The 288,358-nt window shown below is 42.6% G+C and overlaps 1 protein-coding gene across 1 annotated transcript; it reads right to left on the reverse strand.

The window, feature by feature from the left end:
• Positions 1–19,801: 19,801 nt before the first annotated feature.
• Positions 19,802–217,778, reverse strand: LOC126199465 (uncharacterized). Its single transcript, XM_049936386.1, has 5 exons — positions 217,520–217,778; positions 172,693–172,767; positions 150,340–150,494; positions 100,543–100,699; positions 19,802–23,967 (listed from the first exon to the last, which is right to left on the reverse strand). The coding sequence occupies exons 1-5, from the start codon at positions 217,776–217,778 to the stop codon at positions 23,831–23,833; spliced, it is 783 nt and encodes a 260-aa protein (XP_049792343.1). The 3' UTR covers positions 19,802–23,830.
• Between the last annotated feature and the right edge of the window lie 70,580 nt (positions 217,779–288,358).

The raw sequence follows: 288,358 nt of genomic DNA on the forward strand, positions 1-288,358 counted from the left end.
AACTGTGGTATCGTGTTGAAGCGGCATGGGCAGCTGTACCTGTACACGCCATTCAAGCTTTGTTTGATTCAATGCCCCGGCGTATGAAGGCCGTTATTACGGCCAGAGGTGGTTGTTCCGGGTACTGATTTCTCAGGATCTATGCACCCAAATTGCGTGTTAATGTAATCACATGCCAGTTCTAATACAATATGTTTGTCCAATGAATACCCGTTTAACATCTGCATTTCTTCTTGGTGTAGCAATTTTAATGGCCAGTAGTGTATAATCGACTATCTTTTGACCTGGGAATTGTCTAGCACCTGTTTCTCTACAGTTTTTGGTCTTGATATTAATACTTAATATTTCATCAGTGTATACACATATATAAAACACTGGAACTTAGTATATTACTGGAAATAAGTATGGAGAATGATAACGTCGTAAGGTACCAATTGATTACACTTTTTCAAGCTTTAGTTTAATGCAAAAAGATTTATTTATAATACAACGGGGAGATGTAGTATTCATTTTATGTTTTGTGAGTCAACCTGAGTATCAAGTCAAACACAAACGTGTACAGTAAAGGAAAGATACACTGTTTATGTATACCATTCAAGACTACTCACAATGAAAGTCAAAACTGAGAATTATGCCATTTTGTAAGTCCTGAGTATAAAACCAATAAATGAACCACTTTTCCAAGTAAATAGAATCATTTTTAATACTAATAGTGTACTTCGCGCGGTTAGAGACGCCGTGCCAGGAATTGCGCGGTTCCTCCCGCCGGAGGTTCGATTCCTCCCTCGGACATGAGTGTGTGTTGTCATGTTAGTTTAAGCAGTGTGTAAGTCTAGAGACCGATGACCTCAGCAGTTTGGTCCCTTAGGAATTCACACACATTTGAATATTGTTGAAAAACCTAATACTTTTAGATAGTACATAGTGTGTACAGTTTACTTCTACATTTGTGTTTCATGTAGAATGTATAGATAACTGATAATACTTTAACTCTCTTTGAGTCAGTACTGAATGGTTGTTGTTTACTCTAACACCAGTCGATACTTCACATAGCGATACTGAGGTATTATCTGTGCGAGTTTACAGAACAAGTGGTATCGACAGTGATACCATGAGTATTGAAAAAAAAGTATCAGTACTTACTCAGATCAGTAGCAGCAAAATGTCCCTCTTTCCTCTCGCTACTCTTAGTAAGATTTCAGTTTTCCCTCGCTATTTTTTTTTCAGTTCAATGGGTCCACATAATTCATGCGAGCAATTAAGAATTTGTACAGACTTGCTAATACAGCTCTCTTTTCTACCTTTCCAATAGCCACAGGTTATCGAAATAAATACTTTCGTACGAGTGTAAGTCAACGACTGTCAGCAGTTCCCTCCAATCGTCTTTGGGTTGGAAGTGCCGCTTAGTACGCTCGCCAGCCGCTAGACAGCACCATTCTCTTCACGTGAGACAGTTTCCAGCATTGTCACAATAGTTCTCTTTTGCCCTTTTGCGATGTAAACATGGCAGCGTCACATTCCGTTATCATCAATGAAGAGCAGCATTCAGTAACCCCTTTTGTTCGTGTTCTGAAAGTAAGTAAAGGATTACATGTGTTCTGAAATCTATACAAGGATTTTAGCGCTATGCGGGGACTATACTTTACCACGGCAAAGTGTTTATCAGTGGACTGAAGCGTTCAAAAGCGGCAGAACAAGCGTAAAGTACGAGAAAAAAAGTGGAATCCACTACTAATGCCCACACTGAGAATTTACCTATTAGTCACGCTTCTGTACATGACAGACATATTAAGCTCAAATTTGATTTTGTGCTAGATGGAATATAAAACAACTGAATGAAGCACATAAGCGCAGTACTGTGCGAATGTCAGCAACGACTGGACCGGCATGCTATTTTCGGAGGTGAGATGAAACAGATCATCAGTGGAGATGAAATGTGAGCTCGTTGCTTTGAATTATAGAACAAATGCCAATCTATCGTTTCCAGTCAAACACAAATTCACAAGTGAATATCATGCAGGAAAAGCGTTGCTCACGGTTTTTTGGAATGCATATGGGCCAGTTCTGCAATATTATCTGGAAAGTAGTCAACAGTAGATACCAAACGTTACTCTAAGAAGTTTCGCTAAGAGCTGGAAACTGCAATAATAGTAATAATAATAATCTACATCTACATCTACATTTATACTCCACAAGCCACCCAACGGTGTATGGCGGAGGGCACTTTACGTGCCACTGTCTTTACCTACCTTTCCTGTTCAAGTCGCGTATGGTTCGCGGGAAGAACGACTGCTGGAAACCCTCCGGCGAACTCGAATCTCTCTAATTTTACATTCGTGATCTCTTCGGGAGGTATAAGTAGAGGGAAGCAATATATTCGAGACCTCATCCAGAAACGCACCCTCTCGAAACCTGGACAACAAGCTACACCGCGATGCAGAGCGCCTCTCTTGAGTTTGCTAAACATCTCCGTTACGCTATCACGCTTACCAAATAACCTTGTGATGAAAGACGCCGCTCTTCTTTTGATCTTCTCGATCTCCTCCGTCAACCCGACCTGGTTGAGCAGTACTCAAGCATAGGTCGAACGAGTGTTTTGTAAGCCACCTCCCTTTTTGATGGACTACATTTTCTAAGGACTCTCCCAATGAATCTCAACCTGGCACCCTCCTTACCAACAATTAATTTTATATGATCATTCCACTTCAAATCGTTCCGTACGCATACTCTCAGAGATGTATTCGCAATACATTACATTTTTCTATGTAAATGGTCAGTTGCCACTCCCTGCACCAAGTGCCTACACGCTGCAGATATTCCTGCATTTCGCTACAATTTTCTAATACTGCAACTTCTCTGTATACTACAGCATCATCCGCGAAAAGCCGCATGGAACTTCCGAATAATAATAAAAGCCACCGGGGCTTAATGTAAACCAGCGCTCTGTCCTTGCGTTAGAAAACTATCCACGTATCACCGCCCTCATAGTTCACGCTCTTCAAAAGATTCATTTCAAGGTGTTGGATCTTCTCGCACCAAGACCTGATCTCGCCCCGTCAGATTTAATTTGTGTAAAGAAGGTTTTATTCACAGTCAGTTCACCTCCAGTGTAGAGGTGGAGGGATGAATACGTGGCTTTCTGCTCAACTGATACACTCTTGAGAGTTCTGGATAGCTTCTGCTAAGATTCAGCTAGTGCATTGAAATGTAGTGAAACTATGTTGATAACTGATGTCATTGCAAATTTTGTATTGTAGCTGTAATAAATTAGAGATGTACTGTGCAGATATTTTTAACTTACCCTCGTAGATTATACAAACGCTTCATGAGATACGAGCTGTAGACACATGTAGAAGGCGTTCATCTTCGAAGTCGTCGACGTTTTGTATTCCATATCTCCCTCCCGCCGTACCAATGGCATCTCGGAGTTTCGTAGAGTTTCAGCTGACAAATCGACTTGATTACTCGACGAATGTCGAAGCCGCTTCGCAGTTACGGGACTGCATCCACAACCAGCGCCACCTGCAGGGTGACCCACGGCCCCACGTTTCCGCCACCACTCCCAGGAGCGGGCGTGCTGCGCCACAAACAGAGCCAACCCCTATCCGAACTCGCTCGCCGCCGAGTCATAAAAATAATGTATGGCGAGGGTCCCACCATTTGTCAGGCACGTTCGACAAGAGTTTCAGCGGCCATAGATATAATTCTTCTTTAGAGTGTGCCGACTGTAGTGGGCCCGTGTTTGGTCGGCAAGCAACTGGCCCGTGAGGGATGAGTTGCCGGGGCGAGATGGAGGGGGTTAAGCCACCGCTGCGGGGAACTGAGACATCTAAGGAGGACTACCAGAGGCGTGAAGACATTTTTATGGACTGCGTTTTCAAATTCATTTTGCGCACTTTAATGCGGAGGTAACCGACAAATGATTGTGTGGGGATATAATAATTATCGAAAAAGAAGGAAGGCCATTATGTTCTTTTGCACGTAGTAGACTTCGTCTGTAATGCCTGCTACTGGAGCTTACTGTAAATCTTTCCATTTATCTCTGTGTCTTTCTATATTCCTCCGTCCTGTTCGTTGGTATTTGTGTAGAATTTATGGTAGTTTATCCTCTAACATAATAAGGCGCTCCTTACATTTCCTTCTGTAATCTTCTACTTTTCCGTTTATAGACATAAATCCTTACTTTGCGGTTATTTCTGTATTGCTATATGTCCACGTATACATCTACACCCATACTCTGCAAACCACCGTGGAGTGCATTGACCCTTTTCCCATTATATTCTGGTATGGAGTGTGGCAAGAATTAATAAATGCCTATGTGCGTTCTGTAATTGATCACATCTTGTCCTCACATTATCTACGTGGGTAGTATATAGTGCGTTGTAGTATATCTCTACATTCGTCACACTTTGTAAGCAGACTTTCTCGAGATTGCTTACGTCTATTTTTATGGGTTTGCCATTTCAATTCTTTCAACATCTCTGCGACACTCAAACACACCTGTGACTGTTCGAGCTGTCATGCTCCATATACGTAAATTGTCCCTTATTTGGTACGGGTCCAATACACTTGAACAATACTCTATCATATATTGCACGACTGATTTGTAAGCAGTGTCCTTGGCAGAATGATTTCATTTCCGTAGTATTCAACCAATAAATCTACTTTACCTACGTCTGATACCCTGTCATCGTTCTATTCCATGTCACTATAATGTGTCGGATCCAGACATTTTTATGAGTTGACAGATTCCAAAAGCGACTCATAGACATCAAAGCCATATGATACTACCTTTTATTCGGTTTTTGAAGTGCACAGTTTCACATTTCCGAACGTTTAAAGCATATTACTAACATCTGCAACACTATAAATTTTATCAAGGTCTGACTGAATATTTGTGCAGTTTCTTTCAAAGTGAACTTCATTACAGAGAACTACGTCATATGTGAAAGGTCTGAGGTTACTATTAACATTGTCCACAAAGTCAATAATGTACAACATGAACAGCAAGAGATACAACACGCTTCCCTGGGACACATCCTAAGTTACTTCTGTACGTCGATGACTCTGCATCGAAGATAACTTGCTGCATCCTCCCGACCACATAGTCCTCAGTCCAGCTACAAATCACGCTTGATACCCATACGAGAGTACTTTGAAAAAAGCGTGAGTGTGTATTAGTGAAATGCTTGCCAGAATTCGAGAAATACTTCGACTACCTGACTACCTAGTTCCATGACCTTCAGTCACTCATGTAAAAAAATTGCGAGTTGGATTTCGCATCATCATTGTTTTATGAATATCTGAAGTATCTCATTTTTGCACTCTGGATTACTAGTGTTGCATGTGGGCTTAATTAAAAGAATATTAATGAATAAATGCAATAATTTTAGTAGCTGTGTGACTGGTTACGAAGTCTCGTAACCGGTTGGCCCTGACTAGTATTAGCACGCAATCTGACTGCATAAAATAAAAACAAAGAATGACAAGGAATTTCCATTAACGCAATTGATTAATTAAGTCCCTTGCAACTATAAAAGCTACGAAACAACAAAGCACCAGTGTAACTGTACTGTATGTGGTAGTGTGACTCAACGTACATGTATCTGGCTTGGTTCTTTCTCAATACGACAAAATATTTTAAACACCATTTACAAAGAACTAATTGAAAAACCAGAAATACTATAATTGCACATAGAAACCAGAATTACAAGTCTAATAAATGAACACGAGCCAGATGCTTTGTTGACTGTACCTGTGAGCAAGAGCGATTGACATTAAAGAAAACTGTAATACCTTTTTACCTCGTTATATATTGACGAAAATTTTCCATTACACCAGCATCATAAATCAAAAGCCCATCTCCTTTCTCAAATACACTCTCACAATTGCAGCATCTTCCATCTATACATTACACCAACCGAACAGCATCTACTCTCTCGCCCAACAGAACAAGAACTGCCCTCGACATCCTCTGAACTACTGCTGCACCAGTGGAGGCGGCAGAATAATAAACTTTGACGCAATCTCTGGCGTTGTGACTCAGTGTAGCCATCTTTCAGTGTATCCTTTGTTGTTCGTACTGAGGTTCCCATCTCGTACATAGATAGAGGGAGCAAAAGTGTTCTGAAAAAAATCAGAGGTGTTTGCAACGTCATTCGAGTAGTGTCATACATTAAGCCGTATTTCTCTCTCTTATACTATAAATCAGTCTTCACTAAACGGTATCCTAATATTTAAAAATTGTTACTTCTCTACTACTGACTCATTTATTACAATTTTGGTTCTAATTTTGTTTTTCCAAAAAAAATACCATCACCATGGTTTTGTTACCAAATAAGAGTAAATACTACGAAGCACATACTGTTTGTACTTGTTGCTCTTTGTTAATTATTGTCAGTTAGCAATAATTACCCAGTCATCTCCAAATAATATCCTCAGAATCAATGGCGCCTCATAACTGAAATTACTTGAGAGTTTGCTCCATAAATTTTTTAGCTTTCGTTTTAAACTTGTGTAAAAGGAAATAAAGGTGTATGAAAAGAAACTTTAATCAGAAACTTGAAAAAATTCTAAAAGAAGTTGCTCTAATATTTTGCAAGCACTTTAATCTAAATTGTTCCATTCTAAGTTTGATCTATTCGTCTAAAAATGAAATCTACTTTTCTCATTTTTTTTTTGTGCTAAAAGACCAGTAATTTTCTCCTTAATTTATAAATGACAACTGAGCAAATTTTTCTCCGTTGGAAGCACTGCAAGTGCATTTGAAATGTGCGTATGAATTCCTAAGGTACCAAACTGCTGAGGTCATCGGTCCCTAGACTTGCACACTACTTAAACTATCTTATTCTAAGGATAACACACACACACACACGCGCGCGCACGCACACACACATATGCCCGAGGGAAGACTCGAACCTCCGGCAGAAGGGGCCGTGCAATCGGTGACATGGCGCCTCAAACCGCGTGGTCATTTCGCGGGGGGCAAGTGCGTTTAATTTTCCGAATTCGTAGTGTGTCATACAAATATTTTTTTTTCTTTCCATTGTTGAAAAGCAGTATTCTACTTCCGATGCAGTCGTGGGAGATGGTATGAGGATTTTTAGCAGCTTCATTTCACCAAGGCTATTATACAGTTTATTTTCCAACATAAATTTCAGCAGATAAATTAATTATGAATAACCTTGAGTATCAGACCTACAGCCAACTACTTTAAGTTCGGTTTGGAATTATTCTTTGTCAATCATGAGGTAAGCTTCAGTGATCAGTACTAATCCCTCGCACAATGTTCATTTTTAAAACTAGCGAAGCATTTCGTGTTGAACAATGTAGACGGTACTGTTTAGTGGCAGAATATCTGCCCATTACATATTTCACATTTCCTTGGCTTCTGCCACGAGTGTCTTTGAAGGATTCTCTCAATACTTTCAGTTTCTGATTTCTAAAATAACTGTTTTAAAAGTTGTTACCTATTAACTAACGTTAGACACATTAATTTCTCGAAAATTCGTTTGGTTGCCAATTATTTCAAGATGAGCCATAATCTGACGAAACAACTCAAACTAAAATTATCACCATTCAGTTATTTTGAAATTTCTCTTGCTTCTGGAATGACTTGATCTGCTTTTGAGTGTTGTATCTTTTTCAGATACTGCTGGATAGCTACTGATTTTAAGCTTCACAGTTACATTTTGTTCAAATGTAAAGAAAGAATTAAAGGTAAGATGTAATCGATAGTACGAAGTGTAAACAGGTGCGCTGCACATGAAACGCCGTTGGTCTGTAAATTGCCTCGATTTTTGCTGTTAAAGTTATAATCGTAGTTCATCCATCAGTTTCAAAATGGCTTCGTTTATATAGATATTAAGAGGTACAGGTGATAAACTGAACACTTGTGTTACACCTACACTGAAGCCTTCTCCAAATACTCTTCATAACTTTCTTTGTGGCTTCTTTTGCACATTTCTCGAAATCCCTGCCGTCTGTATTTATCTCGAACAGCTTGCTTCTCACTTAATGATATCTATAAGGATTAGATGTGTCCGTTTACTGTAGACTATGGGTTTTCAACGATATGTTATGTCTTAATTTTCACCTGGACTTCAAGGTCTTTCTTATGTTTCTTTTTCTTAAAATTTGTAAATTCATATGCCTTATGTTTTGCAAGAAACTCAATTCTGTGTTGTATAATAAATACATACGAAATTTATGACTAAATATCAAAAACATAACTAATTAAAGATATTTTTAAGATGCAAAATATTGAAAACACTGAAATCTGTAGATTACAAAAAATAAGTACTGAAATAAAAGTTCTATTCTGTCCTGTATTGGTACCAACATTGTCGCGTATATGGCCACACAGTCGTTCATAGTTAGCATCACCTTCTAAGAACAGAATGGCTGGTATGGTCCAACCAGTATACATGAAATCAAAAATACAAATTGAAACTAAGGAAAAATTAAATTGATGATGTTTTGATTAAAATCAACTCACAGAATCTATAGGTATTTGGCACGAAAAATCTGAATTGTGGAAGTGAAACTACAGTACAATAAAATTATAAACAATAATGTTCGCATCCAGCTAAATAGCAAACAAATAAAAATTTATTGACGCCTATTCCAAATCAGTCTGTAGTGCAATAACATTTGTTACCTTTCGAACATAATGAAGAAAAGAATTTTAGTTTCCGTATTTTAAACATAGCTGCGCTACAACAACGGTTCCACGTCAAAAGATTAAAAAACAGCCGACCAGTTGCAAAGGATAAAGTAATCTTTACCTAGGTTTCAATAGATATAAATCTATCTTCTTCAGAAGACGGCAGTATTACATTAACATGGAGTGAAGTATCCTAGTCGTTTTTGTAAACATTTACATAACTCAGTTAATCCAAATAAAACATAGCCCTGAGAACAGGGTTTGTCAGACATATAAAAATTAAGAACATAGTAGTTGAAGAGCGCATGCGCATGCGCTCTTCAACTACTATGTTCTTAATTTTTATATGTCTGACAAACCCTGTTCTCAGGGCTATGTTTTATTTGGATTAACTGAGTTATGTAAATGTTTACAAAAACGACTAGGATACTTCACTCCATGTTAATGTAATACTGCCGTCTTCTGAAGAAGATAGATTTATATCTATTGAAACCTAGGTAAAGATTACTTTATCCTTTGCAACTGGTCGGCTGTTTTTTAATCTTTTGAATTTTAGTTTCTTTACATTGCAAGAACAAGGCGCTTTCAACAGTTTCTTGTATAAATCTGAAGAAGTCCATTGCGTTTTTGCTCACATGATAAACCGAACGATGATCATGACAAACCGCACCAAAATACTCTGCAACCGTATTAAGCGGCTATCTGTCACTAGCTAATTCGCATCGTTTCAGTAATAATTTCATATTTAGTCCCTCGAAACAAGGGAGTCTGCTGGCAAATTACAATTCGTGTGATGCGATCAATACTGCCAAGTAGGAACTCTTTCCCAGTTCTCTGTAACCTAACACTGGCGTTAGCACGCAAAAAAGTTATGTGAAAATATTTTAAAAAATATATAACAGTATTGCTTCTGGAAGCTGAAACATATTGACAGCGCAAGCTGCTAACCCTTAGATGTTTCAGGAGTATCAGACTATTTCCTGTGTCTTCCCATACCAACATAAAGCAGTGGATGAGAGCAGCATTTTTCATTGAATGGCTCTGAAAGCTACATAAAGACACAAGATAGCAGAGCAAAAAATTCTGATGTTTCCTGGATAGTTGCACACCTGCCACAGCTAAACACTATGGAACACAACTTGTCTCGTGCAACATCACTTCAAGCACTAATTCACAATTCTGAAATTTGATGCCCCAAGGAATTTGTAACGATGTTATTGGATAGAGGAATAACGTGACAGTGTTTGCATCGATAAACATGGCTGATAAAGCATTAACCAATATCACCTAGCGACATTTATGAACAGATTCAAGACATATGGGTTCGTGATAGGAACAGTGTCATCTGCAGCTACAGTTGAGCAGAATACAGGACTTGGTCTTCCATGATACATGGTGACTTCTTCTTGATTTAAGATAAAATCTGACATTTTGATGATGATGTACACGTCTTTTGCGCCTTGACTGACAGAAGCAAAGCCGACTCCCTGTGGCAGGTAAAATCGTCTTTATAAACCTTTATTTGTGCATTCAGTGAACGGAAGCAGATTATGATGTATTTTTAGCTACACATTACAACATATGTCACTAAAGCAGATATGGGGTACTGATATTGTACTTTATTTTTATTGTAAAATGGTGCATTAGGTACTGAAAAGTTTAATATTTGTTTCATAACAAATACCAACAGAAATATTTAAGATCATACAGATTTAAGCCACCAACAAGTGATACATCTTCAAACAACCGTGTTCTTTACACCAAAAATATTCAGCCTCAAATAGGGAAAGACACCATGTATGTAATACGAAGCATTTTTTAATTTTTTTTTTAATTTTCTGGCTACAATAGGTTATACGATCTCTCATCACTCCCTATTTCCACTTAATTCCTCATGGAAAATGAAGTAAAAGCGGTAAGTAAAGAGAATGTGATTAATGGTGGGCAAAGAAGTTGTTAGCACTATACCCAGAAAACTTTGATTGGAAATTCCTATTGCACTTCTACGATAGAGTTATGCACTCGCCATATGGTAGAAAACTATACATAACAGATAGCAAACTTACGGTTTTGGAACAAGGAATGACTTGCAGAAGGTGTAGCCTAAATTTCGAAAATGGCTGTAACTGCAACTGCGACGTGAGATACAATCCGTACCACAGACCGTGTGGTTGTCCAGCAAACCGAAACAAAGTAAGGTCATCTGTCATAGTTCTGGAACAACAGAACAGGAAATCTTTGAATTATATTATAAACCTAAAGATAACATGATTACACGTCCACTCATGACAAGAGAAATGGGAAAATATCCTCTCTCTCGTCTAGAGTACCATATGGTAGCCTTATCATTGACAACAAAGAGAATACCTGTACATAATGGAAAATCAGAGCCAGTGAAACGTAATACTTGCACCAAATGATACAAACGAAGCTATGAAGCAAATATTGGGAAGTCTGAATCCCAAAGAATGTTCAAACCCATGACTTGGAACTCCATGTCATAAAGTAACGTCTTTCAGATATGGGCCAAATACACCAACTAGCCCACATAAATGACAATAAAGAATCTAAGCAAATAAAACTCAATAACCACGTGAAACAGTTAACTGACGAGACTACTGTATATAAGGATATATTCATCCCAATACTGGCCACTTAGGTACACCACAACTGCTCAACCAACTGCATTCGCAGACTACTTACTGCAGATAGACAGTACAAAGTTACGCACACACACACACACACACACACAAACGACCCATCGGAAAGCTCAAATTTAACCTTGACACAAAGTGGTTTCTGGTCAGTCAAAGATTTTTCGTAACCGGGATTGATATGATTCTAAGGGAGAGAGGTAAATCTTAGTTTGTTACATGAAAGCGACTAAATTAATGAAACAGACTTATTTCTAATTGGTACAATCTTAAACTGAATTCTCAGTAATTCGAACCGTTTCTCAGGTGCCATAACTTGGGTTTAACGAGAGCCTACTGTATTATATAATTCGTACCTTTCTGTAGTTACGTGGTAGTTATCAGCTGTCTTTCCAGATATCATGGAGCCGTTTATAGGCTCGTGAGCCTCCTATCAACAGAAGCCGTCACTCTATTGTATCTTTGCACGTCTTAACCTAGGAAGCAGTGCTATAGTGTAGCGGTAGAGCGCGCGGCACGTCCCACCTGCCAGATTCAAGAGCAAATCTGCGTCCTGTCAACCTGATGCACACGGATGATATTTCGACCTTCACACCCGTTGGTATAATGCATCTGAAGAGACCTCAGTCTGAACATGTTATAGTCTGAAGGATCGGCTGGTGGCAGACTGATGGCGCGTGCGCGTGAAAAATCTTCTACTCCGATCGCGGCACCCCGAGTGGAGCAGGGAAGAAAATTTGATGTGTTGGGAAACACTTTAAAACACAACGGTCGCTGCTAGGTTGACCGCAGTTAACATTCTTTGTTTAACTTTGCTATCTTCACTTGCTGCTTCAGTGTCATTGTAGTGTTGTTTGACTCTGGTTGTGTTTTGCATTATAAAGGAACGTTAAAAATATTTGTATGACATATTCTGTGGGGATTACATGGACACGTTATTCAAAACCGGTGTTCTCTCAATGTTTCTTCTCGCTGGGTTTTCAAAGTGTAGCTAGAGTCAGTGCAAAGATATTCTGCTCATCACTTCTTTCATAAGACACCTAGTAAAAACTTAAATCGGAACTTGACGTCCCCATTCGATAGAGCAGTCCGAAATTACTTTAGTGCGCCATTCTTTTCACCAGTATGTATAAACAGGACCAGTAAAATACGAAGAATAATCAGCGATTGAGTGGAACTTCTGCTTTGCGACAAGAGTCAACGGGACCCATGGTCGTACTGTCACTGCTGTAGTATTGGTTATTCTTGGTATTCTTGGTATTTTACTACCCCTATTATTACACATCGATAAAACAAATATCGCGGAAGACAAGTTTAGAACATGTCTGTCGAATGGACGCGTAAAATTCGACTTTAAAAATCATTCGTGCTGGGCACCGCATGTCTTTGTGTGTGTGTGTGTGTGTGTGTGTGTGTGTGTGTGTGTGTGTGTGTGGTGCGCGCGACTGTGCGTGCCCACGTACCCATATACACACATCAAAAAAGGTTTTGCATCACCTCGATTCCTAGAGTTTTGGAACCTCTACAGAAAACTGGAATAGAGATCAAGATAAACATCATTTCCGCCCTTTTTATTGCTCATGAAAACCACACATTGCATGCTGTACCACCACACAGCCAGATCTTCAGAGGAGGTGGTCCAGATTAATGTGCACACGGGTACCTCTAATACCCAGTAGCACGTCCTCTTGCATTCATGCATGCCTGTATATTCGTCGTGGCATACTATCCACAAGTTCATTGCCGGGCAGGGCAGGCACGCGGTCTAGGGGCGTCCTGTCACGACGGTTCGCTCGGCTCCCCTCCACCCCCCCCCCACCCCCTCTCCCGTCGGAGGCTCGAGTCCTCTCTCGGGCATGGGTGGGTGTTGTCCTTAGCGTAAGTTAGTTTAAGTTAGATTAAATAGTGTCTAAGCTTAGGGACTGATGACCCCAGCAGTTTGGTCCGATAAGATCTTACCACACACACAAAAAAGACAAGTTCATCAAGGAACTGTTGTTCCAAATTGTGCCACTCCTCAACGGCGATTCAGAGTAGATCCCGCAGAGTGGTTGGTGGGTCACGCCGTCCATAAACAGCCCTTTTCAATCTATTCCAGGCATGTTCGATAGGGTTCATGTCTGAAGAACATGCTGGCCACTATTGTCGAGCGATTTCGTTATGCTCAGGGAAGATGTGTACGATGAGGGCGCTAATTGTCGTCCATGAAGACGAATGCCTCGCCAGTATGCTAGCAATACGGTTGCACTATCGGTCGGAGGATGGCATTCACGTATCGTAAGGCCGTTCGGCGCCTTCCGTGACCACCAACCGGCGTACGTCGGCCCCACATAATGCCATCGCAAAACAGCGCGGAATCTCCACCTTGCTACACTCGCTGGGCAGTGTGTCTAAGCCGTTCTGCCTGACCGGATTGCCTCCAAACACGTCTCCGACGATTGTCTGGGCGAGGGCAAATGCGTGATACCAATCCTGATTGGTCCATTCGGCACGTTATTGGGCCCATCTGTACCGCGCTGCACTGTGTCGTGGTTGCAAAGATTGACTTCGCATGGACATCGGGAGTGAAGTTGCGCATCATGTAGCCTATTGCGCACAGATTGAGTCATAACACGACGTCCTGTGGCGGCACGAAAATCATTACTCAACGTGGTGGCGTTGCTGCTAGGGTTCCTCCGAGCCATACGTCCTGTGGCTGCACGAAAATCATTATTCGACGTGGTGGCGATTCTGTTAGGGTTCCTCCGAGCCATAATCCGTTGGTAGCGGTCATCCACTACAGTAGTAGCCCTTGGGCGGTCTGAGTGAGGCATATCATCTACAGTTCCTGTCTCTCTGTATCTCCTCCATGTCCGAACATCATCTCTTTGGTTCACTCCGAGACGCCTCCACACTTTCTTTGTTGAGAGCCCTTGCTGATACAAGGTAACAATGCGGACGCGATCGAACCGCGGTATTGACGGTCTCGGCATGGTTGAACTAGACAGCACGAGCCGTGTACCTCCTTCCTGGTAGAATGACGGAACTGATCGGCTGTCGGACCCCTCCGTCTCATAGGCGCTGCTCATGCATGGTTGTTTACATCTTTGAGCGGGTTTAGTAACATCTCTGAACAGTCAAAGGGACATTGTCTGTGATACAATATCCACAGTCAACTTCGATCTTCACGAGCTCTAGGAATCGGGCTGATGCAACACTTTTTTTGATGTGTGCGCTATTTTGATTGCGTTTTTTGTGTCAGCATTGATAACTATAGGTGCCTATTCCACAGTGCATCATGTACACTTAAACTCTTTGGTAGCTTCAGTTTTTCAACCTGTACGTCTGTAATGTTAATACACTGACGCCAAAATATATAAATACAACGAATGAACTTTGCAATATATACCATAGTTGATAGGTATGTTTCCACATCTGGAAGATGACGTCTAATCAGTTTTCGTGCCAGTCACATAGAAGTTCCGGCAGTAGCGCCACTACATAGTTACAAATCTGGTTAGTTACCTTTGTGACTGGACGTGATGACTTGATGTTAGTCAAGAATGCCTTTAAGGCAACAAAGACGCCATTATCAGCAGCTCACTTACTTTGAACAAAGTCGTGTAATGGGGCTGCAGGAAGCTCGATGTTCCTTCGTTGATATTACAGAAACACTTGGCAGGATTAAAGGCACTGTACACAGTTGCAGGCAGCGGTGGTCACCAAAATATACGGTCGCAAGAAGACCGGACTCCGGACGGCCACTTGAGGGAAGACCATCGTGTTCGGCGTATAGCTCTGTCGCATCTTATTGCATCTGCAGCAGCTATTTTAAGCCGCTGTCGGCACCGAAGCAACACAGCGAATTGTAACAAATCGGTTACTTCAGGACAACTCCGAGCCATACTCTCTATAGCGTGCGTTCCACTGATTCAAAATCATCGCGAATTACTACTTCAGTGGTGTCAACCGAGAGCTCATTGGAGGGTGGCGTGAAGGTCTGTGGTGTTTCCTGATGTTATCTGGTTCTGCCTATGTGTCAGTGATGGCCGTGATTAGTTAGAAGCAGGCCGTTGAAGGCCTGCAAACAACCTGTCTGCGTCCTACACACACTCTACCTCTACGCTACGCAAATTCACGGAGATTCGTACTCCAGTGTGTTGTAGGGTGAGCGGATAACGCCTTTCCTACTTCATCCTGGGTGTGTTGGAAGTTGTCCTCTCGTCTGAATCTTCCTCGCGGTTGCGTTTCTTCTTTTACTTCATCTGGCTCATGTTGCGGCGTGCCTTCACTCCCGAAACAGGTCTGGCCACCTTGTGGTCGAGCGCCAGTGCACTTGGTTTCCCAATTTGCGTATAAGGTCGTTCTCCGGCATCCGGGCGGGCGCGTAAAAACGATGTGCCGCCTGCCAGAATCGGTGTTTGAGCAGCGGGACTCCCGCTACTCTGTGGAGTTCTCCATTGCTGAAGTCTCGCGGCAAGTGAAGTGCTAACCTAAGTGCCTTGTTCTGGACCCTCTGTGGCTTTGCGATGGACGAGTCGGCCGCGTTGCCCCACACCACAGCAGCGTACTCTAACACTGGCCTGATTAGTGTCAGGTACAGAGTTATGCCAAAGCGTGGGGGCAGGGTCGTCGCTGGGTTGAGTAAGAGGTACAGCAAGCGCAATCTGCCAAGCGCTTTACCCCTTACTTCCCCGATGTGCGCCTTCCACGTCAAGCGCTGGTCCAGAGTGACGCCCAGGTAGCGTCCGGTGTTCGCCCACGGGATGGGGCCTCCCATGATGCTGAGTGGCTGGAGGTCGGCAGGAATCTTCTTTCTGGGGAAGATCACCGCCTGACTTTTGGCTGCCTTATACTTGAGCCCCCATTTGGTGGCCCAAGCTCCGAGGACGCCGCAAGCCGATTGCAGACGGTGACGCATCAGCCTGGCGTTGATGCTTCTGCCGTAGAGCGCCGTATCGTCCGCGTAGAGCGCAACGTGCACGCCCTGCCTCCTCGGAACGTCGGCGGTGTACAGTGAGTAGAGCAAGGGGCCCATGATGGACCATTGCGCTACTCCAGCTGCTATGGGGCGTGCTGTCAACGTCCCGTCGTCGGCGCGCACGTGGAAGGTGCGCCCAGTCAAGTAGGATTTGAGCAGGCGGGCGTGCGACACCGGTAGGCATTGTGTAAGTAGTTTATACACAAGGCCGTCGTGCAACACGCTGTTGAAGGCTCTGGAAACGTCCAGGAGTACCGCCCCTAGATACTCGCGACGCTCCAGCGCCCCCGTCGCCTGCTCTACCAGTCGAAGCAGTTTCTGCTGCGTGGAGTGGCCCCTCCTGAAGCCGAACTGTTCGTCAGGGAGCGGGCCTTCCTCCCCGACGTGTCGCCACAGCCTCCTGACATACAGCCTCTCGAAGACCTTCGAAACTGCGGGCAACAGGCTGATGGGCCTGTGGTTTTGCGGCAGCCGCAGGTCTTTTCCGGCCTTGGGGACAGCTAAAACTTCCGCATGTTTCCTCCTACACACACTGAACCTAAAAATGTAGTTACAGTCTAAGGTGCGATTTGATATGACAGTAGGAGCACTCTCGTGGTTCTCCCACGTACCCTGACTGTAGATCTGTTAGTCAGTCTGGTGATTCGAACTGTTGTGCTGTCATTCATGCGCTCGCATTCGGGAGGGCGACAGTTCAATCCCGTGTCCGGCCACCCTGATTTAGGTTTTCAGTGATTTCCCTAAATTGCTCCAGGCAAATGCCGGGATGGTTCCTTCCAAAGGACACGGCCGACTTCCTTCCCCATCCTTCCTAATCAGATGAGAGCGATGACCTTGCTGTGTGGTCTCTTCTCCCAAGTCAACCCAACCCATTCATGGGCAGCATTCCAGGCACTGTTTTCCAACTGGAGAACGCTCGCGCACATACGACTGTAGTTACCCAACATGCTCTTCAGATTGTCGTCTTGTTGCCTCCTCCTGCTCGATCACCAGATCTGTCACCAGTCGACCACTTATGGGACATCATTGGACGACAACTCCAGCGTCATCCACAACCAGCACTAACCGCCCCTTTATTGACCGACAAAATGCAACAGGGGTATAAATCAATCCCACAAAGTGACACCTTTATAACATAATGCATACATTTTGTATGCTTGCATTCAACATTCTGGCAGTTACATAGTTTATAATAGTACCATAATTTCAAATTTCCAATGGCTTATCTCGCGCTTACATTAACTTGTCATCTTTGAATGTTAATCACTTAAGTATGTTACCTAGTCAGATGTATTCCCCAAATTTAATTACTCTATATTAATTATTTATTGTAGTTGCGATTTTTTTCAGTCTAGTTATTCTAGTTAATATTATCAGCTCTTTAGAATTAACTCAATTTTGTTCGGCACTGTGAAAGATTTTTTGTAAATAATCTGGAATAGTCTGCTGTTTTATCTTTCATTGTGTGTGTTTTATCTGCTTCCATGTTTCACGAAATTATTTCAGATATTTTAGTTGCCATTTATGCACATTTAATGCCACAGAAAAATTGTAAAATGTGGTATCTGATCAGACGGGATGCACATCAAAACTCTCTGACAAAGGCTAGTGCTTATTGTAAAAAACATTCGGTGCATAAATTCTTGTTTGAAACATTCTTTTAGTGTCCGTAGAGCATGTGAATGTGCGTTTTATGTACTTGTGTTAAGCCTGACGGCAATGAATCTGTGTAAATTCTATTCTTTTCTGTATATAGCACCAATGACGTTGAATCAAACAAACTACTCTTTTTCCTAAGCTATCGGGTATACAATCATCTCTGCATCACATTTGTGTCCTTCGGCTAGTGTACGTACATAGAATTTGTCCACTAATGCAACTGAATATGAGTAGGCCAGGCAACTAAGATAATTCATAATGACTTTACACTAGTACTTGTAATATGAATTAAATATTAGTATGTGTCAACAAATATATATGTATTTCTCTGTAGCATACTGCAAATGCCATTGTCTGCCCTCTCATTAGGAATTTGACTGTCAGTTACCTTACCCTCGCAGTCTGGAAAACAGCATAAGCATGGCCACTGGAATGGGTGTCAGTGTATATGTGGAAGAGTGAGTAATTAATCAACAACTGAGATCTCAGGATCTTCCAGTAGAGGCGTAGAAATTAAATTTTGTTTTAATAAGTTGAAATGAGTTGTCTATTTTCTCATCCCTTTCATCATCTCAAACTTCTTTACTATAATATGCATTGTTTGAGTCATACGTTTCCTCCTCGCAAACGCTGTGTGGCAAATGTACCGTTTGTCGCATTGACATACAAACATCTTAGACAAAAGAAAATTCTCATTGATTTTGCATTCTGGCCACGTCAGAATCGGTAAACCGCGGGCTTCGTCGTTCGTCTTTCGGGAGTCTGTCAAGTTTCGCATCTCCTGACAGGCATGGCTGTTGAGTGGAGTGAAGCCGCAAGTGCAGGGCGTAAAGCTGAATTCCTTTGCTCGGATTGTTGCTTTCTATTGTTCATAAGAGCCACTAATACTGAAATCCTGCCAGTTCTTTTGAAACTGAACCTCTGTGTTTAAATAATAACTTTTGAACCAGATTTGTGCCTTCCAGTACACCCCCAGACACTGAATATGACCCATTAATACCGCAGTCTGACTACTTATGTGACGTTATGGAGATGACAAACACTTCCGCAAAGCGCAACAAAAACAGGGGCATTACTCAGAAGTGACATATCTGAGATTGGAATTAGTACATTGAATGCAAGCACCGTACTACAGTGTCTGAAAATGAAATAAATTGTGCCTTATAGGTTAATTTGTGCAACACAAATGTGTTGCCTACTAACCTGATATACTATGATGTTGTGTGGTGAGAGAAACAAGTATAAATCACGCCATCTCTGCCGCCGTTTGTCTAGAAAGTACTGTACTTAAGTCACCTTTCGTGGACTGCTGTGAAGTTCTTATTAAAGACAACTGTAAGTGCTACTTCTTTGCAGATACTGATATCAGTGAATTTTGAAACATATCTTTCGAAGAAAATTATATTTATTTCCAGGTGGAGGTATGGGGCATATGGTGGACTTTGTGAATAAAGGAAGAGGTGACAGTCAGTTTGATACCGTGTTTCGCCAGTGTTACTTAGATATATGGTTCAGGCTGGCGCATAGTATTCCCGTACACCAGACGACTTTCTTTGTCGCCCTTTCTACATACCTTGTGGAAAGAGAGCAGATATGTGTATATATATTGTACTGTATATGTGTCAGCGATATTCATATTAATATCTTTATACGCCATAAGAAAAGAGGGCTGTAATGGAAGTAAATTATGTTAGTCTATAATTTAGAGTAGAAGGATGTGTCGGTACTTGTGGCACATTACCCATCATATACACAAAAACATATACAAAATTTATTATTGCCACAACGCCGACAACCTCCCGGAAACACATTTATTCAAAACTGACAAATCAGTCACTTAAAAAACTCATTAACGTTGTTTATTGTACTGATCCTTTCTGTTACAGATATGAAAATACAGTCATACAAAATACAACTTTCTAGAAATTTGCTCGTATAAAGGTACACACACATCTCAACAAAACTGTAACTTAGAGAAGGTAGACAATGTCTTTTAAAGGGAAACAGAAGAGAGAGAGAAAAGTTCACCTCGAAGAAGCGTAGATAATACGAAATATCCCTGTCAGAGTAGCGCCTAAGGCGGAATATTTGGATGCCAACAGATTAAGTTGAAATGTTTATTTTATATCATAGAAAGTCTTCTTTCATTCTTTTTAATATCATCTCCTTTCTCCACTTAGCATTATCTTTTATTATGCTGACAAACTACTTCACAACAATCTCCAGTTATACCTTAGTGGCATATGCGAACTTACAATGCGAGGAAGTCTGTAAAAGCACTAAACGTTACACAATGACTCAACAGTTGTTTTCGTTCTATTGAACAAAATTCTCAAAACAGTTTCTTATTTTTGATAGAGAAATACTTTTCAATTCGTAAGGAATCTACTTCAGTTCTCACTACTGTTGTGTTTAAACGCAAGTGTGCCACACTGCAGCTCAAAAACTACGAGGCCCGTTCAATAAGTAATGCAACGTTTTATTTCTCAGCCAATTTCGGTTGAAAAAATGCGGAATTTGCTGTGGTATCGGGAAATATTCCTGCTTGAGCCCTGTAGTTTCATGAAGATCCGACAGGTGACAGCGCTATACCTAGCTATCAAAATGGCGTCTGTAACGTATGTACGTTCCAAGCAGAGACCTGTCTATGAGTTTCTTTTGTCGGAAAAACTAGAGCATCGCAGATATTCATAGGCGCTTGCAGAATATCTAGGGACACCTGGGAACAAGGTCACGCAAAGCTCTCCAGCCTGCCGCCTGACCTCCGACCGCACACAGCTGTGACGCCTGCAATGTTGGAGCGTGCGGACACTCTCATTCGAGGTGATCGACGAATCACAAACACCTCGTTGCTGAACTGGCCGTGTATGTTGGTAGTGTTTACACTCCCATCCTCCATTTGTGGTACTCATACGTGTATGTCCGAAGGGTTCTCGCCGCCTAACACAAGACCATAAAGAACAACGAAGAATCATCTGTGTGGAAATGCCTGCACGTTACGAGGCTGATGGTGACCATTTTCGATGCAGTTATTGATGCAGCGCAAGGCTGGCTCTGACGCCGACAAGTGGGAACACGCGGGCATACAGGTCCTCCAATGATGTAGAGTAAGACCGTCGCACTTAACGGAGATTATGTTGAAAAATAGGATTTTGTAGCCGAAAGAGCGGTGAATAGTATGGTTTATGGAATCCTGAATAAAACCTACCTGCTTTCAGGGGAAAAAATGTGTAGTCTTACTTATTGAACGAACAGGGTATGTTAGATAAATTGCTTATCTGTATGCAGAACTTAATATTTTCAGAATATGACTTTGGCAAGCAATTGCATGTTTCCAAAATAATTAAAAGGCCTAGGATTGTGAACTAGAGCATCTGCTAATTGGAATTACTCTCATAGCAGAATGCAGTGCATTTATGTAGTCACATAATAATGCTACTCGTATTGTGGTAATGATTTTGAGAACATGTCATAGATATCAGGAAACTGGAACAAGAATAAACTACGACGTAAATATTTTGGAAGCGAAACTCATTTAGAAAGGCAACATTCTAAGTAAAATTTTAAACACTCCAAATAGCAAAAAATTCTGCACAGTCTTAGTGCTTATTTGATGGACTCTTTTCAAATCACCAGACTACCATTAACACAAAGCATCGTTGAAGATACCACACATGATACGAATTATGTGAGTCGGTAAATTTATTGCAGATTCCGAATTCTGCCGTAGGTACTGTCTGTTACCGTCTCAGTAGCGGACAGCTCGTTTTGTTCCAAAAAATAGTGGTCTATGATCAGTGACTTGTACAAGATAGTTTTAGTGTACAGACATTAGTTTCGAAACGATCACCACAGTGTAGAGGAATTTTCAGTACAATCAGATACACTTTCTAACACACGTGTCCGTTTCGTAACGCCTTCTGCACTGCCACTACGCAGACTGTATCTAAAATAAATGCTAGGAACTATTTCTGTAGCAAGTCCATGGCTGGTCATTATATAGTTATGTTCTTTTATTTTTTATATTTTAATGACGAAATTGCATGATTACTTTGTTTCAATAGGTTTTGGCCAACCGGTAGTCATCAACAGACTGTCAATAGATAAAAAGAGGTAACAAAAAAAAAGATTACACAATCTGTAAAATCTGTGATGGACTATCTACTTAATGTTTCTTCTTTTGGGCCAGCAACGTACTATATGTGCGATAATGACATGTTTATTAGAAAAGATGCATCAAATAGGTGTTTGTAATCAGTAATTTTTATCTACGAGGGGCTGTTTTGGTTTAATTGGCATTTTCAAGTGCGTCTAGATTGATGTGGCGTCCACTTATGTTGTTAGTGGACTGTCTTATAACTCTCACTGTGTGAATAAGGTGGTAAATGATGTCAATATATTAAAACATACAACGTCGCCAGAATGGAACTGTCAGACTACTGTCACATAATTAACATTTTATTTTCAACATATGGACATCATTTACCGTCTTACTCAGACAATGACAGTTATGACAGTCCACTAACGATATAATATCGACGTCACATCAATGTAGACACACTTGAAAATGGCAAACAGCCGAAACGGTCTGTCGTAAATAAAGACTACTTATTATAAGCAGCTATTTGATGCACCTGCTTTAGTAGTCATTTCGCTATTTACGTAATGATAACAAAGAATAAAATCACAAATGAAGACACATGTTACAAGCGGTTTCCATTTCGTTATCAGAAACCCTGAAGGCAACGGTAGTTACAGCTCGAGGATTTTTAGGAGGTGTGAAATCGTCACGTTGTCTACTGGTATGTGCCTTCATTCGTAAAACGAATATTTCAGTCGGCATATTTTATATTTACATCTGATTCTGCAGTTAAATGATGTGATTGTGTCATAAAAAGCTATAGAAGATAAAAGAACGTAATTGGTCTCTTAATCTCAATTCAGTATGGCATATTTCCTCAAATTCTAGAATTATAATTCGGTTTTGCAGTAACACTTACAGACCACTGTTATTAACATACTGTGCCATGGTTAATAAAGACTGTAATGAACTGCGAGGATAAATTTGTAGGTATTATCAACTACGAATGCAAGTAACTAACGCGAAAGAAGTCTGCTAATAGATAGGGCAGTCAGTGTTGCCTAGCAGCCAAAATATTCCGCCACTGATACAATTTTCTAGGAATTTACTTGTACAAAGGTCCCAAAAAAGCTGTAATATACATGGCACATAATGTCTTTCAATAGGGCATGTGTATCATTAAGACGCTTCCATTCCGCGACATACCTCACTCGCCTTAGCACCTTAGCTGTGTTGTTTAGACGCACAAGGTTGTCTTGACAAGTTAATTTAACATGATCGAATTTCTTCCTTCACTTTTTTCTCGTTATCGTACTCTTAGACACCTACTCAACAATTATCATTTAAGCCTTAGTTTCATATGTTTACACAGAAATAAGTTGTGAAACAATCATCACAATGCAAAGTATTTCCGAAAAGGATCATATATACGTTGGTTTATATTTCGTAATGCATTTTTAACTGTCGATATGCAAACCTTGTCTGCACTTAAAGCTAGTAACAATTTCTGTAGCAGTCATTCTAGAATTGCAAGTCCTTTGCACTTCTACAAAGTACTGTTATCAACGTGCTGTGGGACAGTTAACAAATATACCAGCGAACTGAGATGCTAGTGTTTCAGTCATGTCGCACGCGAGAAGTCAAGTAAAGGACATGACAGAGATCTGTCATAGACGGTGCTCAGTGTTGGCTAGCTGGCAAAAATATTCCACCAGCAGTGTCTTTCACAGTAAGTCAGCGCCGAGCATCCACTCCAAGTCACTGTATGTATCAGGCCGACTCAACGGGACGTTGGTGCAGACTTAGACGTCTCAGGAGGCTGTGGCTGACACCCAGGAGCGCCACCAGCAGGAAACGGCGACGCCGAGAAGCGCAGACGCCGGCTGCCCCCACAGCCGGACAGCGAATGACGTCGACCCGGCGCCCTGCATTGCTTCTGTGTGCTCACCTGCAACATCAGCAGCAATGGTGAAATGTGACGTGATCACAGAGAGGGATACATCTATCCAGTATTTAAAATTCCTAGAATTTTATCTCAATGATCTTTCCCATTTGAGTCAGTTTCGATCTACAAGATCATCATCAGACATACACTATGTGATCAAAAGGATCCGGACACCTGACTGTAAACGATTTACAAGTTCGTGGCGCCCTTCATCGCTAATGGTGGAATTCAGTATGGTGTTGGCCCACCCTTAGCCTTGATGACAGGTTCCACTCAATCGGGTGCCGGAAGGTTTCTTGGGGAATGGCAGCCCATTCTTCACGGAGTGCCGCACCGAGGAGAAGTATCGATGTCGGTCGGTGAGACCTGGCACGAAGTCGGCATTCCAAAACATCCCAAAGGTGTTCTACAGGATTCGGGTCAGGACTCTTTGCAGGCCAGTCCATAACAGGGATGTTATTGTCGTGTAACCACTCCGCCACAGGCCGTGCATTATGAACAGGTGCTCGATCGTGTTGAAAGATGTAACCGCCATCACCGAATTGCTCTTCAACAGTGGGAAGCAAGAAGGGGCTAAAAAATCAGTGTAGGCCTGTGCTATGATAGTGACACTCGAAACAACAAGGGTGTAAGACCCTTCCATGATAAACACGACCACATAACACCGCCGCTTCCAAGTTTTACTGTTGACGTTCACCGGGAATTCGCCATACCCACACCCTGCCATCGGATCGCCACATTATGTACCGTGATTCGTCAATCCACACTTTTTCCCACTGTTCAATCATCTGATGCTTACGGTCCTTACACCAAGCGCGGCCTAGTTTGGCATTTACCGCCGTGATGGGTGGTTTATGAGCAGCCGCTCGACCTTGAAATCCAAGTTTTCTCACCTCCTGCCTAACTGTCAGACTACTTGCAGTGGATTCTGATCCAGTCTGGAATTCCTGTGTGATGGTCTGGATAGATGTCTGCCTATTACACATTGCGACCCTTTTCAATAGTCGGCAGTCTCTGTCAGACGAGGTCGACCAGTACGCTTTTCTGCTGTACGTGTCCCTTCACGTTTCCACTTCACTGTATCATCGGAAACAGTGGTCCTAGGGATGTTTAGGAGTGTGGAAATTCGCGTACAGACGTATGATACAAGTGACACCCAATCACCTGACCACGTTCGAAGTCCGTGAGTTCCATGGAGCGCCGCATTTTGCTGTCTCACGATGTCTAATGACTACTGAGGTTGCTGATATGGAGTACCTGGCAGTAGGTGGCAATACAACGCACCTAATATGAAAAACGTATATTTCTGGGGGTGTCCGGATACTTTTGAACACATAGTGTATCTGCTTTGCTAGACCAGTATATAAAATATAAAACAATATTGTAGCCAAGATGGTGCAACATGACAGCCTACTGTAAAGGGAAGAGACACTTTACTCAGAAAAAAACATGAGAACGCGGACACACAGGCGGCGGCTAAGATCGGGTCACATTGGTGTTGACAGCTAAAATCAACTTGACAGGAGCACGTGGGGGGCCAGTTTCACAGTATGTTGCACAGATGGGGTTGTCCCTGGACTTCCACAGGCCACTAAGATGACCGCGTAACCGGGTAAACCCTATTGTTGGGCAGCATGGCCGTTTTTCGCATCTAGTGCAAAATTAAATCTTACCCCAAAATTAATAAATATTGAAACATACGTGTCACTGAAGAGCCGGTAGGCTCAACTGAAGCGGAAAACATTGATGATTACGCGTGTCAACACGAGCCTTAGGTAAGTCAATATAAATTACATTACTGAACTGTAAAAGCGAATATCCACCAATGTATTAGACGACTGCAACAAACTACGGGTTTACGGATACATCTCGTAAAACTATATCGCACTGTGATGGTCGATTCATTGAAATTAATGACATATTGAAATGAGAGGGCGAAGAGTGGATATGCACAATTTAAAACAGCTTTCCTTACAAAGAAAATAGAGACACATTCAAAGTAGCAGCACTACTGTAAACTTCAGATATATAGAAATTATTGACTGTATAATTTGATTTGTTTGTTAATATTTACACTTATAAATCCAGAAACGGAGGAACACCATTAAATTATTGCTTATAAATAAACTATGATAGACAAAAGAAAAATGATAACAGCATAATACACTACTGGCCATTAAAACTGTTACACCACGAAGATGACGTGCTACAGACCCGACATTTAACCAACAGGAAGAAGATGCTGTGATATGCAAATGATTAGCTTTTCAGACCATTCACACAAGGTTGGCGCCGGTGGCGACACCTACAACGTGCTAACATGAGGAAAGTTTCCAGCCGATTTCTCATACACAAACAGCACTTGACGGACGATGCCTGGCGAAACGTTGTTGCGATGCCTCGTGTAAGGAGGAGAAATGCGTGCCATCACCTTTCCGACTTTGATAGACGTCGGATTGTAGCCTACCGCGATTGCGGTTTATCGTATCGCGACATTGCTGCTCACGTTGGTCGAGATCCAATGACTGTTAGCAGAATATGGAATCGGTGGGTTCAGGAGGGTAATACGGAACATCGTGCTGGATCCCAACGGCCTCGTACCACTAGCAGTCGAGATGAAAGGCATCTTACCCGAATGGCCGTAACGGATCGTGCGGCCACGTCTCGATCCCTGAGTCGGCAGATGGGGACGTTTGCAAGACAACAACCATCTGCACGAACAGTTCGACGGCGTTCGCAGCATGGACTATCAGCTCGGAGACCATGACCGCCGTTACCCTTGAAGCTGCATCACAGACAGGAGCGCCTGCGATGGTGTACTCAACGACGAACCTGGGTGCACGAATGGCAAAGCGTCATTTTTTCGGATGAATTCAGGTCCTGTCTACAGCATCATGATGGTGTTTGTCGACATCGCGGTGAACGCACATTGGAAACGTGTATTCGTCATCGCCATACTGACGTATCACCCGATCACCATCACACGATAGTATGGGGTGCCATTGGTTACACGTCTCGGTCACCTCTTTAGTTCGCATTGACTGCACTTTGAACAGTGGACGTTACATTTCAGATGTGTTACGACCCGTGGCTCTACCCTTCATTCGATCCCTGCGAAACCCTACTTTTCAGCAGGATAATGCACGACCGCATGTTGCAGGTCCCGTACGGGCCTTTCTGGATACAGAAAATGTTCGACTGCTGCCCTGGCCAGCGCATTCTCCAGATCTCTCACCAGTTGAAAATGTCTGGTCAATGGTGGCCGAGCAACTGGCTCGTCACAATACGCCTGTCACTACTCTTGATGAACTGTGGTATCGTGTTGAAGCTGCATGGGCAGATGTACCTGTACACGCCATCCAAGCACTGTTTGACTCAATGCCCAGGCGTATCAAGGCCGTTATTACGGCCAGAAGTGGTTGTTCTGGGTAATGATTTCTCAGGATCTATGCACCCAAATTGCGTGAAAATGTAATTCATGTCGCTTCTAGTATAATATATTTGTCCAATGAATACCCCTTTATCATATGCATTTCTTCTTGGTGTAGCAATTTTAATGGCCAGTAGAGTATTTCTCCGAAAATTTCCGTGTGACTGATGTTTCTTATGTGTATAAACATCGTCAAAAGATTAGTAGAACTGTATGATACACAAACACAAATGACCCGAAGTATAGAGTCATCATCTTCACTATATGTTGCTTGCTGATACACAGCCGCAAAAAAAAAAGAAGTAAATAAATAAATAAAAAAGTTAGTACAACTTGTAGAGGTTTCCAATTGATTCAAGAGCTAATACTGCAAGATATGGAGTACATCAAGCGATTGCACCTACAGATCAATAGCGCAAGCGGTTCTGAGGTACAAGGTATCGACCCATGCTGAATCATGCATTTTAGTATGTGGCGCTGACTTTGGCATCCTCTCGACAGTAAAAATGCCAAATACTGATCTGGGATACGCTATGCCACGCCTGCTAGACCTGTTCACGTAGTTCTATAAAAGATATTGGTTAACTAGTCACGCAAGTCACTTCTCGTCCATTATTTCTCTCCACTACATCGACTGGAGACAAGTTCGGAGGTCGTGCTGTCCAGGGAGGTTACTGCGCGTCTTGCAGAGCACGTTGGTTTTCATTGGATCAACACATCACCTTCCCTTTCCAAGAACTGCAAAAGAAAGGGTCTAACAACATTCTGCACGTACCGAACGCTGGATAGTGTCCCCTCCAGAAACAGCAAAGATGAACGAGAATTGTATTTTATCGCACGCCAGACCAGAAGGCCTAGGATGGGGTCAAATACGGCCAGTGTGTCCTGGGTGAATGAACTCTACGAGACAGCGCTCAGCAGGTCAACATCGTACGTGCAAAAGACCATCGCCTGCACGCAGACAAAATCTGCTTTCATCGCTGAAGAACGAGCCGTGCCACTCCAAGTGATCCTCTGATGGCACCAGTCGAGCCGTGCACGTCGGCGCTGTGGTGTGGGTGGAAGACGGGACCCTTTCCTAATAACCGGTTTGTTACAGTTCGTGTTGACAGCTCTGGGCTCTCAAGCCCTCTTATCTGTGCTGTGGTAGCTGTACGATCTTAAATCCTTAAAATACGGCAATACTACAGGCGTGAAAATGTAAACATGACCACTGATACCAACGTCGTCGCACGACTGACACAGCGAGTCCAACTTGTGTGACAATTCTTCGAAAGGACCGTCCTGCCACTCGGAAAGCCACGATTATACCCCTTTCAAACTCAATGGCTCGATTGTAGGAAGCAGGAGTCCGTCTCCATGGCATGGTTCCCTTCTTGCTTCACACGTTTGTACCACACCCAGCCTTCTGGCTGTGAGCATTCCCCATTAAGGGGAACACAAAGATGGCATTCGGGTAGGTCTGCCACTACACTACCTGTTGGAGAGCGACGGTGCCACTATTATCAGTATATCCACTATCCGCCAAGTGGTCGTCGTTCCGTGTGTACTAATGTTTTCCGGCAGTGTATATCTAAACCGATTATACACTTTAAAAAAAATTGCAATTAAAGACTGTTTTAAACTCAGCAAAGGAAATGGATTCAGTAAGGTTCTACATCTGCACCCATTCACATTTCTCCCCTTCCCTGTCTCCTTCTCTAATGGAGTGTGGTGACGTATCATGAATATAGTTAGGTCGAATGCTGGGGGCCATTAAAGTGTGTTTCCTATAAACAGATCAATACGCTTACATGTACATTTAAGTAGTCGTCATTTGTGTGCTGATTGAGTGCCTGATACCAGATACCTCGAAATGGCAGTAGTAAGACGATCCCTCCCTGTAACATTAGCTGACCCTTGTTTGTGTCGGCCACATGGCGTGTATGCAATACACGCCTATCATCCCTTAGTAACGACAAGACCTTAAGCACTACTATTGGAGCAGTTTCCTTTTTTTTCTTTTTTAATAACAGTCGTGGAAAAATATGGCTTCAGTTAACCTTGTGCAGCATACCAGCCGTTTTGGTGAGGTGGTGAAGTGTTTCCTAAAACAGTTGACACAAGTAATTCAATAACCTTAGTTTCACTAACCAAATTATTAATACTGGTTATGAGATATTTATGAGGTAAAGTGATAACACTTGATAAAGCCGATAGGCCAAAATAATATCGGAGGTAAGTAAAACATCTGTAAATAGTTATTAAGTCGTCTTAACAGTAACCCAAATAAACTTGTTCACCCTGTTGCACCTCATCATGCTGTTCGCTCTCCAAAACCCAGAAGTGAAACGTCTTTAAGCCGACACCAAACACCAACACTGCATAACATGAAGGAGAACCAAGAACAACATACCATAATTTACAAGCTAGTTACATTTTAATAACTGAATTAGCCTGCTAACTGATACAAGAATGGAAAGCAATCTGATCTGGATAAGGTCTGTATTGAAAAATTCATTTTGGGCTTCAAATGCAGAACTGTTTCTACTCCGATTAACTAGCTTAAAAGTAATTTACCTTATCGATAGCATTAATACTTGTTCAAAGGGCTGCTGTTTTTCAAAAGTAAGTACATATCAATTCAATAGGGGAAAATTTGTATGGAAAATTTTATATCCTGTTGAAATATGTTTACGACTTAATTTGTTGTTCTAGAAGATAAAGGGAAATTGTATGCAGGTCAGAACAAGTAAAGATCCATTGTCAGTTTACATTCTACAAACAATATTCATATTGTAAAGAAAGTAAGAATATGTCCAGAAATATAATATAAATTCAAACTGCAGATAATCAGATGGGTATTATTATATGGAATATTGTGAAACAAAAGAAAGAAAGGACAACCAGCACGTGCACAAGATACAATTAAACAAAAAAAACAATGTTTTGACTGATGACTCACAAGTTGTGGGTATTTTTTCATTAAATGGTTAAAATGAAGAAGCAACAGAATACATTATAAATGTCATTCCACAAAACTATGAGCGACTAGAAGTATCACTAACATCCTTAAGTGAAATTAATAGAATTAAAAAAGTTATCCACAATACAAGCTTTTGTGGTGTTGATAGTATTTCCAATAGAATTCTTAAGATCTATTCAAAGTAATGTCCTTAATTAAATACATAATGTATCACTGGCACAGGAATATTTCCAGACAGAGTAAAACATGCCATTGTTAAACTTCTTAATAAGAAGAGTGATTAACAAAATTTAAATAATTATCGCTCACTTCCCTTACTGACGTCTTTTTCTTTATTGACGTCTTTTTCCAAAGTATTTGAGAACGTAATGCGCGTAAGACCAGACTGACATGTAACTTGAAACAATTTACTTAATAATCATATTTTTTATTTCAGTAGCTTTACTGAGAACGCTGTTTATACATCCGCTAACCAAACGTTATAGACAATACATAATAAAGCATCGGCGGGTTGTATTTTTTGTGATATTTTCAAGGAGTTCAACTACAAAGATCATGTTACTCTCTTAAAAAGACTTAAGTTTTAGGAAATTGATGGTTTCGGAAACAGCTTGTCTAAATCATACTTGGCAAACAGAATGCAAAAATGATAATCGAAACAGTATTGGAAGGAGAGCAAATTTTAGTGGCTGGGAAGAAATCATGAATGGAGTTCCGCAAGGTGCAATTTTCGGCCCACTCCTATTTCTTATTTATATAAATTATCCAACAAACATTTGCCAAACAGAATTGACAATTTTTTCGACGTTACTGGTGTTGTAATGAATTTTCTAGTTTATCATTTAGAAAGAATATTCTGATTGCACAAAGCGAGTACGAAAATAATGTGACATTCGCCCACAATCGTCTTGTAGACAGCTCTTCAAGGATTTCTGTATTTAACTGCATCATCACAATATAAATATTTGATGATGAAAGTCGTCATCACAGTCTGAAAAGAAAGTGCTGTCTTGCCTAAAATAGTACAAGGAAAAAATACCTTCATTACCCATTATTAAAGATGTCAGTACCTCAGAAAAGATTTCGGTATTCATAAACAAATTTTGTTATCAATTCACCAACAACGATAAATTTCTGAGAAGTGGTAAAGCAGGCTTTAAATCTAACCTAAATTCATTTAATCTGGACAACTCCTTGAACTCAATAGATAAATTTTTATTTAAGACGTGGTGGCACCTACAGCTCAAACTATCAGTTTTCCATATCCTATGTTTTTATTTTCGTCCCTGTTTAACCTCTTAAAACCGCTCAAAATAAACGGTTTTAGAAATAACCGACTTTCGGTGTTTTATTTCTGTTATTTCCTATAGTAAACGTAGAAATCGAACAAAGATCGAAAAATTTTTATTCTCTCAGTTTGAAGATAGTTAGAATCAAAATATTAAATTAAATATGAGAATAAAAGAAAAGGCAGTCCGTCCACCATTTTCTCGAAAAATGATAAGTGGTTGAATTTAACCAAAAAATTTCTAGAATTCTCCTACTGATTCCAATTTCCTGAAATTCTGCTCAAACATAATATAGTAGTCCGGAATCATAACACTATTTGGGCATTACGAATAGTTAGTGCGAAAGGGTGAAAACTGAGGAAGAAGATCTATTTGTCGTGTTAACGTCGTTTAACTCGGTTACTGGCAAAAAATAAGAAAAACACCTGTTGTAACTGAGACCAAACAGATACCGAAAAGTACCGGTTATTCAGAACTGAAATACCAGCATTGGTTTCAACCAATCGGTTTTTCCATCCCTAATTTAAAATTTGTCAGCTTTTGGGAAAAAAACTAGTTTCCAAATGTTTTTACATGAGTAGGAATGGAAAAGAGATATGCTTGTTAATGTTAAAACTAATTATGAATACACTTCCTCTCATCTAACTCATTCCACGCCATTTCGGTAAAAAAACCTCATTCAGATTATTTACGGAGCGTATAACTAATTAAATTTCCAAAAGCCACGTTATCCTAGATTTCTCAGGAGAAGGAATTGTGTGATTTCCAGTGATTATACTTCGTAATAGTTCACCAATAGCTCGTCGAGATCCGTGTTGCAAATCTTCCTCCTCATTATGTTAGAGTTAAAAAAAAGGTATTAAAAATTTTACTGAATCACAGTCATTTTATAGTGAGACAACGTTACTGGCAATTACTGTAATAACAATGTATTTCCTTAAATTGTTGAAGTACAATACATTGATGCGTTCTTTAGAACGTGTAATTATCTTCTGTCCTATGTTTTCTAAGTAGCGAGGACGTATCAGGTTCTACAAATAGAAATTTGTTTTGCATTTTTCGGTGGATTTCTTTTATGAGTATTAGTTTTCTTAAATATTTATTGAAATGAAAATGATACTGCTAATGTGTGAAAGAAATAAATATGTCTGATTACAGTTGTGTTCAATGATTTATATATATATATATATATATATATATATATATATATTAGCACTTAACATAGGTATATAAAGTCGCAATCATAAATTACTCAAGAGTAAACATTAAGAGTCACCTTGCAATTGGCGGACGTAAATGCCTAAACTAAAAGTGTTCTCTAATATAGCGATCGGGGACACTTCTTGTAAGGATGACAAAACTTTTCCGTATACAGTGATTTCAAGATTTCTCTCGATTTTGTTTTAAGAGAAATGGTGGCAATGAAAGACAGGAGACGCTCAAAATAGCAACGAGGAGATGGAACTACGAGATGACCTTGTTGCAATGAACAGTAATAGAGTTGGCTTGAAGTAAGAAAGGAAAGCACGAAGATCTAAATTCAGATTTTTGGACTGGGCTTTGAACAATGCCCCTGTCGATAGTGACTGTTTTTTTTTTTTTTGTGTAAACGACTACACCAGTTTGTTTGGCGGTTGCTTCGTTTAGAGAGACTGAATCGACAGTACAGGACATACAGGACAGGAAGAAATACCTAAAGCTTTCATTATTCTTACTACATAACGGTTCAAAATAAAGAAAAGAGGTTTACGGTAAAATTATAATGCAGAGAGGTATGTATTTTTTAACGGCGTTCAGAATCTCTTAAAAACCTAGTGCATTAACACAACGTTTCGTGGTGTTCATAGACTGCGTCGGCAGTACAGGACAACAAGAACCATCTAAAGCTTGCACCTCGTTTATTTCGTGAGCGGTCCAAGATATCGAAAAGAGGTTTATAGTAAACGATAAGGCAGGGAAGTACGTAATTTCGTGGTGTGAGTAATACTCCTAACTTTTGCGTCGACCGACATACTGAAGTAAGTTTGACTTCTTTAAATGAAACGACCGCCTTTTTTAACAGCATTCAAAATCTCTTGAAGAAAAGAGTGGAATAATACAATGATTGACAGTGTTCGCGTTGAAACGTTTCGAAAAGAGAGAGGCACTAAAGCTAAATGTCAAGACAACCAAATTTCGGTATAGCCGTGTAAACGCAAAGAAGTGGGTTTTTCATGCATGGTTGCTTCGTGAGAAGCTGTGAAAAGATAGGCTTATGCTACAAAGAGAAAACGAATTTTTTCTAAGCTTGTTTTATACAACAGAGTATAGTGATATAGTAGAGTCAACTATGACTGTCGTAAATAGAACTACATGCTATCATCAAGAGATCCGAATTGGTTTAGAAATCTATTTAATCTATTTTGTTACGTACTCACGTTTATATGCACTGATTTTAAAGTCTTTTCCATGAACTACATCCCGTTTTCGTATCCCAAATATGATTCAGAATTATGGGAAATTTTGAGGACTTCGCGGAGTATGGGTTACCTCCTCCCTCAATCTGCTTTTCGTCTTTTCTTTACTACAGACATTTGTCTTTATAAGATAATCGTTAGTTTTCTTAGGACTATATGGAAAAATATGTAGGTATCTTTGTATATTTTTATTTTTTATATTGCTCATGACTAAATTTCAGTCGTAGTGTGAAATGATCAATCGAAAAATCTACTTTTCTTGCGATTCTGATTGTTCAAAGATTTGTTAAGTATCAGAGTCAGCAGGTTCGACTTTTATAGCTGTGTACATGCATTTATGTATTCTAAAAAATGGTTCAAATGGCTCTGAGCACTATGGGACTTAACATCTGTGGTCATCAGTCCCCTAGAACTTAGAACTACTTAAACCTAACTAACCTAGGGACACCACACACATCCATGCCCGAGGCGATTCGAACCTGCGACCGTAGCAGTCCCGCGGTTCCGGACTGAGCGCCTAGACCCACTAGACCACCGCGGCCGGCCATTTATGTATTCTATTTTTCTTCTAATTTACGCCAATAACACCTCCTGCTGAAATATATGACACTTTTTTTAAAAAAACCGTCCTGTATTGATGGAGTATCGTGGCCTGTTCACTCATTTGAGAATTGGGCCAAGCTGGCTTCATCCTCCTTGCTAACCCTTTGAAAGAAACCTCTACAGAGAATAGTAAGTGACTGAGATTATTGGATTAACGTTTACAGGGATTCCTTAAAACAAATAAGAAATGTATGTGGTAATTTCCAGTGCAACTGTTCTCTAGGCATCATTTGCAGTACGATATACAGTATTATAAATATTCTTCAGGTTCATGCTGCAATGGACATCTTATTAAGAAGTTATATTTTCATCACGACAGGACACGTTCCGGCAATTTTTGGGATTTTCAAGTGATCCTGCAATGACTGTACAACTTTTCTAATATTATACAACAAAAGTATATTGTTTTACGCCTATGTTGGTCGGTGTTTGTTCTAGAATTTACGCTACAATTTAATATTATTCTATAACTATATATGGCGTATTTATATATGAATGGATGTCCATGTTTCAGTCTATTATGAAACAAATGTATATGACGTACAAATATGTTCGATAGGGATGGCTTGTGCTAGGCGTTCTTCCCCGCGGATGAACATGCTGTCGTCCTTTATAAAATACCTTACAGCAGGGTACAATGATATCAAAGTAACATTTAATGCGCGTCACGTAGCAGTCCATCAAGATTTGATGAAGTGGATAAGAGCTGCACACAGAAGCCGTTTGCTGTCAGTCAGATCAGAGCCGTTGATCACATAGAGGGAAAAGTCGTGCGATGAAACTGACATGACAGCTGCGTGGCCCTAACGACAGAGGCAGAGGTTCCCTTTGTCATGTCAAACGAGTTGTTGAACGACATACAAGAGTGTTACCAGGCACGTGACACTGCATCGTCGGAAGCGATTACTGACAGAAAACCGTTTCAGAGAGACCTTATTGTCAGCAAACATGCGAAGTTGCAGTAACGTCACATATACTCGTACTAGGCCATAGGGTGCAGTACAGCCGAAGCCAGTTGCCGTAAAGAACAAAGAGAGGTAGCAGGGGACTGATGTGACGTCCAGACAGATCTGCGGCCCTACACTCCATTCACTTCTCTCTCCAGCAATGAAACACCTATTATTTACAGAGATGTGGCAGAACACAACATACATTTCTCTGTACAGCTTCGACTAGAACGCCTCGGAAGATGAAAATTGCATACACTTGTCTTGCATCTACATCAAAGTAGTACCATAGTCAGGGAACTAGAGCAGGGAAGAAGACGCAGGAATTCGTCACCGCAGCTCAAGGCAAGGTTGTTAGTGGACGTGGTTTGCCAGTGCCTTCCTCCGACCAGTTATGAAGCGTCAAGTGGGTATCTGTGTCGTCTGAATGAATACGATGAGTGCTTGGCTTTGTGCTATCGTGGAGCAAAAGAAGGGAGAGGGGGAAACCCGGTGCCTGTTCCTCTCGAATAGCACTAAAGGAGATGCCGAGTTTAAAATCCCCATCCGATGGACACCCATCACCAGTGACACATGATTTCACTTCATGAGACACTGTGGGGACGTTTGCAGATTAATCCAGGACGTTGACACATGAATTTTATGCCAACACCCCTATTCCGCTTGCCAGCGAAACGCGATGAAAATTATGCACGACCAGTAATCTAACTGGCTTATCTCCGAGTCGGGTGCCATCGAGCAAGCTTGCGTTAATGACCTAGGCTACGGAACCCGATCTAGACCTACCACATACTTTGCAAGCAATTGTGAACTGCACAGCAGAGGGCACGTAGCTCATGTTCTTCTCTTCTCGTTGAGTCGCCTATGGGGAACGGAGAAAATGACTCCTCGAATACCTCTCTGCGTGCTGTAAATACACTACTGGCCATTAAAATTGCTACACCAAGAAGAAATGCTGATGATAAACGGGTATTCATTGGACAAATATATTATACTAGAACTGACATGTGATTACATTAACACGCAATTTGGGTGCATAGATCCTGAGCAATCAATACCCAGAACAACAAACTCTGGCCGTAATAACGGCCTTGATACGCCTGGGCATTGAGTCAAACAGAGCTTGAATGGCGTGCACAGGTACAGTTGCCCATGCAGCTTCAACACGATATCACAGTTCATCAAGAGTAGTGACTGGCGTATTGTGACGAGTCAGTTGCTCGGCCACCATTGACCAGACGTTTTCAATTGGTGAGAGATCTGGAGACAGTGCTGGGCAGGGCAGCAGTCGAACATTTTCTGTATCCAGAAAGGCCCGTCAGGACATACAACATGCGGTCGTGCATTTTCCTGCTGAAATGTAGGGTTTCGCAGGGATCGAATGAAGGGTAGAGGAACTGGTCGTAACACATCTGAAATGTAACGTCCACTGTTCAAAGTGCCGTCAATGCGAACAAGAGGTGACCGAAACGTGTAACCAATGGCACCCCATATCATCACGCCGGGTGATACGCCGGTATGGCGATGACGAATACACGCTTCCAATGTGCGTTCACGGCGATGTGGCTAAACACGGATGCGACCATCATGATGCTGTAAACAGAACCTGGATTCGTCCGAAAAAATGACGTTTTGCTATTCGTGCACCCAGGTTAGTCGTTGGGTACACCATCGCAGACGCTCCTGTCTTAGATGCAGCGTCAAGGGTAACAGCAGCCATGGTCTCCGCGCTGATAGTCCACGCCGCTGCAAACGTCGTCGAACTGTTCGTGCAGATGGTTGTTGCCTTGCAAACGTCCCCATCTGTTCACTCATGGATCGAGACGTCGCTGCACGATCCTTTACAGCCATGCGGATAAGATGCCTGTCATCTCGACGGCTAGTGATACGAGGCCGTTGGCACTGCGTTCCGTATTACCCTCCTGAACCTACCGATTCCATATTCTGCTAACAGTCATTGGACCTCGAACAAAGCGAGCGACAATGTCGCGATACGCCGCATTCGCGATAGGCTACAATCCGTTTATCAAAGTCGGAAACGTGATGGTGAGCATTTCTCCGCCTCACACGGGACATCACAATAACGTTTCACCAGGCAACGCCGGTCAACTGCTGTTCGTGTATGAGAAATCGGATCTAAACTGTCCTCACGTTAGCGTTGTAGGTGTCGTGATTGGCGCCTACCTTGTGTGAATGCTCTGAAAAGCTAATCATTTGCAAATCACAGCATCTTCTTCCTGTCAGTTAAATTTCGCGTCTGTAGCTCGTCAGCTTCGTGGTGTAGCAATTTTAATGTCCAGTAAAGTTACGTCCACAGGATGCTTCTATCATTGTACACAAGAACAGAAACGTGGTAACAAAAGCGCTTACGCAAAAATCAGTGCAAAGATTTGTCAGCAGGCATTCGGGCTCTCGTGCCCAATCCATGCCTTATTGCTCAATGGAAACGATAATTTATGGGTTATAGCACTAATCAGTGAGATCATAAGCGTCCTTGCTTTGAATTAAATAGAGACGAGCGTGGTGAAAATCTAATAAAAAGTGACAATAAATTGGAAAACTCAAATTGCAGACACACACAAGAATTGAAAACACTGAGGTGATGAAATTCTTGAAGTCGAGTTATTTTCTCGGCATATTTTGCAGCGTTTGTTGTGATGATAGGAGGCACAAAAAGAAAACAAAATATGGTTGAGGGTTAAATAACATCTAAGTAACCGAGGTACTACGGGAACTGCGAGAAATAAAGTGACAGGAGACGTTTTGGCCGGCCGCGGTGGTCTCGCGGTTCTAGGCGCGCAGTCCGGAACCGTGCGACTGCTACGGTCGCAGGTTCGAATCCTGCCTCGGGCATGGATGTGTGTGATGTCCTTAGGTTAGTTAGGTTTAAGTAGTTCTAAGTTCTAGGGGACTAATGACCGCAGCAGTTGAGTCCCATAGTGCTCAGAGCCATTTGAACCATTTTTTTAAGACGTTTTGTTTGCAAATTTCAGTAGAGTGTCACAGGAAAATTATAATTTACTTCTTGGGAAACTTAGATCTCGGCTCGCTAGGCAAAATAATGTAATGCTTGATGCAACTTCTACAGCGATAAGGCTGGCAATTACGTTAGCTGACAATGGACGATCATATACCTAATGAGCTATTCATTTTGTATTTCAAAGTTATGTAAAGCTTAGTTAGATTTCATTACGTTATTTGTGTGTTTATTTATAAAAAAAATGTTCACACAACTTGTAAGCTGGGCATGTCATTTTGATTTTGTAAGTTATCGCTGTGCGCCTCAGAGCGAGAGCAAGTTATGTACTTTTAAAAAGTGTTTCATGGGACTCACGCAGGGACTGGGTGCAGGCTAGTCCATTTCAAGAATGTTATTGTCCACAGACCACTTCCTCATAGGTGCTGCTCTTTGACACTGTCCAATGTCATGCTGGTATAAACAATCTTAATCTCCAAACTGTTCCTCTACTGTGCGCGGTACACAACGCCTTAAGCGTTTTCTTAAGCGTAATAAGGGAACCACATCCCAACTACGAGAAACAACTCCATACCGTAACAGCACCATCTCCATACTTCACTGTTGACACTATACGCTGATGAGCCAAAACCTTATGACCATTTGTATAATAGCTTATTTTGTCCGTTTTTGTGACGAATCACTAACTTCGTATCAGGCTTCCGACAGTTTGTTGGTAGGTGTGTGGAGGTATGTGGCATTAGATGTCATGTAATTCGAGTAAATGACGGGACGCTGATGTGTTTACGCGGTGATGGCGCCCGATAGCAACCAAGATAGTTCGATAGGATTGCCATCAGGCGAATTTGTTTACTGGGGTATCAAAAGTGAGTTCCCTATAATGCTGCTCAGACCATTGTAGTACGTTTCAGGCTCAGAGACACGGACAATTATACTGCTGAAAGATGACGTAGTCGTCGTGTAAGATATCAAGCACGAAGGGATGCAGGTCGTTCGCAGCTGCCAGTACGTCTTCGATTACTACCACAGGTCCCATGCAAGCGCAGGAGAATTGCCTTAGCATAATACTGCTTCCATCAGCAGGCGTCCGTAGCGCACTTCACGTTTCGAGCCGCCGTTCACCTCGATGACGGCGTTTGTGAAGACGACCATCGACCTAGTGTAGCAAAACTGTGATTCACCTGGAGACCCGACACGTTTCCGTTGGCCGATGGTCGAATCCCTTGGATCCCGTGCCCATAACAATCGTAACTGACGATGTCCTTGAGTTAACATGTGGTCTGCGGCGGAGCTCCAGGTTCTACAACGTAGGATGCACCAGCATTGTACTCTTTCGGCCGAAATGACACACATCACCATGTATCCTATTTTACCGAGAAGACAACACCCCGAACCGCAAGTTCTGTGAAGAGTCGTGGACGTCAGACGATTTAGCACCTAGTGGTAGTTTCACTGTCCTACCCATTCCCGTAGATGCTCACCACAATGGCAGGTGAATATCCGACCAGCTTCTCTGTTTTAGAGATACACGTTCACAGGCTATGCGTAATAAAAATATGCCCTTTGTCGAACAAACTTGTTGCTGTTGTTGTTGTGGTCTTCAGTCGTCTCCATGCTACTCTATCCTGTGCAAGCTTCTTCATCTCCCAGTACCTACTGCAACTTAAATCCTTCTGAATCTGCTTAGTGTATTCATCTCTTGGCCCCCCTCTACAATTTTTACCCTCCACGCTGCCCTCCAATACTAAGTTGGTGATCCCTTGATGCCTCAGAATATGTCCTACCAACCGATCCCTTCTTCTAGTCAAGTTGTGCCACAGACTACTCTTCTCCCCAATTCTATTCAGTATCTCCTCATTAGTTGTGTGATATACCCATCTAATTTTCAGCATTCTTTTGTAGCACCACATTTCGAAAGCTGCCATTCTCTTCTTGTCCAAACTATTTATCGTCCACGTTTCACTTCCATATATGGCTATACTCCATACAAATACTTTCAGAAACGACTTCCTGGCACTTAAATCTATACTCGATGTCAACAAATTGCTTTCCTTGCCATTACCATTCTACATTTTATATCCTCCCTACTTCAACCATCATCATTAATTTTGCTCCCCAAACAGCAAAATTCCTTAACTACTTTAAGTGTCTTACTTCCTAATCTAATTCCCTCAGCATCACGCGACTTAATTCGACTACTTTCCATTATCCTCGTTTCGCTTTTGTTGATGTTCATCTTATATCCTCCTTTCAAGACACAGTCCATTCCATTCAAGTGCTCTTCCAGGTCCTTTGCTGTCTCTGACAGAATTACAATGTCATCGGCGAACCTTAATGTTTTCAATGTTTTTATTTCTTCTCCATGGATTTTAATACCTACTCCGAATTTTTCTTCTTTTTCCTTTACTGCTTGCTCAATATACAGATTGAATAACATCGGGGAGAGGCTAGAGCCCTGTCTCACTCCCTTCCATACCACTGCTTCCCTTTCATGCCCCTGGACTCTTATAACTGCCATCTGGTTTCTGTACAAATTGTAAATAGCCTTTCGCTCCCTGTATTTTACCCCTGACACCTTCAGTGTGAAAGAGAGTATTCCAGTCAACATTGTCAAAAGCTTTCTCTGGATCTACAGATGCTAGAAACTTAGGTTTGCCTTTCCTTAATCTATTTTCTAAGATACGTCGTAGGATCAGTATTGCCTCACGTGTTCCAACATTTCAACGAAACCCAAACTGGTCTTCCCCGAGGTTGGTTTCTACCAGTTCTTCCATTCGTCTGTAAAGAATTCGCGTTAGTATTTTGCAGCCGTGCCTTATTAAACTGATCTTATCTCAATGGATTTCCCCACTTGCAGCCCATATCTTCACTGGGGTGATGACAAATTCGTGTCTGCTCCGCTTACATACTTTCGTTACCGCGTCACGCACTGGAAGCGGTAGCAGGCGGCATCCAGCATCGCGATGGGCAGTAGTCTTAATGTTTTATCTGATCACTGTACGTGATGGTAGGTAACGTTCTCCAGGAACTGGCCAAAACCAAACCTTGTCACAGGATATAGCGGTACTCATCCTTCCACAACACTCGTGGTAGCCTTAGAACGGTTGAAGTCCACACTGGCCGTCGCTGAGCTCTCCTGATCTACACGCTATGCTGTTAATACTTCTCTACTGCCAGCACAATACTCCCCGCCTCCTTTTATAGCGGACATCTAGTGGACAATTCCGCATTAATAACGGGTATCTGGAAACTTTTGTTCATGTAGTGTATTTTCAGGTAATACTGGTTCTCATAAATTTCTTAGCAGTCTTTAGGGGGATAACTGGCGTCTAACTTCATCTACCAACTCAGCTTCTTCAACATTTTCGTGACAATCTCGCATGAGTCAAGCAAGTCTGTGACCGACACGTACCCTCATAGATTGGCTCTGAGCACTATGGGACTTAACATCTGTGGTCATCAGTCCCTTAGAACTTAGAACTACTTAAACCTAACTAACCTAAGGACATCACACACATCCATGCCCGAGGCAGGATTCGAACCTGCGACCGTAGCAGCCGCGCGGTTCCGGACTGAGCGCCTAGAACCACTAGACCACCGCGGCCGGCTCCCCTCATAGATTACATATACGAGGTGCGGCTAGAAAAAAACGGGACTGATGCTGGAAAAAACATTTATTTACAATTATTTACAATTTCATGTTATCTCCTTCAATGTACTCTCCTCCTCGGTCTCTACACCGCTCCATACGAATTTTCCACTGTTCATAGCAATGCTGCAGATCATTTTCGGTAAGTCCATACATTACTTCCGTCGCTTTTTCTTTTACTGCTTCAACAGTCTCAAATCTAGTTCCTTTCAAAGCTGACTTGACTTTATGGAAAAGAAAAAAGTCACAGGGGGCCAAATCAGGTGAGTAGGGTGGATGATCTAAGATGGGAATGTTGTGTTTTGCCAAAAACGTCTTCATTGACAACGCACTGTGAGCTGGGGCATTAGCCGGCCGAAGTGGCCGTGCGGTTACAGGCGCTGCAGTCTGGAACCGCAAGACCGCTACGGTCGCAGGTTCGAATCCTGCCTCGGGCATGGATGTTTGTGATGTCCTTAGGTTAGTTAGGTTTAACTAGTTCTAAGTTCTAGGGGACTAATGACCTCAGCAGTTGAGTCCCATAGTGCTCAGAGCCATTTGAACCTATTTTGAGCTGGGGCATTGTCTTAGTGAAGGATCCATGACTTTTTTCTCCACAAATCGTTCCGTTTTCTCCGTACTCGCTCACGTAGGGTAGCCAGGACGCTAATGTAGTAATGCTGATTCGCTGTTTGTCCCTCTGGTACCCAATAAATGTGCACAATCCCTTTGATGTCAAAAAAAAAAAAACAATCATCATTGCCTTGAATTTCGATTTTGACATTCGTGCTTTTTTTTGTCGTGGAGAACCAGGAGTTTTCCAATGCATCGACTGGCGTTTAGTTTCGGGATCGTAAGTAGAAAACCACGATTCATCGCAAGTAATAACATTTTGTAAGAAGGTGGGATCACTTTCAATGTTTTCCAGGTGTCAGAACAAATCATTCTTCGGCGTTCCTTCTGTTCAATTGTGAGACACTTTGGAACCATTTTTGAACACACTTTGTTCATGTTGAAACTTTCATGAAGAATCTGCCTAACACTTTCCTTGTCAACTCCTGTTACTCAGACACTGCTCTGATTGTTAAACGGCGATCTTGTCGAACAAGTTTACAGATTTTTTCAATGTTTGCATCAGTTTTTGCTGACAATGGTCTGCCAGTGCGAGTGTCATCACTGGTGTCTTCGCGGCCATCTTTAAATCGTTTAAATCACTCAAACACTTGTGTTCGCGATAAACAATCATCGCCGTACACTTGTTGTTTCATTACAAACGCTTCACTTGCAGATTTTCCTAGTTTGAAACAAAATTTGATGTTAACACGCTGTTCTTTCTGTACACTCAACATTTTCCGACGGACAGACAAAACGTCAACTACTTAAAATAGACGCCACGGGCAGACTGAGTGCAGGAGGCAGATGAAACTCGAGCAGTAGGCGGAGCGAGAGTCACGTGACAGGCCACGTGACTTTCAGCCTTATTGCATTCGTTTTATTGTTTCACCAGTACTAGTCCGGTTTTTTTCTAGCCACACCTCGTATTTATACAGTATGTATCATACTACATAATGGAATATTAGGTGCAAATATCGATGTGTCGAGTATCTCTGTATACTATATTGTATCATCTTTGTTTCGTCTTGTCAAGGGGAATCAACTTTTAGTCGTTAGTATGTGCAGTGCCTCCACAGGAAAAGATTAACAGTGTTGGTTTATTTTACTACTGACTATGAAGTGTGTTCTATTATTGATGTATGAATACATCCTGTTTAATCATTTCGTTATACTTTTACACTACCGGCCATTAAATTGCTACATCACGAAGATGACGTGCTACAGACGCGAAATTTAACCGACAGGAAGATGATGCTGTGATACGCAAATGATTAGCTTTTCAGAGCATTCACACAAGGTTGGCGCCGGTGCCGACACCTACAACGTGCTGACATGAGGAAATGTTCCAACCGATTTCTCATACACAAACAGCAGTTGACCGGCGTTACCTGGTGAAACGTTGTTGTGATGCCTCGTGCAAGAAGGAGAAATGCGTACCATCACGTTTCCGACATTGATAAAGGTCCGACTGTAGCCTATCGCAATTGCGGTTTATCGTATCGCGACATTGCTGCCCGCGTTGGTCGAGTTTCAATGGCTGTTAGCGGAATATGGAATCAGTGGGTTCAGGAGGGTAATACGGAACGCCGTGCTGCGACCTCGTATCACTAGCAGTCGAGATGACAAGTATCTTATCCGCATGGCTGAAACGGATCGTGCAGCCTCGTCACGATCTCTGAGTCAACAGATGGGGACGTTTGCAAGACAACAACCATCTGCACGAACAGTTCGACAACGTTTGCAGCAGCTCGGAGACCATGGCTGCGGTTACACTTGACGCTGCATCACAGACAGAAGCGTCTGCGATGGTGTACTCGACGACGAACATGGGTGCACGAATGGCAAAACGTCATTTTTTCGGATGAATCCGGGTTCTGTTTACAGCATCATGGTGGTCGCGTCCGTGTTTGGCGACACCGCGGTGAACGCACATTGGAAGCGTGTATTCGTCATCGCCATACTGGCGTATCACCCGGCGTGATAGTATGGCGTGCCATTGGTTATACGTCTCGGTCAACTCTTGTTCGCATTGACGGCACTTCGAACAGTGGTCGTTACATTTCAGATGTGTTACGACCCGTGGCTCTACCCTTCATTCTATCTCTGCGAAACCCTACATTTCAGCAGGATAATGCACGACCGCATGTTGCGGGTCCTGTACGGGCCTTTCTGGATACAGAGAATGTTCGATTGCTGCCCTGGCGAGCACATTCTCCAGATCTCTCACCAATTGAAAACGTCTGGTCCATGGTGGCCGAGCAACTGGTTCGTCACAATACGCCAGTCACCACTCTTGATGAACTGTGGTATCGTGTTCCAGCTGCATGGGCAGCTGTACCTGTACACGCCATCCAAACTAAGCTCTGTTTGACTCAATGCCCAGTCGTATGATGGCCGTTATTACGGCCAGAGTTGGTTGTTCTGGGTATTTATTTCTCAGGATCTATGCATCCAAACTGTGTGAAAATGTAATCACATATCAGTTATGGTTTGTCCAATGAATACCCTTTTATCATATGCATTTCTTCTTGGTGTACCAAATTTAATGGCCAGTAGTGTATTTTATAACATCTGAATTAGCTTAGAGAATACTTTTTTTACAGTTAATCCTCACACGTATCCTGTAGATATTAAAAAACAAAATTTCTAAATCTTTTTTGGTTGCCCGAATATGAACTTTTTTCTACGTGAATCACATTAAAAAAATTCTTCCTTTTATTGCCAATAAATGGACCTAACACAATTTCTGTACAGAGTTTTTAACACTTGCAGAGAGTGACACTTGTACGGAGAGGGTTTGTGTTGACATTTGCACGGAGTCAAGGACAGTGTAGATGGTGGACAGGGTGTTCCAGAAGTAGGACACACCGGTCTGTCCCCCGCTACCTGTGACCTATTCTGGTAAAGGCCAAAGCCTATTTCCCGCATACAGTTCCCTTTCCCGGTACCAGTCTTGAATTTTCAGAAAAAAAAAAATCTTCTCGCAGTCTTCTTGAGGACGTGCAGCGTTAGGGATGTGTGTAAGCTTCCTTGGAGCTTGTTGAGTGTACTCAACAGGACTTCATGGGTTTCCTAAATTTATGTTTACACAGTCGACAGGCAAAGTAATTGATTTTCAGCGACTGGCTGTCAATTGTTTCGCTTGTGTTTTCCTGGCAATCTTGCAACTTGTTTTCCCATTTAGAGCTTATGCCACGCTCGGAGTAAAGATGTTTTTGTTTGATGGTGACGGAAATCAAAAATTATCTTCGGCATCTTTCAGTGTGCCATAGGCCGTTTTACAGTCCAGATTTCAAACAGTTGTTAGATGTACTTGTGATTCGTATACAGCCAAACCGTTTTGCTACCTAAGAGTAAACACTACAAAGATCTGAAAGAGCCATTTATTTTTTTTAATGAATTTAAATTTTAGGTTGGAGTATTCCCTGAAAATGGAGAGTAGCTGTTTCTACATTGATGAAAATTAGCATGGTGGTGGTATTAGGAACTTCAAAGAGGTCAGACATTTCAACATCGAAGTATCAGTGCAGGATGCCTATGTTTATTGTTTGCGATGGTGTCTTGTACACTTAGAGTTTTACTAATGTACTTCAAAACGATGTACACAAGGAAAACATTCAGTTTAGAGCAACATTATAATAGATTTCATGCAAAAGAGTATGGACGTCTGGAAGGCGAACAGCGGGAAGCCGATGTAGAAAAATTAAAAACTTTTAAGCAATATGGCTGAAGAAAGTATTCATCGAATGGGAGCAAAGAAGTAAACGTACCAATAATTTCCATAACATTTTCGCTATGAAACTACATTTTTTGTTTTCAGGAGAAGCACTCAACGAATGAATCTGCAGTTACATCGAGTTATCATACCGTTTTTCAGCTTGAAAACGGTTGCGCAGTTTCACTGATTTTCGGGTTATGTTGACTGTGTGGAAACTCGGATACAGCTGGAACTTACACACTTGCAGTGTGACGTTTGTGTTATTAGTTTCATAGCAAAACTAATGGTGTTGACTTCTGTTGCCTCAGTGTCAATTTTCACGAATTTCCAAGACTGCAGCTACGATTACGTCGATGTTTAGTCTTACATGTTCAAGCTGTTCTTTTTCGCAATGAAGAGGACAAAATCCATCCACAGAAGCTCACTGGCAGGTTTCAACTATAGAGGTTGTCTTCTTATTAGCATTACTCCATACGTGGTGCCAGACATTGATCCTTCAGTGAAAAGCAAAATAAGCAATATTCATTGACATTCTGTGGTTTTATATTTAACATTTAAATAAAATGGTAGCGAAGTATAAATTTGTCAGTTTCAATTTCGTTCTAAACCAGTAGTCATAATAAGGCTGCAAGAGTCGTAAGAAATACCATGTTTCTCACTTAGCTGCCTGCCGTTCTATGCGTCATCAAAATATTAAAAGAGATGTTGAATGTCACCCTCAGTTCTCATTATGTTGGATATCATTGTCAGTTCTGATCAATACAACACTCTTAAAAATAAATTTGCCACGAAACGCGCTAATGCGTTACCCTGACGCGATACATGATTGCTCAATACTGTGGTGTTGGCGCGAGCCAGCTCGCAGGAGCAAGTGCACTGAACTGCTAAACTTCTTAGTGTACCTGTACCTGTGAAAAGCCGTTTAGCGTAACAAGAGCCTCTGGCCTCGTCTAAGTGTCACTTCGTGCAAATGTCACTCCGCGCAAGTGTTTCAACCCCTTCAGTACCTACATATTAACTGTTTAATCAGTTACAAAATGTCTGAGGGCTCTAATTTTAGTGAAACTTAGAAATGGTACATTAAAATGTGAAAACGAAACTTTCGGTAAACTGACTTCAAAGTTAAAACATCCCCGCTTCATAGCTAAGGTCTTAATTTTCAGGTGCTTCCTAGAACCTTCTCACAGAGCCTCTCTTCACCTGGAGTAATTCCTTTACTGAACATTCGATAAAGTAGCCTACATTTTGTAGGATAGCCTGATCTAAGTCCAACATGCCACTCACCCATTGGGAGGCAGCAGGAAATTGCTGTAGCTCAAGACGCTATCCGCTTGTAATTTTGTATTGTTTAAAAGATGCCACAGAATCATACAAATCAAAATGAACTATTTTAATATCCCCAAACACTGTTTTTGGGAGAGTTTATCTCATTACACTTCTAAGATTAGCGTCAGACAAATCGCTGAAAAGAGGTTTCATTTCTTCCATTACAACTGATAATATGCTGTTATGATAACTGGAATTATGTTGTCTTTCTCCTGTTATACTGATGCCAGCTGATCTCACCATCAAGACATAGTCCTTGACTCGGGTGCTCACTTTGTAGAGGCCATGTCGATAAAAGTGCCCATAGAGATTTCTTCATAGGTTTCATCACATTTGTGATTTGTTTGATTCTGAATTTATTCTATTACAGCGCCTCTCATATTCCTTTTACCCTCTCATTTTTTTGCATGACAGCTGTTTTCCTTCCATTCTCATATTCAGCTGTCTAAGTCTAGCTCCCATTCTTTTTTGACTCACCTCACACACTCAAGCTTCCGTATCCCAAAACTGTTTTCATCTGGTTTGCATTCTAAAACTAAAGGTTTTGAACCACTATCCCCCAAAAACTGTAAATAACGTACATAATTCCACTGAGAAGAGTAATCACATTTTTTCTCTACATAACAAACCCCCATACCACCACCCCTGACTTACGTGAGTAATTTGGTACACACATGTCACCATATTCATTATACAGTTTGATAGAACAGTGGCAGTATTTTAACATAACTACCTCTCCAGTAATAACACTTGTGGCTGTAATAACACCATTGATGGATGTGTGATCCCTTTTATACCACGTACCATCGAAAACTGATGTGAGGATGCAGAAATTGTCATTTTTTGACTGCCCTGCTGCATATTCATGTATAGTTTTTGGACTATACTCTCAGCTGCAGAGCTTAATGCATAGTACACGTCGATTTTGATGGTGTTGTAGGGAGATCCACTACGTGCACCATACAGGACAGCTGCTGCTATCCTTCCCTTACGGATAGCTGGCAGCCCCTAATACTAACCTTATACTCGTACTACATAAACTTCAGTGCCGCTGATTATCACTGAAGCAGAACTAGAAAACATGTAACTATCTTTACATTCATAGCAGACCGATATGTATTTCAAACCGTAGAGAAAGCATTGCATTATAAGACTTGTCTGAGCACAATATTCAAGAACTTCAGATAATTTACTTATGTTGATAATTTCGAAAACTTCCTTGCCCTGGTCAAGCATTTTATACATATTTTCAGCATCTCTGAGCTTTCTACTACAAGCACTAGTACAAGAGTGAGGTGTACAACTTTCACTGGGGTTCTGTGAACCTGCTACGTTGGCACATCTTGGTTCTTTCGCTGTTGAATACATTGAACATTGTTTCCCATTGACTTTAAGCTGTTCTTCACTTTCTCCCCCCAATTCACAAGTTTTTGAATAAATTTCCAATGGCTCTAGTCATCCAACACTAGCCCTAGTCATCCAACATGCAAACAATAAACGAGAAGGTCCTCGAAATACCACTCACATTCACCACATTTTAACAAACACTGATGTCAGAGACTTAACAGAAAACAAGAGATCATCTTTTATACGCTGGCAAATATTGAAACTTCGTATGTATCACATACCACACAAACATATTACTGGATAGTATGAGTCTTGAAATAACGATGAAAGAATGTTAGCCAGCCAAGCATGAGAGTCTCCAAGCCATGAAAGCGTGCTTCACCTCGGAAAACGTGTAAATTAATGTTATTATAATTCAAGTAAAACCATGTGCTTTTAAAGAGGAAATCCCTCAAATGTTCCCTGTCAACTAAAATCCGATTCCAGATACACTGTAGACTTTTACACACAAATCACAGCTGTATTTGACAGTATGTGGGGTGCATCCACAGGGAAAAGTGGCACGCGATTGGTATAATCAGACGAAGATTAAAAGTGTTGGTATATTTTACTGTAGACTATGTATTATATATTAGTATTCATGGCAGGTGATACTGATGTATACAAATGTTTCTCTTTTAAATATTTTGTTACACTTTTATGTTCTGTACTTTTCTGTAAATTGGATTTTTTGTCCTTTGACACCACAATTATTAGTGTCATGTAAGCTGTTACCTAAATAACTTTAAGTGAGTATATGAAATTGTATTATGAATTTTTTAGCAGTTTATGCGCGTTCAGCGCTGAGATTATCAGTGCACACTTGCATTTTACATGAATATATGCATTACATGGTATTTTAGTGACAGTCAATGTTAAACTTATTTCGCATGTTCTCTACCTTGGTATACTGGACACTCCAACGAAGTTGAGCTGAAGATTGAAAACTTTGCTTATATCGAATTATTTATGAGCAGTGCTCGACGGTTGAAATATGACGTTTTTAAATACTTATGGCCTATGGGGCCCCACCTTCGCATAGTTATCTCTATACGTTTAATAACCTGTTAGTCCCATATGGTATTTAGCATTGCCGGCCGCGGTGGCCTTGCGGTTCTAGGCGCTCCGGTCCGGAGCCGCGCTGCTGCTACGGTCGCAGGTTCGAATCCTGCCTCGGGCATGGGTGTGTGTGATGTCCTTAGGTTAGTTAGGTTTAAGTAATTCTAAGTTCTAGGGGACTGATGACCACAGCAGTTGAGTCCCATAGTGCTCAGAGCCATATTTAGCATTCTCCTTTCAAGACTCAGTGTATTTTCCCAGCATCCTGCCAATGGAACAAAAACTGCTACTGCCAGCGACTACGTGATCATTCTGTTTCATATCTATAGCAATTGTTCTACCCATTGTGATAGGAATTGTGACTCTCTGATGATGAATTCATAGGCATACTTCCTTTTTTCGTTTTGTGAAATGCATAATTTTACCCTGAACATTTAAAATAAGTTACCAATCTTTGTACTACTTATCAACTTCTAACTGGATATTTGTGCAGCTTTTTTCATTATACGAGTAGATAACTGAACCGTCTGCGGAAAGTATGGGGTTACTGTTAATATTGTCTGCCGCAGTATTAATACAGAGCATGGGCATGAAAAGTCCCAGCCCACTTCAGTGTGGCGTGACTGAATTTACTTCCACTTAGGTGATAAATTTTGCTTCGCTCTACCCGCAGAGATCTGTCGCAATAGTCAGCACAACATTCCACCGTGCATGTTTGGCGCTGGGATTTGAGGGACACACAATCATGCATCCAACAGACATTAAAAGGTGCTTGAAACCATCACTGACTCACTGCGCGTGTTAAGTCTCACGAGAATGTTTGATTAATCGTACGACATCGTGCTGGACGACGCATGATTTATACTTGTGGCTACAAGTATGTGCGTTCAGTATGGTTCAAGATACCAAGTATAGAATTAAACATCTACACTGCTGGCCACCGTAAATGCAACACCAAGAAAGACAAGAGGTAGCACAACAAAATTTATTTTGTAGATAACATGTTGACCAAGTATCCAATGATTACGTTTACAGACGTCTGTGACATGTGGTTCCTGCCAGAATCAGTAGCCAGAGTAGCCGCCATTGTTGGAGATCACCGCTGCCACACGTCTCGGCATCGAGTCAAAGAGACGTTGGATGTGTTCCTGGGGTACAGCAGCCCAAGCAGCTTCCACACGTTGCCAAAGATCATCTGGTGTGGCAGCTGGGGATGTAATGTGGGTCACTCGTTGAGCAACCATGGACCACATGTTTTCTATCGGCGAAAGATCCGGAGAGCGAGCCGGCCAGGGAAGCAATTCAATCTGGTTATTGACGAAGAACCTTTGGACAATGCGTGCCACGTGTGGTCGCGCATTATCCTGTTGAAATATGGCTGTGGCCGAGCCCTGAAGGTAAGGAAGGACAACTGGCTCCAGCACCTCGGATATGTAGCGCCGGCTATTTAAAGTACCGGCAATGCGTACTAGAGGCGTGCGAGAGTAATATCCAATACCGCCCCATACCATAATACCCGGTGCAAGACCAGTGTGGCGGTGCATAATGCAGCTGTCCAGCATCCTCTCTCCCCAGTGTCTCCACACTCGAATCCGACCATCGTGGTGCTGCAGACAGAAGCGTGCCTCGTCAGTAAAGACAACGTCATTCCATTCTGCCGTCCACATCCATCTGTCATCACACCATTGGCGACGGAGACGTCTGTGGTTCTGCGTCAATGGTAGACGAAGCAATGGACGTCTTGCGGACAGACCACTCTGCTGTAAACGGCGTCGAATGGTACGCGCAGACACTGGATGATGCGTTACAGACGCAATGTGCTGCGCTATGGTTCGGGATGTCACTGAGCGATCCGTCACTGCCATGCGCACAATTTGCCTATCAGCACGTGCAGTGGTGCACCGAGGTGAATGCGATCGACCACGTCGGTCCGTCGTACCCTCCTGCATCCAACGGTCACATATCCGCACTACAGTTGTTTCGTTTCGTCCAACACGATTAGCGATTTCTCTGTATGATAATCCACAATCTCGGTAAGCCATTATCCTTCCTCTGTCGAACTCGGATACTTGATCAAACGATGTTCGCTGTGGTCTACGAGGCATAACTGATCGTCTTGTGAAACAACCACAAGGTAAACACACGTGCCGAACGTACACTCTTCGAAATCGCCAAGCCTTAAATGGCGCTATGAGGTGGCGCCACAGGCGCGCGTGATGTGCGTCTGCGCTGAAATTCTAATCAGTTGCATATCTCATCGCTGCAAACCCATGGTGTAAATTTCACTTGATTCGGATGCTTCCTTCAGGGTGTTGCATTTACGGTGGCCAGCAGTGTAGTTGCGTCTATCTTGGATTGATGATGAGAGGTACATCTATAGACTGTTGAGGTGTTTTGTACCTTTTGCTGCTATCATGTTCCTTCCATCATGTTCGACCTAGCTCCACTTACCCCATTCGCGGTCTTAACCTGCTCAAAGATGGATGACTTCTTAGATGTCTAGCTATTTCCTCGTATGGCGATATTTTCTTTAAGTGATTTACGGTACCGCCACGAATTCATTCTACAAAGCGAGTTTATTGTCAGTTTGTTTTAAGTAATCAGTCTTTCGACTGTCTGATGCTACCTTTCATCTTTCCCTCCGTTGGGCCAATCTTTTAATTACTGCATAACTATTTCATCCAGTACCCTCTATAAACTGTTCTACGTACACTTTATGTGCCTCTACTGCCTCTCTATCACACCTTGTAACTCTAGGTTAACTATCCCTAAATACCGTAGCAGATATTGCACTCAGTTATACTTTTGAGTATTTCTTCATTTCGTACTTTATCTATTCACTCAACGTTTAACCTTCTTCGACAGCTCCCTATTTCTAATGATCCTAACATGTTTTTATTCTGTAGATTGAAACATGGCTTCTGCCTGTGTTGCCTTGTTTCATAATTGTGCGTTCAGGCGCTACATACCAGACATCGTATCTTTACAGAGTCAGGGCACCGTCATTTCAGAATGCCAACAGGTGTATCTTTGCCCTGCATGCGTGGTGTATCTCGGTCGCTCGCGAATCTTTGACTTCTGTCAGCCAGTCAGGACGCTGGCCGCCAAAATTCAATGACAGAGCGGCACGTTGAAGAACAAAGCCGCACTCCCACTTGCACTTCTTGTTCGACTAGGTGTAACATAGACGCTTGTTTTGTGTGGATAGAAATGGCTGCTTTCGATATGCTGTTTCAAAGAACTTGATGAGATAGCTGCAAGCGTTGTGCATTCACGTTGCACTTACGTTGCTGGAATTTTACATATGCTTTAAAGCTATGCTTACTCAGAGTAAATTCTCGTGTTGCGTGTTCATTTGCTTTACTGAGGGAATTTAATATTCTTTTGTCGTCAGTTCGATTTCACATGAGCACGTAGAAGCCAGTATCCAGTGAGAGCTCACCCATCCGTGTACACAAATGTAATCCATCTCTCTCTCTCTCTCTCTTTCTGTATCTTTCTTTCTCTGCTGTAAAAGCACAGTAAACATTTCTCTAATATTCTTTTGTCGGTTTGGTGAACTATTATGTAGACATTCGACTTTTCATATCAGTATGATGTGTCATATTCGCCATGATGTGTTAACGATTCCGTATAATTATTACGATCATAATAATGCTTATCACGCACTCTTGGCACATGTGAATTCACAGCTTTATTGATTTTCCTTTGTCTGAACTTATGACCATATGCCCCCACTTGTTGGCTTTTACATTACAGTTGCTTCTTGAAACCAGATTTCTTGATCACGTACTTTGTTGTTCTGATGGGCAACACAGTGTTATTACGCACCGCTTTCACTACTGTCTTCCTTAAAATTTTTGTAACATACACTCAAGGCTACCAGATGCATTGTTACGGGGTATATATGTAGTTGTACAAGTGGCAACAGAAAACTTCAGATCCAAAAGCATCCCAGATCATTGATTGCTGGATTTTTTCATGCCATAAATAATACAGGTGGGAAGCACATTTGTTCTGCATAAGCTGATCGTATGCGGAGGTTCCACCACACCATAAATGTTGTTGTGGAATCTGTTCTCGTTTCCAGGAGTCCGTGATCAGTAATTCTGGGAGTGTTTTGAGAGAACAAAACGTGTTCAGAACTTCTCTTGAACATTGAGTTTCAGATTTCCAAGGTTCGGTAGTCTTTCACGATTTCTGATGTTGAGCACCACACGTACACTTACTGCAACTTCCTCCTCATCTCAGTAAGTGTATCAGTATCTGATACACGGACAGCTATAGCATTTAAAAAGCTTTCTTTGCCTATTCCACAGTACTTCAGATATCTTCCTTACTATACTACGTAATCTTGCTCTCAATATAGGAGATTTTTTCACTTCTCCCGCAACTGGTCCGTATAAGTAATTGTTTATTTGCTTTTAACTTATCTTCAGTGCTTTGTCATCGATCTGTTTATCCTTATAACCATTTTCATGCTAAATAAACACTACAATTACAGCTGTTTGCCAGATCTACAGTAACATTTTCACCGTACATTTGAACGTGAGGTATTCTCGGAAGAACTTTCAAACATGCAATGCTAGGAGGCTACAGAAGTCTAAATATTCTGGCTCTTAAAGCAACCTCTAATAGCTTCGACGTCGGTGGGATGTTAAACCACAGCCGTGAAATTAAATATCCTGATGTTTTTAACACCTTCCTGAAATATGGTTTCATGACATGGTTTTCAATTTTTGACTCTTCAACTGCTGTCTCGCGTTTCACCAAGATGTTTGGGAGACATTTTACATCACTAAATAGGAGAGAGGTCACTCATGTCAACGATGATACATAGATTTCTTTCAGATACGTTTTACTGATACTGCGGAGCAGATATCATCCTATACGATGCATGAACCTTTCAACTAACTGTCTCTGGCTTATACTTTGACGTTCATAGTGGAGTACTAATTTCATCGGTACGTAAATTGTGTGATTGAGGGAAAGACAGCAAAATCTTGGACATTTGCTGCAGTATCATCATTAGAATATATTCATTATCACAAGAAAAGTGCGCATAAAAACTCAAAACGCAATACGATTACGTTATTTGGAAGGTGGGTAACGACGGCGTAAGGGTAACCGAAATATTGAAGTAATAAAAAAGGTCGTCTGTGTAACGCGGCAGTTGTCTATGAGCTTAGTACATATATACTAATAACAAAGCTGTGAAACTGTTGTGTGTTTGTTTGTTTACTTGAACACTCTTTTCCAAAATTATTAGACAGATTTTCATGGGATTTTCAGAGGTAACTTGAGCATAGTTTCGGGCACCATATAGATTTTATTACATAAAAATAGGTTCACGGAGAACATGATTTAGTGATTTAAAGTTTTATATTAAACTGTCTTATCTGTCTGTTTCTCTGTTTCAACACGATAATCTTCGAAATTACTAGACTAACTTTCATGTGCTTTCGCAGCTAACTTGAGCGTAGCTTCGGACATCACATACGTTACATTTCATCAAAATCGAATCACGTAAAAACATATCGTAATTGTTGGTTGGTTGATTGACTGATTTGTGGGAGGGGACGAAACAGTGAGGTCATCGGTCCCATCGGATTAGGGGAGAATGGAGAAGGAAGTCGACCGTGCCTTGTCAAAGAAACTATCCTGGCATTTGCCTGAAGCGATTTAGGGAAATCACGGAACACCTAAATCAGGATGGCTGGACACGGGTTTTGAACACCACGCCCAACTGGTCGGATGGCGGACGGAAGGTTAGGGTAGCTTATTACCTTCTTGTTTCTCGAATTATGACCAGTAATATCAACAACACAAAAGCAGCAATCATCAGAATGATTTCTTGGCTCCCTCCATATCATAAAAACAGCAAATCTAAAAGCTTTTTTCTGATTTTTTAAACATTTTCTCAAATTTTCAACATATAACATACCTTAGGCGCCGCCCAAGATTAACCTTTTCACCAAGTTTAGATCCAAATGGTTCAAGTGGCTCTGAGCACTATGGGACTCAACATCTTACGTCATCAATCCCCTAGAGCTTAGAACTACTTAAACCTAACCAACCTAAGGATATCACATACATCCATGCCCGAGGCAGGATTCGAACCTGCTACCGTAGCGGTCGCGAGGTTGCAGACTGAAGCACCTAGAACCGATCGGCCACGGAGGCCAGCAGTTTACATCCAAAGTCTGATAGATAAACCTGTTTCACAAAGTCTGAAATGTTTCTTTGGTGCTTTTTAATCACAAATTCACCACAAATATAACAAAAACCGTCAGCAGAGTTATTACAACCACTATTAGACATAGTACTGAGCACATGTACAGCAAATGGAAAAGTGTGGTTAGGCTGACAGTAAACAAAACACCATCTGTTAACATAAAAATAGAATCGACCTTTTTTGTAAGCAAATGTTTTTCAGCATTGCTACCAACGTAATCTACGTTCATTACACCTCCTTTTTAAATTATTTTAACTATATAAAAGCTAATCAAAATATCCACGGGTGTACTGCCGGTCTACAGTGTCCAACGGGCACAATATTTCGGCGATCATACATGTCGCCATCATCAGGTGAACTGACGGACTGAGCTCCTGTGAACATGCCGGCACGGAGATCCGTACACTATGGCTGCTCAGGGGGAACTGGGTTCGGTCGCGGCGGCGGCCGTTTTAAATACCCTCCGCCCGCGGCGCGCTCACTCCGCCGTCCGCGCCCCGCGCCACGGTCGCGCGGTGGAACAGATTGCGACGGCGTCTGAGATGACGTCGGTGTGATGGCTCTGTCCGCCGTGGTCGTCACAACTATACATTTGCTCGATTTACTCTTGACTAACCCAATCGCTGGTTCCCAAGCCTTGCTAAGATTATAGCCACAGTCACGGTTTATGAGGTCGTCATTGGTGCGAATTTCGATGGCCTCTCTAACAACGCTGTCCCAGTATCTCGACGTCTGTACCAGAATCCTCGTGCGTTCATACTCCATAGCGTGATTTTCCGACAAACAATGTTCAGCGACCGCCGACTTGCTCGGATACATCAGTCGAGTGTGCCTCTGGTGTTCACGGCATCGACCCTCGACGGTACGCATCGTCTGACCAATATACGACTTACCACATTGACACGGAATCTGGTACACGCCGGCCTTCCTCAAACCGAGGTCATCTTTGGCGCTCCCCACCAGTGCACGAGTTTTATTCGGAGGACAAAACACAGTTCCAAGCCGGTGTTTCTTCAAAATGCGGGCGATTTTCCCCGAGAGTGCGCCTGTATATGGGATAAACGCAGTGCCTACCTCCTCCCTCGTGATTTCATACATCTCCACAGGTTGTGATGTAGTGGTTGGGCGGAGAGCACGTTGAATCTGCCACTCTGAGTACCCATTTTTTCGAAATACAGTTCTCAGATGTTCCAATTCCTGGGGTAGACTCTCTGCGTCAGAGATAGTGCGCGCCCTATGTACTAGAGTTTTAAGTACCCCATTCCTCTGTGAAGGGTGGTGGCAGCTGTCTGCGTGCAAATACAGATCAGTGTGCGTTGTCTTCCGATACACCCCATGACCTAGGGTGCCGTCAGCCCTTCTCTTGACCAAGACGTCAAGGAAAGGTAGTTTACCCTCCGTTTCAGTCTCCATAGTGAATTTGATGTTGGGGTGTATGGAGTTTAGATGTGTAAGGAAGTCAAGGAGTTTATCCATACCATGTGGCCAGATGACGAACGTGTCGTCCACGTAACGGAAAAAGCAAGTAGGTTTCCATTCGGATGACGACAGGGCTTCCTCCTCGAAGTTCTCCATGTACAAATTCGCTACCACCGGTGAGAGTGGACTACCCATGGCGACTCCTTCCGTTTGTTCGTAGTATTCTCCATTGAAAAGAAAATACGTGGAAGTCAAGACGTGCCTTCAGTGATCTTCTCGTCAAACTTCTGACTAATCAATTCTAGTGACTCTCGCAGGGGTACTCTCGTGAACAAGGAAACGAGTCAGATATCATGGTGAGTTTTGACGTCGTTCCATCTGGCCACATGGTATGGATAAACTCCTTGACTTCCTTACACATCTAAACTCCATACACCCCAACATCAAATTCACTATGGAGACTGAAACGGAGGGTAAACTACCTTTCCTTGACGTCTTGGTCAAGAGAAGGGCTGACGGCACCCTAGGTCATGGGGTGTATCGGAAGACAACGCACACTGATCTGTATTTGCACGCAGACAGCTGCCACCACCCTTCACAGAGGAATGGGGTACTTAAAACTCTAGTACATAGGGCGCGCACTATCTCTGACGCAGAGAGTCTACCCCAGGAATTGGAACATCTGAGAACTGTATTTCGAAAAAATGGGTACTCAAGAGTGGCAGATTCAACGTGCTCTCCGCCCAACCACTACATCACAACCTGTGGAGATGTATGAAATCACGAGGGAGGAGGTAGGCACTGCGTTTATCCCATATACAGGCGCACTCTCGGGGAAAATCGCCCGCATTTTGAAGAAACACCGGCTTGGAACTGTGTTTTGTCCTCCGAATAAAACTCGTGCACTGGTGGGGAGCGCCAAAGATGACCTCGGTTTGAGGAAGGCCGGCGTGTACCAGATTCCGTGTCAATGTGGTAAGTCGTATATTGGTCAGACGATGCGTACCGTCGAGGATCGATGCCGTGAACACCAGAGGCACACTCGACTGATGTATCCGAGCAAGTCGGCGGTCGCTGAACATTGTTTGTCGGAAAATCACGCTATGGAGTATGAACGCACGAGGATTCTGGTACAAACGTCGAGATACTGGGACAGCGTTGTTAGAGAGGCCATCGAAATTCGCACCAATGACGACCTCATAAACCGTGACTGTGGCTATAATCTTAGCAAGGCTTGGGAACCAGCGATTGGGTTAGTCAAGAGTAAATCGAGCAAATGTATAGTTGTGACGACCACGGCGGACAGGGCCATCACACCGACGTCATCTCAGACGCCGTCGCAATCTGTTCCACCGCGCGACCGTGGCGCGGGGCGCGGACGGCGGAGTGAGCGCGCCGCGGGCGGAGGGTATTTAAAATGACCGCCGCCGCGACCGAAGCCAGTTCCCCCTTAGCAGCCATAGTGTACGGATCTCCATGCCGGCATGTTCACAGGAGCTCAGTCCGTCAGTTCACCTGATGATGGCGACATGTATGATCGCCGAAATATTGTGCCCGTTGGATACTGTAGACCGGCAGTACACCCGTGGATATTTTGATTATGAAATACGCCGGGAGAAACTCAAGAATCATATATAAAAGCTATTATTTTTTTAAAAAATCGCTTAATTTAATAAATTTAACTGTAAAATGTGAAGAAATGGTAGGTGATACAGATTTTTAAGTATCATATTTGGACTTCCCACCCTAAAAAACTAAGAATAAGCTATTTTCAACAAAAATGTTTTTCCATCGTTGGCCTGTGTTATCTACCTTAAGAGAGACAACAGATCAGGCCCATCTGTGCTTCTAGAAAATTGTCTTCCACGTGGTTATCGACAGTTTCATAGTGAGGTTTACCTACTTCGAATTCTGATTTCTTCTTGCCCATTCCATCTGCTGCTTATGAGAGGAAAGCCAGACACTTTATTCCGCCTACTGCTTATTCTGCTTGCTGGTCGTCTTAATAGCACATTTTACTTCTGTTTACGAGCATTCGTTCATGCTGAAGTTCCCCAGCAGTTTCTGTAACTTGCTAGGCAGTCCCTACGACAGCTCGAGTTCTGTGCACAAACCTGGTGAGCACAGCATAGTCCTGCTCTGCGTGGAGTCAACCCGGCTGTACGTGATTTAAATTAAAGCCTCCGGCACGTTTTTCCATCTCTATGACTCTTCTAGGTAGCTGCTATAGGGATTTTGATACCAACAGATGTGCTGATTTACGAAGAATATTTGTGTGATGGTTCAAATGGCTCTGAGCACTATGGTACTTAACATCTGTCTCCTAGAACTTAGAACTACTTAAACCTAACTAACCTAAGGACATCACACACATCCATGCCCTAGGCAGGATTCGAACCTGCGACCGCAGCGATCGCGCGGTTCCAGACTGAAGCGCCAAGAACCGCTCAGCCACACAGGCCGGCGATTTGTGTGCGTCACTACGTATTATAAACAAGTCAGCCGGCTATAGATACTTCATGGTACCCGTGTGAAGCTAGGGCAGGTTGTTGGTAGAGTCTAAAGAAAATTATTTGGCCTCTGCGCTCCGTATCTCAAAAATGGTTCAAATGGCTCTGAGCACTAGGGGACATAACTTCTGAGGTCACCAGTCCCCTAGAACTTAGAACGACTTAAACCTAACTAACCTAAGGGCATCACACACATCCCGGCCCGAGGCAGGATTCGAACCTGCGACCGTAGCGATTAGAACTGCTCGGTCATCACCACCGGCCGCTCCGCAGCGATGGAAAACTGCTTTAAAGCAGTTATCCCTAAGTAACCGATGAAAATCGGGGTTGCAAAAGACTAACACGAATTCCTTATAAAAGACTGGAGGAACTGGTAGTACCGATCTCGGGAAAGGTCAGTTTGGATATCGGTGAAATGTAGGGACACGCGAGACAATGCTGACCCTACGACTTGTCTTGTTATTCAAGGAAAGCCAAACGTACGTTTGTAACATTTGCAGACTTTAGGGAAGGGTTTTTAAAATGTCAACTAGACATTTTACTTCGAAATATTGAAGGTAGCAGCAGTAAAACATAGGGAGCGAAAAGCTGTTTACAACTTGTGCCGAAACGAGACGGCAGTTACAAGACTCGAGGGACATGAAAGGAAAGAATTGGTTGAGAAGGGAGCGAAACAGGTTTGTAACCTATCACCTTTGTTATTCATTCTCCACGTTGAGCAAGCAGCAAAGGAAACCAAAGAAACATTAGGGGCAGGAATTAAAATGCAGGGAAAAAAGTAAAAACTCTTTTAAGTTTTTCGATGATGCTGTGATTCTGTCAGAGAAAGCAAAGGCCTTGAAAGGAGGATACAAGATGAACATCAGCAAAAGCAAAACAAGGCTAATGGAATGTAGTCGAATTAAATTAGGTGATCCTGAGGGAATCAGATTAGCAAACGAGACACTTTAGCAGCAGATGCGCTTTGTTATTTGGGGGGCAAAGTAACTGATGAATGCCGAAGTAGAGAGGATAGATAATGTAGACTTTATATCTCAAGAAAAGGGTTCGTGCAAGAAAAGTGTTTGTGAAGAAGAGGAATTCGTTAGTGTCCAGAATAGATTTAATTGTTAGGAAGTCTTTTCTGAAAGAATTAGTATGGAGTGTAGCCATGTGTGGAAGTTAAAGATGGACGATAAACATTTTGGACGAGAAAGGAATGGAAGCTTTTGAAATGTGGCGCTACAGAAGAATGCTGTAGATTAGATGGGTATGTCACGTAAGTAATGAGTAGGTACTGAAAAGCACTCGGGAGAAAAGGACTTTGTGGCAAAACCTAACCAGTGGAAACGATCGTTTGATAGGATACATTCTGAGACAGCAATGCATCATCAATGCAGTACTGGAGGGAAGTGTGGGAGGTAAAAATCGTGAAGGGAGGCCAAGGAATGAATACAGTAAGCAGATTTGAAATGACGCAGGTTGCAGTAGATATTCGGTGATTATGAGGCTAGCATAGAATAGAGTGGCATGGAGAGCTGCATAAACCAGTCTTTTGACTGAAGATCAAACAGCAACAAATGGTGAAAAACGCCTCATATAAAAGTATAATACAGATGTCTCTACTGTCTCTAGGTACGTCAAAAATCTGTTCTTAATTTTAACTATGGTCAGAGTTAGGTTTCATTTTGAAATACGCAGATATTCGTTCCAGAAGTGGCAATTAATGTTTTTATGAGAGGAAATGGCAGCACGCTAGGGGACGAGGAAACAGTCCACTCTATGTGAAAAGCCAAATAATTTAAATAGCCTACATAGCGTATAGTGGGGGGGGGGTCACCGTCTGTCGCTGGGCTCCTTGCTGTTCTCCTCTCACCAACAAGATAGGATAATGATGACTTCTACACTAGTAATACAACTAGGGTCTTTCTAGAACTGATGAACACACTTGATCAGAGCAATTAATAGTTGCTGTCGTCTTTCATACGATCTAGTTTGGGTCTAAACCATAAATTACAACCAATGTTCTAGTTACATATCGATTAGCTAACCTAATCAGTATACGTCAGCATGTAGACCACTTCACATACTGACGTGTAGCTCAACAAGGAGACAAATGACTCGCTGCAGACGCTACGTCATAGCAATAATAAAATAGCCATTTGCTACGAGTGGACTTCTAAAAGACAGTTAAAATTATTATGACGGGCCAAGTAACTTTTATTGAATGCTGCAATATAATTTTAAGTGGCCGAGGTACATGGGATTGTATTTCAGCCGGCCGGTGTGGCCGTGCGGTTCTAGGCGCTACAGTCTGGAGCCGGGCGACCGCTACGGCCGCAGGTTCGAATCCTGCCTCGGGCATGGATGTGTGTGATGTCCTTAGGTTAGTTAGGTTTAATTAGTTCTAAGTTCTAGGCGACTGATGACCTCAGAAGTTAAGTCGCAAAGTGCTCAGAGCCATTTTTTATTGTATTTCAACATAACCAACGAGTCTGTGTAAACAACCGTCAGAGTATTTTACCAGTCTATGAATCCTCAAACATGGAATTCTGCTTCTTACACACGTAGTCATTTGAGAACCACTGCGCAGGTGTCCTCATCTTTGGAAAATCCCTTTCCCCTCATATGTTCCCGAAAAGATGGACATCGCGCATTCCACGGTGTGGTGGATGGTTCCAAACCTCCCATTGTCGTGAAGGAGAACAATGACTTTGCTTGATTTTCCAATTCTCTTGTTCTTATAAGCCGTAATGCATGCCGCCTTGTGTAACAGTGATCGCGGAATCCATCGTCAGCACAATTCCCGTTACTGTAGATGATCACGGACGATGGAGCGACTCCCGTCTATTGAGATTTACACCTGGTGATCAACGTCCATAATAGTTACTCTGCCACTGCCTGTCGCTTGTGGTCGGTGTCGATGGTCTTCCTTTCTGATAAGCGTCGTCCACGTTCGTGCGGCCTTGCTCACGTTGTTGCCATCATTTCACAACGGCTTAAAGCTACATTACATTTGGCCCATATACCACGAGAATTCCGCTATGAGTCTGTGTGAAGTTTAAACGTTTAGCCTACAAGGATCATACTCCCTCACGCACTTCAACTTTGGAGTATATTTGCAGCTACCACGCTGTTTCATTCACACACTCTGATGCACTGTGACTGCTTGAAACGCGGAACATGTATTCTCTTCTGACAACGTGCCAGTCTCGTTGTGTAGTGCTCTTAGAGTGGGACGACATGTGTAACCTATATTCTGAAGTCCCTACATACATTGTCATGTTGCTGCAGTTACTCATAAGCAATAATGGTACAATATTTTAACGTTTATTTCATTTTTAATGGGTTTGGCCTACTAAGAACCAAATGAAATAACTTATGTATTATTTCTTTTCTCCTTTCTTTCAGTCCGGTAATTTTTCATTTTTTCCCGATGTTTTTCTCTTATTCCTTCTCTCCATATTGCACCTGTCTTTTTCTTTATTTTCTTCTGGAAACCTTTGAAATCTTTTACTTTTGCCCTGAACGTTTGGCTCTGGCTCTGAGCACTATGGGACTCAACTGCTGAGGTCATTAGTCCCCTAGAACTTAGAACTAGTTAAACCTAACTAACCCAAGGACATCACAAACATCCATGCCCGAGGCAGGATTCGAACCTGCGACCGTAGCGGTCTTGCGGTTCCAGACTGCAGCGCCTTTAACCGCACGGCCACTTCGGCCGGCCCCTGAACGTTTCTCTTTCTCCTATTTCTTCCTCCATTACTGTCATTTCACTGAGGTTCCCTTTAACTTCTTTTATGCACGTCACTGATGTTCTGGAGCTTCTGTCAAAGAAGTTAAAAATTCTTTTTGTTATCCTGTTTTCCTCAAGCCCTTTTAGGCGTCCATTGATTGCATCTCATCTCTTCCTCATCGTGTCTGTTATTCGCTTTATTTTTTCATAAACTTCTCTATTGCTTCTTAATTTCCATTTCCCATTCTCACATTTAGGTCCCAAGATTTGGCTCATTATTTTCCTTTCCTTATTCCCTATTTCACCTCATTGTTTGGTTGTATTTAACGAGAGCCATTGTGATGCATAAAGGCATTCTAGTTTAATGACAGTATTGTAATACCGAAGTTTGGCGTTTACGGAAATAGATTTCTTGCAATAAGGGTGTTTTGTTAGTTGAAAAGCCACCCCTATTTGCCTTGCCCTTGGTAGGTTAGCTTCTTTGTCTGAACCATTTGGTTTTATTATTTCACCTAGATATTGAAATTTTGTAGCCATTTCTATTTTACCATAGTCAGTTTCCGTATATTTCGGTACTTCCTTCACGTCTGCATGTACGCTGGTTTCTTTTTTTCAGAACATATTTGTGGGCCTGCTTTTGAACCTGTCTCTTGTAATAGATTTATCTGCATTGTTGCATCTACTACAGATTCAACTAAGATGGCATGATTATCTGCAAATGCCAGATAAGCAAAACTCAGATATACCATTTTCTCCCAATTGTGATTCTTCTAATTCTTTCGTATTCTGTTATTTCCTTCATTCCCTGATTAGTTTTCTAGCACACAATTGAACAGCAGTATGGACATCCATCTCCCTGCCCTACGCCAGTTTTTACCTAAAAAGCCTTAGAGGTTGCACCTAAAAGTTTAATTTTGCATTTTGTATTTGTTAGTGTCTCTTTTATGATTGCCACTGATTTTTTGTCAGCTCCAAGCTCTTTTAAGGTGTTTTATTTTGAAATAATTAACTCACATGAAAATACTGTCCTTACAATTATCTACATACAAATGTAATGTATAGTGGTAGGACGGCATACAGTCTGAAGCCCAGCCCCACCGACAAAACTCCGGAGGTTATTAGGGATATCTTTTGAGTGTCCTAGTCCAAGGGCTCCGAAGCCTTTGGTAGCTCGTTTAAGTGAAACTGTATTTCGTTTGATTTCTTACTTCCACTTATCTGTGTATTTGTACCAAACCAAAAATACCTGCACAACAGAGCAACTGCCGACGGTAAAGGCTGTGTGTCTGCACTGTCTCTTCTTCCATTCACTCATGCTGTAAACAACAATAATGGCCACTTTACTATTGGTCCTCAAGTTTGCTTACAATACTGCTCTGTTGTGTATCGGGCTGATTTTCCCAGAAATATTAGCTATATTTTAACAATGATATATAAAATAGTATATATGGGTTTAGTGATGAAGAGAATATGCACCTTGTGTGTTGGTACATTGACCGCAATCGAAGACTGGCAGGATGTGCCAGCATTCGTATCACAGAACCTTTGCGTCTTAACATAGACGTCTTCCACAAACCGGATCTGTCCGTGTTAGAATGATTGCTTATTCCAGACCTATTCTACATCTACATCTACATCCATACTCCCCAAGCCACGTGACGGTGTGTGGCGAAGGGTACCCTGAGTACCTCTATCGGTTCTCCCTTCTATTCCAGTCTCGTATTGTTCGTGGAAAGAAGGATTGTCGGTATGCTAATCTGCCGCTGCTACCATGGTATTTTCAGATTAAGAAGGTAACTGGGGCAGCAAACCGAATAAATTAAAATTACGTCATTACACGCTAAAGAGCCACCGTAAACCACGAGCATCTTATACAAAAATGTTCAGCAAATATCCCTGGACATCCTCCGCAATTTTGTCGCTGGAGCCCTAAGAACCGTGTGTGCTACTTCCACATGGATGAATTCTTATTTATTAGGCTGTCCAGACACTAAAGGCGTCTATTTTGCTTCCACTTCCATGGAGACTGTGATGTTTCCGAGCCTGCTGTTGAGGTGTTGCAGGAATAAATTTAGATATTTTATTGTCTGCTTCGTCATTTGACCGCACGGAGAACAAAATTTGATGCATTTCCTGTGACACCTTTTCAGTATACATGGAAACCTTAAATTCACGATGAAAGTTGATGAAAATACATCCTTCACTTTCCTTAATACTCAGGAAATCGAAGGAAAAAACTTCCCACATTAAGCGCAATTCGAGGACGTAATTTTCGTGGAAAGTGCTTACCCACTCTCAAGGATCACTCTGCATCGCACAGCGGAATGCGGAACATTTAAGATGAGCTAGGACTAATTCACAGTGGCAGAACCGACGAACAAGATATGTTCAGTTTGTAACAGGTAAAAGTACTGTATCCTATCAATGGGTCAACGGATGCTAGGATCCGCCATTACCAGGTAAGTTCTATTTACGGATACCATAGTTAAGGCTCATAACGATGTAGGTAGACTGTTGTGTCGATTCCCTAAGGTCTCGACACAATGAGTGGCTAGGTGCACGCGAAACTAACGCAGACGGGCGTAAATTCTGAAACAGGAGACTGGATGAAAACTATAAAGAAAAGAAGAGAGATTTTAATATACTTAACTTTAATGTAGTCTTGTTCTTGTTGAAATACATCTCTTGCATAGTAGTAAGCAATTAGCAATGATACACATGGCGCCTTGCTAGGTAGTAGCGATGGACTAGCTGAAGGCTATTTAATCTGTCTCTCGGCAAATGAGAGAATGACTTGATACGTCAGGTCGCAAGCTATGTCGTCCGTACAACTGGGGCGAGGTCATGTCCGTGTCTTGTGACCTGCCCTGTGGTGGCGCTACGTTTGCGAATACACAGTGGCGACACGCGGGTCCGACATGTACTACAGGACCGCGGCCGATTTAAGTTACCACCTAGCAAGTGTGGTGTCTAGCGGTGACACCACATAGACAGCACCAGGAATCAGCGTCTGAGGTCGTTACTATCACAACCCCGCAACTGATGGGATACAACATTTAAAATACACGATTTAAGGAATTTCATAACAAATATGGGAGTGACTCGAGCAATATTTGACTACCTCTACTGGACGGTGGGCAACGTCCTTGCCGCAGTGGTAACACCTCTTCCCGTCAGTGCTGCATAATGTTAAAAATTTTCATTTTCCCTTCTCTGTTGTCTTTAGTTACGACGGTGGTAATTTTTCTGATTCAATTCAGAAATTATGGTGTGAATAGAATCCCTAATAACGATACGAGAGTCCGAAATATCAGTAAAACCAAAAGGACTCTGGCTATGCCTCCCTTTTTTTTGTGTCATGTCTTCCGATTGGTATGATTCGGCCGGCCACGAATTCCTCTCCTGTGCCAACCTCTTCATCTCAGAGTAGCACTTGCAACCTACGTCCTCAACTTCTTGCTGGATGTATTCCAATATCTTCCTCTACAGTATTTGCCCTCTACAGCTCCCTCTAGTACCATGGATGTGCGTCCCTGATGTCTTAACAGATGTCCTGTCATCCTGTGCCTTCTCCTTGTGTTTTCGACATATTCCTTTCCTCTCCGATTCTGTGCAGAACTTTCTCATTCCTTACCTCATCAGTCTAATTAATTTTCAACATGTTTGATGCTGGTAGACTTCTCTTGGCCAGGAATGCCCTTTTTGCCAGTGCTAGTCTGCTTCTGATGTCCTCCTTGATCGATCCGTCATGGGTTATTTTTCTGCCTAGGTAGCAGAATTCCTTGACCTCAACTACTTCGTGACCATCAATAATGATGTTCAGTATCTCGCTGTTGTCATTGCTGCTACATCTCTTTCTTCGATTTACTCTCAATCCATATTCTGTACTCTTTAGACGGCTCATGCAGCTCAGCAGATCATGTAATTCTTCTTCACTTTCACTCAGGATAGCAATGTCATCAGCGAATCGTATCATTGATACCCTTTCACCTTAAATTTTAATTCACCAACGTGAATAGCCGTTTCGTTGTCACTTTCCCTAATGATTTTAGAAATTCTGATGGAATGTTATCGATCTCTTCTGCCTTATTTCATCTTAAGTCCTCCAAAGCTCTTTTAAATTCTGATTCTCATACTGGATCACCTATCTCTTGTTCTATCACATCAGACAAATCTTCTCCCTCATAGGGGCCTTCAATGTACTCTTTCCACCTATCCGCATTCTCCTCTGCATTTAACAATGGAATTCCCGTCGCACTCTTAATGTTACCACCCTTGCTTTTAATTTCACCGAAGATTGTTTTGGCTTTCCTATAAGCTGAGTCAGTCTTTCCGACTATCATTTCTTTTTCGATTTCTTCACATTATCATACCGTCATTTCGTCTTAGCTTCCCTGCACTTCCTTTTTATTTCATTCCTCAGCGACTTGTATTTTCGTATTCCTGAATTTCCCTGGACATTTTTGGGCTTCCATCTTTCATCAATCAGCTGAAGTATTTCTTCTGTTACCGATGGTTTCTTTACAGTTGTCTTCTTTGTACTTACGTTTTTCTTTCCAGCTTCTGTGATTGCCCTTTTTAGAGATGTCCATTCTTCTTCAACTATACTGCCTACTGGACTATTCTTTATTGCTGTACCTACAGCCTTAAAGAACTTCAAGCGTATCTCATCTTTCCGTAGTACTTTCGTATCCCACTTTTTTAAGTATGTATTCTTCCTGACTTATCTCTTAAACTTCAGCCTACTCTTCATCACTACTACATTGTGAACTGAGTCTATATCTGCTCCTGGGTACTCCTTACAATCCAGGATCTGATTTCGGAATCTCTGTCTGACCATGACGTAATCTAGCAGAAATCTTCTCGTATCACCCTCTCCTCCTCCTCTTGTGATTCTTGGACAAAGTATTTGGTATTGCTAGTTGGAAATTATTACAGAACTCAATTAGTCTTTCTCCTCTCTCATTCCTTGTCCCAAGCCCGTATGTTCCTGTAACCTTTTCATCTACTCCTTCCCCTACAACTGCATTCCAGTCCCCCAAGAGTGTTAGATTTTCATCTGCCTTTGCATATTGTATCACCCTTTCAATATCGTCATATACTTTCTGTATCTCTTCATCTTCAGCTTCCGACGTCGGCATGTATACCTGTGTTATCGTTGTCGGTGTTGGTTGGCTCTCGATTCTGATAACAATAACCCTATCACTGAATTGCTCACAGTATCACACTCCCTGCCCTACCTAACTGTTCATAACGAATCCCACTCCTGTTATACCATTTTCTCCAGCTGCTGTTGATATCACTCTGTACTCATCTGATCAGAAATCATCGTCTTCTTTCCATTTCACTTCACTAACCCCAACTGTATATAGACTGAGCTTTTGCATTTCACTCTTCAGATTTTCTAGCTTTCCTACCTCATCCAAGCTTCTGATATTCCACTCCCCGACTCGTAGAACGTTATCCTTTCGTTGATTATTCATGCTTTTTCTCATGGTCACCCCTCCCTTGGCAGTCCCCTCACGGAAATTCAAATGGGAGACTGATCCGGAATCTTTTGCTCATGGAGAGATCATCATGTCACTTTTTCAATTACAGGCCACTTGTCCTGTGGATACACGTTATGTGTCTTTCATGCAGTGGTTTCCATTCCCTTCTGCATCCTCATGTCGTTGATCATTGCTGATTCTTCCGCCTTTACGGGCAGTTTCCCACCCCAAGCGCAAGACAATGCCTCTGTCCGCCCCTTCGCCCTGCCGTTGGCAGAATGATTATGACTTCTTATACCGGAAGTCTTCGAGTGCAAATGCTGATAATTAATCAAAATTTAAGTGGTGGCGGGTTTCCAACACGGAACCGAGGGCGTTTCGATTACGAATCAAAAATATCAACCCTAGACCATCTTACGTGATGCAATACACGTATCCATTCTGAGATGACGTAGTCAGATAGCATTTGCCACAGCATGTTACTGAGGTGCGAGGGTTGCCCTTGAAACTGTTTTCAGTATACTGTACGTCAACGATTTATCTGACAGGATACGCAGCAGTTTAAGAGAAAAATATGTTCGTTGCACGATCGTAAGAAACTTCAGGAAAACTGGACAAAATTTCCATTTGGTGTAATGAATAACAGCTCCTTATCAATATGGATAAATTTACGAGGTCGCACAGAAAAATAATGCTCCCGAATTTTTTATCCTATTCTCAGTACCGGTTGAAGTATTACGTGTCCTGCGTATTTCGCGACTTTCCCGCTTCGCTGACGCAAGTTACAAATCTCGTCCGCTAGAGGACTCCGAACTGTAACGTGTATCATGGAGATGTTTACCATAACTGTTGCACAGCGTGAGAATCAGCATGCTGTAATTGAATTTATGACTGCTGGGAACGTTCCTGCAATTGAAATCTATAGAAGAATAAAAGCTGTGTACGGTGACGATTATATCGACAACAGTAATGGTTGGTTGATTCGTTTGAAGGGAACAAATAGCGAGGTCATCGGTCTCACCGGGTTAGGGAAGGATGGGGAGGAAGTCGGCCGTGCCCTGTCAAACGAACCATCCCGGCATTTGCCTGAATCGATTTAGGGAAATTACGGAAAACCTAAATCAGAACGGTTGGACGCAGGTTTGAACCTTAGTTCTCCCTAATACGAGTTCAGTGTGCTGAGCTCTGCGCCACCTCGCTCGATGACAACAGCAGTGTATGACGTTGCTGATGCTAACCTCAACGTTTGTGACAGAACCTTGGAGTGGACGATAGCGTACGGCCATTGACGAGGCTCTTCGGAATCAGGTTGATGAAATCATCAGAGAAAATCGTCGGATAACACAGATGTAACTCACAGATGTGTGTACCATATCACGAGAGTGTGTACAGGTCACCACTGTGGAACTGTGGCACAGAAAAATGCGTGCACTTTGGTGCCTCGAGTGCTTATTTCTAAATGAAACATAGGACATCGGACATATGTCAACAGTTTCTTTTGCATGAGGGTGATGGGTTCTCTACAAGTATTGCGACGAAAGATGAAAGCTGGGATGACCATTTGACGGCGAAAACAAGAGAGCATCAATGGATTTCCACCACAAAGGATCACTAATTCCAAAAGAGTTAACGACCACACCATTAGCAAGAAAACACATGCTCAAAGTGTACTGGGGTGTTTATGGTGTGGTACATTTTGAATTCATGCCTAAAGGCGCCTCCATAAACAGTGTAAGGCACCGTGAGACCGTCAGGAAAATGAGAAGACGAATTTGAAGAGATCGTCCACGAATGGACCACCCTCCCCTTCAGCATGATAACGCCAGATCATACACGAATGCTACATCTGCAACAATCCGACGCATTGGTTTTAATGCCGTCGATCATCCTACATTCAAGCCCGTCTGGGTCTCGTCCGATTTTCATCTATTTCCAGAACGAGAACTTCAATTTGATAGTGATGAAGCGATGCAAGAAAAGTTGACGTCGTGGCTCCGTTGGCATAGTCAGACATTCTACAGTGACGATATCAACAAATTGGTTTCTCTTTGGGAAAAATGTGTTAGTCTCATGGGTGACTACGTTGAGAAATATTTATGTAAACATGAAGAATAAGGTTTCTGGATATTAAGAAAGTTTTTTTATTTAAAATGCGTTGAGAGTTTTCACATACAAAATTGGGAGGCATTTCTTTTCAGCACATCGTCTTAAAACAACGCCTATAACAAAGAAGAGAAACCAGCAGTATTTTGATTACAAGATTTGTAAAGAACATACCGAGCACATAACATCGTATAATTATTTAGAGATAATGCTAAGACGCGATACTAAATGGGACTGTCACACAAAATCAGTATTACGGATGGTGAATGGAGGTCTGCACAAGTATGGCGTGTCTTAAGGAAATCTCATGCAAGACGCTGGAACAGATCTAGGAAAGTGTATCAGGAAATCTCGGGGAAATTATACGGAAATCCTTACAAGATAAATGACATAGTTCTCCGGAAAACAATTGGGTAGATTTTGGTAACACATATGCCAAGAAGGTAGCGTGACCATTACGCTGTCATCAACGTATATCTAGCGCAGCTATCAAGAGAAAGAGATATGAGCGATTAGGACAAGCTCTGACGGATACGGGCAGTAAGTATTCCCTCATACAGTACGCGAGTAGAACAAGAAAGAAAATAGGTAATATGGTTGCTCTTCGCCACGCACTACGCAATGACTTGCGGCTTGTAGTTGCAGATGCAGAAAGACACACGACTGGTCTTTCCTATGTTCAGTCGTTAGAGGACTGTCGTTCCAGAAGAAGTAAAAGGCAGCTTCCTGCAAGAACACGGAACTTATCCTGAAAATAACAAACAGAGATAGTGTGAAAGATACCGACAAAATTACGCTTCTTCTCGGCTTGCAACACGAGATGATTTTATTAGTGTGTTGAGTCTGCACTAACCTTCCGTTTAGAAACAGAAACATCGCCTCTTCTTCAATACGCCTGAAAGATTAAACAGAACTGGAGCACTTGTGTGAAATGTAATCGACAGGTACAAAATTAGCTGCTGACGGATACTACACGATCTGTGTGGCATGAAGACAATCGTAAGTACCCGCAAATTGAATAAAAGAGTAGTTAACAGTGATCGATGTCGTGGCAGTTGATGAGAAATGTTTGAAAGTAGAAGCATAAACTCTCCAGATCTGATGAGCGTTCGTTTAGACGAATTGAAGACCTCTCGCATTTGAAACAAACACTGCGCACACAGCAGAAAGTTCATCGCCTGCAGAGAGAGAACAAGCGAGGTTATAACTACCACAGTATGTAGCCACTGTTTTCCCGACGTATCATGTTGCATGGCCACTATGTACTGGGAAAGACGGAGGTTTGTGTTTCAATGTGAGACTGCCACTAAATTACTAGACAGCCTTGAATTTTAGTATATGTTCTTACTGAAGCATTCGGCAGTTAATCGAATGTGGTCCTAGAATTAAAAACGAATAAGCCTTGTAAATGTTGTATGCAGTTGAGATGAATGTTATGCGAGAATTAAAGATGAATCAGCCATGCAAATTTTGCATATAACTGACATGAAAGCTAGTTTTAGGAATATTTTCATCGTATAACATAGGAGGGTAATTAACGTGGTTTTAATTAAGACAAATACAGACTTTTCACGTATTATTCAAAGAATTTTGACAGTAAGAGAAAAGGAAAACGGGATGCGGAACAATAACATTGCTTTCATCTTTCACTGAATTTTGGTACATTTTCCAGAATTTGGTACCATGACAACCAATTTTCCCCAGTAAGTGTAATTCTAGATCTAAGAATAATTTACGTGATAAATAAATTTTTGATAAGGCCGTTTTTATGTAAATTGTACTGTACCTGAATTTTGGTTGCAATAGACGTGATCTACGTAGAGAATTATGTTCCCAAGTGCAATACAAAGCTTAAGTACTTCTCTTCTACAGAAGCGTGTTATAGCTGATGATGGCATTAATTGCCAGGTGGTTCGCAATTCAGCTGACAAAGAGCAACCTAAAAAGAAATTGTAAACACAGTCCAACTCTTGGTGTCCCACCGGATGAACGTATTGTAATATTAACTAAAAGTGAATGGTCAAGAACTGCTATGTTGTTCAACAAAACAGTACAGATCTATCTGATGACTTTATGTCCATGTATCGATGGCTATTAAAGCACGGAAAATACAGAGGTTAATGTTTTATGACGCCCTGCAATTACTTGTCTGAGTGGAAATAAATCACCAAAAGCTGTGGTCGAGCGGTTCTAGGCGCTTCAGTCCGGAACCGCGTGGCTGCTACGGTCGCAGATTCGAATCCTGCCTCGGGCATGGAGGTATGTGATGTCCTTGGCTTAGTTAGGTCTATGCGTTCGGTTTACTCACGTCTTCTTGTTCCGGACCAAGGACTTCACTGTAGGTAAGGCTTATTACACAACGTAGAATAAAGCTAATATTTTAAATTTTGTGTGCTCACTTTTTAAATAACAGTTTTATAGGGGTACTAGTAACCTCGACATTGAGGTCCCTGAATCGCATCAACAACAGTAACAACTAAACAAGACGGAGAGAAATACAATCAGTTTCACAACATACAGAACTCCGAAAAGTTATTCCAAACTAATAAGTAAATCTTTAGTGATATATCTAATGAATCACTGACAAAGGGAATTTTCCAGACAGATTAAAATATGCAACTGTTCAAGTTTTATATAAGAAATCCGACAAGAGCAACTTAAATAATTATCGTCCTCTTTCCTTACTGACACTTTTTTCTTAAATTATTCGAAAAAGTAATGTATTCAATAACAGTCTCACATTCAGGAAGAAACAATTTAATAACGTATCATAGTTCAGAGGAGTTACTCGATCAAAAATTCTGTTTGTAGATCCACTCACCAAATATCGCAAGACTTAAATAACAAAATATCGCTAGTCGGTGTTTTTTGTGATCTTTCCAACTTGTTTGATTGTGTAAATCATGTTACGCTCTAAGAAAACGTGTCCTACTGAGCTGATGTCTTTACAAATGATCTGAATTGTACTTAACAAATAGAATGTAACAAGTTTGAGAATAATTTAAAGGAAGATCCACAGAGTTCCATTTTGGACCACTCCAATTTCTTACAAATGTGAATTAGCTACTATTTAGCATTCAAAAAGTAGCACTGGTATTTCTTGTAGACGATGCTACTGTTATAAATAACCCCATTAGACAGAAAGCAACAGAAGAGATCTTTTCTCATGTTTTTCAACGCATTATTAAATGGGTGTCGGGAAAAGGAATCTAAATTTAGGGGAAAGAACTCTATTCAGCGCTGTACAACAAAATAATATATCTGTATCACAAACTGATGTAGTACATGAACTGGAGTCACTAAATAAGATAAATGCTGCAAATTATTAGGTGAACACATTATTGAAAACAAGATGTATATTACTGAGCTTTCCAAACTATTAAGTTCAGCCAGTTTTGCTCTTCGTATAATTGTTCGTTTCGGAAAGAAACGAATTAACCTCTCGATGTACAGGGTGTTTCAGAATTCATGTTACGCACTTCTAGAGGTTGAAGAGCGGACTTAGTAGATCAAATTTAGGACCCCATACCCGGAAACGTTATCCAGCGACGCTACATCAAAGATACAGCTATCAATGTCTGTATATGTACGCATATACAGGGAGATTCCGTGCTGATGTTCTAAATTTCAAGGATGATGGAGACGGATAAATGTATCAATTTGAGGTCAAGGTACCTGGTTGGGTAACAAATGAGACGAAAGTTACAAGCGAAAATCTTTCTGGTATCTCTGTCAGTAGAATATATGTGAGGGTATTGTTATTGTTAAGAATGTGGAGTATGCCAATTTCAAAAGTGGTAGTATGGATGAAGACAAGAAAAAATGTTCAGTAAACATGGGCACGAAATGAATACCTGAGAAGCTATGAGTATTTGTTCATCTACGCTAGTGTGAACCCTTCTCCTGCACTGAACAGGTGATCATAGCACTTAAGGCATGCATTTTAGAACGCATGTTCATTGGACATTTTTTCTTGTTTTGGTCCGTACTACCACCTATGAATGTTGCTTATCCTACAATCATAGCGACAACGGTAGCGGTACATGTATTCCACCGTCAGAGGTATCGGAACGGTTTCCGCTTATAACTTTAGACTCGTTCGTTTCCGGTACATGGATCCTTACCCTTCTCCATCATCTTTGGAAGATAGTAACTTCATCGCGGAATCACCCTGCATATACATACATACATACATACCGGGTGATCAAAAAGTCAGTATACATTTGAAAACTTAATAAACCACGGAATAATGTAGATAGAGGTAAAAATTGACACACATGCTTGGAATGACATGGGGTTTATTAGAACCGAAAAAAACGAAGTTCACAAAATTCCCGACAGATGGCGCTGGACAGCAAAACGTCAGTGACTGCGCATGACAATCGTGTATAAAAGGAGCTGTAATGAGAGAGAGAATAAGATGCGCCAGCAGTCGCTGCATGTTGACGTTACCTGAAAAGGCGCTTTTAGTGAAGCTGTATTATCAGTGTGGGGAATGTGCTAGTCCAGCGTTACGATCCTATCGCCATAGGAAGGGGATTCGAACGGGTAAAGGTCCGTTGACAAATGGAGCTGTGGCGAGAATGATTTCGAAGTTCGAAGCCACGGGTTGTTTAGACGATAGACCCCGTAGTGGCCGACCGAGCACAAAGCGTAATGATGCCGATACGGTCCAGAAAGAAATGGAGACTGCAGCGGGTTCGTCTATGCACGGGGAAGTCAGCGCTCGTGCAGTCGTACGTCGCACCGCAATTCCATACACTACTGTTCAAATTCAAATGGCTCTGAGCATTATGGGACTTAACTTCTGAGGTCATCAGCCCTTAGAATTACTTAAACCCAACTAACCTAAGGACATCACACAATCCATGCCCGAGGCAGGATTCGAACCTGCGACCGTAGCGGTCGCGCGCTTCCCGATTGTAGCACCTAGAACCGCTACGGCCGGCCACTGCTGTTTGGTTGGCACTTAGACGTACCCTCCGATGCTATCCGTACAAAATCCATCGGCATCATGAACTGTTACCTGGCGATTTAGTGAAGCGGAGGGCATTTGCGGTGTGGGCGTTTCAAAACATGGCGGAAGGTGACGATTGGTTGAGTAACGTGTTGTGGACCGACGAAGCTCATTTCACGCTCCGAGGGTCTGTCAACGCCCACAACTGCAGAATTTAGGCTACCGAAAATCCGAGAACTGTGGTGGAAACTCCATTGCACGCAGGGAAAGTCACGATGTGGGTTGGATTTACGACATCTACCGTTATCGGGCCTTTTTTCTTCGAGGAAATGCGTGATTCTGGTTTTGTAACTGCTACCGTGACGGGTGAGAGGTACGCCGATATGTTACACAATAGCATCACCCCTTGCCTGGCTGATAAACACCTGCTGGAGCGTACGATGTTTATGCAGGATGGCGCTCCACCCCATATTGCTAGACGCGTGAAAGATCTCTTGCGCTCGTCGTTTGGTGATGATCGTGTGCTCAGCCGCCACTTTCGTCATGCTTGGCCTCCGAGGTCCACAGACCTCAGTCCGTGCGGTTATTGGCTTTGGGGTTATCTGAAGTCACCAGTGTATCGTGATAGACCGACATCTCTAGGGATGCTGAAAGACAACATCCGACGCCAATGCCTCACCATAACTCCGGACATGCTTTACAGTGCTCTTCACAACATTATTCCTCGACTACAGCTATTGTTGAGGAATGATGGTGGACATATTGAGCTTTTCCTGTAAAGAACATCATCTTTGCTTTGTCTTACTTTGTTATGCTAATTATTTCTATTCTAATCAGATGAAGCGCCATCTGTCGGACTTTTTGCAACTTTTCTATTTTTTTGGTTTTAATAAAATCCCATGTCTTTCCAAGCACGTGTGTCAATTTGTACCTCTCTATCTACATTATTCCGTGATTTAGTCAGTTTTCAGATTGATACTAACTTTTTGATCACCCGGTACATTTACAAGTGCCGGCGGCTATAACTTTGAGATTCTGTCGCGTCGTTGGATGAAGTTTCCGGACGTGGTTTCCTATGTAAAGCCTGATCTGCTCAGTCCTCTCTGCAACCTCTAGAGGCCGGCCGCGGTGGTCTCGCGGTTCTAGGCGCGCTGTCCGGAACCGTGGGACTGCTACGGTCGCAGGTTCGAATCCTGCCTCGGGCATGGATGTGTGTGATGTCCTTAGGTTAGTCAGGTTTAAGTAGTTCTAAGTTCTAAGGGACTGATGACCCCATATGTTAAGTCCCATAGTGCTCAGAGCCATTTGAACCATTTGATCCAGCAAAATTTGAGAACAGTGAAGCCTATACCCATAACACCAGAGGAAAACGTGACCTTTATTACCCGTTATTAAACCTGTCAGTCGCTTCGAAAGAAGTTCGATATGCAGGAACAAAAATATCTGATTATTTATCTAACAACATGAAATGTCTGACTGGAAGCAAAGCAGGTTTTAAATATAACCTAAAATCATTTCTCCTGGATAGTTCCTTGTGTTCGTAGACGAATTTCTATTTCAAAACCGGTAGCCCAAAGAAAAACATCAATCTTATTTTTTAAGTTCAGTTGTATACACTGAAGCGCCAAAGAAACCGGTCTAATGATTATTCAAATATAGAGATATTTAAACAAGTAGAATACGGCGTTGCGATCGGCAACGCCCATATAAGACAACACGTATCTGGCGCAGTTGTTAGGTCGGTTACTACAGCTCTAATGGCGTGTTAACAAGATTTAAATGTGTTTGAACGTGGTGTTATAGACGGCGTACGAGCGATGGGACACTGCATCTCCGAGGTAGCGATGAAGTGGGTATTATCCCGTCTACCACTTCACGAGTGTACCATGAGTATCAGGAATCGTAAAACTTCAAATCTCCGACATCGCTGCTGGCGGAGAAAGATCCTGCAAGAACAGGACCAACGACGATTGAAGAGAATCATTCAGAAGCAGTGTCAGCGTACGAACCATTCAACGAAACATCACCGATATGGGCTCTCGCAACCGAAGGCCACTCGTGTACCCTTGATGACTGCACGACACAAAGCTTTACGCCTCGCCTTGGCCCGTCAACACCGACATTGGACTGTTGATGACTGGAAACAGGTTGGCTGGTCGGACAAATGTTTCAAATTGTATTGAGCGGATGGAGGTGTACGGGTGTGGATACAACCTCGTGAATCCATGAACCTTTCATGTCAGCAGGGGACTGTTCAAGCTGGTGGAGGCTCGATAATAGTGTGGAGCGTGTGCAGTTGGAGTGATATGGGACCCCTGAGACATCTAGACATGACTCTGAAAGGTAACACGTAAGAAAGCATCCTGTCTGATCACCTGAATCTATTCATGTCCATTGTTCATTCCAACGAACTTCCAGTAGGACAATGATATACCCCACACATCCAGAATTCCTACAGAAGAGTAGCTCCGGGAACACTCTTCTGAGTTCGGACACATCCGCTGGTCACCAGATTCCCCAGACATGAACATTATTGAGCTTCTCTGGGATGCCTTGCAACGTGCAGTTCAGAATAGAACTCCACCCCCTCGTACTCTTACGGACTGTAGACAGCCCTGCAGGATTCATGGTATCACATCCCTCCAGCACTGTTTCAGACATTAGTCGAGTCCATGCCACGTCGTGTTGCGGCACTTCTGCGTGCTCGCGGGCTCCCTACTCGATGTGTGTGTGGTTTGAGGTTTTCCGGCTCTTCAATGTAGTTGTACGAGTAGGGCTGAGAAATTAAGTGTTCATTAATCTTAACGCTAACCATGTATTCATATATCTGTAAATTGACTTGTTCCATATTATCCCGAAAAAGAACCGTTCAAACGATCTGCGTCAGATGTAAATTTGGGACACACAGCGCACATTTACAGGACGTCAGTTGTCACTATGTAAGAAAAGGGTGTTTATAATTATGGAATTGTGTAATGATCGTCCCAACACGTTTTCAGTTTGAGCTCCGTAGTACGAATCATTCGATACTTCCAGATCTGATGACTGACCAGAGGAACAGCGTGTGGAACCGGCCACGTATAGTGAAGTTACCTCAGATGTTTCGCAAGCTCATTTTCCCGCACTGATTGACACGTTTTTAATGTCACACGGTCCGTTTGCTGTGGCGTGGACTGCGCGGACGATCGGCGACACAAAACTTACGGTCCCAGACCAGGAAGGACGCAGCGCATCCTTTTTATGAATGGCTCGCGCCGCGGGTTGCCAGCTCGATAAAGCAACTCCCGCACTGACTGATGAACTTAGAGACCGCAGCGCACACTGCAAAGCCCCATATTTCTCCGCGTGCGGCGGCCTAATTTATCGTAGTTTATTGCTCATTCGGTTCTCGTAGCGGCCGGAATGAGAGCGAAATACGATCGCCTGCGCAGTAAATGATTTATAACCTGCCGCGCTCGCGGGCTCTCCTTCATTTTTCTCCCCGTCTCCGCCTCGTCCTCTCCTCGCCTCCTTCACTCGCTTCTTGTTTTCCGCTAGAGACTAGTTATGAAGTATCCACATCTTTCGTGGTGAGGACACGGGGGGGGGGGGAGGGGGGGGGCGGTCGATGTGCGGTGAAAATTCAAGAAGGCGGAAAGATATATGTGCACACATTTTGTTACGAGGGCGCATTATTTAAATTTGAGGAGCGCTAGCGGTTACCACGTTGCTAAAGACAATAAAAAAAAGCCCTCTCGAGCGGAAGAGCAGATGAAAGCCAAAAAAAAAATTAAAAAATAAAGGGTTGCCGCATCCCGGGGCCATGGAATTCGCGTATTAAAATCTCCTCTCCGTCGTTCCATGATGCACGATAAAGACTGACTGCAAGATATTGGTATTCAGGTTCCGTAAGTTACGTCACGCTTCAGATTGCATGATGGTTCAGAAATCGTCTGGTAGGACTGGAATCACTAGCAATATGGTATTCTGCACAGTGTCTACCAGTTTCATTTGTGGCTATGAAAATAAAAGTCATGGATTATATTTACAGAATCTGTGTATTTATTCATAATAGTCTTCTTCTGAATAAAAGCTCAGCTGAAATACACTCCTGGAAATTGAAATAAGAACACCGTGAGTTCATTGTCCCAGGAAGGGGAAACTTTATTGACACATTCCTGGGGTCAGATACATCACATGATCACACTGACAGAACCACAGGCACATAGACACAGGCAACAGAGCATGCACAATGTCGGCACTAGTACAGTGTATATCCACCTTTCGCAGCAATGCAGGCTGCTATTCTCCCATGGAGACGATCGTAGAGATGCTGGATGTAGTCCTGTGGAACGGCTTGCCATGCCATTTCCACCTGGCGCCTCAGTTGGACCAGCGTTCGTGCTGGACGTGCAGACCGCGTGAGACGACGCTTCATCCAGTCCCAAACATGCTCAATGGGGGACATATCCGGAGATCTTGCTGGCCAGGGTAGTTGACTTACACCTTCTAGAGCACGTTGGGTGGCACGGGATACATGCGGACGTGCATTGTCCTGTTGGAACAGCAAGTTCCCTTGCCGGTCTAGGAATGGTAGAACGATGGGTTCGATGACGGTTTGGATGTACCGTGCACTATTCAGTGTCCCCTCGACGATCACCAGTGGTGTACGGCCAGTGTAGGAGATCGCTCCCCACACCATGATGCCGGGTGTTGGCCCTGTGTGCCTCGGTCGTATGCAGTCCTGATTGTGGCGCTCACCTGCACGGCGCCAAACACGCATACGACCATCATTGGCACCAAGGCAGAAGCGACTCTCATCGCTGAAGACGACACGTCTCCATTCGTCCCTCTATTCACGCCTGTCGCGACACCACTGGAGGCGGGCTGCACGATGTTGGGGCGTGAGCGGAAGACGGCCTAACGGTGTGCGGGACCGTAGCCCAGCTTCATGGAGACGGTTGCGAATGGTCCTCGCCGATACCCCAGGAGCAACAGTGTCCCTAATTTGCTGGGAAGTGGCGGTGCGGTCCCCTACGGCACTGCGTAAGATCCTACGGTCTTGGCGTGCATCCGTGCGTCGCTGCGGTCCGGTCCCAGATCGACGGGCACGTGCACCTTCCGCCGACCACTGGCGACAACATCGATGTACTGTGGAGACCTCACGCCCCACGTGTTGAGCAATTCGGCGGTACGTCCACCCGGCCTCCCGCATGCCCACTATACGCCCTCGCTCAAAGTCCGTCAACTGCACATACGGTTCACGTCCACGCTGTCGCGACATGCTACCAGTGTTAAAGACTGCGATGGAGCTCCGTATGCCACGGCAAACTGGCTGACACTGACGGCGGCGGTGCACAAATGCTGCGCAGCTAGCGCCATTCGACGGCCAACACCGCGGTTCCTGGTGTGTCCGCTGTGCCGTGCGTGTGATCATTGCTTGTACAGCCCTCTCGCAGTGTCCGGAGCAAGTATGGTGGGTCTGACACACCGGTGTCAATGTGTTCTTTTTTCCAATTCCAGGAGTGTAGTTTTAAAAGTGTTTTGAAACAGTGAGTTGCATTTAGTACTGCAGTGCGATTTTCTTGGATCTCCTTAATTACGTCAAAACGGTGTCCTGTCACTGCCAACTTCAATTTGGGAAACAACCAAAAGTCGTCTGGGGCCAAATCCGAGACTACGATGGTTGATTCAGGACTGTGATTCATCCGGTGTCCAAAAACTCGCGCACAGTGACCGCTTTGTGGGCTGGGATTTCGTCCTGAAGGAGAAACAGAACCCTGCGTTTCGGCATTAGGGTCTAATTCGAGGAATTCTCGCCCTCAAACGTTGGACGACCCAAAAAACTTGATGTTGTGTTAGTACTCCACTGTCATTTTCCGACGAGTGTCAGGCACATAGTGTTGCATTCGTCGTCAGGATGTCTGCTGCAGCTGCGCTTTGATTTTCTACACAGCTGTTTTCGAATCTTTTAAGGATCGTTAACTCCGCAGCTCGCCACTAGATAGCAGTGCAGTTTGGAGCTGGGACATATTGTGTAGTTGACTGCAATGGGAACGGCTGCTCGTTGGTCGATGCTGCTGTCCGTAGGTATGCATGATGACTTGAAAGGGCTCTCCGATTGGTTCAGGGAGTCACTGCTGACCTTGAGAGAAAAGAATCTTAACTCTTCCCACATGAAGTATGGTATCGGTAAGAAATCTCCATAAAGAGTAACAAACGTAAAATAATAGGAATACTCGTCGAGAGCAACTTCAAATGCAATCTGTACATAAAACTAATTGTAGAAAAAGTAAATACGTAGGGCCTCCAAAAAGTATATTACACATGTCGTCCGACGTTAAGACCAGTGCGCAAACAGGGTGGCACATTGTGAGAAGAGAGTACACGTTCCTGGTTTCCTGTAGACATAATTCTGCTGCGATTACAGATAGAATGTGCCTCACGGACTGAAAATCTAAATGGCGTGATAGCTGGAAACGTATTCCAAAGTTAAATGCGCTGGACAGTATGATAGCTGGATGCCACATGTCCAATTTGCATACATATTCACCGTGAAACTCTGGCGGTATATGAACTACACTACAGGCCATTAAAATTCCTACACCACGAAGATGACGTGGTACAGACGCGAAATTTAACCGACAGGAAGAAAATGCAGTGATATGCAAATGATTAGTTTTTCAGAGCATTCACACAAGGATGGCGCCGGTGGCGACACCTACAACATGCTGACATGAGGAAAGTTTCCAACCGATTTTCATGCAGAAACAGAAGTTGACCGGCACTGCCTGGTGAAACGTTGTTGTGATGCCTCATGTAAGGAGGAGAAGTGCGTATCATCACGTTTCCGACTTTGATAAAGGTCGGATTGTAGCCTATCGCGATTGCGGTTTATCGTATCGCGACATTGCTGCTCGCCTTGGACGAGATCCAATGGCTGTTAGCAGAATATGGAATCGGTGGATTCAGAAGGGTAATACGGAACGTTGTGCTGGATCCCAACGGCCTCGTATCACTAGCAGTCGAGATGACAGGCATTTCATCCGCATGGCTGTAACGGATCGTGCAGCCACGTCTCGATCCCTGAGTCAACAGATGGGGACGTTTGGAACACAGCAACCATCTGCACGAACAGTTCGACGACGTTTGCAGCAGCATGGACTATCAGCTCGGAGACCATGGCTGCGGTTACCCTTGACGCTGCATCACAGACAGGAGCGCCTGCGATGGTGTACTCAATGACGAACCTGGGTGCACGAATGGCAAAATGTCATTTTTTCGGATGAATCCAGGTTCTGTTTACAGCATCGTGATGGTCGCATCCGTGTTTGGCGACATCGCAGTGAACGCACATTCGAAGTGTGTATTCGTCATCGCCATACTGGCGTATCACCTGGCGTGATGGTATGGGGTGCCATTGGTTACACGTCTCTGTCACCTCTTGTTCGCACTGACGACACTTTGAACAGTGGACGTTACTTTTCAGATGTGTTACGACCCGTGGCTCTACCCTTCATTCGATCCCTGCGAAACTCTACATGTCAACAGGAAAATGCACGACCGCATGTTGCAGGTCCTTTACGGGCCTTTCTGGATACAGAAAATGTTCGACTACTGCCCTGGCCAGCACATTCTCCAGATCTCTCACCAATTGGAAGCGTCTGGTCAATGGTGGCCGAGCAACTGGCTCGTCACAATATGCCAGTCCCTACTCTTGATGAACTGTGGTATTGTGTTGAAACTGCATGGGCAGCTGTACCTGTACACGCCATCCAAGCTCTGTTTGACTCAATGCACAGGCGTATCAATGCCGTTATTACGGCCAGAGGTGGTTGTTCTGGGTACTGATTTCTCAGGATCTATGCACCCAAATTCCGTGAAAATGTAATTACGCGTCAGTTCTAGTATAATTTATTTGTCCAATGAATACCCGTTTATCATCTCCATTTCTTCTTGGTGTAGCAATTTTAGTGGCCAGTAGTGTAAATGCAATATCGCATCCAGCCATAGGGAAGTGGTGCCAACAACAGAACCAAGGCTGATCTTCATTGGTAAGACTAGATCTTGCACCATTTTCTGCTAGCTGAAAGAACGGCTGGCTGATGAACGGATGGGGGGGGGGGGGGAGGTGGGAGTTGGAGGAGTGGGGTGGAGAATGGCTGGCTGAAAGAAAGGTTGGTGGGGATGGGAGGTGGGTGGAGTGGGGGGGGGGGGTGAGGAGGGGGAAGAGGGTCAAGAGATTATCCAACGAAGAGGACTAACACACAGCTACCCGCACATGGTTCCATGTGCAAGGAGGGGATTTCTGTTGTCGAGGAATTGAAAAACTGATTGCTACAGAGACTTGATCAGTATATTAAAAATAGGGTGATGTACGTGTTTCATTTAGAATTGTAGTGCAGGATTCAAGACAAGTTACTTAACCTGGCTTCATAATGTGTAAATTACTTTCGAAATTCTCTCTTATTAGGCTGAACCCCACTCCCGCAACAACCCCCACCCCCCCCCCCACCCCACCCCCCGCTCCAACCGTTCTTTCAGCCAGACGTTCTTTCAGCTAGCAGAAAATGGTGCAAGATCTGGACTTTCAAATCAACATCATTTGGTGGTGCAGTTACGAACGTGCATAAAACATCATGTAGTAAATTGTGTGATGTGTTTGGGGAAACACTGTTTGATGCACACAAAAAAACATGCGGCACACTCATGGGCGTACATATTAAAGTATCAAATATAAAAATATCCATCCGCACTTACACTCGTTACACCTTGTCTAACGAGAAGTGAGCACAGCGAGAATATCGGAGAAACGACAGCTAGTACAGAGGGTTACCGAGAGTCTTACTTTCTCATGCAATGCTTACGAATGGAACAGACAAGGGATGAGGATGGTAGGATCTTAGGATGAATGACAGTGGTACCATAAGTTCCCTCCGCGACACACCCTAAGGTAGCTTGCGGTGTATGGATGTAGATGTGTGATGGTTAAGACAGGATTCATATTCGAAAGGACCGACTCCCTCCCACATTGATTTAGCTTCCCAATTGCTGTCGTAAATCGCTTTAGAAAGCTTCTTTTCGCTCTCTCGCTCTCTTGTTGCAGGTCCTGTACGGGCCTTTCTGGATACAGAATATGTTCGACTGCTGCCCTGGTCAGCACATTCTCCAGATCTCTCACCAATTGAAAACGTCAGGTTGAAGGTGGCCGAGCAACTGGCTCGTCTCAATAGGCCAGTCCCTACTCTTGATGAACTGTGGTATTGTGCTGAAGCTGCATGGGTAGCTGTACCTGTACACGCCATCCAAGCTCCGTTTGACTCAATGCCCAGGCGTATCAAGGCCGTTATTACGGCCAGAGGTGGTTGTTCTGGGTACTGGTTACTTGGGATCTACGCACCCAAATTGCGTGTTAATGTAATCACATGTCAGTTCTAGTATAATATATTTGTCCAATGAATACCCGTTTATCATCTGCATTTCTTCTTGGTGTAGCAATTTTAATGGCCAGTAGTGTATATCATTTGAGTTGCAAGGCGATCATCGGTGTACACTGTAAGCGGACGCACCGTGAAGGAGTTACGCAGATTGGCCAAAAATTGATATTCATGCAGCGATGGACGGAAAACGTAAAACCTTTGGCTGCCGATGGATGGATGTATAACGCGCTGGAGCACTATTTCACCGCGCAGCTTTCAAGGGTACTAAATAGGAGACACGCCGATACCAGGGAACAAAGTTTTTGCTAGTTTCATTCCGTGTACTCAGTTATTCAGTAACTATGCTCAGTAGACAGGCACGTGAACCATATATGCAGATGTCAGCATTTGAGGACCTGTAATTGGTCTCACAGAAGACGGTTAGAGTAATCGGCGAATAGCTCAACACGAGAATAGGAGCGATGTCACTATTCGACGATGTTAGATTAAAGGGTGAAACATGGATGAATACAGCGTCAAAAAGGAAGCGGTTAACATTGGGAGATGACAGAATGAGGACCGAGAAATCGTCACAGAGGCACTCAGAGGGCCGGATTCATCATTAGTATCGATAAGACGTGCGACTGATGCTTCACTGACCACAAGGACCTTTAATAGGTGGCTCACAGAAGGAGGGCTGAGGTTAGGCCCCCCTTGATCCGACTATCATTGGTGTCTGTGCAACAACAACCCCGTTTGTAATGTGTCGGGCACTTTCGGCATGGACTGAGGTAGATTTTCAGTGATGAGTCTGGCTTCCAGCTGAGCCCCAATGGGCAGTGAAGATGTGCCTGGAGGCGCCCTTGACAACAGTGAGATACCACCTTCACTGTCACCCGCCATACAGCGGGACTTGAGTGATGGTCTGCAAAAATGACTAAGCATGTCTTACATGAAAACTAAGTGCAATTCCCAAGGCAAACCCTGTATAATCGACATGTAGCTATGGATACTTTCGGCATGGACTGAGGTAGATTTTCAGTGATGAGTCTGGCTTGCAGCTGAGCCCCAATGGGCAGTGAAGACGTGCCTGGAGGCGCCCTTGACAGCAGCGAGATACCACCTTCACTGTCACCCGCCATACAGCGGGACTTGAGTGATGGTCTGCAAAAATGACTAAGCATGTCTTACATGAAAACCAAGTGCAATTCCCAAGGCAAACCCTGTATAATCGACATGTAGTTATGGATACTTTCGGCATGGACTGAGGTAGATTTTCAGTGATGAGTCTGGCTTGCAGCTGAGCCCCAATGGGCAGTGAAGACGTGCCTGGAGGCGCCCTTGACAGCAGTGTGATACCACCTTCACTGTCACCCGCCATACAGCGGGACTTGAGTGATGGTCTGCAAAAATGACTAAGCATGTCTTACATGAAAACTAAGTGCAATTCCCAAGGCAAACCCTGTATAATCGACATGTAGTTATGGATACTTTCGGCATGGACTGAGGTAGATTTTCAGTGATGAGTCTGGCTTGCAGCTGAGCCCCAATGGTCAGTGAAGACGTGCCTGGAGGCGCCCTTGATAGCAGTGAGATACCACCTTCACTGTCACCCGCCATACAGCGGGACTTGAGTGATGGTCTGCAAAAATGACTAAGCATGTCTTACATGAAAACTAAGTGCAATTCCCAAGGCAAACCCTGTATAATCGACATGTAGTTATGGATACTTTCGGCATGGACTGAGGTAGATTTTCAGTGATGAGTCTGGCTTGCAGCTGAGCCCCAATGGTCAGTGAAGACGTGCCTGGAGGCGCCCTTGACAGCAGTGAGATACCACCTTCACTGTCACCCGCCATACAGCGGGACTTGAGTGATGGTCTGCAAAAATGACTAAGCATGTCTTACATGAAAACTAAGTGCAATTCCCAAGGCAAACTTTGTATAATCGACATGAAATGTAATTATGAATAGTTCCGCAAAATAACTCTTACTGTCAATGTGGCCACGTAAATAGCACGTAGACTATATGAATACCATAAAATGGACTTCTTACAACGTTTGATCTCATATTATTTAATGATATAGCAATTCTCTTTGAACAACGAAATTTAAGTATGTTGTACATAATTGTGAAGTTTTTCAATGAATGTAACCTTGCTCTACAAAGTGCTTGAAATAATGACCTGCATTCATAAACACAGCAAAATTACGTTTAGAAAAAGTGCGTCAGGTATTATGTAAGGTCAGACACTTACGTGTGTCGATCACAATTGCAGGAAGAGGCTAGTAGCATACACGAAAAAATGAATGCATTGTGGAAACGTAACAAACTAACAAAAGCAGCTAATAAAACGCTCTACATAGAAAAGTAAATTAGAGAGCCGAAATCTCACAGGGAGAACGACAATTAGATATTTAGCAGTGACCATAGATGATCGACTTTCAACCACCACATAAAGTGGCTGCTGATAGAGGGAACTTTTTCTTCCCAAACTTTCTGAAATAAACTCACCAGAATTTAGGCTGCCTCTAGAGCGCATAAGAAGGTACAATGTTGCAAGCGTAAGAGGCGCTCAAGGACAGAAAAAGTGGAAAAAGTGGAATTATTGTGAGATTGACAGAGACTTTCAGCACCACGTCGGTAGAATCACGTTACATGTTGCTGGAAATCTATACTGTACATATCAGTGTTAAATACAGTACTGCAGTCTACTGGCTGAAACTGGGAAAACCCATAACAGGGAGGGATATACATCACAAAAACCAACAGGGAAGATGGCAGGTGGATGCTGGGCACAGGGAATTGGACAACAGTGATAAAGGCCGTAAAGTATAACATTCCCCATCATGCGAGAGTAGCTAGAGATGGGCAGCGTGACGTATAAACCTCAGTCAAAGACAAAAATTCACTTGCGGGAAAGTGCCATCCCCTGAACACAATACTAGACTGCAGATATTTTATACCCGTGAGACAGGCTGGAGAAACACACGACAACTTAACAACACTCTTATGGACACAGTACGGTGAACTTACGTAAATAATGCACTCTCAAAAATAGCTGATAATGAGTGCATGAAGGTTCTGCTTTACAGACGACGAAATAGAAGGGCGTGAGTGAATAAAGCAGACACTGACAATGTAAGCATAGTGCGGATAGACCAGTTGATCGTCGGATTTTAGGCATAATCTCACACATTAATTCTCTAACGAAAACAGCATACATGTACGTCTTAGATACTAGACTGAAGATTGCTGTATACCTTATTTGCACGGACAAATAACATTACATCACCATATTTAGATTTACACAAGAACAACTGGTGATAACGTTTTTTTTCTGTTAAACATTTTATGCACAATAGATGTGGAACAGTACGACTGTGATAAACTAACATTTTCAGAAATGAGTTCAGTCAACCTCTTTTGATGATGGTAGAACTTTCGTTTTCTCAATGCCGGTCTGAAGTCGCCTAGCAATACGTCATCGGATGGCACACATTTTAGTGATAGTTCCTAACATTGCGGTACTCATCGAGTACAGTTATTTTATACCATAAGACTATTCCTAGCGCACAAATTATTTTAGAAAGCGCTGTTTAAGCCTTTCATGGTTACATTTATTTTGCAAGTACTTGATAAATAAATGATCAGAAGTTACCTTTCTACGTTATAAATAATACACTTTCACTATTTTAAGCTCACCGATCTTGAAAACAGCTGAGGTGGGACACATGTGTCGCACATACCTAACTACATCCATGTTTTCATGTGAACCTAGGATTGTCAACGCTAAGTATTTAATATTTGAACGATTTTACGAAATCACACTTATTCTTCTGAAATGAAAAACATGAAATATTGCACACAGTGGTGCATCATCTCATTTGGTGATGGCTTTGACATACCACATACCAATGTTTTCTGCATTTATCTAGTTTTCAGGGGCATATAAATCCCACTGCATACAAATTACGTGCAAGCCAACAGAATTAGTGAGGTTTATCGTAATGCTTCAAAACCATGCCTATGATTAATAAGAAAACACGAGTAGCTGCTTCAAATATTCTTGGAATGGAAAAGATGGGGATTAGAACTCATTTTCGTAAAGCAGACGCAATGTGCCATCTATAAGCACACGCGGCCCAATTTGATCGCTCACAGCCTACTGTATATGCATATCATGGTCCGAAGCATTTTCTCTATGTTCCGAAAGCATCTCGCTTTATGTTAGCACTAGACAGTTATAACTCGTAGACGTCCAAACACTCCAAACTGCATATTACTTTATTGGGACATATCTACCCCATCAAAAACGAGAGAGTTAAGTCCGCTGGTTACGTTAATCGAACAAAAGTTCACGTTTTGGCACTTAATACGCAGAATATAAACAAATAGAACTGTTTTGGTTTCTTTATAGTGTGTAAGGTACGTGACAGTTGTGATACAGCTTGTGAGGTAGCGTTCAATTAACATAACTGCCGTACATAAACAATGTTTTCTAAAATAATTTATGTACTAGAAGTAGAAAACACCCTCATCCCGACGGCCGATACCTTTAAGAATAGAACTTACACGGCTTCAAACGTCTGATCACCTTACAAATAAATTAATGTGTTAAATATTTTACTAAAGTTTCTTGAAAGTCGCTAAGTGTTCTCGTTGTCAAACAATGGATGACTACAGTCTAATTTGGGTACCGCTTTAAGAAAAGTTTAGTTTATCACGATTAACAGTGTTTATGTCGCCATATTTCCTGATTTGTTATACAATGATAATTTTAGTGGTGTACGTGGAAGCGGTTTGCAAAACGTGCGTGAACATAACTAGTAATAAGGAAGTAATAAATTTAAACGTCGTGCCTGATGCAAAAGGTTTGGAAGTATGTGTAACGTTTGTTGTAAGTCGCCATGTGGTCTCATTCTCAAATATTGGATGAACGTAATATGGATAATTTGCGCACCTTGAGTAATGTTGCCTCAAGATATAGACACTCTTCAATACTTGACTAACAGATTTAATCCTTTCAGGCGAGAGTATATCTCTTAGTAGTAGATTACGACAAAGTTTTAAATTTTTAAATTCGGTCAATATTTGTAAGAAATATGGGAAAAAATGTTATTGCCTCTGAAAGCCGTCATATGGGCAACTTGCTACTGGTCTTATGCACCGTCTTAGGCGTTTAGTGACATACATGGTGAGCCAGAAACATCTGACTGTTTTTAAACTTTCATTCGTAGGACACTAACCATACGGCACTGTAGTACAACTCGCCATGTTGTCGGGAGTTGTGATGGGGCAGTGTTCCGTGTATCACCGAATTGAGGCGATAAAGGTATACAAGAAGACAGAGCCTATGATAACTTCACTACGCAACTTTCGCCGGAGGTCTGGTCGACGTGACGCTCCTAGTTGCAGTACTCTGTTGCTATGGGTATCGAAACGGCATCAAAACGTATTGTGGAGGACAGAAAACCTGTGCCATTTCTCTGATCACATTGCCGGTCCGTTTTTTTCTTTTTTTTTTCAGAACGATGGCCATTCTGCAACAGTAAATTCTGAGAGCTACACAGACATTGCAGACATTTTTGCATTATGAAGTCGGTCTCCATCGTTATCTGCGATTCCAGCAAGATGGGGCCACATCCATACAGCACGTCTTCTCATGAAATCTTCTAAAAAATATTTCCTCGTTTCTCGCTTTGGGAACATAGCTGTTCTGATCGTTCTCCTGACCTGACAGCACCCCATTATTTTTCATGCGACTATCTTAAACAGAAAGTTAATGAGCAACGCCCAATTAGTACCGACGAGCTGAAAGTTCAAATTCGTGAGTGCATTCGAGAGATTCCAGACGACATGTTGCTACGAGCTATGTTATCTCTTCCACACAGGCTACAATAGTGTGTTATTGGCACGGTGAACATTTACCAAATGTTATTTTCAAGAAACAGAGATACACACAGTTTCTCCATATAAAAGAAAATATATCTTTATCCAAAAATAAATATTTACAATTTCCCGTGAAATTTTGTTTCATTTTCAAACCGTTAGGTGTTTCTGGCACGCTCTGTACATACTATGGGATCAAAAAGCAGTATATCTCTTGAAAATAAATTTGGAATAGCGTAAGGTTAACTTTATATTAGAAAGCAACGATAATGTTGGAGAACATAAACACGATAAAGTTCACAGCACTGCATGCACTCGCATGCTATTAGCCAATAAATCCATAATCAGAAATAAGTCAGAACAGTTCTGACCCCTGGAAATCACATAATAAAAAATAACAACTAATAAAACAGTAAATAGCGATTAAGTTTGCGAAATTTGGTTCGTCAAAAAGAAGGAAACGCGTATGGCACAATAAAAGCAGCCTTTCATTTATTCGCATTAGACGAACCACATACCAAAACTACAGTGGATGATTCCGTGATGATGTTACAAACTTCCAGGAATGGTGGAGAGGAGTAAAAGTATCATTTTGAGGTAAGGGACCCTGGTTCGGAAACGGCTGAATTGAAAGATATAAGTTAAAATCGTCCTTATACCTCAAACAGTGGAATACATACACTGTTGCTGTTGTTTCTTATATCGTAGGGTAGTCAGTCCTGAAGAGCACTTCTACATCTACATCTACATCCATACTCTGCAAGCCACCTGACGGTGTGTGGCGGAGGGTACTTCGAGTACGTCTATCGGTTCTCCCTTCTATTCCAGTCTCGTATTGTTCGTGGAAAGAACGATTGTCAGTTTGCCTCTGTGTGGGCTCTAATCTCTCTGATTTTATCCTCATGGAGGGAGCAATATACTGCTTGACTCCTCGGTGAAGGTATGTTCTCGAAACTTCAACAAAAGCCCGTACCGAGCTACTGTGCGTCTCTCCTGCAAAGTCTTCTACTGGGGTTTATCTATATCTCAGCAACGCTTTCGCGCTGCTCTCCGTTGGATCTTCTCTATCTCTTCTATCAACCCTATCTGGTACGGATCCCACACTGGTGAGCAATATACAAGCAGTGGGTGAACAAGTGTACTGTAACCTACTTCCTTTGTTTTCGGATTGCATTTCCTTAGGATTCTTCCAATGAATCTCAGTCTGGTATCTGCTTTACCGACGATCAACTTTATATGATCATTCCATTTTAAATCACTCCTAATGCCTACTCTCAGATAATTTATGGAATTAACTGCTTCCAGTTGCTGACCTGCTATACTGTAGCTAAATGAAAAGGATATTTCTTTCTATGTATTCGCAGCACATTACACTTGACTACATTGAGATTCAATAGCCATTCCCTGCACCATGCATTCAATTCGTTGCAGATCTTCCTGCATTTCAGTATAGTTTTCCATTGTTACAACCTCTCGATATACCACAGCATCATCTGCAAAAAGCCTCAGTGAACTTTCGATGTTATCGACAAGGTCATTTATGTATATTGTGAATAGCAACGGTCCTACGACACTCCCCTGCGGCACACCTGAAATCACTCTTACTTCGGAAGACTTCTCTCCATTGAGAATGACATGCTGCGTTCTGTTATCTAGGAACTCTTAAATCCAATCACACAATTGGTCTGATAGTCCATATGCTCTTTGTTCATTACACGACTGTGGGGAACTGTATCGAAAGCCTTGCGGAAGTCAACAAAAAACACGGCATCTACCTGGAAAACCGTGTCTATGGCCACCTGAGTCTCGTGGACTTATAGCGCGAGCTAGGTTTCACTTGATCGTCTTTTTCGAAGCCCATGATGATTCCTACAGAGGAGATTTCTAGTCTCCAGAAAAGTCATTATACTCGAACATAATACGTGTTCCAAAATTCTACAACTTGGTTGTAGAGGCTGGGATGTACTGTAATTCAGCTAATGGCATTCTGTATACTGACATGAGCAGTACTGGTGTACAATGTCTGTACTGTAGTAGACTGCAGACTGTAAGACTGTGTTTATAAGTTGAAGCACTATCGTCACCAACCCTAACCAAATGTAGGTGTACCCAGTGACGGAACTTGCAGACATGATTTTCGTGCATGTGCACGCTGATGAAAGCAGCAGAGGAGCAGAAAGGTTGTAGAAGTCCAAATATCCGCGTAGGCGACATCCAGCTCACACCATGACTACAAGACACGTACGGAGGAGGACGACGAACTACATGGACTCCCGACTCAGAAAACGCAGCGCTTTCTCGAGTGGATGAGGCTCCTGCAATAACCACTCCATCACTTGAAAGTGAAATGAACGTTTCGCTGAGAACTGTGCGGCTACATCCCTATCATCTCTAGAAAGTGTGTGCTTTGACTCCTGCTGGCATTGGACTTAGTGTCGTGTTGAGCCAGTGGTTCTTACAGCGCCGTACAGTCAAATGGTTCAAATGGTTCTGAGCACTATGGGACTTAACATCTATGGTCATCAGTCTCCTAGAACTTAGAACTACTTAAACCTAACTAACCTAAGAACAGCACACAACACCCAGTCATCACGAGGGCCGTGCAGTCGATCCTCACTTTGTGCATATGTACTTTTCACGGATGAAGACTTTTTCACTACAGAGGCAATGCTAAATAGTCGCAAAAGTTATGTTTTGGGCGATTAGAATCCCCATGTTACAGCTGTGAAGAGTCATTATCACAGATTGTTAATCAATTTTTTGGGCAGGCATAATCAGTTCTTACGTACTAGGCCCGTTTCTTTCCCTCCCCACTCAAATGCGCCACTATACACAGTCATTATCGAACGTACTATCTCGGTTCCTGTAACATATTCCACTTTTTATTAATCAACGGTTGTGGTTCGAACGCGATGGAGCCTCACTCCCCTTTGTACTGAAGGGTCGTGAACATCTTCGGTTCAGACATTCCTTGAAAAGCGAATAACAATACGTTCATCTGTTCTCGCCCCACTTGATTTCTTCTCATGGGACCATTTGAAAGTCTTGTGTACGAGACGCCTGTCGAGACTGGAGACGGTTTCCTTTCAAGAATTATAGCTGCCTATCTCACTGTTCAAACGACATCGTGGGTGTTAGAATGGGTACCTCTGTGAGACGATGCCATGTCTGCATTTACACGGGGGGATGGCATTTTTAACAACTGTTGTACATGTAGCAGCTGTTGAAACGAGTACGTAAATAGAATTCATTATTATTGTGCCTTAGACGTAGGATTTTCGGTCCCTTTGACAACACATTAGGTGCACCGTTACTATTCCGTCAACAGGGGTATTGGCGAGTATTCAGCGGAAATTCTATACATTCTGATGAGGGTTCGAAGGTTGACACCCTTAGTTTGAGCGCTGCGCGAGTCTAAGGCGGAAAGTCAGTAGATTTTCGCTTATAGCTTGCGATTCGGTCGTTTCCGGGCTGGGGCCCCTTACGTCAAATTGACACATTTACTCTTCTCCAGCTTCTCTGAAAGATTGGAACTTCATCACGGTATCACCCTGTAGAAGCAGTAACAAGAGACGTCTCTCGGCTCGAATATGAATTTGTAGTTAAACATTCGCATACAGACCCATCCCACATTTAGAACTATGCCTGCAACAACGGGTGACTGTGTTGCTCTTCGCTTGTTCAAAACAGCGCTTGCAAATTTGGAGGAAGGGTTAGCATGCCAGTAAATTATGTAAGTCAGCAAGTGGTTGACGTGTTTAGTATGCGTGTGTCGGTATTGCGATAAATATACAGCAAAACTGAATGAAACCATTAATGTTTGGAATATTTAAATTATTGTAGCATCCAAGATAACAAGGTGTTATCCAACGGAGAAGGTGTGTATTTACGATTATCATACAGCTCCACGTAAAGTTGCGAACTACAGCCCGTTATTGAAGAGGCATTCATGTGTAAAAAGTTTATCAAACATGAAAATATAGTGAACATCCATATCGAGGGAACAAAGCAATAAGGAAAATGTGTGTGTTACTGGCACTTGAAATTTTGGCCAATACAGAAAGCAAGAGAAACTGGGCACAGAAGTTTAAATGTCCAGCATTTTTCATAGCAGGTCTCAAGAAAGAATACCGAATTCTCCGCATACAAAGCGGTCACAGAGATGTATAGGTAGACCAAGGTATACGCCGTTCTCAGGTCAATTTTGAAGAAGAATTAAACCAGAAAATTGCAAATTCGCAATACAACCACACTGCATTTGCAACGCGGATCAGTATGGGATTAATTAGGAACTAACTTCTGATGCCACACTATCTTAAAAAAGAAATAAATCAATAACTTCCTTGGTCCAGTCTGCACACAACACAGTTCACAGTTACACAGTAGATGCTGGACCTTCAATGAGTGGACATCTAACAGGAAACTGTATATTTATCTTCAGGAAAAAGCTTTCGGCTAGAAAGTTAAAAGGGCTATTGAAGATAATCTTCCAACAAACATACATTTAGAGGCTAGCACAAGTGAGAAAATGTCGAAAGACCATTGAAAATCCTTTTTCGTAAATGTTGGAATGTTGTTAGTGGCAATGTCGTAAACAACAATAAGTGTTCACTACTTTGCGACTCTTGGAATGCTCACAAGGACACAACAATACTAAATCATTCATGTACGGATAAAGGCACTACATGCTTGATCATTCCGCCAAAAACAACAAAATACGTACAACCTTTGGATGTATATTTCTTACGGTGATATAAAACATATGCAAGAAGGATAACAGATTCTATAACGACTTTCTTCACTGACTTCGACATTAAATTAAGAAATGGAATTCTCATAATGAAAATACATTCTAAACCTTACAACCAGGTGTCTGCTCCAATATGTCAGCCTATGCTTCAATATTCCTGGCCAACGGGTGGGTACAGTACTGCCATAGATCTTGGTGAGTTCAAGAATGAGATTTAAATGGAATTTGATTTTGCAGCTGAAGAATGTGATTTTGAGGACTGTCCAGATATTGCTTTCGTCAAATGTGCCTATCACGATTCTGCATTTTGTTGAGGAATCTTGCGTACATTTTATAGTTTTATTGAGGGGAAACTAACAGTAACACAGTCATACTTCAATCACCCGAATCTCAGTAGTACATGAAGGTTTTGAAGACAGCGTGCAAAACACCGCGGTGTCCCGATGTGAAATTGTACCGGATTAATAGAACTGCCCAGTCTCCGTCACACACCCATTACGATTGGATGTTAAATTTTAATTATCCTGCGCAATCGCTATCTTAGAAATGACCCTAAGGTGAGGCATTGCCATAAAACCCTACTTAATGGATATTTTCACTCGATAGAAAAATAATAATAATAATAATTATTATTATTAACTGAAGGAAACTACAAGTTACTTTAAATGGAACAGAATTAAAATTAAACTGATGTTTCATTACGTTCAGAACAATGACATAGCACAAGATTCAGTGACGTGCCAAACAGAAAAAGTGATTGCAATAAAGCTATGAGTCAATTGGAGGAGTACTACCGTATCATAGCTGCACAATCAATCAATAATACGAACGCAACCCACCAAATGTTTTAGTTACTCCAGTGGATGACTGAACAGTAAATGAAAGCGATACTAACACTAGTACGAGGATTAACGGTACTGTGGCAAAGGGATGTCCCCTTCTGCGAACATAAATCTGCTGTTCCTGTAAGTCGGCCGTGCATGGTCGCATGTGAAGAACCAGAATCACCCTCGTCGGGACACCGACACCGTGAAGTCCCATTCAACGTCTGAAGCTGCAGTTCTCGGTTTCTAAAACCAGCGACCTTTAATCTTCCATATCCGAACCCAGAGTGTCCGTTTTTACCGGTTCCTGCCCCCGACTCTGCTGGTTACTTTCCCCGCCAACAGCGTGGAAGCAGCCACTTCAATAAATTCTTAACACAGAATGTCTCAATTTGAACAGTTCTCGGGTATCCGATCGGGTAGCGTCGTAATTTCTCCGCAATATTTCGGCAGACATACACGCTGCCATCTTCAGGTGGTTCCTGACGAATGCTGTGCTGTTCCTCTCGGCGCTCTATACATACTAAGCGTTACCCTCTCCACCGCTCCTCTCCTGGTGTCTTCGGTGCGGCCGGCGTGGCGCCTACTGGGGGTGGTGGAGGAAGCGGCGCCTGGGTCTGAACTGGGGTCTGCAGTCTCCCTGCTGCCACCGTCGGGGGCGGTCCTCGATCTCTGGGACCGCATCTTTCTCTCCAGCCTGAGTGCACGGTTCCAAGCTTGACTAAGTTGAAGGCCGCTATCTTTATTAATTAGATCCTGTAGTCGGATTTCGATGGCCTCTTTAGTAACGCAGTCCCAGAAGTAGGAGGACTGACAGAGTATTTTTGTTTTTTCATAGTCCATAGTACGGCCAGTCTTCATACAATGGTCAGCCACGGCTGATTTAGTGGCCTGGCGTAATTCGGTACGGCGCTTGTGTTCGCGCACCTCTCTTCTACAGTGCGGTCTGTCGCCCCAATGTATGATTTTCCGCACTGACAGGGAATTTGATAAACGCCTGGTTTTCGAAAGCCTAGGTCATCTTTCACTGAACCTAGTAGAGTCAAGGTTTTTGCAGGGGGTCGAAATACACATTTCACATTGTGTTTCCCTAGGATTCTAGCGATTTTTCTTGAGGTGTTTCCGACTAGCGGAATTCACAGCAATTACTTGTGTTCCTTTGTTTCTTGTTGTTCTCTTGGCGCAGTCTGTCTCAGTGCGTGTCTTATTTGCTTCTGGTTGTACCCATTTTTCCGAAATGTTGTCTCGAGGTGCTGCAGTTCTGCTGGAAGGCTCTCCTGATCGCAGATCGATCGTGCCCTGTGAACAGGTGTGCGCAAAACCCCTTCATGCTGGGAGTTATGGTGGTAGCTGAAGGCATTTAGGTACAAATCGGTGCGTGTAGGTTTTCTGTATACACTGTGTCCCAGCTTGCCGTTAGGTTTCCGTATCACCAGGACGTTAAGGACGGTAGGCCACCATCCTGCTCCACCCCCATCGTGAGAACTGTTCAGATTGGAAATACGCCGGGAAAACTTCAGATCGCACAACAGAATGTCTCGATACACTCCAGCTTGTTCTAGAAATTTCTGTCTGTCGTCGGTAGGCGATGGGTGAAACAGAGTTGTCTATACACTTCTGAATATCCGGAAGCCTAACCAACGTGACGTGAACTCTGCGGTTTCTCTTTCCAATGTGTAAGCCCAGACATTCCACGACTTGCGATTTCGCACCATAAATTATCAAGTGGCAACCACTACTTGAGACTATCGCCGTCAATCTTCTACAGAGCCAAACGGTGCGGAATACCGTGAACCCCGTTGACGGGGGAGTTCCGTGAGCCCTGTCAGGTGACTCCCTGATGCGCACAAGCCGGAACAAAGCCTACGAATGCCGGCTGGTCTCCCGTGCCGCTCTCTTAGTTCTGTACTAACAGCGGTTCTAACGCATTCTTAGAATCGAACTATAAGACTCGACTGACAACCGCTGCTCTTTTATAAAACACATTCCCCAATATTAAATAACGTCATGAAATTTTCAGCACGATCAAACTAAAGTGTCCTGTCTCGCACCAGTCGTGACAAGGGGCGGATGAATTTAGTATACCGGGTGATCAAAAATTCAGTATAAATTTGAAAACTGAATAAATCACTGAATAATGTAGATAGAGAGGTACAAATTGACACACATGCTTGGAATGACATGGGGTTTTATTAGAGCCAAAAAAATACGAAGTTCAAAAAATGTCCGGCATACGGCGCTTCATCTGATCAGAATAGCAATAATTAGCATAACAAAGTAAGACAAAGCAAAGATGATGTTCTTTACAGTAAATGCTCAATATGTCCAGCATCATTCCTCAACAATAGCTGTAGTCAAGGAATAATGTTGTGAACAGCACTGTAAAGCATGTCCGAAGTTATGGTGAGGCATTGGCGTCGGATGTTGTCTTTCAGCATCCCTAGAGATGTCGGTCGGTCACGATACACTTGCGACTTCAGGTAACCCCAAAGCCAATAATCGCACGGACTGAGGTCTGGGGACCTGGGAGGCCAAGCATGACGCAAGTGGTGGCTGAGCACACGATCATCACCACACGACGCGCGCAAGAGATCTTTCACGCGTCTAGCAATACTTTGTTGTTTTTGGTTCTAATAAAACCCCATGTCATTCCAAGCATGTGTGTAAATTTTTACCCCTGTATCTACATTATTCGGTGGTTTATTAAGTTTTCAAATTTACACTGACTTTTTGATCACCCGGTATAAATGGAAGGAGGAAAGCCAGATGGCTCGTAACCTTTTTAATTGGAACACCAAACTCCAGTTCGAGCCGACAGACTTCCCTCGTAAGGACGACGTAAAACACGACAATAGTGAGTGAGTAGTTGAGGTGTTGAGGACGCACCCAGCATGACGGTGAGGGAGACGGTGGCGGGCCGCGCCCCGGGCGGGCGACACGTGTAGCGGCCGCTGTCCGCCTCGGTGACACCGGCCACCGTCAGCCGGCTCGTCACCAGCGTCGGGCCGCGCTCCGTCTCCAGGCTGAAGCCGCCGCGCTGCGCCTGCCAAAGAAACGAAACCGTGACTCGTCCGCAGCCTCCCCTCTCTCGAAGTCAGCGTACCTATAAACCTCAAGACAGCTGGCAAGAATCTCAATACCGTGCTCTGTGGACTGTCACGATGAGGACAGGGTATAAAGTTAGGGTCAATCCATCAAAAACCAAAGCGGTACTAGTGGGTCGTTCTAGACTATATCATCGAGAAATATCGGAAATCTCTAATTCTAAATGTGACAAGTACTCTCCTTCAGTAAAGAATCTAGCAACCATAATACACTACTGGCCATTAAAATTGCTGCACCAAGAAGAAATCCAGATGATGAACGAGTATTCATTGGACAAATAAATTATACTAGAACTGACATGTGATTACATTTTCATAGATCCTGAGAAATCAGTACACAGAACAACCACCTCTGGACATCATAACGGCCTTGATACGCCTGGGCATTGAGTCAAACAGAACTTGGATGGCGTGTGCAGGTACAGCTGCCCATGTAGCTTCAACACGATACCACAGTTCATCAAGAGTAGTGACTAGCGTATTGTGACGAGCCAGTTGCTGGGCCACCATTGACCAGACGGTTTCAATTGGTGAGATATCTGCAGAATGTGCTGGCCAGTGCAGCAGTCAAACATTTTCTGTATCCAGAAAAGCCCGTACAGGACCTGCAACACGCGGTCGTGCATTATCCTGCTGAAATGTAGGCTTTCGCAGGGATCGAATGAAGGGTAGAGCCGCGGGTCGTAACACATCTGAAATGTAACGTCCACTGTTCAAAGTGCCGTCAATGCGAACAAGAGGTGACGGAGACGTGTAACCAATGGCACCCCATACCATCGCGCCGGGTGACGCGCCAGAATGGCGATGACAAATACACGCTTCCAATGTGCGTTCACCGCGATGTCGCCAAACACGGATGCGACCATCGTGATGCTGTAAACCGAACCTGGATTCATCCGAAAAAATGAGGTTTTGCCATTCGTGCACCCAGGTTCGTCGTTGAGCACACTATATCAGGCGCTCCTGTCTGTGATGCAGCGTCAAGGGTAACCACAACCATAGTCTCCGAGTTGATAGTCCATGCTGCTGCAAAAGTCGTCGAACTGTTCGTGCAGATGGTTGTTGTCTTGCAAACATCCTCATGTGTTGACTCAGGGATCGATACGTGGCTGCACGATCCGTTACAATCATGCGGATAAGATGCCTGTCATCTCGACTCCTAGTGATACGAGGCCGTTGGGATCCAGCACGGCGTTCCGTATTACCCTCCTGAACCTATCGATTCCATATTCTGCTAACAGTCAATGGATCTCGAACAACGCTAGCAGCAATGTCGCGATACGATAAACCGCAGTCGCGATAGGCTACAATCCGACCTTTATCAAAGTCGGAAACATGATGTTACGCATTTCTCCTCCTTACACGAGCCATCACAACAACGTTTCACCACGCAACGCCGGTCAAATGCTGTTTGTGTATGAGAAATCGGTTGGAAACTTTGCTCATGTCAACACGTTGTAAGTGTAGCCACCCGCACGAACCTTGTGTGAATGATCTGAAATGCTAATAATTTGCATATCAGAGCATCTTCTTCCTGTCGGTTAAATTTCGCGTCTGTAGCACGTCACCTTCGTGGTGAAGCAATTTTAATGGCCAGTAGTGTAGATGAAAATCTAAATTGGACTGAGCATGTTACTGTATTGTGTAAGAAGCATCTCTCTGTACCCTACAAAAATATAACAAGCTCTTGTGCCCTGAAAAAGAAACTTATTAAAGATTTATATCACCAGTTGATGATTACAGCAATGTTATCCCGCAATGCTTTTCTCAGGAAAGCTCAAAGAGCCTGGAATTACTTATGAGTGCCTTTGTTTATGATACCTGTGATGTTCGACTTTTAGATCACACTTCACCATAACATACACAGCTATCCCGTCAGCGCCCAGGCAAGCGCAAAAATTTCCAAACTATCTGCCTTCTGTGTAATCAGTGCTCTCCTCGACCTTAAGAACACAACGGACACAACCGTTCCCATCAGAACCAAATCCTTTCTGTCAAAATCCATCGTTCTGCCACCTTCTAAACCTCCTTTACAGTAGCAGGATCACGACTCTGGAATAACATCCTACGTTATATTAGAGAACTAAGTATCTTCCCCAGCTTCAGAAGACTGGCAATGACCTACCTACTAAACCAACAATAAGACTACCAATTCCCTATACGCACACGTTACCCTTTGTACACCCCTCATTCCAATATGATCTTCGTCATTTCCCAGTATTTTTAGGAGATGAAGACTCGTTGAATTTCCTTTTCCTTGAACTCGCTATTTCAGAAAACATCTATTTCGTAGACATATAAATTCTTCATTTATCTGCCAATATCGTTGTTTTTATTAATGTCACAATTATTATCATTTTATTATTACTATCACTATTAGCTGCTGCAGTTGCAGTACACAAGTAATGGCAGTATTAACTTTGTCAGTACATACTCATTATAATTTATTCACACCACCAAGGCAGACACCGAATGGCTTTAACCCTAGATGTCATACAACAACAGTTATGTTCTTTAGATAACTATGATGTACTATACACAGTGCACCCACTGTGTAATCCTGGTCCGATGTAAGTGAGGTCCTAATGAACCTGATCAGATAAGGTTAAATTAATAAATAAGTATGCGGAGAGAGCACAAACACTGATTTGGCTGGTGTCTACTAGAAACAAGTACTTACATATCCGGCTGCTAGGGTCGCAGGTTCGACTCCTGCCTTGGAAATGGATGTGTGTGATGTCCTTAGGTTAGTTAGGTTTAAGTAGTTCTAAGTCTAGGGGACTGATGATCTCAGATGTTAAGTCCCACAGTGCTTAGAGCCATTTGAACCATTTGGACTTACATATCCTGGGATGGGACATGAATAAGAAGTGACATTTCAAGGAAACACTCAGCATCTGCAACTGCTATACTGCTTTGGGGATCACAAGCACCAAATATGGGCACAGTTTTCAAAATACGGAAAAGTACCATGAAAAGGATGACTATAAATTGCTGTTGCGGATTATAGCGACGCTAAGAAAATTTGAACAGGGCATTCCACTTAACATCCCGAAGTCATGCGGTTGATGCCACATCAGGCCAGCAAATGCCACACGTATTATGTCAACGTGTTGGGAAGACGATAGTATGAACTCGTCGACGCAACTTTACGCCAACTAGCGGTGCATGCCCTCACTGCTAAACAGCTGCCGCTGGACTCTTTAGCATACGCTTCGCAGACCGCTGTTCATACTCCGAGGTCTGGAGTTCGATTCGCTGTGCCTTCCCGTCTCCCCGCTGCAGACCTCTGCCACACACTGCCGGCTACGCCGACCACAGTCGTTACGTCCTTCAGGAATGCCACGCTTGGTTTAGCTGGCCAAAGACTCTATGCAGAGGCTAATCAGTATGCTGTATCCTATCAGCGTACTTAACCTTTGGTGGCGTCCACCGCCTCTACTATACCATTACGAAGAGATCATCGTTCGATGTGAGATAGAGGTCAGAAATGAGTTCCATATAAACGCTTTCAACTCACTAGTGAGTAATGCACCGTCACCAACAAACTCACCGTCTCCGTGTGCCGTAGACTCAACTCATGAGTCTCCGCTGCAACCCACTCGTAACCTGAGTGTTTTCGGGTTCAAGTGGTCTCGACTCACTCAGAAAGGACAAAGAGTACACGAGTTCGCAAGTACAACCATGAACTGACGGCATGCCAGCTACATACGTAACCGTTTTGAAAGAAAAAATTCCACCATTAAATTGTAAATTACTGTTCATTTATTTCACACATTCATGATTTCGGTTTTATGACCATTCTCAACTGCAAGTTGAAATGTCACAAAATGTCCGACGTTTCTAAACGACATAAGCAACTACAGGTCATGATGATCATTACATGCGAATTAATGATTGATAGGGTAGCAGTGAATGTTGTTCTCTTAGTATATGATGATCAGATCCCGTACTCCGAGGAGCGTAGGGAACGATGTGGGAGACCCGCACGGCCGACTAGGCAAGGTCCTAGCGGAGGTGGTTTGCCATTGCCTTCCTCCGACCGTAATGGGGATGAATGATGATGATGATGATGAATACGACACAACAACACCCAGTCATCTCGAGGCAGGGAGAATCACTGACGCCACCGGGAATCGAACCCGGGACCCCGTGCCCGGGAAGTGAGAACGCTACCGCAAGACCACGAGCTGCGGACTGTTTGTAGATATATTTATGTAAATTAAACCTATTTAGAAGACGGCTGTAAACTTGTTTTAATATGAAATATCTATTCAGAGAATCGTAACATTAATACGTGAACAAGAAAACTGAAGAGCCGATTTTTAATATTAATTACACAAGAAGGCCAATGAAACTTACATAATTCGAAAGGCTCTTTACCACAGATCTTCACAAAGAAAACATTATGTGTACGTAGCTGCTAACAGTGATGAAAGAAATAGAGGTTTCTATATTCCTATGTCTGAAGATATCTTCTCTATCATGCATTTATAACTGCTGAAGTGCTACCAAGTTCTACCCAGCATACCGATGAGGTAGTATGTAAAATAACACACAGAAGTAACAATGTTTCATGAAATCACATTATAGCGATGTTGATGTTTGTATGGTGCATTGGGCGTAACACACACATACCGGGTAGCTACAATGTGACAGTTTCTAGGTCGATGATGTTATCCGCAGTGGAAATCAAAATATCGTAGTAATGAAGCCCGTAAATAACGATGTATATTGACGAAGGTGTTACGCTTACTTTCGTGCAAGAGTAATGTTGTGGTTATTTGCCGCCATTACCAGAAAATTTGAAGTAAGTTCCTAATTTTTAGTTTCTTCATTCTGGATGACTTCAGACGTACCTTATTTCACAGACGCTACGTTTGTTTTATGCTATGACTAGAAGGAGAACGCTAACAAGTCGGAGTGAAAGACTCGGAGCCAGACAGATACAAATTTTGCGTAGAGAAAGGAAGAGTAATGAAGACATTTATGATGATAATACATCGTTTTATTGAACAATCATAATATTAATATATGAACTCCGAAAACTGAAGTACGATTTTTGAAATTAATTGTACAAGAAGCTCAATGAAATTTATACAATTCGTAAGTTACTTTGCCATAGATGTGCAAAAACAATCATGTGTGCACATAGCCGTTAAGAGAGGGATAACGAAGTAGACACACACATGAGAAAAGAGAAAAGTTTTCCTCTGTCTCTTATCTTGCTACCAACTTCTACCACACGAACCATGGGTACAATGCTAAAAACGATACACTAAAGTAACAACGTTTCGTGAAATCGCATTCTACAGACACTCATAACTTAAGGTTGTAGATGGTTCATTTGCAGTAACACACATATAATGGGCAGCTAAAATGCCGCAACTGCTATTTCGTTGAAGTTTTCACCAGTGGAAAACGAAGTTTGTTAACGAAGTTGTCGGCGGCAACAAACGTTGTTCATTAGCGACATTTTTTCCCCTTACTTTGGCCTAACAGTAAACAGAATTCCCAATTTTCAGTTTCTTCATTCTGAATAGCTACTACTTCCGTCATTACACGGAAAGTATATCTGTTTTAGGCTATACCTCGAAGTAGAACAGTAACCGGTCGGACAGAAAGACTTAGAGCCAGAGAGACACAACAAAATTTCACTGTTTTACATGGGATGTATCACTTTCACAAAGATGACATTTTATCAGACAGAAACATCACAGAATGAACAAACCATTAACAATTGTTCAATAAACAAAGAGGGATCAAGAAACATCATAAATAAATACTTTAACGTAAAGATAAACCAAAAGAATTAAAAAATCATTACCATGAGACCGAATTATTGAAACTAAAATAGGACACAAAGCACCCTCACAAACAGAAAAAAAGCTAGAAAAATAACAGGACAAAAGCAATCCTAATCAAATTAAATAAGAAAATAGTAATTAACATTACAAATGAATAATAAGCTGCACAACACGCTGTTAGTCCATAAACACAAGTTCCTATGACCAAATAAATAAATAGAGCGCTTTTTTTGTCACGTAGATATAACACTTACGTTGGTTTGTACCCGGCTTACGCCTGACGCAGCACGTATGTTTTCTCATGGTGGAGGTGGAATAAACAAGAAAGCCCTCACTGTGTTTGCAATGGACGAAATTTGTACTTTTTCGTGTAAAGCATGGACAATACCATGAAATTTATTCCAGATAAAATTTCTTCTCTAATACAACCAGTCTGCATTTGTATATTTTGCATCAGTAACTTTTAGTCTTATACCCTTCACACTCTTACAAAACGCAGATTCGTTAAGGACCATCTGATCCCTGCAATCGGTCATTTCGCGTTGTCACTGTTCCTTTATAGCAGATCGTGTACTCATCTTCCGTATTAACACTAAATCACAACTAGCCTTAGACTCGTGCATGCTTCATCAAATGGCTCTGAGCACTATGGGACTTAACATCTATGGTCATCGGTCCCCTAGAACTTAGAACTACTTAAACCTAACTAACCTAAGGACATCACACAACACCCAGTCATCACGAGGCAGAGAAAATCCCTGACCCCGCCGGGAATCGAACCCGGGAACCCGGGCGTGCACGCTTCAGCAAGAGACAACGAGACGACGTGTATGCAGTGACAGCAGCGCCACAATTTTCAAATTCGTCATGCACACGGAACTACAGCGGGAATGAAGAAACCCCGTTAGCACTGATGTAACAACGGTACCATGATTTTTCAAGTATGCAAGCTGCAACATGAGACTCGTACTCTCTAGGTTACTGATCTCTACCGCGAAGCTGCGCCACCGAACGAGGTCATGTACACGTATCCGCTCTCGCTTGCTGAATGATAAAGTTTCTACGAACGCTGCACCAACCTTCACCTCCGACGGATTCCTGTAATCTCTCGCCGACCCTTGAAACCCACAGCGCCAAGGTGCGACAACCGAATGCTGTCCTGACAAACCCTAAGAACGCCTCCTCCCGCACCCACCGTACTGGTCAATACATACCATTCATCTACACCACGTTCAAAGTATTGTAAATACGAGTAATTATTATTATGTCAGCTCATGGAACAAAAGCCACATGTTGCTTAGTTTGTCAAAATATACCTGAGGCGCCCTGCTAAACCCGAAAGACAGGACAGGTAGTTGGAATGTGGAAAGGGGCCAAAATGAGCCGCTGTCAGCTACACTTGAACACATGTACCTATTTATTTGGTCAAACATTACGATAAAAATTGTTGAACTTAATCATCGGCTGAATACGCCACACTGCCTTACGCCTTAAGGGCACAACCACTTTAGTTTAAAAATAAAAATGGCTAAAAGCCATTAATTCAAAATTCAGACGCCAAAGACAATATTTAGAAGGCAGAAGGCCTCACGTTAAGTAAGTTCTATAATTTGGCTGAAGGCCCCAAAATCTAACACTTGAAAAGTAACAACCTTAAAGACGACTGAAGGCCCATGATTTAAGACGCAAGGTAAAATAAAAAAAAAAAAAAATAAAATAAAATAAAAAAAACACAAGGCAGAGGGCCTTCTTCGATTAGGCTGAAGGCCCCAAACAATGCTCGAAAGACAAAGATCTTCAATTTTAAAACGGCTGAAGGCCCATGACTTATAACAAAACTAAAAACTTTTAGTAGGCAGAAGGCCCAAGGCTTTATCTTTAAGCAATATATTTTAATCAGGCTGAAGGTTCAAACAGTCTAACACTTGACAAGCAAGGTAATTTAGCCTTAAAGCGGCTGAAGGCCCAAAACTTAAAACACCACTAAAAACAATTCAACTTTAATTCAAAACCTTCGGCTATGAGACATAAAAACACACAAAATATAAAATAAGACAAGGCTGTGCAGCTAACGGCGCTCAGAAGTTTCAGGGGTCGGCCAGCTCTTGAAATACTAACGATCACTAAGGTGAGACAGGCAGTCGGCCCAACCATTCTCGATCCGACGACAACCCAACCAACAGACAGTCAACGAACCCACCGACAAGGTAACTTGCACTCCACTCGACCAGCACACAACTGGGAGTTCAGTGCAAAACGTAAAAGGCAGGGACGCCCACAACCAAGCATTAAGCTGTCAACCTACACACGATGCTGGACAGCGTCAACACGGTGAGGAAATGGCACTGCCTGAATTAACGTCAACGGGCAGAGCAGGTCACCGAACGTTAACGGCCACAAGGCAGAAAATTCCGCTGGTGCACTTCAATTGCAGATAACCAAATACAGATAGACTATACCAGACAGTGGCTATGTTGTGACTTGGCAAGACAGCCAAGCCACTATGAGGTGAAGCCGAAAGGCACGCGTTTAAGCTCACGCAGGCTGGCGTGAGGTCTGGAACAGTTAAAGGAGTTGAGACTAGTAAAATAAGTACGTAGCTTCTGGAATACTTAACTTTAATCCATAATTGGTGAACATCTGTCTGACGGTACATGCATCACAAGACAAACAGCAAATGATAATGGCGCCTTACTAGGTCGTAGCAAATGACGTAGCTGAAGGCTATGCTAACTATCGTCTCGGCAAATGAGAGCGTAATTTGTCAGTGAACCATCGCTAGCAAAGTCGGCTGTACAACTGGGACGAGTGCTAGGAAGTCTCTCTAGACCTGCCGTGTGGCGGCGCTCGGTCTGCAATCACTGACAGTGGCGACACGCGGGTCCGACGTATACTAACGGACCGCGGCCGATTTAAATGCTACCACCAAGCAAGTGTGGTGTCTGGCGGTGACACCACAGGCTAAACCTTCGCCAACTCGAACACACACGTTGTTGCTCGTGGGAATGTCCGAACAGCCAACAACGAGAACCAAACGGCACAATGTGGTCTTGACTTGCTGGTAAATTAAATCCAAACTCAACTTTCGTCTCCAGGGTCGGTGAGCCACGTACCTCGTAGCAATGGGAACAGCCCCACACACTCCGACACAGGGTAGAGACCGCCAGCGGGCTCGGCCAAACTACGCCCCGTGGAGATTTCCTCGCTGCTCCACGCCAATCAACCCACTGCCACACATCAGCACGGAGACAGCACTAAAATAACTGAGCAGTTGACATCACAAGCTACACACAGTTTCACGAACACTTGCACGAAGAACTAGACAATACTAACGGCAGCGACTGTGCAATAGCAAGGACGAATCACGAATCGGTACACGCAACCCATCAACGATCGCCGGCCAACATACACGTCGTCCGACAAGACGACCGACCGACGACCAACCAAGGTGATCTGCACTCAAGTATCGGTAACTGTCGGGCGAGTCATGGCTGTACGGACCTCAATGCAGCCGCGCCCCGACTGAACTTCTGCCGCGTCCTAAGTCAGACACTGCCAGGTCCGAACTGCACTGCTGGCACCTCCCAACTCACTGGCAGACCAGAACTAACTCCGAACACACAACAACCGGGAAGTAATAGCAGTCAGCAAAGATAATACGACAGGGCTTATATCGATAAGCGCCGCTGCTGCCGCTTACGGGCAGGCAAGGCGGCAACTCAGTGACACCAGTAACTGAAATTAACATAACGATGTGGTAGTACAGTAAAAACAGGATGTCAAATGAGACATGGCACGAACACGAGCCACGCACGGCTCAATACTGCTGTGCAAAACTTAAGGATGAAACTAACTTTCCCATGATGTGTGGCTGTCAAGTAACATAGAGCAACGAAACTTGTACAGTACACAGAAAGAAGTGCAGCAGTACAGTACAGAAAGTAACCGGGAGAAATACAAAATGAAACAAACGGAAATGACAATTTTATTCAAAGACAATAATTACAGTGATGTTACTGCGATTCATGATAGTCTCCTGGACATTACCGACGGTGGGACATGCTTCTTAACGGGTTTTTTGATCACCACAGATGGAAATCATGCACTGCATGCTCCCACGCTGGCCTCAGGAGTTGTTGCGGTAGGGGGATCCGCTCCTTGACCGGAGCTGTTGACACGTAGGGCATGGTTATTAGTACGTGTGGAAGTGCTAATTCGTCTTCTCAACGCGCCCCATACGTGCTCCATGGGATTTAAGGTGACGGAACGGGCAGGCTACTCTATTAACGGAATATCCTCGCGTTGTTCCTAGAATTGCTCCACTTTTGAAGTCTAATTCTGTTGCGCATTTTGTTTTTCAGTCATTAGTCTTCTGACTGGCTTGATCCGGCCCACCACGAATTCCCGCCCTGTGCCAACTTCTTCATCCCAGAGTAGAACTTGCAACCTATGTCCTCAATTATTTCTTGTATGTATTCTTGTCTCCGTCTTCCTCCGCAGTTTTTATCCTTTATAGCTCCCTCTAATACAATGGAAGTTATTCCTTGATGTCTTAACAGTTATTCTAGTATCCTATACCTTCTTGTCAGCGTTGTCCATATACTGCTTTCCTCGTCGATTCTCTGAAGGACCTCCTCATTCCTTGCTTTATCAGTCCACCTAATTTTCAACATTCTTCTGTAACACTACTGCTCCGGTTTTCCCGCAGTCCGTCTTTCACTACCACACAATACTGTGCTACAAACGTACGTTCACAGAAATTTCTGCCTCAAAATAAGGCCTATATTTGACACTAGTATACTTCTTTTGGCAATGAAATGCCCTTTGTGGCCGGCCGGTGTGGCCGAGCGGTTCTAGGCGCTTCAGTCTGGATCCGCGCGACAGCTACGGTCGCAGGTTCGAATCCTGCCTTGGGCATGGATGTGTGTGATGTCCTTAGGTTAGTTAGGATTAAGTAGTTCAAGGGGACTGATGACCTCAGATGTTAAGTCCCATAGTGCTCAGAGCCATTTTGTTGTCCTTTTTGACAATGCCCCGTCCGTCGTGGGCTGCTTTTCTGCCTAGGCAGCACAATTCATTAACATCATCTGCTTCGTGATCACCAATCCTGATGTTAAGTTTCTCGCTGTACTCATTTCTGATAGTTCTCATTACTTTCGTCTTTCTTAGATTTACGCCGGCCGCTGTGGCCGAACGGTTCTATGCGCTTCAGTCTGGAACCGCGCGACCGCTACGGTCGCAGGTTCGAATCCTGGCTTGGGCATTGATGTGTGTGATGTCATTAGGTTAGTTAGTTTTAAGTAGTTCTAAGATCTAGGGGACTGATGACCTCAGATGTTAAGTCCCACAGTGCTCAGAGCCATTTGAATCATTTTTTTTCCCTTAGATATACTCTCAGTTTCGTACTTCAATCTTTCCGGTGAGCCGGCCAGTCTGTGGATGGTTTTGAGGTGGTTGTCCATCTGTCTCGGCGAATGCGGGTTGGTTTCCCTTTTTCCCCTTCAGTTACACTACATCGGTAATTGCTGCGGAAACAAGTTCTCCACGTACGCGTACACCACCATTACTCTACCACGCAAACATAGGGGCTACACTCGTCTGGTGTGAGACGTTCGCCGGCCGCGGTGGTCTCGCGGTTCTAGGCGCGCAGTCCGGAACCGTGCGACTGCTACGGTCGCGGGTTCGAATCCTGCCTCGGGCATGGATGTTTGTGATGTCCTTAGGTTAGTTAGGTTTAAGTAGTTCTAAGTTCTTGGGGACTAATGACCACAGCAGTTGAGTCCCATAGTGCTCAGAGCCATTTGAACCATTTTTTGGGACGTTCCTTGGGGGAGTGAGGAGGGGGGGGGGGGCGGGGGGGGGGCGTCCACCGGGAGACGAACCGCACAATAACCCTGAAAGAGTAGTTCGGTGTGGGGCGGCGGAGGGGTGAAGTGGAGTGCGGCAGTCGTCGTGGGGACCACTGCGGCGGGGACGGAGCCTCTCCGTCGTTTCTAGGGCCCCGGTTAACATACAATACAATACATATAACACTCACAAGGCAACAAATGAGAAAACGTAACGCATCCAGGAACATTGTCGAACATTATGCTGTTGGTGATCCACGTGTTATGGTGAGGGCTGTATAGGCGTACCGACGTCCAAATCTTTGAACACAGTACACGCATCGGTCAGTGATATTGTGACACTGTACTTATTCGCCATGTGCGTCTTTTCAAGGACGCATCCAGCACTGTGTTCATTGTTATGGATGAAAATGCATGACCGGGTCAAACAACGCAGGTGGAGTATCACTTGAAACGAGAGGATATTCGGTGATTGTACTGGCCTGCCCGTTTTCCCTGTTTACAACCCGTCGAACACTAGAGGGACGCCTTAGGGAGACGTACCGCAACACATCGGCATTGACCAAAGATCATTCAGCGGTTGTCAACCGAGCTGGTAGAGGAATGGATCGTTCTACCGGAGTAACTTATCACCAACTTTGTAGCCAGCATGGAAGCACGTTGCAGAACATGTATTGCCGTCCTAGGTGTTTGCACACCCCATCAAGAACAGTGTTCCGCGTTTTGTAGTGTCCAGCGGACCGTCGTAAAACGCGGTGGCTTCATTGTAGTTACTGTTTTTTAAATGTATGTGTCATTTCTGTTCGTCTCAATGTGTATTTCTTCCAGTTACCTTACGTAATGCACTGTAGTGTAGTGCAGCAATTATCTCTATGTTTGGTCCAAGTTTCGTGGAGCTATGTTACTTCGGACTGACACATTATAAGAAATTTACTTTCGTCCTTATCTTTCGCACACAAGTGTAGCACTAAGAGAATACCCGCTGCATAATGACGCCCACGTCGAAACTGGTCACGATCGATATAGTTATGATGAAGTGACAGCCCTATGGGAAAAAGATGACTGACAAATAATAGCGATAAGAACAAGATTTACGAGTTAGCTTTATCCATTACAGGTATTTAATGACTCCATTCCTCTTTGAATTTAATCTTGTAACGATCGTCACCTACGCTCGTTCACGAAAGTGTCTACAAGTTGCAGCAAAAATGGCTCAGTAGTGATGAATTAGGTCTATAACGATCCATATTTCAAATTTGTGAGATACATTTTCATGGTAAACAACGTTTGTTTTGAGGAACAGTAATCAGGAGTATTATATGTATGGCTACAATAGTTAGGGAATATCAGAGATGTTTAAGAATGGATGAAATGCGGACAAACGCATTTCATTAGTTAATAGTAACATTTATGTTTACTTTGTGCCTTAAGAGTAGCTAACTGCAGTCGGTATATGCCTCGTAGAGAGGCGCCTGCTACTCGCCAGCTTCAGCAGACTCCAGTGGAGTAAGCGGTCTGATGATGACCAGAACAATAGTCGAAACCGGTCACCAGTAAACAAATAAACATCTTTATGCGGTTTGGACTGTTTTCTCGTATAAAAAACATTTAACGTAACAGCTGACTTTCGAGTATAAACAAAACGTTTCAAAAAATTTTGTATTCTAAATGACTCCAAGTCCTCTGTCCCTCTTTGGTCTACGCTTTATCTTCAATAGTATCGTTATCATGTCCTAAGTTATGAAATTTCTGTTCCCAACAGTTCCTATTGTCCACGAAGCAGCGATCATTTACGATCAACGCTTACTGCTGTCTCTGGTGTCAGTCTTTTCTTTTTTTACTGATTACATGATGACTGAATGAAATATTAGAGACTCTGTATTGATTCGTGGTAGAAGCTAGACGTGGATGTAAATTTGAGCACGGAGTTTCTCATCTTTACTCTTCGAATATTTCATCGTGATTTGTGGACTATAGTAGAAGATGCCAACCAGTGCCTACATGAGGTACTTCTGATAATTAAATCTGTATCACAGGTCCGTGTAATTACTCTTGGATTGGATGATTCCCTATGTTTTCCCTTTCAAAATTGAATTTTGTGCCATGTTTCACGTTGGCAGTTAACGGTGCGGCAATACAGAGAGGCTGCAGTTCGGTGACGAGAATAATTCAGTTATTATTACTAACAATTTTTGAATTTTATCCACGCCAACATCTACCTGCACAACCTAGCTAACTTTGTACTAAAGAACAAAGAAAGTTCATTTAATTTCAGATTAAAGTATTATGGTCTACTGCGATAAATTATTACTTATATTCTTTAACAGCCTCTCGGTTTCGCAGATCCTACAACGCTTAACATTGTTTATAATTAATCTAAATCCAAGACTGTATTAATTCATCAGTTGCTGCGAACTGGATAGGAATTGAACCTTGCAACACTCCTTCACTATTCCTTTCTTTAGGAGTATCACAGGTATGACATGTGAAAATGTATCAGGTTTCGCTTATCTTCTTTTGAATGCCCAGTGGCTGTACGACACACTATTATGCAAGAAATAAGCATAGTTAAGGATTCAGAGAATACTTTCTTATAAGGAAGACGAAAGTTTAGAAAACAAGTCAACTGTTGTTCAAACGGTATTTGTCACGTAGAAGGTATCCAAAACATGCAATAAATAAGATTCGAAACCTCCTCACAGTAAACACACATTTTTAAATATCAAAACCGAGAAATATTTTCCACAGGCACAGAGTGCTAGTAACGGATACGGTTGCATCTAAAGGAGAAACGCTCTCGCCAGACATATGTCTCTTGTGTAGGGTAGTTCACGGTCGTTCGTAATTCTGCTCTCTTTCCACATCATGCCTATGATTGTTCTGGCAACCACTTTGCCTCCGGACTAACGTGTGATTACAATCAGTCTCTGAGCTTTTGTCTCTATTTGTTGTTGTTGTGGTCTTCAGTCCTGAGACTGGTTTGATGCAGCTCTCCATGCTACTCTATCCCGTGCAAGTCTCTTCATCTCCCAGTATCTACTGCAACCTACATCCTTCTGAATCTGCTTAGTGTAATCGTCTCTTCGTCTCCCCCTACGATTTTTACCCTCCACACTGCCCTCCAATACTAAACTGGTGATCCCTTGATGCCTCAGAATATGTCCTACCAACCGATCCCCTCTTCTAGTCAAGCTGTGGCACAAACTTATCTTCTCCCCAATCCTATTCAACACTTCCTCATTAGGTATGTGATCTACCCATCTAATCTTCAGCATTCTTCTGTAACACCACATTTCGAAAGATTCTATTCTCTTCTTGTCCAAAATATTTATCGTCCATGTTTCACTTCCATACATGGCTACACTCCATACAAATACTTTCAGAAACGACTTCCTGACATTTAAATCTCGATGTTAACAAATTTCTCTTCTTCAGAAATGCCTTCCTTACCATTGCCAGTCTACATTTTATATCCTCTCCACTTCGACCATCATCAGTTATATTGCTCCCCAAATAGCAAAACTCCTTTACTACTTTAAGTGTCACATTTCCTAATCTAATTCCCTCAGCATCACGCGACTTAATTCGACTACATTCCATTATCCTCGTTTTGCTTTTGTTGATGTTCATCTTACATCCTCCTTTCAAGACACTATCCATTCCGTACAACTGCTCTTCCAAGTGCGTTGCTGTCTCTGACAGAATTACAATGTCATCGGCGAACCTCAAAGTTTTTATTTCTTCCCCATGGGTTTTAATACTTACTCCGAATTTTTCTTTTGTTTCCTTCACTGCTTGCTCAATATACAGATTGAATAACATCGGGGAGAGGCTAAAAACCCTGTCTCACTCCCTATTTAGAGAACAGCTAATTGTAATTTAAGGCGACATACAATTGTACACGCTCCCAGTAGTAAAGGACCTACCTACATTGTCCAACCGCATTAGTGTGACCCCCCCCCCCCCAAATACGAACAATTTTTTGGAGCGCGGACCGCTACGAGACGTGGAGGAAGATAATCAGTGAGCTTTTGGAAGGTACTGGCAGGGTGATGGAGCCATGCCGATTCCAATGTAGTGGCCACCTCCGCTAGATTTCTCGGTTGAGGATCCATGGCGCGAATAGCGCGATCGTTATGGTCCCAAAGATTCTCGACTGGATTTAAATCCAGGGGGTCTGGCAGTCAGGTGAGTCCGGTAAACTCATATTGGTTCTCTTCGAAAAACGCACGTACAATTCCAATTGTGTGACTGGTTGCATTGTCCTGGTGGTAGATACCATAGTGCCGAGAAAAATCAAACTGCATGTACACGACTGGCCATTAAAATTGCTAAAGAAGAAATGCAGATGATAAACGGGTATTCATTGGACAAATATATTATACTACAACTGACATGTGATTACACTTTCACGCAATTTGGGTGCATACATCCTGAGAAATCAGTACCCAGAACAACCACCTCTGGCCGTAATAACGGCCTTGATACGCCGGGGCCTTGAGTCAAACAGAGCTTGGATGGCGTGTACAGGTACAGCTGCCCATGCAGCTTCAACACGATACCACAGTTCATCAAGAGTAGTGACTGGTGTATTGTGACGAGCCAGTTTCTCGGCCACCATTGACCAGACGTTTTCAATTGGTGAGAGATCTGGAGAATGTGCTGGCCAGGGCAGAAGTCGAATATTTTCTGTATCCAGAAAGGCCCGTACAGGGCCTGCAACATGCGGTCGTGCATTATCCTGCTGAAATGTATGGTTTCGCAGGGATAGAATGAAGGATAGAGCCACGGGTCGTAACTGGTAAGAAATGTAACGTCCACTGTTCAAAGTTCCGTCAATGCGAACAAGAGGTGACCGAGACGTGTAACCAATGGCACCCCATACCATAACGCCAGGTGATACGCCAGTATCGCGATGACGATACACGCTTCCAATGTGCGTTGACCGCGATGTCGCCAAACACGGATGTGGCCATCATGATGGTGTAAACAGAACCTGCATTCATGCGAAAAAATGACGTTTTGACATTCGTGCACCCAGGTTCGTCGTTGAGTACACCATCGCAGGCTCTCCTGTCTGTGATGCAGCGTCAATGGTAACCGCAGCCATGGTCTCCGAGCTGATTGTCCATGCTGCTTCAAACGTCGTCGAACTGTTCGTGCAGATGGTTGTTGTTTTGCTAACGTCCCCATCTGTTGTCTCAGGGATCGAGACGTGGCTCCACGATCCGTTAAGCCATGCGGATAAGATGCCTGTCATCTCGACTGCTAGTGATACGAGGCCGTTGGGATCCAGCACGGCGTTCAGTATTACCCTCCTGAACCCACCCATTCCAAATTCTGCTAACAGTCATTGGATCTCGACCAACGCGAGCAACAATGTCGCGATACGATAAACCGCAATCGCGATAGGCTGCAGTCAAACTTTTATCGAAGTCGGAAACGTGATGGTATGCATTTCTCCTCCTTACACGAGGCATCACAACAACGTTTCACCAGGCAACGCTGGTCAACTGCTGTTTGTGTACGAGAAATCGGTTGGAAACTTTCCTCATGTTAGCACGTTGTAGGTGTCGCCACCGGCGCCAGCGTTATGTGAATGCTCTGAAAAGCTACTCATTTGCATATCACAACATCTTCTTCCTGTCGCTTAAATTTCGCGTCTGTAGCACGTCATCTTCGTGGTGTAGAAATTTTAATGGCCCGTAGTGTAGAAGTAGGCATGGTCCCCAAGGGTAGATGCATACTTGTGTTGATCCGTTGTGCCTTCCATAATGACGAGATCAGCCACTGAATGCCACGAAAATATTCCCCAGACAGTAACGCAGGCTGGACGTTTGCTTTCAGGGCAGCACACGCCAGCTGTCTTGTGTCCGATGGAGCACAGAAAGTGATTAAATTGAAAAGACCATTTGTTGCCATTCCGTGGTCGTCCAGTTGTGGTCCTGGCGTGCAAATTTGAGCCTTCGTCGCAGATGAACTGAAATCACCATGAGTGCATGAGCCAAGCGTATGTAGACCGAATAGTACATTCATCGTTGATTCCTTATTTCTCTTTATTTTGGATTAAACTAGCCACAAAGATGAAGTTTTAGTATCCTTAAAATGTAAAAATGAAGAAGCGATAGAAATTAATGGAACATATATCAACCACCTCTGAAATGCTAGAGGCAATTACTGAGGCAAGACTTGGTGTAGAGCATCTCCAGTCTTCCTCCAACACAGCTCATGGGTTCATGCTGTCTTCCAGCGTTTCGATATCTTATCTTTCAGCGGCGGTGCGGTAGTACCTGGGCCGTCCACTATACTGGATTTTTCGAAATTTTATTACTGTGGTACGATTATACTTCTGACACTAACGCCGGTTTAAGGAGCAGGCACGTTTACTTCGCCTGTTAGAGAATTATGTAAAATACATTCCGTATACATTCATTTATCGATTGTTTATGAGGATGGTTTTATAAATCTGATAAAAAAGCAAGAAGAAATGCTTGACTCGTAAACAATTCACCTTAATTCTCGACATAGCCTCCTTTGAGGGATATATACTTTGTCCAACGAACCTCCACCTCGTTCATCCCATCAAAAATAGGTTCTGTCAGATTCTGCAAAATACAGATTGATTCCAACTACCACTGTTTGATGAAAATTTCTTCCCAGCAAGCCTAAGGTTCAATTTAGGAATCAGGAAAATGTCATTTGGAACTGCGTCTAGTGAGTAGGTGGATGAAGGGCCAATTCAAAACCCACTTCATGCATGTTCATCATTGTTATCGCTGATGTTTGGTGCATTATACTGGTGCAAAAGCACATTTTTGCGTGCCAACCTTGGTGTTCCTTCAGCCGACGCAATTTTCAAACTGTCTATAACAGGGTCCAGTTATGGGTATGCCTTTTTCCAAGTAATCTATGACGATCATTCCTTGGGAATCCCGAAAGCAGTCGCCATCGCCTTACCATCTACAAACTCGTCTTTTCCTTCTTCGCTACAGTCTTTGTTTATTATTGTGACGGCCGTTTTGACACTAGTGTGTACTGATGGAGCAAGGTTTCATCACAGTTCCAAATCGGCGCAAAAAGTCTTGCGGATTGGGGATTAAACATCGCCAAACACTGTTTGAAATGTTGTGCCGGATGTGCTTTTGGTCGGCTGGAGGAATCATGGTGCCCATTCTGCACATAGCTTCCTCATAGCTAATTCTACATGCACGATTTTTATGCACTTGCTCATTTGAAATGCCTGCAGTCTCAAAAATCTCACGAATTTTTATTCGATGGTCTTTCATTACCATACCATGGGCTCTGTCAGTGGTTTGTCTTGTAGTTACCTAAGTGGACTGCCGGAGTCCGTAGTCTGGTGGCTAGCGTTGCTGCTCCTGGATCAGGTGGTCCCGGGTTCGATTCCCGGCCAGGTTAGAGATTTTCTCTGCCCGGGTCTGGGTGTTTATGTTGTCCTCACCATCTCATCTTCATCATCATCATTCACGTCAGGAAGGGTATCCGGCCACCCCTAACATTATCCATGCCAAATCCGACTCTAACTGTGGTGACTTAGCAAGACAGCCAAGTCACAACGAGAGGAAGTCGAAAGGCACGCGTTAAGCTCACGCAGATTGGCGTGAGGTCTGGAACAGTTAAAAGGAAATGAGAACTTAGAAAATGGACGCAGTTGCTGTAATACTTAACTTTAATCCTCAATTGTAGAACATCTCTCGTTACTGTACAAGCTTCACAATATTAATTATCAAATGCTATGGCGCCTTGCTAGGTCGTAGCAATTGACGTAGCTGAAGGCTATGCTAACTATCGTCTCGGCAAATGAGAGCGTAGTTGTCAGTGATCCATCTCTGGCAAATTCGGCTGTACAACTGGGGCGAGTGCCAGGACGTCTCTCTAGACCTGCCGTGTGGTGGCGCTCGGTCTGCAATCCTGACAGTGGCGACACGCGGGTCCGACATATACTAATGGACCGCGGCCGATTTAAAGGCTACCACCTAGCAAGTGTGGTGTCTGGCGGTGACACCACACTAACCACGCCGATCGTGCGCACATGTGGGACAAAGGCACTAGGAAAAGAAGAACAACCCGAAAGTAAACGGCCTTCAGTGATGATGCTGAGTCTGCGTGAATTTCATCCATTTCTTCACTCCAACCCTTCAACTGAAAATATCTGATAACAGCACGAAACTCGGTTTTCGCCATTTTCAATCGCAGTCGACATACTGACCAATACAGACGGTTGTCAACAATGAACTGTACGCTGTACATCGTTGAAATTCTGTACACCTTCAATAGAATAATCAATCTTACCAACCATGAAGGCATAAGAAAAATGTTCCATTATTCCTGGGAAATTTACCAGACTTATCAAACCATCATCGTATGTTTTGTATTTTTGATATAGAGTTGTAAAGTTTGCTCTTATTTACGTGGGTACAGACTACCTAAGATAAAAGATAAGATGAAAGATACAGTTCCTTAAGCCATTCTGGACGTTTCTAGCATGCGAGTTATCACGTTAAGCTCTTCTGCGTAGACTAGACTTTCCGGTGTCCGAATCTACTTCACGAATCGTAACATAGCACGATAAACGGAAATGTAGAAAGCAGAATTACAACTTATAAGTTTCCCCAAGACGACGAAGTGTAAAGGTGGGGTACTTTACTGCCTGATTAATTTACTACTATATGAAAATAAGATGAAGATGTTTCTTTTTCACAAATGTCTCTTCACCTGATCCGTTCTTAATAAGTAGGGAACATTAGTACCTAGTTCTTCATACCGACGCGGAAAATTACTCTCGTCAGATTAGATGTGGGAAAAATAATTTAAATATTCCAACGTATCCTGTAAACCTGGAAACTGTGCAGAAAAATACAGGATGGACGTCGCTATAGGCAAGCATCCCTCGTATGGAAGAGATGCTAGCAGTAAAAACATCGCGTGTATGAACTACATATTTGTACTGGAATGTCACGTATGCGTCTCCAAGAGGTTTATAAAACGAACGGAATGTAATAACGTACGTACTAGAAACATTCACATAGCTTTACAGGCGCTGTATCTTTAATCTGTCGAATTCTCTTTTGTTGATATGAAACGTAACTTGCAAGCCCCATATTGCTCTGCTTTTTTCTAATGGATGTGACACATAAATACCTCTCGGACAAAGATATTATTATTTGAGGTGCCATATGTTTTGCCTTACAGCAGCCAGATACGCTGACGTCATTTATGAACTCAGAATGTCAACACATAGAAATGGCCAGCAACATTTACATAGCAAACAGAAAGCTCGCAGAAGCTTGCTATACGATTCCACAAATAAACAGAATTTACAGAATAGGACGCACTGAGGCAAGTTCACAATCCTGCATAATATCACTTCTGTGTATACGTAATATACGTCGCAATATCTGTTAGCAAACAACATTGGTTAAGAGAACTTATTAAAACTTGCTGTCCTATCTTCACACAATAACAAAGGAGCTTAATTTGACCATAGTTGTGATAATTAACCTCAACTGAGCAGTGTTACATGCAACAGCAATCGGTGGTGAGACTCGGTTCCACACACTCAGTGTGGAAGGAAAGCAGTTCTCCATACAGTGGAAGCGAATCTTTGCACGGAAGGTGAAGTTCCTCTCGCAGTATGTTGTTGGATCTATCTAGAAAACCGGTATTCAATGAACATTGTGCAAGAAGGAATCGAACAATTATTGTTCAGCATCAGGGCAAAATTAATCAGCACAACAGCGTTTCTTTGGTTACATAATAGATTATGATCAGCAATACCTCTTTTTCAAACAGCACACTATGTTTTTTTATTCCGTAATCTATTTCCTGCCCTCAAGATCTATTCAAAAACTCAGCACAGTGAGCCGTTCACGAAAACATAACGTTATTAAAAACGTAACTCAAATCTGATGTTGACTCTCCCGTGCTAGCACACACTGCAGGTATTCGGGGTAACGTATTTCTTCCACTTCCTGGAGCTGAGCCGGCCGAAGTGGCCGTGCGGTTAAAGGCGCTGCAGTCTGGAACCGCAAGACCGCTACGGTCGCAGGTTCGAATCCTGCCTCGGGCATGGATGTTTGTGATGTCCTTAGGTTAGTTAGGTTTAACTAGTTCTAAGTTCTAGGGGACTAATGACCTCAGCAGTTGAGTCCCATAGTGCTCAGAGCCATTTGAACCATTTTTGAACCTGGAGCTGACAGTAAACAAATGGAAACGCAACGAAAATGTTCGTCGGTTATGCAGACAACCGTCTTCAGTTGAAGGTTTGTGTGAATACAATGTAGACCAACAAGGAGAAGGTCGAAATGCTACTCACTTTTGTAACATGCAGGCGTAAGTTAGACGAAAAGAAATGCAATACTGTTTTCTTATTTACAACACGGGTACAACTAGTTCAGTACGTACTGTGTTCAGTAACGGCAGTTCTTGATTAAAAGCTGCGTTCTCATTGGTTGAAACTTTTCCTTTCCTGAAGCTTCGTAACAATCGTCGGGAAGGCAGACATTCCGTAGAGTGGTTGTATTGATGGTATTTAATTCACATGATCGACTGTGAAATTATAGAATTTAATTTTCAGACGTGAAATACGAAAAACGTATAACAACATTGAATATAAACCCACTAGCGTCCGCAGATTCGACCGTGTAGACAGTATGGTCTGCATGGATATTTTTGTATTTTTTAACTTTTAATCGAATTTTTATATTATTCACAAAGTGCATCACCTTCTAAGCTTTTCACACTAAATAGGGTCACAGAAGCATGGTCTTTGCCGGGTGAACTTCTGACTAAAAAGCGATTCAGATAGCTAGAGTCCAAGAGTTTTCTTAATCATGCCTTTTGTGTTCTTTTGGTGGTATTTCCATAGAAACTTCAACTGCTAGTACATTTATCTTTATATCTAACCAAGAAGTGAAATACCAATTTTCATGTATCATAATTCAAATTTTTATTTTAAAATGTAATGAAAATTTTCTTAAAAATTTTCATCCCCTACTTTGCTACATTAGTGGTTGAATTATCAAAAATGCTGAACACGTAATTTTTTTATTTCTGACTGGGAAAACCAAATACCAGTTTTCGTACTTCTAGCTTCAAAATTACCTTAATAGCGACGTGTTTTCAAAAGTCATTCATCCCCCTATTTCACACTCTTAGGAGTGTTATTTCGAACAATCCCTTCTTAAATCATAAAATCAACACCCGCTCCAAATTTCAAGTTTCTCTCGTTAGCGGATTAGGCCGGCTAGTGATGAGTCAGTGAATCAGTCTGGCCCTATTCCATCGCCTAAGGGATTGAATTTTCAAAAACAGTGAAAAAAGGTATTATTTTATTTCAACCGAGAATTCAAACACCAGTTGTCATAGATGCAGCATTAAAAATATTTTCATGCCCCCATTTCACCCCCTGAGGGGTTCAGTATCCAAAAACAGTAAAATGTGTCTTTTTTCCTGACAGAAAAGCCAAACACAAGTTCTCATAAAATAACTTCAAAAATACTTGCATAATGAGATATTTCCATAAATATTTTAATCCCCTATTTCGCCCCCATAGGAATCTCATTTCCAAAATCAGTGAAACATGTATTTTTTATTCCCAACCAGGTAACCAAATTCAAGTTTTCATATATTTAGCTTTAAAAATGCTTTCACAGTGAAACGTTTCAAAAACGCCCGCTTAGGAGTTAAATTTCCAAAAGCACTGAAATACTTATTACATTTAGTTTCTAACCGAGAAATCAAATACCAATTTTCATAGATCTTTGTTTAAAACTACTTTATTATTTACTTAATAATGATTTGTTTTCAAAGGATCATTCACCCACTTCTTTACCCCCATATGGGCTAATTTTTTTTTTAAATGCTCAAGCAGGTATTTCTTTATTTCTGGCCGAGAAACCAACTATCGATTTTCTTACGTCTAGCTTAAAAATTGCCTTAATAGCGACATGTTTTCTAAAAACTTGTCACCCTCGGTCTCACCCCCTTAGGTGTGGAATTTAGAAAAATTCCTTCTCAAGCGACGCCTATAGTAATAAGATGAACACCCCCTGCAAATTTCAAGTTACTATCCTCAGTGGCTTCGGCTAGGCGATGATGAATTTGTCCGTGAGTCTGTCAGTCGGAGTCGGGACATTGTCTTTTATATATAGAGACTGAACTGTACACAAAGGTGTGAAACAAAAAAGATTTAATTAACTTGATTTTAAGAAAATGTATTTGTGGTTCGAACATGTACAGTGTGATCATACACAGACTGAACAGAATCTAAGGGTGTTGCACGTTGTACTGAGAAATATTAGTTAAGCAAAAAATTCGGTACATTGCACCGATTCCCAATTAACTAACACTGACGATGGCCAATCTGGTCGCTGCGCACGCAAATTCAACACTTGCACCCAGTAAAACGCTGTAGCGCGCAGGCATCTGTTGTTCCGTGAGTTAACACTAGTTGAAGTGCGCATTGCGAGTTAAAATGTACCTTTTTTCGCAAGTGGTAAATTTAAGCACGCTAAGTAAAAGCTACGTTGATCAGTTTGGGAAAACCAAACAAAGAACACGTTTAGCGACACTGTCTCTGGTAGACCTGACTTGTTAACTTCAATATTAATTAAATCGGAAACGAAGCAATGTATCGAATTTCTTCTTAACAACCTTTTCTCAGCCCCACCTTCCCTACAGCACCTTTACAAGCTTTCCAGGCTGTTTCTGGCCACTCTGTAAAGGAATTAACCACATGATGTTACATTCCCTCACCAAGCGAACAAGCAAGAAACCAATTAAACTAAAAGTCTGTTGTTCTTTCTACAGTAACACAATCAAAACATAGGTCTCTTATCATAAAAGGAGCAACATATGTCGTCATGTCGATATGTGTAAAGTGATAGCCATGGAGCAGTCATAGATTTAACAGAAGAACGTGTCGGTAAAGTAGTGGTTTAAAATGTATTATCAAACATCGAAAGTATCCCGATTTGTCTGCCATCTATGTCGTACCAGGCAATGTGCTGAAAAAAAGACTACATGTGTTACCAGATACAGCTACCGAAAGATACTAAATAACGACACGTGTGGCCTGTTCACTGCGTTCAGCACATGTTGTTGTTGTTGTTGTTGTTGTCTTTATTCGTAGTTTGATGTAATTCTCCAGGCTGGTCTATCCTGTGTAAGTCTCATGATCTCTGCTGAACTACTGCAACCTATATCCACTTGAAGCTGCTTCCTGTAGCCATTATTTCGATTCCCTCTACAATATTTATGCCCCTTAATTCCCTCCTTTACCGAATTAATTGTTCCCAGATGTCTCCAAACGTGCCCTGTCAACTGATGCCTTTTTCTAGTCAAGTTGTGCCACGAAGTTCTTTTCTCCCCAATTCGATTTATTACCCCTTCACTGCTTACTTAATCCAACCATCTAATCTTAAGCACTATACGGTATAACCTTCATTCACGTAATTACATTTAAAGGTGGCAGTTACAAACTCTACGCATATTCAGTGTTCACAAAGGTTTGTGTGTTTGTATGTGTGTGTGTGTGTGTGTGTGTGTGTGTGTGTGCGCGTGTAAGTTTGAGGGTTCTCGCATAAAATGTTTGTGCCAAAGACGTTCATCTCTTTGCCTTGTCTCGGAAGCTGCTGCAGCTCCTCGATGATACTGTAACAGTAGTACTAGATCTTCTAGGTCCTAACTAGTGAAAAAATACCTCGACGGTGCTCCATGTCTCACTTAGGACTGGAGGACTGAACTTCTTCAGCTCTCCTACAGGGTATTTATGGAAATTCGGAGCCCCTTCCACACAGGCTTCTATTTGACGAGAGGTAAATTAACTCTTAGAGCGCCCACCCACATGCTGGTGGGTGTTTTTGGGGCTTGTAATTGACTGTTTCTAAGCCTCTCGTGTATGCCGTGTGGAACGTACCAGACTTAAAAGCGTTGACGCACGGGAGGGCGAGTCTCGTCCACTGAACCTTGCTTTTGCCAGCTCCTTCTACTCCCTCGGCTTGTTCAGTTGTGATGTGGTCGCTGTTCATCCTCTCTGTTCGCAAATTGATGCAATGTACAATGCCTTAACTCTGTGTGACTTCTTCTTCTTCTTGGTGCTATACACTTGTGGTGCGTCGCTGCCCACAAGCAGCGTTTCCTTGCTCCTTGAATCAGCTTTTCTGAGTTTTTGATACCAGTCCATGTATTGATAATCTGGACCATAATTGCTTCGTTGTACCTGGTGGGCACTTTCTGCCTTCTAGAATTAATTGCAGAGGTTTCTTTCCTCTCATAATAGGCCCCAGGTACGAAGTCTTTGTCCCCATTAGTTCTCTATCCACCCCGCCTCTACGCAGCACTTCAGCACTGCTCACTTTCTCAATTCATTGTATTTTTAGTAATCGGCGCAAGAGCCACATTTCTGTTGCTCCAATCTCTTTACAGAAGCTGCTTTAACTGACCACAAACGAAAAAATGGCTGACATCGAAATAAGTGTCCAAGGAATAGAAAAGCCACTGGAATCACTCAACAGAGGAAAGTCCACTGGACCTGACGGGATACCAATTCGATTCTACACAGAGTACGCAAAAGAACTTGCCCCCTTCTAACAGCCGTGTACCGCAAGTCTCTAGAGGAACGGAAGGTTCCAAATGATTGTAAAAGAGCACACGTAGTTCCATCCTTCAAGAAGGGTCGTCGAGCAGATGCGCAAAACTATAGACCTATATCTCTGACGTCGATCCTTTGTAGAATTTTAGAACATGTTTTTTGCTCGAGTATCATGTCGTTTTTGGAAACCCAGAATCTACTCTGTAGGAATCAACATGGATTCCGGAAACAGCGATCGTGTGAGACCCAACTCGCTTTATTTGTTCATGAGACCCAGAAATTATTAGATACAGGCTCCCAGGTAGATGTTATTTTCCTTGACTTCCGGAAGGCGTTCGATACAGTTCCGCACTGTCGCCTGATAAACAAAGTAAGAGCCTACGGAATATCAGACCAGCTGTGTGGCTGGATTGAAGAGTTTTTAGCAACACAGCATGTTGTTATCAATGGAGAGACGTCTACAGACGTTAAAGTAACCTCGGCGTGCCACAGGGGAGTGTTATGGGACCATTGCTTTTCACAATATATATAAATGACCTAGTAGATAGTGTCGGAAGTTCCATGCGGCTTTTCGCGGATGATGCTGTAGTATATAGAGAAGTTGCAGCATTAGAAAATTGTAGCGAAATGCAGGAATATCTGCAGCGGATAGGCACTTGGTGCAGGGAGTGGCAACTAACCCTTAACATAGACAAATGTAATGTACTGCGAATACATAGAAAGAAGGATCCTTTATTGTATGATTATATGATAGCGGAACAAACACTGGTAGCAGTTACTTCTGTAAAATATCTGGCAGTATGCGTGCGGAACGATTTGAAGTGGAATGATCATATAAAATTAATTGTTGGTAAGGCGGGTACCAGGTTGAGATTGATTGGGAGAGTCCTTAGAAAATGTAGTCCACCAACAAAGGAGGTGGCTTACAAAACACTCGTTCGACCTATACTTGAGTATTGCTCATCAGTGTGGGATCCGTACCAGATCGGGTTGACGGAGGAGATAGAGAAGATCCAAAGATGAGCTGCGCGTTTCGTCACAGGGTTATTTGGTAACCGTGATAGCGTTACGGAGATGTTTAGCAAACGCAAGTGGCAGACTCTGCAAGAGAGGCGCTCTGCATCGCGGTGTAGCTTGCTCGCCAGGTTTCGAGAGGGTGCGTTTCTGGATGAGGTATCGAATATATTGCTTCCCCCTACTTAAAACTCCCGAGGAGATCACGAATGTAAAATTAGAGAGATTCGAGCGCGCACGGGGGCTTTCAGACAGTCGTTTTCCCCGCGAACCATACGCGACTGGAACAGAAAAGGGAAGTAATGACAGTGGCACATAAAGTGCCCTCCGCCACACACCGTTGGGTGGCTTGTGGAGTATAAATGTAGATGTAGATGTAGATGTAGATGTTTCCGCTCCATAGAGTAGGACGGGATAACATTGCATTGTACCACACTTATTCTCAGACGGAGCGGCATGTCTGTGTACATCAGCACATTTCGTAGCTTTCGGAACATTTCATTGGCAATCCCACAGCGAATCTTAATTTCCTCATGACAATCAAGTTTCGAGTTTATCACAGATCCTAGACATTTAAATTTGATTACTTTCTCGATTTTACTACCATTAATGACTAAGGACTCGTTTTGACCAGGGATTCCTTCAATTGACATCCATTTAGTTTTCTTGGCATTTATTCTGACACCAAAATGCTGACCAGGTTTATCTATTTCTGTAAGTATTTTCTGTAGCTCGGCTACGGATGGTGCAAACGTGTGACTACACGAGACAATAATCGAAGATAGACCCAAAGTAAATAAGGTATAACGAGTAACATAACATGTGCTTATTACATGTGGGCGCTGCCTTCATCCGTTACCATCGCGGCACTACTAGAATTCGCTTCGCTTCTCATCACCCTTTCCTTATACTAATTGCTTGTAAGTACCCCTAGAATTAGGGGAGCTGAATTTCGCTTGTTGTATACAGTGTTCAAATAACTTACTGGAATGTTGTCGACAGCCGCCCACTTTCGGACAGATGCACACACTATCACCTTCAAGGCAAAACAGTTGTGTTGAAACACCGGCGGTTGTCGACGACGTCACCCGGATGCGTTCCCGTTAGTTATTTGAACATGCCCTGAATTGCACCATTTTGAATATCTTTATACTTTGCTGAGGTTCTGAGCATATAAGGCCGAGGAGGAGAAGGTAAGGTTACACTTCTGGCACAGTCTTATTTTTGAAAGAACAAAATCAGAGGTGAGTCGGTAACAAGTGTACTTCTTAGAGTAAGAATGCACTGCAAAAAGAATTTCTTGAAGATAAGTCAGTTCAAATGGCGTCACTAACAAGGAAACTTCTCCAGTTCGACCTAATATTTTAAAGTCAACAACGTACACTTGCAAGATATCATCCCTAGTAATGGTCCCCCCCCCCTCCCCCAACCGCCGAAAATTTTGGTCATAATCTTTACAGTACGCACAGCTTTTAAATTCCATGCCCACCGGTTGTTTGTCACTCGCTACGCCCAACTGCAGCTGCCTAATGTCCGAGCGCGATGTGCACTACAGAGGAGCAAGAACTAGTACCTTACTACTCGTGGGATGCAGACGAGGCAACAGGCGAAGGGAGACGGACACATCAGCAGAAATTCACGAAATGCTGTAGAGTGTATGCAGCACTTACCTTTATATGACTTCTATATATTCACATTGCGCAAAGCACCACACACACACCGAAAAGTTTTTACCACATGAGAAATATATACGAATATTTATCACAATTTGACTATGATAAAGAAATTAACTCCGAGAGACATTACAATATATACATTAATTTGCAGTAGGAAATTTAAAAAGAATATATTTTACATTAAGTGCATTTAATATTCAGAGAGCATTAATTACAAATAAAGTCGACAGATGCAGCAACAAGTTTCTCAGGAAATGTTACTTAAATGATATTATGTAAAAAATTGTGGTATACACACACGTAACATGTAAGTGATGAGAAACAAATAAATATTACGACAGTAGAAATTATATTATCTTATGATGGCTATTTGAAAGTTTGCACGAATTTAGCAGATGTGTTTACGTGAGACTGATCAGGCTGTTGTATTTAGTGTCGTGTTTTTATGGGATTAATTTTATTGGATTACTGACGGCATGTTTTTGTGACAATGAGTAATGTTTATTTATGTTTTAAATTGCTATACAGGTAAGTAAAGTTTTGTAGAAAGACTAAGTGGGCTAACTCTGTCTGTTCATTGAGGAGATGAAGCGGTGATTTGCTTTTATGTACATATACTTCTATCTTTTCGAGTAGATTCATAAGGCTACCTTTCTCAGTGTGATTATTTTGATGCGGAATTTGAACGCTTTTCATTCCATGCCTATTGAGAGTCGTGTGCACTGCAAATGTAGATTTTGATAAGTCTTTGAAATGAATGGCATGTAAATGTTCTTTAAACAGAATCTCCAAGCTTCTCCCAGTTTTTACGACGAATATATAGAAGGAGGGGCAATTATGGCAATTGATTTTATGCATACTCGATCTTTGTATTGCGGATTGTTATTTCTTGTCAATGGCCAGCTGCTGACGTTTATCTTTTAGGTGGAAGACATCTTCTGCTCGAGTTTTTAAACATATTACTTATTGTGTAAGATATGCTTCTTAACAAAGAAAGTGATACATACTTTCTGTTGCTGTCAGCCGTCTTTTGTGTTAACTGCATAGATGTCTGATATGAAGATTTGTTGTCTGACCTTTTTTTATTTTTTGTGATAGTTTATCAATCATGTGAAGGCTAGATACATTGCTTGAAGCTATGGCTTTGATGATATTAATTTCTTTACGTTGTTCAGCTTGTTTAAGTGGAATTTTATGAAGCGGATTCAATGCGGACGTAAAATCTGCCATCTTATGCTGGTCTGGATGGAAATGTAATCATCTATGACTGTTTCTAAATTCTGTAAATTTCTAAACTATGTTTCTTGCTTTTGCTGGTGGTTTCTGATTCGAAGAAGTTGATGCTGTTATTGGATTCATGCTCAACACTGAATTGAAAGTTGAGTGCAACATGCATGTTGTTCAGCTTTGTTGCTAATGTCTCAATTTCCTCATTGGTACCAAGGAAAAGAATAATGGTATCATCCACATACCGTTTTAGTAGATGATTTTGTTGTTGATATGACTCTTATCATTCGAAAATTTTGCTCCGAGTGGTTTACATAAATCTCCGCTAACTTCCCGGTTACACTGCTACACACTCTCAACCCATCATTCTGTTCGTATATTTTGTTACTGAAACTAAAGGTATTGTCCGACATCACCAATGTAAATAACTCAGTGAGCTCATAGATCTCTGCCATGATCAGTTTCTTACGTTTAAGTAAGTTGTTCCTGATCATATTTATGGTATCCTCAGTAGTGATGTTTGTGTAAGGGTTTACAATGTAGCAATTCAAACCCGGCTCTCAGTGGAATGTGCACATCTTCAACTGTGTTACTAACTCCATACATGCTCCTAATGGAGTAGTTGTCTTCAAAGGAATTATGGGTGTTCAGAAAAGCTGGAAATGTGTTATTTAATCCTCTCATCCTAGAGTTAACAAGACGTCTGATTGGACAGTGTTGTTTATGGATTTAAGGGTGTGACCAATGGCGAGGTACAGTAGGGCTCACAGCGATGCATTTACACTTCCCACTTAGTTGGAAAGAAATTAAAGTTCTTAAATATTTTTTGTAATTTTGGCCTCAAATTCATAAGTATGATAAGAATCTAGTTCAGTTGCGTTATTCCTATGGAAAAATTCCTTGCTTTTGTCAACGAGTTCACTTTCATGCATTACAACTGCACTTTTACCTTTGTTTCCTTTGACTATTAGAGCTTTACTTGAATTTTTGTTTTAATGTATTTTGTGATTGTTTTATTGGTTTTGAAAGCTATTACATAGGTTTCCCCTAGAGATTAATTTTGCAGCATCACATGCAACACGGCCTTTAAGTTAATCGACGACAGTGATGGAAGCTGAAGAAATGAATTAAAATTTGTGCCATGGCTGGGACTTGGACCTGGTCTTCTTGCTTACTAAGGAGGAAAGCTGGTCATACATCACAGCAACACTATGGTAACATTGCTGTATCGACTGTCCAAGTCCAGTGCTCTCCTCAACAAAAACTTCAATTCGTATCTTCAGCTTATTTTTCGGTTCTCTGTAATGGATAAGAGAGGAACGATCGTACGCTATCTGCTGCAGTTTTACACATGTCAAAGATAAGTGAAGTGTACATAGAAATTCCTTTGGTAAGTCTCAGTCCCAGCGGTTCACTATTAAAAATGTGATGAGTTATGGGATTCTGCCTAATATTTTAACTTATTGCCATTAAGATTAGGCTCTTCGTTTTCTTTTGGCTCTCGCTTTTGATGGAATATTCACTATTTGTAAAAATGATGTCGGCTGAATTAGTAGCAGTTTCATGGAACTGTTGTGGGCTTTCATGGGAATCTTTGCAACAGCTTATTTTAATATGTAGGAGAACTGTAGTCTGGAAAGACAATTATATAGTTGCAAGAGTTCACTATATAATTGTTTGTTAATGATCTCTCTCTTTTTGTACTTTATTTTTATTTCTGTCTTGACCCAGATGATTTCACATTCTATAGTAATAGTTATTTGTTTCTCACCACTTACATGTTCTGTGTGTGCCAATTATTTATACAATATCATTTAAGTAACATTTCCTGTCAAACTAGTTGCTGCATTTGTTCACTTCGTTGGTTATTTATGATCACTGAATTTTAAATACATATAATGTGTTGTTTATTCTTTTTAAATTTACTGCTATCAAATCAATGTACGTATTATAATATCTGCGAAAGAGAATTTCTTTGGTACTATTGCGCCTGTTATATCACCATCTTTGTGTACATTTGCCGTGTAGCAAAAACTAATTGCTGAGTGTGTTTTGCTTTCCCAGTGCGGATATACACAAATCGTATAACTGCTGCATATAGTCTACAGTATTTCGTGAATACAAGGCATCAACATTCCAACAAGTTACTCGGGATTCTTAACGTAAGTACTACTGATTCCTAGTTTAAAATATTTGTTTTCATTGTGTTCGATGGTTATGAAGGGTAGTTACGTTCAAATAAGAGTTTCCTAACATCGTTTTTTTAACGTAGGTTGCCACCATCCTAAAAATCTTTCGCCACGAGAGGGAATAAAGTGCATAAAACTTACATAAACTTCATCCACATGTGCGTCTTGCGAAGAGCCGTCTGAAGATGAACTATTCGGTTCGAAGCCAGTTACGGCACTATTTACTTAAATAAACAGCATTATTAATAGTGGGAAGTTACTGTCTTTTAATTTGAAAGAATCAGCCCCACAGTCATAGCCTCAAAATGTCAGTTTGCAACAAAATAGTCTTATCTCTTCTCCATTTCTCTTCAACGAGCACCATTTTACCGTGACTGAGCATTTTAATTTCCGTTTTCCGATTTTCTAGCTTCTCTACGACGCTCAAACTTCTATTCCCGGCTAGGTCGGAGATTTTCTCCTCTCAGAGATTGGGTGTAGTGTTGTCCTCATCATCATCATTTCATCCCCATCGACGTGTAAGTCACCGAAGTGGCATCAAATCGAAAGTCTTGCACCCGGCGAACGGTCTACCCGACGGGAGGCCCTACTCACACGATATTCCATACCACTGGATGTAAATATAAGAAAAACGTATACAACAGATATAACACTGGTACATCATGATCTTTGGCCTTGGCCTAAGATGCATTACATTACAAATAAAAAATTACAAATACGGATAATATATTTAACTTAATCCTGCTAACTGCAGTTGTGTTTCTACACTGACAATATACAAGGAGTAATGCTTACAAAGATATACAAAAGATAAACAAATAGAGTGAAATTTTTACTATGTAATTAAAGAGTGAATCAGTTGCAGCATGTTGTAGTTGTTACCATAAAAGAGAGTCAAATATTTATTATGTAATTATAGAGTGAATGGGTTACACAATGAATGAGCCTACAGTACATAATAGTTGTTACAATACTGAGAGAACATGGTTATGCAGGAGGATCAAATGTCTTGTTATTGTATTTTTTAGTGTTTTGGTTCCAGGATGTGTTGGAAATCCTAGAAGAAAGAGTTCAGTTATTGATTCTGTTTGAATGTTAAGGACTTTTTGAGGTGATTGTGGATTGCAAATGGAAATCTCTAATTGTTCAAGGAGATCCATCCGTAGCCCTTTTCCACCACTGTGTAGAACAGAAAGCTTGTTATTCACCAACAGAGTATTCGTGACGAGCAACATGTGATGCAAAACTGGACTTATTTAAGTTTTCGAGTCGAAGAGAATCCATATTTTTTGTAGTGGGTTACAAAATTTCTGCCTGTTGGTCCTATACAGAAGCAAGAACCTGAAAACACCAGCAGAGATAAGCGTCAAAGAAATCCGAGTAAACAGTCTTAAATGATTTTTCGTTGTTGTTGTTGTTGTTGTGAGATATATTTTGATATAAAGGAATTAAGATTCAATTAATTTTTTACCACTGTCGAAATATCACGTGCTTGTACGAGTACCTAGCAACTTTTGTCGAAAATAAAAAGCAAACCTTTTATTTATATTGGTTCAGAACAGGCAGAGGTTATTGAAGATATGATGGACTGACCGGGTCTAAACCGAATAAGTGGTTACACCAAGAGACACAACTGACCACTGGAAACAGTAACCCAATCATTCCGTTATTCACCCCAGTTCACCACTCGGGTCTAGGTAAAGATGAGAGAAGGAGAGATAGAGGTCAACCGAGTCGGATGTTCAAAGTTGAAATTAACTTTGCAGGAGGCACTAGATTATCAAAAGGAGAACAGACAAAAGAAGAAGAGACAAGCAGGGCATAGGGAGTGGACGTTCGGGTATATTAATCGCATCTGTCGTTCACTTGATGTTCGTAAGACTAGCTAAAATTTCTAATGATCTAGTACAAACTGATTTTGTATTCTCTGCAAAAACACTAATTTCAGATATAAGTGAGGAGAATGTTAATTTAAAATTGTTACTAAGTGATTGGAGAATTACAACACATAAGGAAAAGTTATACAATTAAAATTTTTGAAAAACAAAATATTTCATGCTAAGAACTTCTGAACTGCCACCCAGCTTCGAGTTACGGGAATGTAGTACACAGATGAATGTTGTGGTTTAGATGCAGAACAGTCACCTAAGAGGCAGGGAAACTGCATCCTGCATTAGTCTGTGACGAGCAACATGAAACTGAATCATGTATAGTCAGTCTGCTGTGAATCCATTCCAGACTGATGTGTTTATGTTTTGAACAATCTAGGATATTACAGCTGACATATTTTGAAGAACTGTTGGAGAGATATCATTATATGCATAATATAATCAGATTTTTAGTTCAGTAACCAATAGTTTAATAGATATAGTGAATATGTATGATAGTGCAGATATTTATTTTCAGTAAATTGCAATGAGTCACCACTACCTGAGAAGGCCATGGCAGAGTCATGCAGTGTCATCCAGAGGGGCGGGGGTTGACGAGGCGCTGCACTGACAGAATCGAGGTACATGACTAGTAGTTTTTCTCAAACAAATTTACAGAATCTTTTGTCCAGTAAAAAAATTTCATTCCTACAATACTCGTGACTTTTAAATGGCTAATGGCTGTACTTATTGTGATATTCACATTTAAGTAAGACAAAGCATGAAATTCTACAACTTAGCAATAAAAAATAGGGGTCCCTAAGATTTTCCATTTGGTACACTTTACACCATATGTTACGTTCTACAAAATTAAGCTAACAATTTGAATTTTTCTTTCGTTTGAAGAGAGGTATCTGTCTCTCTCCAATCTTGAGAAATTGAATTGCATCTAGTGTGTTCTTCCAGTCACACAGTGTGAGAATGAAATATTTATAATATTTTTCATGTTTTGTAAACAATTACAGATACTGAACAGAGATTTTGGCAAATGATAGCACACAAAAAGGATAGTATTTTGATATATGGTTAACATACGGAACTTTCTTATCTATGGCGATATAGCAGAAGCTACAGTTCTTATTTTATTGTTTTTAAACCAGTACCATAATTTCTTTAGAGTCATCAATAGCTAGTGAAAAGAGAATTCGCAAAATGAAAAACATGAAATTCCACGTCTTATGTTACTTTAAACTATCACAGTGAGGTTCTATGTAAGTTACTGACCTCTCTGGTCATAACTGCTTGGTAAAGAAGACAACTTGTTTCAGGATTCTTTCGCAATTATTACTGCAAGCTGAGGTTGTGCAAACTGTAGTGTGTTTTGGCAAAAGTAGCAAAATTAATCCTGTCAACAAGAGAAATGTAACCGTTACTGACAAATGCTGATTGCTTCTGCAAATGAGTAACACTTCAAACAAAAATAAATGACCAATTCTCTGGTAGTTTTGGCGGAATCCTGTAAGCCATCATATTTTTAATAGTGAACAGCTGGGACTAGAGCACGCTGGTGACTTACAGAACCTTGCCAGCAATTCGTCAAACCCATTATCACTAATTATTTAATAGATATTTGTAGTAGATCCTCTCCTTCACCCTGCAAGGGATAACAAAGGAAAGATTGTACGCTATTTGCTGCAGTTTTTCATATGTCAAAGATAACTGAAGTGCAGATAGAAAATCTTTGGTAACTTTCAGTCTTAGTTGTTCACAATTAAAAATATGTTGAGTTACAAGATTCTGCCAAAACTGTAACAGAATTTCCGATTTATTCTTGTCTGGAATGTTAACTTTTCTTATTTGAAGAAGCATTATCATTTGTGAATAATGGCTACATTTCTCGCGTTGACAAGTCCAGTTTTACTTCTTTTGCCAATACACAGTACTTGTATAAATTGCACAAACGCATCTTACGGTAGCTATTGCGACAGAGGCCTGAAACAGGATGTCTTATTAAAATGGTAAATGGCGTTCAGAGAGGAAAATCTCATTGTGGCTGTTTACAGTAACACTAACGATGAAATTTCAATTTTTCATTCTGGAAATTCTCGATTCGTTAGCTCTCGAAGACTCAAAAAATTATCGTACTGATTTGAAAAAATAAAATAAAATAAAGGCTATAGCTTCTGCTATATCATCGTAGATTAGAAAGTTTGAATGTTAATCATTGGCAGAATTCTCTCCTCTTTGAATGCTACCATTCATACCAAATGCCGTTTCCATATCTCGAATGCTTTACAAGATATTATGAATATTTCATTCTAACACAAGTGCGATCGGAAATGAATGCAATACATAAAATCAATTTTCTAAAGAGACAGATAGAGACCTCCTATCAAGTGTAAAGCAGAAGTAACATATCGTCTAATACCCACGAAATAAAGAATCATAGGAAACGCTATTTACTAATGCAAACTTTCAGAATTTCGCACAGCGTCTTGTTTAAATGTGAATGTCACAGTAAGTACGACCATAAGCGAGATGATGGGAACTTCACCACGCAGTTGGTATATAAAGCTATAAGTGACATAGAAATATATATATATTTTTTTACTGAACAGATTCTGTAAAATAGTTTGAGAAATATTGCAGGGCGTGTCTCTTTATCAGCACAGCACTTCACCAAGCGTGGCCCTCTCTGGATGAAATCAAACGACCACACTACGGCCTTCTCTTTAGCTTATGTTGAGTGTGTGCAATTTTAGCAGCACATGGAACAGTGGAACGTTATTGGAAGTGTGTAAAAGCGAATTCTACGGCTCCAGCTATGACGTTTATACTGCCAACTCAGAATTTCCAGAGGATTTTTATTTTAGCCCCCCCCCCCCCCCCCCAGAGCAGCAGCTCCCCGAGACGAACTATAAGAACCTTAGAGTTCGCGAATCAAACCGTTTTTAATTTTCAATCCGAAATTAAATCTTTAGAATATGTAGCTGCCGCTGTGTTCAATGTGGCTTCATCTTAATCAGGCGTTTATAGAGATATGATATACTTTACACAGAAACCCGATACAGTTATTTCATGAACATCTCAATTTTTGGATTTTCGTATTAGATAATGGTCTTGACTAGTGCAATTTCATATATTAAAGGAATTAATATGCCACGAATCACATGAGTGATTTTTAATGCATGTGTTTAAATATTCAGATACTTGTATTGTAGATCCTGTTCCATAACTTGACTAAATGAGTTATTGCTACCATTAATCGACAGCGATTAAGTTTGTAGGCCATAAAGCAGATTCAAGAATGATCCTGTTCTTGATAAAATAGGTTGAAGTGCTAAGTAGCACAAGTAATGCTGATGTTAAAGGTAATGTAAGGATGGAGCTTAATATCAGCTTACTACAGTATACCAAAAGACAAAGAGTGAAAGTGTTCCAAATGAAAGTACGTTGCAATATACATTGAGCCTCTCAAACCCATCTTTTGCGTATATAAACACTTTCACCCCATGATCGCTTTATATTTCAGTGTCATTGTGCTGCACTTCATCAAGATCATCACCGAATAAGTCCTTGTCAGTATGAGCGTTGAAATAGTTTGTGGAAATGTATAGGAACGAGTGCAGATTCTTTACTATCAATAAAGATATGAATTATTTCTGTGTAGGGTTTGTCAATCGATAAAACCTGTAGTATATGATTATAATTGATGTCTGTTGTAAGAGCAACACAGCAGACATATACAAAGAATAGAAATTTATTGCCAACTAGGCTGTCAGAAATCAGAACACTGAACCGCTTGTTTGCTGCATAGCACGGGAAAATACATATGGATACTTATTAATTATCTGTTAGATTCCTTTAGCTCGATTCCTTCTCTTCATAGAGTACGTCGTGTTTTTAACATATTTTGTAGTTGTTACAGGTTGTAACTGATTACGTAGATACAACAACAGACCAACAATAACAATAACATTCACAACAATAATAATTAATCAATGGTAAATAAATAATAATAACGCTGTTTGTGGACAAATAAATGTATGTGTATAGACTCAAATTTTATAGAACGTTATCGTTCTGCCTGAATCGCAAAAATCAGTTTTTTTGTGTTTTAAAACTATTGGGAAAGCTTCACAACATTGTACAGTTCATTCATGCCTCTTGTAGTATACCGGTACACTTCCGCCCGGCCTTTCGCTAATTAAGCAGAGTACCATGACGTCACTGCAGGTTGTACGTGGCACAGTTCAGGAGAAACATACGCAACGCGCTACCACTCACCGATTGCCGTGTAACACCATTCAGCCCGCCCTCAATCCCCCGCCTCCCTCACTCTTCCCCCTGCTACTCCCGTGACCCACCATAACAGTCCCTCAAGTTGCCAGAGACAGTTGCCACCGAGCTTCCAACTCCACCGGTTTACAATCTAATTGCCGTATAAATTTCCAGAGCCCGGAGCGACAAATAACGCAATCTACGGGCGTGATAAAAAGTTTTACAGCCCCGCCGTGACGAAGGCGGTCGTAGCCTATTTATTGCGTTATCGGGCAGCGGCGCCATTAACGACCCGGCCACGGCCAGTGTCTCGCGAACTCACTCTCGCGGGGCCACAGCCCCGGGCGCCGGCCGATAACATTCGATAATGGGGGAGCGCGCATTATTTTTCATCCGTGGCCCTCCACCCTAGCGCCGCGGGCCGAGGAACACTTATTGCAGGAAATTAAATTACGTGATCCGATAAACTAGCGCCAGGTAAATTAAGTAAATCGCATTGCGTGTACGTGATCCCACCATGTTCTTTTTTATTCCGGCGAGATAAAATAATCATTGATTGTGTGACCTGGAGAGGTGCGAGGTCCTGGAGAAGTGAATTAAGGCAGAGAGTTCGTGTGGAATTTCCAGCCCGTCGCTGCACTTTCATTTACAGGTCCTGATTACGTCAGAATGAGCCCACTCAGGAATGGATATTTAAGCCGTCTGTATTTGAAAGCTGATATACCAGTGCTTGTGGCTGGCAGTCGAAGGAAAGATTTGGGTCTGACATCCCGTCGTGATTCCGAGGCACCCTGCTTGTTACGCCCCTTATCACGCCCACGACTTTCTAGCACAGAGCAGAGCTTCTTTTAAACTCTCTCACGGTAATTTTAATGATAAACACTAATTATAAAGTAATTTTACTATCATGAACATAAAAAATTTCAATAATTTAAAACACTTTTAAAAACTATTTTTAACATATTACGTAATGTTCCATATTTTGAAACTGTTTGGCTGAATAGTGAACAGCAGGAGCGTTGCCAGACTGCACTCTCAGTTCTGCAGAAGGAAATATCAGAAATGACAAACAATAACGCCAAGAGCCAGTGCACTCCGAGCAATAGTGTATAAGTATATCGTTCTTCAAAAATGGTTCAAATGGCTCTGAGCACTACGGGACTTAACATCTTAGGTCATCAGTCCCCTAGAACTTAGAACTACTTAAACCTAACTAACCTAAGGACATCACACACATCCATGCCCGAGGCAGGATTCGAACCTGCGACCGTAGCAGTCCCGCGGTTCCGGACTGCAGCGCCTAGAACCGCACGGCCACGGCGGCCGGCTATATCGTTCTTCAGCTAGCTGTTTGCTCGCTGTCACTACTGAATCAGACACCGTGTTCTGATGCGCTTGGTTCTACATCTACGTGATTGCTCTGCTATTCGCAATAAAGTGCCTGGCAGAGGGTTCAATGAACCACCTTCAAGCTGTCTCTCTACCGTTCCACTCTCGAACGGCACGCGGGAAAAACGAGCACCTAAATTTTACCCTGCGAGCCCTGATTTCTCTTATTTTATCGTAATGATCATTTCTCTATGTTTAGGTGGGTGCCAACAGAATGTTTTCGCGATCGGAGAAGAAAACTGGTGATTGAAACTTCATGATAAGTTACCGTCGCAACGAAAAACGCCTTTGTTTTAATGATTGCCACTCCAATTCACGTATCGTGTCTGTGGCACTAATACAAAACGAGCTACCCTTCTTTGTACTTTTTTGATGTCATCGGTCAGTCCCACTTGATGCGGATCCCACACCGCACAGCAATACTCCAGAATAGGGTGGACAAGCTTGGTGTAAGCAGTCTCTTTAGTAGACCTGTTGCACCTTCTAAGTGTTCTACCAATGAATCACAGTCTTTGGTTTGCTCTACCCACAATATTATCTATGTGATCGTCCCAATTTAGGTTGTTTGTAATTGTAATCCCTATTTATTTAATTGAATTTACAGCCTTGAGATTTGTGTGAATTATTGCGTAATCGAAATTTAGCTGATTTCTTTTAGTACTCATGTGAATAACTTCACACTTTTCCTTATTCAAGGTCAATTGCCACTTTTCGCGCCATACAGATATCTTATCTAAATCATTTTGCAAGTCGTTTTCATCATCTGATGACTTTTCAAGACGGTAAATGATAGTATCATCTGCAAAATATCCAAGACGGCTACCCAGATTGTCTCCTATATCGTTAATATAATCAGGAACAATAGAGGGCCTATAACACTTCCTTGGAGAACGCCGGATATTACTTCTGTTTTACTCGATGGCTTTCCGTCTATTACTACGAACTGCGACCTTTCTGACAGGAAATCACGAATCCTGTCCTACAACTGAGGCGATACTCCGTAGGCACGCAGTTTAGTTAGAAGACGCTTGTGAGGAACGGTGTCGAAAGTCTTCTGGAAATCTAAAAATATGGAAGACATTTGACAGCCCCGGTCAATACCACTCATTACTTCAAGAGTATAAAGAGCTAGTTGTGTTTCGCAACATCGATTTTTTTCTGAATCTGTGCTGACTATGTGTCAATAAATCGTTTTCTTCGAGGTATTTCATAATGTTCGAATACAGTATATGTTCCAAAACACTACTGCAAATCGACTTTAGTGATATAGGCCTGTAATTCAGCGGATTACTCCTACTTCCCGTTTTGGGTATTGGTGTGATTTGACCAGTTTTCCAGTCTTTAGGTACGGATCTTTCTGTGAGCGAGTGGTTGTATATAATTGCTAAATATGGAGCTATTTTATCAGCATACTCTGAGAGGAACCTGACTGGCATACAATCTGGACCGGAAGCCTTGCCTTTATTAAGTGATTTGAGTTGCTTCGTTACTCCGAGGATATCTACTTCTATGTTTCTCATCTTAGCAATTGTTCTTGATTGGAGTTCAGGAATATTTACTTCGTCTTCTTTGGTGAATGAGTTTCGGAAAACCGTGTTTAATAACGCTGCTTTAGTGGTGGTGGTGGTGGTGGTGGTTAGTGTTTAACGTCCCGTCGACAACGAGGTCATTAGAGACGGAGCGCAAGCTCGGGTTAGGGAAGGATTGGGAAGGAAATCGGCCGTGCCCTTTCAAAGGAACCATCCCGGCATTTGCCTGAAACGATTTAGGGAGATCACGGAAAACCTAAATCAGGATGGCCGGAGACGGGATTGAACCGTCTTCCTCCCGAATGCGAGTCCAGTGTGCTAACCACTGCGCCACCTCGCTCGGTGCTGCTTTAGTGGCACTATCATCAGTGACTTCACCGTTTTTATCGGGCAGTGAAGGTATTGATTGCGTCTTGCCACTGGTGTTCTTTATGTATGACCAGAATCTTTTTTGCGTTTCTGCCAGATTTCATTGTGGAAATTATTAAAAGCATCTCGCATTGAAGTACGCGCCATATCTACTGTCACTGAATGTGGCTTTCACTGAACTTGCAAGAAATTGACAAAAATGTGGAAACACCAAGAGGCACAACACATTATCATGCGTAATACGGTACAGGGAAACCAGTGACGTTCAAAACAGCCTAGAGTCACCTACACGTCCTGTACGGTTTTCAACGAACCTCCTGCAAAGGAATGGCAAGTTCATTTAACGATGATGGAGGTGGATCGCGATCAAGCGCCGTTCTCTCCGCAGTCGACCACACGCGCTCAGTAACTATGAGATCTGGTAACTGCGATGGGCAAAAGGAATCCTCACGAAACCAAGCCTGGACGATGTCGTCTAGGAACACAGCATCAGCATTGAGGAACAAAGCTTGTACCGTGGGATGTCCTAATCAGCCAAAATGGTCACATAATCCTTGACAGTAATGTGATCCTGCAGAGTAATCGTTTAGCACACGGAATAACACGATATGGCTGCCCAAACCAATATCAAAACCCCGCCATACAGGGTGATTCAAAATGAATACCACAACTTTAAAAATGTGTATTTCATGAAAGAAACATAATATAACCTTCTGTTATACATCATTACAAAGAGTATTTAAAAAGGTTTTTTTTTCACTCGAAAACAAGTTCAGAGATGTTCAATACGGCCCCCTCCAGACACACGAGCAATATCAACCCGATACTCCAACTCGTTCCACACTCTCTGTAGCATATCAGGCGTAACAGTTTGGATAGCTGCTGTTATTTCTCGTTTCAAATCATCAATGGTGGCTGGGAGAGGTGGCCGAAACACCCCCATAAGAAAAAATCGCAGGGGGTAAGATCAGGGCTTCTTGGAGGCCAGTGATGAAGTGCTCTGTCACGGGCTGCCTGGCGGCCGATCCATCGCCTCGGGTAGTTGACGTTCAGGTACTAACGGACAGATAAGTGCCAACTCTCCATACAGTTGATTGTGGAATTTGCAGCTCTCTGCTAGCTCTGCGAGTCGATTTTCCTGGGCTGCGAACAAATGCTTGCTGGATGCGTGCTACATTTTCATCACTCGTTCTCGGCCGTCCAGAACTTTTCCCTTTGCACAAACACCCGTTCTCTGTAAACTGTTTATACGAATGTTTAATACACCACCTATCAGGAGGTTTAACACCATACTTCGTTCGAAATGCAACTGTCGTCGATTCACTTCTGCCGTACTCAATAACACAAAAAGCTTTCTGTTGAGCGGTCGGCATCTTGGCATCAACTGACGCTGACGCCTTGTCAACAGCGCCTCAAGCGAACAAATGTACAACTAAATGAAACTTTATAGCTCCCTTAATTCGCCGACAGATAGTGCTTAGCTCTGCCTTTTGTCGTTGCAGAGTTTTAAATTCCTAAAGTTGTGGTATTCTTTTTGAATCACCCTGTATTTCACTCCCGGGGCCTAAACTTAGCCAGAAGTTGGAAACACCGTGAAAAAGACTCATTCGACCAAATTTCATACTTTCGTTGGTCCACAGGTCAGGTTTTACGTCTCCGGCACTATGTTTTTCTGTTACAGGCATTTGCATGACTGATACATGGTTTTGGAATTACTGTTCATCCTGATATTCGCAGGTAATGGAGCTACCTTCGCAAGTGCGACATTCACATCTTCAGTGACTGTTGCAGCTGTTGGCCTCTTAGATTTCGTTACAACCCTCTTAAATGACTATCACGTTCACTCAAAACATACTTTCGTCTATGTTGTGATTTAGCTCATGACGTTTCTCCACTTTCGCTGCATGCAGTACTAATTTCGACACGGTGCCTCTGAAACACCGAACACTTCGACTACCTTGCTTACGTACACATCAATCATACGAGCGCCAGCAATAGGCCAACCTTTGAATTCACTTAGCTCCAACATAATGCACTCTCAGTTACAAAGAACACTGTTCTGACGACAAATGAAACTTGAACGTGCTGTGGATATTACACAGGAGCAGTTAGTGGTCAGATACAACAGCACAAACCACAGGCTTAGCTAGCATCTGTATTCACATTCAGGCATGCGTTAGAGATTTACCACTTATTTCTCTTGAGGGTCATTGAATGATAACATATAATTCTTATGGCGAATATTTGCTGTAAATTTAATGAAAAAGTAGTATGTGGAAATCTAAACAAGACGTGTAACACCTGCCAGATACATGGAGATTTTAACGAAAATTTATTTATTTTTTAAACAATCATGCTAATTCGCAGTTACAAGAAAATGTAATTTACTCAGCATTAATAAAACTGACATTCACTGAGGTGAGGAAAGTCACGAGATAGCAATATGCACACATACATATGATAGGAATATCACGTACAAAAGGCATAAAACGTTACGGAATTCACTACTCCTAGATCCGCAGTGTCAAGAGTGTGCCGAGATTACCAAATTTCAGGCATTATCTCTCGCCTCGGACAACACAGTAGCCGATGCCGTTCACTTAACGACCGAGACAAGCGGCGTTTGCGTAGAGTTATCAGTGCTAACAGACAAGGAACACTGCGTGAAACAACAGCAGAAATCAACGTAGGACGTACGACGAACGTGTCCGTTAGGACAGTGCGTCGAAATGTGGTGTTAACGAGCTATGGTAGCAGACGGCCGATGATAAAGATTTTTCTAACAACAGATGACAGACGTTAAAGCCTTTGCTAGCAGCACGACATCGCCTGAAGCGCCTCTCCTGGACTCGTGACCATGTAGGTTGGACTCCTGACGACTAGAAAACCGTGGCGTGGTCAGACGAGTACCCATTTTAGTTTGTAACAGTTGATCGTAGGGTTCAAGTGTGACGTAGAACCCTCGAAGCCACGGACCAAAGTTGTCAAAAAGGCATTGTGCGGGCTGGTGGTGACTTATGGTGTGAAGTGGGTCCTCATATCCAACGGAACCGACGATTGACTGTAAAATGGTTATGTACGGATACCTGAAGACCATTTGCAGCCGTTCATGGACTTCATCTTTTCAAACAACGATAGGGTTTTTATGGAATAGAATGCACTATGTCATCGAGGGACAACAGTTCACGATTGGCTTGAGATGAACATTTTAGATAACTCGAGCAAATGATTTGCCTACCCCGATCACCCGATATGAATCCCGTCGAACATTTATGGGACATAATCGAGAGGTATTTCGTGCATGGTATCTTACACCGGCAACCCTTTCGCAATTATGGACGTCTGTAGAGGCAGCATGGGCCAATGTTTCTGCAGGGGACTTGCAAACACTCGTTGAGAACATGCCTTGTCCAGTTGCTGTTCTACGCTGGGCAAAAGGAGGTCCGGCACGGCATTAGGAAGTATCCCATGACTTTAGTCACCTCACTGTAACTGCTCACTCAATTTTTCGTTGATGCAGTTCGGCTTTCATACCTGTAATATTAAACCATTCACAACAGAGACAATATTGAGTAACGTACTCCCTGACACAGGAAAGTAGACGAGAAGAGGCTGCGAGAATCGTGCTGCTCCCTAGTTTTCCAACAAAATGAATATGTTTGCATCTGTGAGAATACCGTGACAAACGAAGTGTTTAGCTTCACCAGAATAATGAGAACTCAAAATTACTCGAGGCGTCCAACAAGGAGGTTCTGCAATTACTCCCAATAAAGAAATGTTTATTTTACAGTCATACTTTTGCACTGTCACATTATAAGTTATCTGCTTTGGCTGCGTGGGGGTACGAATAAAGTATAATCTGTCAGCATACTTGGCAAATAGCTGAATCGCTATATATAAAACAAAGGTTCGCAAGGTAGAACACACTGCCATGAAACAGATATGAGAGGGACGTACTGTGGTTGTACTTCCATTTCAATTTTATCTGAATCGTTTTCTATTAAATATGAAGAGAAGATCTACTTTACAAGCTATAGAGGATAATGATTTGATTTGTGGCCTGCAAAAGAAGCTATCTGGCTTTTAGTTCCTCAAGTGTCCGACGATAGCTCTCCGATAGTTTGCTTGAATCATAGTCAGGAAGCATATCTTACTTTTACTGTACCAGAATCAAATATACTCGAATGATTCTGAATGAATCCAACTAAAATTCCGATACAAGTTGCCCTACCGTTCGTACTGTACCCATAATTTAAATAACCGAAAGTCCATCTAACATAATTGTCTTCATTCAGTAAAATCTGTGCTGTGGTACAGTTTACCCAGCGATCGTACAGAGGTACGAAGACTCTGAATTTCTAATTCGGCAATATAAAAATAGACTATAAATTACAAACCCATGTGAAGCGCGTTAGCTTGCGTTGATTATTCCCATAAACTGTGAAACGTTTTATTGCAATTAGTGTTAGCTAAGCATGTCCAACGGTTCATTACGCAAGGGAATCGCTCAAATAAATTAAAAGTTCTCTTAAATGCCTGATATGCACACATCTGAGTATTGAATCATCGACTAATATCTAACCACTGAGAGAAAAATTATTGAACAACCTAAAAGCGCACTAAAGTAAGAATTCGAATACCTGCATCATACCAAATAAAGAATGGAGCGTATCTGAGCATCTACATTTTGTAACATACCCATCATGTAAATTACAAAATTGACATTGTAACAGTTGTAAGAAATTCTATTGTCGAACTGCAGCATAATGAGTTTGCTTTCATAAGCTGTATTAGCGATGCTAAAGCCTAAAATAGTTTAACGCTGTGGACTTTTCGCCGAAACGGTTTTACGTTAACTTATAAAGGGGTTATCACTCTTTCGGTTTACCAGTTTTGGTTATGATTTTTTTCATTACTTTATGGGTCAATAATCTGAAACTAATAAAATGTACATAATTAGGCTTTTGAGTTTTAATTAATCATGTCTGACTTTCTTAAAATCAAATATTTAACTATTTATTCATTTGTGAAGTAATCGGACGCTTTAGGCTGTTTTATACATGGAAGAACCATTATGCAAAGGGGAAAGGTGGGAGGGGTTATTGGTTGTCACAACAACTCAAATAAACTGGAAGTGGATGAGACATGCGGCAGCTGAATGAATCGAAGCTGGACCAGTGAATTTCTGTGCTGGACACCTCGAGATAAGGCGACTACACAGTGCGAAGTGGGTGGATGACATTATACACTGAAGTGGCAAAAATCATAGGATACCTCCTAACATCATGTCGCTCTGCGGTTTGTCCAGAGTAGGCCAGCACCTCGACGTGATATGGACTCAACAAGTCCCCTGCAGAAATATTGAGTATGCTGCCTCTTTAGCTGTCCATAATTGTGACGGCGCAGGATTTTGCGCACGAAATGAACTCTCTTGGCCTAATTACTTGCTGGAAATGTCCACAATGGTCCACAAACTAATCGCGAACAGTTGTGGCCCGGTGACATGGTGCATTGTCATCCATAGAAATTACATCGTCGTTTGGGTAGATGAGGTCCATGGATGGCTGAATATGGACTCCACGCCCCGGCAAACACAATCATTTCCAGTCAATGATCGGTTCAGTTGGGCAAGGTCTCAGCCCATATGGAGCGACAACCAGCTTGCACAGTGCATTATTGACAACATAGGTCCATGGTTTCGTGGGAGTCTGTGCCACACAAGAACCCTATCATCAGCTCTTACCAACTGAAGTCGGGACTCACCTGACCATTCCATGGTCGAACAGATATGGTCATTACCCCAGGAGAGGTGTCGCAGACGATGATATGCTGTCAGCAAAGTCACTCGCGCCGGTCGTCTGGTGTCATTGACCATTAAGGCAAAATTTTGCCGCACTGTCCAACGTCCCATATTGATTCCTCCGGTTATTTCATGCTGTGTGTTTTTGCGTTAGGATTAACAACTCTACGCAAACGATGCTGCTCTCGGTCGTTAACTTAACCGATCTGCCACTGCATTCTCCGTCGCGAGATGTAATGCCCGGAATTTGGTATTCTCGACACACCCTTGACACGGTGAATCTCGGAATATTGAATTCAACCAAGTAAGTCTAGAATGGAATGTCCCATTCGTTTCGCTCCAACTGCCATTCCGCTTTCAATGTCTGTTACTTGACGTAGAGCGGCCATAATCAACCATTTCACGTGAATCACTATAGTACAAATAACATCTCTGCCATGTACGCGATACCACCACCATTTGTATATGGGCATACCGCTATCCCATGCTTTCCGTCATTTCTGTGTAATACGTACAGCGGCTACACACACTACTGGCCATTAACATTGCTGCACCAAGAAGAAATGCAGATGAAAAATCGGTATTCATTGGACAAATATACTAGAACTGACATGCGGTTACATTTTCAAGGAGTTTCGGTGCATAGATCCTGAGAAATCAGTACCCAGAACAACAACCTCTGGCCGTAATAACGGCCTTGATACGCCTGGGCATTGAGTCAAACAGAACTTGGATGGCGTGTACAGGTACAGGTACAGCTGACCATGGAGCTTCAACACGATACCACAGTTGATCAAGAGTAGTGACTGGCGTATTGTGATGAGCCAGTTGCGCGGCCACCATTGACCAGACGTTTTCCATTGGTGAGAGATCTGGAGAATGTGCTGGCCAGGGCGGCAGTCGAACATTTTGTGTATCCAGAAAGGCCCGTACAAGACATGCAACATGCGGTCGTGCATTTTCCTGCTGAAATGCAGGGTTCGAATGAAGGGTAGAGCCACTGGTCGTAACACATCTGAAATGTAACGTCCACTGTTCAAAGTGCCGTCAACGCGAACAAGAGGTGACCGAGACGTGTAACCAATGGCACCCCATACAATCACGCCAGGTGATACGCCACTATGGCGATGACGAATACACGCTTCCAATGTGCCAAACACGGATGCGACCATCATGATGCTGTAAACAGAACCTGGATTCATCCGAAAAAATAACGTTTTGCCATTCGTGCACCCAGGTTCGTCGTGAGTACACCATCGCAGGCGCTCCTGCTGTGATGCAGCGTCAAGGGTAACCGCAGCCATAGTCTCCGAGCTGATAGTCCATGCTGCTGCAAACGTCGTCGAACTGTTCGTGCAGATGGTTGTTGTCTTGCAAACGTCCCCATCTGTTGACTCAGGGATCGAGACGTGGCTGCACAATGCGTTACAGCCATGCGGATAAGATGCCTGTCATCCCGACTGCTAGTGATACGAGGCCGTTGGGATCCAGCACGGCGTTCCGTATTACCTTCCTGAACCCACCGATTCCATATTCTGCTAACAGTCTTTCGATCTGCACCAACGCGAGCAGCAATGTCGCGATACGATAAACCGCATTCGCGATAGGCTACAAGTCGGAAACGTGACGGTACGCATATCTCCTCCTTACACGAGGCATCACAACAACGTTTCACCAGGCAAATGCCGGTCAACTGCTGTTTGTTTATGAAAAATCGGTTGGAAACTTTCCTCATGTCAGCACGTTGTAAGTGTCACCACCGGCTCCAACCTTGTGTGAATGCTCTGAAAAGTTATTCATTTGCATATCACAGCATCTTCTTCCTGTCGGTTCAATTTCGCGTTTGTAGTACGTCACCTTCGTGGTGTAGCAATTTTAATAGCCAGTAGTGTAGATCCATATTCCTCAAGTGAAACGCCTGATGATGCTGTTGCCGGCGGTGGTGATAGCAAGTGTGTACAGTGAGTCCTCACCTGGAGACTGATGAGCCGACCGTCGTGCAGCCAGTGGAGCGGCGCTGCGCCCGGTGAAGACGTGGAGAGGGCGGCCGCCTCGCAGGTGAAGGTGACGGTGCTGCCCTCGCGTACCACCTGCTCCGTGGGGCCCAGGATGCGGGACTCCGCCGCGCCTGCGCAGTAGTAAAGAGTAAGGAAGGCCATGTGCTGAAGTTACTTACTGGGATGCATGCGACAGCATGCGGATCTACTATGTTTCAAAACGCCGCTTATGAAAACGGGAGTTCCCGGAGCTTATACCTCGGGTTCTGTTGGTGACAGGGTCAAGTGTTTTCAATAGCCCTTGAACTACAGACTATTTGCATCTTAGTATCATTTCCCTACAGTACAGGGTCAAATTGGAATATTGCGCACTTCCTCCTGCTTTGGCAAGTGGAGGAAATCGTTTGCCTCTTTTCGCGTTGAATCTGGTCTACAGTGGGCTCTATGAGACTTATGTAGGCACCATTAGTTCAAGGGCGGTACCGCGTAAAACTCCGCAAAACAGTTTTTTACTATATTTTCTCTCTCACCATCGGACCAAACTCCAGACGATGATTCCAAGATGGCTATGCACAAAAAATGGCTGAAATTTTTAAGATATCCTCCTAACATCCCAATCTCAAGCAGTCTTGAAAATTTTCTTAATGTCTTTCTCCGTTTCCAAAGTACGGAGGTTCAAATGTTAACTTACTTCCACAGGTAAAACCCGGTATGAAGCGAAATAATAAAACAAAAAAGTCTTTATCCATTATCGAGAAACATCCTCAAAACTTGTTTTTAAATCCCAACCCCGGAGTATGAGGCAGCTGTACACAGCAAACGATTGTAATTTTTACGATGTATTCCTAAGATCCCGATTTCGAATAACGTTGAAAATATTCTTCGTGTATTAATACGTTTCTGAGATAAAGAGGTTCAAATTTACCTTAAATTCACACAAAAAATACGTATGTAAAATGCGGTGTGAGGCGAAAACGTAGTTTACAAATTCACGTAGCATGAGAATTATGGCGTAAAGTGTCTCTGTTGTCATCAGGGAATCCCACGTTGTGGTACTAACGGACATGCAAAGATCCGGTCAGAGATCCGAAATTAGTTTTGAATTATTGTAAAAAATGCGAATATGTTCGTGAATCTCGCTGAAAAGAGCGGTTCCAGCTGCCGCATTCTATCTTTCTCAGCATCTTTAAAATTTTCGCAAAAATTTTGTATATCAGAGCTTTTTCATACCGAAGGAGACAGTGTCAGTGACAAAGAGAGGGAAAATAGGATATACGGGGTGAGTCACCTAACGTTACCGCTGGATATATTTCGTAAACCACATCAAATACTGACGAACCGATTCCACAGACCGAATGTGAGGAGAGGGGCTAGTGTAATTGTTTAATACAAACTATACAAAAATGCACGGAAGTATGTTTTTAACACAAACCCACGTTTTTTAAATGGAACCACGTTAGCTTTGTCTTAACATATAAACAAATACGTAATCAGAGCCGTTTGTTGCATTGTAAAATGTTAAATACATCCGCAGATATTGCAGCCTAAAGTTGACGCTTGAAACCTCCGACGTTCAGTTGCGTGTTGTAACAAACACGGGCCACGGTCGGCGAGCAGCATCTGCAGGTACATGTTTACAATGAGGACCGTGTTTACGACTGTGGCTGTAGCGCACTGTTGTGGTTTGGTCTAGCTGTCGCAGTGTCCGCATGTAGCGCTTGCTGCTATTGTTATTCTGCATTCGTCTCCGCACGCAGACCAACTGTAGTACACCGTGTTACCAGACGTCTGTGATAGTGTAATGTTGTAGGAACTGTGATTCAAAAATGGTTCAAATGGCTCTGAGCACTATGGGACTCAACTGCTGAGGTCATTAGTCCCCTAGAACTTAGAACTAATTAAACCTAACTAACCTAAGGACATCACAAACATCCATGCCCTAGGCAGGATTCGAACCTGCGACCGTAGCGGTCTTGCGGTTCCAGATTGCAGCGCCTTTAACCGCACGGCCACTTCGGCCGGCAGGAACTGTGACCATGGTGTATTCGAACTCTGAAAAGGCGGAGATGATACTCGACGAAATGCAGCTGAAGCCTGCAGGGTGTATGCAGAACGGTACCCGGACAGAGAGCATCTAACCTGCCGCACATTGCAAAACATCTACCGCCAACTGTATGCAACACGTATGGTCGTAGCAGGCAAACGGGTCCGTAACAGGCCCATCACAGGAGAAGCGGGTGCAGTTGGTGTGTTAGCTGCTGTTGCCATGAACCCACACATGAGTACACGGGACATTGCGAGAGCCGGTGGACTGAGTCAATGTAGTGTCATGTGCATACTGCATCGTCACCGCTTTCACCCATTTCATGTGTCGCTACATCAGCAGTTACATGGTGATGACTTTAATCATCGAGTGCAATTCTGTCAATGGTCATTAACAGAGAATGCATTGTAGTTCTACCTGTTTACCGATGAAGCGGGTTTCACAAGCCACGGGGCAGTGAATCTACGGAACATACATTACTGGTCCGTGGACAATCCTCGCTGGCTCAGACAGGTAGAGCGACAGCGACCGTGGACTGTAGATGTATGGTGCGGGATCATTGGCGACCACCTCATTGGTCCTCACTTCATTGCAGGGGCCCAAACAGCTGCAACATACATCGCGTTTCTACAGAATGATCTGCCAACGTTGCTCGAAAATGTCCCACTGGAAACGCGTCGACGTATGTGGTATCAGCATGATGGTGCACCTGCACATTCCGCAATTAACACTAGGCTGACCCTTGACAGGATGTTCGACGGACGTTTCATAGGACGTAGAGGACGCATAAATTGACCAGCCCGTTCTCCTGATCTTACACCTCTGGACTTCTTTCTGTGGGGTACGTTAAAGGAGAATGTGTACCGTGATGTGCCTACAGCCCCAGAGGATATGAAACAACGTATTGTGGCAGCCTGCGGCGACATTACACCAGATGTACTGCGGCGTGTACGACATTCATTACGCCAAAGATTGCAATTGTGTGCAGCAAATGATGGTCACCACATTGAACATCTATTGGCCTGACATGTCGGGACACACTCTATTCCACTCCGTAATTGAAAACGGAAACCACGTGTGTACGTGTACCTCACCCCTCAAGGTAATGTACATGTGCGTCAGTGAAAAAGACCAACACAAAGGTGTTAGCATGTGGACGTAATGTGTTGTTCCAGTCTCTACTGTACCTAAGGTCCATCACCGTTCCGTTTGGATCCCTAGGTAATTCGGTGCTCTCCGATGCACAAGATCGAACAGCGGAGGAGTGGTACTCAAGCGTCAACTTTAGGTTACAATGTCACCGGATGTAATTAACATTTTACAATGCAACAAACGGCACTGATTACGTATTTGTTTATATGTTCAGATGTGCTAACAAAACTAACGGGGTTCCATTTAAAAAAACGTAGGTTTGTGTTAAAAAACATACTTCCGTTCATTTTTTTATGGTTTGTATTAACCAATTACACTAGCCCCTCTTCTCACGTTCGGTATGTGGAATCGATTCGTCAGTATTTGATGTGGTTTACGAAATGTAACCAGCGCTAATGTTAGGTGACTCACCCTCTATATGGTGTCCCATTTATCTTGAAGACCCTAAATAACTGGCCGGCCGCGATGGTCTCGCGGTTCTAGGCGCTCAGTCCGGAACCGCGCGACTGCTACGGTCGCAGGTTCGAATCCTGCCTTGGGCATGGATGTCTGTGATGTCCTTAGGTTAGTTAGGTTTAAGTAGTTCTAAGTTCTAGGAGACTAATGACCACAGATGTTAAGTCCCATAGTGCTCAGAGCCATTTGAACCATGTGACCGTAAATAACTGTTTGTCCAGACGCAAATTATAAAATGTTTCAAGCAAAGGTTCTTTAGCCGTCAGGGGGACATCAATCAGCATGATTGCCTTCGTTGTAGCTTTGTTTTTTACGAATATGTGAATAGCGGTATGACTTTTTTAAATGGCACTCTGTATTTTTTATTCGGTAATTCATTTCCTCTCCTAATGATCTGTTCAAAAATGTATCACAGTGTACCATTCACTGAAATACAACATTATTAATTACATAACACAACATTGACGTTGACGCTCCCAGCGCTTAGTGCAGGTACTTGTAGTAATGGAACACATCCACGTGCTGACGTTAACAGAGGACAAATGTATGCGTAAGTAGAATGCACACCCGTCATTCCGTCAACTATCGTCAGTTGAAGAATTGTGTGAGTAGAATATACACCAACGAAGAAAAGGTAGAAATGCTACTCATCTATGGGGAATGTAAGTTAGCAGAACAGTAATTGCAATACTGTTTTCATGTGTGCAGGTACATTTAGTACAGCAGTTTAGTCCTTTCAAATACTGTTGTGTAGAGTAGGCATACAGTGAAGGCTGTCCTTTCTACAAATTGCATCGACATAACGTTTCTTTTATTGTTTTTGTTGTTGTTGTTGTTGTTGAAGGTAGGCGAAATGCTACGCAGGCAGCGAAAGTGATCAGAGAGCGATATCCTGACAAGAACCCACCTTCCCGACGGATGTTTTCTCGTCTTTTTGCGACGCTTCAGGAAACGGGAAGTTTCAACCCACGACAACACAATCGTCGTAGCACTCGCAGAGACGAAGCTGCCGTAGTTACTGTTCTCGCTTCCATTGTGAGTACACGACAGCTGGAACACGAGACTGGCATTCCTAAATCCAGAGTACATCCTATTCTTACACGTCACCGGTTCCATCCTTACCATGTACACCTACATCAAGAATTGCATGGGAATGATTTCCAGAATCGTGTAGTCAGTGGGCACAGCAGCAAATCGTCGCCAACACGAGCTTCTTCTCTAATGTTCTATTTACAGATGGATGTTCCTTCTCAAACAAAGGACAGATAAATACAAGAAACATGCATTATTGGTCCAGCGACAACCCACAATGGCTTAGACAGGTGTAACATCAGCCTCAATAGAAAGTTAACGTCTGGTGTGGGATGCTTGGTACTACAATTATTGGTCCTTATTTCATCAATGGTAGTCTAAACAGCACAGCTTACGCCAACTTCCTCAAACGAATTCTTCTCTTCTGGATGAAGTGCTGCTAACAACCAGAATGCTTATGTGGTATCAACGCTATGGATGTCCAACACATAATGCCTTGCGTGCACGTTGTGTTCTGAACCGAAGGTATCCTGCCAGTTGGATTTGTCGAGCAGGAACAGTTGCTTGGCCTGCTAGGTCCCCTGATTTAAATCCTCTGGACTGTTTTCTTTGGGGATGCATTAAAGACGTTGTCTATCGTGATATTCCAACAAATCCAGAGGAATGCAGGAACGTGTGGTGCTTACTTGTACTCCTCTTTAGCAGGCAACACTGGAGGCAATAAATAATTCTTTCATTCCAGTGTATCGGTGTCCAGGGTCACCACTTTGAGCACCTTTGAATGTTCTACTCCTGGGCAATGGTACAGGAGAGTCAAAGTGAATTTTGTGTTATGGTTTTATTTGGTTTTCATTTGTTTTCTGACAACTCCAGCAAGTGGACGAGTTTGTGATCGCGAGCTCGAAGCCAATGTTGTGTTATGTAATTAATAACGTTCCGTTTCAGTGAATGCTTGTTGTTGTTGTGGTCTTCAGTCCTGAGACTGGTTTGATGCAGCTCTCCATGCTACTCTATCCTGTGCACGTTTCTTCATCTCCCAGTACCTACTGCAACCTACATCATTCTGAATCTGCTTAGTGTATTGATCTCTTGGTCGCCCTCTACGATTTTTACCCTCCACGCTGCCCTCCAATGCTAAATTTGTGATCCCTTGATGCCTCAAAACATGTCCTACCAACCGATCCCTTCTTCTAGTCAAGTTGTGCCACAAATTTCTCTTCTCCCCAATCCTATTCAATACCTCCTCATTAGTTACGTGATCTACCCACCTTATCTTCAGCATTCTTCTGTAGCACCACATTTCGAAAGCTTCTATTCTCTTCTTGTCCAAACTATTTACCGTCCATGTTTCACTTCCATACATGGCAACACTCCGTACAAATACTTTCAGAAACGACTTCCTGACACTTAAATCTATACTCGATGTTAACAAATTTCTCTTCTTCAAAAACGATTTCCTTGCCATTGACAGTCTACATTTTATATCCTCTCTACTTCGACCATCATGTTATTTTACTCCCTAAATAGCAAAACTCTTTTACTACTTTGTCTCATTTCCTAATCTAATCCCCTCAGCATCACCCGACTTAATTCGACTACATTCCATTATCCTCGTTTTGCTTTTGTTGATGTTCATCTTATATCCTCCTTTAAAGATACTGTCCATTCCGTTCAACTGCTCTTCCAAGTCCTTTGCTGTCTCTGACAGAATTACAATGTCATCGGCGAACCTCAAAGTTTGTACTTCTTCTCCATGAATTTTAATACCTACTCCGAATTTTTCTTTTGTTTCCTTTACTGCTTGCTCAATATACAGATTGAATAACATCGGGGAGAGGCTACAACCCTGTCTCACTCCTTTCCCAACCACTGCTTCCCTTTCATGCCCCTCGACTCTTATAACTGCCATCTGGTTTCTGTACAAATAGTAAATAGCCTTTCGCTCCTTGTATTTTACCACTGCCACCTTCAGAATTTGAAAGAGAGTATTCCAGTTAACGTTGTCAAAAGCTTTCTCTAAGTCTACAAATGCTAGAAACGTAGGTTTGCCTTTTCTTAATCTTTCTTCTAAGATGTCGTAAGGTTAGTATTGCCTCACGTGTTCCAACATTTCTACGGAATCCAAACTGATCTTCCCCGAGGTCGGCTTCTACCAGTTTTTCCATTCGTCTGTAAAGAATTCGCGTTAGTATTTTGCAGCTGTGACTTATTAAACTGATTGTTCGGTAATTTTCACATCTGTCAACACCTGCTTTCTTTGGGATTGGAATTATTATATTCTTCTTGAAGTCTGTTGGTATTTCGCCTGTCTCATACATCTTGCTCACCAGATGGTAGAGTTTTGTCAGGACTGGCTCTCCCAAGGCCATCAGTAGTTCTAATGGAATGTTGTCTACTCCCGGGGCCTTGTTTCGACTCAGGTCTTTCAGTGCTCTGACAAACTCTTCACGCAGTATCTTATCTCCCATTTCATCTTCATCTACATCCTCTTCCATTTCCATAATATTGTCCTCAAGTACATCGCCCTTGTATAAACCCTCTATATACTCCTTCCACCTTTCTGCCTTCCCTTCTTTGCTTAGAACTGGGTTGCCATCTGAGCTCTTGATATTCATACAAGTGGTTCTCTTCTCTCCAAAGGTCTCTTTAATTTTCCTGTAGGCAGTATCTATCTTACCCCTAGTGAGACAAGCCTCTACATCCTTACATTTGTCCCCTAGCCATGTCTGCTTAGCCATTTTGCACTTCCTGTCGATCTCATTTTTGAGACGTTTGTATTACTTTTTGCCTGCTTCATTTACTGTATTTTTATATTTTCTCCTTTCATCAATTAAATTCAATATTTCTTCTGTTACCCAAGGATTTCTATTAGCCCTCGTCTTTTTACCTATTTGATCGTCCGCTGCCTTCACTACTTCATCCCTCAGAGCTACCCATTCATTTTCTACTGTATTTCTTGCCCCCATTCCTGTCAATTGTTCCCGTATGCTCTCCCTGAAACTCTCTACGACCTCTGGTTCTTTCAGTATATCCAGGTCCCATCTCCTTAAATTCCCACCTTTTTGCAGTTTCTTCAGTTTCAATCTGCAGTTCACAACCAATAGATTGTGGTCAGAATCCACATCTGGCCCTGGAAATGTCTTACAATTTAAAACCTGGTTCCTAAATCTCTGTCTTACCATTATATAATCTATCTGATACCTTTTAGTATCTCCAGGATTCTTCCAGGTATACAACCTTCTTTTATGATTCTTGAACCAAGTGTTAGCTATGATTAAGTTATGCTCTGTGCAAAATTCTACAAGGCGGCTTCCTCTTTCATTTCTTCCCCCCAATCCATATTCACCTACTATGTTTACTTCTCTCCCTTTTCCTACTGACGAATTCCAGTCACCCATGACTATTAAATTTTCGTCTCCATTCACAACTTGAATAATTTCTTTTATCTCGTCATACATTTCATCAATTTCTTCATCATCTGCAGAGCTAGTTGGCATATAAACTTGTGCTACTGTAGTAGGAATGGGCTTTGTGTCTATCTTGGCCACAATAATGCGTTCACTATGCTGTTTGTAGTAGCTAACCCGCACTCCTATTTTTTTATTCATTATTAAACCTACTCCTGCATTACCCCTATTTGACTTTGTGTTGATAACCCTGTAGTCACCTGACCAGAAGTCTTGTTCCTCCTGCCACCGAACTTCACTAATTCCCACTATATCTAACTTTAACCTATCCATTTCCCTTTTTAAATTTTCTAACCTACCTGCCCGATTAAGGGATCTGACATTCCACGCTCCGATCCGTAGAATGCCAGTTTTCTTTCCCTGATAACGACGTCCTCTTGAGTAGTCCCCGCCCGGAGATCCGAATGGGGGACTATTTTACCTCCGGAATATTTTACCCAAGAGGACGCCATCATCATTTAATCATACAGTAAAGCTGCATGTCCTCGGGAAAAATTACGGCTGTAGTTTCCCCTTGCTTGCAGCCCAGTGATTGGTACATTGTGATATATTTTTGAGTAAGTCTTTAGCAGAGGAAATGAGTTAGCGAATAAAAAAAAATACAGGGTGCTATTTAAAAAAGTCATATCGCTGTTCATATCTTTGTAAAAAACAAAGCTACAACGAAGTCAATCACACTGATTGATGTCCCCCTGACGGCTAAAGAACATTTGCTTGAAACATTTTGTAATTTTCATCTGGACAAACAGTTATTTAGGGTGGACAAGATAAATGGGACACCCTGTATACTGGAAAATAGTGGAGAGTGGTTTTGTTATAGGAAGAGCGAAGAAAAATGTTCACATGTGTGTGAAAGCTTATGGGACTTAACTGCTAAGGTCATCATTCCCTAAGCTTACACACTACCTAAGTTAAATTATCCTAAGGACAAACAGACACACCCATGCCCGAGGAAGGACTCGAACCTCCGCCGGGACCAGCCGCACAGTCTGTGACTGCAGCGCCATAGACCGCTCGGCTAATCCCGCGCGGCTTATGAGAGAAAGAGAGGGTCACATTGGCTCTGCAACACAGTTGACAGTGGCATAACAGTGCTAGGAAAACAATGAAAGAGTCAGTGCCAGTGGTGGGGGGGGGGGGGGGGGGAGGAATAAGGGAAAGAGAAAGTGGAAGTGGGTAACAGCCAGTGATAATAAGAGAGAGTATATGGCACTGACACCAGGGAAGAGAGAGACAGTAACCGTGAGAAAGACGGCAGTAGTAGAAAGGAAGGATTGAGATAGCAGCAGTTACACAGTGACAGTGACAGAGAGGGGAGACTTTACTATTAGGACAGAACGAAGCTGACTGTGTCCACGACGCAGCAGACACTGAGAGAGAGACACCAATAGGTAATATGTTGGGTTGACTGAGTAAGAAAGGGTAATTGAGAGTGGGTGATTATGAGGAACTTACAACGATAAACCAGTGGGTGTGACTGAGTTACAGTTAGGGGAGCGTGTGGGAGTTCGAGATGAGCTTCATGTTAAGAAAAATATTTAGGAAAACATTTAAAGGTGCTGAAGAAGGTAAAATGAGGCAGCTGATACCCCACATTTCAGTAAGAGACTTTTAAAGGAACAGGAACATATTTGCAGTTTTTGTGCTCCGATGGGAGCGTTTTTCGGCTGGTCGTGAATATACTTAAGTGTTTATATAGTATGGGTTTTACCGGAACGAGACAAGCGAACGAACATGAGCCAGCAAGAATTCTCTCCTAGAGGAAACAGTTGGAGAGCGCTAGCAAACGGCATCCGGTCATGTTCGGTTCAAAATCACTAGTGGTCGCTCATATTCCGCCGGTGCTCGGTGTTTTAACGAACCATCAAAGGAAGTTCGTGTCCTCTCCGTCCCGGTGTTAGCAGCACAGACAGCGGTCGTATTGAGTACGAAAGCTACTTGGTTGTGTTGAAGTGAGGTGTGTGAGCAGACGGAAGAATGAAAATGTCATATGTGTTTATGGGGTCCAGGGGTCCAGAAGATCCACAGCACAAACGCCGAAGAAAAATAAATATGGTTGGTAGAGAAATATCGATCAGTCGAAGATCCATGTGGGTGCGCGAGAAAGACGATAAAATTGCATTGATTCCATCAGACGGGACGAATTAATAAGCACAAGGTTCGTACCTCTCCTTGTTAAAAAAAGAAAAGGAGCAACAAATTTCCTTGAAAACAAACGAGTACAAATTAGCTTCTCTCAGTCTGACTAAAATAGAAAATTTGTCGAAGACCTAATCATTTTCATTGCTTACACTTATGGTAGCAATAATTACATGTTTCCAGAATGATATTTTCACTCTGCAGCGGAGTGTGCGCTGATATGAAACTTCCTGGCAGATTAAAACTGTGTGCCCGACCGAGACTCGAAATCGGAACCTTTGCCTTTCGCGGGCAAGTGCTCTACCAACTGAGCTACCGAAGCACGACTCACGCCCGGTACTCACAGCTTTACTTCTGCCAGTACCTGGTAGAGCACTTGCCCGCGAAAGGCAAAGGTTCCGAGTTCGAGTCTCGGTCGGGCACACAGTTTTAATCTGCCAGGAAGTTTCATAATTACATGTTGATTTATCACTGTAATTATAAAGGTTTTCTACGTAATAACTAAATAAATAAATAGTTTTGCCCGCGATGAAGCTATTTACACTCTACCAAATAATATAGTTTATTTTATCATGTAGTCTGTGTGATAGGTTACATGTATATTTCACTTTTAATTAATCACGCTTTATTGGTATTATCTTTCTTATATGTACGTTAATAAAATCCTTGATGTATTTCGCTCATGCTACTGCTAAAGTAGCTATTTAAATGGCATACAGTCAGTAAATATTTCCAGTTGCTAATAACTACTGCGTAAATGCCGAATTTTCTTCCTGTTACATTGATCGTCAGTAATTAGTGTTCTACTTTTAAATTTCATCTTCAGTTGTAATGAACAACCAGTGATAGGCGTCGTCTGCGAAGTGTGGAACGTCTTCATTTCCTAGTTCACTTTTCTTGCCTCGTCAAGGACAATGCACTCAACATCTGAAACAATCCTATACGAGTTTCCGAGTATCAAAGTTTGTGTATTGCGGACATGACTTGCGACGTAATCGAGTAACGCAAAAAATTAATAACGCAGTGCTTGCTGGGTTGGCGTGCTATGCTCGTTCTCTAGTGTTACCTGTACTATAAAGACGTCTTCACAGGTAGAAGCGAATGGTAGCGAACACTGGTAAATCGTCTGCGAATGCTCGTTCGCGAGTGTTCGCTTATTTGTGATCCTACGCCCCTGAGCAGGACTGAAAAAACTGCACACCCCACCCCCAGTAAACTAACTTCCTGCATTTTTTTCTACACAGGTCCTGTAAGTAGGTTTAATAAAAATGAATTATTATTGAAAAACATTAGTTAAAAGAAATATATTGGCACAAAATATTGCATAAAATAAATGATTTTGTTAGTCTAGTAAATAAATTACAAGTTGTGTAAACTTTCTAATAAAATTAAAATTAAAACCAAATCAGTTTATTGCCTATGGTTTAGGATGATGTAAATAAGGAACACGTCTTGGCATCTTGAGGTGTCGGGTGTTCTGCCACCCATACAAATTATTTCGACGACGTGACTCGTTGTCTTCATCAGTTGCTAAGCGAACTACCAGTCGAGTGACACGGGTCCAATACTTATACCTACTGGCTTCTCTCTCCACGATGGGCTCTGGGTTCTTCGTCTGCGTCTAGAATCGTTCAGAGACGTGCCGCTTGGGTCCGGTGTGCCCGGCAGCGAGCTGATGTCCCGTTTTCCGTCCGGTGCACCTGGTGCTCTATCTAGGAATCGTTCCCCCTGTCCACATTCTCAATTCCTCCTTTTGTTGAGTTCTACTGCTGCAGCCGCTGTACTTTTGCAACTCCAGTGCAGGATCCCAGACTTCGCTGAGTCGCCACCCACTGTCACGATTAATGAGATTTTCTACCACCCATATCTGTATTGCCTCTCTGTCCCAGTATACGGGAGTCTGTGCCAAAACCATCTTTTCTTCATACATCACTGCACGCTTTAGTTTCAGACAGAGCTCGGCAACAGTTAATTTCATTGTCTCTCTCACAACGAACCCCTTGAGTGCGAGATCGCAAGTTCAATCTTTAGTCAGTCTCATTGGAAAGTGTTTTGTTAACAGTTATCACAGGAAAAACATTATATGCTAATGACTCCACGATATGTTTATTTATTTTATTTATTTATTTATTTATTGTTCCGTGGGACCAAATTAAGGAGAAGTCTCCATGGTCATGGAACGAGTCAATACATGAAATTATAACACGATATTAGAAACAGATAAAATGAAATATAAAAAAACATATTCAGGTGACAAGTCGTAAGTTTAAATAAAGAAAATCAACAATGTAATACTGGAATTTGCTTAATTTTTTAGCTCTTCCAGGAGCTCCTCGACAGAATAGAAGGAGTGAGCCATGAGGAAACTCTTCAGTTTAGACTTAAAAGAGTTTGGGCTACTGCTAAGATTTTTGAGTTCTTGTGGTACCTTATTGAAAATGGATGCAGCAGAATACTGCACTCCTTTCTGCACAAGAGTCAAGGAAGTGCATTCCACATGCAGATTGGATTTCTGCCTAGTATTAACTGAGTGAAAGCTGCTAACTCTTGGGAATAGGCTAATATTGCTAACAACAAACGACATTAAAGAAAATATATACTGTGAGGGCAATGTCAGAATTCCCAGACTATTGAATAGGGGTCGACAAGAGGTTCTCGAACTTACACCACATATAACTCGAACAGCCAGTTTTTGAGCCAAAAATACCATCTTTGAATCAGAAGAATTACCCCAAAAAATAATACCATACGACATAAGCGTATGAAAATATGCGAAGTAGACTACTTTTCGTGTTGAAGTGTCACTTATTTCAGATACTGTTCAAATGGTAAATAAAACAGCATTAATTTCTGAACAAGATCCTGGACATGGGCTTTCCACAACAGCTTACTATCTATCCGAACGCCTAGGAACTTGAACTGTTCCGTCTCGCGTATAATATGCCCATTCTGTCTGATCAAAATATCGGTTCTTGTGGAATTGTGAGTTAGAAACTGTAAAAACTGAGTCTTACTGTGATTTAGCATCAAATTATTTTTCACAAGCCACGAACTTATTTCATGTACTACATTATTTGTTACTGTTTCAATATTACACACAAGATCCTTCACTATCAAGCTGGTGTCATCAGCAAACAGAAATATTTTTGAATCACCTGTAATACTAGAAGGCATATCATTTATATAAATAAGAAACAGCAGTGGCCCCAGCACCGACCCTTGGGGAATGCCCCACTTACCAGTGCCCCATTGGGACTGAACATCACTACCACTCTCAGTATTGCGGATAATTACCTTCTGCTTTCTGTTCTTAAAGTAAGAGGCGAACCAAATGTAAGCTACTCCCCTTACTCCATAATGGTCCAACTTCTGCAGTAATATTTTGTGGTCAACACAGTCAAAAGCCTTCGTTAAATCAAAGAAAACACCTAGCGTTCGCAACCTTTTATTTAATCCGTCCAAAACCTCACAGACAAAAGAGAATACAGCATTTTCAGTTGTTAAACCATTTCTAAAACCAAACTGAACATTTGACAGCAAATTATGTGAATTTAAATGCTCCAGTAACCTTGTATATACAACCTTTTCGATAACTCTAGCAAACACCGATGGCATAGAAATAGGTCTATAATTGTCAATATTATCCCTGTCTCCCTTTTTATAAAGTGGCTTCACTACCGCGTACTTTAATCGGTCAGGAAACCGACCACTCCTAAAGGAAAAGTTGCAGATATGGCTAAGAACTGGGCTAACATACATAGAACAATACTGCAGTATTCTGCTAGACACCCCGTCATATCCATGAGAGTTCTTGGTCTTTAGTGATTTAATTATTAACTCAATCTCCCTCTTGTCAGTATCATGGAGGAGCATTTCAGGTAACAGTCTCGGAACACTTTTTTCTAAGAGCGCTATATGATTCCCTGTTGGGACTAGGTTTCTATTTCGTTCACCTGCTTCATTCAGAAAGTGATTATTAAATACTGTACATATATGCGACTTATCAGTAACACGGACATTCCTACTACGCACTGATTCTATATCCTCGGCCTGTCTCTGCTGACCAGCCACTTCCTTTACGACTGACCGTATGGTTTTAATTTTATCCTGAGACTTAGCTATTCTATCTGCATACCACATACTTTTTGCCTTCCTAATAACATTTTTAAGTACCTTACAATACTGTTTGTAATGGGCTGCTGCATTTAGATTCTGACTGTTTCTAACGTTTTGATATAATTGCCACTTTGTTCTACAAGATATTCTTATCCCTCTAATCAGCCACCCAGGCTGCCTGTTTGGGCTAGTACCCTGTTTTGAACGTTCTAACGGAAAGCAACTTTCAAAGAGCACGAGAAAAGTCTTGAGAAAAGAATTATATTTATCGTCTACTGTATCAGCGCTATAAACATCTTGCCACTCTTGTTCTTTGATAAGGTTTACAAAGGCCTCTACAGCAACTGGATCAGCTTTCTTAAACAGCTGATGACTATATTTAACACGTGTTGCAGCACAAAAATCTTTTAAAGTTAAAATTTGTGCATCATGACCTTTTTGCTAACACAATGCCCTTCTAGTAATGAGGAATGAACAAAAATGTTGTCTATGGTTGTTCTACTGTTCCCTTGCACTCTCGTTGGAAAGAATACGGTTTGCATAAGATTATATGAATTAAGGAGGTCTACCAGCATCCTCTTCCTTGCACAATCACTTATACAATTAATATTGAAGTCACCACATATAACTAACTTTTCGTATTTCCTATAAAGTGAACCAAGAACCTCCTCTAGATTTAGCAAAAATGTTGTGAAATCGGAGTCTGGGGATCTATAAATAACAACAGTTAGAAGTTTAGCTCCATTAAATTTAACCACACCTGCACAACATTCAAACACCTTTTCAGTGCAGTACTTTGAAGCTTGACTCAAATGGGATGCCGTTTTTCACATACATGGCTACTCCCCCACACCGCAAAGAGCTCCTCGAAAAGCTGCCAGCCAACCTGTATCCTGGTAAAGGAAGCCTCTGAATTATCTCCCTATTTAAGAAATGTTCAGATATATCACGAGGGCGACAGAAATTAAGTGTCCGGGAGGTGCTACGGGATGTAGTTCGCCTGCTTAGCTGGGTGGTAACGTGCTTGCCTCCAATGCAGCGGACCCGGGTTCGATTACCGGCCGGGTTGGACATTTTCTCCACTGGCGGACTGAGTGTTGTGTTGTCCTTGTCATCCTCAGCACCGGGACGCAAGTAGCCTAATGTGGCGTCGACTGCAATAAGACTTGCACTTAGCGGCCGAACTTCCCCATATGGGGCCTCCCGGCCATCAACGCCATACGCTCATTTAATTTAATTATGGGATACATGTATGACACTTCACAAAATTGACATCGTCGACATTCAAGAAATATTCAAAACAAAACATTAACTTGCACCATGAACACCGAATGAAAAGTGGCGTGCCACAGTGATCTCAAAGGTTGGCACCAACAAGATCGAGTTACAAACCGTGCAGGACATTCCGCTACGTATCCTCTCTTAAACGATGCATTCAGAACCATATTTCTGTAACGGGGTGATGAGAACTAATGGAACGTGACGGTGTGAAACCTAATGCGAAACAGCGTCTCGTGGTGCTTATCGTGAAACTGGCTCTCCTTTAAGGCTGTTGGAGCGATAATATGTTTCATAGGCACGGAAAAAATAAACATCCATAGGCAGAATTTGTCCAGTGGTGCCAAGTGGCATGAATTGCAATGACCACACTTTCCAGGAGGGGTAGTTTGTTCTAAATGAGTATGATTTTTATACGCGGACCAGAAATCAAGCAAAAACAAATTATTTTGACCAACTATTGGGCAAAAGCAGTGCTCATACCATGGCTGTAGTTGTCTTACACCCATTTTCCCATGTTGCTTGCTGTGACGTAAATGTCCCCTGCAAGATCACGCACACGAGAAAGAATCGCACGGGGCAGAGCACCTCCAATTTCTGGCAGCACAATAAATAACTATCCAACCAGTTTACCATCCAGATTAATAGTCGACATAATTTTATACGAATGCATTGAGGCTTTGATGTTAATTGATCTTTATACAAGTCTCTTAGTACCTCTAATTTCCAGTTTCCTTTAACATACATTTCCTCTTCAATTTCAAATTGGTCGGAGTTGAATACAATTTCCTTACTGAACGTTTGGATCAGTTTGTTTACGTTATCTACAAATTTTCTGGTGGATCCCACAGTTTGCTGTGCATAGTCAAGTGAAGCTTTGTTTGAAATTTCGTTACCTTACGTCTTAGAATTCTGTAGCACTGGTTTAAGTTATACAACGATCGACTGCTTCCTTTGAAAACACTGTACATAGGGCGAGCGAGCATCCTTTAAACGCGCAAAAACCAGTGTTTGTAACAAGTGCCCCGTGTCCTCCCTTGAATATTCGTAGTTTTTCTGATGCACTACATAGTTATATTGCTGCGGAATTATTCGAAACATGTTCTTTTTTTTTACTATGCTGCGGATGACTTCCATGTACGTAATTATGTTTAGTACTAGCTCCTTGGACAACGATTGCCTTTACTACGTTTCATTGGGTACGGGATTTGTTGCATCCTATCCAACATGGTTGATGGACGAAGGGGCTCGACACCTCCTTCAGTATCGTTATCAATGTACTCCTCATGCACTCTGTCCGCCCAGTCGATCGTTATGACACCTCACATTCCACTAACTCATCTTGCAGAAACGTTAATATTTCATCTGCCACTTCTTTCGCATACTGTGAAATTCCTTGTATTCCTTTCTGACGAAATGTCAACTTTGGAAACCGTTATTGTAGATATTATGCAATGTTTGCTAGTTCATCGTTGCCACTAGTCTGCTTTGTATCAACACCACTAGCACTGCAGCACTGTTGTGAGTTATTCGTCGAACAAGCAGTTCAACTACGTTCCGTAGCCTCATGCTGTGCTCATCATTGGATACCTCCAGTCCCACATCCCGTTCCCGTTAACAGCCAATATTGTGATTGCATGGCAGATAATTATGTGGGGCGTCGGATGACGTAAACGTCATTCGCCTTTTACTATATCTCGCTCAAGCGGTTCAAGGGGTTCCTTGTCAGCCGGCTATGCCTCTGATGTTCTTCGTATGTGATGTCCACTGTCCTAGTTGTTTGGACAAATCCACTACATACCATATTGGCGAGGTATATTATAAATTCCTGGTTTTCGTAAACCAAGGTCATCTTTAACATATCCCAGTATACCTACCAGAGATTTCAACAGATCACAGGGAAAACCTGAAGAAAGCCTTCTCAGTTACGAATAATGAGATTAGACAAGCTATGTGAGAGGCTCGAAGACTTCTTAAATAATAAACGCTGTATGTTGTCCTCGACGGCGAATGTTCATTAGATGCAAGAGTTTTATCGGTAGGTTCAAATAACACCTACTTGATAGTGAGATGCTACAGGAACTCAAATGGAAATCCTGAGATGGAGGCAACGTTGTTTTCGAGAAACACTACTGAGAAAATTTAGAGAACCGGTATTTGAAGCTGACTGCAGAACGATTCTACTGCCGCCAACATACATTGTCCATAAGGACCACGAAGATAAGGTATGAGAAATTAGGGCTCATATGCAGGCACACAGACAGTCGTTTATCCCTCGCTCTGTTTGCGAGTGGAACAGGAAAGGAAATTACAAGCAGTTATACAGCTTACCCTTCACCACGCATCGTACGGTAGCTTGCGGAGTATTTATGTAAGTGTGGGCGTAGATAAGAAGTCTGTCAACGATGGATAGCATTGATTCATTAACTGTGCATAAATGACTAATCATAAATACATGAAGAGCACTGTAACTGACAGCTGAGAATTATCTTTCTGGAATCTTATGTTTATTATTTTCTCTTTCGGATTTATTTGTTTTCAGAAAATCAAACTCATTGATTATGTCTTTGATATCAAGTTTAGCAACTGTGTCGTATTCTGTAGAAAAGATAGCTCAATTTGACATCCTGTTTTCACTTTTATTCAACCCTACATTCCAGTTTTTAATTCTGTGTAAACTTAAGTGAAATGTGTCTGAGTTCACAAGATGTTGCGGTCACTGGCACTGTCATAAATGTTCTACAGGCAATTTCGATTTTTGTATAAGTATCTTTTAACGCATGCTGTGAAAAATGTTCACAATATCACAATGGGAAGCCGTGTCAATGATCTTCAGTAGCTCTTTCATCTGGAGCTTAGAAGCCGGTATTTCTTTAACTAGCTCCAATATATTGATATCTTACTACATCTGGCACGAAAATCAGCTGCACATTTTAAAGACAAATACAGAGCCTTCATTTACATCATTCTCTGACAGGTGATATATATATATATATATATATATATATATATATATATATATATATATATATATATCATTCTGTCAAATACTCTGATGCACTCTATCTGGGAACAGTATCGTTCCAGACATTAGTCGGCATAAATCGAAAGCTTTAAGTCCAATGGCATATTTGCTTAAACATCCGCTCGCTGACCACTGAGACCCTTAACACCACAGCGAAGCAGCAGAAAGAACTCTCCGTTGGTGAATACGAGCGAGTTGTGCAGGCGGTAAACGTGTCGCCACATAAACCATGTTAGCAATATACAATGGTGCGCAAAACTTAAGGACGAAAGTAACTTTCACATGATGTGCAACAGCCAAATAATAGTCCAAGATCTGATGCTGTTCAAGACCGTTACATGTTCTACCAGGCGTGGCGAACAATACTGAAAACGAACAGTACTAATGAACTCTCGTGGCCGTTCTACCTGTTACAGCGAATTGAAACTAATCATTTATACCCGCTACAGGTTTATATGTATACGAAGGTACATTGATATTAATTTTCTTTGTATTAGTGCGCAGTATATTTTCTCTGTTGACAGTCAAACTACAGCTGTGCCCAAAGGATCATAATGCACTGACTGCAAGCACCGCAAAACGTTAGGTGGACCTCTACTACACCTAACATTACTGAGCGGGATAGTGGAGTGGTTAGCACGCTGGACTCGCATTCGGGAGGACGACGGTTCAATCCCCCGTCCGGCCATCCTGATATAGGTTTTCCGTGATTTCCCTAAATCACTCCAGGCAAAAGCCGGGATGGTTCCTTTGAAAGGGCACGGCCGACTTCCTTCCCCGTCCTTCTCTAATCGGGTGAGAGCAATGACCTGACTGTCTGGTCTCGACCCCCACAACAACCCAACCCAAGACCTAAAACATTTAGGTGAATGAAATATGCTGCAATGTACTCCGCTAATCTGAGTGCATAAGTATAAGAATAAAGGGCACCATATTTTTAAAGTCACGATTTTTTCATAATTTTGTAACGTCCCCTTAGAAAAATTAATGAATGACTGTGCTGATAAACCCCTTACGTTATTTGATTTTCAAACAGCTGAGCAAAACTGAACGTACTCAGACATTCACTAAAGTGACACACAATATTTTTAGCGCAACGCAATCTGACTTTCAGTAATCCCTACAAAAGAATGGCCCTGACTAACAATAACCTATACCTTTCATGGATTCTTACCTCACAAAAATCTTCGTTACTCGAACTACTGCAATACAGCGAGCGCCAATACTGCCACCTAAATAAAAGGTTCTCACTACTGAAGGCACTAACTACTGATAGGCATAGTTAGCAAATGAAAGATTTTGATAAAGAACAAACAATGTATTTACCTTAATAGTGTTCAAAAGTCATAATATATATATATCAGTTCATGAAATCCAGTCTTACAAACGTACTGTCTCTGATGGACACACGTCCAGATCATCCGCTCTCAAAATTCCGCCGTCTCTCTCCCCACATCCACCACTGCTGGCGGCTCACCTCCAACTGCGCAACGCTACGCGCTGTTAACAGCCAACTGCCCAACGCTACAATAGCGAACAACAATGCAAACCAGCCACAGACTGCACACAGCATAGCCAGTGATTTTCATACAGAGCGCTACGTGCCGTTACCATTATAAAAACCTAGACAGCCTACTTACAATTTTACGGAATAACACCTTCATCGTACCATTCCTGTTATAGTTCCTCGGTGTCTGCTGCATTACGTTTACTATAAGTTATGACTGTGTGTAGCTATGTAGTCTGAGACCAACCAATCAGCAGCGTGGTTTCTCTGATAACTCTAGCTGTCTCGAGCAAAGAGTATCATTTCGCAGTTTTTAAATTGAGTTCTTTATGAGTGCCCCCGTTATTTACCATGACAGGTGGTCCATTAATCGCAGTAATTCATCCACTTTTGACAGACTTCTTCTGGTTTGTCTAGACCCATTATTCGTAACTCAGAAGTAGAACAAGATACTTTGTTGAAGCTGTGTCATGTGGAGTAATTGAACGTAAACAAAAAAAATCACGAGAATAAGAGACATAGCATGCAATTTCGTGTCACCATGACATGTGTTTCACACAGTTGTTCAATTAAGTATTCGAAGCAGCCAGTCGAGCACAGAAACGCAATTAAGTGCAAAACCAGTTTAATGAAATCGGAAGTAATGTAACACTAAAAATTTCATCCATTGTCTTAAATTCTTGGATAAATATTAAATACCAGAAAGTAATGCGCCTTAACAGTATAAACAATTGTATTACGATATAAACAATTGTATTTCATGGAATGTATTATAGCTACCTACTTAGCTACTGATGTAGATTTTCTGGCAATATAATTTTAGCTCTCAACTGCAAAAAGCGTTTTCTTAGTTTAAGAGGTGTTCATTGGCGCTGTTATTCTGAAAATATTTTACTCTGAAGCTCTTATGTTTACTTAACGTTTTTCTCCGCATCTTCCAAGAAGTGCGATATTGTGTTTACAATGCGTCTCCTTTATACAAGACAGCTTCTTCGTCGGTTAGTTTTTCTTGCGTAGTCAAAGGGCCAGTCCACAAATACATTATTCTTTTAAGACTGGGTGCGTTCTCAAAAGAGTGAACAGTGGAACTGTTAATGACTGAATAGTCCTTAAACTGGATGACACTAGAAAAACTTAGTCTTACGTTTAAATTAATTTTTAAAATTTATATTCGTTTCTCTGTTTTTAAACCTCTTACTGGGTAACTTTGTAGCGAATGGAATTATTGGAAGCTGTAGGAAGGAAAACTGAACAGCTTCCTTAATGTTACCCAAGACCCTAGTAAAAAATTTTCAGTTAGCTTTTTTTCTGTTATATACGACAGATCTGTGTATCCTAAATCACCAATTTCGTTATGTTCATGTGCAAACAGGGACTATCTCAAACGGGACTGCAACATCTGATCAGAGGTCGTGTTGTATAAAGTTTCTCATTTGATACTGAGTGCTTTGAAAGTTATTAATCGTAATCAAGGAGTTCTTGTTCACATGGTAAAACTACTTACTTCATTGCACATTGCTATACAGGACAACACTTCCCAACTACCATATTCAGGTTTGACCCGTTATTGGTGAAGAGCGCAGCGTGCAACTTCATTTCAACATAACGGTTATTGCAGTCAAATACTTGCGGAAAATCTTCGCCTTTGACAGATACCAGAAGATTTCGGCAGTAGTCTTATACAAATGGTGACTCACCGAATATTCTGAAGCTGCCGTGTGCTGTCGAAAATATCTTCAATCGAAACAAGTTTACATACCGAGGAATTTTGTCCGTCATTTGTCGGTTATAAACTTCATTTTCCATACTCCTTTACGCATTACACATCAATCATCAAATTTAAAAACTCTGCCAAAAGGTATTTATGGTTGTTGTAGCTAATTATATCTTTAAGTCCGGAGTTAAAAGGTACAGCGAAAATATTTCACTATTGAAAACCCTACATGCTCATGAAATGATAGGACAGAAATAATAAGAAAAGATGTAGTCAAAACACTCATGTCAATGAAACAGCGAAAGCCTATTGCAACCGCAATGCCATTGCAGAAGTTATTGCAATAACACGTAAAGACTAAAAAAACTTATATGTCATGCTAACGAAAAGACTTCTCACCTGTGTGCGTACCCGGCTTCCATGTCCATCCAGTGTCTGATGAATACGGAGAATCACCTTGATTTTGATTTGGTTCTGTAACAGAAATGAAATGACAGCGTTAATATGATCCCTTAGAATTATTATTGGTGATCATAAATTAGAGCGAGGACCCTGTGAAAAAAAGACTTAATTTTATACAACGCAAATGCTTAATACAGCCTGAAAACTCTTGAACGCGTAATTCTTATACATAATGAAATTCAGGTATTTGTAAGAAACAGTGAGTTACCATAACGACAGTCGAAATAATTTGAACGGCTTTGGAAATTTGTACTGTAGCTGCTGTGACGATTGTACCATTTTCAGCCTCGTAGCTGAATACAGTCCATTTCACTAAAATATGGTATGTTAACAGGGGTATTGAGGGAAGTAAGCGTACGTGCATACTTAGGTGCGAAGCGCCATCAGCAATATCTCATGTGAATGGGTAGAAGTGAGAAGTTGTTCATGTAGGTGAATTTTTTCAGCTGTGGCAGAAGATTTTTAGAAAACTATCGCTGATCACTTCAACAGAAGGTTGAAAGAAGCTAGGATATATCACAATAAACTGGAACCAATTATTTTACACTCTGTTTAGTAAAGTTCATATTGGCTACCTGCTGTCATTTGCAAATCAGTACAAATAACAATTAAACCATTTAGCTTAGTCACAGTAGTAAATCGAATCATGTAAGTTAAAAGTTGCTAAATAACAAATCTTCTATAGAACAACATCGGATGTCAGGAAGATAGGTTTTCAGCTCGATTTCGCGATTTATGGAAATAACTTTGGCAACAGCAGTATCCCGCCCATTTTGTGGTGAAGTCAGGTCTAATAAAGACAATTTATTCTTTTCAGATGAATTGCAGACACGGTTATTTTTGTACTTAGGAACATAACCATGATGACACCTGAACGCCGCAAGGAACTTATTTGTGGAAGTAAAACATTCTTAACGATGAATTATCTCACAATATTGTTCTGTAAGATACCACCGTATGAAAATAAGCATAGTGCGTCTATACATTGATTTGTTACTCTACTAGACTTGTAATTACGTGAAAATAAAATGTGAGTGAACTTATTTGTTTAGGAAACTCCATAAAGTAGTTTTTAAGTGTGAAACTTCATGAATAGGTCCACTCAAAAAAGTTTTTGCCCCAGTTACTAAATCCAGTATTTGTGCTACGTTTATCAGTGGTGTTGCATTATTGTAGCAAATTAGAGCTTATGATTCGGAGTCAAATTTTAACCATTTAACACCTGTTGTGTGATGAACATCTCCACGAGTTAAATTAATGTCGGATTGGTGCTTAATGGTGCACACTTTCAGTTCCTGTAAGTGTATTTTTGACAATGTTGTGTGGCAAACGCATTGAGAATAAATACTGTTTTAGTCTCTAGCCTTTGGAGTATCCCGAAACTTCCTGACAGGCTAAAACTGAGCGCCCGACCAAAACTTTAACCTGGGACTTTTGTCTTTCGCGAGCGAGTGCACACTCAGCTGCCGATTTAAAATACAATCTGGAAATTATTTCCAGTATCCTGTTCAAGAAATATGTTCTTGATCAACTATGGTGGAATAGTGTATGCATGCATAGTGGAAGTACACATATTCTACTTTTGGATAAACAGCTGATTCACATATCGGTTTTATTCCATCAGATAGTGAATCGAAGTGTCGCGTTACACGTGAGTCATTAATTCTTCTAGCCTTCTGTTACATATATACAGTTGCTTTACGTACGTGCCTGCTAGTTACAAGACGAGTTCATTCCCTAGCACTCTGATTTCTCTACAGCTAGTGTAGGCACTCCATGCAAGATCGAGCAGTGGTTAAATAAGTTTTAACATCTACAGGAACAGTGAGGACTGTGGTTTCACTAAAGTACTAGAGAGTCACCATACTGTTTCCTCCCGTTATTAATTTCCACCATTCAATAGTAGTGAAAGTGTATGAAGAACACACGTTAAAACTGAAGTTATTATTCTGACACACCAGAAGGAATAAATTACTGGTTTTAAACAAATTCAGTGTTTATGAAATTAAAATTCTCTCACAAAATTCGTTGACCTTCTGCAAACCTTCCAGCAGATAAAGAGAAAACATTCGTTGAGTTGTTAGAAGGCCATGACCAAAATTTTTCCATGTATAGTATTCGAGGTCGTTTCCAAGAAACCATTAGGCCATTCTACCCTTTCTTCAATCGAGTTGATTTGTCACTTGAAAAACAGAAAATTCAACAGTAATTTTTTAAAGAAGTTAGTAGCTTATAATCTAATTACTCATTAACAATCTAATCTTCCAAAGTATCAACACGGAATGCTACAGTCATTGTAGTGACACATGGACATTTAGTACAAAGAACAGCTTAGGTTACCCAGTGGGAAATACAGAGATACATAATGGGAATTATTATGAAAGACACGAAATAATCGAATGAGCCATTGAATAGAAAGGAATCGGTGTCGTATTTACATGTATGTGGACAGTGAAATGAAAATAGGGTGATCATGGAACCACGTGAATTGATGGTAGGCAGACCAAGTAAGTACTGTGCTGAACTCCAAGAGCTCTGAAAACACTTAGAACAGAACCTGATTGAAGTTGAGGAGATAGCTTTAGGTAAAATGAGGGGGCAACATGGCTTCTCCTAGGTGAAACACTCTCAGCCACATTGACTTCCGTTTGTCCTTGGCTGTAATGAAAACGTAGCTAGATTTTGATATCCTTTGCCAGACACACACAGTTATATTAATTCAAGTGTTCCTATTGATTGTATGGGGATAGCACAATGCATTTCGATCTTTCGTTCATCATTCGTTGTTTGCTCATGTCTATCAAAAAGACATGTATACGTTCTGAAACGAAATAAATCCTTTCCTTACTGCAATTAACAACAAACTCCTGCTTCAAAGTCCATAGAAATCAAATTAACACACACACACATGTACCTCATTATCATCACCACAGGAAAATTCACATTCACAAGGGAAGTTTTCAGAATCAGAAGACAGCTCCATCAATTCCGTTATCTTCGCATTCGATAGTCCTCTTCTCGTAACATTTTCAGTTTGTAGAACAAATTGTTATAAAATAATGCGTTAAACCAAGCATGTGCTTATCACCAGGAGGACCGTTGAGTCAATAATGGCAAATGACGCAAGAGACGCTGCGCAGACAGACATCCGGTTGTTGAAAAATTGCTTCTAACCGCACGAACATGCGATGTCCTTATGGAAGGAAACGTGCACCAACACTTTACCACAAAACCATAGATTAATTTTTACAATTTTCTTCCAACATTATTACTAACTTGACAAATTAGGAAAAGTCATAATATTTAATTATAATAAAATTAATAGTTACTATTAGAGAATATATTAAACATCACCCAATGGTAGGTAAAGGGTTGAGCCATACCACAGTTTCACATTCAGGTTGTCACTTATCTGACGTACCTCGATAAGTGGGTTCGACGACTCTCAGAACAGGATATTATTCCTGTTTATTTTCCCGAAGACGTGAAAAGTTGCTTCATCGAAAAAATAAATTATGTGAAGGCAATCATTTTCTGCATCCACTCATTCCACAGTGTTTCTGGAAAACAGCAATTTTGGCTGCAAGTTGCACTTCGTACGCGAGGAAATGCATCCGTTTCTGTAAATTTTCACGATAGTGCTCTGTGGTATGCGTGTTTCTCTTGAAACATAACGCGTCTATCTCTGCGGACAGCATTGAAATGCTCTACTGACAGTGTCAACAGCGCCTCCACTCACTCCAAGCCTAATGCTTCTTTCTTTGTCAAGAACACTGCCACTTTTCGCACCATCCTTTGAAGCTCTTCACGTCTGGCAGCTCTCGACCACAGAGACTACGGTCATGTGGCTGAGCTGTGACAGGCGATCGTGTTTCATAAAGCTACAAAACAAATTGCGCTTTCCCTGCATAGGCGCCATTGTGACATCAACGCCACTAAATTACGATACCCGTAACAAGAGATGGAACACACTAATCAGATTCAGAAGGATGTAGGTTGCGGTAGGTACTGGGAGATGAAGAAGTTTGCACAGGATAGAGTAGCATGGAGAGCTGCATCAAACCAGTCCTTGGACTGAAAACCACAACAGCAAGAGAAAGTAACAAGATACTGTCAGAGCATAGGTGGAAATGAATCCATAAAAACCTAAAGAATTAAGGTGCCATTTGGAAAAATTCGCATAGACATGTGGAACTGAACCCATAGAAAACTTAATGCATCAATCTACCATGTGCATCAACTCGCATAGCCATATAGTCCGAAACTCACGAGGTGTGGTCTCTCAGATCGCGGGTGAATTTTCGAACTCGTTTTCAAAGGTCAGTTCGGCCGGAATGTTTCTGTACCCCACACCCTTCCTTAAATCACCAAATCATCAAAGTTTCACTGTCGGTTACATTAACGCCTTGTCTGTTTGTTCGTTGTTGTGACGTGTCAGGATTTCCTATACTGCGCCACATGAAGTACGTACCTGTTTTATTCAGGGTAGTACCGTCAACCCGTCTTGAGTCGACCGCTCTCTTTCGTATTTTTGACGCTACATAATAGACAAAGCGATCTGCATTTTCACTTAAAATAGTGCCTTATATCTCACAGCTAAAGAATCGTTTCCTGTTTTTGGTTTTCTTTTCATTAATGTCCACGCTCACTGAGGAAACGCATTTTATAAGGTCCAATCGACTCAACCCAGTACTCGGTGTTAAGTCGACACCATATTAAAACTACACGTCAAAGAACGTTTGCACACATTTCGGTCGATATCGGCCTCCCTATTTGATTATTTTTTTATTTATTTGTATTTATTTATTTTTTAATTTGCTGAAAAGGACCTTTAGCATCGAAAAATGTGGACAATTACATTTTGTTACGTGCATGGTTCATGTTAATTAATTTAATAGAAAATATTTAATTATCAGACATAATATTACGTCAACCTAAACAAAGTGTTATCACAATTATTAATGAACTAATTAATATAATAACACTGACAAATACATTAAATGTTGTTTACATTTCCGTAAATACCTAATTAATATCATAGCCCTGGAAACTTATAGCAGATTTTAAAACACCCCTTTCCTCCACAGAAACAGCGATACTTTCTATTCTTTCTGTTTGATCATAGTAACAGAACTGGAATGCAACTACCATATATATAAGCTTCTTGATCTCCCAGTACCTACTGCAACCTACATCCTTCTGAATCTGCTTAGTGTATTCTTGTCTTGGACTACGATTTTTACCCTCCACGCTGCCCTCCAATGCTAAATTTGTGATCCCTTTATGCCTCAGAACATGTCCTACCAACCGGTCCCTTCTTCTTGTCAAGTTGTGCCACAAACTCCTCTTCTCCGCAATTCTATTCAATACCTCCTCATTAGTTATGTGATCTACCCACCTAATCTTCAGCATTATTTTGTAGCACCACATTTCGAAAGTTCTATTCTCTTCTTGTCCAAACTAATTATCGTCCATGTTTCACTTCCATACATGGCTACACTCCATACAAATACTTTTAGAAGCGACTTCCTAACACTTAAATCTATACTCGAGGTTAACAAATTTCTATTCTTCAGAAACGCTTTCCTTGCCATTGCCAGTTTACATTTTATTTCCTCTCTACTTCGACCATCATCAGTTAATTTGCTCCCCAAATAGCAAAACTCCTTTACTACTTTAAGTGTCTCATTTCCTAATCTAATTCCCTCAGCATCATCCGACTTAATTCGACTACATTACATTATCATCGTTTTGCTTTTGTTGATGTTCATCTTATATTGTCCTTTCAAGACACTGTACATTCCATTGAACTGCATCCTCAGATTATATAAAGTGGTCAGGGCGCACACCGTACATAAAAATAATTACACGATGCGAATACAAAGGTAAAACGTGATTAGGACATCTAAAAGCTGAAAATACCCCAGTGCTGTCAAATAGGTTGCCCCATGCGTAAAGGACGCCGCACAAGTTGGGAACAGATGGGCAGCAGAACTTCATGGAGCGAGAGCATATGTATGAGAGGTCCTGTTGACAGACATAGAATACTATGTCATTAAAATTACAAAACAAAATCGTCCGCAGTCAAGACTCTATTTTTATCTTAAAGAGGAGATCTTATCAGTCAGCTAGAAACCAGCAGCGATGACCTTTAGCTTATTGTGTTGGTATAAACAAGTGAATTTACGAACTATAGACAGTGATGGAATCTAGAGCAACTGTCCCCTCGAGGACGTCTCTAGATAGTTCTAACGTTCAGAATGTTTTCACAGGAACGTGTCGATTTCAACGATCTTAAGTTTGCTGAAACTGTTACTCGGTGGATGGTGGAAGATATCAGTAATACGGATGAACGATTTTGTAATAGCCAGTGACCACAACTTTTCTATCTTACAAAAGGATCATTGAGGGAAAGAACTTCAGGTTAACGGTGGTGGGCCCAGCCGTTTATCCAATAAAATACTTAAAGTGTTATTTAAAATGAACTGTGTTCTGAGTGGTGGTGAAGAAAAATGTAGCAATGAATATCAATTCTGCAGACTTTATTTTTGTAGCTAGAGTGCAGTTGCATGTGCAAGTTTAGTTTTAAGTGAAGATTCGGTTCTCTGTTAAAAAAACTGAATAAAATGTTGTGAATTTCTATGATACTTTAGTAAGTAAAATACTGTTTTATTTAGTGCAAAAAATCAAAACGGAGTATTTAAACGACGGTTAAATAATTGTACAGGTAAATTTTATGTAACCCAAATAAATATTTTCAAATGATTCACGTCTTAAATCTCGATTTAAAGAAAGGGGAAGCAGAGAGCACACCTCATACTACATGTTACAGGAAAGCCACGTTGTGAGTTAAGGGCTAGCACAGTTACTTATAAATAATCTTTGTAATCAGGGAAAAACTTTATGCTCATCCTATACTTCTCGTTTCAAATAATCTCAATGAATACTTGACAGTATCTTGACATTTTACCTTTGTAAGAAAATACCAAATATATTTATGTTTTCCTCTTTAGCTTGCACTTGATTAAAAAAATTTCTGATGTTTATATTTAATCATAAATTAACGTTTTCCTCTTTTCTATTTTTCTTGATTCTGATGGTGACCATTAGGGTCGAAACTAGCTGAGTGTAACACGCCTGCCAAGTGCGATCAACACAAACGTGATTATTTTGCTTCCCCGGGGATCCACAGCCTCGACGTGTTTAACAAAAGAATACACTGAGCGTTGTAGGCTGTACTATGCTTTACTAAAAGCTAGCTTTTAGCTAATTTCGGCTGTGAGCCATTATCATGCACATTTACTGTCTTGTATTATATACCGTGCATCCATCGTAACATACTGTAAGTGCCGCAGCCCGACACTCAGTGCGTTACGATGGAGTACGACTTCTGGTTTTACGTATGTGACGCTAAACAATATGGAATGCACGATATGTAATACATAACATAGTAAATGTGTTCTATAATCGCTCATGGCTGAAATAAGCTAATCGCGCGATTTTAATAAAGCGCAATACAGCCTAGAACGGGCAATGCATTCTTTTATTAAACATTGTGAATGAAAGAGACCATACGTTTACACTAGCATTGTTGTGGATCTCTTCCCAACACATACCACTTTATTCAATGCTCCCGTAATCGGGTGAGGAGAACAGTGAGCGTTAGGGGAAGCCAGCAAGAAAACGCGGCTCCACCGCTGCGGCTGATGCCCGCCGGCGAGATGCAAATCGCATTACGACGTCGAACGAGCGGCTGGACCCGGCGGCCACCTCGTGGCGGCCGATAAATATCAATATCACGGCGACGCAGGCCTACTCGCACGTACTCCAGTTCAAATTATATTACACTCCGCATTTCCATAATGTTCCGCCCTGTTCGCAGTCAGCAAATCTACAGAGAAGCTCCCACTAGCACCTCATCCTAATATTTCTCGCCCTCACACTCATCACTCTCTCTGTCTCCCCCACTCTTTCTTCGCTCCACATCTCTCTCTCTCTCTCGTTCTGTCTTTCCCTCTCTCTCTCTCTACTGCTCTGAAATGCTCTCTTCTCGCCCTTACGGAGCATCCGCAGCCGCCGTCTTCGCCAAATATACGACACTGTGTCGTAAAAATAAGCGTAGATGGGGAGGGGGAACGGGGCGGGGGGGGGGGGGGGAGCAGGCACCCGTTGCTGCAACTTGGCCATTGCTCAAGCTTACAAAGTCAACAAGATTGCCGCCCAGAACTGCTTCCTAGGCCGAGCATTTCCCTATTCCTCCGTCCTAGGCCGTACCCGAACCCCTGCGCTCTAAAAGGAATGATAGGCTGTTAGCGCCCTCGTAAAACTTTTTACCTCCTCCTTTTTTTCTCCTTTGGACGCCTCCAGACTTGTTTTTCCCCCTTCAGCGAAACCTTTCCGGTCCTAAGTCGCGAGCACTTTTATTACGAAAGGATTTTTTCCCCTCCTTGCGCTTTAATTTACTCACTCCTCGGGAGACGAATCTGCTTTTATTACTTCAGCGCTGAATAAAGGCGATAGGCTCGCAGCGCTTTCAATTAAAATTATTATTTCCTTATGAGCACCCAGTTGTCTTTTTTCGGAGTCTTACAAAGGCTTTGTTTTTAAGTCAGACGCATATTACGTTTTACTTCTGTCACACATTTGTACCGAACCATGTAACGGTCCAATTAAATACGTTTTTATCCACCCTACAGCATTAATTTAATATGCAAAAGAAAATAAATGTATATTAACAACAGGTTTCTGACTGATCTGAGAATAGGGACAGGAGTTTCTCAAAAATCTGTTGATATTGCTGCTGGCGAAGAAGATCCGTGGACTACCTGTACGACATGTACATTTGGCGGTATTAGAGAATAATGGCCTAAGAACAAGAAGTACGATATCCAGAAACATCTGTTTTCTTTCAAGAATTAATACTATTACAGCATGTAACACGTCGGTCTTTCGATTGTATCCATTCCGAAATGACTCGTTAATGGCCGCACCAGGCCATAGCTGTTGTTGTTGTTGTGGTCTTCCGTCCTGAGACTGGTTTGATGCAGCTCTCCATGCTAATCTATCCTGTGCAAGCTCCTTCATCTCCCAGTACCTACTGCAACCTACATCCTGCTGAATCTGCTTAGTGTATCCATCTCTTGGTCTCCCTCTACGATTTTTACTCTCCACGCTGCCCTCCAATGCTAAATTTATGATCCCTTGATGGCTCAGAACACGTCCTACCAACCGGTCCCTTCTTCTTGTCAAGTTGTGCACCAAACTCCTCTTCGCCCAAATTCTATTCAATACCTCCTCATTAGTTATGTGATCTACCAATCTAATCTTCAGCATTATTCTGTAGCACCACATTTCGAAAGTTCTATTCTCTTCTTGTCCACACTAGTTATCGTCCATGTTTCACTTCCATACATGGCTACACTCCATACAAATACTTTCAGAAACGACTTCCTGACACTTAAATCTATACTCGATGTTAACAAATTTCTCTTCTTCAGAAACACTTTCCTTTCCACTGCCAGTCTACATTTTATATCTTCTCTACTTCGACCATCATCAGTTATGTTGCTCCCCAAATAGCAAAACTCCTTTACTATTTAAGTGTCTCATTTCCTAATCTAATTCCCCCAGCATCACCCGACTTAATTCGGCTACATTCCATTATCCTCGTTTTGCTTTTGTTGATGTTCATCTTATATCCTTCTTTCAAGACACTGTCCATTCCGTTCAACTGCTCTTCCAAGTCCTTTGCTGTCTCTGACAGAATTACAAGGTCCTCTGCGAACTTCAACGTTTTTATTTCTTCTCCATGAATTTTAATACCTACTCTGAATTTCTCTTTTGTTTCCTTCACTGCATGCTCAATATAGAGATTGAATAACATCGAGGAGAGGCTACAACCCTGTCTCACTCCCTTCCCAACCACTGCTTCCCTTTCATGCCCCTCGACTCTTATAACTGCCATCTAGCTTCTGTACAAATTGTAAATAGCCTTTCGCTCCCTGTATTTTGCCCCTGACACCTTCAGAATTTGAAAGAGAATATTCCAGTCAACATTCTCTAAGTCTACAAATGCTGGAAATGTAGGTTTGCCTTTCCTTAATCTAGCTTCCAAGATAAGTCGTAGGTTCAGTATTGCCTCACGTGTTCCAATATATCTACGGAATCAAAACTGATCTTTCCAGAGGTCGGCTTCTACCAGTTTTTCCATTCGTCTGTAAAGAATTCGCGTTAGTATTTTGCATCCGTGACTTATTAAACTGATTGTTCGGTAAGTTTCACATCTGTCAGCACCTGCTTTCTTTGGGATTGGAATTATTATATTCTTCTTGAAATCTGAGGGTATTTCGCCTGTCTCATACATCTTACTCAGCAGATGGTAGAGTTTTGTCATGACTGGCTCTCCCAAGGCCGTCAGTAGTTCTAATGTTCTAATGGAATGTTGTCTACTCCCGGGGCCTTGTTTCGACTCAGGTCTTTCAGTGCTCTGTCAGACTCTTCACGCAGTATCTTATCTCCCATTTCGTCTTCATCTACAGCCTCTTCCATTTCCATAATATTGTCCTCAAGTACGTCGCCCTTGTATAGACCCTCTATATACTACTTCCACCTTTCTGCTTTCCCTTGTTTGCTTAGAACTGGGTTTCCATCTCAGCTCTTGATATTCATACAAATGGTTCTCTTTTCTCCAAAGGTCACTTTAATTTTCCTGTAGGCAGTACCTATCTTACCCCTAGTGAGATAAGCCTCTACATCCTTACATTTGTCCTCTACCCATCCCTGCTTAGCCATTTTGCACTTCCTGTCGATCTCATTTTTGAGACGTTTGGATACCTTTTTGCCTGCTTCATTTACTGCATTGTTATATTTTCTCCTTTCAGCAATTTAATTCAATATTTCTTCTGTTACCCAACGATTTCTACTAGCCCTCGTCTTTTTACCTACTTGATCCTCTGACGCCTTCACTACTTCATCTCTCAAAGCTACCCATTCTTCGTCTACTGTATTTCTTTCCCCCACTCCTGTCAATTGCTCCCTTATGCTCTCCCTGCAACACTGTACAACCTCTGGTTTAGTCAGTTTATCCAGGTCCCATTGTAACAACAACAACTGTACATATAATAATTATTTCTTCTGATTTTCGTTAAATTAGTGTAATCGATGTTCTGATTTCATTTCTTTTTCTTTTCATGCCATGATGTTAAAGGAACTGTAACCTATTTTCGATGTGAATATCAATGTTTTTGTCAAATTTCAAGCAATGTTATAACAGAAGTGAAATGTAAGAAACGTTGAAACTATTGTAAGATGTCGAAGTTGTAATTGTGCGCCTGGTCCATACGTAGGCAATGTATTAGGATATGTAGAATGCAAAACCTTTGGTGAATACCCTGCCTGTAGGGGAGCGGTAAAAGGTGGATGGCAGGCGAGCGCGGGAAAATGCACACGGGCGCGGCACGGCATAACGGGCTCAGCAGTAGTAGTCGGAGTTGGGCATCGGTCTCAGTAACACGTTCTGGATCGAGGAGGCTCTCCTGGAAAACGTGATTTCGTTGAGCCTCGGATGTGCCGTTTCCGACGCCTATACAGCATGGCAATATTCCATAGGCACTAAATGGAAAAATATTGCGACGCTATGAAGAAGTAAAGTGCCGATACATCAAGAGCCATAGCTGTGATTGTATGTGTGCTTTGCGCCTCGCCATCTCGCCGCCCGCCAACCGCCGCATCGATACGAACAGGTTGAACCTTTTAGTACTGTATTCGTGTGGACCAGTGTCACTTTTGTTCCTGACTGTTCAATAACAACTTAACTTTTACCAGAACTGTCCTATCATTTAATCATCCTCATCACTAACCTAGACAGGGTCCTTTCCACATGTTGTGCAATCCGAGTGTCCCGAAATGAAGATTTAAAGTTTATGTTAATAATACTTACCTGCAGACATATGTTAGAATGATGTTTAAAGAACTGTGTTGTTAATGAATAAATATGCAAATAATATAGGTCCGACAAAGTTGGAAGATGATGTTGAAATTGGTTTGGCAATGAAGTTAATTAATTTGAGACAAAAATAATGGTAGTTAAATGAGCAAGAAATAAGACAAAAGAGTAGTAAATCATATACTGGAAATCTTGACTGCTTAATGCTTTCAATAATCCAAATTTCAGTACAGTGATCACAACAGTTTCAGGGTCCCCCCCCCCCCCCCCTTTTTCCTTTTCTATTCATTTAAATTCTGAAGTGTACTGAACTGATTTGACTAGCAAAGTTAAAGTCAATATAAAACCAAAATTTATTAGTGTTTTACCTTTTTCAAAATTGACATTGTATGTATGTTTCGAAAGTACTATTTCTAGGGTAACCTATGCCCGATTTTAATCAGATCAGTAGACAGTACGAAGTTGTAGTAAACATTATAGTGTATTGTTGTGTATTTTTGGCTTGTCCATATTAGTACAGAAAGTGAAATTATTAGTTCAGTAGATTTTCTGGTTCTAAAATTTACCACATTATGCAGTGCTATTACGTGTTGTTTTGTACTGGGAAGAAACTCAGTTAATGCCTAATTAGGCTGGCGACCGTATTATTAACAATTTGGTAGCATCTGCTGTGTCGTTTCTTGTCCGTCCTAACGTGTAGTTGCATTTCAGACTTGCTTGACGCATCATTGTTGTTACTGAGTGGGTGAAAGTCTGATTTTGCCTCCATTCGGGTACACGCTGTCAATTACCCCAAAATCCTTTCTTATAAGGTGAAGCCCGTCAACTTACCATAGTACAGACTTTAATAAGTATCGTACGCAGTAGCGTAGTGTTACACCATCTCCTTAAATTGCCACCTTTTTCCAGTTTCTTCAGTTTTAATCTACAGTTCATAACCAATAGATTGTGGTCAGAGTCCACATCTGCCCCTGGAAATGTCTTACAATTTAAAACCTGGTTCCTAAATCTCTGTCTTACGATTATATAATCTATCTGAAACCTGTCAGTATCTCCAGGCTTCTTCCATTATTCAACCTTCTTTTATGGTTCTTGAACCAAGTGTTAGCTATGATTAAGTTGTGCTCTGTGGACAATTCTACCAGGCGGCTTCCTCTTTCATTTGTTAGCCCCATTTCATATTCACCATATAAACTTGTACTACTGTAGTAGGCGTGGGCTTCGTGTCTATCTTGGCCGCAATAATGTGTTTACTATGCTGTTTTTAGTAGCTTACCCGCACTCCTATTTTGTTATTCATTATTAAACCGACTCCTGCATTACCCCTATTTGCTTTTGTATTTATAACCCTGTATTCGCGTGACCAAAAGTCTTGTTCCTCCTGCCAGCTAACTTCACTAATTCCTACTATCTAACTTTAACCTATCCTTCGATTAAGGGATCTGACATTCCACGCTCCGATCCGTATAACACCGGTTTTCTTTCTTCTGATAAGGACGTCCTCTTGAGTAGTCCCTGCCCGGAGATCCGAATGGGGGACTATTTTACCTCCGGAATATTTTACCCAAGAGGACGCCATCATCATTTAACCATACGGTAAAGCTGCATGCCCTCGGGAAAAAAGTAGTAGCATAAATACAGATTATTCAAGCTGCTGGGGAAACTGGTTCTGATTGCCGCAGTACCTGTAATATTACTGGAATAATACTGGATGTTTTTGTTTCAGTGAGCGATATTTAATTTAATAGAGTGAACTGATATGTAATTTTTTTTTCATTTTATTTGCAGTCACTTTCGGTAGGTTGCAGTTTCAAACCGCTGCGCGAAGATGCAACAGTTATAGGAATACCTATTATTAATTCAATTTTTCCGTTAGCAGCAAGGCAACAGAGCGTCGGAACTCTTTTAATGGAGTCAGATGGTAATCTGGGGCCCCAGTTATGATTAACACAGTTTTTCCTGGGTTTCTTTAACTAAGCCCCTTAATGTGGAGTTTCACCCGAGCCAAACAATATAAAAACAAACTTAGTTTTTGTTAGGCTATAGCGCTGGGTATTCTAGGCTGTCTAAATACGTACAAGTAGGGGCCGCCTCTCTCTCTTTGTGTCTCTCTCTCTCTCTCTCTCGTGTTTTTTTTTCTTTTTTTCAAGGAACCGCCACGTATTAGAAAAGATGGTATAACAAAGATATGCAGATCCGGATTTTCTTATTTTTGAATGAATGAAGCTGTATTACTATTCATTTGTTTTATTTATTCACAATTATAATAAAATATTTAATTCTCAGAAATATTTCATAAAACCGTACTGTGGCAACATCTCGACAAAGCAACATGTGCTAATGCAAATCGGCTAATATGACATTAGGGTTGGAGGAAACTGAAAGTAAATTCCCAAGTAATGACTGATCATCGTGAAATCAGTTAGTAAAGGATAGACCGCTGAAGGAAACACGCAGAATTACGGGAAAGTGTACCTGACATCTACTGTGGAATTTGGAAGCAAGCATTTGATGACTTGCAAGATAAATCGTTACAGTGAAGCTTTAAGGTGTTGAAGATGTGAACAGATATGACTCTCCCTGCATCTCATGCAGACACAGCTCGGTCTTACCACACTGTAGCTGCTTGTGGCAAACGCGCTGCACCCTCACTCTGCGTTAGCATCAGCGTCCTTCCTTTTAAGTTGAAATCGTAAGTCGAAGAAATGCAGAGGAGCCCTGCGGTGCGACCAGGAGGCAAGAACAGTCAGATGAATTGTCTGGTTACTGTGCGACGGCATCCGTCAAAGAAGCCTCGCTTTATGGCGTTTTTCGTTAAGAGCTAGCTCTGACTAGATGAACTCTAATTCTTATGAGCCCTGACCACTAAAAAGACGTCTCTGAGAGAATAGGACCCCTTCTTTAGATTATGCTTAACTTGGTTAACCAGTTAAATTCTTCCTAACAGTTTCCTCGGAAAAAAGTCGTTTCTCACTCTTCCTGTTTCTTTCTTCTGCCAATAGTGGAGCTTCCTTTCGGCATTACAATGTTCTCAGTCACTGTGGGAAAATTTTCCATATGAAACATCGCCTATTTTTCTTATATTCACAAACAAAATTTTGTGCAAGAGCTGCGCATTCAGCGGCTTCCCACAGGTGTCAGAGACTCGGGGCTTTCTCTTCACCTGCCGGGTATTGCTTTCTGGTGTCCGGCCCAAAAGTCATTTCTACGTTTGACGGACAATAGCGCTTTCTGATAAGGTTCCTCCTCACTCCCTCTCATAAAACGTTTTCGCAAGTGGTTGCAATAGGTGGCTCTCTCTGTTGCGGAATTCATACGGCGGCGCCGTTGTCGTCAGGGAAGAGCCTGGTGAAGCTGGCACCCTATTTTCAAGATACGTACTTTTTTCTCAGATTCTTAGTATGTATGCCATAGTTCTAGAGTTCTTTGTGCGAAATTTGAATAGTTCTGCGGAATTTAAGGAATAAACCAACAATAATTGGAAAAATTTATCTTTTAAAAAAAATTTTCACATTAGCGAAAAAAAAAATCTCATTATAGAAGAGCTCCGGAGGAGATCCACCAAGAATGGTAATGACTTTTTGTGCAGATAATAGTTCATGATGTAGCTGCAATAATGACGGACCCATTTCCACAATGATGTGAACATACATTTTCTTTTTCAGAGTTCTTCATACGTATGCTACAGGTCTAGAGTTCTCTATTAAAAGTATTAAGAGTTCTGTGGAATTTTGCCAAAAAAATACGATTACATTTCTGAATAGCTCAGTAGTTGTGAAGTTCGTAAACGATTTTCGAGGAATATAAATTTTTTCAGAGTTCTTTATACATATATAGTTATAGAGTTCTCTGTACAAATTGTAAATATTTATTTTCTGTCAGATTCGTTGTTTTATTACAGCAATTCCGGTGATATTTTCCGAAAATTTTTGGCGTATTTGACTATTTTGTTATTAGTTTCTGATGACTTATTTTTGAGGTGCCGTATGTTTCTTATTTCTGTCTTATTCCATTGTTTTTCAGCGTAATATTGAAAATGAAAATATATTGATCAAGTACATAGTAGTTATTCACATTACAGATCACAATTATTTACGTTAAAATATTGTTAAATGTACTCAGTTACAGAAAAATTAGCCTTGCAACAATAGATTGTTGAGCGTTTTCCGAAGAAATCATTGTTATAACTCAGTACCTACTTCACTTCTGAGAGAGGCGCTACAGTCTGGAACCGCGCGACCGCTACGGTAGCAGGTTTGTATCCTGTCTCGGGCATGGATGTGTGAGATGTCCTTAGGTTAGTTAGGTTTAAGTACTTCTAAGTTCTAGGGGACTGATGACCTCAGAAGTTAAGTCCCATACTGCTCAGAGCCATTTGAATTTGTCACTATTGAGAGAAAGCAGCCACCCAGAATCCAAATTGCATCATGGAATAATTCACACGATAACTTACAAAACATTGTCATTAACTACTACACACACAAACCAAAAAAAAAAAAAAAATTTCACCCTATCACTAGCAAGATATTGTAACTAATTATTACACACGCAAACCTAACATGGACCGCATCTCGTGGTCGTGCGGTAGCGTTCTCGCTTCCCACGCCCCGGTTCCCGGGTTCGATTCCCGGCGGGGTCAGGGATTTTCTCCGCCTCGTGATGGCTGGGTGTTGTGTCTGTCCTTAGGTTAGTTAGGTTTAAGTAGTTCTAAGTTCTAGGGGACTGATGACCATAGCTGTTAAGTCCCATAGTGCTCAGAGCCATTTGAGCCAAACCTAACATGAATATGGTACAAGCACCGTTACACCTCACTGTTCTTGCAACCACGACCACGAGATCCACCCGAAACAGTGGCTTAGTTACCCACTCTTAAATAGAGCTTGTCTGCGTAGAAAGTTTCTCATTTTATCTTACACACGCAAGTCTAATATGAGTTTGTCACAAGCACGCTCCCATCGCATCATCTGTGCAGCTAGCGACCAACGGAGACAGTGGTAATCCAGTATTCACCCTTAAATCATGATTGTTTGGACAAAACGTTTCACACGCAAGTAAATATTAAAACTTATTCTACAACACTGCACGTATATTGCAAACTTTAATACTATGTACAGACTTGACTGTGGTAAGCACTGCTTAGGGTAGATGACCGTTACAAAGACAAAGGAACCTTACTGGGTAAATCCTTCCTGGCTGAACATTGAAAGTGCGTGAGTGTGTGGTTATTAAAGAGAGTAATCGAGCAGAATTTACTGAGTCAGGGTGGCAAGAAGGTGAGTGAAAGATTGTACGGAATTTGTCTGTTAGTTATCGCACTGGAGTATGCGTGAGGTACGTGCGAGGGCTCCACCCCTGACTGTACGTGTAATAGAACATAATGCGTGTGAACGGGTTTTTTTGGACGAGAACAGACGTTGGGTAACTTATTTTATTTACAGGAATAATTTCTTTGAGGGGTCAAGTGATATTTGGGTGTTTTTCGTAATCAGTGCTGTCTTGCTATGTTTAATCAGTATCGTTAAATTAGAGAAAATTTCACTGTGTTTTATTCTGAGTGTGCGAGAATGTGTGGGAGCGGGAAGTTGAGAAAATAATCGTCCCAGTCACTAAATAATTAGGGCACAAAAAATGGTTCAAATGGCTCTGAGCACTATGGGACTTAACATCTATGGTCATCAGTCCCCTAGAGCTTAGAACTACTTAAACCTAACTAACCTAAGGACATCACACAACACCCAGCCATCACGAGGCAGAGAAAATCCCTGACCCCGCCGGGAATAGAACCCGGGAACCCGGGCGTGGGAAGCGAGAACGCTACCGCACGACCACGAGATGCGGGCAATTAGGGCACATTCTGACCCATATTTTCCTGCGCAGTTCACGTATTCGTAGGAGACCATTTACACTTAATTTGAGAGGAATTGATAACGATTGATTAGAAAATTGTGAGGTCTGTTTCATGGGTGGTATCATGTTACGTTCAGTACCATGGAATCATTTCGCATACATGTTGATTTCCCGCTACAAATAGGCCTTTAGTGTGAGTAAATAGCCATGTCGTCCAAAGAACATGAGTTGGGCGTCAATGTCCTTTTTCCACCCTTTCACATACCTGTACGTCCGTTCCTACCATTATGTCGTGGCGTACCGTCATTATTCAGAATTCCTATGACTCATTTAGCACTTTGAAATATCTTCCATGTGTAAATGGGATTTGGACCAGGCAAAGGTTATAAAGAGTTGCCTTCATTTAATTAATTATTTGAGTTATTCGCTGCGTAGTTGAATTATAATCCACCAAAAGTAACTGGATTTGTCATTAGAATCGGAATACCTCCGTGATAAAGTCGTCTAAGGAATACAATAAGAGTAGTAGAGAAAATGTGTAGGAACAGATAGACAAGATTATTTTCATATAAAATTCTATTAGTTAAATTACAACACGGATAGTAAAAGGTACTAATTTATCATTCCATCGGCTTACTCGCCTCTGAGTGTAATGAGGTGAAGAATATATGCCGTTGTGCTACAATTACAAACTGTGACTTGTGACTAGTGGATGATGGAAGTTCAAACTGAACAGTTCTGGTTCATTTACGACCTAACATCACTACGAGGAAGTAGCAGTTCCTTCACTCAGTGGCCACGAGAGCACTCTTTGACTTTATTTTTGCGTACTGTGAGTTACAACTATTTTCGCTGGACTCCTCTCACAGACTGCATAGCGACAAATCAGGGATTGTTAATGATTGTTAGAATCGGAATAATTACGGAGATTTTAGTCAAAGCTCCGTTATTGTGTGGTTTTGTCTCTGGGTCAGTAATGGGATCTTGAAAAACTCAAGCTTCCTCAGGGCAGTCCGCTTATTAAATACCTGCTCCGGAAGAACATAAAAACAGGAGGACAGGAGAAATGCCACAAGAGGCTACAAGAAAGGCGTTCTACATCACGTTATTTCGAGAGAGAACTTTCCGGGAAGAGTCGGACAACATACTACTTCCTCCCACATACGTCTCGCGAAATAAACACAACGAGAAAATTCGAGAAATTATGGCTAATACAGAAGTTTACCGACAGTCATTCTTCCCACGCGCCATTCGCGAATAGGGAGGATTATTTAGTGACACGAGAACTACCCTCCGCCACACACCGTCAAGTAGCTTAGGCATAGGTCGAGACATAGATGCAGATGTAAATGGAAAGGAATTGTCTTGTTACAAGAAGCCTGGTTGCCATCTTTATAAAAGAGTTACGTGTTGGAATACGCCACGTGAGACAAAGTATTATGACAAACCCTGTCATAGAAGACATTTATAGTGTTTGTAATATTATTCGTTCCAGCAGCACGTCTGTTCACCTAACGTCAACGTGCAAATTCACCTGTGAGCCAGTGATTCACGAGAGATTCAGAATGCAGGACCAACCTTAAAAAACGAACCCGTATCGAAGAACATCTTTTCGTATGAAATCGCCAAAAAGAACTTCGTACGTATGGAGAATCGTTACATATTTTTCCATCAAAAGCGCATTCAGTCTTATCACAAATGAAGGCCATTCGTTTAATTTAATTGTAGTTTCATTTTAGAGTGTCTTCTCCATTTGTTTTTCAGAGCAGGATAAACAAATAATCTGAAGTTACTGCAACTCCAGTACAGTAATGCTTGTTATGGTTCTGAGCGAATGAAATATAAATAGCACCTTACATTCCGACATACAGTATGAATTGATCAAGAAACATTTTGTTTGAAAAAGTTGAGTAGATTCGTTTCTAGCATTGTCAATATTAGTTGACAACGTCGAAGAAAGTTAAATCTACAGTAGCCAGCTTACAAATATAACGCACCATAATTTACGTAATGTAATAAGTACTGAGTCAACAATTTACCATTGTATATGTCGATTTGTGTAAAATAAGGCACATTTTCTTTCGGGTAGTTTTACTTAGAAAACACAATGTGAGAATAATAAAGCTGTCCCAAAAGCGTTTTCCGCAATTTGTGACAAAATAATAAAATGAGCAAAGAGACCCGAAATTGCACCGCTCGTTCGCTGTGACATTGGAAATAGAAAGATCGTTGCGGCAAAAATTTATAATAAAGTCTTTTTGCTCTTTACTCACACACATTTTCTGTTGTGCCTTAGTTAAGCTTCTATGCTAACTTGAGCATGTTCAATCCTATCGTTGGTTTCTAAAAGAAGCGACATTTTCAATGTGTGCTCAAGATATTTGTCTCTAAAATTGAAACGCGACAAGCAGTCATGCAAGTAACATGTTACCTCGAATATCTGAGAGGAACCAACTGCCGCCTGAAGCATACTTTTCCTAAAATTACTGAAGCCGTTTCCCGCAGAGATGGTGAAAGGCAATCTGTTGTTTTGATACCTGTCCTAAGTTTTGACAAGAAACGAAATACAAACACAGCTGGCGAACAAATAAACAAAGGGCTAAGGCAAACAGTGAAAAAACTGGAGCAGCTCGCCATGACTGTTTTCGGCAGAAAAAAAGAGAAGTCTGAGAGGGAAAAAATGCCGTATTCATTCACTCTGATTTTTCTGCGGTTTCCTGATTTTTGAACAAATAGAAAACAGCACTCCCTTTATGCATATGCCTGATTAAAATTTCCCTCTTGATATACGCTAAGTGCCATAAATTTAGTTGAAAATCTTTGTATTCCCACTGTCAACATATGCTGTTTGTTAACTCAATGAAGGCGATCTAAAATATAGGCGAATAGTGAAGCGTAAACTCCTTTTCATTTTAAACTGTTCATTTACTAGGGCGTTCCATTAATTCGAATTCTGGTGTATTAACTTCTTCATCTATAGATATATTCCCCGCCCTTTTATTTAGTTTGGGTCACTACGTGGTTCAATATTCAAGAAGAGAATTAGCCTATACCACTGGACAGAGAAATAAAGCTCATTCGTCATTAGTCTCACTTATGGTAAGGATGTAACTTCAGCCAGCCGGGGTGGCCGAGCGGTTTTAGGCGCTACAGTCTGGAACCGCGCGACCGCTACGGTCGCAGGTTCGAATCCTGCCTAGGGCATGGGTGTGTGTGATGCCCTTAGGTTAGTTAGGTTTAAGTAGTTTTAAGTTCTAGGGGACTGATGACCTCAGAAGTTAAGTCCCATAGTGCTCAGAGCCATTTGAACCATGTAACTTCAGACAGTGTCAAATTTTATTATAGCCAACATACTCGTCTTGAGAAATACAGCAACAGCATTCATATTAACGGTAATTCTCCTTCAATGTTCAGGGTCAGCTGCACATTTTTAATTACATTTAATGCTTCGATCACTCTGGATCATCTTCAGATCTAAGCAAAGCAAAACTAAATATGTACCACATAAACGAAAAACTTTCAAAATAATTTTTGTTTTTATAGTTTCGGAGAAGACCTTATGACTTTACACTTTCTCACTTTCAATATCTTAAAATACTAATTTAGTATTCGTTACTTTAGTTTTAAATTTTATAATCCATTATTTTATCCCCATTTTACTGTTTTACGCATCCATTTTGGTATTTATAGAGAAATTTTTTAACTTAATTGACTTTTTGCAAGTTTTGTAAAAGACTCTCTCTTATTAAACCCATAGCATACCTGCCAGTATTCCCGCCCTTCCTTGCCTTTTTTTCCCGTCTCTTAATCCCTCTCACACCAATTGGCAGTTTTACTATTTTATGCAGTTTACAATTTACATACCCATTGTTCTACACCATTAGCTGTAAGTAGGCTGTTTATGTTTTCTTATTGGCAACGTTACGTAGCGCTCTGTATGAAAATCACTGGCTGTGCTGTGTGCAGTCTGTGGCTAGTTTGCATTGTTATCTGCCATTGTAGTGTTGGGCAGCGGCAGCTGGATGTGAACAGCGCGTAGCGTTGCGCAGTTGGAGGTGAGCTGCCAGCAGTGGTCGATGTGGGGAGAGAAATGGCGGAGTTTTGAAATTTGTAAAACTGGATGTCACGAACTGCTATGTATATTGTGATTTTTCAACACTATTAAGGTAAATACATTGTTTGTTCTCTATTAAAATCTTTCATTTGCTAACCATGCCTATCAGTAGTTAGTGCCTTCCGTAGTTTGAATCTTTTATTTAGCTGGCAGTAGTGGCGCTCGCTGTATTGCAGTAGTTCGAGTAACGAAGATTTTTGTGAGGTAAGTGATTTGTGAAAGGTATAGGTTAATGTTAGTCAGGGCCATTCTTTTGTAGGGATTATTGAAAGTCAGATTGCGTTGCGCTAAAAATATTGTGTGTCAGTTTTAAGCACAGTCTTGTATAATTGTTCAAAGGGGACGTTTCATATGTCGACCCTTAGCCGAGGATACCTCACTGAAATCTTCCGATTTTTCTCTTGTAGTTTGTGTAATTAGTGTAGCTTTTCTTTATTGCTAGCGCGTAATTGTAGAGAATATCTCCTTTGTAGTTGCAGTCTTTCATTGTTGTACAGTAAAACAGTTGTGGCATGCATGTAGATTTGCACCAAGTATTTCGCAGCTGCAATTAACTGGATATTATTTTCAGTGTTATGTTAATATGTTTTCTTATTTTTGCTCTTCAAATTGTGCTTTTCTGTGTTATCGTGTGAAATATTGTGACAATAATGGCGTGTGAAAAACGTAACACTAGGCTCCAAAGTAAACTGAGAAATAATAGTGACGACGAGCGTAGCTTATCAGCACCGCTGTGTAATGAATTAACAGACATTCAAAGTAGTAAGTTGCTAACTGTGCATAGGAAAATGGAGCGGGCGGCAAATAATTGTGTAGACAGAGAAACAAGTAGTGAACAGGGAAGCATTATCGATCGATCGGTCGGCAACAGCTCACCTCAGGAATCCGAAATGACAGAACACAATATTGCAACTACTGTAGACTCAGGTTTTGGGTCCTCAGTGTTTTCTCAAATAAGTCAAGACACATTTTCTGCTCGTCAAAATGTAAATGTTGCCGGTGCAAATGCACTGCCGAAAAGCATAGAGAAACAGATTCCAGACACTAATACATTACTATTGCAACTAATGCAGCATATGAAACAAAATCAGAGACAAACACAACAACAGTTAGACACAATGGAACAAAATCTTCAAAAGTTAGACACAATGGAACAACACCAGAGACAAACACAGCAACAGTTAGACACAATGGAACAAAATCTTCAAAAGTTAGACACAGTGGAACAAAATCTTCAAAAGTTAGACACCACGCTTGAACAAACACGTGAAGATTTAACTACTGAGTTACATAACATCGAATCGAAATGTCAAAAAGTCTGTAATGACGTAAAAACACAAATTTGTGAGCATTTCCAACCTATTTTTTCGCGTCATGAAAATGCATTACAGAATCACGAAGCAGCCATAAAAGAACTGCAAACTATTGTTCATGAAAATCACGACACCTTGCAAGTTAAAATTGACTCAGTTGCATCTACCGATTCGGTTACGCAACTTGCAAAAACTCAAGAGAACTTAAAGGACACAGTAGATACGATTTCAACACAAATGGACACTCTGAAACTTGGTTCAGAAAAACACACTGAGGAAATAAGTACACCATCGGAGAAAGTAGCCGAACTTTCGGATCAGTTCACTAACTTATCTTCAAAGGTAGATGATGATCTAAATGACACAAGACCTGTAGCCACCACTGACACAGAAGAGTATGAACAAATTAAGAAATTCAAACAAAATCAGAATCAAATTTATACGCAATACAAAAGAGAAATCCGTGAAGATCAGTTGGCACAAGTAATACAAAAATTTCATATTTCAGAGGACATTCGCGCTCCAACACGGGAAGAGGAACTTAGAAATGCGGAGAAGCCACAAAATAATAACACAGGCCATTTCGGAAATTATGAAAGAAATTGGCAAGGTGCACCGAATTTTGAGATGGAACCGCTGACACGATGTAACAATGACCGATATTCTACTCGCCAACACGATGATTTTGACTATAAGCTGTTCATTACTACACGTAAATTCAAAACATTTAAGAATTCTGCCAACGACATTCATCCACAAGCGTGGCTCCATCAATTCTCTCATTGTTTTCCTCCCAACTGGTCATTGGAGCACAGGTTAGAATTTATTTGTGGCTACTTGGAGAATGAACCAGCTGTAAGAATGCGATCGGTCATTCACGATTGTCACAATGAAGGAGAATTTTATCATGCCTTCCTCTCAGCATATTGGTCTCAAGCTACACAAGACCGAGTAAAACATAGCATCATAATGATGAAACATTTCGAACAATCTGAATTTTCCAGTCTTGTGAAATATTTTGAAGACATGTTGCACAAGAATCAGTACCTGTCAAACCCATACAGCCCCTCAGAACTCATCCGCATTTGCTTAATCAAATTACCTGAACATTTACGAAATATTATTTTGGCAGGACGTTGCGAAGACGACGTTGCAGCTTTTCAGGGACTCTTACAAGAATTAGAAATTGACACAGACAGTCGCGGGATGCGAAAACAGGAAAACAATCACTACATGTCACATCCGTCACAATTCCGTGACGACAGAAACAATAACTGGACACGACAAGTCTATTCTTACAACGCAAATCGTGACCAAAACAGACACCACCCATATGACAACCACTGGCAGAGTAATAAAACTGAAAGGGTACAGTACCGCCCAACATTGAAAATAGGTACGAAATACTTCATTATTTTTGTCAGAACAACACATTTTTTGTGTAAAAGTAACTCAATTTCAATTAATACAGCGAAGCCGGATACCAGTGTGGGAAAGAATGACAATTTATTTATTTAATTGATCACATGTGCACTCCCTCAAAAATAAATCCCTACATCCAGTTTGGTGAGATCTGTGAAATGAATGAATGTATGGTCGTCTGCTAACCATAGATAGTGAATGGGAATATATGATCATCTTTGAGTCGATCCTTTGGTGAGACCAAAGAGATGAAAATTTTACCAGAGCTTTGAGCGCCTGAAATGTGGCTGACCAATAAGGTAGCAAGGTGCTTCTCCCACTTCGACAGAGGTGCGAGAGAACCGGAATACGGCCATGTTTCAGCACTCTGCCGCTGGACCTTCTGCTGTAAAGACCTGTTTTTTGTTGTGCTCCGTAATGAAAGAGTGGAGGCATGGTATGCATGTGGAATATTTAAGGGTAGTTAGAATTAACAATTTCTCTATCTCAGGAACTTTTGTGGGGAGAATTAAATGTCAGGCAGGTAATTTTAAGGGGATTGTAGTAAACCAACGGTCACAATGAAACCACGTGTAGTTATAAGTTGAGATACTTCCGTGTGCTTAAGTTAAGCTGAATTACTAGCGTGTGTACCATAAGTTGAAATATTTAAGAAATATCATTCCGTGTGACGCTAGATTTAAACTCTGAGAGAGAATCAAGGTGAGTCGGCCGTCTATCCAGCAACGCCACTTGGCTTGCATTGCACAGGAAGACGTGCGTTTATCTCCAGAGTTCACAGTAGGAAAGTAGAATTACAAAGTGGGGCAGTGTCGTGTGAAACTGGGATCAATATTGATTGAAGTGGGAAAGCGGAAAGTGATAATGTTGTAACCATTCTTTGTGTAGTATTTCATATTGTTGTGTGGTGTATGTCATGTAATTTGGGTATGTGTGGTTTGCATGGGGGAGTAGCAAGGTAGTTTCAAAAGATTTGTGGGTTATGCTTGTTCCTTCGGTATCGCTCGATCTGGAGGAAAGTTTCGTGAGGATGATTGTGAGAGTCGAAGCGTGAGATATAATAAAAGATCCACCATCCTATCCAGAAAGTGCACTGTTGCGGTAAATAGATTACGAGACCATAATATAGAGATTCACTAATGTAAAGCCATGCCCACTGGGCGGAATTTCTCATGTGATATTGTTGTAGGTTGTAGAATTTGTGTGTTTAGGAATAAATCAGATAGTGAAAAGAAAGAGATTGGTGGCCTTTTTCATTAAAATGTATGTTGTCGTAATGTCCCGAATTTATATAAAAGCCGTTAAATAAAAGACAAAAAGTAAATGTGGTATTGCCAGTGCGTAGTGTACAGTCAGAGTTCTATAAATCACTGATAGTCAGATGCGTGTTTCCGTTGCGTATTATTCATACAGGAGGATGATTGATAACTAAATAGTAAGATACGAGAATTCATGTTACTCGATAAATTAAGGAAGAATCCACTCGCTTGGCAAACCACTCATCTTGCAGGCCTGACTGCTTGATGCCACAGTATGAGTAAGGCATGTGGGTGCCTCTCAATGCTTACAGAGAAAGATCGCATTTCCGTAGTAGTGAATATGACAGAGATTACCATAGAAACAGACAATATGGTAACAAAAACAATTATTATCAAGGGAGACGGAATAACTTTAGACGCAACGGACCAGCGCGCAGTTACGATTCAGGGAGAAGTTCTCCACCACGTGACCAACAAGAAAGAAACTATGGAATCTACCGACATGACGACAGACGATATGATCGTAATGACAGAGCTGAATTGCATCAGAAATGACATTCTTTATTTGAAGTAATTTCTGTGGGATTAAATATGACTTAGCATTTGGTTTCTTTGACAGCTACACAATTATATCACGACGCTATTAATGTGTGACACAATTTACGTTGCTGCTTTTGCGGTGTATCTGTTTTATATCTGCACAGTTTTTCTGAATTATTCTGGAAAATAAAACATGTTTTAGTAGTAAATTTTGTGGTATAGCTACAATGAGACAGCCGTTTCCGTAGCACAACAATACATTACAGTACAGTACTTTCTTCATCACAGTAAGGTACGTAATAACTACAATATCTATACGCAAAGCATTTCACTTTCGTTTATCATGAGGTAAGTATATTGACTTCAGCAGAACTTTGCTTACAGAGGACGATAACTACGACACTTCCACAGAATTATCTTACAGCAAGACGCACATTTAGCGCTACAGGACACGCATTTGAGAGATTAATTTTGTACTTAAGCCATTTATTTTTCAAGATTTTTGAATTACAAAGAAAGTTTTCCATGATACATTTCATTCCATTGCTGTAATCTGTAACACCTGAGGGTATAATTACATTAATCCTCAGGGGGGTACGCGCCTACTTTGTGTACCATGTGTTTGGCAAGCACAAGGAGCCCTAGCTAATATGGTACTTGCTTATACAACTTTACACATCGGTACCTTATTTCTCTAACACAGAATTACACAGCTATCTGATCATTTAACTGAGAGAGACAAACGTTTTTACTACGACAGTGACAGAGGTTTACATAATTACACCGTTGGATAACTTCACACTTACGAAATTGTATTTTGTCTGTACTTTGTGAACTTCATACTTTTTCAGACCCATTGTGATATTATGAGAACTTTGAATGATATATTTGGTAAGGGAGCATGATTTTAAAGTACGTTTGAGGTAGATGACACTATTGAAATGAGCAGAGAATTTTTTTTTAGGTTTTTAAATTATTGGAGGATGCTACGACGATTTTGAGAGTTGACTGAGGTGTTATGATGTTATTATTACGATGACTATGTGTATTATGCTGTTGAGGTATGTTTACGATCAATAAGCTGATGCTATATGAGTTATTTGAGTATGCTACATATCTGTTATGATGAAATATTGAAGAAGTGTCGATGAATAAGGTAAGGAATAATGAGTAGTGGTTAGGGACTCTGGTTTGTGAAAAAGGTTGATGGAAACCAAGAATCGTATTTTAAGAGTTATGAAATGTGTATACATGTGTGAATGTATCACAATGCCACTGAAAATTTTTTGGACACTGTTATATTCATAGGATTTTGTTTCTACACATTTGCAACGTAAATTCTCGACCTGTGAAATTTTTTATATGAGACTGCCACTGTAGCGGAAACTGCTGTCGTAAATATTTCCGTAAGAAAGTTAAGTGACCACCTGCACGTAATGCGTTGTGGGCACCCAGCTGTGTCAGACGCCTGGAGAAAAAGCCATTAGTGTGTGCCTTTTCAGAGGCACAGGTAGAAAAAAAAAGGGAGGCCATTATCCTCGCTATTGACATTCCTTTGTAGAAAGCATCGCAAATACGACACGCTCAAACTTGAAAACATATGATTATACTGTGGAGCTCTTAATTTATGATATTTACTAAAATGCCTAATGAAACGATGAGAAACATTTCACAGCTATTGTCTTGCTAGTTGAGAGAAATCCCATATGGTTTGCTTTATGTATTTATTTACTCAATTTGTTTAATATCTAGTTTCTAACTGCACTGCAGCATTGGTTAAAATAAAATTTATAGATGTACTAATATAAATATTTTCTGTCTACAGATCGAGTAAATAATAATTTTTTTCAAAAAAATGAGGGAGCACAAAAAGACATTTACCTTCACAGGAACTACATTCATAATTTTCTTTTCAAGTACTTGGTAATTTATTTTGTAGAATAAGTTGTGGTGCACCACTTTAATGACATAGATATTAAGATGTGAATAGACATTTCCCTTATCTGCATTGTTGTCTTTACTGTAATATTTTTCTGCTTGAGCTTTGCCATGTTTAGATATAATTTATTGCATTTGCTTCTGCTGTTTGCCAGGCATAGTACTACTAAACTTCACTTTACATTACTCTGTTAAGCCAGTTTTACTACTGATTTATTTCTCTTGTTTGCTGCTCATTGCGTAATATTAGTTGTAATATTGCTGCTTGCTTGGCCAATTTGAATATTTTGTCATTGCTGTTTGAGTTAATTGTTTTGTACTGCTGCATTGCCTTGTCCCTTAGTTTAGCATCTGAGCTCAGTAGATTTAAGTTAGCTTAAGATGGGGTAGGCCATGTAAGAGAACAAGTTGTGATGAATTGGAAGAAATACATTGAGAAGCTATCAGAAAATGGTTTGGCCAAAACAGTATTTTGAAAGAGGATATGAACCAAAAAAGTAGGGTTTAGGGACAACAGGTTTAGGTAGGATTTTCTTGGAAATAAATGATGAAGTAAGATAATGGAAAATAAATAATGAGGTGAGAAATATGTGAACATATAAATACAGAAAGCATGCTTGAATAGGATTTTTTTGGTGGAAACAAATGTTGAAATAAGACGAAAGATCTATGGAATGAAGTTTTGGGTTGGACTGCAGTACCAAATGTTACACTGAAAACAAACCCTGTCCTTTCCTTTTGTGTTATCCCACTATGTGTTTGTGTACCCTTGTGTATTTGTTTTCTTCCTCTCTCTGTGTAGTTTCACTGAATTTTTTCTTCTTCTAATACTAAGCTACATTCACTATGATGAGGAATGCTGTTATCCTCAAATATAATTGGCATTAATAATATGTTATTTACCTTATAAATATGCTTAGACATTATTTATTCTGTTCTGTTTTAATGCACATGTGTGAAGTTGATGTTTCGAAAGTTATTCTGATCTTTTATGTATGTATTCATGTCATAATTCCTGTAACACTGATGTATATGTTATTTCGATTCTTTTGTAAAGCCTGTTTTACTACAAATGTTATCTGTACTATTATGTTCTTTAATGATGTATTTTGTACCTTTGTTATTGTATTCTTATGTTATAAAATTGTAATTGACACCAGTTCATCAAATTAAGTAACTTGTAAGTTACATTTCACTGCACACGTTTCTGTTGGTCATAGTATATGGACAATATGTGAGAAGTAGGGACTGTTAGCGTTTGCACGTGTGTTAATAATACAGTAAGGGACTGGATAACAGCATTGCTGTTTCTAAGGACAGTTCCAAAAACTTTGTGAGTGCACAAGTGGTGGTTATGGACTTGCTATATTATCTGCAAGACTCTTCAATGGTGATTGTGCACCTGCACAGTCACAATAGATGGCTGCTGGCCATCTCTACAAGGACTAGAGTGGGTCTGCATCTTTGATGACCCACCAATACCATTATTTCTACAAGGACTACAGTGGGTCTACACCTTTGCTGACTCACCAGTACCATTATTTCTACAAGGACTGCAGTGGGTGTGAACCTCTGGTGGCCCAACAATACCGAAGGACCACAGTGGGTCTACACCTTTGCTGACTCACCAGTACCATTATTTCTACAAGGACTGCAGTGGGTCTGCACCTCAGGTGGCCCACCAATACCGTAATCTCTACCAGGACTACAGTGGGTCTACTGTGTGATGACCTACCTACCAACATTCTTCAAAATTTCGACTGACTCTGCGGTGGGTTTGCTCTGTTGTGGCCCATTACCTGTCTGCATGTCGAGAGTCAGCACTGTCTTTCCGTTGGAAGGACAACACAACTTCTTCAAGACTGCATGGAAATGCTCTACTTCCGTGTGCATTTTCTTTTACTGCTCAGACTTTGAGAAAAACACTGCAATTTTACTGTGATGAATGATCAGGACTGTCTTTATGGACTGTGAGAAAATTTTAGCATTTGACCAACATTGTATCAATAAGTGTGTTCATTTGATATTTTTCTTACTGTAATTGTGAAAAATTTTTTCAAATCTGTATTGGCCAGTGCCCAAAACAATTTGTAAAAATTTTTGTTGGGAGCATGGGGGCTATGTAAGTAGGCTGTTTATGTTTTATTATTGGCAACGTTACGTAGCGCTCTGTATGAAAATCACTGGCTGTGCTGTGTGCAGTCTGTGGCTAGTTTGCATTGTTGTCTGCCATTGTAGTGTTGGGCAGCGGCAGCTGGATGTAAACAGCGCGTAGCGTTGCGCAGTTGGAGGTGAGCCGCCAGCAGTGGTGGATTTGGGGAGAGAAATGGCGGAGTTTTGAAATTTGTAAAACTGGATGTCATGAACTGCTATGCATATTGTGATTTTTCAACACTATTAAGGTAAATACATTGTTTGTTCTCTATTAAAATCTTTCATTTGCTAACTATGCCTATCAGTAGTTAGTGCCTTCCGTAGTTTGAATCTTTTATTTAGCTGGCAGTAGTGGCGCTCGCTGTATTGCAGTAGTTCGAGTAACGAAGATTTTTGTGAGGTAAGTGATTTGTGAAAGGTATAGGTTAATGTTAGTCAGGGCCATTCTTCTGTAGGGATTATTGAAAGTCAGATTGCGTTGCGCTAAAAATATTGTGTGTCAGTTTTAAGCAAAGTCTTGTATAATTGTTCAAAGGGGACGTTTCATAGTGTTTCAACGAGAATTTCACATAATTACACGTTCTATAATGTTAGCACAGCCCCTCCTGTTAAACTCATGACACCCCCACAATCCGCTCCTGCTTCCTTTCCCCTGTCCCAATCACCCTCACTCCAGTTCCCCGACCACCCATTCTCCACTACCTTCAACATATGATTACTTAAAGCACTGACCGCAATTGCAAAACACAGTGCTGTGATATGTCGTTCTGAGTAGAAAAGACGTGTTGCTGACGTAACTATTTAGATCAAGTCTACATTTATGTACAACTTTTTCCCTTTTTACATGTTGTAAAATATTAGATTATACATATTTATTTTTACACTTTTCTAGATCTAAAGATGATCCAGAGAGATAGAAACATGTAATCTAATATAAAATGTGAACCGAGACGGACCAATAAACGAAAATAGTTTTAAATCTAATTACACATTTAAAGTCAGGAGCGGATGAACGGACTGGCAGAAGTTTGGCAGTGATTAAAACACTGCACTCAAAATTGGGAAGACGATGGTTCAAATGCTCCTGCGCGCTTCATAATTTAGATTTTCCTTGGTATCCCTAAAACGCTCCAGGCAAACACTGGGATGATTCCTTTGAAAGGGTATGGCTGATTTCCTTGTGTCCTCTCCCGTGTTTGAAATTACCCGAGTTAGCGTTTCGTCTCTAATGATGTCGATGTCAACTAGAAGTTAAACCCAAATATTCCTTCCTTCTTTCCGGATGAAAAGTGGCGGAAGGTGGGGTGTCATGGGGGTCATCTGTAATCTCCAACTGGTCTCGATGATCTGCAAGCCATAATTTTGTGTTACATCTACATCTACATCCATACTCCGCAAGCCACCTGACGGTGTGTGGCGGAGGGTACTCTGAGTACCTCAATCGGTTCTCCCTTCTATTCCAGTCCCGTATTGTTCGTGGAAAGAAGGATTGTCGGTATGCCTCTGTGTGGTCTCTAATCTCTCTGATTTTATCCTCATGGTCTCTTCGCGAGATATACGTAGGAGGGAGCAATATACTGCTTGACTCCTCGGTGAAGGTATGTTCTCGAAACTTCAAGAAAAGCCCGTACCGAGCGTCTCTCCTGCAGAGTCTTCCACTGGAGTTTATCTATCACCTCCGTAACGCTTTCGCGAGTACTAAATGATCCTGTAACGAAGCGCGCTATTCTCCGTTGGATCTTCTCTATCTCTTCTATCAACCCTGTCTGGTACGGATCCCACACTGCTGAGCAATATTCAAGCAGTGGGCGAACAAGAGTACGGTAACCTACTTTCTTTGTTTTCGGATTGCATTTCCTTAGGATTCTTCCAATGAATCTCAGTCTGGCATCTGCTTTACCGACGACCAACTTTATATGATCATTCCATTTTAAATCACTCCTAATGCGTACTCACAGATAATTTATGGAATTAACTGCTTCCAGTTGCTGACCTGCTATTTTGTAGCTAAATGATAAGGGATCTATCTTTCTATGTATTCGTAGCACATTACACATGTCTACATTGAGATTCAATTGTCATTCCCTGCACCATGCGTCAATTCGCTGCAGATCCTCCTGCATTTCAGTACAATTTTCCATTGTTACAACCTCTCGATACACCACAGTATCATCTGCAAAAATCCTCAGTGAACTTCCTGTTGTGTCGACAAGAGAGCCGACACAGTGTGTTTGAGGGGGCCGAGATGCACGCTATAAGCGCACGAAGGATGGCGTGAGGTCTGAAACAGGATACGTAATGAATGCTATAAAGAAAAATACGTAGCCTCTTGAATACTTAACTTTAATCCATCCTTGTGGTACATCGCTCTTGACTATACAAGTGAGACTCTTAAGATACATGCAATGTTACAAATGGCGCCTTGCTAGGTCGTAGCCATGGACTTAGCTGAAGGCTATTCTAACTGTCTCTCGGCAAATGAGACAAAGGCTTCGTCAGTGTAGTCGCTAGCAAAGTCGTCGTACAACTGGGGCGAGTGCTAGTCCGTCTCTCGAGACCTGCCGTGTGGTGGCGCTCGGTCTGCGATCCTGACAGTGGCGACACGCGGGTCCGACATGTACTAATGGACCGCGGCCGATTTAAGCTACCACCTAGCAAGTGTGGTGTCTGGCGGTGACACCACACTTCCGATGTCATCCACAAAGTCATTTATGTATATTGTGAATAGCAACGGTCCTATGACACTCCCCTGTGGCACACCTGAAATCACGCTTACTTCGGAAGACTTCTCTCCATTGAGAATGACATGCTGCGTTCTGTTATCTAGGAACTCTTCAATCCAATCACACTATTGGTCTGATAGTCCATATGCTCTTACTTTGTTCATTAAACGACTGTGGGGAACTGTATCGAACGCCTTGCGGAAGTCAAGAAACACGGCATCTACCTGTGAACCCGTGTCTATGGCCCTCTGAGTCTCGTGGACGAATAGCGCTAACTGGGTTTCACATACGTCTATAGTTCTGCACATCTGTTCTACGCCCCTTCTTGAAAACGGGGATGACCTGTGCCCTTTTCCAATCCTTTGGAACGCTACGCTCTTCTAGAGACCTACGGTACACCGCTGCAAGAAGGGGGGCAAGTTCCTTCGCGTACTCTGTGTAAAATCGAACTGGTATCCCATCAGGTCCAGCGGCCTTTCCTCTTTTGAGCGATTTTAATTGTTTCTCTATCCCTCTGTCGTCTATTTCGATATCTACCATTTTGTCATCTGTACGACAATCTAGAGAAGGAACTACAGTGCAGTCTTCCTCTGTGAAACAGCTTTGGAAAAAGACATTTAGTATTTCGGCCTTTAGTCTGTCATCCTCTGTTTCAGTACCATTTTGGTCTCAGAGTGTCTGAACATTTTGTTTTGATCCATCTACTGTTTTGACATAAGACCGAAATTTATTAGGATTTTCTGCCAAGTCAGTACATCACGCGTGGTAATTGGCCAAATACTCGATGAAGATAAAGCTTCATCGGAGATTCCGTATCAACCTCCTCCTGGTCGCTGTCCCGAACAATTCTTAAGCAAGTTGCCAAAGTACGCCTGAAACTGACATTGTGTAAATAAGCCGCCCGGCATTAATTCTGGGTCTGAGACCTACGGTTGTGTGATTTTGTATCGCAGGGACTTTGTCAAGTACATAACGCACTTGGTGAGGCCACAGCACCTGTCCTGACCCGTCCCCACCACAAAGGAAGAGAGGGAAAAAAATTAATCCATTACCTCTGACCACAGATTCGGCTCCCAACGAAATTCCGAGTAAACTGATACCGAACAGAGACCAGTCGGTCAAGTAATTAACTAGTCGTCAATCTTAATTACGCAGTTAGTGCTATTAAACTAATTTTCCCATGTCCGCAGACACTAACGAGGTATTGTCTGCATAGATGATCATCGATTCAAAGGGACAGGTTAATTCTGACATCATCGTTTATGTAAAATAGGAAACGCTTAAGACGGCGAAATCTAGCTTGGTTCCCTGGCCGTTATATCGGATCGTCGTTGAGGCTACGCGGTGGCAGAGACATACAAAGTCTCCCGCTTTCTGGGAATCCGTTAATTTTGGGCCACCCAACTTGAATGAAAGAACTTGGCCGCTCCAGTTGACCAGAACAGCAGAACTGTTAGGTGGCTACCACGCCGTTTTGTATACTGCGGAGATGAACAGTAATTCAGAGATCAGTCGAGTGCGTGCCACGTCGTGTTGAGGCACTTCTGTGTGCTCATGGGGGCCCTACGCTACATAAGGCAAGTGTACCAATTTCTTTGGCTCTTCAGTGTATAAACTGTGCTATAACCAAGCACAGTTTATTATTTGTTATGATGACGACGAACGAGTCGTCGCCAATGGTGACTGGTGGCCAATGCTAAACAGAAACATACAAATCACAGCAGGTTTGTCAATAACGTCAATAAGGTGCTGGCTGCATGGTCTGGGTCTACAACGACTAAAATAATTAGAAGTCGTTGGTAAGAAATAATATATATTGTATTTAACTGGTTGTACAGCATTCTTCTTGGCTGCATACATATAATTATAGCTATTAAGGCCTCACTTAGGCCATACGTTACTAAGCGCCTTGTTAGAGGTTACTTCTTATCAGCTGAAGGCTATGCTACTTTACTACTAGACGTCCAGAGCAAGAGTGGACAAGAGATCGCTAGAAACTCGATACAAGCCGCGGATCGGCGTTAGGGGCGCTGGTCGCGACTCGCGGGTACAACGACACGAATACGGACCGCGGTCGATAACTGCAACCCCTAACAAGTGTGGTTTCGAAAGTTGATACCACATAATTGTCTAAGTAAATTTTATTTTTATGTGATACCAGTGAAAAACTGATGGTGTTATTATCTGTCATCATGATTTTGGTTCAGTTCATGGTGTTAACATCTGTCGTCACGATTTTAAGTTTACCTGACATAATGGTGTAAATTCTTTTAAGAACTTTGTGATGGTTCACCGACCGAAACTGGTTGATAAGTAAAGTGGTGTATCAGCAGTTTGAAGTGGTAATCATGACATTTTTTAAGCTCATAGAAAATGTGGGGGACTACTTGCAACAGCGACACAGCAATCAATAAACCCACCACTTGGTAGCTATTGGGTCATCATCATCATAATTTAAGATTGATTATGCCTTTCAGCGTTCAGTCTGGAGCATAGTCCCCCTTATAAAATTCCTCCATGATCCCCTATTCAGTGCTAACATTGGTGCCTCTTCTGATGTTAAGCCTATTACTTCAAAATCATTCGTAACCGAATCCAGGTACCTTCTCCTTGGTCTACTCCCGACTCCTCCTACCCTCTACTGCTGAACCCATGAGTCTCTTGGGTAACCTTGCTTCTCCCATGCGTGTAACATGACCCCACCATCTAAGCCTGTTCGCCCTGACTGCTACATCTATAGAGTTCATTCCCAGTTTTTCTTTGATTTCCTCATTGTGGACACCCTCCTGCCATTGTTCCCATCTACTAGTACCTGCAATCATCCTAGCTACTTTCATATCCGTAACCTCAACCTTGTTGATAAGGTAGCCTAAGCTATTGGGTACATAATCTTAAATGAGAGGCTTCATCCGGATAAGGTGTACCTGCACAACTGTGACACGTCTTTGTGGTGTCACCACCAGACACCACACTTGCTAGGTGGTAGCTTTAAATCGGCCGCGGTCCATTAGTACATGTCGGACCCGCGTGTCGCCACTGTTAGTGATCGCAGACCGAGCGCCACCACACGGCAGGTCTCGAGAGACTTACTAGCACTCGCCCCAGTTGTACAGACGACTTTGCTAGCGACTACACTGACGAAGCCTCGCTCCTTTGCAGAGCAGATAGTTAGAATAGCCTTCAGCTAAGTCCATGGCTACGACCTAGCAAGGCGCCATTAGCCTTACATAGCTTGTATCTAAAGAGTCTCACTTGTACCGTCAAGAGCGATGTACCACAAGGATGGATTAAAGTTAAGTATTCCAGGAGCTACGTACTTTTCTTTATAGCATTCATTACTTATCCGGTTTCAGACCTATCTCTAGCCTGCGTCAGTAACGCGTGCCTTTCGGCTACTTCCGAGTGGCGTGGCTGTCTTGTTACGCCACAACAGTTGGCGACGAGTAAAAAAAGGGTCTTGTTCTTTATACTTGCTTACATTTACTTGTGTCATGGCTTCGCCAGATGTACTGTCCGACTTTTATCGCTTGCAAAATCAGCAGACGCAGGCGTTATTGGATGCCCTTGGACAGCTCGTTCAGGGTCAACGTGCAATGCAAAACGATGCGGCAGCCACCGCTTTACCGCTACCGCAGCCACAACATGCAGTTGCACCCCCGTTCTGGGCCTTTGACCCAGCCATAGAAACCTGGACGGAGTGGTCACGCCAATTTGGATTTCATCTCGCCGCCTACAGAATTCAAGGTAACGAGCGGCAGCCTCATTTATTGGCGTGTGTAGGGGTGCAAACGTACCATGTGATAGTGAAGTTATTTCCCCGACGCGATGTAGCAACTCTGTCCTACGAAGAAATTTTGTCAGCATTAGATGCCTATTTCAATGAAACAGTCAATGTCGTTGCAAAAAGGTATACGTTCTTTCGTACTAAACGTACGGCCCGTCAGACTAATAGGGAGTGGGTTGCAACATTGCAAGGCCTTACTAGGGATTGTGCTTTTGAGTGTGAATGTGGACTTCCTTATTCAGATACAATGGTACGTGATGCAATTGCACAGAACGTTTCTGATGTTCGTTTACGGGAACAGATTTTGAAACTAGTTAATCCCTCCCTTCAGCAAGTGATAGACATATTGGATAGGCAAGACACACTTGACTTTGCTCAGGAATCATTTGAAACTTCGCCAGCTGTGTGTCACATTACCCGGCCCGCCGAGCGCACTGCATGGAACGCTAAACAGCCCTCGCGCCCGTCCGCGCAGCTGCGGCCTAGCTCTCAAACACGTGTGCCGCGTAAGCATGCCAATGCAGTTCTGAAATCATGCCCGCGGTGTGCAACTAGACATTCGCGTGACAATTGCCCGTCACCCCAAGCTATTTGCTTTTACTGTCATAAGAAAGGACATGTTCAAAGTGTTTGCCAGAAAAAGCTCCGATCAGACAATCACAACCATTCCAGGCCCTTTGCTTCGCGCCGGAATCGAACCATGGACAATCAGGCTCGTGCACCTTCGCCCATGGACATTCATGTAGTTAATTCCACCCCGTCCAGTGCCACTATCTCAAACAGTGACTGTGTTCGTCCCACAAAAAGTGTGCGTCGCCGTCGCCGGAAATCTCGTCCGGTCGCAAGTGCTTCTGTACCGGTATCAGTTCCAATTGCGCGCGAAAGTCGCTCTTGTCGTCAGCAGGACAAACTTTTTGTAGACTTGGACTTTGACGGCAAAGTGATCCCATTCCAGCTCGATACCGGAGCTACAGTTTCATTGATCAATCACGACACGTACAAACAACTGGGCACACCTCCGTTGCGTGCCGCAAATGTTCAGCTCACTAGTTATTCAGGACAGCAGATCCCTGTGTTAGGACAGTGCACTCTTCTTGCAACATACAAGGGACAAACAAAACTTGTGTCATTTTACGTCCTTCGTTCTTCTTCTGCAGTGAACTTGTTTGGATTAGATTTATTTCAGTTGTTTAACATGTCTATAGTAAATCAGGTACTATCAGTGAATGAGACTGTGCCTTCAGACAGTGTTTCTCGTCTATGTGAAGAATTTGCAGACATTTTTGCACCGGGCCTTGGTTGCGCTAAGAACTATGAAGCACATTTGGAACTGAAAGTAAACGCGCAACCGAAATTTTTCAGAGCGCGTAATGTTCCCCACGCATTGCGTAATGAGGTCGCAAGAACATTACACGAATTAGAATCACAAGGTGTAATTGAACGTGTGCAAGCTTCTCTCTGGGCATCACCCTTAGTAATTTTGCCAAAACCTTCCGGAAAACTGAGACTTTGTGTGGACTTCAAGGCACCAGTGAATCCACAACTAGTGATTGCAACTTTTCCTTTACCCCGCCCGGAAGATCTTTTTGATAAACTGTGCCCGGGTAAATATTTTTCTAAGTTGGACCTAGCAGATGCGTACTTGCAAATACCGGTGGACAAAGAATCCCAGCGCGTCTTGGTGGTTAACACGCATCTTGGTTTGTATTGTTTCAAAAGACTGCCATTCGGGTGTGCTTCCGCCCCTGCATTGTTTCAGCAATATGTACAAACTGTTTGTGCGTCGGTCCCTACTGCAGCAAACTATCTGGACGATATTGTGACCTCCGGAAAGACGGCGGAAGAACATTTAGCCAACCTCCGCACATTATTTCAGGTATTGCGACAAAATGGTCTTCGCTTGCGGAAGGACAAATGTGTGTTTTTTGCTCGTGACTTACCATATTTGGGACATGTAATAAATGCCCAAGGCATACATCCCAGTCCAGAGCACCTTCGTGCCATACAAGACTTGCCTTCGCCGCAGAATTTGAAGCAGCTACAGAGTGTGCTGGGTAAAATAAATTACTATCATAGCTTTCTGCGCAATGCCTCTTCCATTTCTGCTCCGCTTCATCGCTTACGCCGTAAAGGTGTTCCGTTCGTCTGGACGACGGAATGCGAACGCGCCTTTCGCCAGTTGAAATCGGCGTTGCTTTCTAATACTTGCCTTACGCCATTCGATCCCCAGAAACCACTTTTGTTGATGGTTTATGCATCGGATTTCGGGATCGGTGCTGTGCTTGCGCACAAAGATGGATCGCATGATCGCCCAATTGCCTTTGCGTCAAAATTGCTCTCGTCGGCGCAAAGAAATTATTCACAGATAGAGAAAGAAGCTTTGGCTCTCGTATTTGGTGTTACTAAGTTTCATGATTTCTTGTATGGTCGTCACTTTACCATCATCACGGACCACAAGCCTTTGACATCGCTTTTTCATCCGAACAAGCCTGTACCTCCACGTACAGCGCAGAAATTTATTCGCTGGTCAATTTTTCTCTCGCAGTACCGCTACGATATCTTGTATCGGTCCACTGCTAAGCACGGAAACGCTGATGCGTTGTCCTGTTTGCCAGTTGCTGAGGATAAAGCATTCGATTCTTCGGCACTTGCTTGCATGTTCATTGACTCGGAAACCGATGACGTGGTCGAATCGTTTCCGATTGATTTTCGTCGTGTGGCCACCATCCTAGCGTTATTCGCTATTTTTTGCATTGAAGGTCTTCCACAGACTATTGTTTCCGACAATGGCCCACAATTCGTGTCCGCGGAATTTCAGTCATTCTGCACGGCCAATGGTGTTCAACATCTGACATCCGCGCCGTTTTCGCCTCAGTCGAACGGTGCCGCTGAACGATTGGTCCGTACTTTCAAGTCACAGATGTTGAAGTTGAAAGAGTCGCATTCTCGGGAGGACGCGTTGTTGCTCTTTTTGTCCTCGTATCGCTCTCAGCCCCAAGATGGTCGCTCGCCGGCTGAGTTGCTCCACGGTCGTCCTCATCGAACCTTGATGTCTTCGCTGCATCCGCCGCATCAGGTTCCTGTGCAGCGGCAGACTCCTGTTTTGGCTCCAGGCGACGTTGTATTCTATCGCAACTCTCGCGGTTCACGGCGTTGGCTCGCAGGGCGCATTCTTCGCTGCCTCAGCCGCGCGATGTATTTGGTTTTGGGGGCCTCTGGTGAGGTGCGTCGGCATCTCAATCAGCTGCGCCTCTGTCGTCGCACGGGTTCTGCCGCTACCCGTCTGCTTTCAGCGACGGTGCCGTCCGGTCAGGGCCCTGGGGACCCATCTACTGGCTCGCCTCCTCCCCAGGTGTTACCGACGCTGCCTTCCATTTTGCCTCATGGTGACGCGCCGCCGCCGCCGCCTGTCCTCCCGCCGGCGCAGCCCGCAGTGGACGCGTCGCTGCAACCGCTGCACCGCGCCGCCGATCGCTTCCCGTGACCAGCCATCATCCGCCATGGAACTCTTGCCCGCTCCGGACGAGATGTCTTCGCCCGTCGGGTGCTCCGCCCACATGGAGGTCGACCCTTCGGCCCCTCCTGTATCTCTACAGGCGCATACACCGCATGTTGACGTGCACCCTGGACTAGGTTTTCAGGCGTTTCCTAGCTCCCCTCGGACCGAATGGCAGGGTGCGGGTGGCACAGCCTCGCCTGTTGTTGGGCTCCCCACCTCATCGCATGCGTCAACATGGGGTCCTCCCCACGGTGGACGGAAGCCTTGTAACACGGCCGTTCGCCGATTTGCGGGGGAGGAATGTGGTGTCACCGCCAGACACCACACTTGCTAGATGGTAGCTTTAAATCGGTCGCGGTCCATTAGTACACGTCGGACCCGCGTGTCGCCACTGTTAGTGATCGCAGACCGAGCGCCACCACACGGCAGGTCTCGAGAGACTTACTAGCACTCGCCCCAGTTGTACGGACGACTTTGCTAGAAACTACACTGACGAAGCCTCGCTCCTTTGCAGAGCAGATAGTTAGAATAGCCTTCAGCTAAGTCCATGGCTACGACCTAGCAAGGCGCCATTAGCCTTACATAGCTTGTATCTAAAGTGTCTCACTTGTACCGTCAAGAGCGGTGTACCACAAGGATGGATTAAAGTTAAGTATTCCAGGAGCTACGTACTTTTCTTTATAGCATTCATTACTTATCCTGTTTCAGACCTATCTCTAGCCTGCGTCAGTAACGCGTGCCTTTCGGCTACTTCCGAGTGGCGTGGCTGTCTTGTTACGCTACAACAGTCTTCCCTAGCGAAAGTGAGGCTATAATCAGTCCACAGTAAGAGCATGATGTCTCATGGGGTTGTCTGATTTTTAGTTCAGTGCTCTTACGTAATTAGTTTTACAGTAATTAGGTGCTGACTGTACTTTATTTCAGTTTTGCTGCAATTCAGCTTCAGCTTCGTCGCACTTGCTCCTCCAAAATTTGCAGAATCTTTTCTGGTCCCGAAGCAAACAAAATAATGTCATTGAGCCGTGGTAAAAATTGCTGTTTTGAAGAGCGCGCCGCAGCGCGTAGTGTGAAGCAGTCACCCTTCGTTTCTGGCGGTGGCGCCGCCGTTTCAATCGCAGCTTTAGTGTCTCCCTCTGGTAGGAAAGGGGAAAGGATGCCTGTTCACGTGCATTTAAGGGGCGCTATGAGTTCGCCAGTCGGTCAGTCTGGGTCAGTCCCTCGACCCCAGTTTGCTAGTCTGTCTCTCGTCCGCATTTGTTAGGCAGTTAGTGTCTGCCTGTCGTTCGGAGTGCTAGTATGTCTGTCGTTCGGATCAACCTTTAAAGCCGTCAGAATGAGTCTTTCCACTCCGCCAGTAAGAGAACTCAGCGAGTGGTCGCCCGGTCGGCGCTTAGTTCCTGCATCTGAGTCTGCGCATTAGGCCGCCAGAGTTTGCTCAGGCAATGGTCATTGGCGGTTGGATCGATCGGTTGGTCGGTCGCGCACTGAGACACAAGATGACTTGTCCGTCTTGAGCGTCGGCGCATGTGAGGTCGCCACGTGAGTCCAGTGGGTCGCGGCGTATAGCGAGGGGTAGTGACTTTGCGGTCGACACGAGAGCAACAGGAGTCAACCCACGACATCAGTCCGGCCGGTGCGAGCTGCGACGCCGTGAGACGGGAGATCGGCGCGCCTTCCTGCGTCCGTTGAAGCGGCTGGCAGCGGACGGTTCGGGAGAGCGATTTGGGGGTGCTGCGCCAGGTCTTCTCGAGAAATTGCGGTTTATTAGAAGTTAAGTGATTGGTGATATCTTGTTTGATTTACTCTTGTTAAATTCTACTTGTTTTCTTGGTGAGGTCACCAGCCGTTTTGCTTTTGGGGTCGTCCGACGATTCTTCCCCGTTTGCCTACCAGCGGGAAGGTGGTTGTTTTTAAATTGGGTGGTCCGTTTCCCCCTTGTGGAGCAGGGGCGGGTTAGAGCAACCTGCGGTTCGGGTTGTTCGGTAATCTCCCTATCAATCTGCCGTACGTTAGTAGCTGCCTCTGTCATGTTTGTCGGATTTGGTGTGTTAACGAGTTTATTGCTTGGAGTGTAACGGCCTAATACCTGAAATATGTTTGGTCTTTGGAAACTTTGATATTACTGCCTATGATCTTGAGAGGCGGTATCTGTGTACTGTAGAGCATCTTAACTATTGTTTGGCCAGCCTTGTAGAATTTTATATAAGATTGCATTTCATGGACTTTTATTTAAAAGATCATTTTAGTACATAAAGTTGCCACCCTTTCAACGTAAGATTTTTCTTAGAAGTTAAAATCAAGTTGCACCTGCGGTGGAAAGGTTAATATTTTAATTGTTAGTGTTTTGTACCATTTCCATTCCTCCTACGGGGGGTGCATAGTTTGTGTGCTTGTGTAAATTGTTAAAACTCTTAGTTTAAAGTGTGTTACAGATTTGCACCAGTGTAGTCTTTCAGAGGCTGTTGTGAGCGGTCGTAACTACGGCCGTGTCAAAAGGAAGTGGGAAGGTTCTCTGCCCGAAAGCTCATACAGTCAAAACTTGTTTCTTTCTGCCTCTGAATAAATTGTAACTTTGATATTAAGAGGGTGTTTTCTGATTATAATTTTAAATCTGTTTCTTTTACGAGGGCAGTTCAATAAGTAATGCAACACATTTTTTTTCTCGGCCAATTTTGGTTGAAAAAACCGGAAATTTCTTGTGGAATATTTTCAAATATTCCCGCTTCGTCTCGTATACTTTCATTGACTTCCGACAGGTGGCAGCCCTGAACGGAGCTGTTAAAATGGCGTCTGTAACGGATGTGCGTTGCAAACAACGGGCAGTGATCGAGTTTCTTTTTGCGGAAAACCAGGGCATCTCAGATATTCATAGGCGCTTGCAGAATGTCTACGGTGATCTCGCAGTGGACAAAAGCACGGTGAGTCGTTGGGCAAAGCGTGTGTCATCATCGCCGCAAGGTCAAGCAAGACTGTCTGATCTCCCGTGTGCGGGCCGGCCGTGCACAGCTGTGACTCCTGCAATGGCGGAGCGTGCGAACACACTTGTTAGAGATGATCGACGGATCACCATCAAACAACTCAGTGCTCAACTTGACATCTCTGTTGGTAGTGCTGTCACAATTGTTCACCAGTTGGGATATTCAAAGGTTTGTTCCCGCTGGGTCCCTCGTTGTCTAACCGAACACCATAAAGAGCAAAGGAGAACCATCTGTGCGGAATTGCTTGCTCGTCATGTGGCTGAGGGTGACAATTTCTTGTCAAAGATTGTTACAGGCGATGAAACATGGGTTCATCACTTCTAACCTGAAACAAAACGGCAATCAATGGAGTGGCGCCACACCCACTCCCCTACCAAGAAAAAGTTTAAAGCCATACCCTCAGCCGGTAAAGTCATGGTTACAGTCTTCTGGGACGCTGAAGGGGTTATTCTGTTCGATGTCCTTCCCCATGGTCAAACGATCAACTCTGAAGTGTATTGTGCTACTCTTCAGAAATTGAAGAAACGACTTCAGCGTGTTCGTAGGCACAAAAATCTGAACGAACTTCTCCTTCTTCATGACAACGCAAGACCTCACACAAGTCTTCGCACCCGAGAGGAGCTCACAAAACTTCAGTGGACTGTTCTTCCTCATGCACCCTACAGCCCCGATCTCGCACCGTCGGATTTCTATATGTTTGGCCCAATGAAGGACGCAATCCGTGGGACGCACTACGCGGATGATGAAGAAGTTATTGATGCAGTACGACGTTGGCTCCGACATCGACCAGTGGAATGGTACCGTGCAGGCATACAGGCCCTCATTTCAAGGTGGCGTAAGGCCGTAGCATTGAATGGAGATTACGTTGAAAAATAGTGTTGTGTAGCTAAAAGATTGGGGACTAACCTGGTGTATTTCAATGCTGAATAAAACAACCCCTGTTTCAGAAAAAAAATGTGTTGCATTACTTATTGAACTGCCCTCGTAAAAAATGTTTTTAGGCACTCTTAAAGTGAATAAAATTCCCATTTGTTAAAAGGAATTTGGTTATGATTTCATCAGTTACTCCCTGGCAACTACTTCCATGCTTACATAGTGTGATTAAATGTGTTAATGTTCTTGATGAATCGCTAGTAAATAAAATAACTTCTTAAGAATATCTTTGAAAGTAAACCACGGTTCAGTCATCTGCAAAGGCAAGGCCAGACACGCGTGTCGGGTGGAGCACTGGTTGTTGCCGCGCGCCTACCTCTGACGTGCAGGTTCACGGGCAGGCTGAGCTTGGGGTCGGTGTTGACCTGGCACTCGTAGCGGCCGCCGTCCTCGTGCCGGACGCCCACCAGCCGCAGCGTCCACGAGTCCGGGTCGGAGCCGTGTAGCACCTCGAACCGAGAGTCCGACGTGTACGTCAGCACGCCGGACGTCAGGATGTGTAGGTCCCGCGACCGGATCCACGACACCTGCAGGCAGGAACAAACCAGTACTGAGAACTGAGAGGCGCAAAACATACAGGGACTGAACGCAACTTATGGAGGTAATTACGTGATGTTAGAGATTATTTAAACTTCCACATTCGCTCTAGCCAGCTGTGGAATTCTGAACTTTCTCTGTCCCGCTGAGATAATTTGTCCTTTTAGGACAATTATCTGAGCAAGCACCCACGCAAGCAAAAGGTTGGCACGTGTAAATGTTTTCGTTTTGGAGTGACAGACATATGAGTATTGATAACTGAAGCTGGTTAGCAACCACTCCACTATATAAGGGGCATGGTATTGTCGTCTGTACATTATGTCCTCTGAATCGACTCCGAGAACTTCTATTGTCGCTAACGAGCTGCCAGAAATACTAAGTATACTTCTATAACAATGGAAACTTTGTACAAACTTGCACGAATTTCTGTTTGTGGAAGACTGCAAAATGCGTTGGATGTTTTTCAATTAGATTTAATACAAACTACACAGAAATATATTCTGTTGGAATTTCGTGTTTCGAAATTTAATTTCATGTTAAATTCCTATAGGTCGCCAGAATTTTATATATTTAATAAAAGTGAGAATGTTCCAATGATTTGTGAGATCGCAAATGATGCATTAGAAGCTTGTGGAAAAATAAGAGCAGGAATTCCAGTTCCATGGGAAACACTTGGTTTAAACACAATGTCTTCTTTTGACATTTGTACATTCTGGCAAAGTAGATTCAAAATCAAATTATTTTTTTACGAAGTAACTTACAAGCATTTTGTATATACTATTTGTGAAAACTGTTTATGTAATTTATCCGATTCATGGCAAAACGTGCTACTGCAACCACTTCTTATTGAAATGAAAATTAATATGGTAACTAAGACAGCATCATTTACATATGGGGTAACTTGTCCACCACATGTTAAACAATATAGTCTTTGGTGCATGTTTTGTACAAATAATCCATTGTTCAGAAGTGTACGTTGTGGTGGCTCGTTAAGCAGAGTATCGGATTCAGAGGAAGACGACGCTGATATAGCTGATTTGTTGTTTGCAGATTTGTAACGGAGAATCTGATGGAAGCCGTCCAGACGATCTTCACTCTCCTGGAAGCAGAAATACCAACACCGTCCTTGAAGACAATGATATACTTAACGACGAGATTGAATTGCAAGCTGGCACAGGGAGATGGACTCTTAGGCGAATACATCTTTACCATTTTGATCTATTCGACTCAATTCGAAAGTTCTTCATTAGTTTCGTCCTTTGGTTTCCAGAGCTTCTCCGAATATCTGAGATCTCTGAAAGATAGTATTACACTGACGTTATTGTCCTCAGAGGAGAGGACGAAGTTGATGAATTCTGTAGACGAATTAATATCATTGCACAAACCTACCCTGGCCAGATTATCATGTGGAAACATGATGGGGACCACATCCACCTCATACACGACTGTATCTACTCATCAAGACGGTGCCGCTGTAGGTTTCAAACTGACGGATTTATTGCCAGTCGAATTAAGAAAACAACAAGACGCACTAGAGCAATCACAGTCATGTCAGACATCGACTGGCTCAATGTTCTTTTATATCTATACTTGCAAAAACGGCCAAGTAGGGGACAAGTTCGGCTTAGAGGAACTGATAAGCGATTGCCTGGTGAACTTGAAATTATACAATGGAACAGTTTCGTCGAGCAATCCCTCACAGTATTGGAGGGGCAAGACACTGGAAATGTTAATCAATGTGGAGGCGGACTCGCCAGTGATGCAGCATGTACATGGCCTCATAGCAAGCGCCAGCCAATCGTTACAGGGAAAGGGTGCAATGCTGAAAAAACAGCGAAAAAGGTACTATCCCTTTTATTAAGTTACAATTGTATCCCTCCGGAAAATATAGTCAATGTAATACCATCTGCTCATCCATATTTTATTAATTTGATTGACCTTAAATTCAAACGATTTTTTGATATGGGCTTAGAATTGTATAAAAAACTATAAATGAATTGGATTTACATGGTATAGAAACTTTATTGTGCTCTGGTTCTGAAGATAATATTTTTTATTCTCATTCGACAAATGTTTGGGAATATTATTATACTCTTCAAGATTCTCTTTCTTTGCTAAATAAAATTTTATTATTTCAATGTGAAGATGATACTGACGAAGCTACGAAATTTTTAACAAATCTTGTATCTTGGATTAATAAGAAAGGATTGTATCAATGGCAAGAATTTGAAGGTAAAAATATATTTGTACCAAATAAAAAGTTAAACACACTACGTATTATTGGTCTACCAAATAGTGGCAAAAATTGGTTTTTTGATTGTATAATTTCACTTGGTTTAAATGTTGGGCACATTGGTCGTTGTAATAATAGAACGAATCAGTTTGCATTGCAAGATGCTGTTAACAGACGTGTGATTGTTGGAAATGAAATTTCTTTGGAGGAGTGTGCAATTGAGGATTTTAAAAAAGTGTGTGAAGGAATTGCGTGTAACATCAGAGTGAAGTACAAAGGAGACGCTATATTAAGATGTACTCCATTATTGTTAATTTCAAATGCACAACCAGTTATTTGTTCTCATCCAGATTTTAAAGATATTCGTATACATACAATTAGGTGGAGAAAGTTTGATGAATTAAAAAATGCTTGTAGAAGCCGTATCCTTTGGCTTTCTTTCAATTACTTCAAATGTATAATATTGATTATTGAAATGAAACACTATTACAATGTAATAATTCATTTATTTACAATTTTGTACAATACAAATGTTTTTTACAATAAATACAAGATATTATATTCAAGCTTGTTTAATTTCATATTGTCCCTTGTACACTGATGATTCCTGATTCCTTTTCACATTTGACATATAAATCATATCAGATACCTGAACATTTGGTACATTTGCTCGGGGATAATGAGTTTCCAAACCATCTAAATAAACAGAACATTGAGCAATAACTTCAAACAACATTTGAGTATCAGTATATTTAACAATATCATTATTTAAACTGCCAGTGCTTAAAGCATATGTAGGGTTTATGCCTACATGAAGACTAGGTTGGACATTTGTATCATGGAGTGTAATACTGTACCCAGCAGAAGCAATATCTGCCTTTTCTATTAAATCATCATATCCAGAGAAATCATCATTCGTTACTGGAGTAATAGCTTGTACTAATTGTTCCTGAATTTGAGCTGGTTCCAAAAGTGTTTTTGAAAAATTGTCACATGCCATAAATGGATTACAGTGCTTATTACCAGTATTTGTATACCGTTGAGGTACTCCTTGTGCAGTATCTGTAATGGGGAATATATCAACATTTGCAACTTTTGGTATTTTGACAAAACCTAATGTTGGTTTATAGTCATAGTTAACAATAACACTGCCAGTACGAGAATCTGCATCTACCTCAGAAACACACGATTGAACACATTTCCATCCCCAATTATGCAGCCCTTTTGCCTTTGTACTAGACACACAGGCATAATAATATTTCAAATTAATGGGTTGTCAGAATTGATGGGCAGGTACTGTAGTTAAAAACGATTCTTCATTATTCTTATACCCATACCACGATTTCCAAATTGGATTAAAATTACGTTTATGATCTATACTACTTGTTTCCATAGGAGATGATGAGCCAAATGCAGTAGGTGTAACATTAACACCAGGTATTTTTAAATTAATACCCACAGAAGTAATCATATTCTTATTTTGATTTAAAGTTGCAAGTTCAGAGTCAGTTGAATTTGTTGGGAAAGCAATCCTGGGATTACGTGCAATCACTTGTGCAGAGCAATGAACAATTCTACTACCATGTGGTAATAAATCAAATTCAGAGGGGGTCATGTACAAAAATGGAAGATCAACAGGAATTTCTGCCAAAGGGGTAATCATAAATACAGCAGTTTCATGCGTGAGTACTTTATATGCTAGACCATACGTAAAAAATCTGTGTACTTTTCTATACCTGGTAATGTTACCCGTATCTAATATTGACGGTGCAGGTAATGGCACATCACGTGTGTTGGCGGAATCACCCATTCCATTAGCTGAGGGACCTGCTGTGCCAGGAAGTGTTTTTTTAGCCTTTTTTGCACCCTTTGCTTCTTGGGCCGATGCTGTACGTTTAGCTGTTTCTTCGTTCATAGCACTATTTTCTGTGTCAGAGTCAGAATAAGGAACTAATGGTCGAACAGTGTTTGGATCCTCTCCGTTGTCGTCAACATCTTCTACATCCTCTTCCGAGTCGATTTCAGGAACACTTTCTGAGCTCGGTGCTAATGATGTACCGCCAGATGTTGATGGACGTTCGTGATCTATGGGGAACCACGACGTACACGTGACATTAGCCACTGTTCATATGCATAACGTTTCTGGCCTTCATGCATTTCATTCCAATTTGGGCGTTCCCAAGGAGGCCAATCGTACTTCTGCTGAAGGCGAGAAACATTATTAACATCGACATATAATTTATAATCAATTATTGAATATTCATATGCAGGTAAATATACATACCTTCTGGTTTGGAATCTGGTTTTACTGGATATAAAACTTTTCCAATCTTCTGTTCAAGAAACGATTTTAATTTCAGTCCGTATTTTCCTGCAAACGAATGCCAATTGCGTGTATGGCTCCAATATATGGCAAAGTCTATAATAGCTTTAGCATCCAACTTTTGAACTCGTTCTCGGAATTCTTTTTCAGTGAATGCACGTTCTCTGTCTTCTTTTAACAGGCGATCGTACCCGACGTCGTGTTCCTTGGCAGTTGCATCTGCTGCACTTCGCGGTGCGTCTATATTTATAGGGTTTCCAGGCCCAACATAATCGCTACCTGGCAACGTAAATCCTTTGTTATTTATTCGATCAACTAATTTTTTTGCACCATACGCTACTCCAGCACCGGCCAAAGCAGTAACACCAGCAGCTCCAGCAATTTGCGCTGTTGATAACGTCGCGGCAGTTGCGGTACCAGTTCCAGATAAAACTGTGCTCAAGCTTGCGCCGTCCACTGCTGTTTCGGCGGTTCCAGATAAAAGCGGTGTATTTTCGTCTGTATCTACATCTATTGCAGTGTGGCCTTCTTCGCCGTACTGATATGGATGACGCTGGCGTAGTCCAGTATTAACTTCTTCTGATGGCATTGGCTCCAACTCAAATTCGACGACTTCTTCGTCTAAATCATCATATGCTGGATTTTCTACGTACCTAATTTCATCTGCGGCATCTTGTCGAAACATTGTCCGTATACTATTATCTCTATTAACATTAAAGGTGTTTCCGTGTTCCGCCATTTCAATATCGTCCACTGGTCCTGGATATAAAGTTCCTCTGTCGTACTGAATTGAACTATGTGATCCTGTGCTTAAATACTGATTTAACCACGACTTTGTGCTGACTGAATAAAATGTAAAAGGTTCTGCATTTATATACATATTGAACAAAAAGGGGGCACTGCATGACGCTCGAAAACGAAAACTTTTACACGTGCCAACCTTTTGCTGGCGTGGGTGCTTGCTCAGATAATTGTCCTAAAAGGACAAATTATCTCAGCGGGACAGGGACCGCCGCCATGCTGACCCCGGGGGCCCCGGTGGGTAAATGACCTTGAGCGCTCATGAAACGAAGACATGACGACTCGTCTTCATGTTTCGACATACCATGTGGCTTACGTCAATGCGGTCATACGAGACACAGCTGGACCTCTTTGTGCATGACATACAACAGGCTCAAGATACCGGCTCCCAGGTTGTCAGCTACAAGCATTCACCGCGGGACACAAAGATATTGAGCATCTTTGGTCGGAATTTAAAGGAATTGTCCACCATGTGCTAGAGAAGTATGTGCCTAGCGAAAGTATAGGGGAGGGAAAGGATCCACCTTGGTACAACAAACATATTAGGAAGTTGCTGAGAAAGCAGAGAATTTTGCAAAGTCGTTTTAGACGTAGTCACTGCCCCGCTGACAAACAGAAATTATGCGAAATAAAAGCAGCTGTCAGAAAACAATGAGAGATTCTTTTGATGAATTTGAAAGCAATATTTTATCTGTAGATTCTAAAAATAACCGCAAAAAATTTTGGTCGTACGTAAAATCTATGAACGCTACAAATAATTCAATACCTTCTCTTTCTGACAGTACGAGTAAAGTAACTGATGATGATAAGCAGAAGGCCGAAATTCTAAACCTAGCTTTCCAAAACCCGTTTACGATAGAGGACTGCAGCACCATTCCCCCTTTCAATTATCGAACAAACGAAAGGATGGCTGACATAGTGTTTAGTGTATCTGGGACTGTAAAATACACTCCTGGAAATGGAAAAAAGAACACATTGACACCGGTGTGTCAGACCCACCATACTTGCTCCGGACACTGCGAGAGAGGGCTGTACAAGCAATGATCACACGCACGGCACAGCGGACACACCAGGAACCGCGGTGTTGGCCGTCGAATGGCGCTAGCTGCGCAGCATTTGTGCACCGCCGCCGTCAGTGTCAGCCAGTTTGCCGTGGCATACGGAGCTCCATCGCAGTCTTTAACACTGGTAGCATGCCGCCGCGACAGCGTGGACGTGAACCGTATGTGCAGTTGACGGACTTTGAGCGAGGGCGTATAGTGGGCATGCAGGAGGCCGGGTGGACGTACCGCCGAATTGCTCAACACGTGGGGCGTGAGGTCTCCACAGTACATCGATGTTGTCGCCAGTGGTCGGCGGAAGGTGCACGTGCCCGTCGACCTGGGACCGGACCGCAGCGACGCACGGATGCACGCCAAGACCGTAGGATCCTACGCAGTGCCGTAGGGGACCGCACCGCCACTTCCCAGCAAATTAGGGACACTGTTGCTCCTGGGGTATCGCCGAGGAACATTCGCAACCGTCTCCATGAAGCTGGGCTACGGTCCCGCACACCGTTAGGCCGTCTTCCGCTCACGCCCCAACATCGTGCAGCCCGCCTCCAGTGGTGTCGCGACAGGCGTGAATGGAGGGACGAATGGAGACGTGTCGTCTTCAGCGATGAGAGTCGCTTCTGCCTTGGTGCCAATGATGGTCGTATGCGTGTTTGGCGCCGTGCAGGTGAGCGCCACAATCAGGACTGCATACGACCGAGGCACACAGGGCCAACACCCGGCATCATGGTGTGGGGAGCGATCTCCTACACTGGCCGTACACCACTGGTGATCGTCGAGGGGACACTGAATAGTGCACGGTACATCCAAACCGTCATCGAACCCATCGTTCTACCATTCCTAGACCGGCAAGGGAACTTGCTGTTCCAACAGGACAATGCACGTCCGCATGTATCCCGTGCCACCCAACGTGCTCTAGAAGGTGTAAGTCAACTACCCTGGCCAGCAAGATCTCCGGATCTGTCCCCCATTGAGCATGTTTGGGACTGGATGAAGCGTCGTCTCACGCGGTCTGCACGTTCAGCACGAACGCTGGTCCAACTGAGGCGCCAGGTGGAAATGGCATGGCAAGCCGTTCCACAGGACTACATCCAGCATCTCTACGATCGTCTCCATGGGAGAATAGCAGCCTGCATTGCTGCGAAAGGTGGATATACACTGTACTAGTGCCGACATTGTGCATGCTCTGTTGCCTGTGTCTATGTGCCTGTGGTTCTGTCAGTGTGATCATGTGATGTATCTGACCCCAGGAATGTGTCAATAAAGTTTCCCCTTCCTGGGACAATGAATTCACGGTGTTCTTATTTCAATTTCCAGGAGTGTAGTTAAGATCCTTAGACGCCAGAAAGGCATCTTGGCCCAGACGGTATCCCCGTAAGATTTTACGTTGACTATGCTACAAATATAGCACCATTCTTATCAGTCATCTATCAGAGATCATTGGAACGGCAGAAAGTTCCACGGGACTGGAAGAAGGCCCAGGTCATATCAATCTATAAAAAGGGTAGAAAATCGGATGCACATAATTACCGGCCAATTTCAGTGACATCGATTTGTTGTAGTATCACGGAACATATTTTGTGTTCATACATAATGGCCTTTCTAGATTCTGAGAAGCTTATCTGCAGAACCCAGCACGGTTTTAGGAAACAGCGGTCATGCGAGACACAGCTGGCCCTCTTTGTGCATGATATACAACAGGCTCTAGACACAGGCTGCCAGGTTGATACCATATTTCTCGAAGTTCTAAAGGCGTTCGACTCAGTTCCGCACTGTCGCTTTCTCCAAAAAGTGAGCGCTTACGGTCTATCCGATGACATATGTATTTGGATAGAAAGTTTCTAACAGGTAGAGAGCATTATGTCGTCCTTAATGGGGTGACTTCAACAGAAAGATGCGTAACTTCAGGTGTGCCTCGGGGCAGCATAATAGATCCAGTGCTTTCTACGGTTTACATAAACGATCCGGTTGGTGGTGTTGACAGCACCATTAGACTGTTTTCCGATGATCCTGTAGTCTACAGGAAAGTAGTATCACACGAAAGCTATGAACAAATCAATGAGGATTTCCAGAAAATCAATGCGTGGTGTAATGACTGGTAGTTATCAAATCGTTCAAATGGCGCTGACAACTATGGGACTTAACATCTGAGGTCATCAGTCCCCTAGAACTTAGAACTACTTAAACCTAACTAACCTAAGGACATCACACACATACATGGCCGCGGCAGGATTCGAACCTGCGACCGTAGCGGTCGCGTGGTTCCAGACTGAAGCACCTAGAACAGCTCGGCCACAACGGCCGGCTGGCAGTTATCTCTTAATATTAGTAAGTGTAACCTACTGCTTATAACAAGGCGAAAATCCCAATTAATGTACGAGTACAAAATAAACGCCCAGTCTGTGGAAGCGGTAACATCCGTCAAGTATCTGGGTGTGACTGTTCGAAATGATCTCAAATGGAATGATCAGATTATACAAGTAACGGGCAAGGCGAACTCTAGATTGCGGTTTATTGGTAGAATCCTGAATCGATGCAGTCCTTCAACAAAGGAAATAGCTTACAATACGTTAGTTCGTCCAGTCTTGGAGTATTGTTCGTCTGTATGGGACACTTACCTGTTGTGTCTGATTCAAGAGACTGAGAAGGTCCAAAGAAGATCGGCAAGATTCGTAACTGGTACATGTAGCCATCGCGAGAGCGTTACAAATCTCATAGAAAGTTTGAAGTGGGCACACTTGCAAATTGACGACGCGCTAAACGGAAGGGGATGCTCACTAAATTCCGAAATCAAATCTTCGCCGAGCATGTAGAGCATATATTGTTACCACCAACTTGCAAATCGCGCAATGATCACCATTTAAAGATAAGGGAAATTAGAGCTCGTACTGCGGCGTTCAGAAAGTCTTTTCTCCCTCGCGCGATCCGCGAGTGGAACAGAGGGGAGGAAATATGACTTTGGCGCGAATTGTGCCCTCCGCCACACATCGCTTGGTGGCTAGCAGAGAATTTATGTAGATGTAGAATTAAATGACCAGACGACCCGATGCGGGGTCAGATCGTAGTCCAAGCAAACTATAATAATGTATCCAGAATGAGATTTTCACTCTGCAGCGGAGTGTGCGCTGATATGAAACTTCCTGGCAGATTAGAACTGTGTGCCCGACCGAGACTCGAAATCGGGACCTTTGCCTTTCGCGGGCAAGTGCTCTACCACTGAGCTACCGAAGCACGACTCACGCCCGGTACCCACAGCTTTACTTCTGCCAGTATCTGGTAGAGCACTTGCCCGCGAAAGGCAAAGGTCCCGAGTTCGAGTCCCGGTCGGGCACACAGTTTTAATCTGCCAGGAAGTTTTATAATAATGTAGTTCGGCAACTAACCTTGTTGGAACTCCGGTTGCTATGGGCTCGTTTATCGACTATCATTTCTTGTTTGTAGTTCACAGTTAATTTTTAAGTTTCCATATTGTCATTTTGTCATTTGGAGATAATGGATGGAGATGTGGTCCCTGGAAAATAGAGTGACATGTGTAGAAATCGGAATATTTCAGACGTATTCTTCTGTTCGAGCTCAGTAGAGGGGTGGCAGCAGCAGAGGGTGCCAGAGACATTTGCGATGTCTATGGCGATAATGCCACTGGATAGAGCAATGAAAGAAAATGGTTTCCTGCTTTTAACGAGGATTATTTTGACATTAGTGGCGCTCCATGTTCAGGAAGAAATTCGGGATTTGATGAAGATCGTTTAAACGCATTGATCGACAATGATCCACGTCAGTGTGCTGATGAACCGTGGTCGTCCCATCATCATGCGACTACTTCATGCAATGGGGAAGGTTCAAAAATCATGTATAAGGGGAACGCATGCGCTAAGCCAAAATCACAAAAATCAGCGTGTGGCCGTAAGTGCATCTCTGCTTGCTCGTCATAAACTGGTTCGTTTACAACGCCGACCATTCCTATCCTGCATCACTATTTGCAAATAGTACCTTTACGCTAACGTAATGGAAAGATAGGAATGGCTGTGCCCAAACACAGCAGCAGCATCCACAAAAAATAATGTTACGAATATGGGGAAACAGCGACGGTGTGGTGTACTACGAATTCCTTCTCTGAGGCGTAACCGTCACTGCTGATATTTCTTGCCAACACGCGAACCAAGAACAACGCCCAGGAAGACTGCCTGAACCAGTGCTACTCTACGATAACGCCCACCCGCATTCTGCTACACTGACAAAAAAAAGCACTATACGAGGTGTGGCTAGAAAAAAACCGGACTAGTACTGGTGAAACAATAAAACGAATGCAATAAGGCTGAAAGTCGCGTGCCCTGTCACGTGACTCTCGCTCCGCCTACTGCTCTTCATCTGCCTCCTGCACTCAGTCTGCCCGTGGCGTCTGTTTTAAGTAGTTGACGTTTTGTCTGTGCGTCGGAAAATGTTGAGTGTACAGAACGAACAGCGTGTTAACATCAAATTTTGTTTCAAACTAGGAAAATCTGCAAGTGGAACGTTTGTAATGTTACAACAAGTGTACGGCGATGATTGTTTATCGCGAACACAAGTGTTTGAGTGGTTTAAACGATTTAAAGATGGCCGCGAAGACACCAGTGGTGACACTCGCACTGGCAGACCATTGTCAGCAAAAACTGATGCAAACATTGAAAAAATCGGTAAACTTGTTCGACAAGATCGCCGTTTAACAATCAGAGCAGTGTCTGAGTTAACAGGAGTTGACAAGGAAAGTGTTAGGCAGATTCTTCATGAAAGTTTCAACATGAACAAAGTGTGTTCAAAAATGGTTCCAAAGTGTCTCACAATTGAACAGAAGGAACGCCGAAGAATGATTTGTTCTGACATCCTGGAAAACATTGAAAGTTATCCCACCTTCTTACAAAATGTTATTACTTGCGATGAATCGTGGTTTTTTACTTACGATCCCGAAACTAATCGCCAATCGATGCATTGGAAAACTCCTGGTTCTCCACGACAAAAAAAAGCACGAATGTTAAAATCGAATGATTGTTTTTTTTGACATCAAAGGGATTGTGCACATTGATTGGGTACCAGAGGGACAAACAGTAAATCAGCATTACTACACTAGCGTCCTGGCTACCCTACGTGAGCGAGTACGGAGAAAACGGAACGATTTGTGGAGAAAAAAGTCATGGATCCTTCACCAAGACAATGCCCCAGCTCACAGTGCGTTGTCAGTGAAGACGTTTTTGGCAAAACACAACATTCCCATCTTAGATCATCCACCCTACTCACCTGATTTGGCCCCCTGTGACTTTTTTCTTTTCCCTAAAGTCAAGTCAGCTTTGAAAGGAACTAGATTTGAGACTGTTGAAGCAGTAAAAGAAAAAGCGACGGAAGTAATGTATGGACTTACCGAAAATGATCTGCAGCATTGCTGTGAACAGTGGAAAATTCGTATGGAGCGGTGTAGAGACCGAGGAGGAGAGTACGTTGAAGGAGATAACATGAAATTGTAAATAAATGTTTTTTCCAGCATCAGTCCGGTTTTTTTCTAGCCGCACCTCGTATAGGAGCTGAGCTGGGAAGTCATTCCGCACCAGCCTTATTCAGCAGATCTTTTGCCTTCAAGTTTTCACCTTTTCCGCTCTCTACCGAACAACTTCCAAGGAATTTCCTTTTCGGACGAAAATGCGCTCCTCAACATGACTCGACGACTTCTTCGCCTCAAAACCAGGTGATTTCTACGCTCACAGAACCGAAAACTTACCCCAGCTTTGGTAAACTGTTGTAAATAGTGAAGGAGAAGATATTATTGTTGACTGAATTCTCTGTTAAGTATTTCTGCTGTGTTTACTAGTCTCGTGGAGAAACGCTACGAACTTACGCACCAGCTTAATAAGGTCATGTCCCTGAGGGCTAGATGTGTTGGCGGACTATGCTGCGCTAGAATACGTCTGTGAATACCTTCCTAGATCAGCGTCTGTGAAGGCCCCGAGTACAACTAACGTTAAAGGAGAAATGTTGCTCTTAATTTTACGACACAAACATCTCAGTGAACTTCCACACTAAATTTGTCAGAAATAGCTCCCAGTGGTATTTGTATACAGTCAGTACTCATTGCTATAATGCTAGTTCATATTTCCATAAAGTCAGTTGTTATCACTGTAAACCAATTTTGAAAGTGTTGAAAAATATAGAAGAGTACCGTAAATTATCGAAAAGTTATGGAAATATCGAAAAATATCTGAGGTACTGAAAGAATGTGACAAGTATCGAAACAACAAAAAGTTATTGAACAATATGAAGATACCGAAAAGTATCAGTATTAATGAAAATATTATAAAGAATTTGAAACTATAGATGCAATACGTCGAAATAATGTTTGTTGTATCAAGTCACACATCTCACAGACGGCGACGTAAGTGCTTCTCGCATGTAAGTTGACTCAGAAAAATATAACATGCTTGGAAATTGCATCAGCAATTCCTTGAATGCATATGTGTAGACGTTAGCGGGTTTCCACTTGGTGAGTAACAACTAAAATTATAGAACGATCTTTTTCAATTCAGAAGCTTTCCAAAATTGCTAATCTGGTTGAGCGGTAGAGGAAACTAGGAAATTTTTGGAAGATGACTGCCAACAGCCCTTAAGTAATGTATAAAACACATGTTTGAAACAACAGCTGTTTTTTTAACCCAAAATCTACCGGTTTCCGTCTTGGACAATCTTCACGGTTGCTATCCAAAGATAAAAATTATTTTATGTAGGTTACAGGAAATGTTAAAAGCTTTTATAACGAAGTGCAAAATAACATGAATATTTACAAGGGTTAAAGTGGTTTAAGCCAACAAATTGCATTAGCCATTACTTACAAGTGTAGTGTATGCCATGAATGTAAATATATGAGACAGAACTTTCACAGCAAACATCCAAATTCTAAATCTATACAGGGCAGTACTACAGATAAGATCAGGACTGTAAGTATTACTTATACAAAATATTGAGAAGCTGGTCAAAGATCTTTAAAAGAATATTTTCGCCATGTGGTATAAAAACATCTCGATGACAAGATACTTGGCAATGTAGAAGACTAGACTATCTTTAGTGAATATCTTTGGTACAGTGTCACATGTAAACAGAAAACGAAGTTGCTACGCCCAAGCTATAAGATAGCATATATGTTACAAAACAAGGTAGGAAACATTATGAAATCCTAATGTTACGTGATATCCTATTCATTGCATGTACCTGATGAAATGTATACAAATAGAGGTGAATTGTATGAGAAATGTAATGGACATCGCATTGTAACATTAAAACAAGCTAAAACACAGTGTTCAGAAACGGGTTTAAATGTCACTCAGTGTTTACATGCTTCTAAGCTATAGTGGTGAAACAATTATTGTTACATATCGACTATATTTAAAGGAAATCATCATACATAAATAAGATTTCATTGCTGTTCTTAACTGGAACCGTAGTGTTTTAGTAATGCTAGTATCTTAAAGACGAGGAGGGGAGTAAATAACAACAGCATAACCAACTGTGCACTTAAGTTTGCCTGTAAGGAGTGCTGATAACACATGTACGTAGTAGTGGTGGTGATGAGCAATATCCTATAAACAGTGTAAAACTTTAGCTAAAGCCATTAGAGGCTTAGCCATTGAGTATACATGTGTAGTACTTATTTGTATGTGTGCATATGGACGACTGTGGGAGGGTAAAAATAGTACGAGGAAAAAGACATTACAGTGTCTCAAAACTTCATAAACATCTGTCTTTCGAATTTGTTTCCCGGAATTTTCTCCACAAGACTTTTTTCTCTGGGTAGTAGCAAAATATGTAGTGTCTCGTAATCGCCCACACTCGCTTTGTGACTTATAAACTGAAGTAACTCCTTACTTTAAAAGCATATCACAATCTGATCGACAGAAAGTGTTTTCCAATACAGCCAGGCGGGTTCAGACTTGTAAGGTCGCCCGTGTGTGTCATTTCCAAAATATGTTGTCACTACTCAGCAACTTTTCTGACACCCTCTACACAATTTGCTAAAGCTATCACAATGAAACTTCAGTGTGACATAAAATTTCGATTTACATATTTCTCCAACATTAGTGTGCTCTCTAGAAAGACGTTTCTCGTGTTTAAACCTTCATGAGTTGAAGATAACAAGAAAGCATTTCCCCGACAATCCATAGTTTAATTTGGTCAATACAAAATGCGCGTTTTCATATCAGAATGTAACCCACTACACCTATTTGTTGAATGAACAGTTGTTATCAACTGAAACGTTCGAAAGCTTGATGACCGATGGAACGATAAATAAATTTGAATAACAGAGGGTGTGCGAGGTGTGGTGTTTATTTAAATGTAATACATTGGAAGATTACTCAGACTTACACTTCGAAACCGATGTCACGCTACCGATGTCTCTGAAAATTTCAGTGCACTTTCTCTCAAAGGTACGAACTGGATCCAGCTCATTGAGTCACTTGAGCCGGTTTAACGTGGGTGCTTTGATAAGGGTTATTAATTTAAGTTGCAATTTATTACAGAAACAAAACAATTGCAATTCTTTTGCATGGCTTACTCGTGGATTTGTTCACTGTTCGGTACTGTTCACTGTTCACACTGACACGCTGCTGCAAACAATTGGTTCATGGCTCTGTAGCGGCACCAACGTTCATAATAGGGAGAGTTAGTTTTGTGCAATATTCTGAGCACAAGTTACAGATGCGGGCCGGATGGCAGTGAGTTACGCATACCAACAGTTGCGAAGTAAAATAGAGGCCACAGGGCCGTCAAATTGTGTAAAGAGTATACGTAGCAGTTTTGCATGTCACAAGTCGCAGGCAGAAGGGGACCACTGACCAACCTAGCGTGTTATGAGTACGTGACACGAAGCGGCGCGCTTAGCAAAACAGAGGCGCACAGCCAGGTATAAATAGGTGCCGTTTTCTAACGAGATTGATTCAAGCGTGACAGCTCTCCTGGACAGCGGGGCGTGTTACACCACCGGCTACACGCAGCAGCAGACGGGGCGCCAGCGTTCCAGTCCACTTTGGTCTTTGCAATGAAAATAATGTACAGCTCGATGTTAACAGGCTACAGTTGGGGAATACTTACCACTCTCTGATTCTGTATGGATGTCTGTGGATAATCTTGATGTAATGAGAGTACCAGAGGGTTCGGATATACGAGGGCAGTTCAATAAGTAATGCAACACATTTTTTTTCTGAAACAGGGGTTGTTTTATTCAGCATTGAAATACACCAGGTTATTCCCCAATCTTTTAGCTACACAACACTATTTTTCAACGTAATCTCCATTCAATGCTACGGCCTTACGCCACCTTGAAATGAGGGCCTGTATGCCTGCACGGTACCATTCCACTGGTCGATGTCGGAGCCAACGTCGTACTGCATCAATAACTTCTTCATCATCTGCGTAGTGCGTCCCACGGATTGCGTCCTTCATTGGGCCAAACATATGGAAATCCGACGGTGCGAGATCGGGGCTGTAGGGTGCATGAGGAAGAACAGTCCACTGAAGTTTTGTGAGCTCCTCTCGGGTGCGAAGACTTGTGTGAGGTCTTGCGCTGTCATGAAGAAGGAGAAGTTCGTTCTGATTTTTGTGCCTACGAACACGCTGAAGTCGTTTCTTCAATTTCTGAAGAGTAGCACAATACACTTCAGAGTTGATCGTTTGACCATGGGGAAGGACATCGAACAGAATAACCCCTTCAGCGTCCCAGAAGACTGTAACCGTGACTTTACCGGCTGAGGGTATGGCTTTAAACTTTTTCTTGATACGGGAGTAGGTGTGGCGCCACTCCATTGATTGCCGTTTTGTTTCAGGTTCGAAGTGATGAACCCATGTTTCATCGCCTGTAACAATCTTTGACAAGAAATTGTCACCCTCAGCCACATGACGAGCAAGCAATTCCGCACAGATGGTTCTCCTTTGCTCTTTATGGTGTTCGGTTAGACAACGAGGGACCCAGCGGGAACAAACCTTTGAATATCCCAACTGGTGAACAATTGTGACAGCACTACCAACAGAGATGTCAAGTTGAGCACTGAGTTGTTTGATGGTGATCCGTCGATCATCTCGAACGAGTGTGCCATTGCAGGAGTCACAGCTGTGCACGGCCGGCCCGCACGCGGGAGATCAGACAGTCTTGCTTGACCTTGCGGCGATGATGACACACGCTTTGCCCAACGACTCACCGTGCTTTTGTACACTGCCAGATCACCGTAGACATTCTGCAAGTGCCTATGAATATCTGAGATGCCCTGGTTTTCCGACAAAAGAAACTCGATCACTGCCCGTTGTTTGCAACGCACATCCGTTACAGACGCCATTTTAACAGCTCCGTACAGCGCTGCTACCTGTCGGAAGTCAATGAAACTATACGAGACGAAGCGGGAATGTTTGAAAATATTCCACAAGAAATTTCCGGTTTTTACAACCAAAATTGGCCGAGAAAAAAAATGTGTTGCATTATTTATTGAACTGCCCTCGTAGTTTACGAGTACATTTAGAATTAGGTCTTGAGTATCCAGAAAAAAGCCATGAAATTCACTCCAATCTACCACTACGCCCAGAGAAAACGATACCACAACTAAGCACAACAAGCCAGTATTTCCACAAAAGGTGAAAAAAATTATGAATGCAAAAAGCGATTTGGAAAGGCTTCATCAAAAATGTACGCTATGTGCTCCTACCAAAATAGTTTGATCGACCACTCATAGATAATTTCATAATTTCTTTATGGCCTCCACTTCAGTGCCATCCTCACTAGCGTTATTCCTCATCGTAATCCAACTGCAACACATCCATCATGTTAATAAAAATGTTTCAAGTAGAAGTCTAAATTCGAGGAACGTGTCCATCTTTGCTAACAACTTGAGGGCACATCGTTCAATATCACACCCCTCTGGTAGCTATGATAAAATATTTCCTTCTGATAGCTGCAATTATATGGTACCAGTGCACAGTCAATCGTCTGACGCTGTCGTGTAGCTGACATCTCTTCCAACTTATGAGTCCACGTGGTTTGTTTCGATTAGCCCAGCATAATTCACTTAACGTCCAACACTAGGTATTCGGAACCCGTCCACAATTCGATATTTCAACGAGAAGCGATTCTTTCCCATCCAAATACTCAGCAGCAGTTTGCCAGCGTGAAGCTAAAGTTCTGAATTACCAGGTGGTTATTATTAAACTTTCCCTATTTAACACGTTATGACATGGAAATTATTTACTATACGGATGCCAAATTTGGTAGCATTAATGTTCATAGTATGGGGTGCGTATTTCCATGCGTCAGAGCGCCACCGTCCAGTTCCAACCATTGCCACCAGCTGCTGTGATCAATCATTGCGATTCATTGTCTCACACGCCTGACCTGTCGCAGTGCACCTGTTGACGTGTCACCATGAGCTCGGACAAAAGGAGCAGGGCATTATTGATGAAGCTCTATTAAAAAACCACAGTAATGCTGCAGCTGCACTTCGAGAATATCGCCGGCTGAAAGGATCACGGAAGCTTTCTCTTCCTCCACCTCCTGTGCAGAGTATGATGAAGCAGTTAGAAACAAACGGAGAACTGGGCATCGCTCCGGGAAGGGACCGACGACTGGTTGCACCGCAGGTGGTTGATGATATCGCTGTTGCTATGACAGACAGCCGGCCGGTGTGGCCGTGCGGTTCTAGGCGCTTCAGTCTGGAACCGCGTGACAGCTACGGTCGCAGATTCGAATCCTGTCTCGGGCATGGATGTGTGTGATGTCCTTAGGTTAGTTAGGTTTAAGTAGTTCTACGTCCTAGGGGACTGATGACCACAGATGTTAAGTCCCATAGTGCTCAGAGCCATTTGAACCATTTGAGCTATGACAGACAACGCTGCGCGCAATTCCCGATCGTCAGACAGTGCGCGTGCTGTGTCACGATAGTTGAACATTCCGTGGTCCACTGTACGGAAGGTGCTTCGAACCGTTCTCAAATGGTATCCGTACAAGACTAATGTCGTACAGGAGCTTGCACCACAGGACGCACAACGACATGTTGACTTCACCCTTTACTTTCTCGCAAGGATTGAAGTTGGCGAGGGCTGTCCCCGACCATTCTATGGGCAAACAAAGCTCATATTTCTCCGACGGGTTAGGTAGACACATAGAACTGCCGAGTGTGGGCATCTTCACCTCCAATCACTGTTCATGAAGTTCCTCTGTGTGGTGAACGTGTTACCGTATGGTGTGGCTTCACGGCTACGTTCATCATTGAACCATTCTTTTTTGAACAGGCTGGCGCTCAAGAGCCAAAGAGGTGCAGTGTAACCGGCCAGCGTTACTGCGATATGCTTCCTCAGCATGTCATACCGGCCCTACAGCAGAGAGACGCATTGAACTCAACAGCTTTCATGCAAGATGGGGCCTCACCGCACATCGCTCGTGAAGTTCGCCTGCTTCTCGGAAACACGTTTGGAAACGATCGAATTATCAGACGGTCGTTTCCAAACTTGGCCAGCACGATCGGCTGATCTGACTCTGTGTGAGTTCTGGTTACAACAGTAATGGTAGCGCTATGTAATGATGTGATGTACCGTAGCAGTACAGGGTTATTACAAATGATTGAAGCGATTTCACAGCTCTACAATAACTTTATTATTTGAGATATTTTCACAATGCTTTGCACACCCATACAAAACCTCAAAAAGTTTTTTTAGGCATTCACAAATGTTCGATAAGTGCCCCTTTAGTGATTCGGCAGACATCAAGCCGATAATCAAGTTCCTCCCACACTCGGCGCAGCATATCCCCATCAATGAGTTCAAAAGCGTTGTTGATGCGAGCTCGCAGTTCCGGCACGTTTCTTGGTAGAGGAGGTTTATACACTGAATCTTTCACATAACCCCACAGAAAGAAATCGCATGGGTTTAAGTCGGGAGAGCGTGGAAGCCATGACCTGAATTGTTGATCATGATCTCCACCACGACCGATCCATCGGTTTTCCAATCTCCTGTTTAAGAAATGCTTCTGCTTTAGCCTTTTCCGTAAGATTTTCCAAACCGTCGGCTGTGGTACGTTTAGATCCCTGCTTGTTTTATTCGTCGACTTCCGCGGGCTACGCGTGAAACTTGCCCGCACGATTCAACCGTTTCTTCGCTCACTGCAGGTCGACCCGTTGATTTCCCCTTACAGAGGCATCCAGAAGCTTTAAACTGCGCATACCATCGCCGAATGGAGTTAGCAGTTGGTGGCTTTGCTGAACTTCGTCCTGAAGTGTCGTTGCACTGTTATGACTGACTGATGTGAGTGCATTTCAAGCACGACATACGCTTTCTCGGCTCCTGTCGCCATTTTGTCTCACTGCGCTTTCGAGCGCTCTGGCGGCAGAAACCTGAAGTGCGGCTTCAGCCGAACAAAACTTTATGAGTTTTTCTACCTATCTGTAGTGTGTCGTGACCATATGTCAATGAATGGAGCTACAGTGAATTTATGAAATCGCTTCAATCATTTGTAATAGCCCTGTACATTAAAAGCGATTCAGTTGAACTGATTCTGCATTATTTCTCCTCCCCATGTCCTTGACATTAATGGTACCAAGTTTAGTCCTCGTACGGTAGTTATTTTCCGTCTAACAACGTTTTAAATAGGAAAAGTTTAATTATAACCATCCGGTAGCGGATGTGCCTGACAGCGGAATTCCACTGATCGCCACTAATCGATAACTGTGTGGCGAGCGATGCAGTTTCCATTGCCCATCAGACCGCAAGCCACGAAATCTTAGTATTTTACAGCTCTTCATCTCTTGTAGGTACCTTCTGAGCTCACTTGCAAATTATTCTAAACCCGCTCCTCATGTCTAGTGTGTTGCGATACATTTTGCTGACAGTGGTAACAACGGCAATGCCACTGACACTGGCAAAACAACCGTTATCGCCGTTTTATTCGATGCGTATTGGTTTTCATTGCCGATACTCTTCGTCTCTGTAGCAGCTACAGAGCCATCCTGCTACTGCCAACAGCGGGGAAGCGTCCTCAACCATCCTAGAAACTTCAATACTCCACACAATAAGGCTCATTTTATCTTGGTCGTTATTTAAGACATAAAATGTTACGGCCGCAGCAGCGTACTTAATTATGTTGTCGCTAGTATTCTATAGAATCGTGTCGTATTGTGTGAGAACGTTGTATCTTTTATGGACGAGTGCAATACTTCACTTAAGCTTCCTTACGGCACAACGAAGGAGCGTCTTACGCAATAGATGGACGCAAAACATTTACTAGAAGACTTACTTCCAATATCTCAACTGATGAACCGATAAAGTTATTTCGGTAGCCTGCTTTTTATTTGACATCCTGGGATGATATATAACAGTATCAAAGATTTCGAATTTTAACATTTGGTCTTCAAGTACTTGTACTAGTCAGTGTTGGGACGTGTGATATTCATAAGACGATTCGACAGCAAACACTATAATTACGAAATTAGGTGAAACAATCTGGATAACATTTTAAAACATTGATAGAAATGTAGCATAACAGTATGTAATTCATTGCTAAAGAAATGAAATCAGATAAATATTAGCACATTACGCAGCATTTGTTGTACGTTTGGTGAAATCTGTCCTGCTTGGTGTTCCACTTTTCACAAACAATGATGCTGTAGCACAGTGTTGGCTATTGCTACAGTATAATACCGGCCAGTACGTTGCTTTGTCCGTTTATCTGTGCAATCAACTGCCACCGTGTCCTACATATCTTAGAGTCTGTTCTCTGACGGCTGGTGGTTATTTTATGCCAAAAAACGTGGAAAAGTATTTCGCAGGCCACAGAAAGACACACACGACAGGAAACCGTCTGCAAGCCTATGGCATAAACGTGCCAAAACCAGTCTACCTATGTGGAAATACTCGTTTAATGAAGATTGAAATTCCAATATCAGAACACTGTTTAAAAAAATATAGTCAGTGGTCGACTGACGCCGACAGAAACGTAATGGAAATTTCGAAATTTGTGGTAAGGTCTAATGGGACCAAACTGCTGAGGTCATCGGTCGCTAAGCTTACACACTACTTAATCTGAGTTATGCTAAGGACGATACACACATCCATGCGCGAGGGAGGACTCAAACCTCTGACGGGGGAGAGCCGCACGGACCGTGACAATACGCCTCAGACCGCGCGGCTATCCCGCGCGGCCAAACGTAGTGTATTAAAGTAGTTAACAGCAGTAAAAATACTTCACGTCATCAGAATCCCCCCTCCTCTCTACCCCACAACATGAACTAAAAGTCGGTTATTTTAGAATTTCAGATATTTAATACGATGACGTCGCAGTACACCCAGAAAGAATTTAATGAAATAATTAAGAGCAAGTGGTCAAGTACACTTTTAAATTGTATCTAGTAAGACGAAGATAGCGTATTGTCAATAAATCTAAATGAAAACTGAATAAATTAACTATGGTTTCATAGACCTAGTCCATGAGGATTTATATTTGTGTCAGCTGAAGACAATCAGTGGAAGAACAGACTAAGAAATAAACAAAACACTGAAGTACATGAAATTAGTGACTATAATGAAAATTTATGCTCGGCCAGGACTCGAAACCAGATTTCCCGCTTTACCCGAGCGGTTTCGTTAACTGCTTTGCCTGTAAGTGCACAACTCATGACCAGAGCCAAAATTTCATATGTCGTCGTTTTTGCCTCATAACCTGTACTCGTACACCACACTACGTAATGACGAATAGGAGAGGACATTTTAATTTAAAGCCGCTGCCCGGTATCGGCAGATAAATACGATACTGCATGCATTTCCGAAGGAATACTGCATCGTTCTTCTTAATAACACAGGCACTGCAATATCGAAAACACTAGAAGTTGCCTGCAGTGCTTTTGGACAACTAATTACAGGTTCAAAGTAATCTTCCGCTATGTATGAAGCAGAAGTTTTGTAAACACAACATATTATAGTTTTCGTTTGGAGCGGTGGTTCCTAGACTGTCAGTACAAAAACCGTTAAAAAAACTTAGTGTTTCCTTAGCGGGTAACGGAGAACTCGGATAGACAGGAAAACAACTAGTAAATATGGACCAAGCTGGAGGGCAAAATGTGACTGTTTTTTATGCTGCTCCCTGCGCTAGTCTATCCTGAAGAAGTGTCACCATTTCTGTTACCTAAATGCCCTTGAACCTGCCTACTGTATTCATCCCTTGACCACAGACGACAACTTTTCCCACGCTCACTTACCTCCATTACCAACTACATTATTGCTTGATGCCTCTGGATTTGTTCTATGACTCTATCCCTTCTTTTAGTCAATTTCTGTCATCAGTTTCCTTCCTACGCGGATCGATTCAGTACTACTCATTTTTCGTCGTAAATACCCAATCTAATTATCTTAATTTCCTGTAACACTACAATTCTAAAGCTACTAATCTTCGCTGTTTATAATCCACGTGTCACTTCCAGATACGGCAACACCCAAACAAATTCTGTGAGAAAAACACTTCCTACTACTTAATTTAATAGAAGAGAACCTTTTCCTGCCATCGTCCGTCTGAGTTCTGTGTCCTGTTTAGTTTTATATCAATGCGGCCCGACCAACAAAAATTATCCAATACATCTGGCGTCTCACTCCTAGTTTAATTCCCACAGCACCAGCTGATTTAATTTGTGCTTCTGTTTCATAAAATTTGGCTCCTAGTAGTTTATTGTCTACACAAGTATACAAGTGTACTTTCGACCCAATGTAGCTCCAGATGAGTGCATATAAATCGTTAATCTTAACAAGACGTACGCAAACATCGCAGTACCTACAACTCGTGACACCTCAGTTTTGTGAAAGCTAACCCTTATGCAGAGATAGCAGTACACCTTTTAAGTTAGACATCATGCCGGTGTGGGCGTGGAGGGGCTCCACCTCTTAAAAACAATCTCTATACTAGTTGTAGATAAACTTTACTACCTGTACTTTATTGCGAGTAGCCTAAGAATTAGAAACCATCCATTCTTAGCCAAACTTTTCAAAACCTTCTCTCTAATCTAAAGATACTGAAAATATTGCTTTGTCCTTCTTACAAGATATTGTCTTGAAATCGCTACACCTTTCTACAACCAGCATTTGTCTTCCCCCAGGCTGGCTTCTACCAGTTTTTCCATTATTGAATAGAAAATTCGTATTAGTGTTTTGTAACCATGACGTACTAAACAGATGGTTTGGTAATACGTGATCATCACTGTAATTACGCTGATGGCCATTCAATTTGCAACACCATGAAGACGGCATTCAACAAACATCAATTTGACATGACGTACAGTCCACGCTTGGATATGCAGCTGGTTAGCAACTCAGTGCTACAGCACAAAGTAGAGCAGCATCGTTGTGACTAGAGGAAACTACTTTCGTCCAACCATAACTGTGATTTCTTTGACTGCTTGGTGAAGTGGCTCATAGGAACTGTAACTTTTGAAATATTATTTCAATTTATTATATTAATTAATAAAAGATTTATTTAACTTTGACACATGTCTATGACACAGGAGTACTAGATAGTTTACAACTGTCATTGACTAGCAAAGCATTACTTGACGCATTAATTAACAAACTGTTCTCTTGGGTACAAAATTCAACATTTACGAAAGTACTGTTTCATCAGGAAACTTCAACTGTCACTATCTTATACGATGATGTTGAGTGATGTTGATGTGGTAACGAACTGGACCGAGCACTTCGGTGCTTTTCTCTATACCGACCTCCGGTGCGAGAGCGCTGCTGTGCTACGATGGGAGTCGCGATTTCCAGGAGCGCCTCCCATACGTCACTGCGGATTGTTGCGTAATCTCGCTAACGTCTGTCGTATCGATGCGCGCTGCAGACTTCGATGTGGCATCGTGGTCTCTGAATAATACCACACAGACAACCTACATTCAGTACATAAGAAAATATACACAGTGCGTTTCCCATTCAGAACAAGAATTTTAAAAGTTTTTTTTCTCAGAATATCCTGTTGTGCCCCAAGTAAGAAGTAGTAACTTCTGGCTGCATGGCTCAGAATTCGATACTGACAATATCGTCACATACCGAGACTGTGGTTTATCATTGCACGATATTGCTTCTCACATTCCTCAGAATTCCGTGATCGTCATGCATACAAAATATTATGGGCTAATGACGGCCATACCCAATGCCGTGCAGGATCTCAGCGGTCTTGCGCGACTAGCTTCCGAGAGGACGGACGTATTGTATAATCGGCCATGTATCATCGCACACCCACGTCACGTTCCTTTAGTCATGAAAAGGTTTTGTTTGCAGCAAGACAAGTATCCACATGGACACTTCGATGACGTCTACAGCACATGGTCCTTCAGTATGGAAACCATTGTTGGCGCTCCTCTTGATGCCATACCAGAAGGTGGCAGACTGACGGTAGCGTGCCCGACGACAACACTCCTCGCACGAATAGAATCACACAGTAATTTCCCACGATTTATGGTTCTTTGTACTGCATTATGAATGGCGTATCCATGTGTGGGGGCTCCTAGATGAACAAACGTTGCCAGATTTCTCTCGTCTTTGTCATGTAGGCCCAGCGCCAGACATCATAGCATGCGGTGCCACTGAGTTTGCGGTATGATCACCTCTGGCTAGTATAGCTGGCAATTTTAACAGCAGATTTTATACCTCTTTCGTATTCGTAACCATCTCTGAGATGAATACAAATGGTGTTTCTTATCGTCCATACCATAAGTCTATTCCTATAGTGACCAAATACATAGATTGGGACTGATTTCCTGTAGAAAATGGATCATACTGTACAAGGGTACAATGTACTTCTCTCACAATGGGATAGATCAAATTGCTACACCAAGAAGAAATGCTGATGATGAACGGGTATTCATTGGACAAATATATTATACTAGAACTGACATGTGCTTACATTTTCACGCGATTTGGGTGCATAGTCCCTGAGAAATCAGTACCCAGAACAACCACCTCTGGCCTTAATAACGGCCTTGATACGCCTGGGCATTTAGTCAAACAGAGCTTGCATGGCGTGTACAGGTACAGCTGCCCATACGAGTAGTGACTGGCGTATTGTGACGAGCCAGTTGCTCGGACACCATTGACCAGACGTTTCCAATTGGTGAGAGATCTGGAGAATGTGCTGGCCAGGGAAGCAGTCGAACATTTTCTGTATCCAGAAAGGCCCGTACAGGACATGCAGCATGCGGTCGTGCATTATCCTGCTGAAATGTAGGGTTTCGCAGGGATCGAATGAAGGGTAGAGCCACGGGTCGTAACACATCTGAAATGTAACGTCTGCTGTTCAAAGCGCTGTCAATGCGAACAAGAGGTGACCGAGACGTGTAACCAATGGCACCCCATACCACCACGCCAGGTGATACGACAGTATGGCGAAGACGAATACACACTTCCAATATGCGTTCACCGCGATGTCGCTAAACACGGATGCGACCATCATGATGCTGTAAACAGAACCTGGATTCATCCAAAAAAATGACGTTTTGCCATTCGTGCACCCAGGTTCGTCACTGAGTACACCATCGCAGGCGCTCCTGTCTGTGATGCAGCGTCAAGGGCAACAGTAGCAATGGTCTCCGAGCTGATGGTCCATGCTGCTGCAAACGTCGTCGAACTGTTCGTGCAGATGGTTGCTGTCTTGCTAACGTCCCAATCTGTTGACTCAGGGATCGAGACGTGGCTCTACGACCCGTTACAGCCATGCGGATGAGATGCCTATCATCTAGACTGCTACTGGTACAAGGCCGTTGGGATCCAACACAGCGTTCCGTATTAACCTCCTGAACCTATCGATTCCATATTCTGCTAACAGTCATTGGATCTCGACCAACATGAGCAGCAATGTCGCGATACGATAAACCGCAGTCGCGATAGGCTACAATCCAATCTTTATCAAAGCCGGAAACGTGATGGTACGCATCACAACAACGTTTCAGCAGGCAACGCCGGTCAACTGCTGTTTTTGTATGAGAAATCGGTTGGAAACTTTCCTCATGTCAGCACGTTATAGGTGTCGCCATCGGCGCCATCCTTGTGTGAATGCTCTGAAACCTAATCATTTGCATATCACAGCATCTTCTTCTTGTCGGTTAAATTTCCCGTCTGTAGCACGTCATCTTCGTGGTGTAGCAATTTTAATGGTCAGCAGTGTAGATTCGTCGTCCTGTTGTACCTGCATCCAAATGCCCTGCAATTCTTGAACTGTCCGCATTCTTCCTTAGTTTGAAAGATAGCAGGCACTTCTTGGTGTGTACGGGTCGTGTGGGTAGAAGAGCTGAAACGTATCTGGTTTAGGTCCTCTGAGGTTTGGCAGAGGAACTGTGACCGTTCAAGGAAATTAGTGACCACAAATATACACTTTACTGCACTGCAATGCTTAACTAAATGATAATAAAATCAAGACGCTATGCTGTCGACTGGCGTTGATATACATCAACGGGGACAGTTGAAAATGTATGCCCCGACCGGGACTCGAACTCGATATCTCCTGCTTACATGAAAGACGCTCTATCCATCTGAGCCACCGCGGGCACAGAGGATAGTGCAACTTCAAGGATTTATCCCTTGCATGCTCCCCGTGAGACGCACATTCCAATTTATTGGTCAGCAGTGTAGATTCGTCGTCCTGTTGTACCTGCATCCAAATGCCCTGCAATTCTCGAACTGTCCGCATTCTTCCTTAGTTTGAAAGATAGCAGGCACTTCTTGGTGTGTACGGGTCGTGTGGCCCTGCCCATTACACTCATTACTCGCGGCAGACAATCTTACCGAGTCCCGTGCAATGTGTGTGTATCCAGCACAGAAGAAGAAGGTCAATGGCCGGTTATCCTTAACTCTATGTGAAGATGGTACCTGTTCTTTCGGACTTGTCTGAAAGAACAGATACCGTCTTCATATATAATTGACTAATGTTGTCCAGTACAACTCGTTGGATGTGCTTACTGACAGATAGAACTAAGCAGTGGCCTGACAAGGTTTACATTACTGAAGACAATGTCAACAAGACTATCTCCGCCCTGGGCGCCATACTGTCATTCACGATAGCAAACACATGTCCCTATGTGCAGGCTATTAGCGACTCCACTTGTAAAGTAAGTCTCTCACGCTGATCTCCACTATGAACTGTAGTTACGAACTGCAACCCTGAAACTCCACCTAGAGTTGTCGTACGCCAACCCGAACATGAACCCCATTGCTACCTGTGGATGCCGCTTATCACAACGCGGAAGTCCACCTCATTAGTGGAGGCGCGGAGATTGCTGATTGGGCCGCGCCTTTGGTTGAGGACAAACTTCAAAGCGTCACCCGTGGCGCCAGTCGGAAACTGTGTTAGCGTGCCATCTCCGGTTGTGCCTATTACCGGAGCCACAAGACTTCTGGCCCGTCCATCTCCCCCTACAGAAGGCCCTTCAGACCCATCCCTCTTTCATTTTATTGGTTATTCAAAGTTCAATTCTGGTTTGATGGCTAGTCTTTTATATGCAGATAAAATGATGGAACACAATGTACTCCTATAAATCGATATTCCAATTACTTAGGGCTGCGGAATTCTCTTCTTTCAGCTACTTCTTTCTGCCTTCTATTTCATGGCCACCTGGTACAGCTGAGGCACGTTAGCGAGTCGAGTGTGTCAGACCAGTTCTTGGAAGGGCGGGGGTGGGTGTGGAACGGACTATAGCGAGTTTTCTGGGCACTGAGGTAACCATGGCATGAGGATGGACAATGGCCGATGGACTGGTGACTGCAGTCGTTGCCTCGCACCCACTGTTGTGTGGTGGCTGAGAGTATGTGGCTCACTTTCTAATTTGTTCCGGCCGAGCCACCCTGTTGCCTTCTCTGAAAGACTTACATTGCCGGTGGCTTGTTCTGATGTTCAAATGGTGCTTCTGTGCGAAATTACGAGAGCTCAGCTATAGAGCCAGCACGTTTTCTTTGCTAGTCTTCCTAGAACTGTATATGCATCCCTGCAGGATATATGGGCCTATGGCACCACACATAGGCTGCCTTCTTTACACATTGTGTTGGCGGATTTCCTTGCATACGGCTTCCTGCGCATGAAATCTATGCTCTCGGTGACTGGTGGGCTAGCTGTGGCGTCAGCTAACGTTTTAAGGCTTCGTTTACTCTCTAGCAGGAAGCTATTCAATTGGAGGGTTTTGCTTAAGTACACGGATGGTGGGAGTCCAGTGCACTAGCTTCGGAGGTGTTCCTTGCGTGAAGTTCGCTGCTCAACCAATATTGGCATTTATGGGCTTTTGACGGCCTCAGCACCATGCGTTTTGGTGGATGGGAAGTTCTCTTTTGAACTGACGGAGAAAATAGTTCAAGCATAATCTGGACTCCTATATGTAAAACTCAGAAATTTCGTGGACGAGCTTCTTTCGAAAACTTAACTTCAGAGTCCTTTGATCGACCTGGTGCGCAGCTGGCGTGATCACAGCATTGGCTTCCATCCGACCCAGCCACCACCAACATGCATGACGGCAACAGTGGTGACAATATGCGCAGCTCTGGCATTTAGGGAATTAATAGGGCGTTCAAATACTCCTTCTGTAGCAGACTGCAATATGAGTCAATTGTGCGCGTTCCAAAGTAGTCATTCCCGAGTGATCCGTTACTGGTGCGTAGTAAGGTAATTCAGGTCTGATATTGTTCCCCTCTAGTACACACTAGGTTGCACAGTAATTCACAGAGAGCAATAGCGGCTCGTGGTGAACCCTGACAGCCATACAACCTCGGATGTCACTTGTACTTGAAGTTTAAGACTAATGATTTAATATTCGAGCGTGGACTCACTATTCACATGAATGTACTTGATTCAAATAAATCTCACTGCGATGGCAAGACTTTATGCAACTTCAGTACTGACACATAGTTTCTATACCTGCTCCTGATCACAGATTTTATCAGATGTCAATTAATTTTTCTAATAAATATTTATGTGAACTTGATACAACTCAAGCGGCGTTGCACGAGGGCCAGCAACTAAATTCATGTCTTCAAATACTTGGGTAATACTTCCATGTGCAGCCACTTGAAGGTGACTGATATTAATCAGTTTGGCTCTGATACTTGTCTATTCATATCAGGCAGTCTCAGGCTCCTTCCATGCATTTACTTTAAACATCACTCTCTCTCTTTGTGTATCACTCTTTCGTAAGTAGCACTGTGGTCCATTATGATTATGTCTTCGACTCTTCAAGTCGACCTACCCCAGTTCGATGTCCCATATTACTGCGTTTTCCTTGTTTTTTTTATAATCCTGAAGATGATTACGCGTCATTAGATACCATAGGCGATTCTCTGACGAACAGTCAATCTGTGCAAGTAGATGATGTGGCTTGACTGATAGATGAACTAGAGTTGAGTGTGCTCGTAGCCCCACTGCCACTAACTGGTTCAAAACCATTTTATATTGACATTTGGCCAATAGGCAATTTGTCAACAAGTGGCCACGAAAGCCTTAACAATTTTGCTTTTCTGCGCTGTTGAAGCTGCTTATTCCGTTTAAATATCACTTCTCTGCTGTGTGGACAATCAGAAGCTCGTCTGCGAATGTGAAAATGGTCTCGTGTCAGATGTTGCCAGCATCGATTCACAACTAACTTGGTATGTCTAACTTGTGTGAAAATTCTCCGAGAGCAACAACGAGTCACACGAAAGGCCACAATGTGAATTTTCTGAAACTCGTTCACTTTGCTGCTGGAAGCACAGGTGCGTCTCTGTGGCATGATTGCCGGTGGCTCCGCACAGTTGTGGCTGCAATGTAACTGATAGTAGTACCGCATTTGAGATGCATCACTAACACTTGCGGGTTTCTCCTGCAACCAAGCTTTGTATACACTTATTTTTTATTATTTTTGAGCTTTTCCTCATTACAGAGGTTTATCTCCAACATAATAATTTACTTGGAAATTACAATACAAACAATAAACGTTCTTAAACTATACTCTCAAAATATTTCTCCAGGTGTTTCGATCTTGCGTGTCCTCTTCCTCTGCGCCCATTCTCCTCATTGTGTGCTGTACATTTTGGAGCCAGGTGGTCACAGGTCGTCCTCTTCTTCTTCTCCCCTCCGGTTCCCACTCCAGTATTAATTTTGGTATTCTGGCTTCCTCCATTCGTCGTACATGCCCGTACCACTGTAATTTCTTCCTATCCATTACGTCATATATTCTTTCTTTTATTTCCATTCTCCTTATTACTTCGGTGTTCCTTATCTTTTCTTTCCTGGAGATTCTTGCCGATCTTCTCCAAAAGTCCATCTCTAGAGCTTGTAATTTTCTAATGTGCTTCATGTTAATTGTCCAGGTCTCCGTTCCATACAGAACCACACTCTCTAATATGGATTTGTATATTAATTTTTTAGTTCTGCTCATTACATTCCTGCTCCATAAGACTGAGTTAAGCATCCCAATGACCCTCCGTCCACTACTAATTTTTTTATTGATTTCTATCTCTGATTTTCCCTCGATTTCTAAAATGGATCCCAAATAACAGAAAGTGTTTATCTTTTTGATTTTCTTTCCTTCAATGTATAGCTCATCTGAATCATTAGTCAAGTATTCTGTTTTTTGGTAATTAATCTTCAAACCCCAAGTTTTGTATGCTACTGCTAGTTGATTGCACATATAGTTAGCATCCTCCCCATCTTGTGCTACGACTACTTGATCATCAGCAAATAATAAATGATGTAGGTACACTCCATCTCTTATTTCTAATCCCATACTATTACATTTACGAGACCATGTTCTAACGCTAATATCTATATAGATTTTAAATAATGATGGTGACATGGGACAGCCCTGTAAAAGGCCTTTGCTTGTTCTAAATTTCTGTGAAAGTTTATTACCAACTTTAACTTGGCCAATGTTATCTTTATACATCTGTTGTATTATTTTAATCAAAGAAGGGTTTATGTTTGCCATATGTAGTGCTCTCCAAAGTAATTTTCTTGGAACAGTATCATACGCTTTTTCTAGATCTATGAAAATTAATCCTATATTTTTTGATTTTTCCCTACGTTTCTCCAAAATCTGTCGTAATGTGAAAATATGGTCTACACATGATCTCCCAGCCGTGAATCCACATTGTTCTTCTTGGGTTCTAATTTTTTTTTCCAGTTTGTTTTTAATTACTTTCGCAAAAATTCTCATTAATGTGTTTGTAACACAAATTCCTCGATAGTTTGAACAAATTTTGCGATCCCCTTTCTTAAATATTGTATTAATGTAACCTAGCTTCATCTCGTTGGGTACTGAATCTCCATTTATCATTTTGTTGAAGAGCTGTGTTATCAGTTTCACAATTTTGTCACCACCATATTCCAGACACTCCAGATTGATATTGCCTGGTCCCGGTGATTTACCATTCTTTCCTGTTCTCATCGCCTGAACTACTTCACTTTCTAAAATCTGGATCTCATCATCTTCATGTCCTTTATCTTCCCCTGTTCCTTCTTCTAGATATTCTTCTCTGTCCTCATTTAATAATTTTTGGAAATACTCTTCCCATTCCTTTTGTGTTATCAGCTGGAGATTAGTTTTGCTTTTTGTATCCTGTCGAAGTCCTTTCAATACTGACCATGCTTCTTTTGCTCTCCCAAATCCTAATTTGCTATTCACCTTGGCACATGTTCTTTCCCATGCTTCATTTTTTGCCATCCTTATTTTTTTCATCACTTCGTTCTTCTTTTCCTTGTATATTGACCTTGTTTCTTCTGATTTATCATTCAACCACTGAAGGAATGCATTTCGTTTTTCTCTAACGAGGACCTCTAGTTCCTCTGACCACCACTCAGCTAACTTTTTTACCCAACACCTCTGTTGCTATGATTTTCACATTAGCTTTTATATAGTCATATATTTCCTCTGTACTTCCTTCAAATGATTCAACCAGTTTCCTTAACACCCTGGCCGCAAAGCGTGTTCTGATACTTTCGTCTTGTAGGCTGTCAATATTAAAAGGTAAATTTTCATCTTTCTCAGTCTGGCTCCTTTTATTTATGTTACTTGTATCACTCCTTGCATTCATCCATGGCCAGAAAGACTTCATTTTAACTAGATATTGGTCTGATCCACACTGGGCTCCTCTATAAGATCTGACGTCTACTGCCTTGAAACTGCTTGTTTGCCTAATGATAATATAATCTACACTCCTGGAAATTGAAATAAGAACACCGTGAATTCATTGTCCCAGGAAGGGGAAACTTTATTGACACATTCCTGGGGTCAGATACATCACATGATCACACTGACAGAACCACAGGCACATAGACACAGGCAACAGAGCATGCACAATGTCGGCACTAGTACAGTGTATATCCACCTTTCGCAGCAATGCAGGCTGCTATTCTCCCATGGAGACGATCGTAGAGATGCTGGATGTAGTCCTGTGGAACGGCTTGCCATGCCATTTCCACCTGGCGCCTCAGTTGGACCAGCGTTCGTGCTGGACGTGCAGACCGCGTGAGACGACGCTTCATCCAGTCCCAAACATGCTCAATGGGGGACAGATCCGGAGATCTTGCTGGCCAGGGTAGTTGACTTACAACTTCTAGAGCACGTTGGGTGGCACGGGATACATGCGGACGTGCATTGTCCTGTTGGAACAGCAAGTTCCCTTGCCGGTCTAGGAATGGTAGAACGATGGGTTCGATGACGGTTTGGATGTACCGTGCACTATTCAGTGTCCCCTCGACGATCACCAGTGGTGTACGGCCAGTGTAGGCGATCGCTCCCCACACCATGATGCCGGGTGTTGGCCCTGTGTGCCTCGGTCGTATGCAGTCCTGATTGTGGCGCTCACCTGCACGGCGCCAAACACGCATACGACCATCATTGGCACCAAGGCAGAAGCGACTCTCATCGCTGAAGACGACACGTCTCCATTCGTCCCTCCATTCACGCCTGTCGCGACACCACTGGAGGCGGGCTGCACGATGTTGGGGCGTGAGCGGAAGACGGCCTAACGGTGTGCGGGACCGTAGCCCAGCTTCATGGAGACGGTTGCGAATGGTCCTCGCCGATACCCCAGGAGCAACAGTGTCCCTAATTTGCTGGGAAGTGGCGGTGCGGTCCCCTACGGCACTGCGTAGGATCCTACGGTCTTGGCGTGCATCCGTGCGTCGCTGCGGTCCGGTCCCAGGTCGACGGGCACGTGCACCTTCCGCCGACCACTGGCGACAACATCGATGTACTGTGGAGACCTCACTCCCCACGTGTTGAGCAATTCGGCGGTACGTCCACCCGGCCTCCCGCATGCCCACTATACGCCCTCGCTCAAAGTCCGTCAACTGCACATACGGTTCACGTCCACGCTGTCGCGGCATGCTACCAGTGTTAAAGACTGCGATGGAGCTCCGTATGCCACGGCAAACTGGCTGACACTGACGACGGCGGTGCACAAATGCTGCGCAGCTAGCGCCATTCGACGGCCAACACCGCGGTTCCTGGTGTGTCCGCTGTGCCGTGCGTGTGATCATTGCTTGTACAGCCCTCTCGCAGTGTCCGGAGCAAGTATGGTGGGTCTGACATACCGGTGTCAATGTGTTCTTTTTTCCATTTCCAGGAGTGTATTATAGAACGAAGTTCTTTGGTGTTCTGTTGCCAAGTATATTTATGAATGTCCTTATGTCTGAAAAATGTGTTGGTAATTTTTAGATCAAATTGTTCACAAATTGCAATCAATCGTTCCCCATTGTCATTATATTCGTCCTCTCCCTGTTTTCCTACTATTCTACAAGATTCTCTAATTCCTACCCTTCCATTCAGATCTCCCATGATTATCAGTTCCTTTCTTCTTGGGATTTTTTCAATAGTCTCCCTGAGGGTGTCCCAAAATGTATCTTTCTCCTTATACACTCCTGGAAATTGAAATAAGAACACCGTGAATTCATTGTCCCAGGAAGGGGAAACTTTATTGACACATTCCTGGGGTCAGATACATCACATGATCACACTGACAGAACCACAGGCACATAGACACAGGCAACAGAGCATGCACAATGTCGGCACTAGTACAGTGTATATCCACCTTTCGCAGCAATGTAGGCTGCTATTCTCCCATGGAGACGATCGTAGAGATGCTGGATGTAGTCCTGTGGAACGGCTTGCCATGCCATTTCCACCTGGCGCCTCAGTTGGACCAGTGTTCGTGCTGGACGTGCAGACCGCGTGAGACGACGCTTCATCCAGTCCCAAACATGCTCAATGGGGGACAGATCCGGAGATCTTGCTGGCCAGGGTAGAGCACGTTGGGTGGCACGGGATACATGCGGACGTGCATTGTCCTGTTGGAACAGCAAGTTCCCTTGCCGGTCTAGGAATGGTAGAACGATGGGTTCGATGACGGTTTGGATGTACCGTGCACTATTCAGTGTCCCCTCGACGATCACCAGTGGTGTACGGCCAGTGTAGGAGATCGCTCCCCACACCATGATACCGGGTGTTGGCCCTGTGTGCCTCGGTCGTATGCAGTCCTGATTGTGGCGCTCACCTGCACGGCGCCAAACACGCATACGACCATCATTGGCACCAAGGCAGAAGCGACTCACATCGCTGAAGACGACACGTCTCCATTCGTCCCTCCATTCACGCCTGTCGCGACACCACTGGAGGCGGGCTGCACGATGTTGGGGCGTTAGCGGAAGACGGCCTAACGGTGTGCGGGACCGTAGCCCAGCTTCATGGAGACGGTTGCGAATGGTCCTCGCCGATACCCCAGGAGCAACAGTGTCCCTATTTTGCTGGGAAGTGGCGGTGCGGTCCCCTACGGCACTGCGTAGGATCCTACGGTCTTGGCGTGCATCCGTGCGTCGCTGCGGTCCGGTCCCAGGTCGACGGGCACGTGCACCTTCCGCCGACCACTGGCGACAACATCGATGTACTGTGCAGACCTCAAGCCCCACGTGTTGAGCAATTCGGCGGTACGTCCACCCAGTCTCCCGCATGCCCACTATACGCCCTCGCTCAAAGTCCGTCAGCTGCACATACGGTTCACGTCCACGCTGTCGCGGCATGCTACCAGTGTTAAAGACTGCGATGGAGCTCCGTATGCCACGGCAAACTGGCTGACACGGCGGCGGTGCACAAATGCTGCGCAGCTAGCGCCATTCGACGGCCAACACCGCGGTTCCTGGTGTGTCCGCTGTGCCGTGCGTGTGATCATTGCTTGTACAGCCCTCTCGCAGTGTCCGGAGCAAGTATGGTGGGTCTGACACACCGGTGTCAATGTGTTCTTTTTTCCATTTCCAGGAGTGTATTTTGTGTCGTTCCTGGGTGCATATACGCCAATAATCACAACTTTCCTAGGAAATAATGTCATTTCAACAGTTATAATACGTTGATTGATGAATGTCCAATTTGTGATTCTTTCTTTCCATGATTTCTTTATCATAATGGAGACTCCTGCTTTGGCTCTTACTGCTTTTGATACCCCACTCCAGTTATGTACATAATTATCCAGTTCTTCTTCTCCTTGACCTTTCTTCTTTGTTTCAGAGAGTACGACAACATCCATGTTGAACATGTCAATTTCTGCAGGGAGTAAATTTATTTTAGTGGAAATACCTTGCACATTCTAGCATCCAAACACAATTTTGCCGCCAGAAGTGGCCGTGCGGTTAAAGGCGCTGCAGTCTGGAACCGCAAGACCGCTACGGTCGCAGGTTCGAATCCTGCCTCGGGCATGGATGTTTGTGATGTCCACAGGTTAGTTAGGTTTAACTAGTTCTAAGTTCTAGGGGACTAATGACCTCAGCAGTTGAGTCCCATAGTGCTCAGAGCCATTTGAACCATTTTGAACCAAACATAATTTTCCGTTTCTCATTGCCAGTTCGTCGTCCAAAGTTCCAATTTTTCCGAGGCATATTATTAGGTTTTTTAGCATTTTTATGTTTTTATGTGAGTGAGGAGCTGGCCCACTGCACAACCCCCAACTCGGAGGACCAGGTAATTTTTACTCAAGGTTTTCTTCCTTTAGCCTTTGATAAGCCAATATCATACTACAAGGCAGCAGTTGCTAGTTTTGGTCCACCCCGGGTATTTTATTTCCCCGATACCCACCATATCTGGTGAGCATTCCCCTATCCGCCACCAGGGGAGACGCCCGATGGGAGACCAGCAAACTCCACTCTGTATACACACATTAAAAAATTTCAAAATCCTAAATTCATGATAGTGCCTACATGCTTTCTTGTACCAAATTACACTTTCTTGCTTCATAATAATATAAAGAATACAGCGTTCCCTTAGCGGCAGGTCTTATTCTACACCAAAGTCAGCATTTTCTTGTAAAGCGTAGATACGAGGTACTATCCAAAATTTACGAAAATATCCCAACAAAAATCAGAAATCTTACTTCTTAAATTCCACCGTCACCTATGAAATAGTGCTTGTATGCAATGTTTCCACCGATTTTCATAGTGTTAGAAGCAGTGCTGGAAGTCTGCTGGTTGAATTGTGTTCAACATTAATTACGATTCGGCTAGGATCTCTTCTATGGAGTCAACACGCCTCCCTTTGAACTTCATTTTCGTGTAAGGAAAAACATGGCAAGGCGCTAGATCAGGAAAATGGGGTAGTTGAAGAACAATTGTAGTGTTACTGAATGCCAGGAACTCCCTGAAGTGCATTGGCACAATGCAGCAACTAGTCTTTGTTCTCCCATCTCTCAGGCCTTTACTGTCTAATATAATCTCTCCGTCTCCTCAAGACGTCGCAGTCTGATCATATGGAAGAAATTCCTTATGGACACGTGAATGACTGTCATGCTGCGAACTTCGCATGCTTTTCTGGAAGGCGGAGAGGATTATGTCTTGCTCTAAGAAGATTGTTGTTTGCTCTTTCGTTTGAGGGTCATAGCCCTGTGCCCATTATTCACCAGCTGTTATGACTGTGGACAGGAAACATTGATCACGTTGTTTGCAGTTCCAAGGACACTTGAACACGATAAACTCGTTGGTCGACGTTTTAAAATGAGGAATGACATCGCTGGATTCGACTCCTGCTCATTTCATCAGCTAGAATGAGTTGAATGTCCCCTACGAAACCCAACTTTGTCACAAACATAATGAAATGCCTGACTTCTGTTCCTGTGGATCATTTCACGCACTTTTATTATCGTTTCCGGAGTTGTGTACTGTAATGTTCGATCACGAAAGTTTTGTCATCCTTCACAGCCTTTTTTAAATGGCTTAAGCCACTCAGATGTTCTTGTTTTGCTCAAAGCTTGCTCACCAAGGTCCGTCATAGCGTGCAATGGCTTTCAGCGTCAATTTCGTGGAGCTTGGCAACTTAAACGAGATTTCTTTCCTTCAAATCAGACAGTTAGATATTTGGTGATACATTTGAACAGGGTGAAAGAAATCAACAAAAACATTCACACCGATGCACTTACACAGACGCGAAGACGAAATTTCGCGATATTAAATGTTTGAGTGCAATATTCAGTACTTCGACATCTGGTGTATCACCTCATACAGAGAATGCTATCATCCACTGCCAGACGACATTGTATCCATTGTCAGTTGACCCACTATCGGCCAGGTGGAATACGTTGCCATCAATTACTCAAAATGACAGTCACAATCGCATTATTTATTTTGCCGCCAACCTCTTTCAACCCGCGATGGGGTCATCTTCAGGGCAATTTACACCATTTGGTCGCTCGCTGGAATCGTCACCCTGCCTGTGCACGGTTGGTAACTATCATAGTTGGTAACTATTATAATCATTCTCATATACGTCAAAAAATAATATATTACAAACGATAGGTTGACCATATTTTAATATTATTTGACGGCACAACAGAAGAAATAAATAACTTGACTGAAATAATGAATAGTATACACCCAAAACTTACGTCTACAGTGGAACACGAACAACATAAAAGCATTAATTATCTGGATCTAACGATTTATAACGATAGTGGACAGCATACATTTGGCATATATCGTAAACCGATCACTGCTGATACAATAATCCATGCCAAATCATGCCACCCAGTGAGATATAAAAAATCATTTTTCTATACGATGATAAATCGGTTGAATAAGATACCATTAATGCCAGAGCAGAGACAGAAAGAAATCAACATATTAAAACAAATAGCTATATCCAATGATTACGATGCGAATGTAGTAGAGACAATACAAAAGAAAATACAGGCACAACGGCCCAAAATACCCCACAAAAGAATTTTCTCGATATCGGATGAAATAAATTGACTATTTAAGGAATCAGACATTACGATAACCTTTTCCTCGAAATAACCTTAGACATAGCATAGGAGATTCTTTACATCGGGCGTCGACAAACTAACCTGCAAAGACTGTAAAAAAATCTACACTGGACAGACAGGGGGAAATTTTAAAACTAGGTTCAAAGAACATACCACGGGATATATGATAGTTACCAACTATGATAGTTACCAACCGTGCACAGGCAGGGTGACTACTCCATCTAGCGACCAAATGGTGTCAATTGCCCTGAAGATGATCCCATCGCGGGTTGAAACCGGTTGGCGGAAAAATAAATAATGCGATTGTGACTGTTATTTTGAATAATTGATTATAAGTAAATTAATCGCTGTTTATCTCCACACAACTATGTTCTCTTAAAATTTATACGTTGCCATCATTTCTAAACTGGCATCGCTTCTACTGGTATTAAATAGCTTGTTTTCTGGCGGTGTTTTGTCGAGACTTCGTCGGGATATAGATAAATCGATGAAACCTGAAGGCTGGCAGGTGTCGCTGGACCTGTGATTGAAGGAACGGGGGAGCTGCGCTGCGGCGTGTCCCACCGAACAGCTGCGCAGAGCCTGTGCGGCGAGCTGCAGACCGCGGCACCAGGGTACGGCCTTTGTCACCGAGGCCCGCGGCCGCACAAAGGTGCCGTGGCGCGCATCTGCGGAAGACTGATGCGGGCTCTTTGTGGCCGCTGGGGGTGGGCGGCGGTGGGCGGCGGGGTCGGCACCCTGACTGATAGCTGCGCTAATTGCCGCCCACGCCGCGAGCTCTCTGCCGGGTAAGCCGCTGCGGCACCTGTGGTTACGAAATCCACAGGGAGTCTACTAACGGCAGAATCGACGTACTACAACCGTCGGTCAGAAAATTGAACCTCTTTGCTAGTCCACCACAATCTTAGAATGATGAATTCTGGCGATAACTACACTCCTGGAAATTGAAATAAGAACACCGTGAATTCATTGTCCCAGGAAGGGGAAACTTTATTGATACATTCCTGGGGTCAGATACATCACATGATCACACTGACAGAACCACAGGCACATAGACACAGTGCAACAGAGCATGCACAATGTCGGCACTAGTACAGCGTATATCCACCTTTCGCAGCAATGCAGGATGCTATTCTCCCATGGAGACGATCGTAGAGATGCTGGATGTAGTCCTGTGGAACGGCTTGCCATGCCATTTCCACCGGCGCCTCAGTTGGACCAGCGTTCGTGCTGGACGTGCAGACCGCGTGAGACGACGCTTCATCCAGTCCCAAACATGCTCAATGGGGGACAGATCCGGAGATCTTGCTGGCCAGGGTAGTTGACTTACACCTTCTAGAGCACGTTGGGTGGCACGGGATACATGCGGACGTGTATTGTCCTGTTGGAACAGCAAGGTCCCTTGCCGGTCTAGGAATGGTAGAACGATGGGTTCGATGACGGTTTGGATGTACCGTGCACTATTCAGTGTCCCCTCGACGATCACCAGTGGTGTGCGGCCAGTGTAGGAGATCGCTCCCCACACCATGATGCCGGGTATTGGCCCTGTGTGCCTCGGTCGTATGCAGTCCTGATTGTGGCGCTCACCTGCACGGCGCCAAACACGCATACGACCATCATTGGCACCAAGGCAGAAGCGACTCTCATCGCTGAAGACGACACGTCTCCATTCGTCCCTCCATTCACGCTTGTCGCGACACCACTGGAGGCGGGCTGCACGATGTTGGGGCGTGAGCGGAAGACGGCCTAACGGTGTGCGGGACCGTAGCCCAGCTTCATGGAGACGGTTGCGAATGGTCCTCGCCGATACCCCAGGAGCAACAGTGTCCCTAATTTGCTGGGAAGTGGCGGTGCGGTCCCCTACGGCACTGCGTAGGATCCTACGGTCTTGGCGTGCATCCGTGCGTCGCTGCGGTCCGGTCCCAGGTCGACGGGCACGTGCACCTTCCGCCGACCACTGGCGACAACATCGATGTACTGTGGAGACCTCACGCCCCACGTGTTGAGCAATTCGGCGGTACGTCCACCCGGCCTCCCGCATGCCCACTATACGCCCTCGCTCAAAGTCCGTCAACTGCACATACGGTTCACGTCCACACTGTCGCGGCATGCTACCAGTGTTAAAGACTGCGATGGAGCTCCGTATGCCACGGCAAACTGGCTGACACTGACGGCGGCGGTGCACAAATGCTGCGCAGCTAGCGCCATTCGACGGCCAACACCGCGGTTCCTGGTGTGTCCGCTGTGCCGTGCGTGTGATCATTGCTTGTACATCCCTCTCGCAGTGTCCGGAGCAAGTATGGTGGGTCTGATACACCGGTGTCAATGTGTTCTTTTTTCCATTTCCAGGAGTGTATATGCCACAGACCAACTTTAGGTGCGTGGCGGAGAGTACTTTAGGTACTACTATCTCTCCACTGGCACCCCAAAATCGCTGTTCTGTTCATGAATTACCTCAGGGTGAGCTCTAATTCGCTGTCAATCATGGTACTCTCTGTAGACGACAGTTTTAAAAATTAAACTTTTGGGATAAGACACGCCTAACAGCCTTACCAGTGAGGGTCTCACGTAAAAATAAGCTAAAACTGAAGCGGTAAGTTTCGAATCGAAAGTTTTGGTGACAATCCCGTTGACATTTGGTAACTGTGAGGGTTGGTTTCATTAAGAAGCGAAATGAGAAGAAGGCTCTGGACCACTTGGAGAAATGTCAACCGAACTAGTCGCACATATAACATTTTTTATGGGAAAGAATATCTTGGGAATAGTACACAATTAGCGCTCCTACGTTTAGCAGTGGCAAGGACATGACATGTTAGCATAAGTCTGGAAAGCGTTTAAAAATTTCAAACAAAATTAGGCACTTCAGAGGAAATCATTATTGCATGGGGCGCTTTAATTTATTTTTAAATAATTAAAAAAAATGGATCTGAGCACTATGCGACTTAACTTCTGAGGTTATCAGTCGCCTAGAACTTAGAACTAATTAAACCTAACTAACCTAAGGACATCACACACATCCATGCCCAAGGCAGGATTCGAACCTGCGACCGTAGCCGTCACGCGGTTCCAGACTGAAGCGCCTAGAAACGCACGGCCGCCCTTTTAAATAATTATTTATATCGTTATTAGTACGCAGCTAATTTCACTCTCTTGGGTATTATTAATACACTGACGTGACGGAAAAGTTGTGATGTAGAAATATGCACACACACAGATGGCGGTAGTATGTCGTACATAAGGTATGAAATGGCAGTGTACTGGCGGAGCTGTTATTTGTACTGTGATAATCCACGTGAAAATCTCTCCGACGTGATTACGACCACACCATGGCAATTAACAGACTCCTAACCCGCAATGGGACATTCCATTTCGGAAATCGTTAGCGAAAATAGTGTCAAGAGTGTGAAAATAGTGTCAAGAGTGTGCCGAGAATACCAAATTTCAGGCATTACCTCTTGCTGTGGAACAATGCAGTAGCCGACGGCCTTCATCTTACAACCGAAAGCAGCAGGATTTGCGTAGAGTTGTCAGATCTAACAAAGAAGCAGTACTGTGTGAAAAAAATGGTTCAAATGGCTCTGAGCACTATGGGACTCAACTTCTGCGGTCATTAGTCCCCTAGAACTTAGAAGTACTTAAACCTAACTAACCTAAGGACATCACACACATCCATGCCCAAGGCAGGATTCGAACCTGCGACCGTTGCGGTCTCGCGGTTCCAGACTGCAGCGCCCAGAACCGCACGGCCACTTCGGCCGGCCCACTGTGTTAAATAACCCCAGAAATAATTGTGGGGCGTACGACGAACGCAACGGTTAAGACTTTGCGACGAAATTTGACGTTAACGGTCTACCTATGCAGGCTGCGTACGCCCCTTTGATGGGCTCGTGACCATATCGGTAGGACCATAGACGACTGGATAACTGTGACCTGGTCGGATGACTCCCTATTTGAATTGGTAACAGCGTTCGAGGGTGGTACAGACCCCACGAAGCCATGGACCCAACTTGTCAAAAAGTCACTGTGCAAGATGGTGGTTACTCCATGATGATGTGGGCTGGCTTTACATGGAATGGACTGGGGTGCTCTGGCTCAAATGAACTGATCACTGACTGGAAATGGGTATGTTCGGTAATTTCGCGACCATTATGAGTCATTCGTGGGCTTCTTACTCCCAATGACAGATGAATTGTCATCGGGTCGCAATTATTCGCAATGAAACGTTGAACATTCTACACAATCCGAGCGAATGGCTTGCCCGTCCAGATCGCCCGACATGAATCCCCTCGAAGATTTATGGGGCTTCATAGAGAGGTCAGTTCGTGCACAAAATTCTGGACGGGCAAGGCTTTCGCTATTGTGGATGGCTACAGATGCAGCGCGGCTCAGTGTTTCTGCAGGGGGCTTACAACGACTTGTTGAGTCCATGCCACGTCGAGTTGCTGCACTACGCCGGACAAAAGGAGATCAGACGCGATCTTAGGGGGTATCCCCTCACTTTCGTCACCTCAGTGGTACAAATACGTTGTGACACTGGTACAATGACAAAATCAGAACTTGTCTTGCGTTGCACTTTTTTCATTTTACATGTGGATTTCACATTCACGGTATGCCCATACCTCATACGGTCTTGTGTTCCTTCTCAAAATGTTTTTATTCAAACTGCATAGTTCAACAATCACTGTAGAGCTCAAATCTGCCCGCTGCCAGCCCACCTTGACTAAATGAGTACCATGTAACTGTTAAGTTTAAAATGAAAGTTGTCGCCGCAGGTTCGAATCTTGCCTCTGCCATGAATGTGTGTCTTCCTCCAGCTTCGAACTGACTTATCTAGCTAGCTATATAGGCACCTACATTTCAACTAGGATGCCTAACCTTAGTGCAAACAGTGTTACACCAAAAAACGATGTACTTTTGCAGTGCCCAGGGGAGGGAATTAGCTAATTGAAAATAATAATGTGAAGTGTTTAATTCAAAATAAATGAACGAGCAATGCAGAAAAATTATTTAAGAAATTTACAACTGCTGTGAATCGATACGTACAAAAGAAGTTCTAAATATATGGCTTATGATGTAGGACAAAATTTCTTGGCTGCAGGACACCCTTCGGTCTTCTATTTTAGGTGCTGATTGTGGACGTGGAGACATTTTAGTATAATTCTGGAACTCCTGGAGCAGTTTCAACTAATCTTGGTACGTATATGCTATCTATGGTAGAGCGTGCCGGACGTGTGTGTGGCCAAGTCGCCTCATTGACACGTGCTTGCCCGCTTGATACATTGCTCGGAAGGATTGAATTTAAGGGGTCTGCGCGACTTTTAGTTAAATGATCTGATGATTATTATGTTAATATTGCGCAACGGATAACGCGGGGGAGGGCTTAAACAACCAAGTGGGCAAGTCAGTAAAGGCCACGCTCTAATACAGGGCTTCACAACATACGTGCTCGTGGAGCAAGCTGTGAGCAGCAAGGCGCGAGCACGGAGCAGCGCGAGCACGCTACCTCCACTACCCGACCAGAGCGGAGAGTGGGGAGAGTCACGTGGGGCACACAACAGCTGCCGCCAGTCAATGTAAATCCGCGACCACCTGCAGGGATTTCACTCACGAATTATTACTGCGACAAATGAAACAAATAAAGCAGAATGTACACCTGCCACATAATTTTATTAGCTTAGTGTATGCCTCTACATTCGCATTAATTTGTGAACTGTTACACAATAAAAGGTGTCACTGAAGTGTGGGATTCTCGGTTTTCTTGTACTTTTTGCCCTTTACAATTGCGTCTATGTTCGGGGTAATTGTTCTTGTGCATTTTAGGCGCAGCGTGCAGTTTAAATTTCGATCAGACAACGCATTTCTCAGGCGCGTCTTGTTACATTTCATTGCAGAGAACAGTTGTTCACAAACATACGTGGAACCGAACATTGATATTATTGTAGCCGCCAGTTTGTGCAAACGAGGAAATCTATCCTGAGGGAAGTGTCTGTAGAATTCCAAAATATTTTTCTCGTTCTGAAATTTGTCTCTGTATTCTCTGTCACACTGCAGGTCAATAATTTCTTGCTGCAGCTCAGGACGAATCTCTTAAATATTCGCTGAATATGGAGAGAACAGATCAAAATCACTGTCTAGAGCTGTCAGATCTTGAAAGCGCTGATCAACTAAACTATGTGAATAACGTTCACAGTCTTTTTGAACATCTTGCATGGATGATAATTTAGGAAAATGAGCTAGGTTTCCTGTTTCCAGCTGACTCACCCAAAGTGTCAATTTCATTTTAAAATCTCGTATTCGATCTATGAAATGAGTAATTAGCAGATCTTTACCTTGTAGTAAAATGTTCAAAGCATTCAGATGGCTAGTTAAATCTGCTAAGAACGCGAGATCACATTCAAACGTGCGCGCGCATTTCCCCTCCCTCCCTTCCCTCCCTACTCCGCGACCTTGCACCTGCTCGCCAGCACGTGCGTGAGCAGACGCGAGTACTCGCGCTCAAAACCGGCCAGTTGTTAAGCCCTGCTCTAACACGATCTATAAGGAGGACACCACTTTGTTGGTAACATTGCTCTCGACACAGGACTGGGGTTTGTAATGACCACTAAATCCATTACATCAAATTTATATATTTATGGTATAGATTCCCAGAAACTTTACAAACTTAATATGACATTTATTATTTATATTCCCCAAAACTTTACAAATTTAATAATTGCAGCAAACAAAGTCAAGTCAAATAACTTCTAGTTTTGTCTCACATTGAAGGTGCTTAAACTAACAGGCATCTCGTTTCTACTTATGCACTGGGAAAGAAGATGGGACTACGTTGCTGCCCTTGTGGTCTGTCTGCTGGGACAGTGATCGAAATTCGCACCCAAGATTACTACTAGGACCGTATAACAAAAATTCTCTTTGGCGGAAAAACGGGGGAACAAACCAGACAGAAACATCTCCCATCTCACAAAAGAAAGCAAATTCTTAAAAAATAAAACATCCTGTGAAATACGGCACACGCAAATAATCAACTAACAGCACACCTAAGCATCCTCACCTTAACTAACTTCCAAGAACGAACTGGTAGCTCGCTGGTAGTGCAATTCGGCACCACGTGGATGACCAATACCAACAAATAATTTCTTTGCATTCACCCCTCAGTTCGCTCTTGCTTTCCATACTATACAATCATTCACACGCTCAACCTATTCTTTATCAAAGTAGTCAGGACGTGCTGCTTGCAAATGGGAATTAAAAAGGAACCGTGAGCAAAATTTATGAGACGGCCTAGAAAAATTTTATGTCACACGTTTAGAACCTTAAGTATGTCACACACGCATCTCCTACCAGGTTTCACACCAAATTGTCATCCAAATTACTCATCAGCCGTACGACCACGTGTTAACTAGGCGGGTTGAGGCCCCAGGTTACTTTTACATTGCAAAAAACGCTGCTTCGAAAAGTGAAACTATACGATTCTTTTTTAGAGGTAATGCTGCTCACGTGTGCTGAAGGCACCAAGTGATTGCAGCACTATAAATGGATAACGCGAGCCCCCATGCTCGCCTCTGATTAAGAAACCCTAACTGAAAACTTTAATTGTAACGCCAAAATTTCTCATAAAATGAATGAATGGCCGTAACGACAGCTAACTATTTCAATCCTGAAAAAGAGCGAAATAGTAACAGTGAAAACATAATACCTCATTCCACAGTGAAATTGGCGGCAAAGACGGAGATCGCCCTCGATTCCGTCTGCCCAAGAGTGACTATCATGGCGGCTTTCAACGGCCGTTCCCTTACATGGAGGGGAGGGGGACCTGTTACCAACCCCGGATTACCCCCTGGAAAACAGGTGCATCATCTCTGTCTTTACGCCAGGCTTAGGTTGGCACTAACCGACGTACAGGGTAACCACATCTCTGGCTTGGCACTACCAGCAGACGAACTCTTAATGCAAACCCCAAAGTTAATCCACCCAAGGCAACGTAGTGGGATTAGGGAAAGGAAGTGCATTTATGTAATTATGAATTGAATTAAATAAACAGGTAGTCCACTTCTTCACTCGAGGTATCACACTATTTAAACTAAAAAAAAATGTTGAAAGTATATTCAATAATGCAACAAAAAAACTAATTGTAATGAGATGGAACAAACTGTTCCCTCTCAAGGTCATTGGTTTCTCAGCCAATTCCCTAACAATGCTTAACTCTGTTTCATTACCACACGCCGCCATTTACTGAAAATGGGATTTTCGACTCAGATATCGCAGTAGCACAAAACTATGTATAAAGAAGACACTGTCCAATTTAACTGAAGCGACAATCGTAACATGAGAGGAAGAGGATGAAGAAGTCTTTTTTCTCAGAGATACTGGTCCTTCCCACCGCAGTCTGTTATCTTTAAGAGATCTCAGTTTATAGTAAGACATCCGTCGTCAGTCACGGTCAGTCATTATAGTGACTGGTTTAATATGTAACATCGAGTAAATCTGACATCGCCATGTTTCTCGCACGGATAAATTTATTTTGCTTGCTCAAAAGAAGATTCACACAATAATTTAGGCTAGCACCTGGAGAGGAAATCTTATGATGTAATTTAAAATCAAGTCTTGTCTCATGTTAATATTATAATGAATCGGAAAATATTTTTATTTTTAATTTTTATTGTGTAGTTATACTTCAAAACATATAACTACACTCCTGGAAATTGAAATAAGAACACCGTGAATTCATTGTCCCAGGAAGGGGAAACTTTATTGACACATTCCTGGGGTCAGATACATCACATGATCACACTGACAGAACCACAGGCACATAGACACAGGCAACAGAGCATGCACAATGTCGGCACTAGTACAGTGTATATCCACCTTTCGCAGCAATGCAGGCTGCTATTCTCCCATGGAGACGATCGTAGAGATGCTGGATGTAGTCCTGTGGAACGGCTTGCCATGCCATTTCCACCTGGCGCCTCAGTTGGACCAGCGTTCGTGCTGGACGTGCAGACCGCGTGAGACGACGCTTCATCCAGTCCCAAACATGCTCAATGGGGGACAGATCCGGAGATCTTGCTGGCCAGGGTAGTTGACTTACACCTTCTAGAGCACGTTGGGTGGCACGGGATACATGCGGACGTGCATTGTCCTGTTGGAACAGCAAGTTCCCTTGCCGGTCTAGGAATGGTAGAACGATGGGTTCGATGACGGTTTGGATGTACCGTGCACTATTCAGTGTCCCCTCGACGATCACCAGTGGTGTACGGCCAGTGTAGGAGATCGCTCCCCACACCATGATGCCGGGTGTTGGCCCTGTGTGCCTCGGTCGTATGCAGTCCTGATTGTGGCGCTCACCTGCACGGCGCCAAACACGCATACGACCATCATTGGCACCAAGGCAGAAGCGACTCTCATCGCTGAAGACGACACGTCTCCATTCGTCCCTCCATTCACGCCTGTCGCGACACCACTGGAGGCGGGCTGCACGATGTTGGGGCGTTAGCGGAAGACGGCCTAACGGTGTGCGGGACCGTAGCCCAGCTTCATGGAGACGGTTGCGAATGGTCCTCGCCGATACCCCAGGAGCAACAGTGTCCCTATTTTGCTGGGAAGTGGCGGTGCGGTCCCCTACGGCACTGCGTAGGATCCTACGGTCTTGGCGTGCATCCGTGCGTCGCTGCGGTCCGGTCCCAGGTCGACGGGCACGTGCACCTTCCGCCGACCACTGGCGACAACATCGATGTACTGTGGAGACCTCACGCCCCACGTGTTGAGCAATTCGGCGGTACGTCCACTATACGCCCTCGCTCAAAGTCCCTCAACTGCACATACGGTTCACGTCCACGCTGTCGCGGCATGCTACCAGTGTTAAAGACTGCGATGGAGCTCCGTATGCCACGGCAAACTGGCTGACACTGACGGCGGCGGTGCACAAATGCTGCACAGCTAGCGCCATTCGACGGCCAACACCGCGGTTCCTGGTGTGTCCGCTGTGCCGTGCGTGTGATCATTGCTTGTACAGCCCTCTCGCAGTGTCCGGAGCAAGTATGGTGGGTCTGACACACCGGTGTCAATGTGTTCTTTTTTCCATTTCCAGGCGTGTAAATTCATTTCATTTTCAAAAAAATAGACACGTCTCCTTTTCTTCTCACGTAATACGACACAATGATGCATAAGTAACACTGCAACGCCAACGCTACGATCGGCCATTCCTCTAACAAAGCGACGAGGGCCTGGTACCTCATAATAGCGGAATCTTCTGACTGAAAAACAAGGAATTCTGGAGCCGGCAAAAACAAGAGCTTATGAATCAGAGGAATCAACCGTGAACACAGAGGTCCGAGATAACAACCTCATTTAACGTCAGCAGCGCAAAACGTGCATTGTGTCTACGAACCAGCGACCGTTTCTGCGATTCGCCAAGATACTTTTAATGGTACGTTACCTGAGCCAAACAAAAGCCTCACTTCGTGAGTGAGAGAGAGAGAGAGGCACAAAATGAGTGACCGCGAGAGCAAGACGAGAGAAAAAGAGAGAGAATAAATCGTAATGACAGATCACGTTGTGCCCGGGGCTAAACGTTCTCATTATTTTCCAGATATACGGACTTTCCCGGTATTCCTGAGCGTGGGATTTCATCAGAACAATAAAAGCATTCGCTAATTCCAACACGTTGCGCAGTTCCCTGCAGACAAAATTCAAAGCACTGCTAGGCACTAAAAACTTGCAATCTTTCTTCCTGTTTCTCCCCCCGCCGTTAAATATCGCTGGTGGCCAATGAAATGTTGAATCTCAGGTCTAAGAGACAGAGCCAGGTTTAAATTAAAACCCAGAAGTCGTGTACCTATCCTACGAAACACGATCTAAGGATATTAATAAAGAAAAGGAAGTGAGAAGAACTTTCGCAATTTCGAAATAAAAATTGCAAAATCGACTCGATAATTATAGGAACGGATCAAAGTCCAAAAGAATTGAGATAAACTGCGTTGCTTTTACAGACGATTTTTCAATGTTTTATGACACTCTAACAGCAGCACTCTAAGAAATCTTTAGAATAAGAAAAGCCAATACAATTTCAGAAGTGGAAAAATATTCATCACAAATATAAATATTTACTAAAACACTTGAAAACAGAAGTAAAAAAATAGGGCGAGTTACTAGCAATTTAGCGAATCCATGCATCAGAATGAATTATACAGCTATACAACAGATGTAAGAACAGATAAAGTCGAAAGAGAATAAGATTTAACTAATAACATCAACAACAAAAATACTAGTGTAGAAATACATAACTGAAATATTATATTTAACTAATAACATCAACAACAAAAATACTACTGTAGAAATACATAAGCAAATTATTATATGTCGGTGGTGAGAGTGGAATATTCATATGCATGTTAATGATTAACGATCAACTATAAGCTGGAGGAAGTAAGCCACGCGGAATGGCCGCGTGGTTTAGGGCGCCATGTTACGAACTGCGCGACCCCTCCCGCCGCAGGCTCGAGTCCTTTCTCGGGTGTGGGTGTGTGTGTTGTTCTTAGCATAAGTTAATTTAAGTAGTGTGTAAGTGTAGGAACCGATGACCTCAGTAGTTTGGTTCCATAGGAATTCACACACGTTTGAACATTCGAGAAAGTAACGAGACCTGAAAGACAGGTTAGTAGAAAAATAACGAGTACAATACAAGTAACAACTGTAAAAATGAAAAGAAATGAGGATATCTATCAAAATACCAGAATGAATGACTATGTGAAGATTAACCTTCTTTGCGCACTTCTACCGAATTAATGAGAAAAGGTAAAGAAAAGGAATATTTCTGTGTATCTGGAAAAAGTAGTCATAAACAGCATGAATTACCTTTATAAGAAAAGAAATGGAAAGAAGCTAAGTCCAAGAATAGGATAAGGAAATACATTACCTGGAAAATCATCACCGAAACAGCCGTAACCTTGAACAAGAGATGGAATACAGGAGATTTTACAGGTATCTCACGCCAAATACCCGGTAGTTATAATTAAAGTGCAACTACTCATAGGGGTCCATTGTGGGCTGTAATAATCATATGGCAGCGAAACTTGGTAGAAATGCTAACGAGTTACGCTGGGAAACAAATTAGTTCCAATTGTGACCACCAAGAACAAATCTGGCGCTGTACACTGTTTGTATGACGGTATGACACCCAAGCCTGTAATTTGACGAACCATTACGTGAGTGAACACTATGGCTGTTTTATGTGAACGGCAGCAATTGCAGTGCTGCATTGAGAGAATATCACGTACCGGTACTGAAAGGTCTGAGGAGAGGCCAGATTTCATTACATGGTTTAAAGCAAATGATAAATTCGAAAACGCATGTGAGCTTGGTGGGGCACATGGAAGAGCAAGGCCACCTATTCCGGTGGAAGTTCGTGTTGCTGTTGCGTAACTGAGCATGCAGTACGTGCCCGGATAGTGTTAGAGCTCGTACAGTGCCGGGTGAATTGTTCACCCTATGGTCAACAGTAGGGAAAGCTTTGCTGTACATCCAGACGGTGCAGCAGCTGAAACCTCATAATCAGGAGATTTGCTCTTTCTGGCACAGATAGAAGTTGATGACACGTGGCCTGGACTGACGGGGCACATTTTACACTACAGGGTGCAGTGAATGTGCAGAACTGCCGAATCTGGGGTAATGTTTGCCCACAACGAGCCATTGCATTCGCCGTATGTGTCTCTGTGGTGCGGATTCACAGTCAGCTTTACCTTCATTCTCGGTTCGTTTTTCTTTGAAGAGATTACACCGGCAGGTTCTGTCACATGCACGGTGACGTCTCCACGTTACGGAGACTTCCTTGTACAGCATGTGAGGGCTGCTTTGGAAAAGCGCAGCTGTGTGAAGACCACTGTTTTCATGCAAGATGACGCAACACCTCGTGTCGCTCGCCCAGTGAAAGAGCTCCTTAATGCAAACTTCCACAAACGTGTGGTCTCCAGAAGTATTACAGGTGCATGGCCTGAAAGTTCACATGATATGAGTTCTACATCTACATCCATACTCCGCAAGCCACCTGACGGTGTGCGGCGGAGGGTACCTTGAGTGCCTCTATCGGTTCTCCCTTATATTCCAGTCTCGTATTGTTCGTGGAAAGAAGGATTGTCGGTATGCCTCTGTGTGGTCTCTAATCTCTCTGATTTTATCCTCATGGTCTCTTCGCGAGATATACGTAGGAGGGAGCAATATACTGCTTGACTCCTCGGTGAAGGTATGTTCTCGAAACTTCAAGAAAAGCCCGTACCGAGCGTCTCTCCCGCAGAGTCTTCCATTGGAGTTTATCTATCACCTCCGTAACGCTTTAGCGAGTACTAAATGATCCTGTAACGAAGCGCGCTATTCTCCGTTGGATCTTCTCTACCTCTTCTATCAACCCTATCTGGTACGGCGCCCACACTGCTGAGCAGTATTCAAGCAGTGGGCGAACAAGCGTACTGTAACCTACTTCCTTTGTTTTCGGATTACATTTCCTTAGGATTCTTCCAATAAATCTCAGTCTGACATCTGCTTTACCGACGATCAACTTTATATGCAACGGTCCTACGACACTCCCCTGCGGCACACCTGAAATCACTCTTACTTCGGAAGACTTCTCTTCATTGAGAATGACATGCTGCGTTCTGTTATCTAGGTTCAATCCAATCACGCAATTCGTCTGATAGTCCATATGCTCTTACTTTGTTCATTAAACGGCTGTGAGGAACTGTTCAAAATGGCTCTGAGCACTATGGGACTTAACAGCTGTGGTCATCAGTCCCCTAGAACTTAGAACTACTTAAACCTAACTAACCTAAGGACATCACACACATCCATGCCCGAGGCAGGATTCAAACCTGCGACCGTAGCAGTCGCACGGTTCCGGACTGCGCGCCTAGAACCGCGAGACCACCGCGGCCGGCGTGTGGAACTGTATCGAACGCATTGCGGAAGTCAAGTTCATGTGATTTTTGGCTCTGGGGATATCTAAAAGCATGCGTTTACCAGGGACACTTTCGGTATCTACCTGATCTGAAGTACAGTATACAAGAACGCATGTTCTCAGATTCCACCGGAACTGGTGCGAGCGGCTGTTGATCGCGTCGTTTTGAGGATGCAGTATCTTACCGACGTCTGCGGTTCTGGCGCTGAACAAATTGTGTAGGTGTTGGTTAGTAATTAAATCAACAATATACCTTTCTTAATTGTTTGTCCTTTTCTGTCCACGTCAAGTTTCTAATCCTTTACATATGGAAACATTTTATACGTCTTTGTTGCATTCGCAGCGCCACATCTGTGCCTGGTGGCCAAACCTGGAACACACTGTTCTTCAGCCTAGATCGGTTCTGCATTAACTCATTAGAATATCTGCCAAGTTTCGCAGTGATACGATTATTATAGCCCATACTGGATCTCCACCAGTAGCTGCTCTTTAATTATAACGGTAGCGCGAATATAGAAAGAGCCACGAAACTTCAAAAGTCATTCAAAAATACATGGAAGCAGTACAACAAAAAGTGCATAGTGCAAAGCGAAACTGCGAGACTTCTTTTACCAGAAGCGCTTTACAGGATGTTTCACTGTCCCTATTGAAGGCTTCTAAGGGCTGTAGAGGGAACTTTGTAGATAAAGTTTTGTTAAGGATCCATGTCCGTAAATACAGGGTGTGCATGAAGTCTGGAAACACTTTCAATCAGTTATTGCACAAGAACTATGTCATACATATTGCATTTTGAAGAAAAACTCTGAAAGGTTTTTTCCCAGAGCTCTGCTACATCACGTGGTAGAGGCGGTACATACACCAGATCATTAACGTGTACCCACAGAAAAAAGTCCCGCGGAGTGAGATCTGGTGATCGGGGAGGCCATGTCATGAAACTGCTGCCCCTTTCTGTAGCACGGCCACGATCCATCGATGGAGCAGCTCCGCGTTCAGGTACTCACGATCTTCACAATGTAAATGGGGTGGAACCCCATCCTGCTGAAAGATGAACGAGGAGTCCGATTGCATTTTAGGCATCAGCCATTGCTGCAACATGTCCAAGTAGGAATATCCAGTGACAGTGTTCGCGGCGAAGAAGAAAGGCCCGTACAGTTTTAGACGTGACAAGGCACAAAAAACATTTACTTTTAGGGAATCTCGCTCAAATTCATTGCCTTCGTGTGGATTCTTTGCACCCCAGATTCGACAGCTATGCCTGTTCACTTTCCCATTAGTGTGAAAAGTGACTTCGCCGCTAAAAACTAAGCGATCAACAATGCCATCCTCATTCAATTGTTGCAACTGCGAACAAAACTCAGTACGCTTGTCTTTGTCGTCGTCATTGAGCTTCTGCACTAGCTCCAATTGGAATGTTTCATAGACAGCTTTTGTCGCAGGACTTCCCACACTGTCACTGGAGCCATTTCGAGTTCACGGGGTGCACAACGCACCGATTTCTTTGGACTCCTTATGAATGTATCCCGAAAGCGCACCACATTCATTTCACTCACAATGGGACGTCCGTTTCTCTTTGCCGGACACAGGCAACCCGTCGTAACGAATTTGTTGTACCAGTGGTAAATGGCCTTCCTTTTTGGTGGCTTCTTACTATACTTGGTTCGCAACATCCGTTGAACAGCTGTAGCATACTTGTTTTTGTAGAACTCCAAAGAAAGCTCGCTCCGCACCTGAACTCGCCATGTTTGCGACTAGCGCTGACTATCGGCAAATTACCAAACTACGCTGTGGCAGTATACATGAAATAAATAAATAAAATAAAATAAAACCTTTTAGGGTTTCTCTTCAGATTGGCGTACGTATGATATCTGTACAATGTTTGGTTCTTGTGCAATAAATAATGGAATGTGTTCCCAGGCTTTATGTACACCCTGTATACTGTTTCTACGTTTAATAATTGTGAAGAGCGTATCACTTTCTAATCTCCCGTTTCACGGTACGCACACGCGCGCGGAACAGACAACGACCTCTGACCGGTGTGCCCTACAGGAGCCCATGGCATGGGCAATGCTTCGAGTACTCGACGTCGTTGCTAGCGTACCGGTTTCTCGCAGCTGTTGCTATTGTCAAAAAGAAGAAAAAGAAAAAAAAACGCTGTGTGGTGTAATTACAACAGGGACTATCGACGGCTCCCTCTTCCCACTTTGTGTGTACGTACCCTGAAAGGTCAGATTTGAAAGTGATCCAATGTTCAAATTATTTTGCATCCAAACGACAAATTTCTGGACTTGGGTTTTTCATCAAAGTTTTATGCACCAAATTGCCCTTGCTTCTCACGGTTATTACAAGTGACCCTGTACAATAACTGTTGGAGGGCATCGAAAAGTAGCATCCAGGTAGTGAAGTGCACAATACTCCAGAAAACAAGACGCTTCTAAAGCTAATGCGCAAAGGAAACTGGACATAGTATACCCGAGCCACTGCAATTACTTAACGTTACTCAGAAACAGTCTAGTACTTGTCGCCTCCTCCACTTTCTTCCGTAATAATGAAAAATTTCTTTCTTTCTTCATTCCATCTATTCCCCCCTGTCTCACTTTCTATTGTTCTTATTTCTCACTATTACTATTATTATCTTTCTGTAATATTACGTGGAGTTGTTTAATGAGTTGCTGTAAAGTATTAATTCTTTCTTCCATGTATTCCGATTCTCTCACTTTCTATTGTTCTTACTTCTCTCTCATTACTACCATTAGTTTCTTACTGTAATATTACGTGGAGCTGTTTAATGGATAGTTGCATGCATTAATTAATAATAAGGTATTTCCCTTATAGCTAGTTCTTAAAAGAAATAATTGTAGCGTAGTACGGCAAGTAACAAGGTCACTAGTGTAACTTACGTAATCTCGGAAATAACAGTGAAAATGTGTGTGTTTATTTGCACAAATTTGTTTCACAATGTAAAGCATAAAAATGGTCTTTAGCTAGGTGATGGACCAACAACGAAGAAAAAAGAATGTGAACTACGTAGTATGAGAGGCACAACCTCACAAGTGTCTCTCCTCACCATACATCAAAGGGCACAGAAATTACGCCGGCCCGGTGGCCGAGTGGTTCTAAGCGCTTCAGTCCGGAACCGCGTGACTGCTACGATCGCAGGTTCCAATCCTGCCTCGGGCATGGATGTGTGTGATGTCCTTAGGTTAGTTAGGTTTAAGTAGTTCTAAGCATAGGAGACTGATGACCTCAGATGTTAAGTCCCATTGTACTCAGAGCCATTTGAACAGAAATTACCTAGACGCAGGTCCACCAGTATTCTACACGCGAGCTATGCAGAAAGGTCAGCTGAACATGCGAGTAGCGGTACACGTTGATATACATCCACTAAAGAGAAAAAGTACATAGAAAATCGCAGCAAACGACGCATTCCGCTTCCCCATGTGGCTCAGGATTTGGGTAGAGTGGAGTTTGACTACGAGTTTGTACAAGCGAGCGCTTATAATTAATATCTCCTGCATTATGTAATGTAAAAGGTGTACAAATTTGCTTCCGCCGTTTACCGATAGGTGGCAACAACGGGAAGTAGCGACCAAAATAAATAGATCGCAGACGTCAGACAGTTAGCTGGGACCTCCGTCAAAATTACCTCTTTCAAACACCAGTCGATTTGCGTCTGCATCGTACAGTTTTTCTTGATTGAAAATGTCAGTTTACGAGCTTGTATCTCGTCACTTACGGGAGATGTTACTGTTTTGTTTCAGTATGAATAAAACAGCGGCTGAGTCTCATCGAATGCTCTCAAGTACGTATGGTAAGGACGCTATTAGTGAAAGAACGTGTCGTGAGTGGTGGAAGAGAGAATGTTTTCGAAGATGCAGTATTGGAGACATTGCTGAGTGAAGAATTGGTACGATGTGGGAGTGACACAGAAAGCTATTTCAGAACGTCTCAAGGCAATGGACATGATTCAGAAAGAAGAAACTTGGGTCCTGTGTGAGCTGAAACCAAGAGACGTTGAACTGCGTTTGTGAAATTGCAAACAGTTGCTTCAGAGTCAAAAACTCAAGGGATTTCTGCATCGCATTGTGACCGGGGACGAAAAATGAGTTCATTACGATAACACTAACGGCAAAAATCATCGGGATATCCCGGCCACGCTTCCACGTCGACGGCCAAACCGAATATTCACGGCTCCAAAATCATGCTCTGCATTTGGTGGGACCAGCTCGGCGTCGTGTACTACGAGGTGTTAAAAACAAATGAAACAAGCACAGGTGCTCGTTATCGAACGAAGTTAATGCGTTTGAGCAGAGCATTCCCTCTGACCATCACCTGTTTAGATCAATGGCGCATGGCCTGGCTGACCAACTCTTCCGATCTCAGAAAGAAGTCCCAAATTGTATCGATTCGTGCATCGCTTCAAAGGTTGAACAATTTTTTCGACGCGGGATTCGTACACTGCCCGAAAGATGGGAGAAAGTAGTGGGCAGCGATGGAAAATGCTTTGAATGATACATGTGTAACCAATTTGTTTCATTAAAGCCTCAAATGTTGGGGAAAAAACTGCGGAAGCAAAGTTGTACACCTGTATAACAAATTTAGAGCGCATACGACTATTAAGCCTTTGCCCTTAATTTCAGTGTCAAGAACGACAATTTCAGGAATCTAATGATAATAAAGATCAGAGCAATACGCAGGTCCAACAGAAATACAATAAGCTTATCTCACGATGACAAGCAACAATATACGACAGCACATATTCTAAAATATATCCATACGTTATATGGATAAAATAATCCTGCTCGGTCCAGAATGACTGTGCAAGAGAACTCCTAAATAAAATAACAGCATGTTTCTGCCCATGATTAAGTTTACAAATGGGCACCAAACACAAAAACAAACTAGCGTCTGCCTATTAATAACTCTACCAGAGCGCACTGAAATTAATAAGGTAAATTAATATTTTGCGAGCCTCCGCAAACTACCAGAACACTCATCTCCAGCGGCGGTGAAATCAATTGTGACGCAATACACGGCATACCCACACGGAGCCACTGAGATAGCCGCTTGTAATGTCGTGTGGAGGATGTTGAGGAAGAATGAAACAGGTCTCTTGAAAATCGGCAGTCGTCTGTCATGGGCGAAAAGTTTTTCCAGGTCGCCTGACCTCCATACTGCTGGATACATGAGGGACGCTATCCTGCCTTGAATCTAGCTTCGACCAGTATCTGCCAGCTGGCAGGTAAAATGGATCCCTAACGCTTTCGATTTATTGCAGAGTCCCTGACACCACTCGTTACCACAGTTATCACGGTGAAGGTACTGCTATACATTCCTCGGCTGGCCTCTCAGGGCTGTAAAATGAAGTGTACAGAAATCCGAATACCCACCCAATAAACTCGAGTACATGCTTCAGTTTCACTAAGAACTAAAGTGCTGTTTCTTCTTCTTTCCCCTCTTCTGTCTGCCTGTTTGGTAGTTGTCTTGGTATTTTCTGTCTTCTTATTCTCCCAGAATCTCTTCATGAATTCACTACGTTTTCCCTTTCAGTCTTCTGATCGTTTCTAGGACGTATTCTGTTCGGCTTCTCCGTAAATCTGGTGTTCCAAAGGCTCGACCTTTTCTTTGTAATGCTCATATCTAGCAAAACTTCCCTAGATTTCCATAACCAGCTGCTTTGACATTCTTTGGATTAGAATAGATAGAATTACAAGAATCTGAGTATGGAGTTTTTGAAGTTAGTTTTTTTTTGTTTTCATGCAATGGCATGCTGTTGTTCTCTTCACTCAAATTCAATTTCATTGTGTGGGGCAACATTCACTAGGGCGCAAAACGTAAGGACGAAAGTAGCTTTGTCATGGTGAACCGCTGTCAAATAACATTGTTCAACGAAACTTAGACCATGCATAGAAAAAATGCTACAGTATGGCACAGTGGGTAACTGGAAGAAACACGCAATGAGACGGACAGAAATGCCAAGTGTATTCAAAGACAATAATGACGCAGAAGTTTACGTGATTTATGATGGTCACTTGGACATTACAAAAGTGGAAACTGGTTCTTTGTAGGGTGCCTGATCATTACGCACAGCAGTGCATGCTCTGCTGACCAAAATGTTTATAAGGAGTTCCTGTGGTAGGGCGATCCGTGCTCCATCAGCGTGGTTTCAACTACTGGATGGTCACTGGAGCATTTGGACGTGGCTGCAATACATTTCCTCAACGCATCCCAAACGTGCTCAACGGGATTTAAGTCGGGCGAACGGACGGGCCAATCCATCCGCCGTGTGTCCTCTCGCTTCAAGAGTTCTTCCATCTGCACTATTCGATGCTGCAGCGCATTTTCGTTCATAAAAATGGAGTAAGGGCCGAATGCACTCCTGGACAGACGCACAAGGGAAAGGAATACAGCGTCACGATAATTTTGACCATCGAGTGTGCCGAGTTTAAAGATATGCAGGTCAGTACACTCATGTAACATTATGTCCCTCAGCACCATAGCACCTAGACCCCCAAGCGATCACGTTCGCCAATATTCCAGTGAATATTACTTGTTCCTATCTCTCGCCATACTAGGGTACGTACAGAATCAGACTGAATTTGCTTTCATCCGAGAAGAGCACTGACACCAATTCTCGCAGCTGCAGTCTCTATGCTCCTGACGACCACTGAAAACGTTCCTGCCGAAGGGTGTGTGTCTGCGGATAACAACGCACTGGTCGTCGGACACAGAGACGGCCCCAAGCACTCGCCGCACCACTGTGCAGAGTGACATTAGGTGCCTCCCGGTCATGTTAAATGCGGTTGCAATTCCACTCACTGTTTGATGTTGGTCCGTTCTTACTTGGTTCACAATGCTTCAGTCATATGCTGCTGTAGTTTACCGTGTTTGACCATCTACTTTCCTTCGGGCAGCAGTGCCTGCGGTTCGGAAGCTCATCACGTACGAGGGTAGTCCACAAAGTAAGTTCCGTTTCTATTTCCATCCGCGGCAGCCCTACGGTTGCAGTTCCGAGCATGCGTGGGTGTTATCCTGACTCGAGGTGAAGACTTGTACACCATTTTCAGATTCCTGCTGCCGACGTGTGCTTTGTAATGCTTCTTTATAATTTCAGCCGTAACTGAAAGCGCCGCCGCGTGTGAAATCAGATCTATGATTCGTTTTCTAAATGCAAAGAAAGTTAAACCAAAGGAAATTCATCGGCAAATCTGTGAGGTTTACGGACAAAATGCTATGAGTGATTCAATGGTTAGAACATGGGTCAGACCGTTCACTGGAGGACGTGATCAAGTGCATGATGAAGAACGAAGTGGACGCCCGTTTGTGGTTACTGATGAAATGGTTCACACAATTGAAGAGAAGATTAAGCACAGCCGTAAGTTTACACTTAGTGCCCTTGCTATGGAAGTTCCGCAAATCTCACGGACACTAATTCATGAAATTGTTACAAAAAAACTGAAATTTCGGAAACTTTGCTCACGTTGGATACCCAAAGTTCTTATTGAACAACACAAAAAACAACGGATGGGCAGTGCACCTCAGTTTTTGACACGTTCCTCCTCGGATAGTCACGGGGGATGAAACTTGGGTATCGCACGACACCCCTGAAACAAAACGGCAATCAATGGAATGGAGGCACACTTCATCCTCAGCGATGATTAAGCCAAAGCAAATCTTGACACCTCGAAAAGTCATGTGCACCGTTTTTTGGGACAGAAAAGGCATTTTGCTGATTGATTTCTTACTACGGGGCCAAACAATCAATGCACATGGTTACTGCGAGACCATTAAGAAATTGCGCCGCGCAATACAAAACTAGCGTCGAGGGTTACTGTGAAAAGGTGTTTTTTTTTCACGATAATGCCCGACCTCACACGGAGAATGTGGCCAAAGAATTCTTACGAGAATTTCACTGAGACGCGTTTGATCAACCTCCGTACGGCCCGGACCTCTCTCCTAGCGACTTTCATCTCTTCTTACACCTAAAATCTGTCCTTGTTGGTCAACAGTTCAACGACGACGAAGAGCTGAAAGAACATGTTAACACATGGTTGAATACACAGGCGGCAACCTTCTATGAAGAAGGCATACAAAAACTTGTGCTACGCTATGACAAGTGCCTACAAAATTTCGGAAGCTATGTAGAAAAGTAGTTTAACAGTTCATTTTTGTGCAATAAATATTTTTTCTGTATCTGTACACGTTTGTTTCATATAACCAAACGGAACTTACTCTGTGGACGTACCTCGTACAATGCTGTGAGCAATAGCAAACTCTTGGGCAACACTCGTCACACTTAGTTCTCCTTCCAGTTTCCCGATGCTTCTTCCCCGTGTGAAGTCAGCATCTGGATGACCGTGTTGTAATGAGGAAGACCACCACAGTGCTGATAGATACACACTTTTACCATCCCGTCAACTGCCTCGTGTTGCGGAGTCAGTCGCGTTTGGCGCTACAGTCAGGTGGAACTTAACGCCATATGATATCCAGCTTTCTCAACATGCAGTGTCCGTTCCAGATTCGACTTCGGATCAGAAGACAAATGAAGCTTGGAAACGAAGGGAAGCTGACGGTTCATTGGGCTCAGTTACGTTCACTCCTTTCCAAATTTTGAACGGTTCCTCTCCTCCAGGGCATGCCACATCCTTCTGCTCTCGGCACGTTGTGGGTTGGTCCACATGCCATCTTGTGGATGTGTGTGAGAAGAATGATTCTATTTCCTTCTAAAAAGGCGAATTTCAGATTACACTTATCCTCGTAGACAGGAGCGCCCTGAAACTCTTGGCTCCATTTTGCCATGAAGAACTCATACGAGGGTTATGTCAAAAGCTTTTGGCACAAATTCAGAAATATTTGTAAACTGGACATTCCTGTAGAAGGTGACGGTGTGTAGCCTACCTACAGCTCCACAATCACACATGGGTTGCTCTTGTTTCCAGAATTCAATATGGATAATACAAATACGGAAGGTGTTGCGCCCGACAGTGTACAAGAAAACAGGCTGGTTCTACAGCTTTGCAGGTTATCGTTACCCAGCACTGGAGTGGCTAGTTTGATGTACTATCGCCCGCTTGTTACAACACTTGGCTAATGCGACTGCTGTCTACATTAGCCTGCCCAAGGCAATTCAGTCAGGCAGCAGCTGTGTTCCTTGCAGTTTACACTTTAACTACGCTGTTAACATGGCGGCCTCATGACTTTTAGGGTAGGCTGTCCAATACACTGGGCCACAAGCAACTGTACAAATATTGTGAGACTTGCCTCACTTGTGCGTTTTGACATCCCAGTCACACCACGTGTCCAACTATTCCACTCGTTGTGAGGACAGGAGGGCGCTGACTGCAAAACAGACGCTATCACTCAATCAGTTCAGTGGAATCTGACATTGTCAATAGCGTCTAGAGCGAGGCTTTAACGATGAGAATTCCACCTCACATTTCTGCAACAGAAAAATTAGTAATTCAAATGCACTGACGTTGTAAAATATTCTGTCGTCTACAGAAAAACAGCATTGATGTCGTTAAAACATTTTAGGTTGTCGCTCGTAGTGATGCAGAGGCATTGGCTCAGTTGGCTGTACTTCGAATAGTCTATGCGCTTGAGTCTCCATGCATTCATTTAATAATGTACAAAACGGAATTATGAGTTAAATTATGCTATTTGGTTGTTAAATATAAAAGTAAAATGAGCGCAAGAAATAGCTATGACATTGAATGGTTTTTTTCTCTGGTTAAGGAGCCGACTCTTGAATTTTAGCGTGATCACTTTCCCATTAAAAATGATGGCAGATAGGAAGTCCAGGAACCTATTCGATTCCATCGTGTCAAGCATTTACGATATCGTACTCGACGATCGTCGAGTGAAGCTACACGCATTAGTTGACATTGCAAAGCCCTGGGAAGGCTGTGTCCTTTAACTATCGATCCAGTATTCTACGAATTGTTAAGGATTATTTAGAGTCATTTAAAGGAAATCTCAAGAAACATGTTTTTGACTAACCACACTCGCAATTCGCAGTTTTGTATTTAGCATGCAGGTGAGGACAGATACAACGAAATAACTGTAAGTAAAGGCAAAATATAGCAATGAAATATTTTAGCGCAACAAAATTACGTTTATAGACCGATCATTTGCTACATCTTCAACCAAACTACGAAATTAATTTTGTTGCAAACGGCAAAGCACACGTTAATGTAAATAAAGGTTTACATAAACCAACGTTCTGGAAAATAAGATATACACTCCTGGAAATGGAAAAAAGAACACATTGACACCGGTGTGTCAGACCCACCATACTTGCTCCGGACACTGCGAGAGGGCTGTACAAGCAATGATCACACGCACGGCACAGCGGACACACCAGGAACCGCGGTGTTGGCCGTCGAATGGCGCTAGCTGCGCAGCATTTGTGCACCGCCGCCGTCAGTGTCAGCCAGTTTGCCGTGGCATACGGAGCTCCATCGCAGTCTTTAACACTGGTAGCATGCCGCGACAGCGTGGACGTGAACCGTATGTGCAGTTGACGGACTCTGAGCGAGGGCGTATAGTGGGCATGCGGGAGGCCGGGTGGACGTACCGCCGAATTGCTCAACACGTGGGGCGTGAGGTCTCCACAGTACATCGATGTTGTCGCCAGTGGTCGGCGGAAGGTGCACGTGCCCGTCGACCTGGGACCGGACCGCAGCGACGCACGGATGAACGCCAAGACCGTAGGATCCTACACAGTGCCGTAGGGGACCACACCGCCACTTCCCAGCAAATTAGGGACACTGTTGCTCCTGGGGTATCGGCGAGGACCATTCGCAACCGTCTCCATGAAGCTGGGCTACGGTCCCGCACACCGTTAGGCCGTCTTCCGCTCACGCCCCAACATCGTGCAGCCCGCCTCCAGTGGTGTCGCGACAAGCGTGAATGGAGGGACGAATGGAGACGTGTCGTCTTCAGCGATGAGAGTCGCTTCTGCCTTGGTGCCAATGATAGTCGTATGCGTGTTTGGCGCCGTGCAGGTGAGCGCCACAATCAGGACTGCATACGACCGAGGCACACAGGGCCAACACCCGGCATCATGGTGTGGGGAGCGATCTCCTACACTGGCCGTACACCACTGGTGATCGTCGAGGGGACACTGAATAGTGCACGGTACATCCAAACCGTCATCGAACCCATCGTTCTACCATTCCTAGACCGGCAAGGGAACTTGCTGTTCCAACAGGACAATGCACGTCCGCATGTATCCCGTGCCACCCAACGTGCTCTAGAAGGTGTAAGTCAACTACCCTGGCCAGCAAGATCTCCGGATCTGTCCCCGATTGAGCATGTTTGGGACTGGATGAAGCGTCGTCTCACGCGGTCTGCACGTCCAGCACGAACGCTGGTCCAACTGAGTTGCCAGGTGGAAATGGCATGGCAAGCCGTTCCACAGGACTACATCCAGCATCTCTACGATCGTCTCCATGGGAGAATAGAAGCCTGCATTGCTGCGAAAGGCGGATGTACACTGTACTAGTGCCGACATTGTGCATGCTCTGTTGCCTGTGTCTATGTGCCTGTGGTTCTGTCAGTGTGATCATGTGATGTATCTGACCCCAGGAATGTGTCAATAAAGTTTCCCCTTAGTGGGACAATGAATTCACGGTGTTCTTATTTCAATTTCCAGGAGTGTAGTCACAACAGACATAAATCGTAGTTCCGTACAATGACTAGTAGTTAAAATACATTTACATTTTACACTACCGTACTGGATAAATGTACCCACTTATGATGATACAATGGTGCTGCAGTATGTTGGAGCATTTAAAGGGACTTTTTTGCAGAAAATGAAAACCTGAGATCCCTTAACGTAGTCTACAAACACGGATTCAAAAGTATACGACGATTATCGTTTCTTACCGTATGGGCCACTCATCGTGTACGTATATCGTTTTTGGGACTTTTCTAATAACATATTCCGGATGAGGTTGTATGCAAATGTCTAGGCACTTAGCTGTATGTTCGTTTGTAATCCTTTCTAGAAAGTGCTCAGAAAATAATACGTCATTTCTATATTACGTCTACCTTTGAGTCACTGGTTTTTAAAATGTGCGCTAGGATGTATTTCTGGAATGGTACAGGGAGATCTCCACTACAGCTTTGCTCTCGGCTCCAGAATGGCCTCCGTGTGTCCTCACCGAGAACGTACAATATTTTAGGATGCAAGTACTAATAAAAACACATCAAGAGAGATATTTTCAGAATAATGTTGTTTCATCGCCCAAAGGACCTTCAATGATATTTGCAAACCTACCAACTTCTCGATGTTTGTTCTACTGTTTATTTTAACATTTATTGTGGAATATGTATTGTGATACAGATAGAAATTTCACTTATACAAATGCCTTCAGGGTAGCAGTCTGCTGTTGCAGCTCCGAATGATATTTTTACGTCCTTAAAATCGAAAGGAAGGGAAAATGTTGCTTCGTGTTTGGCTTTACGTTCATTAGTCCAGTCGTAGGATAATTTCTATAATATCGATATCGCCCGCAGCGTGTTTTTCAGAAATTGACCTTTCAACATTCTAAGGAATGGTTGATTCATCGAGCCTGAATAGTCGTGTACGGTTCTGAAATTTTTCTTTCTTCAACATCTAAGAACAATGAGTCAAAATAATTTTTAAATTTTGGAGATACGGCGGAGTAATGAAATGTCTCGCGGGAAGGAATTCACAAAGTCGACGTCGAGATTGTTAAAGCCAAAACTTGGTCTCATTTGGGAGAGTAAGATAGGAAGCAGTAGCTTTGCACTTATTAAGAAAATTTTACGTTATTCAGTCACGTCGATGGTTCAATCATCAACTACCCTATGCCTTCACAATAAAGACAAAAGAAACCATTTCGAATTGCGTTGTTACGGCGTAACAGGTCACCTTGTTGTCCCATTGCTGAAAATAATATCGGCGGCGGTTTCTTTAATTTTTTTACCACTGTTTTTATTTTCCATTGGAACGCAAATACTGTTGTCTATAGCGGTGGTTTGTCGAAATTTGCTATCGAATGCCCCTACATATACAAGTTAGCAGTGTATTTATTGTGCTAATTAAGATAATGTGATAACGTAGCACTGAGGCTTGGAAAAACTGTTTTATATGTACTTGCACGTGAGCATCATCTCAACATCACCTACGCGTGCTTTTCGGATTTCGCCGATGCCCTATTTCACGTACATCTACATCTACATCCTGCATTTCACAGTTTAGTGCCTGAAAGAGTGTTCGTCAAACCAGCTTTAAGCTACTTCTCTACCGTTCCACTCTCCAACAGAGCGTGTGAGCTCTAATTTCTCTTATTTTATTATGATGATCATTTCTCTCTATGTAGGTGCGCGCTAACAAAATATTTTCACACTCTGAGAAGGGAGGTGGTGACTGAGATTTCATGGGAAGACCCTGCCGCAGTGAAAAACGCTGTTGTTTTAATGACTGCCACCCTAATTCGTGTATCGTATTTGTGACACTCTCTCCCCTACTGCCAGATAAAATAAAGCCAACTGCTCTTCCTGCGTCAGTCCAACCTGATGCGGGCCCCTTACCGCACAGCAGTATTCCAGAAGAGGGCAAACAAGCTTAGTATAAGCAGTCTCTTTACTAAACCTGTTAAATTTTGTAAGTGTTCTGCCAATAAATCGCACTATTTGGTTTCCTTTCTCCACAACGTTATCTATGTGATCGTTTCAGTGGGAGATATTCGTAATTGTAATCCCTAAGCATTTATCTGAGCTTACAGCCGTTAGATTTGCGTGATTTAACGTTTAACTGAAATTTAGTTGACTCTTTTTAGTGTTCTTATGGATGACTTCACACTTTTCATCTTTTAGAGCTAATTGCCACTTTTTCTCCGCTAAATATCTTGTCTAAATGATTTTGCAATTTTTTCGATCATCTGATGACATTACTTGGCGATAAATAACAGCATCATCTGCAAACAATCTAAGAGGACTGCTCAGTTTGTCTCCTAAATCGTTTATGTACATCAGGGACAATATAGGCCTGGGGAACGTCAGATATTACTTCTGTTACACTCGATGACTTTCCGTCAGTTATTACCAACTGTGACCTTTCTGACGGGAAAACACGAATCCAGGCACACAACTGAGAGGATACTCTATAGGAACGTAAATTAATTAGAAGTCTTTTGTGAGAATCGGTGTAAAAAGCCGTCAGGAAATCTCAAAACATGGAATCAATTTAATGTCATTCATTATCTCGGGAGGAAAAGGTGCCAGTTGTGGTTCACGAGAACGATATTTTACGAATCGGTGATGGCTATTTCTCAATAATACGTTCTCTTCGAGGTGATTCATAATGTTCGAGCATAGTATACATTATAAAATCATGCTGCAAATCAACGTTAGCGATATGTGTCTGTAATTCAGGTGATTACTCCTGTTTCCTTTCTTGGAGTGACTTGGGCAACTTTCCAGTCTCTGTATACGGATCTTCCTAAGAGAGAATTGTTGTATATGGCTGCTAAACAAGTAGCTATTGTACCAGCGTATTGTGAAAGGAATTTGACGGCATACAATCCGGACTGGAAGCCGTAAGTGTTTTAAGCTGCTTCGCTGCAACAGGGGTGCTTCGAAGTTCCTCATATTGGCAGTTGTTCTTGATTCGATTCTGCAATATTTTCTTCGTCTTCTTGTCAGAAGAAATTACGGAAAACCGTGTTTCGAGTTATGTGGATCCTTTTAGAATCCAGGAGCAGGAGAACTAATTTCTGACGAAAGTATTGTATGAGAACCTTCTTCACCAACACAGTTATGAATGGCATGCATGCTCACGCAAGAAAACACCTTTCCGACAAAACAGAGGCTCATATTCGGACCTATGATTCCAAAATGGCGCTCTACGAATTAGCTTACGCTCGTTTTTTTTTTTTTCGTTACATACGTGGTGGTCGTATAATAGCTCCTACTCTAACCTAGCTAAAAACGTGCATGTAGCAGTCTCGTTGACTGAATAATTACATCAGAAGATGCTTGTTTTTCAGTAAAGCACTTAATTTTATGGCTGAACATGGGCTAATTGTATGAGCTTTTCTCTGCAACTACTGTGAGTACTCGGGTACAGCTCTTGCGGAAAAGATAAATGTCGTATGGTAGGCGCATTTTCTACAGCTCACAAGCTGTAATTCTAACGATTGGTTAACGACTAACGACCACAGACACACATTAATTACCACGGAATCAAATTTTGTAGTGTTAAGTGCAGACTTAAACCAAGCACTGTTTAAATAACGTAGACTCTCTGTTGTGTTACATTCTGTGCATAATTTTTCTCAAACAATCCAGTACGCGTGGATGCATTACTTAGGTGACCAAACTGACATGTGCGCTAAGCGTGTTACATAATCACAAGTTTGTAGGCGCACGCGTCCTTAACGCTTAACGCTTTACAGTGAAGCTTACCTTCCTTCATATGTTGCACAGTTCTACGTTAGTTTGTAGTTCCTATCGTTTCAATAACGTGACCGTGCTGGTTTAGCAGATAGAGCTCTGGACAGCGACCCTCGAGGTTCAGGGCTCTATCCTAGTCCCAGGGAATGGAGGTTATTTCTCGTTCCAGTCCCTCCAGGACAGCCCCAGGACAACTTAGCCTGGTGTAACAATGAGTGCCGTGTAGTTTTCCTCCTGAGTAAAAGGTGGCCGGGACGAGGGAACCACCTATCCTCTCTCTCTTAGCGTCGCATAGAGTAGAAAAGGTGCACTCTGCCTTCAGTCAAATAACATGCAAATGACGTGTCTTTTGGGTTGTTTTTTTAATTTTTTTAATTCTTGGAAATAACATAGGTCATTTTCACACTCAAAGTGTATTTTCAATGTGGAACTTCAACACATAAGTGAATAACGCTCTAATAGGTCTCTTCAGATTATACCTCGTACGGCAGTCGTCTGATCTGCTGATTTCCAATGTTCAACACATTGGCAATATTGAAAGGGTTTCTGGAACACCCTTATAGATGTCACCATACGGCTAAGCCTAAAGAAATAGCGTCTAGTCAATGCATTGTTGTAGTATATAGAGAAAAGCGAACTTCTGAAGTCTATACACGGTAGTATGTACCGTCCCAAAGACTGGATTAACATACACCAGATAGCAAGGTACGAAACGTTTTTGTCATTTTAAGAGGACAAGCGGTTTAAGGTATTAGACTGTACGAAAAATGTTGTCCGTCGAGATCACTACTACTGTAGGTGTGATTCCTGATTTGTTTTGTAAACAAGTCTCCAGCACCTGTAGTAGATTCACAGAATCAGGCTACATAAATGACATGACAGAGGCTGTGATATGCTCACTGTATAAATTTACGGGAGTCGTGCAAACATCCCGGGATGGTTACAAAATAAAACCGGGATCTGTTACCACCAAAAATTGAAATGTGTAATTTCTGCAGCACATAATGACTGTTCTCGTAAAATAAGAACATTCTAAAAAAAATTCACTTTAAACAGATTTCAGAGAAACAGCATGCAACTGAAGTCATGTATCAGGATTACATTCGGTAAATTCAAAGGCTTGGTTTTATTCGACGATATATCTTACCGATAGCCTTAAAAACTGATTAATGTTGAACCCAGACCATACTACATGCCAAACAAGATGCGCTAACATACGTTACCTTTAGGGTTGAGTAGTAGTTACTCTGTCAGTAATACGATATCGGTAAATACCGGCAGTCTCTCTAGCGGTTCCAAGCCGTAATCCATTCCCATTTACCTTATGCTAATCTTTCATTGTTTACACACCTATATTCAACACCCCGCATAATCTGTATCACGTATTCTGATCATGGCTTTTCGCTACAATTTTTTCTCTCTGCCACTGCTTATATTAGGATACTGTAGCAGACGTCAAACTCTTTTCCTCCATCTTCATACATTTTCGCCCCAGTACCTCTTTGTTTACTGTAAGCATTTCTAATGTGATACTGCAGAAGAATAGGAAGAAAATAAGTAAATATGCAAAATAGGCACAAATAAGAGCAGATGACGCAAAAGGTATTACCAGAAAGTACCACAGAAGTGAGGGACATATGATACGGAATCTTGAAACAGTCAACAACGGGAGAAACAGGAAGATATTGCTTTGTCTGTTGGACCATTAATAAGCAGAACTTTTTGAATCTGACAGAGAAACTGACGCCGCAAATCCCAAAAGCAAACTGGTCGATTCAGTACAGTATATAAAAAAATACTTGTTAAATTTTACAAGAACTTAGTTAATGAGGCGGCATATTACGAATCTTAAATTATTTGACACGATTCCAAACGATATCAGTAAAATACAGTTGTGTCGAGAGGAGATATGAAACAAGCCAGTAAGTTCTGACTTTAATTCTCGAGTTTTCACGCAAAACCTCATCGTATGCATAAAGAATAGTAACGTAAAAATAGATCTGAAAGACAGCTTTCTCCATCGTGACAGTCCTCTAGCTAACCGATCCGGGAAAGTGAAATATTTGCTTGCGCAGTCTCCACCACACAACGTTCTCAAAACTTCCACAGTTTACAAATACGCCCATACACATTAATCGAATGTGTCCAGAGTGGAAACATGCATCTGTTGCCAATCCAATCGTATTGCTTCGGCAGGTAACAGTGAAGAACTGTATGACTCCCTTCTCTGTTCAGTTGTGTTCAAATGCATGCATAATGGGAGTTTTCGAGAGTCGCGGTGTCTTTTTCCATGTTGCCCCTTTGATAATTACACGAACCATTGCTCAAGCTAGGGCTGACTTCGTCGGAAATATAGCTTGAATAAAATAAATTTGTGATAGACGTCTGTGGAGAGCTGTTACCAGTAACGTAAAAATCACTCCGAGGGTTGGCTCTTAACCCCTCCAGCGGATGTAATCTTGTCTGAGCGTGTGCCGGCCAAACAGAGCAGACAACACAGCGAGCATGGATCCCGAGAACCAGCTGAGGTTGGCTAATGTCTCACCCTTACGCCTTCACTCGCTTTA

This window comes from Schistocerca nitens, chromosome 8, assembly GCF_023898315.1.
Source record: "Schistocerca nitens isolate TAMUIC-IGC-003100 chromosome 8, iqSchNite1.1, whole genome shotgun sequence".
NCBI lineage: Eukaryota > Metazoa > Arthropoda > Insecta > Orthoptera > Acrididae > Schistocerca > Schistocerca nitens.

What these genes read in the sequence shown, in the direction of transcription:
- LOC126199465 (XM_049936386.1), bottom strand. Translation starts at nt 217,778, where the DNA reads ATGTTTTGCGCCTCTCAGTTCTCAGTACTGGTTTGTTCCTGCCTGCAG. An exon ending in GAAGCCGGGTACGCACACAG is followed by an intron (nt 150,495 to 172,692) that starts GTGAGAAGTCTT and finishes ACTACTGCGCAG; the next exon opens with GCGCGGCGGAGTCCCGCATC. An exon ending in CTCCCTCACCGTCATGCTGG is followed by an intron (nt 23,968 to 100,542) that starts GTGCGTCCTCAA and finishes CTGATGTTGCAG; the next exon opens with GTGAGCACACAGAAGCAATG.